This window comes from Zootoca vivipara, chromosome 4 (genome assembly GCF_963506605.1).
Source record: "Zootoca vivipara chromosome 4, rZooViv1.1, whole genome shotgun sequence".
Classification (NCBI taxonomy): Eukaryota; Metazoa; Chordata; class Lepidosauria; order Squamata; family Lacertidae; genus Zootoca; species Zootoca vivipara.
Genome location: NC_083279.1, coordinates 29,468,968 through 29,757,325, shown reverse-complemented (window position 1 = coordinate 29,757,325; position 288,358 = coordinate 29,468,968). Strand labels below are relative to the sequence as shown.

At 41.7% G+C, this 288,358-nt stretch overlaps 6 protein-coding genes, 1 long non-coding RNA gene and 1 pseudogene across 19 annotated transcripts in view; 3 read left to right on the top strand and 5 right to left on the bottom strand.

Annotated features, from left to right (window-relative positions):
- VWA3B (von Willebrand factor A domain containing 3B) overlaps positions 1 to 57,930 on the bottom strand; it is a 78,565-nt gene extending 20,635 nt beyond the window's left edge. The window contains 22 exon segments of the mRNA XM_060273478.1: positions 1,922 to 1,972; positions 4,434 to 4,552; positions 6,900 to 7,056; positions 7,161 to 7,203; positions 8,410 to 8,499; positions 10,033 to 10,217; positions 11,195 to 11,322; positions 14,115 to 14,297; positions 15,741 to 15,839; positions 18,225 to 18,356; positions 20,208 to 20,346; positions 22,402 to 22,556; positions 24,108 to 24,301; positions 25,769 to 25,885; positions 39,489 to 39,610; positions 47,248 to 47,417; positions 48,158 to 48,317; positions 49,543 to 49,793; positions 51,234 to 51,328; positions 51,567 to 51,794; positions 52,234 to 52,311; positions 57,827 to 57,930. Of these exon segments, the coding sequence (XP_060129461.1) occupies positions 1,922 to 1,972; positions 4,434 to 4,552; positions 6,900 to 7,056; positions 7,161 to 7,203; positions 8,410 to 8,499; positions 10,033 to 10,217; positions 11,195 to 11,322; positions 14,115 to 14,297; positions 15,741 to 15,839; positions 18,225 to 18,356; positions 20,208 to 20,346; positions 22,402 to 22,556; positions 24,108 to 24,301; positions 25,769 to 25,885; positions 39,489 to 39,610; positions 47,248 to 47,417; positions 48,158 to 48,317; positions 49,543 to 49,793; positions 51,234 to 51,328; positions 51,567 to 51,794; positions 52,234 to 52,311; positions 57,827 to 57,854 (2,924 nt within the window). The 5' untranslated portion in view covers positions 57,855 to 57,930.
- A 22,509-nt stretch (positions 57,931 to 80,439) lies between these two features.
- On the top strand, positions 80,440 to 153,212 carry TMEM131 (transmembrane protein 131). Of its 2 annotated transcripts, none has more exons than XM_035114636.2 (41): positions 80,440 to 80,885; positions 97,738 to 97,799; positions 99,785 to 99,825; positions 109,116 to 109,184; positions 112,132 to 112,255; positions 114,247 to 114,363; positions 116,046 to 116,168; positions 116,695 to 116,775; positions 118,191 to 118,341; positions 118,433 to 118,489; positions 119,759 to 119,820; positions 123,949 to 124,057; positions 124,898 to 125,006; positions 126,217 to 126,370; positions 126,467 to 126,637; positions 127,605 to 127,715; positions 127,803 to 127,937; positions 128,532 to 128,636; positions 129,289 to 129,375; positions 132,512 to 132,664; positions 132,790 to 132,865; positions 132,951 to 133,068; positions 133,685 to 133,823; positions 133,938 to 134,047; positions 134,464 to 134,530; positions 135,357 to 135,508; positions 136,591 to 136,733; positions 136,943 to 137,129; positions 138,675 to 138,860; positions 140,225 to 140,383; positions 141,723 to 142,315; positions 144,123 to 144,298; positions 145,802 to 145,926; positions 146,396 to 146,520; positions 146,644 to 146,802; positions 148,202 to 148,346; positions 149,175 to 149,296; positions 149,385 to 149,481; positions 150,081 to 150,178; positions 151,967 to 152,130; positions 152,277 to 153,212. In XM_035114636.2, the coding sequence occupies exons 1-41, from the start codon at positions 80,714 to 80,716 to the stop codon at positions 152,565 to 152,567; spliced, it is 5,625 nt and encodes a 1,874-aa protein (XP_034970527.2). In that variant the 5' UTR covers positions 80,440 to 80,713; the 3' UTR covers positions 152,568 to 153,212. The 2 variants fall into 2 exon arrangements, with proteins under 2 accessions (XP_034970527.2, XP_060129433.1); XM_060273450.1 differs by having other exon boundaries at positions 132,951 to 133,070; positions 133,681 to 133,823.
- A 4,618-nt stretch (positions 153,213 to 157,830) lies between these two features.
- On the bottom strand, positions 157,831 to 164,443 carry LOC118084737 (inosine-uridine preferring nucleoside hydrolase). The gene is made up of 6 exons (XM_035114607.2): positions 164,343 to 164,443; positions 163,014 to 163,204; positions 162,246 to 162,425; positions 161,039 to 161,150; positions 160,074 to 160,210; positions 157,831 to 159,575 (listed from the first exon to the last, which is right to left on the bottom strand). The coding sequence occupies exons 2-6, from the start codon at positions 163,191 to 163,193 to the stop codon at positions 159,225 to 159,227; spliced, it is 960 nt and encodes a 319-aa protein (XP_034970498.1). The 5' UTR covers positions 163,194 to 163,204; positions 164,343 to 164,443; the 3' UTR covers positions 157,831 to 159,224.
- On the top strand, positions 164,337 to 204,639 carry LOC118084738 (uncharacterized). 4 transcript variants are annotated; one of them, XR_004692560.2, is made up of 5 exons: positions 164,337 to 164,465; positions 164,936 to 165,023; positions 194,818 to 194,883; positions 195,804 to 195,920; positions 200,132 to 204,639. It is a non-coding gene; the product is annotated as an uncharacterized LOC118084738 (long non-coding RNA). The 4 variants fall into 4 exon arrangements; XR_004692561.2 differs by lacking the exon at positions 164,337 to 164,465 and adding an exon at positions 164,499 to 164,635; XR_009557450.1 differs by lacking the exon at positions 164,337 to 164,465 and adding an exon at positions 164,499 to 164,737.
- On the bottom strand, positions 173,254 to 273,230 carry INPP4A (inositol polyphosphate-4-phosphatase type I A). 8 transcript variants are annotated; one of them, XM_035114601.2, is made up of 28 exons: positions 273,033 to 273,230; positions 252,354 to 252,465; positions 234,679 to 234,839; positions 231,702 to 231,771; positions 229,370 to 229,580; positions 228,078 to 228,122; positions 227,682 to 227,800; positions 227,449 to 227,565; positions 225,919 to 225,998; positions 224,286 to 224,397; positions 223,212 to 223,302; positions 220,211 to 220,358; positions 216,208 to 216,338; positions 214,737 to 214,841; positions 213,511 to 213,619; positions 210,509 to 210,526; positions 207,517 to 207,700; positions 207,081 to 207,299; positions 205,978 to 206,233; positions 202,078 to 202,110; positions 200,130 to 200,302; positions 195,725 to 195,848; positions 194,109 to 194,235; positions 191,889 to 192,029; positions 190,726 to 190,823; positions 187,283 to 187,395; positions 186,116 to 186,270; positions 173,254 to 178,893 (listed from the first exon to the last, which is right to left on the bottom strand). In XM_035114601.2, exons 5-28 carry the CDS (start codon positions 229,473 to 229,475, stop codon positions 178,761 to 178,763), a joined length of 2,937 nt encoding a protein of 978 aa, XP_034970492.1. In that variant the 5' UTR covers positions 229,476 to 229,580; positions 231,702 to 231,771; positions 234,679 to 234,839; positions 252,354 to 252,465; positions 273,033 to 273,230; the 3' UTR covers positions 173,254 to 178,760. The 8 variants fall into 8 exon arrangements, with proteins under 8 accessions (XP_034970492.1, XP_034970491.1, XP_034970496.1 ...); XM_035114600.2 differs by lacking the exon at positions 252,354 to 252,465; XM_035114605.2 differs by lacking the exon at positions 252,354 to 252,465 and having other exon boundaries at positions 206,095 to 206,233.
- On the bottom strand, positions 240,435 to 240,586 carry LOC118085799 (U1 spliceosomal RNA; annotated as a pseudogene).
- Positions 273,231 to 274,509: 1,279 nt separating the features above from the next.
- LOC118084739 (cytochrome c oxidase assembly factor 5) lies at positions 274,510 to 280,015 on the bottom strand. The gene is made up of 3 exons (XM_035114612.2): positions 279,765 to 280,015; positions 278,942 to 279,025; positions 274,510 to 275,899 (listed from the first exon to the last, which is right to left on the bottom strand). The coding sequence occupies exons 1-3, from the start codon at positions 279,864 to 279,866 to the stop codon at positions 275,858 to 275,860; spliced, it is 228 nt and encodes a 75-aa protein (XP_034970503.1). The 5' UTR covers positions 279,867 to 280,015; the 3' UTR covers positions 274,510 to 275,857.
- Positions 280,016 to 280,578: 563 nt separating this feature from the next.
- UNC50 (unc-50 inner nuclear membrane RNA binding protein) lies at positions 280,579 to 287,959 on the top strand. Of its 2 annotated transcripts, XM_035114620.2 has the most exons (6): positions 280,579 to 280,830; positions 283,042 to 283,325; positions 284,496 to 284,616; positions 285,406 to 285,545; positions 286,761 to 286,862; positions 287,803 to 287,959. In XM_035114620.2, the coding sequence occupies exons 2-6, from the start codon at positions 283,046 to 283,048 to the stop codon at positions 287,937 to 287,939; spliced, it is 780 nt and encodes a 259-aa protein (XP_034970511.1). In that variant the 5' UTR covers positions 280,579 to 280,830; positions 283,042 to 283,045; the 3' UTR covers positions 287,940 to 287,959. The 2 variants fall into 2 exon arrangements, with proteins under 2 accessions (XP_034970511.1, XP_034970510.1); XM_035114619.2 differs by lacking the exon at positions 280,579 to 280,830 and having other exon boundaries at positions 280,837 to 283,325.
- The last annotated feature ends 399 nt before the right edge of the window (positions 287,960 to 288,358 follow it).

The window sequence follows — 288,358 nt, the reverse complement described above, 5'->3', positions numbered from 1 at the left end:
TGACAGGCAAATGGAACCTCCCAGGGTACAATCTGAAGGCACTTAAGACTTCTACCCTGCTGAAGCTAAACAGGTCTGGGCCTGGTCAGTGCTTGGATGGAAGGTCACCTGAGAACTGCCTTGGGTTCCATGATGTAAGCAAAAAACCAATACCTACACAAGCACAGTATACATTAGCATTCCAGCTGCTGGGGACAAAGAAAGGCTCTTCCCTTCATGTCCTATTTGCAAACTGCCAGAATAATACCGGTAAGTGTGGCTGCTTCATGGAGCAGAATGCTCGACTAAGCAGACCTTCTTTTCCAATCAAGTAAGGTAGGACTTATCTTCATTTTGATCATACTGTGGTACTATGAGAAAACCATTCATCGGTGGGTTGGACGAGGACTAATAAACTGAGTCTGAGTTCTGGCAAGACAGAGCTCTGTGGGTGAGTGTTTCCCGGGTCTGGGAAGTAGGTAAGTTGGCTGCCCTGGATGGGGTCGAACTCTCCTTGAAGGAACAGGAGTGTAGTCTGGGACTGCTCCATGATTCAGCTCTGTCACCAGAGGCTAAGGTGTCCTCAGTGGCTAGGAGTTCCTTTTACCAACTTCGGCTGGTAAGACAGCTACAGCCATTCCTGGACCAGAATAGCGTGAGCCCAGTTGTCCAGGCATTGATACCCTCAAGTTTTGGATTACTGTCATGCAGTCTATGTGGGGTACCCTTGAGCTTGGTGCAGGAGCTGTAGCTAGGTTGCACTGGGGAGCAAAACACCTCCAGTGTATAACATCCTGCCTGTAATGGCTCCAGGGTTCTCAAAATAGGGTATTCTAGCAGCTAGAGCATTATTACGGGAGTTGCTGAAGGAAGGAGTGGCAGACCTGCTCTCAATACACTGCGAGAAAAGGAAGTACCACAGCTACCAACTCAGCAAGGGTCAGGTGACAGAAGGGCCCAATAGGGTTCCACTTGCTCCAACAAATCAACTATGAATGGACTCATTACGTAAGCATGGACTAAACAGCTCCTGGGTTTCCCTGTGTTAATTAATACATGTGAATTAGGCTAGAACTTTGCAAAATTAAACATATTAGCCTAATGGTACAGGCTGGATATACTTCTTATGTGCCCAGTCACGAGAGAGGCATCCTCACCCTCAAGGAGATGCAGCATCAAGTGATGAAAAATATGACATGGCTTCTGTATCATTTCATATTAGCCACAATCAATACCCTCCAACATTTCTCCAGTGAGAATAGGGACATCCTATTCCATAAGAATAACACCCCGCCCATCTGACTGGGTTGCCCTAGCCACTCTGGGTGGCTTCCAACATACATAAAAACGTAACAAAACATTAAACATTTTTTAAAAAAACCCTTCCCTATACAGGGTTGCTTTCATTTCATACACGAAAAGAGGGACGTCCCGAGGAAAAGCAGGACTTTCCAGGATCAAATCAGAAAGCGGGACGGCTTCTGTAAATCTGGGACTTTCCCTTGAAAATAGGGGCACTTGGAGGGTCTGACAACCCCTTATGGATTTTGGAGCCACTAGAGTTCAGACCGGGGGGGGGGGGGACAACCTGCAACCCTCAGTGAAGTTTCATGAAGATAGCCGGGGGGGGGGGGTTAAGATAAGTCAAAAGGAGATGACAGAAAAAGGGGGTGCCCCACCCACTTTTACCTCCAGCCCCACCCCACCCATCACTGGCATATGGCCGCTGACAGACTTTCCCTATGGGACTGTGGCCCTCAACAGAAAAGCCCCCCCCCCGGCACTACAGAGATGATTTTTAAAAAGCATCAGATAAAATGCCTAAAACCCAAGGTGCACTTCCAACGGAGAAATGAAACAGTGGCTCCCATTCCATCTATACTTTTTTTAAAAAAAATAAAAATAAAGTCCTGAGCTGGAAAGTAAGAAGTCAGCATCTTACTTGTCTTTTTCCTCCTGAGGTAACGCTCTCCAAATAATCTGATCAAGTCGCCTGTTAATGAAAACACAACAGTTTCTCAGAGCGCAGTTAAGTGCACTTAACGAGATTAAATAAAACGGAACACTCCATTCTTTTAGAAATAGGGGAGGGAGATCTGTGGCAAATTTGTACTCTGAGAGGCCTTAAAAAAGAAGTGTCAAACTGACCTCATCGACCAACTGTGAAATTCAAAATCATCCTCTGAAAACAAAGGCAACAGGAAAACATTGCTTTTCACAGTAACAATGTGACACAACCAGGAACATGGAAGAATGCAGGTGAATTCCCATTGTAGCCTGCACAATGGTGTTCCATTGGGAGTTCCATCCAGCACAGAGTAATATAAACAAGCCACACAGCTGATAAAACATTAGCCGGTCAGGATTGATGCTGGCTTCACGTATAACACACAATGGCTTGGTCTACAGGTATCCTATGCAATCCAAAGGTGCTTCTACACATGCATGGGGGTGTGGAGGGGAAAGGAATCTCATTCTAGTGGGACAATTGACCCTCAGGGAGCTGAAGCTGGGGTGGGGGGCTTTCCAGGGTCTCAGACAGTGGTCTTTCCCATCATCTCCTACTTGGCCATTTAACTGGACATACCAGGAACTGAACTTGCAATGCATATGCTCTCCTACTGAGCCATGGATTTTCCTTTTGATTTTATCAGTCTGGTAGCAAGCTAAAGGTAAAGGGACCCCTGACCATTAGGTCCAGTCGTGACCGACTCTGGGGTTGCGCGCTCATCTCGCATTATTGGCCGAGGGAGCCGGCGTACAGCTTCCAGGTCATGTGGCCAGCATGACAAAGCCGCTTCTGGCAAACCAGAGCAGCACATGGAAACGCCGTTTACCTTCCCGCTGTAGCGGTTCCTATTTATCTACTTGCATTTTGATGTGCTTTCGAACTGCTAGGTTGGCAGGAGCTGGGACCAAGCAACGGGAGCTCACCCCGTCACAGGGATTCGAACCGCTGACCTTCTGATCAGCAAGCCCTAGGCTCAGTGGTTTAACCACAGCGCCACCTGGGTCCCTACTACTCCGCTACTACTACTCCGCTAAAGCTACTACTCCGCTAATACGGATATGTGGTGGTTTTCTACTGAAGACCTGCTGAAACAATTAAGTGCCACCTTGTAGGTAAACCAACAAATCTAATCATTCAACAGTTTCGGTAAAGCAGGCATGCGGAACCTGTGCCCCCTCCGTATGCTGCTGAACTACAACTCCCACAATTCCTGGCTGTTGGCTGATGGGAGCGGAGTCCAGCAGCATCTGGAAGGCCGCAGGTGTTCTCCATCCCTGTGGTAAAAAAAAGGATACCAAGAGGACTGCAGCCTGCAGAATGGCAGCTTCTGGGTCTGTTCCTATGAAACGGATCTGGTGAAGAGCCCTCAGGTGCGGCACAGCTTCCCCGGGTGGAATTTGGCAGCAATCCTGAACCAACGCCGTCTCTCTATGAACCACAGGTGCGTCCTTTTGGCAGTCAGGGGCCAGAGCTACGACAGCATGCCAAGGGCATTTGTGCATTCCAGAGTATAATGAAGTATTCCAGGATAATTTTTGTGTCACATACTCAGATTCCCTAATTTATTCACAGGCATAAAATCTGACAGCGTCGGGATATTTATTTCTGAAGGGCACATGTTGCTGTCTGTTAGCCACCTGCTCCTTTTCTTATGCCTGTGATTATTCCAAACAATAATTCACTGTAGCTTTAAGACCTCTTTGTTTCAGGGGCGGGGTGCCATTCTCTGCCCAGCAGAAAATATTCTCTTGCTTTCTGGAAGGAATGGCATTATTGTTACTGCCATTTTTTGCTTCAGCTAAATATCATGCTAATAGTGCTTGGGTTATTTATCAAGGAGGACAACTTAATGTCATGCATCCTTCTTCATTAAAGCTTTTCCGTGCACAGACAATTTGGACAATTTGGCAGGCGTCAAATAAAAGTTTGACCTATCGCGATTCAGAAACTTGCGCTTCAAACCCTGCAAATTCAATCTGCAGAAATATATTGTACCATTCGTGGCGTAATAGACAAGCCTGAACAGCTGCTGTGAGAGACATTTAGAGTTATTGCTCGGTCATTTGCAAACAGCTCCATATTGAAATTTGTCCTCTTGATATTCCAGCTTGGAGAAGTCCCATAGGGAAAACAGTAACTGTTTCAAATATATAATGCTATTTTACAGCTGAAGGAATGCAAATCGTACAGTTGTCTTCCCCAAAAATGCCAACCAATCCCAGAGCGGAGCAGAAAACACATTTCTGTCTTGAAAAGCAAGTTAAAAACTTTGAGGAAGATAAATGCATTATTTCCAAAAGCCTAAAATCAACTCTATGAATAACCAATGGAGTATTAATAAATATTAATGGCCAAATGTATCTTGCATGTTGCATTTATTTATGTCCTGGTCTTGAAAATGTCAATTAATAAAAATACTGTGTGTGTGCAAGAGTAGACTTGCCTTTCATACACTTTGATTGCTTCTTGCAACTTCTTCTTATAAGCATCAAGATCCACTGCTTGAGGATTGATCAGCGTGACATATTTCTTATTGTTGCTCACATGGGCAAAGGGGAGAACCTGCCGCAGAAACACAGGATCAGGCCTTCGAAACTTTTCACTGTCAAATGTTGAAGCATGCACAGCCATATAATGTATTGAGTCTAACCTGGCTAAGTGGGGAACAAAAACAAAGCTTTGAATGTGATTAGCCCACAAATCCCCAAGACATGTGATTGTTTACCTAGCAATTATAGGTACACTTCCAGGGGGAAGGGCGGGGGATTACAATAGAAAAAGGCAGTTAACAAATTACAATTTAGCTAAAAATAACTATAAGCCAACAAGAAATAAAACAGTAAAATCCAAGCAGCTTCAAACAGTAAAGAAGCCTTTCGCAAGGGCTGACATGAAAACAAAGTAGGCACCAAGCAGACCTCGGCCTGGATAGCTCAGTTGGTTTGAGCATGGTGCTGATAATGCCAAGGTTGCAAGTTCGATCCCCGTATGGGACAGCTGCATATTCCTGCACTGCAGAAGGTTGGACTAGATGATTCTCAGGATTCCTTCCAACTCTACAACTCTATGATTCTCTCTGGGGACAGTCGCATTTGACTCACCTCACAATCAGATGGTGAGGGCACCCAGAGGAGGCCGTCTACTGAAGACCTCATGGGAAATCTAAAACACTACCAAAATGCTGCCAAGGTGTCTCTGTGATTCATACAATAACAGTGGGCTAACTTCTGTGTACTGCTGGGTTTATTACCACCCCACATTAACATACCATAGCAAAATTAAAGCAGGAGCTCACTCTACAAGCTCATTGTAACTATTATGTCTCAACCGGTGTCTCTGTGTGCTTATTTTTCCTCTTCCCTCCATATTCCCTCTGTGCCATATCTACTAGATTTCTGTAAGGGGCAGCCGCTAGATGAATGTGGTGCCCAGATAAAGAATAAAGCTAACCAAATGGAAGGCACTTCAGCCCCTGCCGCTTAACCATTTGCACAGCAACAGCCTAAGAGAACGTCACAAAGGCAGCTTAAATCGCACAAATCAATTTAGAAACCACACTGAAGCTTCAAGAATTCAGGGGTCCCACAGAGCTCAGTCCTCTTTTCCAAGCTGTCTCACCAAGTGCAAAATATTGGCGTGCCAGAGGTTTCGCATGCAGCCTAAGTGATCTGTGACCCAGAGTCAGTGTTTGAACACAAGGTGTTAGTACACTGCCACCTATTGGTAAAAAAAAAGGAGGGAATGCAATGAAATGAATCCTAGACTGGGAAACGGGCACAACAACAACAACAACAACAACAACAACAACAACAACAACAACAACAGAGGGGTGTTGACTACAAAAAGGTGTGTGAGAAACTGTGGAATTGTGAGGGCAGAGGTGAATTTCACTGGTGGAGCTGCAAAAGTCACTAGCACTCCACCCCCAGCTTATCTCTAGTAGCCAGAGGGCAACCATTCCCCCCCCACAGAATGCCCCTTGAAATTTCGGGAGGGGGGGGGGAGAGGATGATGGCCAGCGGCACACAGATGTCAGACATGCTAGCTGAAGCATTGATTCATTTCACTCCCGTGCCCTTGCCCTCAAAATGGGGCCGTGAAACTTTGTGGGAGGTTGGCACAGAAACAGCATTAATCCAAAGCAGAAATTAATGTAAACTTTTGTCAGCGACTAATCCCTTTCCTAAAACTGTTGTTTATTTCAGGTACATACACTGAAAACTCACACGGTATCAGGGTGGCTTTAAAAGAGGATTAGACAAAGCATAGAATCATAGAGTTGGAAGGGACCCAATGTAGGAATCTCAGCTAAAGCACCCAATGAGACTATTAGCAATGCCTTAAAAAATTCATCTTCTCTCCTAACTGACTTCATATGCCCCCAGGTAGTCACATTTGATTGGCTGCATAGCATCTTGACATCACGCAATTGACTAAATGATCCTCAATTGGCTGGGATCACACATGTGACTTGATCCAGATAGGAGGAACAGCACAAAAGAGGTAAGAATGGCAAGAAATATAGGATTACGAAGGAAATGAAGCAAAATAAAAAAATTCCTTCAGTAGCACCTTAAAGACCAACTAAGTTTATATTTTGGTATGAGCTATCGTGTGCATGCACACTTCTTCAGATACAGGAACATATACATGAAAATATGAAAATATCCTTGCAATTAAAGGTTTTATGCATAAATTGCATATCCTTGCAATTAAAGGATACATGAAAATATCCTTGCAATTAAAGGGTTTACAGTGAAATATTTCTGGACGCTCTCTTACCCCCCCCCCCCCGGTCAACAGTCCCAGATATCAAAATGGGAACATACTCAACACAACCTGAATCCTTGCTTCATTCAGAGTCACACTGTTAATGTGGAATTTCCCCAGAAACAACTAAGAGACTTACATCATCAAATACTCTTGAAACAACATGTTTGTCTAGAATAGGAATGTATTTGGTTGTGCGAGGAACAGCTGTCGGGGCCAAAGCATCCATTATGGTGAGTCGCCTAGCAACCAAACCATGAGTCTTCAGCCACTTAGAGGAAGGGATATCTAAAGGGCTTTTTAAAAGACAGAGGGAGAAAATAAATGAGACACTGAAACCCATTCAGAAATACCCTTTCCCCCTCCAAAAAAAACCACCAAGTTCATCAAATCTACTTACTCTTTATCTATCTTTCTATCTTGTGTCTTCACTGCAGCGGGCACTTAAAAACAAGATTATTGTGTTATTTCAAATGTGGCAGTACTGGGGGACGAACAGTCAGGAGCACAGGGTTTCCTAGAGTATAAGGCCCCATCTGCACTATGCATTTAATGCAGTATCATACCACTTTAAACAGTCGTGGCTTCCCCCAAAGGATCCTGAGAACTGTAGTTGGTCAAGGGTGCTGAGAGTCATTAGAAGACCCCCTATTCCCCCCACAGAGCTACAATTTAAAGTGGCATGATTCCGCCTTAAATGTACAGCCCCAAACGAACCGAGATGAAAGTTAGAAGGGAAAGGGTGAGGCACAGGCAGGCCAAAGAATAGATGGGAAAGCCAGAAAGTTGGAAGGTTCTTGAGACAGCCACACCAACAGGGCCAAAACCTGGCTGCTCTGCCTAGGTGACAGCGCCAGGTCCCAGGTCCAGCCCAGCGAGCTGATGGAATGGGTTAGGCTATTCTGGAATTTGGGCGGGTGGGACGACACTTGCAGCCTTCTCTCTGCAGCCATGACTGGCTCACCAGGGAGGGGCAGCCAAACACAAAACACCAAAGACACACCCAACAACATTCTAGCCCTTGTTTTTCCTGACAGCATGAAAGCAGCCCGCCACCCACTGTTAACGTTACATTAAATGCACAGCAGGCAGCAGCACTGCTAGCTTTAAAAGAAAACAAAAAACAGAAGTGAATACTGAGCACAGGAGGACCCTATCTTAACAAAAAAAACCACTGTACACGGAGAGAGAAGGTTCACTATTTAAGCTTTAATCCTTCCCTCCCCCAGAGGCAATTAAAATGATGTCTTGCCCACCTGCTCTTAGAAAGATTCCATGGGCTTTCCCCCATAAGGGTAAGTGCCACATGACGGGTGGTTTTCATGGGATATTGGATGATTTGACAGGGGGCAATCCCACCAACCTGTCCAAGTTGGGGGCAGGAGTAGAGATAAAGATCTGGCCCAGCAGGCCAAAAACGCTCCCCACCGCTGGCTCAGAGGAATGAAACATGGCTTCTGTACAGCTTCCCCCATGCATAACTGCAATGGCCTCAGGACCCACTAGATGATGGAAGAGGAGAGGGTTTCGTTCTCTCAGGAGCACAGAGTGCAGTTCAATATTCAGTTAACTGGATATTCCATGGACGGGGCTAAGGCATGCAGAAACAAATGGTGGCCTAAGCATTAATAAAAAGGGCCACAGCTTACTTTTTCTTTCAGGAGATCCTCTTTCACTTGGACTTTGTTCAGGCTTTCCTGCATGACGTTGTGTCCTAAGCAGGCTACTCCTTGTTTGTTCTGCAGAAAGATGTTCACAAACACACACAAGCAACTTAATAACACACCAGAAGTCTGCTAAGATTCTGAAAAGCAAAAGAACTTTTTAGTGCCTCCAGCCCTTTAGACATGAACTGCGCTGGAAACATCCCCACAGACAAAATGCACAGCCTCCATAATTTATTCTCTACACTTTTCCATTCACTATGTGACTCAGTTGAAGATATAGCTGCTTCTGGGCAGAGCTGGGACCACACTCATAAGCTTTGAATATGCACTTTAAAATCCATATGCTGGAATTTTGACATTTTGATTTTGCATGCCAAGATAAGGGGGCAAATCAAGCTTTTTGGGAGCAGGGCCATGCAGCCATTTCCAAAAAGATAACAGGCCAAAGGAGTTTTTCTCCCAGAGTTTCTATTTTTTAATGATGTGTTCAAAATGTGAAAGGTTCAGATATAGGGTCCAATCCTACGTTAACTTACCTGATAGTAAGTCCCACGATACTTAAGGAAACTCACTATGGAGTATACATGAATAGGATTGTGCTGTTCAGGAAGACTCCATTCATGGTGCTATCCCAAAAAATTACATGAATTTCCCACTTAAGAAAAGGCACTGTTTCCTTGCGAATCGGAAGGAATAGCACTGCTAATTCATTCAAAACCCTGATTTTTTTCCAGTTTTAGATGTCTCAGGATGCTGTTGAGCATTATAAAATTGCATTCATTTTTCATGTCTCCCTGCCATAAACTTACAGGAAAATTTCCAGACTCTCATCCTATTGACATCCACAGAACCCCTTTCTACACTGGAGAACTGAGGTCAGCTCTTTGCGGGCGAAGGGAATTCCTTTTCCCTTCAAACCAACAGGACATGCCACACAGTACACACAGCTGGAAGCAGGATTCTCTTTTTGCCCCACAGCAGGTTAATAAAGGGAGGGTTGGCAAAAGAACCATTGGAAGGATCGATGGGAACAGATCCCACCGCTCAGGATTTTTTTTTCCAGCCGAAACTTGACGGAACCCAGTTCCGGCACTTCTAAGGTAGGCGCCATTGCCATTCTAAGAGAACGAGAGGGGTGTTCATGGTGAGTTCTGGCACCTCTTTCCCCAGAAAAATAGCACTGGCACTGCTATATCCTCCAACTCATAGCTGTTCCACAAATCTGCAGGATTTCCCACTGCAATCTGATACAGAAAACAGCGAACCACCTCAATATATCTATATTAGTGTCATTTTAAAAACACAATTATATTTATTTTTGGTGAAGGGACCACAATAATGAGGCAGACTGGAAAACAAATAATAAGAGAGAGTTCTGGCACGCACACGCACACATAGAGAGAGAGATCTTAGACTTCAGTTGGAACTTTCTCCATGCTAGTCTTGTCTTTCGAATGTACCGTAGTTTTGAGAGGACTGCATTCCCATGGTCTGTGCAGCACCTGGCACACATCTGGCGTTAAACCATGTGGAAGAGGAAGTTTCGTATTCAAGATGTCAGAGATGGGAAATGTTTCACTGAGAAATCTCCACAATCTGTTTTACCTGCGTATAAGGCTTTCTTCCTTCTGGTTGGACTTTCAGAGCGACCCTGACGTCCATCTGTACCAGGTTCTGGCGAAGCCGTTGCAGGCTCTTCAGAAGCCCAATATGGCCTATCTGGAGATGGGGGATTCAGTCCCTCACCGTGTGTGGTTGCTGCGGATGCAGCAAAAGGCTGCCTGCGATGTCTGTTTAAGAAACAGGCAAGTCACTACCTGCGCCGAAGCAAGCACACACATACACACACCCACATATTTGGGAGAAACCGCTTTGAGAAACGAGAAGCCTGAAATAAACACACATATTGTATTTGGCTAGGTCGGGGTTTCCCCAAACTTGGGTCTCCAGCTGTTTTCAGACTACAACTCCCATCATCCCTAGCTAGCAGGACCAGTGGTCAGGGATGACGGGAACTGTAGTCCAAAGACAGCTGGAGGGCCGAGTTTGGGCAACCCTGAACTAGGTCCTAGTCAGAGTATACCTGTTGAAATCAATGAATCTTAGTCGTGTCTCTTAAATTCAAAAGGCTTACTCTGAGTAGGACTAGCATTGAATACCACGCCGTGTTTCTGAATCTTGGTGTGCCTCATATGAACCCGGCACTTGATGCTCCAAAACCAACAACAGCCAGCTTCTGTATGTGGGTGAAACACTTCTCCACGACAAAGTAAAGGATGCTGCAGGGGATCATCCCATTTGTAGTAGCCTCTTTTATTCTTTAGCCTTGGGTTCTCTACTTGTGGCAACAGGGACCTCTCTGGTTGGTTCAACAAGATCAGGCATTTGCATACCACCACTGAAGCCACATTCAGCACAGCTGTGGTGGCTCACAGACACAAAAGGAGCTGCAGCTTTGGGGTTAATCCTTCAGCAGAGAATCATCCTTGCGATGAGAGGAGTGGAATTTACCAGCATATGGAGGGGAACACATTATATTGCCTACTGGAATGGATTTCTTAATGTAGCGATGAGGAATTGGTGGCCCCCCAGATATTGTTAGACAACAATTCCCATTGTCCCTGAATGTTGGCTGTGCTGGCTGGGGCTGATGGGAGCTAGAATCCAAGAATATTTGGAGGGTCACAGGTTCCCCATCCCCACCTCAGTGTTGTGCAGATGAGCACTTTATTTTCCTGTTCATATTTCCCTCCCAATATAGACATACTTATCCTGACGGTCTTACGCTCCATTAAACAAATCCATCAATACGTTGTCATTGTAAACGGTATGTATTGTCTTCAGTTCTTTTTCTCCTCTTTCAATCTCTTTCTTTAGTAGATCTATATCCTTACACTGCCAAAATGAGAAAACGGTAACTGGAATTAATTACGAACCAGTTCTAAACCAGATACCAAATCTACACAATAATACCAAGAAGGGGAGGGGGAAGGTTTTTTATATATATTAAAAGAGCCATATCCCATCTTTCAGGACAAGGTGGTTTGCAAAACCCATGATAAAACATATGGAACAGTAATTTAAAATAGCAATTTAAGCCTACAAATAAACCCCTTTAAAATTAACACTAAAACCACAGAAAGGCACATGAATTGATAAGAATAATGAAACACAGATGAAAATAAAAACAGATTGAGGGTCCTTTTAGCAGTCATGGGGGAGGAGGAGGGGTACAGGCACTTCATGGGCAAGCATCTTTAATTGATACGGGGCCAGTACAGAAAAGGCCCCATCTCTGAATCACTCAGCCTAGTCTCTCTTAATGGCAGGTAAGAGAGCAGAATTCAGACAGCTGCATAAGGCAGTCCTCCAGGTAACATGGTTCCAAACCATTGAGGGGTTAAAGGCCAAAGCCAGCACTTTATAAACTGCGCCAGAAACAAATAGGCAACCACTCTAACCAGTACAGAACAGGTGTAATATGCTTTGATTGTTAACCTCCTACAAACCATTCTTGCTTCTGCATTCTGTACTGACTGGAGTTTCTGAACCATTTTTAAAAGGCAGCCCCCACATAATGCATTACAGTAATCTAGCCAGGATACAACCAGAGAATGAGACACTAAGTGAAAGGCTACTTCTTCTCATTAAGGGTAGAGGTGGAAAACCAGCCAAATTTTCTAATCCAGTTAAGATTACCGGGGGGGGGGATATCCTGCAAGGGGAAAAAACTCATGCTTGAAAGTTCATTCAGCTTCATCCTTTACTATAGCTACTGATGTAATAACATAACTATGATGGATGATCATGGAGATACATTCTGCTGCAAATCCCATTACTGCACCCTAAGAATTATTATTGAATTATTTGTCATTCATCTTGCTGATATATAATCCCCCACACCCTGATAACACATCCATTTCTTATTTTTTTCCCCATTTCATGACTAATGTACTTCCCAAAGGTGAAGTAAAAAAATAAACCTGTCATTCCAGCAACCTTCCTCCTCTTACCAGCCATAAAACAAAGTGTGGAAGTCCACATCCCTGTTTCACAGCCCCTACAGCAAAAAAAAAGGACTTGCCTTGAGAGTTTAAGCTGTGCTCACTGCCAAAGTGAATGGAAGAAAAGACACCACACCCCTCAACTTAAGACAGCAGCCAATTTTAGCAGGTAAACAAGTTTGTTCTTTGTAGATATACTGGAGCTTATTAAAATCAACATGCGCACAGCCTTCAGCAAGGCTATTTATCCTTCCAGTGACAAGGCTACTTCTCCTTTCATTCAGTACATCTGCACAGGATATTACACAGAGCTAACAGCAAGGATGAGCATCATCAGACACCTGTCAAAGCCCACACACCAGCAAAGAGATCACTGCTTAACAGCTCATCAGATAGGAGGACCCAGTAAGTGCTTACCAGAAGGGAGAGGGGTAAGAAACCATATTGGTTCTGCCAGCGCATTTGCACTGCACTGACCTTCCCGCCACCTCAGCTCAGGTAAGCAACAGAGACGCACCTGCCAAGTCATAACCACAAAACCCTTGGGCACTCATCCTCTTTGCTGTTGCTGCCTGTGCATCTGCTTCCTTCAAGCAATGACAAGGCACAATGAGAAAGGCAGCAGAGGCCTCCACTTGCTTTGATCTCTCCTCCTGGGTAGGGGTGTGCAGACTGGGCCCCAAAGGAGATGGCTAGTGGTGATCATGGCAAAGAGATGGGCACACTGAGTGACAGTGGCTCACTGACAGGGACTGGCTGGATGAGGAAGAGTGGTGGGCACCGCCCGCTGAAGAACCCTCCAGGGAAGACATAGAAGAAACAGACCTAGACCCAAGATCGTGGTGGTGGGACACTGGGGAGCAGACTGAGGAAGGAATGAGCTGGGAGGTGCTAGAAGCAGGAGGTATGAGCAATCAAGGGGGATCAGGAGAAAGAGGCCCTTTCAGGACAGGAGGCTGAGGATCACAGTGTGAGCACAGACTTAGACGAGCACAGAGCCAGAGGTTACCCCCGCTACCCAGCAGCAGGACAGTCCCAGTCCTGTTGGCTTCCCACCCCACCCCCGGCACCCTGCTCACAGAGAGTCCTGCATGTTGCTGAGCAATGGGCCAGACAGGCCCGGAGAAGGAGCCCACCCCCTTGCCTCAGTCTCCGTCTGCTTGGGAGGGATCCAGAGTGAGAGGCTAGAGGGGAAAGGCGGGGCCAGTGGTCATTTTCAGCAACATCTCCAGCTAAATGAGACGAGCCAAAGGAACTCTGCTGTGTTGTTACTTTATGTGAATAATAGCTAATTGCATTTCGTGTCTCAAGTTCTTTCCTGCCCCGTGGATGACCTGGGCTCGCCTGACAGCCCCCTGACATTCACACGCTGAAGACATCTTATTCTAGGGTCCCTCAACATCTGGCGCCAAACACCAGTATTCACAAGTGCCTTTGAAAATTAGGACTCAGAGGACTCTCCCACAATGGCTAAGATTTGGCAGAGATAAGCTGTCAGCTCCTCCTCCTGATGAGGCCTTAGTTGTTTTGCTTCTCAAAAATGCTTTTGAACCTTCAGTTTTATGCAGACCCTATTAAGAACTTTGTGCACTAACCAATTTCATCAAAAGTTATTATACAGCCCCCTTGGTGTGGAAAAGAAACATCTTAAAGTCTTCATTTTAACTTTTACTAAATACTTGCCTCAGAAGGTTTTGGAGCATCAGGGTCTCTCAAAATAATATGATAGTAATGAAACCGTCCACCTGTCTCGCTGGCCAATTCATTTAAAAATTTATTCGCTCCGGTATCATCACAGTTAAAGGAAATAGTGTGAATGGGAATGTTCCGGTGAAGCTGGAGCTGGACTAGAATTATATCGGGGGGCTAAAGAGAGAGAGAGAGAGAAATTAAATGTATTGACACAGAGATATTAACCAATACGCACTGCATAACAAATCAACTGCCTTCAGATTATATCTTCTTGAAGAAGTGATAGAAGCATTAAAGCCTTCCGTGATCTATACCATAACAGACAGTGCTTTGAACTACAGGCAATCATCAAAACCAAAAGAAGATGAATTCCACTGGCTGAGCGTGGCATCCTGGGGATCAAAGCTATAATAATAATAATAATAATAATTTATTATTTATACCCCGCCCATCTGGCCGGGTTCCCCCAGCCACTCTGGGCGGCTTCCAAAAAAAACAGAAATTCTAAAATACAGAAATCCATCAAACATTAAAAGCTTCCCTAAACAGGGCTGCCTTGAGATGCCTTCTAAAGGTCTGGTAATTGTTCTCTTTGACCTCTAGTGGGAGGGCATTCCACAGGGTGGGTGCCACTACCGAGAAGGCCCTCTGCCTGGTTCCCTGTAACTTGGCTTCTCGTAATGAGGGAACCGCCAGAAGGCCCTCGGAGCTGGACCTCAGTGTCCGGGCAGAACGATGGGGGTGGAGACGCTCCTTCAGGTATACCGGACCGAGGCCGTTTAGGGCTTTAAAGGTCCTCATTCAGAAGGCTCTAATTTGCTATTTCCGCACCTTCATCTAACAATCCAAACACTGAAGGAATCTTCAGGCTGAACTTGCTCCTATGGGGTCTACAAGGCTGGCAGAACCAGCACTGATTGTGCAGGATGCCCAGCTAGTTTCCCAAACGGAGTATGACAGCATCCCAGGTAAAAAGTGTCCCAGGACATGCAACATCTAGTTCCAGCCTGAGACTGCAGCTCCCGCCACCACATTGTCTCCCTAAAGTTTGCTGTGCTTGATAAAGCTATGCTTTCCCATAACCAATACCTTCCCCCCACCACTGTGGCTCCCCTCTCCCTAGCTGGTTCCTTCCTAAGCTCCTCGAGCCATTTCTCCTTCCTCATCAACCCTCCACTCATATATGTCATTGTTTCTCCCATTCCAACTGTCTTCTAAGACCCTCATCAATGCTGCTTTCTCTACCCAGTGTCTACCACTGTTTTCCTCTCCCTACCACCACCACCACCCCAGCTGCTTGCCCCAGTTTTCTCAAGAACCTCCTTTCTCATCTACCCAAAGACCTCAGCTTTTGGACCCTCCTACTCTGGGCACTGGAGGATCATGCTTCCTCTGTTATCATGCGTCCTTCACCATGTCCTCTTCCCAGACTCTCATGGTCCCAATGTCTGTCTGGAACAAAAGATGGTGAGGACACGAAGATATGTATCTTCCTTGAACTGACTCAGACTAGCCTCAGTTTGGCCAGCCCTGCTCTACATCAATGCTCTGCTTTGTCATACAGCCAGTGTTACATCATCATACTGTCCTGACATGTCTTGCTTCTCCCATAGATACCTGGTCAGGCCTCCCATCAGTGAGAAGATAAATGGCCTGAGTGTCACTGTCAGAATAGGCAATCTGAAGTGCTTTCAGGGTATTTGTAGATCTTCCAATCTAAGCAGTCAACGGAGAGAGAAAAAACATCAGGAGGGAATGGAAACATTAACAGTGCTAAACTTGTGAAATGGATTGTCACATCTCTTTGTCAGATGTGCTGGTGAGAGGAACCTCACAATTTGCCCAAAGGAAAGACTTAATTCAGTCCCGGAAGGTGTCTAAATCACCTGTTGGGCAACAATCAAAATAGATATAAATGATAAATTGCTGTTTTAAGATGCCACCATTTGCCATGTGATGTTTAAGCCTAATCTAGATGAGTTTTACAGATCCAAGTAGCAGGGCACTTTACGAAATGCCGTACAAATTCATTTACTGGTTACAGGTAGGTAGCCGTGTTGGTCTGGATCGAAGTAAAATAAAAAAATTCCTTCAGTAGCACCTTAAAGACCAACTAAGTTTTTATTTTGGTATGAGCTTTCGTGTGCATGCACACTTCTGAAGAAGTGTGCATGCACACGAAAGCTCATACCAAAATAAAAACTTAGTTGGTCTTTAAGGTGCTACTGAAGGAATTTTTTTATTTTACTTCGATCCAGACCAACACGGCTACCTACCTGTAACCAGAACTATGGAAGGCACCACATTGAGCCGCATGAAATGGAAGTCCATCAACTGGTATCTGAAGAAGTGTGCATGCACACGAAAGCTCATACCAAAATAAAAACTTAGTTGGTCTTTAAGGTGCTACTGAAGGAATTTTTTTATTTTAAATTCATTTACATTACTGATGGAGCGTTAACGGGTGGGCAGGGTGCTGGGAAGGATATGGAGAAACTGTACATGGAAGTCTGCTAGATTCTGGGTGAAATTGGAGGTGGGGGTTCAGCCTGGGGGTTGTAGTCCCTTCTGGGCAAACTCCCCATGGCCACAGGTCAACAATAGTGGATGGGGCCAGAAGCAAAAGTGGGCAGAACAATTAATGAAAATTTTACCTTTGTACTCTAGGCAAGTTCCTACACACATGCACACCATTCTCTATCCTCCTGCCACACAAGCAAGAAGCATTACTAGAGTTTGAGGACACATCCCAGCCAGGTAAAAACATTTGGGCTTCAAAGGAAGACCACTGAGGGGGTGTGGCCCTGGATTCTGAAGGCCAGACGGAAAGGCCTAGAAGGCTGCATTTGGTCGCTGGGCCTGAGCTGCCTCACCGCTGGATTAGATGAAGTACCACTGGCATTTCATTATATTGCCTACAGCTCTGGATGAAATCACATCTAAATCACACCATGTGCATTCTAGGCAAGAGAGGGGCAAATGCTATAGTCTGGATGTGACACAAGAGCAGAGGAGCAACAAGCAATGGGGAACTTGAACTTCCTGCTCCTGACATGGCAGGACAGTATCCAAAACTCCTTTTTTATGATGAAAGTATGAAATCTTTCTGCAGGAACTCTTCCCAAGACAGATTTCTGTGTTTCGAATACAGCGATACAACCAAAGGCGCTTTCACACTGATGCTAAACGCTCTTTTGAGACTCAGTGACCCAGTTCAGACATCACATCCCTGGTCCAACAAATCATGATTTTGTTCAATCAGGAATGTACTGTACACCTATGTGCTCTCTTCTTGCTCCTCCCATTTTCTGTTCCCCTTTTGGATTGGGCTTAATACAAGACTTCCTGGTTTGTAGGGAGCACTCAAAGTTCAGTGGACTGTGGCGTGACAAATCATAAAGTCTTGTATTGTGAGGAGCATGAGGAGGAAAGGACAGCAGCAACAACAACAACAATAATAAATTTTATTTATATCCCGCCCTCCCCGGTGAGGCCAGGCTCAGGGGGCTAACATCAAAATATATAATATACTAAAACATTAAGTCAAACAATTGATTAAAATACATCTTAAAATTAGATTAAAAGCAAAATAGAATCATATGGCAACCTACGAATTACAGTATAATGGTGCTATGGTTTAACGCCAGAAAGACCTTAGATTCAAATCCTCATTCAGCTATGAAGGTGACCTCGTGAAATCACTATATTTCAGTCTAATCAACTTTACAGTATTGTTGTGAATAAACTGGAGGTTGCCCTAGCTGCTGAGAGCATAAAATGGAAGAGGTATACAATCATGACTTCTTTGGAGAAATTGCAGGTTTAAAATGTGCTCATATATTAAGCTGTGCACATGAGGGAACATAAAGAGCAGAGCACACAGGCACATGCAGCACATTTCCACAGCTTTGTTAGATCAGGAATGTGATGGAAGAACCAGAAATGTCTTAAATGCAGAAGGCGAGTGGGAGGTGTTACTCTTGCAAATAAAATTGTGCCTTTCAAGCCAGCTTTATATAGTAACCAAAAATTAACTGAGGTGCACAGCACAAACTTGGGTTACTCACATTTTCTTAAAGTGCTTATTGTTCCTATATTTACCTCCAGGTCGTTTACCCATAGTAGAGCTTCTTCCAAACTTTCTTCATTAACTCTAGCAAGTTTCTCCTTCCAAGCCACTGCCTCAGTGTCAAATTTAACAAAATTAACTTTGGTTTTGTCTCTCAGTTGTTCCTGTAAGAAATGCACCGTTGGAATTCTCCTTCATAGAAGAAATGTCACACTTTTTGCTGTATTTGAAAAGCAAATGACTACAGGAGGTACATTTCATTCATCTACAGTAGAAGTGATAAAAATTATTTATTTCGGGAGATTGTAATTCTACCTCACAGCGTTTTGGATGTACTGAATCCACCCACACACCTCAAACTGGAGAAAGTATCTATGTTTTCGTTAGAGGGAAAAGATTGTCACTGAGTGGTAGTTAGGGATGTTAGGCATCGTTTTCCATTCCGCTCTGTAATCATTGCAAGCAGCACTGCTTCCATTTCTGCTGCAGTTTGCCTTCTACCAAAGACAGCTTTATTATTCTCACTATCTGATGTGGTGAAATTACGTAACTTACACAATGAATTATGTAAATGCCATTGCCATTATGTTATTACAACCCCATACATTTCAATGCAAAGGAAACAGAAAACAAATGGGGGAGGGCACTCATCATCAGTGAAATATCAATCTTGAACCAAAAGCTACAGCAGCAAATATGGATCATATTGTGAATCAAATTGATTTCCATTCTGGACATAGGGATGTACAGTGGTGCCTTGGTTCTCAAACGCCAAAACCCCCGGAAGTAAGTGTTCTGGTTTTTGAACGTTTTCCAGAAGCCGGATGTCCGATGTGGCTTTCCAGGGTGCCTGCACCAATCAGAAGCCACGCCTTGGTTTTTGAACATTTTGAAAGTCAAGCGAACTTCCGGAACGGATTAAGTTCCAGAACCATGGTACCACTGTATTTGGTGCTTTTGTTTTTGCTATTTATTTTGCGTTTTTGTTTTTGAGGCTTTTTCAGTTAATTTGTTTTTGTGACTGTGTGGAACCCAGTTCAGCTACTGATTGATTGATTGATTGATTGTGTGACTGTGGAAATGGATAAAGGCCCCCCCCCATCCAAACAATGACTATCATCAGTGCAGGTAAGAAAAAAAAGTAATTTTAATTTTTATCATCCACAATACTATCTTATTTATTTTATAGTACAGTACACTGATTATTGCTTTCATTTTATGGGTCAATGGTCTTGTTAGATAGTAAAATTCATGTTAAATTGCTGTTTTAGGAGTTGTTTTTAAAAGGCTGGAACGGATTAATCCATTTTGCATTATTTCCTATGGGAAAGCGCACCTTGGTTTTGGAACGCTTTGATTTTGGAACGGACTTCCGGATCGGATTAAGTTTGAGAACCAAGGTACCACTGTATAAGCAAACATCAGCAATTTCCACTCCCATTTCCACTCTCCTATTGGCAAACCTATTGGATCAAACCTATCCATTCTTAAGGAAATCAGCCCTGAGTGCTCACTGGAAGGACAGATCATGCAGCTGAGGCTCCAATACTTTGGCCACCTCAGGAGAAGAGAAGACTCCCTGGAAAAGACTCTGATGTTGGGAAAGAGAACAAGGAGAACAAGGTAAGGCACAAGGAGAAGGGGACGACAGAGGACGAGATGGTTGGACCGTGTTCTTGAAGCCACCAAACTGTGGGAGGCAGTGGAAGACAGGAGTGCCTGGCGTGCTCTGGTCCATGGGGTCACAAAGAGTCGGACACAACTAAACAACAACAATTGGCAGAGCACATAGTTTGCACTTGATAAGGTCCCCAAGTTTTGTCCTTGCATCTCTAGGCAGGATTGGAAAGAATCCTGTCTGAAGCACTGGGAGTAGACCAGTTAGGTGGACTAATCAATCATCCGACTTGGTACAGCTTTCTATATCCCTCTGCATGACTGGAGAAATATAGAATATGTCTTTGCACGCATTTTGTTTTACAATCCTTGCCTTGGGGAACATAGTTGTCACTCACCCGCATGAGCTGAAATATTTTCTGCTTCACCACGGGCAGTTTGTCTTTCATAGAGTGGGATGTATCAATGAGAAAATAGATGTTATCTTCAGTTACATCTCCAAAGAGCGCTCTGCTCCCTTTTTTCAGCTCCTGAAGTCTACAGGAAAACACGTTCAATATGAAATGAGAGGCACAAAGGTGTAAAACACTCCCTTTGTCTTTCCTTAACTCTCCTAAGCTTATAAAAACTTATCTGATAAGAGAGATTTTTTTAAAAAAAAACAGTCAAAGATTTTTCTTTAAAAAAACTGAGGTCATTATATATACCTATTAAAGCTTAAAATCATACAAGAATGGGACCTAGAGTCTAGAACTCCTCCACATTTTAAGGGGTATCAGTATGGTGTGGTAGTTTGAGTGTTGGACTAGGACTGAGAAGACGAGGTCTTTAATCTGTAGGCCACGAAGTTAACCGGAGGACATTGGGCCAATTACCACCTCTCCACTTGACCTATCTCAAATTGCAAGGGTAAAATGAGGTTGGGGAACTATGTATTCTGCTTTGAGCCCCTTGAAGTATATTATTAATGGTAACATCATCAACACCAATGTTTTTTTTAAAAAAAAAATCTTTATTCAATTACAGTATAAATGTATTATTGTTTACTATATAATTATCGTGTTGCTTCACAAATTCCTGATAATGTACTCATTACCATTTCCCCTTCATTTCAAAATGTACTGCATAAAAATAAATACCTGAATGGTTGACAAGGCAACCTAGAGAAGCTATAGTGTCAGAGAAGGCTGTTTACCATGTTGGGTTCATTACCTCCTGTTCCTTAGCTTAACCTTTTCCCGCCCATGGCCTTTTAAACTGAACTCTCCCATTAATACACCTACATCAGTGTGTGGGCTGCGTGTTTCAAAACAACACTTAACCAACCACTTTACTGGAGAATATAGAGCAAGGGTAAGGAACCTATGACCATCCAGATATTGTAGGACTCCCAACTCCCACCTGCTCCATCCAGCATGGCCGATTGTCAGCGAAGATGGGAGTTGTAGACCAAAACATCTAGAGAACATCAAACCAGGAAAGGCTATCAAGACCATAATTCAGAGAACTATGTGGGATGTAACATCACAAAAGCGGTCAAATAAAACATTTCCTGTTTGCCCAGAGTGGACACATAGGGGAATGTTGCTCCATCCAGGAGGACTTCCTGTCACACCTGGTCTGGAGCATCCTCCCCCTGTGTGTGACCAAGGAAATGGCCGTGACCCTGGCAGACCCCATAAAAGAGCTGGTCACGTAGCCATCTTCCCCTTTTCTCTTGATGCTCGTCCTCTTGTATTATCTTGATGCTTTTGCTGGGTGCTGGTTCTTAGCCAGCAGCACATGGGCTCATTCCTCACAAGAGGATGAATCCACACTTTTCTCTGTACCTGTAACTACAAGCTAAAGCCTGCCTTCAGGATCACACTGTGGACTGAATGTGAGTAAACCTTATCACTACTTTAAAAGATTTCTATGTCATTATTGTTTTAAGATAGAACAAAAGGGGATTTACCAGGAACAAATCCAATCTGGACAAGCCAGGCTGGATTGCTTAACTCAAGTGATTCTCACAAATCCAATCAACTAGCCTCCTCCTATGTACATGGGGATATGTTCTGCTACAAGCTCACTAGCGTGAGTAAGGATAATATTAATCAATATATCCTCTCCTACTGTCCTCAACATTCCCACAAACTATGCTGAGGCCTGCTCAACAAACGATATAGTGCATCTTTTGAGAAGGGGATCACAGGTTCCCCATCCCTGACATGCAGAATATGGAGCGTTACAGGTTAGGCGTGAAAATATTGCATTTGGGTTCAGTTATGATCTCAAACGCACAGGTGAATTGCACCATAACTTGAGAAGTCATGTAAGAAGATTGAATCGGTGATACAAACATATTCTGTAATATATCTCTCCATAAGGTCACTCTAAATGCTTTATCAACTAGTATTTGTGTGAATTTTTTTAATATGCTAATCCAAAAGTTTTTTTAAGGCCTGATGAAAGTTTAAGACCTGACAAAAGTTTATAACAGTGCCCCAATATCACACAATCATTTTAAAAGCAGACACGAGTTATGCATTGGATAGCTTTCCCATTATGAGACGCTGCTTTTGAAAATATTACATTAGAAAGCAATCGAACCTTAGTTCCATTTGATCGAGAACAGTCCTCATTTTATCTTCATACTGTCTGCACCTTTCCCCATCGAAATGCATGTGCAGTGTGGCCCCATCTTCCACGTCTGTATGCAAAAACTTGTCACAGTATTTTGCATCAATTAACTTCTTGTTAGACTCCTATAAGAGCAAGGCGTTCGGGGGAGAAAGTTGAGACATGATCTACACAAAGCATTGGTTAGAACATTTTAATGCTGCGTTTTCATGAAGACATAGCAAACACACACACACTCTCAAGCTCTCTTAGGCCTCCCTATCCAACCAAAACAGCATTTCCCCCCCCTTCCCCTGCTTGGGTTTCTGGGGGGAAACTATTGTAGCTAATAGAAGACTTTTCCCCAGCCTAATTGCAACATGGGGTAGGATAGAGGGGAAAGCTGATATAAGTCCTCAAAATAATTCTAGGAACTGCAGTTTGCTAAGGAACTGTAGCTCTTGTGAGTGAAAAACCTACAGTTCCCATGATTCTTTTGGGGGGGTAAGTCAAATGTTTTAAATGTGCTTTAACTGTATAGTGTAGATCCACCTTGACAAGTAGCTGACTTGAACTCACTTCTTCTTCCTACATGCCTCCCTCATGACAGCATACATATTTAAGATTCTCTTTTGCTTAGATGAAAGAGGAAGCTGCAGCATGCCAGAAGCTCTGTAGTCAGCGTAACCAAACCAGTCACGCTCCCCTAGATCTGCCTTTGGATAGAAATAAGATCTTCCCTATCCAACCTGCATTTCCTGCAATAAATGCAGTTTTCTTATTTTCCAAACTCAGAGCATGAGATTCTCCCGCTGATTCTATCCAAGGTAAAATGTGCTCCTCAAATGGGAATTCTATACTAAGTTCAGTGTCTGCTGGGCAAACTACAAATGCCATCCTCTTTATTATGATGCGTTCGCACAAAGCTTACACAAAAGTTAGATTGTATTTTATCCTTACTGAGCATTTGCTGTGGTTGGTTTTTGACAAAATTATACAGCAACAAGCGTTCATTCTGATTAGCTTACAAGGCGTTTCCTTTTTGCCATTCGTGACTCCCACACTTTTCAGTGCATTTTCCTGTCACTTTCAAAACCGCAAAAAGGCGGATTCTTTGCAAAAGCAGATTTGTTATGCTATGGTAACTGAGTCTATTATTCCACCTTAATTGCACAAACCAAAAGTTCTTTTTCTTCTTAAATTTCTATTTTCCACTTTCACCTTTTACAAATAATTTAATGAGAAAAATCAAATCTCTACAAATCTAATTTACCTTCCCTCCCCTCCTTTCTGGGGTTATTTATTTTATATCTTTTTATTACTGCATATTCAATTCAAATATATTTACTAATTTTCCCTTATCTTCCCCTTCATCATATCTTACTGCACTTGTTTATATCAGTCCCACTAATGTTTTTGTTTTGTATCTTCAAATAGTCAATAAATTTCCCCCATTCTATTTTTAAAAGTCTCTCTTCCTGATTTCTTATTCATCCAGTGAGTTCCGCCATTTCTGCATGTTCCATCAGTTTCAGTTGCCAACCTTCCTTTGTTGGAACCACAAACCCAAAGCTCTTTAATCCCTCCGGAGAGATACCGACAGTGTGGATTCATCCCTGTCATAAACTAGCACAGTTGTAAACATATGTGACAAAACTGCAGTCAAGAAAATATACCAAAACTAGTGGATTACCTACAGCATCAGTTTGCACCGATTCATCCTGTGGCTTGGTTCTTATGTTGACAATCCCCTTTGCATGACGAAAACTGAGGTCGCCAAATGCTTTTGTTATGGTCAGCTTCTGCGCTTTCAAGCCATTCTTCTGAAGCCACTCCTTGGAATTCACATAATCCTCTGCTCTTGAATCATTTACTATACCGTCAGTTTGGGCTGATGGCGTAAAAAGGTATGAATGGAATGTGCGTTTGCTGGCATTAGACTGAACCTAATATAATCAACTCGAGCACCCTCATTTTTAAAAATACGTGCTTTCCTCCCTTTTACAAAGCAATACTGCTTTGTTAAAATGACAAGATAGGAAGGTTTTGCATATAAAAAAAGCAAAGCACAACGCTTTAAAAAAACCATAATGCCTAAATTTGGATTTCCAAATGTAGAATTTGGAACTGTAATGATTGCCCTGTGAAATCAAAATGAGTTGATCAGCTTTTTGCCCTGCAAGACTACAAAGTGCCTTGATGTGCACTTTAAGATAACCTGTTAATTGATAAAATATGGTCCTTCGAGTCTGAAAGGATTTTGAGATAATGCATCCATTTTAAATCCAACACTCCTGGCACAGACTAAGCTTGCACTTGAACCTAGATCTCCTGGGTAAACTACACCACTTGAGCAAGGAAAGATGAAATTTGCAGCTGATGGTATTTTTTTAAAAATGGATGGATTATGTACAGTACAGTGGTACCTCGGTTTATGAACACAATTGGTTCCGGAAGTCTGTTCATAAACTGAAGCGTTCATAAACTGAAGCGAACTTTCCCATTGAAAGTAATGGAAAGTGGATTAATCCGTTGCAGACAGTACGTGGAGTAACCGTTCATAAACTGAAGCGAACTTTCCCATTGAAAGTAATGGAAAGTGGATCAATCCATTCCAGACGGGTCCGCGGAGTACTTAAACTGAAGCGTTCATAAACTGAAACATGGGTGTAATTGGTTCCGGAAGTCTGTTCATAAACTGAAGCGTTCATAAACTGAAGCAAACTTTCCCATTAAAAGTAATGGAAAGTGAAATAATCCGTTCCAGATAGGTCCGCGGCGTTCATAAACCGAAAATTCATAAACCGAGGTGTTCATAAACCGAGGTTCCACTGTACAGACCGACAGGCAAGATAAGTTTAGGACATGAGGGCTGGTAGGCCTGGCCACTCCTTGCCTCCCCAGTGCTGCTCTGCTGTTTACTCTGCAGTTTAGAATAAAGCATTTTAGAGGCAAAAGCACACAACACCAGAGACATAGGTACTGGCCTTATATCGAGATAGACCATTGGGTCCATCTAGCTCAGCATTAAATAAACTGACTGGGAGCAGCCTTCCATGATTTCAGGTAGTGTCTGCGTGCATAACATGTACTCTACCAATGAGCCATGGCTTCAAGCATGCTAGAGTGACACACTCATAATTCACACTTGCAAGAAAGATTGCAGCCACTGTATTAGGCAAACTTCCTGCAGCGTGCAGATCTGTAAGAGCAACCTCATCCTTTTGAGTGACACTGACTTACAATTGTCCGTAATGGAATCAAGAGCATAATCATCAATGCTGCAATGCAGTCAGAATATTTAAGTGTGTGTGTGTGTGTGTGTGTGTGTGTGTGTGTGTGTGTGTTCACAACATACCTGAAGGTAGTTCAGACTGCTCAAACTCTATCAGAATTCTCTGAACTTGTATCAGTGCATTCCTGGCTTCTTCCATCTCCTTCCAGATCAGGTACACATCTTCTCTGACCCCTGTTCCTGAATTTTGGAATAATGAAAGATGCACACAAATAGAAGCAAATTTAGTTACCTTCTGAGTTTCTCTGGCCTTTCATGTCCTCTGAATGCCTTTACTTTTGATAATCATAGAGGAGTCATGGGCAATCACTGCACACCTTTCAATAATATATCTAGGAGAAAAAGCATTCCGAGTACATGGGAATGACTAATACAGATGGGGGAACAAATCTGAGCTGGTTTTATAGTGTCTGACAGTAAACCTAAAGACCTGTGGATTGCTTTCTTTGGACTGCACCTAGACCCACGGGTTTGGTTTGGGTTTTTTGCAAAAAAAAAAGAAAAGTATATTGATTAAAACTACTACAGAACCCATTACGAAACATTTATTTATTCATGCATCTGCAAATATCTCTGTACTGCCAAACCAAAAAACTATCAAGGCAGTGGACAGGTTAATCATGATTTTAAAGTGAATAAACAAAAATAAGCAAAATATAACAAATCAGGTTAATACCTCAGCTGGATAACATGATCACTAAGGACTGGTAATTTTTGCTTCTGAACTCTTATACACTTATTACACATTTTAAAAGTGCAAGCGCATAGGTACATCATCATCATCATCATTTATTATTTATACCCCGCCCATCTGCCTGGGTTTCCCCAGCCACTCTGGGTGGCTTCAAACAAAATATTTAAAAAATAAAAATAAAATGCAATAAAACATCAAACATTAAAAACTTCCCTAAACAGGGCTGCCTTCAGATGTCTTCTAAAAGTTAATTTCCTTGACATCTGATGGGAGGGTGTTCCACAGGGTGGGCACCACTACCAAGAAGGCTCTCTGCCTGGTTCCCTGTAACTTGGCTTCTTACAGTGAGGGAACTGCCAGAAGGCCCTGCCTTGGAGCTGGACCTCAGTGTCCGGGCTAGACGATGCTCCTTCAGGAAATACTTGCATGCATGCCCCAAATGGAAAAAGGTAGCCAAGAGCAAAGAAACAGTTATTGAGCGGAGGGGCTCAAGCACACAGCACAGAAATATTACAACAAGGATTACCCACTGGTATGGATGTGAAATAGAAAGCATAGCTTAAACTGTGTGCATTTGAACCTCGTGTGCCCATTTGTGAGATCTTGCCCCCACCTGGAAGCACCCATTGCTATAGTGAGTCAAAGCTGTGTGGCTGTGTGTTCCAGCCTGCCAAGAAAAAATCCTGCAGACGTGCACTGCATCTCCACATACAGAGCATGCAGAAATGCAGCGCTCTCTACAGATGCTTGCAATATAAAATGTGCATTTGATGTAGTCCACAAATGTTTAAGCCTTGATAAATATGTGGAATCGTTAAGGTGCCACCAATCTTTTCCCCACTGCAAACCCTACTTATCACAATGGTGGGCATTTTGCTAGTAGAGCCACACCGCAATTAAATGCTATAAAAATCTCAGCATGGTTGCAGATAAGATAAGGAATCACACACAGACACAAAAATATCACAAGAACAAATGTGTGCTTTTTTCCCTATATACCAGAAAGCGTCTCTGGAGCTATTTTAAATCAAATATACCTGCAAACGTGCTAGTTCATTGTGCCTGCAAAGCAGTCACAGATTGACTCCCCGTCATTAAATACCAGTACCAGCTTTATTTGCCTGCAGTATCAGCTTAACCCTCTTCTGTGCCAAGATAATGTCATGGTTTATGATGCTGCAGTGGCACCGCAGTTGGAGCAAACTACTTTTTAAGGAGTTTATTTCCTGGCACAGCAAAACCCTGAAAGGGGGCCATATGCTGCAGATCTGACAGCAACATGCTTCAACTATCATAAAACTTCAAAGAAGCTAATATTTGAGGATCCAATAAATCTACAATTATTGCTCAACTGAAATAAAGTATGTATGTTCTGCATATGCACAAGTGCAGCTCTAACTGAAACAGCAAGGCTGCTCTCGCTCCTTCTTTTTCTTCTAGCATCACACAACTTTAAATGTGCTATTGTATACTGCCATCTCCTGGGACTCTCCTATATTTCTACTTCCATATTAGAGGGGGAAATCAGCCTAGCAGAATGAAGAAAAGGTTAGTAGCACACAGTTCTTAAAAGAATACAACAGGATTTGCTGTTCTCATTTATTAGCCAGATATAAATTTCAATTGCTTCAAAACAAGCAATGGCTTATTATTATTATTATTATTATTATTATTATTATTATTATTATTATCATCATCACCATTTGCGGGGGACCATAACCCTGTACAGTGGTACCAGTACCTCTGGTTAAGAACTTAATTCGTTCTGGAGGTCCATTCTTAACCTGAAACTGTTCTTAACCTAGACACCACTTTAGCTAATGGGGCCTCCTGCTGCCACCGCGCCACCGCTGCACGATTTCTCTTCTCATCCTGAAGCAAAGTTCTTAACCCGAGGTACTATTTCTGGGTTAGTGGCGTCTGTAACCTGAAGCGTCTGTAACCCGAGGTACCACTGCACAAGCCAGGATCATCAGATTCTGTTCTGTCTAAAACGAGCCACAGTCACTATGATTTGGGCATTTAAAGTTATCCCCAATGCTTATACAAGGTGACTTCTGAGGATTTTTGCAAGCCACTTTTAGACCTGCTTGGAACTATAAAGCAGCACAGGCACTTTTAATTTTTTTAGATATTTAAGTTCACCATGTGATGATCATAATATTGAGCAACATGAACTTTTGAAAATACAGTCCTGTACTTCACGGTTTTCCACTCTTGAAAGCATTTGTTTATTCTCTTGTGTTTCTTTTCTACCGCTGCATGAATCCCGCCACAATTCACAATGGGCTAAGATCTCCTGATGGCCTTTGCCTAATAATAATAATAGTAATAATAATAATAATAATAATAATAATAATAGCAAAATATAACCTGCATATCAGACTCCACATACCTTGAAAAACCAGGTGCTTAAGAAGGGCTCGAAAGTTTTATTTGAACTGGGTCATAAATCTGCCCAGAAGAGAAAGAAAGAGCTGCTAACTGATTTCCTCTGGGCATCTGCAACTGGGCAATAAACAAATGAAACAATGGCTCTATTCTGCACACACCACTGACCCTGAATGTTTAATCTGTTTATCGCCAGCTCAATAATCGCCACAGAACATGGGAACAAGTTGCATGCAGTTCCAGACCTGCATTTTGTTGCCTATGCTTGGCATGTTAGGTCCAGGTTTGCTCTCGCACAGTCAGAGACATTAAAAGGAAAGGTAGACACTAGGGAGCCTTTCTGAAGCGACACTTGGAGGCAGTAGCAGACTGAGATAAAAGCAAGCACTCATCAGCAGCTTTGCTTCTTAAAATGTATGTATGGCCCTAGGAAGGTGCCTTCACAGGTCCATGAAGGTTACTGCCAAATGCACTGCCTGCCAGTGGCTCTCCAGGGTTTCAGACCAGTCCTACCTGGAGATGCCAAGGACTGCCCCTGGTACTTTCCTCATACAGGCCACGTGCAGGGCATATGCTCTGTTATTGATCTAAGAGCCCCTTGTCGCTATGGCTTTGAGCACTCGGCCCTACCCTTGGGCAGAGTGAGGCAGTTGTCTCCAGCAGCATATGCTTTGGGGCAGCAAATGCCAGTGAGATGCTGGGTGGGGCAGAGCTGTGTTTGCATTACACAGACTGCCCTGCATCTCCTCCATTAACTTGCTGCCTTCAGGCAAGATTGGAGGTCCTTGTCCTATCACCAGCATTGGTCTAAGACTGAACGGCCAGCCCAGTGGGCTTCCGTACGTTGCAGGAGGAGAGGGCACCATCTTGTCCTTCGCCTCAGGCAGCAAAGTGTCTTGGGCCTGCACTCACTGACACCAAACTCTATCTACCAAGTAGTCAACCAGCACAGAGGGTATATCAACCTGCCACTGAGTCACAAGTTCTGTAGGACTACCGTAATTGATGAAAATATGAAACACTGCAGATGGTGACACCAGTCACGAAATTAAAAGACGCCTGCTTCTTGGGAGAAAAGCAATGACAAACCTAGACAACATCTTAAAAAGCAGAGACATCACCTTGCCTAAAAGGTCCGTATGGTTAAAGCTATGGTTTTCCCAGTAGTGATGTATGGAAGTGAGAGCTGGACCATAAAGAAGGCTGATCGCCGAAGAATTGATGCTTTGGAATTATGGTGCTGGAGGAGACTCTTGAGAGTCCCATGGACTGCAAGAAAATCACACCTATCCATTCTGAAGGAAATCAGCCCTGAGTGCTCACTGGAAGGACAGATCCTGAAGCTGAGGCTCCAATACTTTGGCCACCTCATGAGAAGAGAAGACTCCCTGGAAAAGACCCTGATGTTGGGAAAGATGGGGGGCACTAGGAGAAGGGGACGACAGAGGACGAGATGGTTGGACAGTGTTCTCGAAGCTACGAACATGAGTTTGACCAAACTGTAGGAGGCAGTGGAAGACAGGAGTGCCTGGCGTGCTATGGTCCATGGGGTCACGAAGAGTCAGACACGACTAAACGACTAAACAACAACAACAACATGAAACACTAATGGGCTAGTTGCAACTTACTGGGGTCCTATGGTTAAGTAGCCTGCTTAACACTAGAGAAAAGCTCTGCTGGGGAGCTGACTGAGGACACCAGCCATGTTCCCATAACAATTTAAGTAGTCTGGGGAGCCCACTCAAAGTATCTCTGAACCTTTAACATGAAAGCACGAAACTTCCTAGGTTTCCTCTCTCTCTCTCTCTCTCTCTCTCTCTCTCTCTCTCTCTCTCTCTCTCTGGTTTGGGTATCATTTAGTCCCATTTCACACACCAGCATGTCAGAATGCAATCATTATTTTCATATTATATCTTTATTGTTTCTCAGGACACCCTTTCTAGGAAGCGCTCTATAAGCAAACCCCAAAACATGCAAGACAAATATATCACTCCAGGGTCTTTTCTGCTGTAGAAGGCAGAGAGAGGCAGGAGGCAGAGGGAGCCCTGGACGTACCCAGAGTTTTCCAATTGGCTAGGCATGATGTCATAACCACAGCTATAATACTAGGTAAATGCCCAAGACTAATTGTGTTCCCTTTTAACGTGTAAATTCTATTCTGTAAAAGCAATAAATACACGGCCTACAAAGCATTTCTAGTAGATTGCTGCACTTGTGGGCTGATTAAAACCATTCTGCAATTTAGCCATTAAGAAAAGGGAAAGTGCAGGGGCATAATTTTAAGAGCCACAGCAGAGCAGCTTTCAACGCATCTATTGAAATATAAACGAGAGGGAGCGGGAATGCTTCTTTGCTCACAATGGAACCCAGCGGAGAGGCTCTGTTAGTTGCAAGCCATCATTAAACAGCTGCTGAATTAAAATTAAAATACAGAGGAATTAGAAAGTCGTCCCTCTTAGAAATATCACAGTCCCAAGTGACCTTTAAATAAAAGGACAAGCAGTGCTTCCAAGAAAAGGGGGCATTCATTTTCTAGCTACATTTTACGCAATTACATTTATTCTATTCTTTATGTTCCAGGATCTGCTCTTTGTTTTGCAGCCTGGGGGGGGGCAAGGGTGTCAACACCATGTGCTGGCTTGAACCCTACATGGCTTGGAGAATTAGGCTGCGTACACAACATACCTTAAAAGCATATCCTTTCCCTCAAATAATTATGAGCACTGTCGTCTGCCAAGGGCTGCTGGGAACTGTAAGTTTGCAAGGGGTAAACTACACTGCCCAGATTTCTTAAGAGGGGAAGAATGTGTTTTGAAGGTTTCTTGTGTTTTTGACAGGTGGATTTGCCAGGCGGGCATCCCCATCTGCTTGCCAATCATGTGGCATCACAATGACATCATGCTATTGACAAGGCCGATCCTAATTAGGGTCTGGCCTGTGGGGCCAAAAAGCCCCCCCCCCACTTTTTCAACATGCACATATATAGCATGCAGCCCAACCCTATATGTGTGTACCCAGAAAGTAAGCTCTACTGAGTCTAATGAGACTTAATCCCAAATCAGTGTTTAATCCAGCCTTATAAAAGATATACGAACAGACAAGCTAAAGAAAAACCATCCTGAAAAACTGCAGTAAAGGCGGGCAAATTCAAACAGCTGAAAATTTAATAGCAGGATACAACAAAGTAGCAGATAAAAAGAATGTTGAAAAACTAAGTCTTTAAAATATGTCTGCAAAGTAGAAGAGACCTGGAAGACCTACACAGGGAGGGTATTCCACAGTCTCAGAGCCACCACCCCAAAAGGCCTTGGGACTTGTATATCTGTCCATGTAACCTAAAAGAAAGGTGGAATTAACAGCAGAGTCTCTGACACCAATCTTAACTGGTAGTTCCTGGGGGTCATTCTGCAATACAGATTTCTTTTTTTAAAAAAAACATATTAAAGTCAAATAAATGCTGGCTATTCCCTATCACCCTGGTGCATTTACTTATACAGTCATACCTTGGATCCTGAACGCCTTGTGAGTCGAGCATTTTGGCTCCTGAATGCCACAAACTCAGAAGTGACTGTTCCAGTTTGCGAACGTGCTTTGGAACCCAAATGTCTGTCGCGGCTTCCGATTGGCTGCAGGAGCTTCCTGCAGCCAATCGGAAGCTGCACCTTGGTTTCCAAACGTTTTGGAGGTCAAACGGACTCCCGGAACGGATTGCGTTCCACTTCCAAGGTACGACTGTAATGTGTATGCTCAACATGTGTCCTCTTTAAAATCATGCACATTCTGAAAAATATCTGAAAAGTAACTGAATCAAGATGACTTGTTAGTGATACAACACACACACATAAGCAGCTCAGTGACAAAAAGGGAGGAAAGAACTTGTATTGATTATGTATGTATATAGTCTGCCTTGTTCCTGGGTAATCAGCATTTGAAAATTGTGTGTACTCAGTCACAACAGGGACTAATGTTTCTCTGTTTTCCCCTGGCTGTTAGCGATTCCTTCTTTCCTATTAACACACGTAATTTGATACACAGTTATTTGGAAGCTACCAAACCCCTTGGGGGCTTTTGCGTTTATTCAGAGCAGGCCTGCTGGAACATGCAAACTTGCCACCTTTCTGAAAGGGACTGTTTTTCACCCTTCCTCTTCACTTTCTCTAAATATCAAACATTCTTCTCTAAAATACAGGAAATAGGGGATGTCCAGCTCCATTAGCTGAGAATGGTTTCAGAAAGAAAATGACCTTTCCCCCTCCCACACAGCACAATGAACTTCTCATTGTCATGCGCCATTGTAAAACTGTTCTCTCTCCCCCCCCCCCGTTACCTTATTGTTCTATGGGCTGTCCCAGTGATGTGTTCCACTCTGTGCACCTTCCGGTTTAGCTTAGGAAATTTGTGAAATTAATTTCAGAATTGGTATGCGCGTTGTTTGCCACTGTTTTGAATTCGGACCCCCACCATCTGAAGTGAGGCAGATGAATAAAGGGGGGGGGGGAGGCCTTTTTGGCTGCAACACCTCATTTGCAGAATTCTCTCGCCATGGAGAGGCATGCCTAGTCTCTTAGGTGCCAGCCAGGAGACCTTCTGATTTTCTCAGACTTTTAACCTCCAGTGTATCTCTCTTTCACACACACACACACACACACAGAGAGAGAGAGAGAGAGAGAGAGAGAGAGAGAGAGAGAGAGAGAGAGAGAGAGAGAGAATATGGTTGTGTTTAGCACTGTTCTACCCTTGTGAGTCACTGTATTGATCCATGCACTTTTACTGTGCTTTTTGAGTCATTGTAAACTGTCCTGGAAATGTCTAAATGAAAAGAGGAAGTGTAGAAATGTTTCAAATAAACTGTGTGTGTGTGTGTGTGTGTGTGTGTGTGTGTGTACACACAATGAAAACAACTGAAGTACTAGTGGCTTTATATTGTGGTTTTATGTTGTTTATATTTTATGTTGTTTATATTGTGGTTTTATGTTGTAACTTCCCTGACGCTTGCAGATATTGGACATATATAAAATAAAATTTTTAAGATGGCGTCGTTAGTGGTAGCACTGTTTTGATCTCTGTGTAAGTAATGCGGTTTTAATCTTTTAAACTAATTCTCGGTAGTTTTACCAGTGTTACCAGTTTCAATGTTTTACAAACCTTTAGTATTTTAATCTAAATGAGTTTTTCGGCAGTCTGCCCAAATTACTATACCCACAAAGCTGCTCATTAGCAGAAGCTGCTTATCAGCAGAAGGGGAAAACAACATCACTCCCTTCTGGGAGGACGCCGAGCTCATTGACACAACAGAACTTAGAAGCGGCTAATATCTAAGAAATGTCCAGGAAAAAGAAGCGACCAGCTGCATCTCCAGAAACGAGCCCACAGCAAAAATGCAAACAAAGCAAATTGGACGTCTTCATAAGAACACAAGTTCCCGAACCAGCAAAACCTACCTCACCAAATACAGCACCTTCTCAGATAGAAGACCCTTTAATGGGTGAAAATCACCCAAAAGAAAATGTTGACGTGAGCATCCAGGAAATATTCCAGGAAACAATATCCGAGGGGACACCGCCCTTTGTGGAAATACTGGCTGACCACTGCTTGTTGACTGCTAGGACAGTTGAGGAGATTAATACTAAACTAGAAAGGATAACGTCTCTTATGACAGAGTTGGTTCTCCTGGTGGACAGAAACAGAAACAGCCCCCTTAATCCTAAAGAGCCTGACCACAGTGTTGCTCACCCCCAAGAACATTGTGCACAGCGGGGTGACCAACCTGGACTGGATAAGCGAGGAACCACAAGCAATAAAAACAACAAAAGTGATAGTAGGGGTCTGATCCTACAAAATACTCAAGTAGCCCTTGATATTTATCCTTACTACGGCAAACTTCCCTATTGGAAATCAATTGACAGTGTAAAGAGAAACCTTAAATGTCTGCTTAACATCCAATGTGAAAATTTGAATATGATAAATCTGCTCTGTATGGATTCCCAGCATACCAGGATTATGCTGACATTTTCTGATTCAACTACACCTAAAGAGCTCCTGAAATATAGAGCCCATCTGCTGAATTACAATATAGATGTGAGACGTGTTTTTAAAGACACAGAATGTAAACAACTAATGCCAAACCTGTCACGTAGACGAACCGATCCCAAGCAACCAGTGCCCTCCTTGCCGAAGGGTACCCAATACAGCACAGAGGGTCACTCGGAAAGGTTACCAAAGATGGATACATGCAGTAACCCCCGCAGCAACACCTCATCTCCATCTCGGATAAAATCCGCCCAGGCAACGCTAAGTGATGCTCCTCACAAGGGAAACGGGACACCTAAAAAACCTGAGTTAGACCTAATTGTCTTCGATGAAGGAAAAGACAAAGCCCCTCCGATGACCGCAGCAACCCAGCTAAAATCACTGTTGATGGTAAATCCAGAAATCACCGAAATTCCGCCCCAAGGAAATCAACACTCAATATACCCCAAGAATGGCTGTGTTATTACCGAATCAGTGGAAGATCTGATAACAATTTCTCCACCACAATGAAGCCAAGCCATTTATGAAACGAACAGCCTTAAAATTATTTCATGGAACATCGCGGGCTGGACCAATAAATTAGGGGATGAGGCATTTCGTGAATATATAATGCGATACGATATAATTATGCTTCAGGAAACCTGGGTAACTGCCAACATATTTTTGGATGGTTATCAGGCATACGAAATCAAGGCATCCAAACCGCTTGGAAGGGGACGACCAAGCGGGGGCTTAGTAATTCTGGTGGCTACCCATTTGGTTCCACAGGTGTCTGAATTTTTGGTCTACGAGCAACTGGCGCTGGGAATTATATTGAAGCTAAAACCCAAGAGCATCATTTTTGTCTCAGTCTATATGCCACCGCATACAGTGCAAACACAGATTGAGAGCACATGGCGTAAACTACACAGTTTCCTGCATTCCTGCCAAACTAAGTATCCCGGTGCACTATTCTACACAATGGGAGATATGAACGCCAGAATAGGCTCAAACGAGGACGGACTGGAAAGAAAATTCCCAATACTAGAAGACCTAAGGGAAAATAGCGCCTTTTCATTAAACCCTCCCCCGGAAAGATTGTCGAAAGACTGTCAAATCAATTTTGCAGGCTTCTGTATGGCTCTGCTACTCATAAGTCTAGATTTTATCATTGTAAACGGAACGCATTCCGGGGATAGAGAAGGAGAGTACACATTTTTAAATTCAAATGGAGCCAGCACAGTTGATTACTGTCTCACAACGAGGGAGGCTTTTGAATTAATTACAGAATTCTATATAGATAATAGGACTGAAAGCGATCACCTACCTCTAATCATGTCCATAATTGGTAAAAACTCAAACCCACGTTCTGGCACAGAATACATAGAATCAGATAAAGCAAATGAATCTGAATTGCGCAGGAAAAAATGGACACCAGAGACAGCAACTGCAGCTGAGAATAGACTGAACTCACAAACTGCAATTAGATTAAGAACAACTATAATAAACAACTCTTCCATAGATTCCTCCCTGACTGCCTATGAAAATCTCATTGAGTCATTGCAGGATGTGGTCACTGTAAATACAAACTCAGACCGCAAGTCCCACACTAACAAAGGGTGCCATTGGTTTGACAGAGAGTGCCGTATGAAGAAGGAAGCTTTAAGGAATGCGTACATGGACTATAGAAATGCTGGACAAAATCTCTTACCTCCATCCTACTTTAAATTGAAAAAAGAGTATAAAGCCCTCTTGGTCTCAAAGAAAAGGCAAGCTGAGCGAAACTCCTGGTCCTTGTTATTGAACGCTTCACTAAATAATGAAACTAAAAATTTTTGGCAACTGGTCTCTGACTCAATGAAAACTAGCCTTTCAACTCCCAGCTGCGCCATTCCAGCCCAGGTCTGGGAGAATCACTTCAGAAATATATTTATGGAAAATTCAAACCTTACCATCGGTTCTCAGGAAGCTGACAGTGCAGAACTGGCACTGTTACCTCTTTGGAGACCAGTTACAGTGGAGGAAATTTATACATTAATGGAGAAACTGAAGAATGGCAAGGCCCCGGGAAAAGACTTTATACCAGCGGAACTTATAACATCCAACCAGCTCTGGTGGGCTCCGCTTTTGGCGGCCCTTTTCACAGTGGTAAACAGCTCAGGCAAAGTACCACAAAGCTGGAAGCATGCTATAGTCGTCCCAATATTCAAGAAAGGTGACCCTAAAGAACCCTCAAATTACAGGCCAATTAGCCTGCTATCAGTAATTGGGAAGTTGTATGCCTGCTTCCTAAGTAATAAACTGACAACTTTTCTTAATGAATATAACATCCTATCTGAAGCCCAGGCAGCCTATCGAGAGAATCACTCAACCACAGACCACTGCCTAATGCTGTCTTTCCTAGCCGAAAAATATACCAGGCCGCTTCAGGGCAAGCTCTTTGTGGCATTTATGGATCTGAAGTCAGCATTCGATTCTGTCCCCAGATCCCATTTGTGGAGCAAGTTAGATCAGATAATACAGGACAAGCGTCTCCTCTTTCTTATAAAAGCCCTATATAACGGAACCAAACTGCAGGTCCGATGCGGTCAGCAGGGACAGCTATCAAATAATATCAAAATGAGTAGGGGGGTTCGACAGGGTTGTGTCCTGGCCCCAACATTGTTTTGCTTATTCCTAAATGATCTAGAAGAGTGCCTAATGGACGCAGGTGGTCACCTTCCAAAAATAGGTATAGGAAGGACCCCCTTGCTGCTTTATGCTGATGACGCGGCCATAATTTCACGCACCAGACCGGGTTTGAAACACCTGTTGATGAAATTTTCTGAATATTGTCTTGGAAATGGCTTAACAATAAATTATGAAAAATCAAAAATCTTAGTATTTGAAAGAAGCTTTTCCCGGTTAAACTGGTCGCTGGATGGCCATGAACTTGAACAGATTAAACATTTCAGCTATTTAGGACTAACATTCCACCATACAAGATCATGGAAGTACCACTGGCAAACCTCCCTTCAAAAGGCGGAGATTACAAAACTAGCCATACTCCGATTCTTCCATACAAAGGGCGGCAAGTATGTACCGGCAGCTCTAAAAGTATTCAATGCAAAAACTGTCCCCCAAATCCTGTACGCAGCAAATGTCTGGCAGAATGGGGACCTGCCTAAGCTAGATGGCTTCCAAGCACAATTTATTCGATCCTTGCTTCAGGTGCCCAATTGTGTGCGAAATTCCATACTCCTGCTAGAAACAGGTGAATGCCCAATTTCAACAAAGGCATGGTGGGCTGCACTAAAACATTGGCTCAAGATTGTAGTATTTGAACTTGGGGAGGGACTGTATAAATACCTGAACAATGAGGAATACATCAGCCAATGGCAGAAAACCATGGCGAGAAAAGCCACTGCTTTAGGTCTGTCACCCACCCAACTCTATTGCCTGGGATATGAAGGTGCCCTAAAGACCTTAAAGCAAAGACTTTGGGATAATTCACACAGTGATCTACGACATCAATCACTTGCGATCTGCAGTCCATTGGCAGTAGGAGTACAATATGGGCATGTCTTTAAGCCAGCAGCCTATATTCAAAACTTGACAGTGCCAAACTACCGAAGGCTGTTCACAAAAGCAAGACTGAATGTTTTCCCCTCTGCAGTGCTGGAGGGCAGGATGAGAGGAGTACCCTACCAGGAAAGACTGTGCTCGTGCACCCATGATGTAGATTCTATAAAACACATGGTGCTGCACTGTGGGAAGTTTGAGCAAGCTAGGGCTGAAATGATTTCACCCCTGCTAGCCTTGCTCCCAGGAAAATCAGAGGATTTCTATATCAGGTTCCTATTGGAAGACCGGTCAAATGCCAGAACACTAGCAGTGGCAAAGTTTTTATCGGTGGTCACAAGAACTAATGTTTCCTATTCCGAATTTGAGTAAGATGTCTGAGTGGTTTGAGGGCGGGGTGTCCCAGCTGTGTATCGCTTGGTAACGAATTGATGGGTCTATGGACCGTAATAAAGATTGTTGTTGTTGTTTAAAATAAAATAAAGTGAAATCTATCTTCTTCCAAAGAACTCTTGCTTACCTCGGTTCTGTATTGAGCAAGCATTCTGTTCCCCCTTGTTCCAATAAAATGCCCCCAAATTATCCTAGATAAAAATGGTTATCTTGAAGATTCTAAGGTAGGCATGGCCAAACTTGGCCCTCCAGCTGTTTTGGGACTACAACTCCCATCCATAGCTGTCAAGTTTTCCCTTTTCTTGCGAGGAAGCCTATTCAGCTTAAGGGAATTTCCCTTTAAAAAAAAGGAGAACTTGACAGCTATGCTCCCATCATCCCTATCTAACAGGACCAGTGGTCAGGGATGATGGGAATTGTAGTCCCGAAACAGCTGGAGGGCCAAGTTTGGCCATGCCTGTAAAGGCAATGGTAAGGAGACTTCTTAATCCCCAAACCCACTTTCCCCTCTGGGGAACTTTACGAGGGCTACATTTCAGGGGGTGGGTGATACCAGATGCAAACTTCTCTGTCCTCTATCCAGACCAACAACCATGAATGCATTCTCACCAGGCAAAAGCACTTAAGGAGGGCACAGAGTGAGGAGCAAGGCTGGTGAGGGCTGTGGTCCATGGAAATTCAGGAGGACTGAAAGGAGGCATTTGGGGCATAACAATCAACCTTCTTTTGTTTTACCTAGAGGCAGGTTCCCTTTCAGTTTCATCGAATTCTGGGTAAGTAAAGCTTTCTCGTCTTCGTCACTTATTGAGGTTTCTATCATGTCCATGTAGTCCGCTCTCTCAGCAAATGCATGGAACCTGGAGGGACAAAGTGTTTCAATCTGTATGCAAAGGGTTTGAACAGGCATCAAGGGAGCTGGTATGGAGCAGGGGCTAGAATGTCAGACCAAAGATACCTAAGTTTAAGTCACTCCTCAGCTACGGTCGACTGAGTGATTTGGGGGCAGTCACCCTCTCTCAGCCTAGCTTACCTCACATGGCTGTTTTAAAAAAATATGAGGGAAGAGAACACGTTCCACTTTTGACTTCTTAAAGAGAAAATAACTGCAACAAATAAATGCAGTAATTTCCACTGGTTGTCAGGCTCAAGCAGCATCGGGATGTACTCTTTTATCACCAGAGTTTCATAAAACTCACAGGTGCCCATAACAAACGGGGGGTTCGCGTAGCATAACTTGCATTTATCAGTTTAATAGCAACTCACGATTGAGGCCTCACTCTTTTTTTTTTATTTAATATTAAAACAAACTTTATTTTATATCACAACAAATACAATCAATGAAGATCAACAATGAAATAAAAACAAATTACAACCATAACAATGTTGCAATTGTCTTATTTTCCCACCCACCCACCCACCCCTTCCACCCCCTTCCCCCGCGACTTCACAACCTGGCCTGAACTAATCCCCTTTATCTTCCTTTTTATTCTTAATATACATACCTTATTTCAATATTTACAATAAATTCATATCATTTTTCTCATCTATCAAATTTCCTAGCTCAATCTCTCTTATCCTGCTACAATTAACCCATTATATTTCTAAAGAGAGAAAGAAGAAGATAGAACCTTTAAACATTGGAGGTAAGGCTTAGATTATCTACCTTGGTTTGCATATAATCTATAAATGCTTTCCAATTATTTTTTGAATCATCCTCTTTCATTCCTTTAACTTCTTCATATTTTGTGGCCAGAATATAATAATTATAGAGTTTCTTTTGCCAATCTTCTTTTGTTGGGACGGAAGCAGTTTTCCAGTTTTTTGCAATTAACACTCTTGCGGCAGTTACAGCATAACTTATACAGCATCTATCTCTGGGTTTGACATCTTCGGGCACCATTCCTAACAGGAGCAGTTTGGGGCACTTCTTAATTGGGTATCTCAGGATTTTCTTTAATTCCTTATAGATTATTTCCCAGAAGACCTTTATTTGTTTGCAACTCCACCACATATGTATATGGGTTCCAATTTCCTGGTTACATCTCCAACAGATGTTACTCAATTCTGGGTAAATTTTAGCCAATTTAGCTGGTGTTAAGTGCCATCTGTTTTGCATTTTCATTATATTTTCTTTTATATCATAGTTTGGCGTAAAATTTGAATCTCTCCTCCACAAATTTTCCCATTCTTTCATTGAGATGGGCTTGCCTAAATCCTGGCTCCATTTAATCATATAATCTTTTGTTAGTTCTTCTTCGGTTTTCCATTGTAATATAATTTGATACAAATTTTTTATATATTTATCTTTATTTACCAACAGAATCTCCTCTAATTTAGATACTTCTTTATCAAAGCCAATTTTTTTATCGATTTGAAATCTCTGATTCACTTGAAAATATTCTAGCCATGTATTAAAATATCCTTTTACTGCCATATATTCTTTTAATTGCCAAATTCCGTTTTTATTTTCTAATAAATGTTTATATGTTGGCCAATTTGCTTCCATATTTTTCCTTTTAACCGCAACTATCTCTAGAGGGGAGATCCACCAGGGTATTTTAGGCTCAAAATATCTTTTATATTTTTGCCAAACTGCATATAAAGATTTCCGAATAATATTCAACAAAAAGGTGCTCCTTTTTTCTATTTTCTCCTTCATCAGGTAATGGTGCCACCCAAATGCCATCCCATATCCCTCTAGATCTAATAAGTCAGTGTCTTTCAAAGCCATCCATTCCTTTATCCACCAGAGTGCTGCCGCGTCATGATACGCTTCAAGATCTGGCATCCCAAATCCTCCCCTTTGTCTCTGATCTATCATAACCTTATATTTAACTCTGGGGCGCTTCCCATTCCATATGAATTTGGTAAGATCTTTTTTCCATTCTTTAAAGATTTTTTCTTGCCCTAGTAGCGGAAGGTTTTGAAATAGGTGGTTCATCCTCGAGAGTACGCACATTTTCACTAAAGAGATTCTCCCCAATATTGATAATTTTAATTTATCCCACGTTTCTAAATCTTTTTTAATTTTTTTCCAGATTGTCTTATAATTTTCTTGTATTAGGTCAATCCCCTTTATAGTGGTTTGAATGCCCAGGTACTTAATTTTTTTGACAATTTTCAAGCCTGTATTTTCCTGGAGGGCTGTTCTCTCATCCATTTCTAAATTTTTAACTAGCATGTTGGTCTTCTCATAATTAATTTTCAAGCCAGCTAGATGTCCATACTCTTTTATCTTTTCGATTGCGACCGGAATGCCTTCGACAGGGTCCTCTGTCATTATTATTATATCATCAGCGAATGCTTTAATTTTGAATTTTTTATTGCCAATTAATATTCCTTTAATATTTTCTTCTTCCCTAATATTTTTTAATAAAATTTCTAACGTGATTATGAAAAGGGTGGGAGATAGAGGGCACCCCTGTCTGGTGCCTCTCGTAATATCTATTTTGCTTGATATTTTCCCATTTATTAGAATTTTTGCTTCTTGGATATTATAAATTGCTTTGATTGCATTCACCAATTTCTCCCCTAAATTTAAATTTTCCAATGTTTTTATCATAAAGGGCCAGGAGACCCTGTCGAAGGCCTTCTCAGCATCGATAGAGAGAAGAGCTGCTCGCTTGTCTCTTCAATTCTCGAGGCATTCCAGGATATTTACAATGGTCCTTATGTTGTCCTTTGCATATCTTCCTTTTATAAATCCCGCTTGGTCTCTATGTATTATATCCTCTAAGATGTTGCTTAATCTTTTGGCCAGGATTTTTGCAAAAATTTTGTAGTCGCTATTTAATAGCGAAATTGGCCTGTAATTGCCTGGATTGTCTGCATCTGCTTGTGATTTAGAAATTAATATTATCTGGGCTTCATTCCAAGTTTGGGGTGTCCTTCCCTTTTTCAAAATTATATTCATTAGGTCAGTGAGGGGGGCCAAGAGTTCGTCCTGTAATTCTCTATAAAATTCTATTGGTAACCCATCAGGGCCCGGGGCCTTCCCTTTCTTCATATTTTTAATTGCATCTAAAATTTCTAGGGACGTTATTTCTTTATTTAATGTTTTTAGTTTTTCCGTTGGTATCTTTGGTAGATGATATTTTGTTAAGAATTCGTCAATCTGTTCTGTGGGTATTTCTTCCTTTTGATATAATTTTTCATAAAACTTTTGGAAGACTTTCATAATTTCCTCCGTTTTATAATAATATTTTCCTTCCGATCGTATTCTATTAATCACTTTTTCATTTTTTCTTTTTTTAATTTGCCAAGTCAGCAGTTTACTAGGTTTATTGGCCCATTCGAAGTTTTTATATCTCCAGAATTGTATCTGTTGTTCCATTTCTTTATCAATTAATTTTTCGAATTCCAATCTCAATATTTTAAGATCTTGTTCCACTGACTTGTTATGGTTTTTATAAAATATTTTCTCTTTGCATTTTATCTCCTGTAGGAGTTTTTCTTTCCTTTGTTCTCTATCTTTCCTTACTTTTGCATTTAATGAAATAAAATAACCACGTACCACGGCTTTGCCCGCGTCCCATACCGTTAGGGGATCCACCTCATCCTTATGGTTTAACTCAAAATACTCTTTTAGGACTTTCTTGGCCCCCTGAATATTCTTATTATTGTTTAACATGAAGACGTTAAGCCTCCAGTTTTTTTGTGTTTGTTCATTTTTTAATGAGAGGGTCACTGGATTGTGATCCGAGAGGGTCTGGGGTCTTATTTCTATTTTATGTATTCTTAGTGCCAATTCTTTAGGAATCCATATAGTGTCTAATCTGCTGGCTGTTTGGTGACGCGCCGAAATGTGTGTATATTCTTTTTTAATGGGATTTTTGTGTCTCCATGCGTCTAATAGATTTAAATTTTCCATAATATCCATAAACTTTTTTGGTAATTTTGTCTTATTTCCTTTATGGCTTCCATTTTTATCTAATTCTACATCAACGACTCCATTCATATCTCCCATTACAATTATTTTTTCACTCATATAATCCATTAACTGGGTCTCCAAGCTTTTCAAGAAGGCCGTTTTACTCCCATTGGGGGCATAAATCCCCACCCAAAACCATTGTTCTCCTTCAATCGTTGTTTTGACCATAACACTCCTTCCCTCTCTGTCTGTCCAGATTAATTCCGGATTCCATTTATTTTTAATATACATCACGACTCCTCTCTTCTTTTTTGTATCTGCCGCCACAAATTCTGATCCTAATTTCTCGTTTTTCAAAATTCTCACATGTTTTTTGTTAATGTGCGTCTCTTGGAGACAAACCACATCCCAATTCTGTTTTCTTAATATATGTCCCACCCTATTCCGTTTCCTTTTATTATTCAGGCCATTTACATTCCATGAAATTGTTCTTAAATTCATATTTATTAGATATTATAGATCAATTTAGAAGAGAAGAAAAAAGAAAAAAAAAGAAAAAAGAGAAAGAAAAAAAGGGGGAAGGGGGGACGGAAGGGAGGGGGAGAAAGGGGGGATGAGGGAAGGAGAAAGAAAAAAAAAGAAAAAAAAGGGAAGAGAGAAAAAGAAAAAAAAGGGGGGAAGAAAAGAAAAGCAAAAAACAACCAAATATTTAGACTAAGCAGGCTCAAGGAAATTCATTAATCAATATTTCTCTTGAAGTGACTTGTCTGGTCAGGCTCTGTGTCATGATTTACAACATTAGCAGTCTAGATCAGATTTTATTTACCGTTGTCAATCATACTTCCAGTTAATTTTCTTCTCCTTCTTCATCTACCTCTCCATCTTCTATTTCACCATCAAGTTCATCTACGCTGGAATCTTCCAAATTTTCTTCATTTAAAGGGGTCTTATCTTTGATTGTCCTTGCTTTATCTCCTCCCAGTTCCTGAGAATAAGTTCTTAAAAATCTGTCCGCTGCTTCTTGTGTGTCGAATCTTCTCCACCTTCCTTTGAAGGAAAAAGCTATTCCTTCTGGATATTCCCATTTAAAGGATATTTTTTTTGCTTTTAGAGGCTTGGCTAGAAACTGGTATTTCTTCCTCTTGTGGATCAGCCGAGGTGGAATTTCTTTCATGATGTATATCTCGGTTTCATTCATAATTAGTTTCTTTTTTCCTTTCATTTTTAGGATTTTATTTCTCAGCCACATATTTGTAAATGTCACAAGACAGTCTCCTGGCCAATTATTTTCTTTCGCTTTTTTTGAATTAACTCTGAAGGCTTCCTCTATTCGCGTTTCGACATCCAATTCTTCAAGATCTAACCATTTTGCCAGTGCGCTTACAATTCGTTTTTCAATTTCTTCATTGGGTGTTTCTGGGATATTTCTAAATCTGAGAGTCTTCTCCTTAATTTTCATCTGCATCATCGCGAGAGCATCTTGTGACGCTTCCAATGCTGCTTTCTGATCTTCCAGGTCTTTCTTTAATTTTTCAGTCTCTTTCTTCCCCTCTCTCCTTTCTTTCGATATATTTTTCAATGATGATTCCAGTGTTTGATTCTTGTCTTGTGTCTCCTGGATCAATTCCATTGCTTTCTTAGTATTTTCTTCTGTCCTATTTATTTGTTCTTTGATCTCTTGTTTATCCTTTTCATTAATCTCCATTTTTCCTTCCAAATTTTCCATTTTGTCTTCCATATTCTTGATCCTTTCACCCATTTCCTTTTTGATTTCTGTTAAATCTTGTCTAATCTTCCCTATGTCATTTTTGAGGTCTTGTTTAATTTCTCCTATATCGTTTTTAAGACTTAGAATCAGTTCTTTGAGATCCAGCTCGTGATCTGCTGTTGAAGTCCTTCTCTGGTTAGAGCTTCCTATGTTTGTCCTCTTTTGCTTATCCAATTTGGGTGACTTACATGTTGGCTTATCCAATTTATTATGTTGTCCTACTAGGTTCTCCATTTTGTTATATTGCCCTGCTGTGTTTCTCTTATCCACACGGTTGCCCTTTGCTTCAATGTCTATTTTAAGTGGGTATTTTGTCAGTTGAAATTTATGTCACCACTAGGGGTCACTATGGTATAGTCTATTGTAGATTTTCCGTAGGTCAGCGTGTTCTTTAAATTCTTCTCACTCAGATTGCGTCACTTCTGGTTTCTTTATATCCTTGTCTGCTTAGTCATGTTTGTTTAGAGGATCGTCGCCATTTTATTTCAAGTTTCTTTAATATAGAGGGTTGCAACTGCTTCTAAAAAGTAGCTTATAAAAAGTTTTCCAGGAGGCAACCACTCATAGGAGGGTCAAAACAAATCTTTCTTTCACCCCCTCCAAACTCAGTTCTTACAATAAAAAAGACTCACGTTCTATCTGTAATGTATGTACTTCAAATCAAATCAGAGTTCAGCCGGTTCCTTGCTTCTTTATAATTTAGTTTGTCCCCAGTTTGGCAGTTATGAATTAAAGCCCCGGCGGCGTCTTCTGCATAGCGCTCTACGTCTTATCGCAGTCCTTCCCACACCCCACTTTTCTCTTTAACTTCTCCGGTTTTTGAGTCCAATTCGGTGGGGGGGATTCTTCTCAGATTTCTTTAGATCACCGTATTGTCTCTCTTTCACGCCCCGGGGGTGTCTTGTTAAAAGGGTTTAATTAAAAGGAATTTTACCGTGCACGATCGCGTCGGGTTACGGCTCTTGCTGGTTATGGTCTCTGTTCTCACGCTGTCGCAGTGCCCAGCTTCTCCCCCTCCTTCTGCAGTCTGCGAAGGTTTCCGGGAGAAACTTTAGGGAACCACCGACACCTCAGACGGGAATCACCTTCCAGTCCTTCTTTGGGGTGCTGCCTAGCCTTGCAAGCCCCCCGTTTCTCCAGCGAAAGATTCGGGGCCGCAGAGTTCCCGTTTTTAGCCCGATCACGATCTGCGGTCAAAACCGGAAGTCGGGTCTCGAGGCCTCACTCTTTTAGGCTTGCTCTACTGTTAAGCAGAGCTGCCTTGGGCTGCTGATTTTGGATGTCATGAAAGGCACTAAATGCTTGTCATTGTTGTGTTTTTTACTCCCAGGGAGTAACTTGGTCAAGTCTGAGTACTATGCACCTTGAATAGGGGAGAGGGGCATTTACTACAGTGGTACCTCAGGTTACGAACTTAATTCGTTCCGGAGCTCCGTTCTTAACCCGAAACCGTTCTTAACCTGAGGCGCGCTTTCGCTAATGGGGCCTCCTGCTGCCACCGTACCGCCGGCACGCGATTTCCGTTCTCATTCTGCCCCACCCCTGCCACCAAGGAGCATTCTGGGGCAAAGTTCTCAACCCAAGGTACTACTTCTAGGTTAGCGGAGTTCGTAACCCAAAGTGTTTGTAGCACGAAGTGTTTGTAACCTGAGGTACCACTGTAATCCACATTGGGCAGCTAAACATCTTGGGCTGAACTTGCTCCACCAGACCTTGTATCTTCTTCTCAGAGAGACAGAGGAATGGGGAAAGTGACATATTTGGGCAAAAACACAAAGAGAAAGCATGCGATCTGAAAGGATCCATATCTCCATCTGCAAAATAGATTTATAGTGCTGAAATCATTTACCTCATACCTGCCAGTGGTCAGATGACTCAGCTCCTTTAAGAAAGCAATAGTCTCTTCTTCTCGAGCATTAAAAGACACTGTATGGACTGGGCACGGGCTCCTCAGTATCTTCTGCAGGAGCAAATGTCTCATGCATTCTGGCATATCACCCACAGTGAAATAGTACACAGCCTCAGTCTGTGGTGGAAAAGTCATTTGAACCATGAAGCATATTTGTAACATCCCCGCCACCGCTGCTTTTCAATTCTATCCCACCTTTCATCCAAGGAGCTAAGGTGGCATACATGGTCCCCCCCCCCTCCTCACAACATCCTTGTGAGCTAGGTTAGGCTAAGGGACGGTGACTGGCCCAAGTCCACGGCTTTGTGGCCAAGTGGGGATTTGAACCCCGATCTCCCAGGTCCTAGTCCAACACTCTTAACCACTACACCACACTGGCTCCTCTTATAATAGCAGCAATTCAGCCCAAAGGGCTGCACAGTGAGCCCCACATACCCAGAAGTGTTAGGGAAACTGAGATTAATTGGAGACTTCCTGGCTTAATTGTGGCTCACCTAAAAAGGTTGCAGTGTGCCAAAGAGGTATTTGCATCTCTTAACTTTCAGACAGGTTCATCCAAACTAGGCCTATGCTTCCAAGCCCCTTTAGTGTCATTGAAACATTTCTCTCTTGCCTGTTCCGTGGGAATTTCTGCTCTCAGAAGGCAATGCTGTCATGCATATATATATGATATTGGTAAGAACCAGCCTTCAGATCAACTTGAAAGAAATTCCTTCTAAATAGCCCCCAATGTTCTTTTATTAGCATGTATTATCCCCGTCCATAATTCATGTCTGTAGCACTTGCAGTCAAAACTCTCACGGGGATATATCCCTAGACATAACCGAAGACTTCTAGAAATGTGTGAGAGAGATTACCGTATCATCAAACAATGCCTCCATGATCGCTTCCGTGGGGCCCGAGTGGCAAACAGCTGGCCTGTACTCTATCGCCCAGAGCCACTCAAGAGCTGCTTCTATAGAGGCCTCCGACACAGGAACGGTTTTCTCTTGCCACTTTGCAAGATCTTGAGCCCCCCTGGAAAGGAGAATAGCTAATGGCTAAACTTGTCTTGCAATAACAGCTCTGGTAGGGTAAAAAGGGCAGCAAGGAACACCTGTCCCCAAGGTTTTGGTCTGGAGATTATTGGGGAGGGGGAATGGAAGGGGAAAGGCCAGTGTCTAGACAGACATATGATCTGGGTGCCAAATGTCTGTGGAGTTTCCCAGATGAATTTCTTCAATCAGTGAAAAGGTCCCGCTCAAGAGAAAGGGAAGAAGGGCCTGAGCATTCAGCATTGATCCCTGCGCTTTGAGCAAAAGACCTTATCCTGAAATGATGGTCACAGTGGGGCCAGCACCTAGACTTCCTGGAGAATAGAGTCAGAGTAGATTGCCCTAACCCCACCCCCAAACCAGTCTCTTATCCAAAATGCCTCTTTGGCCCCATGCTAGGCAGGACTCCTCAAAACCCAGATTTGGCTCCCCAGGCCTGTAGTTGCTGACCCTTAGCATACAAACATGTTTTCAAAAGTTAACATATACTTTGTCTGAGGGAGCAATAGGTACATTAGCTACAGTGGTGCCTCGACTTACAAATTAAATCCATTCCAAAGGCACCTTCGTAGGTCGAAAAATTCTTAAGTCGAAAAACGCCATTGGAAACGCGATTTCCCATAGGAATGCATTGGAAACGGAAAAATTCGTAAGTCGAAGCAACCCTATCTAAAAATTTGTAAGTTGAAAAATCCCTATCTAAAACCGCCGTGGTTTCCTTTCGGATGTCGAGACATTCGTAAGTACACAGCCATTACTCCCATTCATAAGTCGAAAAATTCGGTTGTCGAGTCGTTCGTAAGTTGAGGTACCACTGTATAGAGAATAAAGTTTGTGGGGGATATTACTGAGGTACTAAATCTGACCTCAGTTGTATCTACTTACTATTATTTTTTATTATTTTTTTGGTCTCTAAGACAAAATCTAGCTGGCCTTTGCAGGAAAATGTGTGTTGATCAATGCTGAGAGGAAGATACATGGTTTGAAAACAAATCTTTTCAACTTAAAGAGAACTAGTGTTTTAAAATAAATAAATAAAAAGCCTAAGAAGGATTTCTACTCATGGCCTCATATTCAAAATGGCATAAAGGCTTTGCAAACAAAGTCTGATTATGTTCATCAGCCATATGCTTTCAACAAACTTCAGTATTATGGTTGTAGTCTTAGGAATTCCAGCAAGTCTCCTTAATAAAGTGTAGGAAACTTACTGAATGATGTTAAATCGGGAGATTTGGGCCACTTGCTGTTTGAATACCATAGAAAGCGCCTCTCGACACAGATCAAACTCAGCTCTAGAAGCAACACCGAAATCCAGAACAATGGTGATGCTCTGTTCCTGAATCACTCCAAATATTTGCCGGCTTTCCGTGGTTAGCCATTCCATCCTTTGTTTATACAGTTCGATAGCTCCAGTAAGACAATCCACAAAATGAAAGAGGAGGTCTTTTTTGGCTGTCAGCTGCATTGAAATTTTCAAAAGAGTGAAGATGTCAAAATCAAGACAGGGAATAATAGGGATGGAAAATGAAGAGAATGTGCATCAAGGCAATTACAAATGCAAACACACTTTTTAAGAGCTAGCAAACCTCCTTGATGGATCTGTACTTTGGTATTAATATTTTATTGAAAAGGGTTCGATTATAAAGAAATAAAGTGATGCAAAGAGAAAGAGAATGAGAAAATAAAAATAAAAAGGAACAAAAATGTGTAGAAAAAAACAATATACTGTACGAACATCTACGAAAAATACCCTAACCCATACATTCTTTTATAAATCTGATATGATTATCCTAATACATATGTAAAGATGAATGACCTACTACATTTTCTATAAACTCATTCCAAATATTGTCATATTTATCAAAACAAAGTCTACATCTGTAAGCAGTATGTTCGTAAGTTGCAAGTGTTTTCACATTGTCAGTCCATTTATTAAAGTGGATCGTATCTTTATTCCTCCAGTTCATCAACATCAGTCTCTTGGCTACCACGAGAGCGCATAGAACCACATTTTCTCTACTTGACAGGTCTCTACTATCCTTGCCTTCTGATGCAAGATCCAGAACAGGGTCAAACTAGAGCCATTGTTCTTCAACAAGTGTTTACCATCAAAGTACTGAACAAGCATCCAAGTGGTGAGCACAGCAGCAGTCCTTGAGTGGACAGAGCGACAGGGGCATACTGTGCCACTGCTAGCTTAAGAGTGCAAAGTGATGGCGAGGTGGGAGGAGCTCCAGTTTGGTCATAGAAGCCCTACAGGGGCATGTTGGACCACCACCAGCAACCAGGAGCTCCCCCAACCTTGTGACCACCTCGCCTGATCCCAACGAGCAGCAGTACTGACACTAGGAGGGTGGTGAGTGGGGCAGCTGTTTGCAACAGCACTGCGGATCTCTGGAGCTATGATTCACACACATCTACCACCCAACCAGCATTCTAAAATGGATGAAAAGTGGCAAAAAAATGGTTCGGTTTCATGGAACTTCCAAACAATACCAGCTTCTAGATCATCAAATCATACTAGACCTCGGAAAAAATCAAGAGACGAAGTCCTGATTCTGAAAATAACCCATGTCAGTAGTTTTGTTGTTGTTGAATAATGTTAAGTGCCGGATCAGCAAACCAATATCTGCTATCCAACACCTCTCTGAAGCTAAGTGACCCCAGGCTCATTATTATTACTTCTACTCTGTGTTTTGGAGGTAGTTCTCCCCAAGGCCAGCTTCAACAGGTCAGCAAGAACTCTGAAAGCAGAGTCCAGATTTTAAAGAGCATCAAACACAAACTTTTTATAGCCAGAGGGCAGGTTGTTACTACACCCAGCAACCACCTCATCTTGCCAATATAATATTATCTTACCCAAAAGAATGTATGTTATTACTCTGAATCGGCCACTTACGTTATACAGCTTGCCGTCTTCTCCTGTCATGTATTGACGATACAACCCATTTGCGTATCGAGAAGCCACGAGTTTCCCCAGGACGGATACATAGTCTAGAATAAAAAGAAGTTTGTACATGTGCTGTCTCCATCATGCAGGGTCTTTTTTCTTTTTTTCTTTTTCTATTTTGCACCAATTCCTTGCCTGTTTATTTAGAAGTGACCCCCAATGGCTATCCCATACACAAGCTGTTACTTACTGTTGAATGAACAGGGATTGTTTCTCCAACTAACTGTGCAAAAGATCAGGCTGTGCATCGTGCAAAGGGAAAAGACTTGCTGCACATCATACCTTCTTTGTGCTGAAATCCAATCTTGGATAAAATCTGAGAAAAAGTCAGCTTGTTCCTTTTGAGCCCATGTAGCTGAAGCCATTTAGGGGAAGAGATTAGAAGTTGCACATCCAAGTCCCCCTCAACGCCATAATCTCTCCTTTCTTTTCGCTCCAAGTTCTTCTCGAAGGCAACCAGCGTCTTAGGTTTTTCGGGATCTTTTTTAGGCTTCCCACCAAAAGTAACGTCTGTAAAGGGGGAAACGGGCAAGCTAGGTTTACTTATTGCAATCCCTTTCATCTGCCAACCATCTCATCTCTCACCTCCTTTCCATGGTTATCTACTGTATTCTCATGACTCCTATATATGCATTATCAAAAAGAGAAATATTTAAATAAATACAAAAGCCTCTCCCTTCTCTCTCTCTCTCTCTCTCTCTCTCTCTCTCTCTTTATGTATAAGAAGATACATTCACAAAAAACATTCCATACATAGAACTGAGTCTGGAATTAGACTTAAGAGGTTTTCTGTTACAAAGCATAAGTTTGCACAGACATTAGATACATTCACACAATACATTGAAAGCACTGTGAATACCACTTTACACAGTCAAAGACACAACATAGCTCCAACAGAAGTTCCATGTGTAATTTTATTAATAAAATATCATAACCTTAGAATACTCACGTTCACTCCATGCAAGCCGTTTACCTATGCCGCCAGTCATTGCAACCACACTGATTTTTTGCTTCCTTCTGTGTTCCCCTTAAAACATGAATAAACACACGTGATTGTTTGTTTGTTTGTTTTTTATTGATGCCATCCAACCAGTAAATCAGGTCTGGTCTCGATGCTTTGAATTTGAATTTAAATTGAAATTAAAGTTAGCACCAGCTCCAACAGCTTTTATTAACCAGAGACCTAGTCCTCCCACTTACCCAGGAGGAAGCCCCATTGAATTCATCAGGACTTACTTCTGAGTAGACATGGTTAAGATTGTGCTGACTACTTAATTATTTCAAATATTTCTATACTACTTCTCACTAGCATACCACAGCAATAAACTGGTTACAAAAAGGTAACTTATCCGTTTATGGAAAATGAAATAAAAATAATGTTTTAAAAATACCACAACATTAGTAATAAACATTAAAAGAACTTCCTAGGAGGTGAAACCATGGGCAACAATTAAAAATGCCTAAAACCCGAGGTTCAACCTTGTGTCTGAAAGAAAGAAGTATTGGTGCAAGGCAAGGATCTCTAGTGAGGTCATTCTATTGTCATCTGTTTAGAGAAGAGAAATTGGAGAGAAAAGCCATGGTTGGTGAACTAAGGGTGCAGGCACAGAGGAAGCACACCTTTGGTTACCTGGGCCCCCAAGGTGTTTTGCTAGTGAAGCTTGGTTGGCGATGGGATCCAGATATCCTTATCAAATCATGGCAGCTGTGTTATGCACCAACTGATGCTTCCTGGTCCTCTTTAAAGCCACACCTAAAATACCATTATAGCAGTCTAATCAGGAGGTGATCACGGTGTGGCTAACTGTGACCCAGAGCATTCCTGTCCAGCAGAGGCTGCAGCTGGTGACGCAGGAAGGAGGAGGTGCTGTGGGCCAAGGCTCTAGAGAACAAAACCGGATCCAATGGGGACATGGAACCAAGAGGTGAACTTGACCCTTTGGGGGGGAGGGCGCGTGTGCAACCCATTCTAGAGCAAGTTGAATGCAAACTCCCAGAATACAAGAACCATCTACCCACAGCTTTTCCCTCTTGTTGTCTTTCCTGAAGTTGTCTTAAGTTGTCTTAAGATCCAAATTCTAATGTGTATTTGCCCCTCTTGAATTATAATTACTATTTTGATTTATTATCTCCACCCTTCACCATAAAGGCCCTGGGAAAGTTACAATGATGAAAATAGTTTAAAACAGATTGCAGGCACAATAATTGGGTGGGCCCTAGAAATGTATGTTTCGGGTGCCAAAGACCAGAGTAAAGAAGTGAATCACTCTGGCCTCTTCAGTTACCTGGTAAAATGTTATTATTCCAGATCCACATACCACTGTAGTCACTCGGGCAACTTTAAACAAGAAGACCAGAACAACAGGGCTAGTGATGCCGTAACTAGGAAGCCTTTCAAAATGCCCACAGGGGAGGGTTTGTGCAAACATTTACCCTTTGGCTGCAGTACCAAGTGTTAAAGTTGTGCATTTTGCCTACAGGGATACAGAACTCTTGTCTCTAAGTGTCAACTATAAAACATATGAATTACTGCAGTTTATTTACCCGTGTGGTGGATTAGGGCCTGAATTCAAATACTCTGATGCAGTGATTTCATGTTGCAAAATCCCTATTCAAAGGTCACTTCTGTAGAACAATTTGCATGAATTCCACATGTATCCCATATGAGATAATGTGTGTGAAATGCTTTAAATACTAAGTACTGATACTTTATTCTGTGGATCATAATCTGTGGTGATCCCACATGCACGAACATCAACTGCAGCATGTATGCTGACTGAGTCTGCAGTCTCGGTTGTTTATCTATGTCCAATTGCCACATCAAAATAATCTTACATGGAAATCATTTTTTTCCCCTGGAAAGGAGCCCTGAGTAACATTGAACAAGCCAATAGCTAACATCCTCCATTGCCCAGTTTGTAAAATGGGAATAATAAGGACCAGCCTTACAAGGTGGCAAAAAAAAAGAATGAAAGAGGATTGTAAAGTATTTTTCATAGTTATATATTTATTTTACATTTATATCTCATCTTTTTCTCCAAGGAGCTCAAGGTGGCATACACAGTTTTCCTCCTCATCTTATAAACACAACAACCCTGTGAGGTAGGTTAGGCTGAGAGTGAGTGACTGGTCAGATGTCACCCAGTGAGCTTCATGGCTGAGTGGGGATTTGAACCCTGGTCTCTCAGGTCTTAGCCCAACACTAAAGCCACTATACCACATTGGCACCGAAAAGGTGCTGTAATTAACAGTATTCATTCACAAGAGAATCTACTAGGAATCACTGCAATCCAGTCCTTCTAATATAACAAGGAGACCCGAGCTGGTGACTCCATGGCAAATGAAATCCTGTGATAAACACTGTAACTCAATAGAGTGCAAAAGTCCCAGCTACCAGATCCAGAGGCCGTGCTATTTTGATAGCTGTTCAGAGGCTTCGATGTAGCAGACGCTCTTTTTTTCACTCTGGAATTGAATTCCTTGCTAGCTCAAGTTTCTTCACCTGAACTGCTCAGGCAATTGTGTGGCAAATGGGAGAAGAACATACAAGGGTTCTGACAGAAAAAGAATCCATAAAAAGCAAAACTCAGCTTAAATTGAGGGTTTGCCCCGGCTAATTAGAGAAATATTAATCATCTTAAGACCAACATTTTAAACCAGATTCAGTGGGGAAGTTTGGAAAGAGTTTTTACCCACTCAGTGTCTTCAGTTGGGGGGAAACATATAAGCACATCTTGCATCCAAGCTTTAGTATGGATTTTTAAATTTTTACAGACGCAGCCATCTATGCTAGGAAAACGATACACCTTATAATAAATGCATGGACTTCTCAGGAAGCTTAGGGAGCTGTAAAAATGCAAAGTAATAAACTGGCAAGAGTCCACACAAAACTCAGTGAAACTTGGGAGGTTGCCCACATATAGCTTTTTGAATCCAACCTGGCAGTGGGGAGGGAGGGAACAGTTTGGCTTAGTTTTCCATCTTTGTTTAGTTGTTTAGTCGTGTCCGACTCTTCGTGACCCCATGGACCAGAGCACGCCAGGCACTTCTGTCTTCCACCGCCTCCCGCAGTTTGGTCAAACTCATGTTCGCAGCTTCGAGAACACTGTCCAAGCATCTCGTCCTCTGTCGTCCCCTTCTCCTTGTGCCCTCCATCTTTCCCAACATCAGGGTCTTTTCCAGGGAGTCTTCTCTTCTCATGAGGTGGCCAAAGTATTGGAGCCTCAGCTTCAGGATCTGTACTTCCAGTGAGCACTCAGGGCTGAATTCCTTCAGAATGGATAGGTTTCATCTTCTTGCAGTCCATGAGACTCTCAAGAGTCTCCTCCAGCACCATAATTCCAAAGCATCAATTCTTCGGCGATCAGCCTTCTTTATGGTCCAGCTCTCACTTCCATACATCACTACTGGGAAAACCATAGCTTTAACTATATGGACCTTTGTCGGCAAGGTGGTGTCTCTGCTTTTTAAGATGCTGTCTAGGTTTGTCATTGCTTTTCTCCCAAGAAGCAGGCGTCTTTTAATTTCGTGACTGCTGTCACGACCTGCAGTGATCATGGAACCCAAGAAAATAAAATCACTCACTGCCTCCATTTCTTCCCCTTCTATTTGCCAGGAGGTGATGGGACCAGTGGCCATGATCTTGGTTTTTTTGATGTTGAGCTTCAGACCATATTTTGCGCTTTCCTCTTTCACCCTCATTAAAAGGTTCTTTAATTCCGCCTCACTTTCTGCCATCAAGGTTGTGTCACAGACCTATTTCAATTTCCCAGAGAAAATGATTCCACTCTAAACAATTTCACATTCTGTGTTGAGGTTATACCAATTGCAGGTGTGGAATTGCAGGTAGGCCATGCATTCAAAGAGGGAACATGTATATAATTGAATTCCTGCTTACATTTGTCACCAAGCCCGTTTCTGTGGGAGAAAACATCTCAATAACTACATTGCCGCCTAGAAGTGGAAAGCTGACCCCGGATGCCACCATCATTAGCCACTTATGAGCAAAGCATGTGTGAGGGCCGAAATATATCTTGTGTGGCTAGATTTCCCAATTTATTACCTGAAATGTAAATATACAAGGTTGGAAATCTGCTCACAAAAGATTCCTCGTTTATCCACATTATTTGCCGGGTCTATATGGCTTCCAGCTCTTTTCCTCCAAGGAATTAAGAGTGAAAAGCTCACGTTTCTTTACCTAAACTGCTCCACTTTCAGATTTTGGCTTAGAATTCTCCACGTTAAGTCCCATCCGTCCATCCCCCGTTCTTCACATCAAACCAAACGTTACCTGGGAATAAACCCCATTAAGTTAACTTCTCAGTTCTGGCCAGGACTACAGCCTACATTCAAACAAGAATTATTTCTGAGCAGGCTCAAGATGTCAAAGCTGTGAAAGAGAGGTTTCCCCAGAGCATAGTTTGTCCCCCTGCTGCAGAAATGTGCTGGGAAAACCTGCACTTCACAAATGCTCCCATATTTATGCAACCCTTAAAGGTACAAGGCCCACCTTCAGGGCTTGGACCTGTCAAAAATATACCTACCTCTTCAGCTGGCCTTTTGATGCTTGAGCTGTATATTTTTAGGACACCCTTTATTTCTGAGACTGGAAGTAGTTTTAAACTTTAACCATTTCTAATATTGTGTTGTTACACACCCTGGGACTTTAGGGTAAAGGACAGGTAAACAATAAATAAATAATCTCTGAGCTAATATTATTATTATTATTATTATTATTATTATTATTAGAAACAATAATAATTTTATTATTTATACTCCGCCCATCTGGCTGGGTTTGCGCAGTCACTCTGGACCGCTTACAGCTTATCTAAAAACATAATAAAAACATCAAAGCTCTAAAGCTTTGACTCTATAAAAAACTTACATATATGTGTATACACGTGGCTCAGTCAGTACAGCATGAGACTCTTAATCTCAGGGTCCTGGGTTCAAGCCCCACGTTGGCCAAAAGATTCCTGCATTGCAAGGGGCTGGACTAGATGACACTTGGGCTCCCTTCCAGTTCTACCATTCTATGATTCCATGTGGACTGCTAGCACCCCACCCCCACCCCAAAGCACAAGGAGAATTGAGGAAGAAATACAAACAACAGTGAGGAATCACAATAATTGCCTTTAAGACAGCTCAGCCAGTAGAGCATGAGGCTCTTTATCTCACGGACGCGCGTTCGAAACCCCACGCTGGGCAAAAGATTCTTGTATTGCAGGGGGTTAGACTAAATTATCCTTTTGAGGGGGGTGATCCCTTACAATTCTATGTTTCTATGAAATGAATAGGGACCTCACTCATTTTGTGTCGTTCGGATCAATCAGGTGCCCAGCGCCCCAACTTGGCACAGACTCCAAAAGCGCAGAGAGGGAAATCTCTCCCCAGGGCGATGGCACCTCCTCTGGAGAGACAGAAGGGAGGGAAGCCCGTGGGGTGAACCAGCCAGAGCTGGAAGCCTTCAGCCGACCGTGGGAAGAGGCCCCCATCCGAGAGGGGGCTGCTCCCGTGCGCCCCCCGCAGGCGCCCCGCCTCACCTGCTTCGAGCCCCCCGGTCGCTTCCATCCCATTGTGACGCGCCGGCGAGCGCGCACAGCTAGTTCCACGGTGGTGCCGCCGCCCCGCTTCTTTCTTTCGTTGACACGGGAGACGCCGCGGTTGCTAAGCCTCGGCCCGTGAGCGGCAGGCTTTGACGGAGCCGCCCCTTCCAGGAGGAGCTTCCCGAGTCCAGCGGCGCAAAGCAGGGGCGGAAAAATGGAGCCTAGTGCAAAGGGCGGCGCGCTTTGCTTCTCTGGACAAGCGCAAACTTTGGGTTCGAGGCGTGTGAGTTCAATCTAGAGTAATTGTCTCCTCATCCACACCCCTGCCCGTGAACGTGTGGACGCGGATCGCGCGCACAGTGCATTTCCGTACCTACACCTGAGAGAAGGAGGCTGCGTGTGGGATTTTCCAAACAGGTGGGAGCCCTTCTTTGCGCTCGTGCCTATTTATTTATGTGCTCCTTACTAAAGTTTGTCATTTGCTGCGGCTTCCAAATGAACCAAAATCTCATACCGTCCAACATTTATCCGATGAAAATCGGGACATCCTATCTTATAATAATAATAATAATAATAATAATAATAATAATAATAATAATAATAATAATATGCCCTCCATCTGACTGGGTTGCCCCAGCCACTCTGGGCTGCTTCCAACATAAATAAAAACATATTAAAGCATTAAGCATTTTTTTTTAAAAAAAAATCCCTGTACAGGGCTGTCTTCAGGTGGCTCAGGGGTTGGATAACTCCATACCCCCCCCCAACATTTCTCCGATGAAAATACTGTAGGGACGTCCTAAGGAAAAGTAAAACGTTCTGGGATCAAATCAGAAATTGGGATGGCTTCTGTAAATCCGTGACTGTCCCTGGAAAATAGAGACACGTGGAGGGTCTGATATCTGCATATTTTTGTAGATGCTGAAACGAAGCTGCCCAGAGTGGCTTGGGCAACACAGTCAGATAGGCAGGGTACAAATAATAAAAAGTATTTTATTTTATTTTATTTATTATTTTCAATGTCTCTACAGGCAAGACAGATGCTCCACCTCTGAGTTACTGGCCTTCCCAGATAACAAATAGGAAATCATAGAATGTATGCTATATATTTCTTAGAATCACAGGATCATAAAACCACAGGATGCAGTGGATCCCGTATAGTGTATATCCAAAATATCACAAGGTTCCCCAACCTTCTTGAAAAGCACAGAGGTGAAGAACACGTGACTGCAAGGATCCGACTGGAATATTACTCTGCTAGTAATATGTAACTAGATCCTGCGCAAAGTTAGGCGTGGTTAAAAGCCATTCATTTCAAAAGAACTAGATGTGTGCAACTCTGCATTGAGCCCGCACAGTTCTGTGTGTGGCCCTCCAGATGCTGCTGAACTACAACTCCCATCTGACCCAGCAAGTATGGCCAATGACCAGGGAGTTGTAGTTCAACAACATGACAGGAGTGTCAAAGGTTCCTCACTCCTGCTGTATATATGGGGAAGAAACTGAGGCTTAATTCGTTTATCTATTGACCTGGGAGCAGTGTTAGAGACTGAGATATGAAAGCTAGGAGCTAAATGGCACCTTAAACCTAGATTATGGGTGCAACAACAGAATGTCTAAGCACACTTTTTAAATAACAAGAATACAAAGCTGAAAATGAATGAACTGCAGCTAAAATATAATTTTCATTTTCACATAGTCTAGTCCTTATCTGAAGACTGCAAAAAAAGGCATGCTTCCCCTGCCTGCCCCCCTAATATTTTTAAGAGAGTCTCTTCTACAGTCTTCAGAGAGTGGCTGGAAGGGGGAGGCAGAAAAAGGTCATCCTTTCCTTTCACTCTGCAGTTTTAATCTGAAATCTTGGGTGCAGTACCGCTGCAGTGGGAAGGTAAACAGCGTTTCCGTGCACTCTGGTTTCCGTCACGGTGTTCCGTTGCACCAGTAGCGGTTTAGTCAATAGTCATGCTAACCACATTACCCGGAAAGCTGTCTGTGGACAAACGCCGGCTCCCTCGGCCTGAAAGCGAGGTGAGCACCGCACCCCATAGTCACCTTTGACTGGACTTAACCGTCCAGTGTTATTTTACCCTTACCTTTACCTTACTGCGCCCAGAGCTCAGAAACGGCTCATGCTAATGAAATTCCTTGTCACAAAATGTGCCTAGAACAATGGGAGTTTTGAACGCTGCCTGGGAGTAAACCAGCATAAACTCAATGGTACTTATATCTGAGTGGTCATATAAAAGATGAAGGTAATGATGATGATTTATTAAATTTGTATACCGCCCCATACCTGTAGATCTCAGGGCAGTTCACAACATAAAATGGAAATTTAAACAACACAAAGTACATAATAAGTTAATCCCTTTGTAGCTGTATTTTTGTCTTCCTTGCATTAGGGCTATTGATAAACTCAATACTTCAGGATGGACAAATTTAAAATGGATAAAGGGAGGGGGCAAAGGGGGAAAATAGTACACAGCAGTTCAGTGGCAAGATGTAGGGGTGGTTGACAATTTGGACTTTGACAGTGTTTTCCAGTAACCTAAGCAATTTTAAAATAGCTGTAAAATAAAATGGCTTCCTCTTGACAGTCTGACCTTTTTCTGTTTGTTCATGGCAGGTGTTAGCAGGGGTCAGCAAACTTTTTCAGCAAGTGGCCGGTCCATTGTCCCTCAGACCTTGTGGGAGGCTGGACTATATTTTGAAAAAAAAATATGAACGAATTCCTATGCCCCACAAATAATCCAGAGACGCATTTTAAATAAAAGCATACATTCTACTCATGTAAAAACATGCTGATTCCCGGACCATCCACGGGCCGGATTTAGAAGGTGATTGGGCCGCATCCGGCCCCTGGGCCTTAGTTTGGGGACCCTGTGTTAGAGAGTGAAATTGGCTTTTGACAACTTAGGTCTCTGAGCTAAGGCAATGGTGGCAGGCAAGCTTGCAGGGAAAGGATAGACCAGTGTTGTAGAAAAAAATTGGGGTTGGCTTTTACAGCCCAACTTCCCATCAAGGAACTATGTGTCCCATACATCCATTACAGTATCTGTCAGAGAAGAATGGATGGAGGCAAGATCCGGGGAAGGCAAAGCAGATCTTTATTTTTTCTGTCGCAACCGAATTTTTACAGTTCAGTAAATACCATCAGCAGTGAAATTACTTGTCCTATCCACACACTTAATAAATAGCTTGCTAAAATGGCTTTTATTCTGTAGGAGGCATCTTATATAATCAGCGGTTTGTTTTAAGTAAGAACCTACTCATAAACAATGTCATTGCTCTGTGCCATAAGAAACAACCCTGGGGACAGAAGGAGACTCTAAATAACTGCTTTTAAAAAAGGCAAATTACACAGATAGATAGCATCTTGTCAGCCCACCAGTTAATTATGGTACAGTAAAAACGGCAGAGCAAAATATAGCTCAATTCCATTGTAAATGGAATCAGCCAAGTGCAAAAAAATAAAAATTTAACTTTCAAGAAACCTAAGATGAATGAGCTTCACCCAAGATCTCAGAATGCAAAAAAGACAGATAGAAAAAGATTTTTAGACATTCTAATTAGGGGAGTTGTTTTCCCCTGATTGACTAGGAAGTTTTGCCCCTTCTTGTGTAGCATTTGGCTTGCTTTATTTGCATGAAAGACCATTTGCTCAGCCCCAGGCACATCTCACATGAATACCTTTTCCATTCCTCTTCTGTACAGTCTGGATGATGTAATGCATAGCAGAAATGTAAAGCTGTGTGGCTGGCGAGTCCTGTTTTAGGACATTACTTATACGGACCTCTTGCTGCACTCCCTTGAGATTTCCACGTCATTTTCCTCCTTTAATAAATCAATGAAAGACTAAACTAAGCCCGGAATCCTATGCAGATGTAGTTAGGAGTGTGGCCAATTGAATGCAAAAGCGTGGATGTCTCAACAGATATTCAAAGGCTTGAGCTCCATGCGAACTAAACCGTCCCATGAACGGTTAGTCCCAGAAGGGAAGCTCCCACTGCCAGTATCAATCCTTCATGATACACTCCTGGTCCTGGTCCTCCCCACCACTGGGGGAGTTTTCTTACAAGCAACTTTAAGAAGCATGTTTTGAATCACATCTAATTCTCGGTTAATGTCAGGCTTTGGGGAATAGGTTTCCACCCTGTGGCCATAAATGAGCAGATCAAACGAAAGGCAATTATTACCAATTTAATAAACACAGTGAAGGACAAAAGAAAGCATCTAAAAAGAATGAGGGTGCTCCCAATTAAGGTCCCCCCTCCGTCCCTATTAATCCATGTCACTCCTACGTTTTGTAATCTGAATTTGTAGTCTCTGTGCGTTTTATTCTGACACTTTCTGAGCTCTCCGAGACTTTGGGGAAGGGGGGGGGGGTACTATCCTGAGACTGTTAACTCTCTCTCTCCTTGTGTCTCTTCTGCTAGTTGTCCCCCATCTAGTATTTCTCAGCTTCTGCCTTTTGAACTATGCCCCTCTGCAAACCACTGTTCCAAATCTATACTGTCGTCCTGCTCCTGGGAAGATTCAGGATCAGGAGGAGGGGGTAGCTCCCACCATTCTTCCTCAGTCCAGCCCTCCTCAGCACGGTCTCTGACAGTTAACAAAAATGTAGAATGCTTAATGCAGGGCCAAATAATGGATTCCAAAACAATGACAAAACTAACTAAATTAATTGAGAATAACAAATCCCCAGGGAATAGGACCTTTTTCTGAGAAAAAGCCACATAGTTTCTGTTGAAGTGCCAGCTCATCAAATAGCCAAAAGTAAATCTTCTTATATAGTTCGAATATGTTTGGTGTTTTTAGCTGGCAACTATGTTTATCACCCTCTTTTCCCATATTTTTTTTCAGGCTAGAGTGTTTAAAGATTACCCTGGACATGAAAAGTCTTCCTTGATTACACAAACGTTCCCCAGAGGCGAAGAAAATGCATATAATTCTCAGCCATAAAATATTTTCCCATTATATCATTTTTAAAAGCAAGAACTGAATGTTCTCTAGATGTAAAATTAGCTCTGCAGCATAGCCTGTAATAGAAAATGAAATTTGTTTCAGACATTTTTATAGTCTTGAAAGTTAACTACCATAACTATAAGCAAGTTAAAATTCTCTGAGAAGATGAATTCAAATATTTTACTCGTATTTGTCATTTACTGTCAAATAAATTACAGTGGTACCTTGGTTTAAGTACACAATTGGTTCCGGAAGTCTGTACTTAACCTGAAGCGTACTTAACCTGAAGCGAACTTTCCCATTGAAAGTAATGGAAAGTGGATTAATCCGCTCCAGACGGGTCCGCAGAGTACTTAAACTGAAAGTACTCAAACCGAAGCATACTTAAACCGAGGTATGACTGTATTTCTAAAAATTTGCTGGGAAACCTACAGGTAGACTCTAGGTGTCAGGGATATGATGAAGCACCCATCCCCAGCAATATGTTGTGAAAACTGCCCTTGGCGGAGCTATTCGTCCCTGCCCTAAGGCAGAGCAGATGTTTGACTTCCACAACTACAGTTCCTATCATCCCTGACCATATGCCATGCTGGCCAGGGCTAGTGTAAGTGGAATCTTGGGGAGAATGGCTGTAGTTCAGCGATAGATCATCTGCTTTGCATGCAGTTGGTCCCAGTTTCAAAGCCTGGCATCTATAGTCAGGGGTAGGAAAGACTCCTTATCTGTGTTGGTTTTTATTTGGTTTAAATAATAATAATAATAATAATAATAATAATAATAATAATAATAATAATAATAATAATTTATTTATACCCCGCCCATCTGGCTGGGTTTCCCCAGCCACTCTGGGCGGCTTCCAGCAGAAATATTAAAATACAATAATTTATTAAACATTAAAAGCTTCCCTAAACAGGGCTGCCTTCAGATGTCCTCTAAAAGTCTGGGAGTTGTTTTTCTCTTTGACATCTGGTGGGAGGGCGTTCCACAGGGCGGGTGCCACAACCGAGAAGGCCCTCTGCCTGCTTCCCTCTAACTTGGCTTCTCGCAGCGAGGGAACCACCAGGAGGCCCTCAGCTCTGAACCTCAGTGTCCGGGCAGAACGATGGAGGTGGAGACGCTTCTTCAGGTATACAGGACCGAGGCCCTTTAGGGCTTTAAAGGTCAGCACCAACACTTTGAATTGTGCTCGGAAACGTACTGGGAGCCAATGTAGGTCTTTCAAGACCGGTGTTATGTGGTCTCGGCGGCTGCTCCCAGTCACCAGTCTAGCTGCCGCATTCTGGATTAATTGTAGTTTCCGGGTCATCTTCAAAGGTAGCCCCACGTAGAGCGCATTGCAGTAGTTCAAGCGAGAGATAACTAGAGCATGCACCACTCTGGTAAAGAATAGGTAAATATAAAGAGAATTCCCTGGATGCCTAAGATCCAGGTTTGGGGCAAGTACTCTTTGGTGAGAGAATCCTAGCAGAGATTGAAAATCACAAAATATACAGCAAAGTAAAGTGTGGAAATATAGGTTGTTAGACTTTTAAAACACCCTTTCCAAGTTGCTTCCAAAGTTCCCCTCTTCCCTTAGCACAGAAAAAGACCACACATTTGTGTAGGTTAAAAATGGTTTACTTACAGACTTTTAAAGGTCATATTCATGTGCTTTTCCATACATCAGTCAGAATACAAAAGCAGTAAAACTTAGGCTCCAAAGTGGTGAACATTCCTAAATTATTTGTATAGAAACACAAACACAGTCAAACCTCAGTTGTCAAACGTAATCCGTTCTGGAAGACTGTTCAACTTCCGAAACGTTCGACAACTGAGGCACAGCTTCCAATTAGTTGCAAGAGCTTCTTGCACTCAAGCAGAAGCTGCATCAGATGTCCGAGTTCTCAAAAAACTTTCAAAAAACTGGCATTCGGGAGTCGAAACGTTGGAAAATGGAACTGTTCGAGAACCGAGGTTTGACTGTGTGGCTTGCTTAAGCCATACAGTCTGAGCTTGCAGCAACCAGCTCAGAGCTCTTTACTCCCTGTCGCTCACATGGTGGAACAGGAAGAACAAAGTTTGATGACCCTTCCTCCCAAGCTGATGGTGCGTGACCTAGCTAAGCCTGGCAGAACAGCTCACTCTATGGCAGGCATAGGCAACCTTGGCTCTCCAGATGTTTTGGAACTACAGCTCCCATGATCCCTGACCATTGGCCCTGTTAGCTAGGGATCATGGGAGCTGTAGTTCCAAAACATCTGGAGAGCCAAGGTTGACTATGCCTGCTCTATGGTCTTAACCCCCTCATGCATTAAAATAGAGTTAAGAATGTTGGTTATATGAAGCTGATTTTCCCACAATCTGAAGCTCTGGAGAGCCACTGCAGTCAGTGTTGACAATACAAAGTTAGATGGACCAATGGTCTGTATTCGGCTGCCAGCACAGCCAGGCCTATGCAAATTTTAAAAGTTTTCACCGGGTTTCAAATATGGGATGCCACAAGAACAGAAAATGGCCTATCTCAAATTATCGCTGCTGATACTAGGAGAATGGACCTCTGAGGATGATCTTAATAGCTGGGCAGGTTTGTGCAAGAGCAGGTGGCCTTTTAATGACCCAGATTACGAGCCATTTGGAGCTATGAAGGTGACTCTGCTTGGTAATGGGACATCCAAAGCTGTTGCATTTTTAGATCCCCCCCCTTCCAACCCAGTCTGTACCAGAGTCTGTCTCTGTGTAATATATAACAGAGTCATCTCAGCACAGCTAAGCAAATCAGTGGGGCCAAAAATAAATAAATAACAGCCTCCATTCAAGCCCAAACAAATACAGGTAGAATCAAACTTCATTATTAGTTGCAGTTCATCTTTTTCATGCTGAGGGACTAGCTATGCTAATGTGATTGTTTTATTACCAGTTACTGTAAGCACGAATGGTTATTGGGTTCCTTTTGCATGCATTTTAAGCTGTAACTGAATTATCAAGCAGTGCTGGAAACAGAGATATGAAAGCTAGGAGCTAAGTAGCACCTTAAACCTAGATTATGGGGCACAACAACAGAATGTCTAGGCGTGCTTTTTTATAACAAGAATACAAAGCTGAAAATGAATGAACTGCATCTAAAATATTATGTTCATTTTTCACATGGTCTAGTCCTTCCCCTGCCCACACTCCTAATATTCTTAAAGCGGTCTCCTCTCGAGTCTTCAGGGAGTAGCTGGAAGTGGGAAGGCAGAAAAAGGTCCTCCTTTCCTTCCACTCTGCAGTTTTAATCTGAAATCTTAGTCGTAGCCCGCACCCCGAGCTCAGAAACTGCTTGCGCTAATGAAATTATTTCCCTTTCGCAAAATGCGCCTAGAACAATGGGAGTTTTGAATGCTGTTATCAAGACAGTACCTGGGCTTTCTTGCTATTGGACCCAATCAGAAGCTGGGAATGGCTTTATTATTTTATTTATATTTATCAGTTTTATATACCACCCTTTATCATAAGATCTGAGGACAGTTCACAGAGTAAAATACCGGATAAAAACGTGAAAATAAGTAAAACAGCAAAACAATAACCCCTTCCCCGTAGACACATGTAGAATATTAATCAACCCAAGGCCTGGTTGAAAAGGAACCTTTTAGCCTGGCACCTGAAAATATATAATGAAGGCGCACTGCAGCCTCATTGTGAGCAAATATTGACCTCTGTTCCAGTCCTGAAATGCCTTGGGCTGGGGAGAGGTTTGACCGCACTGACCGATTCCATTGACTGTAGCAGGAATGTCCACCGTTCACTGTAATTTACCAAGGGCTCACTGCAAAATTGTCCTCCCACAGTTTAGCCCTTGGATATCAACAGAAAGCAGCAGGTATGTATACCATTTTAGCATATTATACTGGCTGCAATACTTGGACCCAACTTTAAGAGCTAATTGAAGATTGCAGAACTCACACTATCTGTGAAAGCTAAGCCAATAAAAGAGACGGCAACAGTAGCTTTTATCCATCAATCTTATTTATTTTTGAGATTTTTTTAGACTGGTACTGAAAGTTTTCAATATATTTCGAAAACAGGGTCAATTTGGCTCCAAACTACTTGAGGCAGGATAAATATGGATGTCTACAATGTTCTTCCAAAGGGGAACTGCATTTTAATGCAGTAATAATTCATGCCAAGTGTTCCAGGCCTCAAGCCAAGAAAAGTGCCATTAAAACAAACAAACACTTAAGATTTTGTATCTAGCAAGTTCCTGTTGGGGTTCTTTCACTGCACGCACATAACATATGTTATACGTTACAGATGTAATAATTCCATACAGTTACTGAGAAATCTACTTTTAGAGCATTCACAGACACAAATATTTTGTAGCATTTCCCACCTTGTGCACCGCACGATGATTCCTGTGTAGCCAGTTTTGCTGACACAGTCTTGCTGCTGGTCAGTTGTCAGATCATGACTGTTTTAGCATCAGACCTTAGAAAGAAGTGTCCTAATAATCAATGTACTGTAGAACAAGATTTTTTATAATAGTGTAGTTTGGGATATTAATACTTGCATGGCTTTTTCTCTGCAATCCACATGCATTTGTAGTGATTCTTTATCAGGCGTCCCCAAACTTCGGCCCTCCAGATTTTTTGGACTACAATTCCCATCATCCCTGACCACTGGTCCTGTTAGCTAAGGATCATGGGAGTTGTAGGCCAAAATATCTGGAGGGCCGCAGTTTGGGGGTGCCTGTTCTTTATATATAGTATAGCACCTCATTGACAAGGTTATGTACACAACTCTGGTTCACATACCACATTAAACCATAGATAAAATAGACTAGTGTGAACAAAAAGCATGCTGGTACACAGTGGTCAAAAGTTTGTAATGTGCTCATCTCCCATTCCTGCTGCACCAGAAAGGAAACAAACCATCCAAACTCAACCACATTTGAATTGAAGCTCATAGTTGTTTTTCTCCAAAAAATAAAAAATAAACCCACACGCACAAACTAAAGTTTTTGGGGGGGAAATAAACCCTGAGTCCAGGTTCAGATAACATAAGAAACTAGATTAACAACCTGTTTTCTGGTGGCGTGGCAGCAAGTGGAGTGAGGAGTAAATTGAAAAGATTGAAGCAGTGTGTACGAGCACGTCACACAGTCACATTAAGCCATAAATTACATTAACTATAGTAACTTGAATGTGCCATGCCAACTGAGCCACTATCCATTATATTTGATACTTGAACATAAATATTGCATATATGAATACCTCATAAACCAAATATATGTTTTAATATTCCTACGCAATACATTTCAATACGATTTCCAAAAGAAAGAAAAATAATTGCTCCTGTCTTCTATATTCCTTTCTCCAACATGATCACAGTAAAGATCTTCAGTGTTACTAATCAGGCATTGATAAATATTATAAGACAGCTACTTCCTCTATGTCATGTGGCTTGTATTTTTACTTCTTGGGACCTTTATTCAACGCAAGAGCAAACAGGTCCACCTCTTTTTCACTTTGATGACTTATTATATTCTCACTTAAAGCTGAAGCATGAGGTTGTTGGCTGATTCCTCCTCTTTTTCCTATAACTTGTTGGTGTTGGTGTTGACCTTTAAAGCCCTAAACGGCCTTGGTCCTGTATACCTGAAGGAGCGTCTCCACCCCCACCGTTCAGCCCGGACACTGAGATCCAGCTCCGAGGGCCTTCTGGCGGTTCCCTCCGAGGGCCTTCTGGTGGTTAGGGGCATGTCAAGTGATTACTGTGCAGGCCAATTCATTGCCCACTCATTCCCTAGATTTCCCCCTACGCTTTCAATTTCATTTTCACAGCCATCAGGGTCAAAACCTTGTCACTTTTAAATTTCAAAGCTGGGGTATCAAGGGGTTTGTGTCTAATTCTGAGTTCTGCCTGTGTATAGTACAATTTCAGAAGCATGGGATACCTTCAGCTATGCTCTACGATCCTGAGCAATGTTGATAATGGAGGTCCCCGGAACAAAAAGGGGGGAAAACTGTAAACAGAGCCCATGCTGTGTGTGTTCTAACTTTGTATGATTTCCAACAGTTAACCCTTTCACTGCAAGTATTTGGTTTTATTTAAAGCCTGAGAGCACATCCTGATCACACGTTGCAATCCTCAAATGCCATACCTTGGGAACAAAAGGTACATGTATAATTATCATTCTATTAAATATGCCCAATTATCTTAGCGATGACTCCCGTTCTTTCCAACCTTTGCATCTCATTCATCACAACCTGCTGTGGCTGTTTTATAATAATTAAGCTTCTATAATGATGGGAAATTATATCATGCTGCAGTCGACGGTTCATGTATTAGGGCCGTGCATTCGTTCATGTTAAGTGAGCTGCAGAATAATTACTAAGCCAAGGAGCGGTTGTATGGTACTGTCTGTAACTCCCGTCATTTGTCATAATAAGTGTGGCCCTGCAACAAATTATTGCAGCGTGGGGTGCTTCTCCAGTTCAGGTTTCCAGCCACGCCATCTATTCCCCTCTCCCTCTTGTTTTTCATTCCTCACTCTAACTCTCAAAAGTCAGTCAATATGCTATCAGCTCTGAACAATCTCAGTCTTCATTTATATATCTATCAATCAACCAATCACTCAGTTTATTGTTCTAGCCAAAAGCTATGACAAATTCATCATCATCATCAAATACAGAAGATATACCCGTAATATGAGCCTACACCCAAGTTGTAAGAGATAGAAGATACCAGAGACACCAACAAGCTTAAACCCAGCTTGATTTCAAAATAAACCTCCAATTCACCAAAACAGCTTATATAGCAATGTTATCTAACTCAGTTTTCCTCATTTATTTTTTGCAACCGGTGCATAAAGGGCCACTTTGTGTTATGAAGCTATTATTATCATGCAAAATAAACTGGGAAAATTCTGCTTTCTTGTGTGAACAATGGTTTCAGAAACAGATCTTTTGGGTCTCCCTATAAGGGGCAAGCTAACAGCTAATGAGTGATGTCTTCCAACTGAGGTTGACCACAAATACAAAGTACAGGACCTTGTTGTAGCAGCCAACCAAAACAGCAGGGGGCATCACTTGGAGATGCAGCTCAGTAAAGGCATTTTATTTTGGAAACTGGCAAGAGTTTGGTCAAATAACTAGCTCTAAAATGCACTGTTTTCAGGAGTGGGTACCAAGGGGGAAATGTGGTGTTCCTAATTAATTGCAGATCCCTTCTGGATTCTATTCAGATGGTTGGTTGGTTGGTAGGTAGGTAGGTAGGTAGGTAGGTAGGTAGGTAGTACTTGGAGTTAAGTACCTGAAGACTCAAGGGACGCAGGTGGCGCTGTGGGTTAAACCACAGGGCCTAGGGCTTGCCGATCAGAAGGTCGGTGGTTCGAATCCCCGCAACGAGGTGAGCTCCTGTTGCTCAGTCCCAGCTCCTGCCAACCTAACAGTTTGAAAGCACGTCAAAGTGCAGGTAGATAAATAGGTACTGCTTCGGCAGGAAGGTAAACGGCATTTCCGTGTGCTGCTCTGGTTTGCCAGAAGCAGCTTAGTCATGCTGGCCACATGACCCGGAAGCTGCACGCCAGCTCCCTCGGCCAATAAAGCGAGATGAGTGCCGCAACCCCAGAGTTGTCCATGACTGGACCTAATGGTCAGGGGTCCCTTTACCTTTTCCCTGAACATTCAGGACATCAGTATTACTATACAGAGTTTGTTTTCAGCATATCACTGTTGCATCATTTGTAAACACAATGTGACTTCATGCTGGTCACCTCATGTATAACCCTGGGTTACATCATTCCTTCTGAAGCAAACTGGAGAGGCTCTTGCCAAAACACGTGCTCCAACGAATGCCTTAGAGTTGAATGTTGAAACTCCAATTGTGTAGTGCCTTCCTTTGTGAGTAGAGTAGTCAACTCCAGGGCACTGTTTGCTCAATGAATCACACCCCTCAGCAGAATTTGTGGCATTTTAACCCTCCAACAGAGCTTTGCAGGCAAGGACGGGGACATTTTCCAATGGAAACGCAAGGCATTGCATAGATTTACAGGAAATGCAGCTAGAGATAAAGTGGTGGGGGGTAGGAAGCAAACTGAAGATTAATCTATTATACACATACACAAAGCAGCCTAAATTGGGAGCAGGGCTGTTGCTCAGAGCTCATGCTTGGCATGTAAAAGGTCCCAAACTCAATTCCTGACATCCCCAGGTAAGGCTGCGATAGATTCCTGTCTGAAACAGTGGAGAGCCTCTGTGAGACAGTGTGGACCAGTAGTTCCCATACTTCCCACGCTGCACAGACCACTTGAAATTGCTGGGACCACTGAAGGGTTTTTCTGCCTGCTATAGCAATTGCAATGCCCTGTGCTAGATGCTGCCCGATGTTCATTGCTTCTTTTGTTTCTCAAACATTTTATTTTATGGCATTACAACTTAAAGTCCACAGGGCAGGTTTAGGGCTCTGCGAGCAGTGTGCATGCACTGGGCGCTGAATGGAGGGTGCACAGTCTCAAAGCCAGGTAAGTAAAACGCTAGGCTTTGGGAAGGAGGTGTGGGGCTCTGACAGGGTTTTTCTCCTTCTCAAAGCCTAGTTAGCACTTTCCCAGCTTGAGAAGATGGTGGAAGGGCTCTAGGACTCTGCCGGAGACCTTGTGCCTCCTTCCCAAAGCCCATTGCCTTGCTTACCTGGCATTGGGAAGACAGCACAAGGGCTGGGGGAGGGCACCAAATTTTGGCCTTGCACAGTACCCACGTCCGCTATGGATGAAATACAGCACAGTTGTACCTTGGATCCCGATTGCCTTGCGAGTTGAAAGTTTTGGCTCCCGCCTCCCGAACGCCGCAAACCCAGAAGTGAGTGTTCCAGTTTGCAAACGTTCTTTGGAACCCGAACATCCAACGTCGCTTACGCAGCTTCTGATTGGCTGCAGGAGCAGCCAATTGGGCTTCTGGAATGGATTCTGTTAGACTTCCAAGGTACCACTATACAAGGAACAAAGGGAGAAATAAAAATAAGATTTAAAAATCCAATATGGGTATTGAGATGATGTTCCATCTCCTGTCTTCATCCTCAGATTCACACACATGCCACAGACCACTTGAATGAAGCTCACGAAGCAGCGCTGGTCCTTGTAGAACAGTTTGGGAACCCCTGGTGTAGACAGCACTAATCTAGATCCCCTAATACTCTGACACAAGATGATGTGGTTTCCTATATTTCATCACCAGTGTCCATGGTGTTTGAAAAGTAAATTTAGCAATAAGAAGGTCCTGCCTCAGTATAAATGTTGATAGTGGGAGATACTGTACAGTGCTTCCAAGTGTCCCGATTTTAACAGGACATCCCGGTTTGATAGAAGCCACCCCTGTGGTTTAACCCACAGCGCCACCTGGGGCTGCCTTCAAATGTTTCCTAAAAGTCTGGTAGCTGTTTTTCTCTTTGACATCTGATGGGAGGGTGTTCCACAGGGCGGGTGCCGCTACCAATAAGGCCCTCTGCCTGGTTCCCTGTAACTTGGCTTCTCGCAGTGAGGGAACCACCAGAAGGCCCTCGGCACTGGACTTCAGTGTCCGGGCAGAAGGATGGGGGTGGAGATGCTCCTTCAGGCCTAGGGGTGCTCCGGTCTGTGTGGCGTCAGGAGATGCCCCTGAACACTGCCCAGTGCAGCCCCATCCTCCTCCTCCTCCAGTGATAAATGACTAAAATAACGGCACAGTTGTCAGAATTCCAAAGAACAATAGCAAGAAATTTGGTCTCACAGGCCTCATCAGCCTTCTTCTTAGCAGTAATATTTATGTATAATGAACATTATACGGTGATAATATCTCTGGTGACTCTAACCAAATTTTTTGAACGGCAATGTGTGCCTCGGAGCATGCCAAAATGTGGATAGCTGTCAAGTGAGTCACTGATTGATCCTACTCAGGCAATTCTGGCATTCAGCCTTAAAGCAGATTAGTTCACAAGCTCCCCAGTATAAGAGCAGGCAAGCAAATAATCACCTCTTATTAAAATAAAAAAAAAATACACTTTAGGTCAACTTCTCACAAATTCTCACTACTTTCTTTCTTTATTGATTGACTTGATGGATAAAATGTATACCCCACTTCCTAGCCAAGAAAGACCCCACCACTCTCAAGGTGCTACATGGTATATATATATATATATACATACAGGAATGTGAGTCATGATACATATTCTTAAATAAATAAGTGAACATTATGCAAGTGCCTATTTTTCTGCATATATGCATATCTGGAAAAACTGTAGAATCTTCACTTGCTATTATGTACTCACGTGTATTTTTTTTCCTTTTTAAACCTGCATAGAGGGAAGCAAAAAAGAGTGAAACTTACAAGTTCTTCCTACAGCTGTATGTGCCTGTGCACATCTGTACAGAAATAACATTGCATGTTTCATTCTCTCACTGATGGTAGCAGAGAGTATTTTGGAAGTATCAATGGAAAATGAGCTTCCAGGCATCATGCATTCTAATGAATTCCCCATCCTTGCAATCCCTGGTGTAGAGAAAGGGATTGTTTTACCTTCACACAGGGCCACGGAAGTGTGTCTAGATCGGCTCCTGCTCTGATGCAACAGGGAAAAGAAGGATGTGCATCAAGACACGAGCCCAAACCTTTGTTAGGCAAGAATGATGCTCACACTATTACCAAGGGCTCAAGCCACTTCTCCAGCCATGCAAACTGCAATCAAGCAATTACTCTGGTTTGCAGGTGGTTTGTTGTTGTTGTTTTAGTTTGTAAGATTTTATTAATACACTACAATTAAAAAATGAAAAGAAAAAAGGCATATAAAGTCCTCTTTCACAGGTAAAGCTTAACTTGACCAACAGAGAAATGTGAAACCTCCTAGCTCTCACCTGGGAGCTTCCCTTTCTTCTCCCAACCTCCCACCCTGAGAGATCCTCCCTTATTTTCACATAAGGTCCTCCATCATCTATCCATCACTTTCACCTGCATGCTAGCCCTTCCTTAACCCTGAATAGGGGACCACAATAATACAGAAGACTGGAACAAAGCAAAAAACAAAAAAACAAACAAGGAAAGGGAAAGAAAAGGAAAGAGAACAAAGAGATAAGAATATTAAAGGAAATAATAACAGAATAGAAAGGTAAAGAAAGATAAGGAGAATGGAATACCAGTAAGTAGAAGGGACTTCCAACTATCCACCTGTCAGTTATATATCCGAGAGTTCCTCAAAAGAGTCAGATGTTCTGGTTTGCAGTTTTAAACCTGCATCAGCCAAAGGGATAAATACTGCAAGAGGATGAAAGCAGTGCACGCTTGGAGAGCAGTAGGGATAGGGGAACCATAGAGACATAGGAAGCTGTCTTCGGGGGCGTACCTAGAGGTTGGCTAGGTTGACCCCTGCCAAGGGTGCAGGCCCATGCGGCATGAAAATCACACCTCTCTACTCTGGGAGTGGCTAGGTACCTGCCTGCCCATCCATGTGCTCCTTGGGCCACTCCTCCGCTGCTCTGGGCAGCCAGGTGAGGTGCAAAGGCTTCTCTGGGTGCCTCAGTGGAGGAATCCAGTTGCTGGCCTGGGCTGTCACAGCAGCCCTAGGGGGCGGCTTCCCAATCAGCTGGCTGTGCTATGAGCAGAGTGCCCAGCAGGGCTCTGAGAGAAGAAAGATGGAGAGCGTGGGTGGGAGTGGCAGGAGGAGTGAAAAGGAAGGGAGGAAGGAGGCAGAAGGGAAAGCAAATGGAGGGAGGAAGAAAGGCAGGCAGATGGACTAACAGAGGAGGAAGGACACCATAGTGTGTGGCAGCAGCTTTCAATGGGCTCATATTTTAAAATAGCATAGTTCTACATGGAAAGGTAAGTTAGATGCTGTCCTGGGTAAAGGCAATGCCTAGCAAGCCTCCACAGCATTTTTGTTACCACAGCAACTTCAGTGCTATGGCTACCACCTACAGCACATGCATATCAGGCAATGGCTTCTCGTTTCAGTCAGTGTCTATAACTGGGAGGGGGGAAAAATTGCCGTGCTCCACTTACAGCCTAAGGGATCCTGGAAAAGATCAAGCTCTTGCACTTCTTTTATTGGCCATTGAATACATAATGATTTAGATGTGGTTTCTCCAGTCTTAGAATCAGGCCTCTGGTCTGTAACTTCCTGGTCCACGGTACGATTGGCAGCATTATTGAATTGCTCCTCTCCCAAGCAGAGGGTGTGTCTTGGATTACTCGGCATTATCTGTGTGAGTCCTGTTTCATTATGAACAAGTCTTAGTTGGCTGAATACTCTTGGTCAGCATTATGAAGGCAACAAAATGGTGGAACTAATGGGAAGGGTTAGAAACCGAAAGAGTACAAGAAGCGTTATAGGAAGATGAAGTCCTGGCTTCTTAGATTAGACTGCCCCAAAGACTGAGATGAATTATATCAGGAGCTCAACTGCCAGCCCTCACAGCCATAGTCCCCGAGGGAAACTCACATCCCTGCCAGTTCTGTTGATCCACCCCAAGGAGCACCCAAGTTATTCGGCTCATCTGACAGTCATAGACCAGGGCTGGATCTAGACACATAAAAAAAGTGTTTCAGGAAAACACGTTGTAAACCTCAAAGTGGGAAATCATGTTGGCGAGACAGAACTCCACAGCGCCATCTGATGTCACAGTGTTATAACGCATATAAAACACTTATTCTTTACTAATGTAGCTGAGTTCCTAGGAAGCTGGCAAAGAGCGGTCAATGCTTGAACTTTGGCTAGGAAGACCTGGGTTCACATCCCTGCTCAACCATCAGGTTCACTGTATGCCCTTGAGACTGACTAAGCCCAGCCTACTTAAAGAACAATGTGTCAGGCCAGACCTGCTTTACAACTCCCCAAACTTAAAATACTTGCAAATACTGCTCTGCCAGATGATGTCATCACCAATACTGCAGGGGGGGGGAGTTCTGTAGCTTCACTCCCCCACATTTTTGCTCTGCTGCACCACTGGTGGTGCTTAGCGTTTGTTGGATAATGCATGCATGGCTTCTCGTTTCAGTCAGTGTCTATAACTGGGAGGGGGGAAAAATTGCCGTGCTCCACTTACATGCATTTCCCAAAGCCATTCAGTACTCTGGTTAATGTTTCAAATCTGCAGTCAAAAAAGACAGTCCTCCCAAGTTTAGAAATGGAATCTTTATGGTGCAAAAACAAAGTCACCTTGGAGGTAAGAAAAAACCGAATGGAGTGGAGTCTCTATGATGGGGCTGTGTGTGTGTGGCCATTATATTGCTATTCCAAGGACCAATGACTAAAAAGATGGTAGAGAAAACAACAGGAGAAGTAGGAAAATGTAGGCATGACAGACAGGTGGTGGTCTTTTTTTAAAAAAATAAATAAATATTGTGCTGTCTGAGGCATAAAGGTTTGTTTGCAGTGAATCACATCTCCTACACAAGCATGAGCATAACAAATGAATGAATTGACTGGTGCCACATCAGCATTCTGAACAAGAGATTGCACCCGCCCTGCATTCTTCTTCCATTAAATCTTTTTTGCCCACAGCTACATGGGCTCAGCCCTTCGTAGGACTTGTTCCTACTAAGAGAGTTACATCTGGTTTAGAGGCCCACTTTTCACATACTTTATACAGCAGAGCTGTTGGCAGCTGCAATGATAATTTGCACAGAGGCAGTGACTTCCCCTGCATGTGAAGACAGGCTTATTTTTAGAATAGGGACAATTCTGGTTTGTTTGGTTTTGAAGTTGTTGGAGGCTGATCACCCCCAAAGGTGTCAGTACTCCAAACTCCCATCTACCTGACCCACCCAGCTCTACCCAAAAAAAGAGCAACCCTAGTTCAGGATGAATTTTTCAAAACCAGGATTACCTTAAAATGCTTTAAGTGATCTACAATTGGAACTGTGAGCATGATAAGGAAGGAATAAGGGTTAACAAACCTATGCACATTTTACTGGGAGGGGGGAGGTCTGCTGAATTTCACTGGAGTTGCTTCTGAGTAGATATGTACAGCATTGCATGGTTGATTGTTTTTTTGTTCAACACCACTTCACTATAAATTACCCCTAATCCACTTTAAGCACCCTGTCAATTTTGCAGGGAGTGAGTGAGTGGCTAACAGGTGGGGATTTCTCAAGTTCACTCAGGGGTGACATAAGGATCCTCCATCGCTATCACTTTTTTCATGTTTAAGTGACCTTAAAAAAAAACAACCTCCCCATGAAACCACCATGAAGGCAGGTTGTTGTTTAGTCGTTTAGTCGTGTCCGACTCTTCGTGACCCCATGGACCATAGCACGCCAGGCATTCCTGTCTTCCACTGCCTCCCGCAGTTTGGTCAAACTCATGTTCGTAGCTTCGAGAACACTGTCCAACCATCTCGTCCTCTGTCGTCCCCTTCTCCTAGTGCCCTCCATCTTTCCCAACATCAAGGTCTTTTCCAAGGATTCTTCTCTTCTCATGAGGTGGCCAAAGTATTGGAGCCTCAGCTTCACGATCTGTCCTTCCAGTGAGCACTCAGGGCTGATTTCCTTAAGAATGGATAGGTTTCATCTTCTTGCAGTCCATGAGACTCTCAAGAGTCTCCTCCAGCACCATAATTCAAAAGCATCAATTCTTCGGCGATCAGCCTTCTTTATGGTCCAGCTCTCACTTCCATACATCACTACTGGGAAAACCATAGCTTTAACTATATGGACCTTTGTCGGCAAGGTGATGTCTCTGCTTTTTAAGATGCTGTCTAGGTTTGTCATTGCTTTTCTCCCAAGAAGCAGGCGTCTTTTAATTTCGTTCTGAAAGTGACAAGAGACTGTCCATTAAAAAATAATATTGGGATTTGCCAATATTTAAAAAAAAATGCAATTTCTACATTTATTGCTGCTCTTTGCCAAATGGGATCTGTATTTTGCTTCAGGTGGGAGACGGTTCTAGATTTTATGCTTTGAAAAATGGGGAATCAGCCATTATGTTTCTTCATCCCTATATCACAATGTACAGGAAACCAGTATAGTGCCTACGAGAGCCCAATGTATTCAACCTGCTATGTCTTTACACATTCCATTGTAAGATCGAGACCAATGCAAACTTTATGGCTTTAATAACAATCCGGGTCTCACACAGACACACACACACACTGCCGTACATGCAAAAATTGCTTAGCATCGTTACAAACCGGAACTCAAAAACTTGTTCACTGTTTGGTGACATCCGGCTTGGTAACACTAATTCTAATAAAGGTATTCCTATACTACAGATTTGTTTCTTACTCATGAGCCAACATAGCTACCTTTGTTCTTTGTAAACAAAGATATTAGTGTGATGAAGCCTCAGGTGACAGCAGTTGTTTTGTGGTGATGTGGTATCATAGAATACCCATTAATGTTCTAACTGATCAAGGAGGGAAGGCATTGTCAAGAGAATGTTCACATCAGTTTTCTTGGAAATAAATAAAATATCAGGTTGGCTTATATGTAAATGTCCTAAAGACAGGGAGTGCTGTGTGACTAATAGAGCGACTGAAAGGTCGAAGGAGTCCAGAGCTACTGAAGGCAACAGATTCTGAGCACTAATTGTATAGAATCCATAGGGTCCTCTGCCTTTATTTGAAACCGCCTAGGAGACTATTCAACTGCGTGCTTCGTCTTGTTAAAAGTTACATCCTTTATGTTAGGTTGATCAGGCTTGTTTTATAGTAGAATTTCAAGATCTAAGAGCATAGGAATATAGGAAACTGCTTTACACTAAGTCAACCCATTGGCTGAGCTAGCTCAGTATTGTCCACATAGCTCCCTGTGGTTATAAATTGGGGACATTCCCAGTGCTACTTAGAGTTGCCCAGAACAGAACCTGGGTTGTCTGCATGCAAAGCAGATGCTCTACTACTGAGCTACAGCCCTCCTACCAACCAGACTCAAATGATACAGTTGAGAATTAAAGAACAGGACTCTCCACACATCTGGAGCCTAGGAAATCATTTTCAGTACCCAGAACAGCACCCAGTACAGTGACCAGAACTGAGCTTTGCCCCCAAAATCTAATCCTGATTAGCTTTTTCCATTTGAGCAGCATGTTTAAGTGAGAAAAGTCATGTTGGTGAGGCTGTTAAACAATCAGGAGATGGATATATTTTGTGATCTATTGACAGTCACCCAGAGATCTATCAAAATATAGCAGTCTACCTTCTGCACATCTGTTTTTTTAGGTCAGCCTGTGCTGATTGAGTTAGCTGCTGTAGAGAAATGTGAGAAAGTTTTGAATCTCAAAGGAGTAGGTGGCCTTAGAAAGATGCTTACTAGGCGTACTTGGGAAAGCTTTGATGGTTTCCTTCAGACAGGACATGCTCAGGGCAAAGAATGTGTATGAGCAATAAGGCCAACTGAGGATGATGAGTACAGCATCAACTTGTGGGAGCCAGCTAATTATGCAATCCAATATGGAGTAGTTTGGAGTTCAAATGAGAACCTAAGAGACTTATGTCAATGCTCTTAATAACAAATTCCAAGCAACAGAAAGAGCAAGAAGGAAAATGAAAGATGAGAGGAAGCTTAAAAAGGAGGAGTGTGCATTCAAATTAATGCTAAACAATTGAAAACTAAAACATGTACTGTATACCCAATAGGGTCATAATGTCTCCATTTGTACCCCATGGTGAAATACGATAGGCTCACTGCAACAATTCAATATGAATGAATGATTTGATTTATTTTGGTTACTGATGGGAGCGCAACAATTCAATAGGATTTACTTCTTTTAAAAAAACATGAATAGGGTTGCACTATTGGTGTTTAATATGCCGGAATTCTTTGTGCTGGCAATAGCAGACTGATTCTACAAATGGGAATTAAGTGTGCACATAGGTACAAGGCTACCCTTGCACATATTTTATGGAATTTTACAGGCAATTAGTCTCTTATCTCATTTAAGGAGATAGCCTGTTTGCGCAATGCTGGAGAAGGGCAGTAGGAGATGTTGCGCGTCCAGAGACCTCCAAGCACCATTGAGAATCATAGGATCCTAGAGTTGGGGGGACCCCAAGGACCATCTAGTCCAACCCCCTGCAATGCAGGAATCTCAATTGAAGCATCCATGACAGATGGCCACCCCAGCTCTGCTTAAAAACCTCCGAGGAAGTAGAATCTGCCACCTTTCGAGGGAGTCCGTAAAATTACACACGACCTAGATCGCCACCGCCTGTGTGTGTGTGTGTGTGAGAGAGAGAGAGAGAGAGAGAGAGAGAGAGAGCAACCTGTGTCAACAGCGCTCCTCTAAACTAGCCGTGATTCAGACTCGTAAAATTCAGACTCTGGAAATGGTGAGATTTCCACCGAGCACTGCTTCAGCCAATCTCAGAGGGGCTCCCCGTATTAAAATGGAACTGCCTGTGCCCTTACCAAAGATGGCGGGGGAGGTTTCAGCTCTGTCAGCCTAGCTCGGAGAGGCGTAAAGCGGAGCCTTCGGCCACGCCGCTCACGCTCTCCCTGTCGCTCACCGTACTGTGACAGCGACAGAACAGAACTCCGTGCCCTGATAAAAAATGGCGGCTCCTAACCTAGCTTGTAAAAAAACAACCACACAGCAGGAGGGACCGTGCCCTTATTAAAGATGGCCGAATCTCAGTATCTTTTTTATTAGTATTATTATTGGTTGCCTATAGGAGGTGTGTGAGCGTCGCGGAGCGACGCCCCTTCGCGCGCGAGGCGGGGGGCGGGGGAGGAGCGAAAAGAGACGGGAGAGAGAGAGGAGAAAGAAGGAAGCGCGTGCGATGTGCGCGCGCCGAGCGCTCGCACCCGCCTAGTGCCGCGGCTGGCTCCCGCACGCGCCCTAACGAGAGAGGGAGGGGAGAAAGAAAGGCACACACACACACAGTCGCGGCGAGAACTGCCTCGCGGGCCAAACAGGGCCCCCTCAGACGGCGACGGAATCCCCGGCGAGCTAAGGCGACAACAACAAACAAACAATAACAACGGCGGCGGCGGCAACACGACGGCGATGGCGGCAGCGTTGAAGCGGGAAGCGGCTCCCCGTACTCGCTGCTCCTCCTCCGGGTCCCCCTCCGTCCCTGCGGCCGAAAGCCCGTCGGTAGCGGCGGCCCCCTGGCTCGGAGTCACGCTGCGGCTGCTGGTGGCGCTGCTCCTGAACGCAGCCCGGGCCGAGAAAGAAGGTGAGGGGAAGGAAGGGAAGGAAAGGGCTGGCGGGCGGGGAGGCGGCGGCCGCGGCGAGAGAGGAGAAGGAGAAACGCTGCCTCCTCCCTCACGGCGCCGGCGGGCGCCGCGTTTCACCCCGAGAGATCGCGGCGCCTTCCCCACCACGACCCTCGTGGGGCCGCGACCCGGCCGCCTCTGTCCACCTCTTCCCCACATTAAATGTCCCTCCGCTCGCTTGGTTCTCACGTGCCCACACCTCTGGTTCGGGGCCGCCCTCCTCCTCCTCCGTGCTCCCCCTGGGGCGAGGGATAAGGGGTCTTCCCCCCCCTCTGTGTGTGTGTTTGTTTGGTGAGGGGACGACGACCCCTTAACCCTTCGCCGGGTGTTTCCCGAAGTTGTCGGCGATTTCCCCTCCTGCCCCACAAAGCGCCTCAGTGGGAAATCAGTGCTGAAGTTTCTGGTTATTGGCATCCCCTGAGTTACTTGGCTTTCTGTGTCTCTTCCCCAGTTCCCCTGCCCACCCTACTTTGTTCCCTCTTTCTTTTTGGGGTCCCGTCGGGTGCGTATTTCTCCTCCTTCCCCCTTTTCCTCTCCCGGTGCTCTGGCTCGTCCCCTCCCAGCCGGGCTGCCAACTCACTGGCCGGCCCTGTTGGCTGCTCCACCCGGCTGTGGAGACCTGCCGCCTCTGGGCCTGGCTCTCTCTCTCCATCCATCTCTCTCTCCCTCTCTGCTCGCTTTGTGACCCGGGCCGTAGTAAAATGCCGAAGCTCGGCGCATGCATTTGTCAGTGAGGTAAAGTTGCTGGGGGTTTTTTAAATCCCGCTTTTGTGTTTTTTCTGTTGGGAGATGGGGACCGAGCGCTAGTCCTGCCCCTGCTGAGCTGGAGAATCCCGCCAGCACAAGGCAAGGCTGGCTGGCTGGCTGGCTGCAGGCACCACCATCTGCAGCCTGAAGTTGGACCTGGCTTCTTTTAAGAAGCTCATCTCTTAAATATTTACCTTGGCTACCCTGAGCTGCTGTCGGATTGCACCTTGCACCCGCTGGAGAAGTGCTTTCTTTCAAAAACAAGCAAAGGAACAAAAAAAAGTCTCTTGAGATTTCTGGACATCACTGCATTTTTATTTTATTTTTTGAAAAATCCAAAATATTAATTCAGGATTCCTTTTAAAGCTTGTTCTGTGGAGGTAGTGTAACGTCAGCAGGGTTGAACTGTGTGGCATTTTAAAAAACAAAATTCCCGAAAATCCTGCATACTGAGAAAATACATGAAGTGGTTTTGGATTTGGTTACTGATGCAGCAAAAATGAAAGGAGGGCAGCATCAAAGAGTAGCACATGCTGCTGCTGCCACCACCCCCAGCCTCATTTAGGTACTGTACTTTGAAATAAAGATGCATTGATAACATGCAAATTGCCCAGCATGTTTTGATAAATAGTTTTCAGGGACACTGTAAAGTAAATCATGGATAGACAACTAGTGCCCAGCAAAGGTTGTTGGACTCCAATTCCCAGCAGCCTCAGTCAACGTGGCTAGTAGACAGGGATGGTGGGAGATGAAACCCAAGAGTGCATGAAGGGCACCATGTTGGTTACCCATGTTGTCAAGCAGTAAAAAATATACAGTAGTTTTATAGGTGTCCGTTTACAGAGTCCCTGAAGAGCACTTATCAAAAAAGTCAAGCATTTCATTTTATATATACAGTACCAGTTTGAAGTTTCACCTGCCATTCTGAAGCATCTTCAGGGCTTAATAAAATGTCTGGTAGTGGTCTTTGAAGCACTGTGAAGGGCAGCAAATGATTTTAAGTCAGGTGGTGTAGCCACTGGAGGAAAAGATAACAGACATTCTTGAAGAAGAAACACATCAAATAAATCTGCAAAACAGATGTGAGTCATCTTCCTTAGAAGTATAGCAATGCTTAGTAACTTTGTGAAGTTACTAGAACCTTTAAACTGGAAACCAAGTGGATTTTATGAAAATCCATATCCTTAACTTTGGTTTGATGCAAATTTTATGAAGCTGAGTTGAAATTCTATTAACCAGTGACCTTAAACATTAAAATGTCATAATTACATAACTTTTTATCTGGTAGTTTATCATATGGAGCCCAAAGAAAATGTCCATTATCTTTTCAGTGGTTTGTGTATATACATACTGTGTGTGTTGAGATTTTGCTGCTTCACTCTATTTAAAAATGTGCCTTCATTTGTAGCTTGGACTGACAGTGTCAGCAGTTAGCCTTGCAATGTCATTCATAGTTTTTTTTTAATGATTCATGAAGATTGCTCTGATTCTGTGGTAGTTCTCAGGCCTGCTGCTTGATTGTTTGGTACGTTGCTATATTCAAAGAAGGCAAACAGTATAGTATTGTCAGTTTATCATGACTGACAATGAGAGCTAATATTTCTATCTACATTTGAGTATCTGTGTGCTGCCTCCCCAGGGACTATTTCGCTTAGGCAAACTGACAAGAATCTTGCAATTTCTGCCTGTGTACATACACGTACTTTGATTCGCCTCTGGTTCTGATCCATTGTGCCACAGAGCTCTATTCTTCATCAGGGATGTTGAGTTTTCTAGCTTGTACCTGTGTGACTAGTTTTTCCCCATCATGTTCAAATGAACTCAGGGGGAGTTTGCTGACTGTATGGTGTCAATTAACTTCCTTAACCGATCTCTGTGTGTAGAGCTTAACTTCTTACTAGTAGTCTGTTTTACTCAAGATACCTCTATTCGTATAGCTGAGTGATTTATCCCTTCCAGACTGCTACTGTTGGTAACTACATAGGAGTTACCTACAGTAGGACTTTGGTTTTTAAATGTTTGCAAGTGTGAACTTTTAAGAAATTAGTAAGATTCTGGTTTCAAAGTTTCCTATTTAGAGGCAATGCCGCAAACCTGGATTTCTTTTCTTATAGGCAGCCTAAATAAGTACAGTACTGTAAAGTTATTCCAGTCTTAAAGTATTTTAAGAGTGAACATCATTATGTTGCTGCTGCATTCATAAGCACAAGAGGAAGGTTTCACATTAATAAAAGGTTTAACTGCTTAGCAGTTTCTGTTAACTGGACTTTGCAGAAAAATATTCTTCTCACTGCTTTTACTTGAACTTATACTTCTCACCTTATATCTTAACAACTGCTGTGAAAAGCTACACAAATTTACTGCTATGCCAGTATCTTTCATGTATTAAATTGTGGTCATGGTCCCCAAAAGCTATGTCTTTTTCAAATGCTGGATATTTTGAAACATTTAAAACATGCATTACTTTAAATCACATCACTTTCTTAATGGTCTTTTAAAAAAAAGTTTTCACTTTTGCAGACTTTATGAAAGCAGTAGCTGTGGTTTTGACAGGCAGGTTCTCACTATTCTGGCTGTGGTGTCTTGTCAACTAACCATTTTTGTTGGGTGTGCAGGTAAATACCTATTCGTGTTCCAGACAGGTAGCTTGCCACTTGACTGGTTGTCTGCATAGAATAGCATTTGTCCTCAGGCAACCAGGCAAGTGGCAAGGACAGAAGCCCTTTTAACCCTCTTTCTGCTGCCTCATGGCACTCTTTGTAGGTATTGTAGCATTGCTTGGTTTTCCCCTTCCACGCCGAAGAATTGCGACAGAGTACTCTGGCTGCACTTTCTCTTCTCTTTTTCTAGAATGTGTGAGTGAGAAAATAATCTGATGCATTTAGCAGCTGGGAGAGGAAGAACAAGTAGCACTTCTAGTAAAGGTTAAACTGGAAAGGCCAGGGATATATAGCACAGTAACTTGTTGCATTTCTGCACATGCAATATGAGAGAAGAAAGGAGTCAGGCATCTGATTGAAATGAGGGGTGGCGAGTAACTTCTTACAGTTCATATTTGCACCACTGCACTGCTGCTAGCACATCTGTTGCAGTTTATTCTCACTGTACCTTATTTGTAAGTGATTATCTTCACAAAATCCAGTATTGGATTTCAAAGGGCGAACTTCTATGTTTGGTGTAATACACCCTGGAACAGTGGTAGCCAAAGTGGTGCCCTCTAGATTTTCTTGGACTTTGGCTTCCCTCAGCTCCTCCTTGCCAGCATGGACAGTGGTCAGGGAAGATGGGATTTTGAATCCAATAACATCTGGAGAAGGGTAATATAGACTTACCCTTCCCTGGAAGATGCTCCTGCACCATAAAAGTTACTTTAGTGAAATTGGGGGGAAATATGCATTTGTATTCTCTAGGTACTCTGCTTTATATTTCTCATGGTATGAAGCCAATGGCTAAGCCCGCAAACAAGCTTTCAGGGAGATGTCCCTGCATCAGTGTTCTGCTGTCAGCAGCAATGTTAGAACATTAGTACATAGCATAACCACTTTCTACAAAAGAAAGCAGCATTTCTCTCATTTGGAGCCTGAGGGATAGATGTGTTTGAGATCCTGTGAAGCTTGTGTAAGTAGACTTGTACAGTGGAACCTCGGTTTACGAATTTTTGGTTTACGAACGCCGCGGACCCATCTGGAACGGATTAAACCACTTTCCATTACTTTCAATGGGAAAGTTCGCTTCAGTTTATGAACGCTTCAGTTTATGAACGCTTCAGTTTAAGTACTCCGTGGACCGTCTGGAACAGATTAATCCACTTTCCATTACTTTCAATGGGAAAGTTTGCTTCAGTTTATGAACGCTTCAGTTTATGAACAGACTTCTGGAACCAATTGTGTTCATAAACTGAGGTACCACTGTAAATCTTCAAGACTGACATTAGTTGTTGTTGTTGTTTAGTCGTTTAGTCGTGTCCGACTCTTCGTGACCCCATGGACCAGAGCACGCCAGGCACCCCTGTCTTCCACTGCCTCCCGCAGTTTGGTCAAACTCATGTTCGTAGCTTCGAGAACACTGTCCAACCATCTTGTCCTCTGTCGTCCCCTTCTCCTAGTGCCCTCAATCTTTCCCAACATCAGGGTCTTTTCCAAGGATTCTTCTCTTCTCATGAGGTGGCCAAAGTATTGGAGCCTCAGCTTCACGATCTGTCCTTCCAGGGAGCACTCAGGGCTGATTTCCTTAAGAATGGATAGGTTTGATCTTCTTGCAGTCCATGGGACTCTCAAGAGTCTCCTCCAGCACCATAATTCAAAAGCATCAATTCTTCGGCGATCAGCCTTCTTTATGGTCCAGCTCTCACTTCCATACATCACTACTGGGAAAACCATAGCTTTAACTATACGGACCTTTGTCGGCAAGGTGATGTCTCTGCTTTTTAAGATGCTGTCTAGGTTTGTCATTGCTTTTCTCCCAAGAAGCAGGCGTCTTTTAATTTCGTGACTGCTGTCACCATCTGCAGTGATCAAGGAGCCCAAGAAAGTAAAATCTCTCACTGCCTCCATTTCTTCCCCTTCTATTTGCCAGGAGGTGATGGGACCGGTGGCCATGATCTTGGTTTTTTTGATGTTGAGCTTCAGACCATATTTTGTGCTCTCCTCTTTCACCCTCATTAAAAGGTTCTTTAATTCCTCCTCGCTTTCTGCCATCAAGGTTGTGTCATCTGCATATCTGAGGTTGTTGATATTTCTTCCAGCAATCTTAATTCCGGCTTGGGATTCATCTAGTCCAGCCTTTCGCATGATGAATTCTGCATATAAGTTAAATAAGCAGGGAGACAATATACAACCTTGTCGTACTCCTTTCCCAATTTTGAACCAATCAGTTGTTCCATATCCAGTTCTAACTGTAGCTTCTTGTCCCACATAGAGATTTCTCAGGAGACAGATGAGGTGATCAGGCACTCCCATTTCTTTAAGAACTTGCCATAGTTTGCTGTGGTCGACACAGTCAAAGGCTTTTGCATAGTCAATGAAGCAGAAGTAGACGTTTTTCTGGAACTCTCTAGCTTTCTCCATAATCCAGCGCATGTTTGCTATTTGGTCTCTGGTTCCTCTGCCCTTTCGAAATCCAGCTTGACATTAGTACCGTAACTTTTTCAGCAAACCACCTATTGGCAGCAAAGAACATAACAAACATTAGTGTTTTAAAAAGTAATATTTACAGTCTCTGATTCTGAGTTCACCATAATTCTTCATCAGGTTGAATGTTAACAAATTATCAAGAAATGGGGTTGCTGGGTTGTTAAAGTCTGCATTGGTTTTAGGCTTAGAGTGTAGGAAGGGGTAGCAGATTTATAGACTGGGCTCCCCCAGATGCTATGCATGTTTCTGGTTACACATAAGGATACCAGAATGGAGAAACACACAATGATTTCCAGTTTTTGAAAATATAAAAACTAGCAGTTCTCTAGATCAGGGTGGTTCCACTTTTTATATCAAGTGGGCTGCAATAATACTTTGACATGGAATCTGCGAGCCACACACTGCCTAGTCATATGGGGGGGGGCAGCAAGGACAAAAAATTGACCACCCCCAGCCCTCATGCTGCCTTCCCACAGCAAGGTGCTGGACTTTGGGAAGGAGGCACGAGGCTCTGGCAGGGTCCTAGAGCCCTCCCAACATCTTCCCAAAGCTGAGAAAATGCAAATAGGCTTTGGGAAGAAGGAGGGAGGACCCTGTCAGAGCCTACACCTCCTTCCCGAAGCCCAGCACTTCATTTACCCACCTTTGAGAAGGGAGCAGTGTGTTGGACCACTCTGCTCTAGAGATAGATCTCTAAAGATACTTTAGTTTTTCACAAGTGATTAACATATAGTTAGTTGCTAGCTCTTAAGAGGGTTTTCTTGTGAACACTTGCTGTTAAAAAACCAAGCAAAACCTATTAAGCCATGTTTAAATAATGCTAGTTCATAAGTCATCCTAGATAGCTCAGTTGGTTAGACTGAGTGTGGTGTTGAGAATGCCAAGGTTGCAGGTTTGATCCACATATGGGACAGCTGCATATTCCTGCATTGCAGGAGGTTGTACTAATAGTCCCTTCCAACTTTACAGTTCTATGAATTCAATTTTCCTTTGGTTCACATTGATGATGAAGTGTTTACTGAAAGAAGATGTAGTGTTTACCAAAAGATCACTCCACTGTCTGGTGACAGGAGAATATAATGAACATGCCAAGTCACAGTTATGAAACGAATGGTTGCTTAAGCCTTGTTTGACCCTTCATATGCTAATGTATTATATTTATAAATAGAAAAGAATGGGAGAAAAACTGTTTAGAAAGTGGGTGCTAGTTTACAACTCATTATACAGTATAAGACATCTCTGGAATGTCTGTGGAAACAACATGGACCTAGTCAAGCTTAACATACAGATGCAACAACATATTTGTGTTAGTCTTGATCGTTTTAGTTTTGATAGCAGGAACTCAGAATTTTTAACTCATTGTTTTCAATAGAAAACTCACAATGGAGTGTGTTATAGTTCTGAAATACACTGAACCATTTGACAAGACTGGAAACTTAGACTTTAATTCTGTAACAAGTTACGCCCCTTTGATAAGTCACTTTGATTCTACCATCCCATTTTGTAGTTCTCGCTCCCATTTTCAAGGTAATTTTTCTTGGCCTTGTGTTCTTGCATCCACATATCTTAACTGGAGTATACCTAATATGCATGTTTAATTAGCATATATATTTATTAAATTTATATCATCTCCTTTCCTCCAAGAAGGTGTACATGGTTCTCTCCCCACCCCCACCCCATTTTATGCTCAGAGAAACCATGTGAGGAAGACCAGGCTGAGAGACTGTGACTGTCCCCAGGTTACCCAGTGAGCTTCATGGCCAAGTGGGGATTTCTACTCTGGTGTACCAGGTCCTAGTCCAACACTGGTTTCTGTTGAAACAAAATAAAAAAAATTCCTTCCAGTAGCACCTTAGAGACCAACTAAATTTGTTATTGGTGTGGGCCTTCGTGTGCATGCACACTTCTTCACCCTCTCACTACCGGTATATATAAGGGTCTGGTGACTTCTGTTTCAGTGTATCTGAAGAAGTGTGCATGCACACGAAAGCTCATACCAATAACAGACTTAGTTGCTCTCTAAGGTGCTACTGGAAGGATTTTGCAGAACTGTGAGTTGAACCCCATAAAAACAGGATTTTTCCCCTTTGCAAGGAAACTCAGCAACTTTGAGCTGATACTAAAAAAATGGAGCTTTCCCCCTTTGCAAAAGAAGCTTCCTCAAAGGCACCTAGGCCTCCTAGTTGGCTGCTATGCCTAGGACAATTAAAGAAAGCAAAATATTTTTTTCCCTTGTTTTCCTCCTGTAAAAAACTAGGTGCGTCCTATGGAGCGGAAAAATACGATAATTTTAACAATCTATGCTAGTTTACTCTAAAGTTGAAATAGTCTGGAGAGCACTGGTGTCCAACCTTTTTTGCAGACATGCTCAAAATGATGAGGGCTTTATATCAATGATGGAAGAAATAGGGCAGAAACAGATGGCTACATAATTCTGTTTTGCAAGCCTCAAGGACAGCTGGTCTTTCCTAAAACCACCATCCTAAACACCTGATGTTCTTTGAAAATTAGATTAGATTGAAAAGCACCTGTGCTTTTCTGTGCCCGTGGCTCCTGCACACACACCTTAAGCCAGCCTTTGCCAACCTGGTGCCTTCCAGAAGTTTTGGGGTGCAACTCCTGGCCTTGCCTCGCCCTCGCTCCATTCTGGAAGCTTGTGTACTTGGGTCACATAAATATTTGAGGGGGGAGGGTCGCCAATACAGCTTCTTTCCAGGGGTACTTCTGAAGAGGGGTAGTTGTATGCAACTAACTCCTCTACCTTGTACAGTCATACCTTGGGTTAAGTACGCTTCAGGTTGAGTACTTTCAAGTTAAGTACTCCGCGGACCTGTCTGGAACGGATTAATCCACTTTACTTTCAATGGGAAAGTTAGCTTCAGGTTAAGTACGGACTACCGGAACCAATTAAGAACTTCACCTGAGGTACCACTGTATCTACATTTTGGTTAGCTGATCATGGGATTGCAGTGACACACTTGGATAGCTCAGTTGATTAGAGCAGTGTTTCCCAACCAGTGTGCCTCCAGATGTTTTGGGACTACAACTCCCATCATCCCTAGCTAGCAAGACCAGTGGTCAGGAATGATGGGAGTTGTAGTCCCAAAACATCTGGAGGCACACTGGTTGGGAAACACTGGATTAGAGCATGGTGCTGATAATGCTAAGGTTACAGGTTCAATCCCCGTATGGGACAGCTGCATATTCAGGTTGGGCTAGATGATCCTCAGGGTCCCTTCCAACTGAGAGCCAGTGTGGTGTAGTGGTTAAGAGCGGTAGACTCGTAATCTAGGGAACCGGGTTCGTGTCTCCGCTCCTCCACATGCAGCTGCTGGGTGCCCTTGGGCTAGTCACACTTCTCTGAAGTCTCTCAGCCCCACTCACCTTATGAAATGTTTGTTGTGGGGGAGGAAGGGCAAGGAGAATGTTAGCGGCTTTGAGACTCCTTCCGGTAGTGATAAAGCAGGATATCAAATCCAAACTCCTCCTCCTCCTCCTCTTCTTCTATTATATACTTCTTGGACAGCCTACACTGTTAGATGTCTTTCCCCTGCACTGTAGGATTTGGCCCTTGTGTAGGATCATTTGGCATTTGGAGACACCTGCATTTACCCACCAGACCTAGGCCCTGAAGTCTTAGTGTGCTTATTCAGTCAATATGTGATGGATTGGATTCAGGGGGTGAGGTGGGGGAACAAGCTGAGAAGCTTAATCCAAATAATTATCATATGATCTGGGACAGGGACTAGGCGCTCCTACTGTAGATGGGAATCTTCCATCTATGCAGTCTTATATGTTGGGATTCAATTGTTCTTGAAAGGTATACTTCAATTAGTCATATGTGACCCTCAAGGAATCCTGGCAGGAAGTTGTCCTGACTCAGCTAAGAAATGTGCAGTTCTCACACATATAAGTCCCACCCATTGGTATGTGTGCCTTGTAGTGTTTCTCTGTTAAATGTGCTGCACAAGCTCACACTTGCTGAACTTTCCTGTGAACACAGATGCATGATCTACAGAAACCTGTGGACGAAAATCCTGTGCTGTGTGATGTCCTTTTTTTTTTTTCAAAAGACTGATTTTCATCTAATTGTTCTGCACTTCTAAGAGCATATTAAATATATGCAATTGGGCTTAAAGCTTCAATTAAGTCATATCTTTAAAAATGGGTGAGAATTGGTTTTTTTTAATATGTTCTTTATTAAGAACTGTTTGTAGCATAGGCTTACAGCCATATGAAGATGGAATTTGGAGCCTACAGTGATTCCTAATGCCATTTTTGGAAATATTTCTTTCCTAAACTTCAACCCAAAATGGGGCTCAGCAAACTATTATAAAAAACCAATAGCATAGAACCAGCTTTACCTAGAGGCACAAGAAATTGAACTTGTGACCGTTTGTATGCAAATCATGTTCTACTAAGGAGCCCTTTCCCAGTTATTGTGTCTGTTTATTTTTACATCATTTTATTTGGGGGGGGCTAGTAGCTTGAAAATATGTTGGAGCCATTTGACCTATAGTGTAACATATGTGCAATATTTCATTTTTCCTCTTTCCCTTTTAATTGAAGTGTAATTCATAGCAATTTTCTTGTAATGAAACTCTTAAACTAAATTACATAGAGCAGGGACAAGCATCGAAAGGCCACAGAACCAACCTCTTTCTTATAGAAAACAATAAAGTGTGAAGTACAGAATCTCGGTAGATGAATTTACGTGATTTTTAAATATCTTTTTTAGGGTTCAAAAGTGTAAGAAAGAGAAGACCACAGGGGAATTAATTGAACCTGATGGTTGGCTCAATGAATAACATGTTTTGTTTTGTTTTTATCAAGAGAACTTGAGACAACCACGTGTTTAAGAAGTACTTGAAACTACAATGCTAGGAGGGCACTGCTCTGCCTATTGTTAGATATACTACTTTCCAGAAGCCAAGACTGCCACCACGAAATCATATATTTATGAACAGACCACAAATAATCTATCTTTTACTGCACTGTAAAAGAAGTCCTGCAATCTTTACACAGTAATTCAAGTGTTACCAAGGTAACACAATTTGGCGGACTGGGCAGGAGTAGTGCTATTTTGGTACAGGCATGGTAGGGCTGTTACAACGAGAGCTAGGAGAGCTAGTTCTCCCCACCCCACCACCCGAAAAAGAAAAACCAAACAGAAAAATGCTCTGGTAGTTTCTGATATCATCTTTCTTATGGGACCTAGAAGACTCAAATAAGTTCCAAAATGTGAATAAAAATATCATGGGGTGGGAGATCTAGTAACAATTTCATATCTGGTCACCAGTGTGCCCCTTTGGCTTCAGATAGTACATGGGTAGAGGAGTCTAAAAAGCCTCGGACACAAATTTTCATGGCCCTCTAGCAGCTAGGATGGCTCATTTACCGGAAGTAATGTATTTAGCATTAACTCTGGAAGTGTATAATCAATTCTGACCAAACTAAGCTTCCTGATTTATATTTTGCTCTAGGCGACTTCATTTGGCCAGAATCTAGTACATACTTCCAGAGTTAATGCTAAATACATTACTTCTGGTAAATGAGCCACCATAGCCGCTAGAGGGCTGTGAACAGTGTTAGAAACTCAGATATATAATGCAGTCTTCAAATGGCACCTTAAACCTAGGCTGTGGCTGCAACAAAGGAATGTCTAGGCATATCCCTCCATGGGATTTTTATTTTTCATTCCATTTCTATACTGCTTTATATTTTAAAGAACAAATCTAGAAGCATTTTACAACACATTAAAACATCAACTAAAACAATCCAGAATAAAACTTAATTCAAGTTTCAAGGAAAATATTTCAAATCCTTCTCTAAGTCATGTTTTCCTTTCCTCAGTCGCATCCAGAGATCTCCGCATGGTCGCAATTGGACCCGCACCAGTTGCAAAATGTGCCTGGCACCTGGCTAATTTTGAACACTAGCCATGAAAATTCATGTCCTGGGCTTTTTAGACTCACCTACCCATGTACTATCTGAAACCAAAGGAGTGCATTGGTTGCCCAATGTGAAATATATTGGCATTATTTTCAGCTTTCCTACCCTACTAATAGAAGATAATTCTAAAGCCAGGGGTGAGAAACATGTGACCCTCCAGATGTTGTACAACTTGCATCATCCCTGACCATAGGACATGACTCATGTTGCTGGTCTTACACGGGTGGCAGAATCGTGCTGCCAACACCCACACAAGGCTGCTGCTGCAGAGAGATTCATACCTTAGACACATGCTTCAGGAAATCCTCCTCCTCCTCTAATATGGACTTTGTATGTTTGTTTGTGTGTGTTGTGTTTTTTTCAATAAACCAGTACAGTACTGTATAGCATTGTCTGATTAGCATTGTTGATGTTATTGACAATGATAATGTCAGTAACTGGTGTCTTGGAATCCAGATCTGATGGTCAGAAATAATCTATTTTGTCGTTGGTTGAGGAGACAAAGTTAGAGCTTAGACCCATAGAGGAAGTCTGCTTGAGTGTGTGCCCTATTGGTACATGTAATTTGAGTAGCAGTTGTGGGTTTGTCTGTGCTGCTTGAACATTTGTTCCCTTGGCTGACCAAGTGTGAAGGTTGGCATCACATGCTGCCTCAGCAGACTGATAGTGGCTATGGTACACATAACAATATAGCCACCTGGAACTGCTGATGAAGTCTTGGAAAAACAAAATTATATTAGTAGGTGAGATGTTGGCAGTTTAGGACCTCCCAAGATAGTACTTTCAGTTGTGCTGTTTGTTTATGTGCAGGGCCAGCTACCCAGGCAGAACTGTAGAGAATCAGTGCATGAATGAGAGGTGGGTGTTGGATGAAAGGTTTAGATATACTTTAGACATTCAGTCATGATTTGGTATAAACTTCATCTGTACAGAAGAGATGGTCCCAATTTGATACTAGTAGAACCTGATTGACACTTTTTTATTTTAAGCACTACCACATAGCATTTGTGGAGGAAAGCTGGCAGGAGCTGAAAAGTATTTCATAACAATTGTAGGGTTGGAAGGCACCCCCTGGGTCATATAGTCCAACCCCCTGCAATGCAGGAATCACAGCTAAGTCAGTTTAGTCATGGGAGTTCCATAGCTGCAATTTATTTATTGTAATAAAGGAAGTGAAGCAAGTACAGTACTCATTTGTATGTATGGATTTACTTTTTCCATTGACAATAAAAACAACAACAGATATTGCTAGAATCACTGCGGTATTGAGCACGAAAATAACCAAGCAAATGCTGCTACTTTGTTTCATACTCCAAATTCTGTTCTTAGGTGAAGTGCCACATTTTATCTAGAAGTAAGGCAGAAAACAGATCAGCCAACCCTGTCCTAAAGGCCTAAACAGCATCAGATTCATGTTCGTAGCTTCAAGAACACTGCCCAACCATCTCATCCTCTGTCGTCCCCTTCTCCTTGTGCCCTCAGGATCATAGTTAGTTTGTTGCTAAATAAACTGCAAATGCTGGTATCAATATAGTGCCAGGCCAACCACACCACTCCCATGGTATGTTTCACTACTCAAGAGAGGAAGGAGTGAAGTAGGAAGTGTTGAGCTGCATGCATCACCTAATTTGACTGATTGTGGTTCATGGTCAACATTGCGTCAAAACATAGCTACTGTCTGGTAAATGTATATTCAGATACTGGCAGATACTGACAGCATTAGCCTCAGCAAGATAACATTGCTATGGGAGAAATACTGATGAAGAAATCACAGATAAGCTGCATAAATTGTTTGCATTCTGAACCACTTTTTGATGTATCTGCAGAGTCAAGTCAAATAGATATGGGAGTGTAACATCCTAGAATTAACTAATACCGTGTTTCTCATATTATAAGACATGTCTTATATTTATTTTTTCCTCAAAAACACACACTATGGCTTATTTTCAAGGGATGTCTTATTTTTTTTCCTCCTCCTCCTGCTGCGGCCAGCATTGCTGCTGCGCCTATCATTATGTCTTATTTTCGGGGTATGGCTTATATTCCTTGAATGGTTAAAAATCCTGCTATGTCTTATTTTATGGGTATGTCTTAAAATATGAGAAACAGGGTACTAGTCAGTTACCTAAATGTTTTTGACTCAGATGTGAATTTGCTGCGTTTAATAATGTTTGCTGCCATTAAAATTGTCATCTTTCTTGGAAGATTAGAAGGTAGGCAATGTAACATCATTAAAATAAAATAATAATAATAATAATATGAGGGAGGGGGAGCCAAAAAATCACAGGGCTTTCCTCCTAGTTTATGTCTCAATTGGTAGAAGGTATTATTAAAGTTAAAATTATAGAAGAATAAGCAAGCAACATGACATCTATAAAGGCAGGTCCTGATTGGTTGACATTTTTATTGTCAAGGCACATATGCATATATAGGGATGGGCCAGTAGGCACTGTATACTTCTTTTAACTATGGTTTGTTGAACAAGCAAGGATTCAACTCTCATATATTCGTATAGCATGTAATCTGTTTTGCCTTATGTTGATTTGTTGTGCCTCTGAACACCCAGCTAGTATACATACCGTACCAAAGTCTTTCATTGCCCAAAGTCCAGCAAGACACCACTGAAATGTCAATTCTACTTGTATCTGGCTTCAAAACATTCTTCTCCTCTTCTCCCAAGACATATGAGCAAAAAACACTCCTAAAGCATCCCTTTCTTCCTCCATTTCTAGGCACATTCCATGAGAAGCGTTCTTAGCCTTTTTGTGTGAACTCACAACCGTACCAAACAAAAATAATTTCTTCTGCAGTCATGAGAGAGAGACTTTTTATTAATACAAAAACATTACTTCTGAGCAAGAAGAAGCAACAGTGTTAGCAGTAACTTTGATTTTTAGATATAAAAAGGGTGGATGGATTGTTGCAGAAACAGTATATAGGAATTAAATGTGTCATGGTGGTCAGGAGAGGCTTTCAGGCCAAACTGCATTTATGTTGGTTGAACTTTGATGTAATGTGCTAAGAGCAAAGGTTTGTGTCTAACATATAGTTCTCATTGTGTCTAACATATAGCTCTCCTAACAGATCCCTGTGCAAATTTAAATTTTGGGGTGGAGAGCTTACCAGCAAGGAAGTGGTTGGGGAAAGAAGTCTATTGCTAAACAGAATGAGGAAGGGGGGAAAGGTCTGTGAAAGTGCCAGTGAGTGTCCTTCAGCCATGTAAGCATTTTTGTTTTCAGCTGTTTTTCCCTCTCATTACTGTAGTAGGACAGAGTAGAGTGATACAGAAATAGAATTAAAGTAGAATACTGAGCTTGGACATAATGTCAAACCACGTTAATGCAAGCCAAGATTCACAAAACAACTTCAGGCATGCTTTGAAATCCTGGTTTGTTGACCCCAAAGTTAGTTAGGTTTGGATGTATAATGAAGCCAGAGTATATGGGTAAAAATTGTAGGAGAGGGAAAAAACAGTGGTCTTACTGTGTCTGCTATAGACCCCCATGCCAGACTGAGGACTTGGATGATGCCTTCATAGAGCAGATCACCAGACATTCAAAAAGAGAGATAATAGTAATCATGGAATACTTCAACTACCCCAATATCTTTTGGAACTCATACTCTGCTAAGAATGTAAGGTTCAACAAATTCCTCAATTGCTTCACTTTCCCACATTCCCAGAAGGTGGAGGAAGCAACAAGGGGGTCATCTCACTTAGACCTGGTCCTCACCAACATGGAGGAACTGATTGACAAAGTGAATGTATAAGAAACCTTGGCAGGAAGTGATAATGTCCTCTTTGGTTTCATTATAAACAAGCAAGGGGAGGCTGAGTATAGTTGGACATGCAATCTGGACTACAGTGGTACCTTGGGTTACAGACGCTTCAGGTTACAGACACTTCAGGTTACAGACTCCGCTAACCCAGAAATAGTACCTCGGGTTAAGAACTTTGCTGTAAGATGAGAACAGAAATCACGCCGCCATGGGGCAGCGGGATGCCCCATTAGCTAAAGTGGCACCTCAGATTAAGAACAGTTTCAGGTTAAGAACAGACCTCCAGAACGAATTAAGTTCTTAACCCAAAGTACCACTGCACTGGGTGAATTTCCATTGTTAGAAATACTCAGAGAAGGGTATACTAGCATACTAAAGGAACTTGCAAGTGTAATCTCAGAGCCTCTGTCTATAATATCTGATAATTCTTGGGAGAACAAGTGAGGTCCCTGTGGATTGCAGGTGGGCACATGTTGTCCCCATCTTCAAAGCAGGGGAGGGAGAACACCCAGATAACTGCCAACCAGTGAGCTTGACACTGATGCTAGGAAAGTTCCTAGAACAGCTAAGTTAAACAGTTGGCCTGTGAGCACTTCGAAAAGGACGCTGTGATTAGCATGGGCTTCTCAAAAACAAGTCATGCCAGATGCGGATCAGGGGAATACTGTGGATGTAATGTACAGTATCTTGATTTTAGTAAGGCTTTTGACAAAAGTCGCCAATGGTATTATTGTGGATAAGCTGGTCGAATGTGGACTGGATGAGATAACTGTTAGGTGGATTTGTAGCTGGTTGACTGACCAAACCCAAAGAATGCTCACTGTATAGATGCCTTTTTATAAAATGCTAGCGCTGTCTCACATGAAACTGCATATGAACAGCAATATCAGCCATGATAACTAAATAAAGCACCTATGTTTTGGGGACCATCTGCAAATGTAGGGACTCACAGCAAGGAGAATCCTGCTTAGCAGGTTTTATGGTAGCATCTGACTAGTAACTGTTGGAACTAAGATGCAAGACTAGATGGAAACCCTGGCTTGGCAGGGCTTTTATGCTATTGACAAACTTTAAGTTGACATGTTGTTTTTATTTTAAATATTTAGGGGGTGGGGAACTGGAGGACCACATCACAGCTATCTCCAAATGGACAGCATTACTTGATCAGAATGAAGTTTTAATTTGTATTTCTCTTGCTTTACAGCTTTCATCCAGTCAGATAGCATAATAGAAGTTCTACGCTTTGATGAAGGAGGCTTATTACAGGTAAATAAATGGGTCTGTCCTGTATTGCTGTTGTGTGTAGTAAAATTTATTCAGTCTGCTATGTTCTCGATGTCTCTTAATGAAGAAATAAAATTGATGGCTGGAACTTCAAGTCTAACTTGACTCGCTCATCTTTTCCATCTGGCCCCTTGCAAATTTCCAGTGTTCAATTTTTTTGGGCTAAATCCAATTGTGTAATGTTGCTAAGCAAGATTATTTACTTGAAAGCTGAGGCTGCAATCTTATGCACATCCAATCCTATGAGTTGGGTGGAGGATAGATAGATAGATAGATAGATAGATAGATAGATAGATAGATAGATAGATAAACACATACATACATACATACATACATACATACATACATACATACAAACAAACAAACATGAGTTCAATATATTTTATATGAACTTGAGTGGATGATCCTGGTGAAATAGTATAGCATATAGCAGCATCATGATGATTCCAGTACCTTCAAATTCTCATTAGCACCTCATTAGAGTTGCCCTTCAGATAGCAGCATAAACTGGTGTTTGTATATTTTTTATTTATTTGTTGAATTAATATACCATCCTATACCCAGAGGTCTCAGGGTGGTTTTATAGCGGTTGGAAGGGGCTTTGTGCGTATGATAGTGAGAAGAACAAAAACATTGGTGTGACCCATAGCACAGCTTACAGTTTACGCACTGTTCACAGAAATGGTTCCCTGTTCTGCGATTAAATTTAAACCCTTCTATACCTTAATGCAGAGGTTTTCAACCTTTTTGAGTCCACAGCTTTCTTGACCATCTACACCAGGCACCCCCAAACTTCGGTCCTCCAGATGTTTTGGACTACAATTCCCATCATCCCTGACACTGGTCCTGTTAGCTAAGGATCATGGGAGTTGTAGGCCAAAACATCTGGAGGGCTGCAGTTTGGGAATGCCTGATCTACACTCTTTCTCGGCTCCCCTGTGGGGAAAAGGGCTTCAAGCCTCAGAAGCTCAGTTATGCTACCCCTTGCCTTCAGAGCCACCAACCCATCACCCCTTTTTGACCACTCTCCCTTATGGAGTGTTCCCTCAGCCTCTTTCCCCCTTCCCTCACCTTGGGAGCCCTCTGGGCAGCCACTGCCACACTCCTGGTCTCTGAGCTGCCCCCCTGCCCCAAAGAGAGGTGCCTCTTCATGCCCCCCCACAAGGGCCTGGGAAGAGGATGCCCCCAGCCTTAGTAGACTGACCAAAGGTGAATATGAGGCCAACACCTTACTCACCTTAGGAGGCAGCAGTGGCAGCCGCTGGGCCTGCATGGTGGAAAGGCTCCTCTTCGGTGATGGGCACTCAGCTCCCAGGCAGGCATTGCACACAGCAAGCACAAAAAAGGCCAGCATGATACCTACCTGCCTGGCCTCCCATTTTGTCTGTCCATTCGCAACAGCAAAGGCTGGTAGACTGTCTGGCTTGGCTCCCTCATCCACTTGCTTGCCTACTCCAAGGCCGCCTCAGTTCCTGGCAACCAGCACCCCCTGGCCAGCCCCAGAGGTACCATTCACCTAGAGAGCTTGTATCCAGGACTGTTGCAACAAATAGCCACACAAGCCTTTGGGAGGCAGAGATGTAATAAGGCATCAGAGAAGGGAAGGAAGGGGTATTCCTGCATCCCCCCAGAAAAAAGCACTGCATCTGAGTAAAGATGCATAGAACTGTTCTGTAAATTATATGATAAACTGGGCAGTACTTCTTTATAAGAGTCCTTGACAAGAGCTAAGAGATTTTGAATAATTTGAAGCTGATATTTTGGGCTGCAATCCTACCTCCAGTTACTTGAGAGTAAGCCCCATTGAATTCAATAGGACTTACTTCTGAAGAGAAACACAGTTAGGATTGCACTCTTAAAGAGCTGGATTTGAGATTTACACAAGCTACTGTGTATTCTGATTGCTTATCTATAAATTTTCAAGGAACATACTTTGTTGCTGAAATTTGCTATTTTTTTCATTTCAGACTGAGACAACGATTGGCCTCAGTTCATATCAGCAGAAAAGGTAAGATTTTCTACAGTCCATTGTTTTCTTTAATTCCAAACAATGCTTAAAATTATCTTATAATTTGAAAATGTTTGACTGCTTTGGTGAACCAAACTATTAACATTGTTTGCTTAATCCAAGGAAATTATTTTATTTCTTTAGAGGATTGCTATTCCACCTTTTAATTCAGTGCTCGAATGAGGATAATCACAATTGTCATTATATGTATACATTGATACGTGATCATTTGAATGAAATGGCATTTACAGAGTAGCTATTGATGATACTTTTCTCATCTCCTGAACTTGTTGGAAGAGGCAAGGTTGTCAAGTCTTATACAGTATTAAAGACACTTAACTACCTCCTCATGTGATCATATGAGCTGGCCTTGGTAATCTTGAAAGCCATGAAGGTATCTTGACAATCATGGGAATATCAAATAATTACATAGGTTTCTACCATTTAAAATCTCTCCTGCCCAGTTAGCCACAATTTCTGGTTAACCATATTGTGTGTGTGGGCAGCGGGGGCGGGGGGGGGAAGGTTATCATGGATTTCTCCCTTCTACAAGTCCAGAATCATGCCAAAAACTTTGGAAAGGGGGGATGTTTGCAATTGGGCTAGAGTTGGACTCTTGTAGAAGATATAAGCAGCATGTTACCTCTTCTGTCTTCTGCAAAAGCCCTGTTGGGAAGAGAGAGAAATCACTTCTCCTTTCCTCCATGGAAAATGAAGAAAACAGAGGTGGCATCTCTCCCATGAGCAAGGCAGAAAGTACAGAGACATTCACCCGATGGTGGAGGGTTATTTGGAACTGTGCTTCTCCTTGTAGATGCCGTTTTATTTGTCAGGACGTCTGTAAAATGTGGGTATAAAGGACAGCTCAGGCAGACCAGAGTCTGTTGGTGCAGTGTGGTGAAATTCTACCAGAGTGGTGTAGCTTGGACTAGGTACCTTGGATCACACACTAGGTTAGCAATGGTGTTACCATTTGTAAAGGCTTAAAATTGTACGTTAGGAGGGTAATGACCTCAATAATATTCATTCCAATGAAATGACATGATTCACAATATCTAAACTTTCCTTCCTATCAGTTTATATTAGAATTCAGCCTGTGGTTTTCAGCTTTGGTGTGTTCCAAGTGATACAACCAGCTATATGGTGTGTTTTAGACAATAGTAACAATTAGCTATGGCATCATAATGCCCAGAAGAGTGATAATTCATGGCTGAAAGGCTGTTGGAGGAGAGGTGTGCAGAGTAACAGAGATGAAATTCATATATTCTTTTCTCTTTGGGTGACTATCATTCCTTAGCACTGGAAATTCTTGTCTGCGTCTCACGTGTATTTTTTGCTAGCTATTCACTAGAGCAGGCATCCCCAAACTGCGGCCCTCCAGATGTTTTGACCAACAACTCCCATGATCCCTAGCTAACAGGACCAGTGGTCAGGGATGATGGGAATTGTAGTCCAAAACATCTGGAGGGCCGAAGTTTGGGTATGCCTGCACTAGAGCATCTACAGTAGTTGTAAAGCTACTTCCAAGTAGTTTTCCTGCACTTATTATTTATTTAGTTAACTAGGGACCATTTGCTATATAAAAAAGTCTAAAAAACTACAATAAGGAGTCGAAGAGTCGAAGACACAAAGCATGGAATTAAAAAAAATTTTCCTATTGTAGTTGCAAGATTGTAGTTGTTTTTTTTACCTTATTTATGGGTATATAGATATCTTTGTTTTAGGCACTGAGAGCATGCATAGCATGCTGGAATCCTTCAAATTAAAGTGGAAATTTGTAAAACATTTTAGCTGTTTTGTCTAAGCTGAAGTAGCATAATGAAACTGTCAGGTCATTTAAAGACACCAGAGGAAACAGCTAGCTAATGCATTTGAACATTCATTTGGCTTTTACATAGATATACAGTATAAATGTTAGCTTAGCTGCTACACTCACTTTCTACTCTACTTTTGAAATGCCAGATTTAAATTTACAAGAAGACATATGAACACTAATTTCCAAAAACCAAACAGAAACCAGAAGCATTCAGTCACTTAACTTGATATCCTAACCTCTCCATTTGCATCAAATGTTATTTTAAGAATAGTAAATTTTCAGTTACTTCTGTTGAATATTTGCTAAACAATAAAAGAGGAAGTACTGTCAGGTCATTGAATCTATGCAAATTGTTGTGAAGCTAATTGTCACTAAAAATGCAAGGAATGACTCTATGGAGTACTTGATCTAAAGGTATTCAATATTTTAAGAGCCTAAGACGACAGACCTATACTCACCTAGGTATAAGTCCAATTGCACTTAATGAGGCATACTTTTGAGTGGGCATATATAGAATTGCCTGTGAAGTTACTGTTTGTACATTTGGGATGCCACTGCCTTGGCATCCCAAAAAGTCTTTGGAAACATCAAGAGAAAAGTTAATTACAGGCTCAGGAACAAATAGCGCTATAAATTTACAGTTGCAGTGCCTAAAAATATATAATGGATGTGTTGAGATAAATTTGCGTCATCAGTAGTATCATAAACAATTACCACAGCTGTTGTCTTCCTGCTTCTCTAAGGCCAGGGCTACTGTGAGTTGTAAGGAACCCACTCTCTCAGATTGAGGGGAATCCTCATTCCTTCTGTCACCAATTAGACCAAGGGTGGGGAAATGGATGTGACCAGTGAGGCAGAACTTTATCTCCCCCACTCTGCATGGCCAGGTCTGACAGATGGCCATGGCCAATTACCTCTCCGTCATCGGACATCACAATGGTATTGGATGACCCATTTATGCAATTTTTGGCATTTGGAAGCCCCAACAATCACCTGATAGTACTTTGAAATGGATTCAAAGATTGATTGATTGAATAAATATGTGGAACTAGACAGTTTGTCTGAAAAAATAAAGAACACACCAAAACAGGTATTTGTATCTAAATGGGAAAGAAGGCTTCAAAATATATTTGAAAAATAATTACAGTAGCTTAAACGCTGTTGCAGCATTTGATTAACTTCAGTAGTAGCTTTAAGAATGATGTGAGAACTAAGATAAATTAAGATGCAGTTAAATTATGATAATAGTTTATATCGGCAACAAGTTTGTGTCTCTGAATTACCGTAAGGAGTAGACGGGAAGCCATTTGTGTCTTTGAGTCGGTTTGTATTAAATCTATTTGGTTTAGTATGGTATAGATGTAATGGGTTTTTTTCCCCTTTTTATTTGTGTATTGCAAAAAAATCAAATAATTTTTTTAAGATAGTACTTTGAAGTGCCACTCAGGGCTCCCTCTAAGAACAGGCAACCAGCTTATTTTCAGTGACTTCAAACTACCTTTTGGCCCAGCTGTGACTTTACCTGCATCATATCTGACATCAGGTGTATGTAGGTGGGCATCGGTTGGCCAAAGCTGTCTCACAGACCAAATGGGGAAACCTGGCTGCCAGAGATTCTCCACTACTGCGTTAGACAGTCCAATTTATTTGCTAAATATAATTGGTCATCACAAAGCTACAATCAATTTGGGAGATGCATGTTCAGCTATGTTGATCCCCAGTATGTTGGTCCCTGTTTTAGAGAGAAATCTTTGTTTGATCTGTTGGGCCACTAGAACAAACAGATACCGGTATACTGTAGTAGTGTATATATCCCTGTCAGTCAGTAAATAACAGATCCCAGGAAGCAGCAATGGGAGTGTGGTTTTCAACCCCCTGACAGTTATGCTATGAAATACCACAGGCCATGTTTTATCCCCAATGTTTTTAGCATTCATATGCAGTCATTGGAAACCATGATTAGGATATTTGGGGCAAGGTGCCATTGGTATCCTGACGAGATTCAGCTCTATTTCTCCATAACATCTGAATCAAGAGAGATCATGCAGATTCTGGAACATTGCCTGGATGCAGGAAATTAAGCTGAGCTTGAATCCTGGCAAGACATTGGCTCTGTGGGCAGGGGCGTAGGAAGGGAGGGGCAATAGGGGCGCTCTGCCCCGGGCTCCACTCTGGGGGGGGGCAGCGCCCTCTCCCAACTCCACTGACACCCTGCTACACAGCGGAGCCGGCAGCAAACATCCCCAGCACCGCACGGGGATGAAGCCACTGCAGTCGAAAGCAGAAGATCCCAGACGGCAGCATCCCCGCACGGCGCTGAGGTCCACTGCCAGCTCCGCTGTGCAGCACGCATGCGCGGAGCTGCTGCGCACGACACATGCGCCAGGCGCTTCCTGCACATGTGTAGTGTGCACTGCGGCTGCGCGCAGCGTGGGGTGCCGCCCTGGGCCGCAGAAAGTCTTTGTCCACCACTGTTGGTGAGTGGTTCTCAAATCTGAAAATTGGCCAGCTGCTTGCCCTGGACAGAGCTGCACTCCCTCTTAAAGAACAGGTATGCAGTCTGCAAGTCTTCCTGGAGCACTTTTTTAATTATTTCAGCTAGTACAACAACTGAACCTGATAGCTTGATCACAGTAGCCCAGAAATTGGTATTTTAAAGGCTGGATTACTGCAATGTGGGGCTTTCCTTGCACTTGGTCATGAAACTGCAGTTAGTACAGAATGCTGCAGCATGATTATTGTCAGGAGCAAGTTCCTATTACAGTATTCCTCTGCTCAAATATCTGCTTTGGTTGCCAGTTTGTTACAGGATCAAGTTCCAAGTTTATTATCAGTATTCAAAGTCCTTAACACCTTGTGATCGATTTACTTGTCTTGCCCCATATATATTTTTATACATACGTAACCCCGGATAGGTGTTCCAGTCAGTATAGTAGGCAATACTGAGCTAAATGGGCCAATGATCTGATTTGGTATAAATTTGCCTGGGTGTCTACATTGGTTGGTTAGTGTAGAGAAGAGATGCACAACCTGCAGCCATCGCCAGATGCATGGAATGGTGAGAGGAGAGAGGGGAACCCTCTGTAAGCAATCAGTTCAGACCTCTGGTAAGAGTGGCCTGTCCCTTCCTCAGCAACCTGTCCAGTGCAGGCATGTAGTGTCCAAGGGGATTTGGCCCTCAGGGGAAAAAACCAAAGTTCTCCACTCCTAGAGTAGGTAGGGTATGATCCTCTCTTCGGGTAGAAGATTTCCCAGGTTCAGATCTTGGATAACCTTGCTCATGGTGGGAAGGCTGACTGTACCTTCAATGAAGCATTCATTCATCCAAGTATCTATTCGTTGTTAATAGGCCAGGTAAACAAAAGTTATGACTGAAGGTGCTTGAACACACCTTTGAGTGCTGCAGGCACATGCTGAGTCAGTGCTAGGTGGGGACTTCTGTAAGTTTGCACTGAACAGATGCCTTAACATGGCTTTAAAACACTTGTTTAGCACAAGGAATGCAGTTCCTCTCCCCTCTCACACACAGTTGCTCCTATAATAGTCTATAATTTTCTTAAAGACTGGAGTGGTAATAGTTTGATTTTGGGGGCAAAATTCCCAGTAGTCTACGTGCAGTAATTAAGCAGTATTTTGTGTGTGTGTGTGTGTGTTGCAAGTACTGTAGTTACAAGTAGTTGCAGAGTGTTACTGATATGATATGCAGGACTGGGACAAGACTGCACCTTGCATAAACTTCTGCTTATAGGCCTTTTCTGTTTGAGCCAAATGTTATTACCTGTGCTATGTCTGCTCGCTAAGAGTGGATTTTTAAGTTTGTAGTTAAAGTACATGATCTACACACACTGAGCCTTTGCCTAAGTTGCAGATACTCATGCACATAAACCTTGAAAAATGGAAAGTGAGACAGAAAACTACTATCTGCTATGTGAGATTCTCTCATCATATTTCTTTTTTTTCTAACAAATATCAAAGGGTCCACTTGTTGTTCCAGTTGCATATTAGCCACTAAGCTACAAACCATAGAATAAATTTAATAATAAAGTAAAGTATTTGTATAGCTTGGGGTATCTGCTAGTCAGCCTGGAGTCTCTCCTGTGGTGTAATAAGATTGTTGTTTCTGTGCTAGACTTCTTTGAAACTCCCCATAGCTTAGATCATGATGGAAAACGCAATTCAGATATTGGTAAAAAAGAAAATTATTATGATTATGAACAGCCTGATAGGACTAGACACAAGCAGTACAGAAGTTCTTTGGTAACCAAGCAAGACTCTGTGTGTGCATTTTAAACCTTAAAGGTCAATAATGTAATCTTAGTTTCTAAACTTGAATACACACCCACACCCACACACCTCTACATCCTTCTCTGTGCAAAGCAGAAACAGGAAAAGAGTGAATATTTTATCAGTGAAGGTGTGATCATTTACTTGGACGCCAGCAAGAGTTTGCCATTTAAGGACAAAAAGTTAACCTCAGCTGCTTCTGATGAAAAGAATTACCCTCCGATATTTTGTATTTTTACATCGTTGCTGCTTCCAGTTGTCTATGATGAGTTATAGTTTTGAAATGGAAGGGGGCTAGAAATTTTCAAGAAGGGTTTGCAGCATAAATTACTCTGTTTTCTAGCAGAGCCTGAAATTGTCTTCAGAATTCTAACCTTCAGTTGAATAAATCTGAAAGCTACCGTGATGTCCTTGTGCCTACCAATTCAGCAGTTGCATAATTCTGTTGAGCTTGTTTGTTACCTTGTGTTGTGTTTTTTGTTGCGTAGGTTCTTGAGTATATTATGGTTGGAATGTGGTTATGCTGTTAGCATTGATCAAGACTTAATCTTCCACTTCCAAAGTGGGAAGAATATACTGTATGCTTTTATTTTATTCAAAGTTATTAGTCCGCTTTATTGCTCAAAGTTTGCAATAGCAAGTTTTCACGCTTAAAGCTAAAGACAGTTTAACTTGCTCATGTCTCACATATTTTGCTTGAAAGCTCTTTTGGGGTTGGTCCCTATCTGTTGCTTGGTTATGAAACTTTCAAGCACAATGCAGGATAGATAAAAATGAGTGTTGTCAGGTTTTGGTTAGATTTTCTAGTGCCCTAAATTGATTAGGATTTGGTTTCGTTTGCTTGTTTGACTTATTTAGTAAGCAAACTTTAAAGAGTATGCCATGTTAATTTAGATTGTTGCCAAAGCCTTTTGAATAACTTAAAATGTTAGAACTTAAATACTTTTGTGGGGTGAGGGGAGGAATTCATGAAGCATATGTGATGTGGTAAAGGTACATGGAAATATTTTTTTATTGGAGGACTTATAATTTTTTTTTTACAATGAATAGGCAATTCAAGCAGTATAAGTTTCCCTTACATTGCTTAAATTTTAGGGGTGTTGGTGGAATAGCACTGAAAACTTTAGCAAGTCCAAGAATCTGTGCATTGGGTGGTATGCCTAAATTTATTTTTAGATACCGGTATATAATATTTATTTGAGGTATAGAAATTTCAAGGCATAGTTAAATCAAAAAGTTAATTAAAACCTTAGAATGGACACATTTGCCTGGTATCATATTCATTCATTACATCACTAGATCCATTTTATGAAAATATACACTGTAAAATTGATGTGAAAACAGTATGATATTTTTAGTTTAGAAGGTTAACATTTCAGTTATATTAGGATTCCTTTAAAAACATCCTGGTTTAAAATACCTTAATATAATGCTAACAAAACCATTGAAATCTATATTCATAATCTTTTCAAATTGAAGATAGCAGCTTCTACTAAACACATCTCAAATTTAGCTAGATTAGAGTCTAGAGGTTATCAAGACCATTAACAGTGGTTTCAGTGGTATTTGGTGACCTAATAATACATTTCAAAAGAACTTTATGTCCTTTGGTTTGTGTAAAGATATTTAAGTTGCAAATAGTGCTTGAAAGGAAGAATTTCATTTTTAAAAAAGATTTCAACTTACTATTTTATCTCCCATCTCATCATTGCTGCTTATAAATAATATATATTAATGGAGACTTGGTTATATTCTATACTAGCAGGGGTGCCTGGTGCTGCTCAGGATTTTTTTAGAAACCAAACAAAATATTGTGGTGTTCAAAATACTGGTCATTTAAAATATTTTAGAAGGCATTTCTAGAATTAGACACTTAAAATGAAAGATATACAGTGGTACCTCGGGTTGCAAACGCTTCAGGTTACAGACTCCGCTAACGCAGAAATAGTACCTCGGGTTAAGAACTTTGCTTCAGGATGAGAACAGAAATCGTGCGGTGGCGGCGCAGCAGCAGCAGCAGGAGGCCCCATTAGCTAAAGTGGTACCTCAGGTTAAGAACAGTTTCAGGTTAAGAACGGACCTCCAGAATGAATTAAGTTCTTAACCCGAGGTAATGGAATGTCATCAGCACATTGATGACACTTCAAAAACTCCCAGATGACCCCTCCCACTGTTTTTAAGAAAATGTTAAACAGCATGAGACACAAAATGGAACCTTATAACATCCCATAGGCAAAAGTCCAATGGATGGAACGGGAGTCCCATAGCACTACTTTTGGGGACCTCCAGAAAGCATGCTAGGCACATAACAAGAGTGCACCTCTGGAAAGGTGACCCAGAGTAATACTGTGGTTGCTTGGGAGATCCGAAAGAACTAACAGGGTTTCACTTCCCTTATCTACTTGCCAGTGTCATTCACCCACCAGAGCAAGAAAGGCTGTTTCTGTTCCCAACATCAAGCTGGCAACCAGACTAAAATGGATCTAAATAATCACTGTTCAGGTTTGTCTGGAGTTCAGATTCCACCACCTGTTCTGTCTCCTTGCCCAGGAATGTGATAATTGATACTGGATTGTAGTTTAAATCCACTGGATTGAGGGTGATTTTTTTTCCATTGGTTTTATAAAAAAGTATTCACCCTAGGGACCCTTGTAAGATACACTAGACCTGACGGCTTTCATTTATCTTATATTTCAATGTAGGCTTTCTCTTAGCTTAGATGTAACTAAGATTTACAGTCCTGTTCCCAATTAATCTGGGAGTAAAGCCTAAATAATTTTATAAGACCTAACCTCTGAATAGATATGGTTAGGATTGCACAGTTAGTCATTCATGTATAATAAGAAAATTTGTAATAGTTCTCCAGCGTATCCAAGGCAGATGCTCATTACAATTGCTAATACTAAAAGGGCCTTGTGATGTACAGGTGTTTGGGTACCCTTCTTTGAACTGCCCTAAACTGCTCCAGAGGGTTGAGAAAAACTAGAATACATTTTTGGTGGGAGTGGGATGCAGCATGAAGGAAAGTTCAGTTGTCAAGTAGAAGTCCTTGGGCTAATGGGACTACTTTGTTGGATGCAAGCCTGGATCTTCATTCAACTTAATTCACAACTTAATTTGGAAGATTCTGAACATGAATTAAAAACTGAATGTCATCTTGATTTGTTCTCTTCTCATTTGATCCCAACAGTATATCTATGTATCGAGGGAATTGCAGACCGATTCGGTTTGAACCACCAATGCTGGATTTCCATGAACAGTAAGTTGGGAACACTTTGCCTCGTATTATAAATAGAAGACACCTGGAAGTTAATAGCTGTCTGAGAAACCTATGTATTAAAAAGGCAAAGCTGATAATATAAGTTAATGTTAGATGCCCAGAACCTTATCTGCCCAGCATCAATCACATAGTAGTTTTTGTATAAGAGGCTAAGTGTGTTGGCTAAGTCATATAACAGGCCTAAGTGGATGAATAGTATTGATGGTTCACACTTGCAGAAATTTGCACCTGTTGTACTTCAACCATACCACATGGTTTCTTATTTGGAGGGAAAAGAAACATGTGAGGAGAAGGTGGAAGAGGAAGAATAAATGGAGTCTAAATTGGAGGAATGATTGAAGTATCTGTTGTTGCTGCTTCTGTCTGCTTTACTGAGGAAAGGGCCCTTCAACTGAAAAAAATATATGATTTTCCAGTAATACCAAAGTTTTTAATCCTTGTGTATGCTTTCTGTGCAGCACTAGTTTATACAGTAGTTATTTGAGAACTGTACTGCTTTAAGCTACAGGTTGTACGAGCAGAGTTTTGGTGCCATCTATTTACCACTTGAATCTACTGGTTCCAGGGACCCTGGAAAAGCTAAATTCTCAGGATCACTGGCATGTGAGTGCTTCTCCAGATACAACTCATGTGCACCAATGGGGAACTTATTTCATGCCGCAGCAGCCAGATAAGGAGCACTGTGTGGAGGGAGTTGGACCATGTTGTTCTTCAGATTACATCATTGGTAGTGTGACAGGAACTGAAAGGGGCTTGGATAGAACCGAGCTTTTTTCTGACCTACTAGGAACATAGCTTGGTTAGCTGAGTCAAACTCCGTATTGGGGTGGGGGAATGTTGTCTGTCAACAGTGGGTATATGAAAAGTAGAATATAAAATAGTCAAAATGTGCAAGGTTGAATGATTTTGGCTTTTGAATATTAATTTACTCTGCTGACTAATTCATGAATAAATTAAACATCAGAACAGCGCTCACTCTTTTCTTCTCATCATTAGTCTTTCAAGGCCTGGAGATACAGCCATAATGGCAGTAGTCATAGTGCAGCATTTCCCTGGAGTTATTAATGCAGCAGTGCTACAGTGGCTGCATATGCATGCTGCACATCTCTGGATTAAGGCCAGAAGAGAGAATTGTTTAGTTGCAGCGTTAGCCTGCTCCATTAGTCATTGAAAGGCAGGACAAAAATAACTTTGCAAAATTTATTTATTTATAATCTTCGTACAAAATATTAGCATAAAATATATATGCCAAACTAAGCAACAACAGTCAATATAAAAATAGTCCTATAAGCTTATTGGAGCAATTATAACTTTGCATCATGAGTAATTGCGAGCCCACGCGCTGGCTAAACCCTATCCCCGGTGCCCAGGTGCCCACAACACCCCCAAGATGGGACATGACAAGAATGTATGGGTTTAAATTAGGCCACAACTTTATTGATTTTAAGGGTAAGGTCTCCCTCTCATGCCCGACAGGGGCTGAGGATGCACAGGGCAATCAGGTGTTGTTGGAGGGGACTGTAAAGCATGAACTTTCACAGCATGCCCTCCCACTTCACCTAGCTGGGAGTTTGTTCTATATGCCGCTGCTGTAGGGCCAGTGACTCCTACAATCAACCCTTTAACAGTCCCTGTAAACGCCGCCGCATGGGGGTGCATCAATATGCTGCCCCTGACTCACAGATAGACTATAGAACACCAAGGCCTAAAACCGCCACCCGAGACCCTAACTAGGGTCTCGCCACCAAGATACCTACAGCTGAACATCGTCTCCTACCAAGAAGGACTAGATCCTGACACCCACCAATCCTTGAGGCCCTGATGAGTCCTATCAGCTTGTTGGAGCAATTATAACTTTGCATTATGAGTAATTATATGCTTGCAATAAAGTAAAGACACAAACACTTGTAGGGAATAGAACAAGAAGTTCTGGCAACTTAAAAGGCTCACAAGTGTATTACACCATAAGGTTTCATGGATTACAGTCTCATCAAATCCATGAATTGTTGTCCTGAGTAATAGGTGTGTGTATGTATCACAGGTCTTGCAGAGCTTGTCTGAGGCCTGGGGCAGGAGTCTTGTTAGAATAAACTCAAACAAAAAAGAAGCTGGTCCCTGGCAGGCCTTCCTGGCCAGCTTAGCCCTCTGAGGCTTGGGACTAGTTTACCCAGCTTCTCCCATCCCCTCTGCATTGGCCTGATGTATCATATATTACATGCAGGTTTGGGTGGGGTAGAGGAGGAGGATTGTACTGTAAACGGTAAGGTCAGAAGAGAAGGAAATGCAAAAAAAAAAGTACAGGACCAGGACCCTGTGATAATGATCTGAGGTCCTTCTTCATACGCCTCCTCTGCAAGAGGTCTGGAGGGTAACAACACAAGAACAGGCATTTTCTGCGGTGGTGGCTCCCTATTTTTGGAATGCTCTCCACGGGGAGGCATGCATGGCACCTTCCTTGCATATTTTTATGCACCAGGCAAAACCATTCCTCTTCTCCAACTAATTAAACAATCTATGGCCTTTTAAACTGTGGGGAGGGGGGTTATTGTTTGTTACTAAGGTGTTTATATTGTATTTTTATATTGTAAACTGCCCTGTGATCCTCAGATGAAGCGCAGTATATAAATTTCAATAATAACGACAGTGGCCATTCACAAAATGCACCTGTTTGTTGCAACCATAAAACTAAATATTCTTTTAGAAGGCATCTGAAGGCAGCCCTGTTTAGGGAGGCTTTTAATGTTTAATAGATCACTGTGTTTTATTTTTCTGTTGGAAGCCGCCCAGAGTGGCTTGGGAAACCCAGCCAGATGGGCGGGGTATAAATATATTATTATTATTATTATTATTATTATTATTATTATTCTGTGGTTGTAGGCAATTGAGAAAACAGTTTAAATGCTTTTTCTACTCTCTTTTAATACAGGCCAGTTGGGATGCCAAAAATGGAAAAGGTTTATTTGCACAATCCAAGTGCAGAAGAAACTATTATATTAGTATCAATATCTGCAACAACCTCACATTTTCATGCATCGTTTTTTCAAAACAGGGTGAGTTAGCTCTGTTTTTCGAAGTTGGTGTTATTCTGCAAGCTGGTTTCACTTCAGCAAAAACTGATTTTGCTTCAAAGTGCATCACAGTAAATAGCTTCTCTTTAAATGCAAGCTCAACAAAATTATGCCACGTACAATTCACTGTGGAGGGGTTATATGAAAAGTAAATGTCTTCATCATTCTAGGGCAGTGGTGGAGAGCCTTGGTGTTCTCAAGAATATGGAAAATGGATAACTATACCTCAGAAATGGTTTCTAACCAGAAGTAGCTGAGTTTAGTCCACTGGAGTGGGGGGGGGGATCCATACCAGGGTAGTAGTTTTACTATTACCAAACAAAATCCCCCAAAGTAACATGTGAGTTTTCAAGTTCATCAGACCTTCTTCTTTTTTGGTATAACACAGCCTGGAGCAGAGTACCGCTGATGCATTGTTACTATCCCTTTACAGAATCACTCTGAAGCTAGTGTACTTTGAAAAACAAGTTAAAGCCATGATCTTTGCTGTAAAATTCTTCTAAACTAATCCAGAGCTTGTCATGAAATCAATTTCAAGCCTTAATTTTCAGTAGGAGTTGCTACTTAGAGCTTATGCACTCATAAGTAGTTGCCAATAAATGGTTGCCGCCCCTTTGGAAGTGATTCTGTCATTTTTATACATGCTTCTAGGAGTTCCTAAGATAACTAGTATTTTTTTATTGTGTTTCTTTGCCATGTTTTTGTAAAACCTACTAACCAAGTGCCTAAAATATATGAAAAAGGCTCCAAATAAGGCTGCATTTTACAAGGCACTTGCGAAAACAAATAACCAACAACATGTATTTCAATTAAGAATGTGTCTCTCCGCCACTGTCAGAGCGTCAACCAGCATTAAGTGAAAGCTGAAATTATCATTGATCCTTCTCTTTGACCTGTTATCCCGGAAGCATGTTTTAATTAGCAAGGGTGTGTATTTCTTTACTGCCACTTGAAATGATCTTCTGCGCTTAAATCCAAGTTTTTAATATTTGAGCGGGTTGAATGGGGGAGGGATTATAGGAAGCTTGCAAATTCATTTCCCCTTCTTAATCCTAATACAAGACTTAACTGATCACACATCTTTCCTAAAGCAATTAACATATTAAAGCAATTAACATATTTAATGAAATCTATTAATGTAGAACTTTTCCATAGTGGAGGTGACAGTGTGTGAGGTGTGGTGTATGTGAATGGATAGATTTGTGTGGATAGGGTATGTATGTGGTTTTGACCCTACCTTCTTTTGGTTTTAGCCATGTCCACCCTCGCTTGTGATCTCTGGAAGATTACCAGTGCTATAATGTGGCTCTGAAACTGAAATGGTTTCCTCAGATAGTAAAGTCTTGATTATGGGTATCTCCTAAACTTATGATCACTCTGTGCTCAGTGATTCAAGCAATTATAGGTGTTGTAAGGCAGTCTATGAGAAAGCAGAAGATTCCCAAAGTGAGATTTAACTTTGCTCAGGGAGGAGTCACAACAGATAATTTTTCTGTGTTTTAAGGCCAATTGAGAAGGATGAGACAGAGCACCAATTTGTGGGAGCTACATTATATACTCCAATTTGGCATTTAGAGTGGAACCTGAGACACTTGGAGCTATACAATAAGCAGTTCAGTGTTCTTTCACATTATTAATATTGCTATAATGTTCAAAAAGAAATTTTTTCCTGCATGTTGGACTTTACAGTGGTTTGTTTCGATGCAGTATCAAAAAAATTAAAAAGAGTGTATTGGAAGTAACTTTTGTAAGGCACTTAAAAGTTTTGGCTAAACCCCAGTTTTTCATGCTAGTTTTAATTAAATTGATTTTTCCAAAGGAAGGGCTATAGTACGTGGCTTGCTTGTCTCATGGGTGTTCACACACAGCTTCTACATATCAATTGTGTTTTAATGCCCAATCTCATATTTGAAGCACTATGCTTCTAAGATGAACAACATGTCATGTTATATATCTGGTGTTTTATTTTTCAGAAAATTGTTCCAGGGGGGAACACATCATTTGATGTGGTTTTTCTTGCAAGAATGGTGGGGAACGTAGAAAATACATTATTTATTAATACATCTAATCATGGGGTATTTACTTACCAGGTAAGAGAAAACATCATGTTACCGTTTCTTAAATGATTGAGAACAGAAGTGAAAGCACATTATTAAGATTGGTGCTCAGCATATACAGTGGTACCTCGGTTTACGAACTTAATCCATTCCGGAAGTCGGTTCTTAGACCAAAGCCATTCTTAAACCGAGGCGCGCTTTCCCTAATGAGACCTCCCGCCACCAGTGCCCTTACACTGTTCGACTCCCGTTCGTAGACCGAGGTAAAGTTCGCTAACCGGAACACTACTACCGGTTTTGCGGAATTCATTTACTGAATAGTTTGTAAACAGGGATATTCTTAATCTGAGGTACCACTGTATTGCAATGTGCGACTGCTTCATAGTTTAGCATATGTCTCTAAAGTCAAGGCTTTCAATTGAAACCAACAGCCATATATCATGAACTTAGATTTTCTGATTGGCATTCCTGTTTTCAAATGGGAATTACCCATGGAGCAAGATGCCATTTGTCTGCAATATATACATATTATTTGATGCTGTGAGACATCTGCAATAAGTGCCACTGTGCTATGCATATTCTTACAGTATTAATGCGCCTCCTATAGCTTAGAAATGAACAAGCTATTTGCAAGCTGCAAAGCCTCCAAGTTGTTTATTAAAATGCAAAACAGGCTTCTGTTGATTTATGAGATACAGTAATAGTGATTGACTTGAAAGTTGATAATACACTTGATCTAATACAGTTGATTGATTTAAGCACACCACAATATTAAAAAAAAAAATTAAGAGAAGGACATTTAAATGGCAAATTAGCTTTTGCAGGAACAAGATCACATATTTTAGAAAACTGAAAGGAATGACAAAAAATGGGAATGACATTTTTGGTATTCATGAACATAATCATGATTTACTACCTGTAGTGCTCTAAGTTACTGTGGTTCAGAGCTAGAAAAAAATTCAAAGGGTTGCATTTGACTCAGTCCTACTCAGTGATCTTAAGTGAAACAACCCAGTTGTTTTTTAAAAAAATCTGCATTGCATATAAAAAGTTCTAAAACTGGTTGCAAAACAAATATTTAGAGAAAAGCTGGTCTGTAGTTGACACCTGTGTGGATCCTGAAAGGAAGAAAAAGATATATTTTCTTGTATCCTAAGGCAATTGCCGTATATTCTGACATCCAAACACTTCGACTTCTGAAGGTTTCGACTAACGAAGTCGACAACCCCGGAAGTCTTTTTGCCGCGTGCACCTGGCGCACACGTTCTGTGCCTGCGCAGAGCGGCGCGCGCAGTTGGCGCATGCACAGAAGCATGAAATCGGGCTTCACGCATGCGCCGAAGCAGTGCTTCGACATCCGAAAACCTCTACTTACAAAGACGACCGCGGAATGGATCGTCTTCGTAAGTTGAGGTACCACTGTATAAGGCGACCCCCAACTTTTCCAGTTAAAATACAGAGTTTGGAATATACTCGCCGTATAAGACAACCCCCGACTTTTGAGAAGATTTTCCTGGGTTAAAAAGTAGTCTTATACGCAGGAATATACAGTAGATACTCTATGAGACCACTTTAAAATATGGTAACTGTAAACTTCCAAGTTGGGAAAGAGGTAGTGTTTCTTTGCTGTCAATGATTGTGTGAGTTTTAAAGGTGGAAAACAGACAATTTTTCACACAGGGATACTAAAAGGTTGTTTTCTTTTTCTTAAACAGGTATTTGGTGTAGGAGTACCAAACCCTTACAGACTTCGCCCTTTTATAGGAGCAAAAGTTCCAGTAAACAGCAGTTTTTCTCCTATTATAAATATACACAACCCCCATAGTGAGCCTTTGCAGGTATATAGGAGCACTGTTCATATTTACAATTACCTGTTAAAATATTATGTTAATGTATTTCAGGTGCTCTTTGTATACTTTGATTCTATTCCTTTGTTTTCAGTTTGGAATGTTTTAGGTATAAACCATTGAAGTTAAAACAATTGTCTTAGTGGTAGTTTTGAGAAGCTATGTTCCTGGAACTAAAGGTTTGCATGTAAGGTTTGACTTGGCAAATACAGAAGCTTCACTTGCATAAAATCACTTGGTGTTTTTTTTTAGTTGGTGGAATGATAAATGACATATTCTAACCATAGCTGTCAACTTTTCCCTTTTTTAAAAATAGGATTCCTTGTGAGAAAAGGGGAAAGTTGACAGCTATGAATCTAACACTTGAGGGAACTCACTGACTATGTTGTATGTGTGGTCTTTACCACAGAGAAAATAAAATATAAATAGTTTCTCCTTAGCTGGCAACCATGAGAGTGTGTCTAGTTGGAACTTGAGCTCTAACTTTATCAATTATTATTTTTGGCTATCCTCACAGGTGGTAGAAATGTATTCAAGTGGAGGTGATCTCCACCTAGAGCTTCCAACTGGTCAGCAAGGGGGTACAAGAAAATTATGGGTGAGTGGCACAAATATTACTTGACTCACACTAAGGTATTAATAAGTTCTGGCAAAGACTAATATTTGTTGTGGATTAAATTTTTGTTGTGGGCCAGAGCACCCTTCCTCAGATGCATGGTGTTCTCCTCTGCTGATCCTGAAATCTCACGCGCACATATACAGATAAGAGGGTGGATGTTGTTTTGAAATGAGGCCAGGAGGCCCAACAATTCAAGATAAGGGAGTAAACCATAACTGTGCAGCATCAAATATCAACAGGGTCCAGTGACAAGTATGAAAGTTCAAAGCAGAATGGGAACAAACTTGTAATGAATTTTCAAAGTAATGTAAATATTGTATACACCAGCAAATGTGGACAATTGCTTTTTTTTGGGGGGGGTGACGCAAAAGGTGAAAGGCAGAAACAAATTTAAAATGAAAATTCCATTCATAACAAGAGAAGAACAAATGCTCTACAGTAAAACCAATGCTATAAATTATATGTTACTTATATGTATATGATGTTACATGTTTTGTTTTTGTCACAAAAGCAAATAAAATTTATTTTAAAATAAATATTGTATACAAATACCTAACAATTGTGTCCTATAGTGAGTTAGCCACTTTCAATTTCATTTCATCTTAAGTTTGATAGCACATGTGCTTTTTACCAATGATTTTAGACACGTGTGTGGTTTTTAGCTAATATTCTAGCCACAGAATATTCCAAAAGTTGTAGTTTTGACTAAATATCTAACAAAACTACCTTTTATGTAGCATATAAATACTAGGGAAACTCTCTTCTAGGATTTTTCAGGACAATCCTCCCGTTTATATTTTTGTATAAAATTACTAGTGTGCCTGCATGCAATTTGAGATGGTTGCTGACGACTCCTTGGTTTGTCTCCAACTAAGTCCTACTGAGAGTAGACCCATTGAAAATGGACTTAAGTTGGTCATTTTCATTTATTTCAGTAATTTTGAGTGCACAGGAGGAAAGAAAATTATGGCTTACCTGTTGAAGGAGTGGGGAGTGGGTGGGGTTGGATGGCACAGACAGAAGTATCTCCACATTTTTGTGCTACTAATGCAAAATAGGCTTTTAAGTGTTTCTCTAAAATATTGGTAGCATCACCAAATATATTTCTTGTACTAGTTTCTTACAACAGAACTAGTCTTACACACTTTGGAAAAGGCAGGTGTAACAAACTGTTACTTGTCAGCATGAATAATCTACACATGATGATTCTTAACCTTTTATGTGATGGTTGTTTTTGAAACTGTTTAACGCTTCCATCTCACTATTGAGTTAATTCATTGCCTAAAAACACCAACAGTACGGTATATTCCATATTCCACTTGTATTATAGCTGGCATTGTGGACCTTTTTATTATACTGACTTTTATATTCCGCACAATTGTCTATTTCAATAGGAAATTCCCCCCTATGAAACTAAAGGAGTTATGAGAGCCAGTTTCTCTTCAAGGGAAGCAGATAATTACACAGCCTTCATTCGAATAAAAACAAATGCCTCAGACAGCACAGAGTTTATTATTCTTCCAGTAGAAGTAGAAGTCACAACAGGTTTGTAGAAATGTAATGTTTCATCAACTTCATGTATTTTCCTACCGCAGTAATGAAAGAAACTCACTTTGTTTTTTGTCCTATCTTAAAGCCCCAGGAATTTATTCATCGACAGAAATGCTAGATTTTGGTACTTTAAGATCCCAAGGTGAGTCCTATATTTTAATACACCTCCATTTCAGATTGAGTAGACACATCTCATTTTGCAAGGGCTGCGTAATATCAGTTTCATGTGTTTTGTTCCTTAGCCTTTGCATGTAGGCCTTCATATGTATTGGGTTGCATCCAGACAGGTCCTGCTGCTAATGGAAAGGATCCCTCCATTTACATAAATAAATAAAAATAAAAATCCAGGATTCTCCTGAAGACAGGGTGCGGGAAGGTGATTTTTGGCATTATCTCTGCGGCTACTTTTCATAGTGTTTCATAGAGTCCCCAAACCCTCCAGAGCAGATCTTTGGGGACTACAGGGGAAAGGAGGAATTGGTGAAAACAATTTCTTCTTCTAGCAGAACTCTGCATGAGTGAAACTTTCTGAATCCACCTCATTTGTATTTAAATGCCTAGGATATCTAGCTTTAGAAATATTATCAAAAGTAAAATGAAATAACTGAATAATGCAATTATAAATAGTACTTTTTATAACATCACTCTTACCGCACTTTATACACCTGCCAAATGACTGTACACAGGTGCATCTGTATTCTGACAAGTCTCCAAATCATAGTTTGGAACAGTCTTCCCCAACCTGTTGCCCTTCAGCTGTTTCAATCATCAATTCCATAATCTCTGACCATTGACCATACTGGGAAAGGGCAGGTGGAACTTGTACTCTAAAGCATGCGGAAGGCACCAGGTTGGAGAAGGCTGGTCTGGAACATCAGGATTTAGAAATGGTGAGTTTGCCCCTTTGCTGCAGTGTGACAAACTATGGTTTGCCAAAAGATAGTTTGCCACCATACCTGGATCCTGACTGGAGAACAAATTAATTTGCACACTAACCACAGTTTGCTACAGTTGGATAAAATGGCAGACTATTGTTTACTGCAGATTAGAAGCAGAAGCATCAAATATCTTCTCCTTATGTCTGGGGGAGAAGGGAATGGAGAAGTGCAAGAATTACTGTATATTCCTGTGTATAAGACTACTTTTTAACCCAGGAAAATCTTCTCAAAAGTCGGGGGTCATCTTATACGCCGGGTCGTATTTCTTATACGGCGAGTATATCCCAAACTCTATATTTTAACTGGAAAAGTTGGGGGTCGTCTTATATGCCCAGTCTTATACGCCGGAATATACGGTAAGTAAAATTTCAGCATTGGATAACTTGAATAAATGTCACACAGCTGACTTGACTTAAATAAATTCCCTCTTGTGCAAACGAGCCTTAGTCCTTTTTTTTATTGGCTTTCAACAGATCTGCCAAAAATCTTAAATCTACACTTATTAAATTCAGGAACAAAGGATGTACCAATAACAGTAAGTATTACTTCTTTAATTTCACATCTCAATATATTTTTCTAGATGTAAAAGATAACATGAATCCACTAGATATCAAAGCTCAAGTTCTGTTAGTTTAGTCCCTTTTTCCAAATGGACTCAACGAAATGCCTCATTTGATGCACTTATCAGCTTTCAGCAATGTATCCTTCCCATGCTACATGTTGCGAATGCATAGTTAAACGGAACTAAAGCTCCCCCACTTTGCATTCTTTCAACTTTCTACTAAAGACTAAGACTACAGAGGTATATTTAAGGGATTGTTTAGTTGCTTGTTATTCAGGCTTTACTTTTAAGTGTCAAAGTGGTTAATATTGCCTTGCAATAGAAATTAGTCTTAACCACTGTAAAGGAGGCAGTTTTGAGACCCAAAGCTAGAGAGGCCTGTCCCAGACCCGGAATACAATTCAAGCATCTGGATAGTCACAAATATTCTGTTTCGGGCTAAGGTGCTTGAGCTGGTGTGTTCTGTCAGTACTGAAATGCTTTTGTCACCAAGCAATGTCTCTCATTGTTGTCTAAATCCCCTTTCTCAACCACTGTTCTAGTTTGTCCAGCATGGGAGATAAGAGAGTACTGTGCTTGTTTCCATGTTTTTGAAATGTCTATCTCTTGCAGCATAGCTTTGTTTTACCTCTTCCTGTATAAAGGGGGGGAAATGATGACTACTGGATAATCTCTTAGACCAGAGGCTATTTCTGTTCTTTTTAGTTTGTATAAGAGACTAACTCCTCTGGAGTCTTTTTCCTCTCTAACTTGCTAGCAGCACCAGTGGTTTAATGAGCTGTTGTCATTATAAAGATAGCCCATGGCTTTCCTGGGCTCAAACTCAGAGGCACAGAAGCATATCCCACAAAATGTGGGGCATCATTAGTTTCATATTTGGTAATAATCTACAATGGCTTATAAAAAGTAAAAGAGGCCTGTGTGTATATCCTCACATACTGTAAGGATGTTCTATCTCTACAAAGAGCTCCAGGCCTTAATGAACCCTTTGTGAACTCATAGGTCTGGCCTGTTTCCCACCCTCTGACTTACAGAGTGTAGAGAAAAATACAGAATGGTCAGCTTAGATTTTTCAAAATTGCACACTACACCACTGGGTTAATGACAGAAAGGCTGCCTGCAGTAAGTGAGCAAAAATCCGGAGTCACCGATGTTAAAAACAGGAATCATTGATGCAGCAGAAGTAATGTACATAATTTTACTTAAATTTTCTTTTGCGTCTTATAGCAAAGGTGATAAGTGTTAAACTACTGAGCAGTGGATTATATAGTCAAGCTTCTGAATCATATTATTTTAACACCTCATTCTCTGATATTTTGCCCTCATTCTTGCCTGAAGAAATATTGACTGTATGACCTCGTAATAGACAGTCCCAGTGTTTTGACCCTGCTCAGATTTCTGCTACCATCTTAGATGTTAAGTGGGTTAGGGAAGTGTCAGATACCATCAAGCATATCTTAAAGGCTAAACTATTTGCTCATATTTCCATGTAAACATGGTGCGGGGGCGGACAGGGATATATGCCTCTAGGAGTTTGTTCTGATACAGTTTGGAAGCAAGGCAGAAACTGGTTTCAAACTTCATGCTAATGTCATGGGAAAAGGCCAAGACTATATTTAGCAGAAATTTAAGCTAGATACTCATAGAACTAAATTCTTTTGAGGCACTTTAAGAGTATTGTTGCCAGTTGCTATAGTCATAAAACATTGTTACCTTTACTGACTCTTTATATTGAAGTCTGTTAAACTGTGAACAATTTTTAAAGAAAAGCAATTTATAATATTAAAAATAATATTAAATTAATGTAAAATTATCATGTACGTATTTATAGCATTGCTGGTTCTGAGCCAGAAGACCATGTATTTACCATATAGTGAGCAGCGCTTAATATTCAGCTGAGTTGCATAAATATAACCATTATCCTTCCATTATAATTGAAATTTATGTTTGGTAACACAATATATGATAGTTCTGTATTAAAGTTTATATGGAAGTTTGAGTAAAATGTGTGTATTGCTGTATTAACTAGTTCTAACATTTCTTTTAAAAGTTTTTCATTAACAACAGACAACTAGAACAACAACAAAAATACATTTAGATGGTTGTGAAAGACTGTATACTTAATAGCTGATTGCATTCAGACAGTATTCCTTCCAAAAGGCCCTCTCCCTTCCTGACGCTGCACTGTTTAGTATATATGACATACTTCATATTAACAGTAAATTACAAAACTTGTTTGAACTTGCTTGAAACATGAGAATCCCTCTTCTATGGTTGTAAGGCTTGTACATTCATCCATAATTATGAATTTTGCATGCTCATCCTCTCTCTTTCTTGGAATGAGGTATCTTCTTTGTATCTTTCTATATTATCTTCTGAAAGGGGGGGCGTCCTTCGTTGTTGTTGTCATCTGTCAACTTTATTCTGACACATTCTTATCTTGATGTTCTCTCATCTTTCTTATCCTTATCTGAGTTCTTTCCTCTGTGTCACAAGGTGTTACCTTGAAGGCCTAGGAACTTGAATGGAAATCTGTGCTGAGCTTTTTGATGTGCTGCTTGATATTGATTCCACACCTCAAAGCCTCTGGACCTAAAAGTCTTAATCTTTAGCCTTCATATTCTAGCAGCTCTGAAGTTTGCACTTCTCTCAAAATGTTGGTCTCTTTTGCAGAATAATGTGTGAAGCTCATTATTCTTTATCTGGAACGTGCTGCATCAGGAGGTTTTAGCCTTTGCGCTTGTGAGCCTGTTCAAAGCCTATTGCATTTAGTTATCAGGCCAGGCATCACCCCATGAACCATAACACACTTGTCTTGAGCCTCCACCAATCCTCTGAAGCCACAAGCTCTTACATTTAAGCATCTGATATTCAGGTTCTCTTGAGCTGTAGCTCTGATAATAACTTTGGCATTCCATGGTACTACTTAATCTTGTTTGAGAATTGGAGCCATTGCTGTAACTTTGATTAACACATCAGATTAAATTTCTGTAACTTTGATTAACACATCAGATAACTTATTTTCCAACAGCTTTATCGCAGATACCTACAACATTGTGTGATCTGGCCAAAGCTACTTTATCTGGTTTGTGGCCTTTGTGATTTCATAGGGATGTAGTGTGATCCACTGCTTCCCGGAATTTGCTATCTTTCATGCTGCACTTGATCCCTCTTCCTGGGAAGCTGAACTTGTTTGGTTGTCCCTTGCTTCAAAGTATGTTTTTAAAGTCTATTTTCAGGCATGGTAGGATCCCAACTGTGTCCCCTTGTAGGATTGTGTGTATGCATTTGTTTGTTTGTTTTTGGAGGAGGAGTTATTCCAGCAGGTTATGGAGATAACTGATTAGCGTGTCGTTTCCCCAGCCACTCTAGGCAGTTCCCAACAGAATATTAAAAACACAATAAAACTTCAAACATTAAAAAGTTCCCTAAACAGGGCTGCCTTTAAGACACTTAAATAATTTGTTGGTTTGTTTTTGGCATTCCCTGCTGCTCTGCAATGCTGCCAGCATGTGTCTTCAGCTGTTTAGCTTTCTTAAGTGGAGATACTAGAAGTGAAGACACAGTTAAAATAATGTGAGTGTAGTGCTCTGCCTTGTGGAGGGTCTCTAAACAATTGTGCTATGTATACGAGCACAAGAACAACCTCAAGTATAACTATTGTAAAATTTAAGATGGAAGCGTACTGGTATTTTTGATGTGTGCATTCTCATTAGTAAAACTCATATGGATGGCTCTGATATTCTTTTGGTGCACTTGCGCTGAAAGGCTAGTTCTCTTTAGATGGCTACATACATTTTAGCCAAAAAACACCCCCCAACCTAGTTAATTGCCTCCTTTTCTAGTGAGACAGGCATGAGTTGAAATAAAATGAAACAAACCTAGTAAATCTGCTGGAGTTTCACAGTTGTTTCTGCTATAAATTATATATATATATTTGGAAACATTCCTGACTCGTGTTGTTCTAATGACATGTATCCACATTTTTATAACTGTTAGAATAAGTGTCAACAGATTTTCAACTTTTAAAAGAAAAGGTAACAGCTATATACAGACTTTTTCAGTAGTTGTTTGGTAAGCACTTCTTTTATGCTTTTCCAGAGCGTTAGACCCACACCACAGAATGAAGCTATTACAGTACATTTCAAGCCAATTACACTTCGAGCTTCTGAAAGTAAATATACCAAAGTTGCAAGTATTAGCTTTGACGGTAAGTAAAAGTCTGTTCTGGAAGTTGTATGTTTCTCATTCATGGGATGGGAAACTTTTTGTCAGCGTATTGGAACATATTTCTTAGTTTGGGTTCCACACTTGCTTTTCTTTTGAACGCTGTTACTGCTTAGAACGAGTTGCATACTACTGCCAGTGATATTGCTGCAGTTGTAGAAGCTTCTTCCTGGTTTCCACTGTTTCCCCACAACTCCCACCCCCAAACTCTAAGGAGAGACTTTTCAGGATGTTGCTGGGCAGAAGAGGGGCTGGGAAAGTCTGCTTCCTCCAGCTGCCTTCTGTGAGCTTTCCTCTGAATCCCATCCCATGTGTTTAATCACACTGTTCAGGGTATATACACAGAGACCAAGAGTGGAGAGCATTTAATGAACACTGTCTACTGAAATCTTCATCTTTTTTGCTAAAAAGGGGAACCTGTGGCCTTTCTGATGTTATCGGACGACAACTCCCAGTAGCCTAGGCCAGCATGTATTTGGTTAGAATTAACAGGAAGCAACATTTGCAGGCTCATAGGTTTCCCCACACCTCAGCTGAAGAAGGGATGTTGCTGTATCACCCACCCTCCTTGAAGCCACTTGAGCTCACCAAGCAGCATTATACTCACTGTTTAGAGCTAAACGGTGACTGCACCCTAATATATTACAGGAGTAGCTTAGTTACAAATGTGATCAAAATGGTTTGTGATACTTGGTAGTAAATCAAAGCCCTAACAGTGACAGTTTTACTATCAGAGTTAAAATAAATATGTGTCAATTTTGTGTATGTGTAAATAATAGTAACACTGTTTGTTTTTGTTTATCTATTTGTATGTACCATATAGCATCGAAAGCAAAACGACCTGCACAGTTTTCAGGAAAAATAACAGTTAAAGCAAAAGAGAAGAGTTACTCAAAACTTGAAATTCCATATCAAGCAGAAGTGTTAGATGGGTAAGATTGAATGGGATACTGTTGTCTTACATTTAACTCACACCTCGTTCCTGTACACATGTAACTAACCACTTGCATGGCTTCCTGTAGCAAATACAGTGGTACCTCTACTTACGAATAACTCTACTTACGAACGGAGCTTCGTCCGCCATCTTGGATGCGGTTTAGATAGGATTTTTTTCTACTTACGAATTTTTAGATAGGGTTGCTTCGACTTACGATTTTTTTCTCCCAATGCATTCCTATGGGATTCGACTTACAATTTTTTTCGACTTACGAATGTGCATTCGGAACGCATTAAATTCGTAAGTAGGGGTACCACTGTAAATATGCTTCCAAATGAGTCTTTCTTATGATAGGGACACTGGGTTTAAGCCAGTGTTATTGTGTGGACACTGCACTGAATTTTTGTGTATTCCGTCCTGGATAAAGAGCTACAAACTGAATCGGAGCCAAAGAATCAGTGTGCAGTGGCCACCACACAGCCCTCTTTAAACAAAGCATGTGACTATTGCCATGAATAGTGCTGGCTTGCACTCAGATAACTTTATTTTGCCCATTCCTACAAGTGTTAGGGACAGGCTTGAGCAATTGCTTTTTTACTGTTTCTAACTTCTACATTTATAAGCTAGTATATTCTAATTCTTCCACATTTTAAGTGCTGGTTATAACTCTTTATTTGCTTGGTAATGTATTTGGTTTCAGACTCCTTTGCTGCTAAATGGAACAAGTGTATAAATTCTTCAGACCATTATATTTCTCAGTATTGATTTTTAAGTTTTATGTTTTTGAATTACACACCTGGCTTGGGCAGGATATGATGATAGGGCATGGGGAATGAATCTGGGTCCTTTGGGTGAATTTAAGCTTGCTGATAAGTAAAATCAGGAATGGGTCTGTGGCCTGCCAATTGGCAATCCTTCAGGCATTATATGATTATGAAGTTGAGTGAACAAGCCAAAAAGAGATCTTAAACTGCTGCTGTCAGATGGAAAACCTGTGGCCCTCCAGATGATATTGGACTACAGCTTTGATCATTCTTCAGCTCTAGTCATACTTGCTAGAGCTGATGGAATTTGAGTCCAACAACATCTGGAGAGTCAGGTTCCCCATCTCTGTGCCTAACCAATTTTCTGGTGGTTATAGTGAATTTTTCTTATAGAGGATTGTTCAAATCTCTACTTTTTGGCTTTTTTATATTTTGGAATAGGTACTTAGGATTTGATCATGCAGCCACATTATTTCATATTCGTGACAGTCCGGCAGACTCTGTGGAAAGACCAATCTACTTAACAAACACATTCAATTTTGCAGTCCTCATTCATGATATAATGCTACCAGATGAAATCAAAGGAATATTTAAAGTAAGCCCAATTACGCGCTGAACTATTTCATTGTTATTAAATGTTACATAATTTAGATTCACTATTAACCTGGATCATATTTATTCATTATACTAGGTACACAACTTCAGCAAACCAGTTTTAATTCCACCAAATGAATCCAGATATATTTTCACCCTTTATTTTGTGGCTTCCTTGTCATCTCTTCACATTGATAGCAATATTTTGCTCATTACAAATGCTTCTAAATTTCATCTACCTGTAAGAGCATACACTGGATTTTTAGATGTAAGTATATCAGTTTTTTTTAAAAAAAAATCTTTTCTATTTTTAAAGTGAAATACATTGGATGTGGTTTCTTTGTGTTTCTGGATAACATGTGCTCAGCAGTGAAACCAAATTCAAACTGCAGTCTTGAATTTGAACCATAAACTGAATGCAAATTTGGTAGCTGGTTTATATTTCAGAAGTCTAACGCCTGCTAGAATAGACCTATGGATGGAACCCATTCTGTTCTTTTGCCATGTGGCAGTTCTGCAAGATGTAATATTAATGTGTTAGATATTATTTTTGTAGGTTTGCTGTTTGATTGAATTGAATTTATAGGAATTACATTCCTTTTTTTAAAGAAACATTAATATGTCTGTATGTGGGGGCCTGTTCAAAATGACTGAACTTGGAACTGAACTCATATTTTAATGGGTTGACTCTCTAGCTCTCAGTTACACATACTGCCAACAAAAACATATTGGCAGCTGCCTTCACTAATTAACATGGGGCAAAGTCCACTCAAATGCTCTGCTATATAGGCCCCTTAAGACTAGGGAGCTTCAGAAAATCATGCTGTTGTGCCATTTGCATCACTCTTCCATCTTAGCGGGATTTCTACAGAAAAGGAGAATTAGCAGTGGATTGTACTCAGTAGTTTGTTAGACCTGTTTTGTCTTTCACTCAGTCACCTTTAATAGTGCCTTGCCTTATCTCACGGTAGGTCAGCATCTGGTTGGTTAATAGAATGAATGAAAGGTAGATGTGTTTCCCAGCAATTGTGGCACTTTCTTTGTGATCGGCAGATAGTATACCTGAAAGCCAAATACAGATTCTTCAGTCCCAGATCTTATGGACTACTTGTCGAAAATATGGGGGTGGGGGGAACCGACATGTTAGAACTGGTGGCAGTACCTCTGAGCCCTTGTAATAACAGATATATGAGCTTCCTGTCCCTAATGCAGTTGATGCTCTTCTGTTTTTCTAGTATTTTGTATTGCCCCCAAGACCTGAAGAGCAGATAATAGATTTTGGTATATTGAGTGCCACAGAAACAAGTAGTATTCTGTTTGCAATCATGAACAGCAATCCAATTCAGGTAAGAGACATTTTTGTTTGTTTGTTTGTTTTACTTAAATGGCATATCTGTTTAATTTAGTACTAAAACTATTGTGCCCTTTTAAAGTTGGCTATAAAAAGCTGGCATGTGATAGGTGATGGTTTGACCATAGAACTCCTAGCTGCTGAAAAAGGCAACAGAACTACAATAATTGCAAGTCTTCCAGACTTGGAAAAGGCCAATGCATTGGATCAAACTTCGGTAAGTAACACACATTTTACTTATTACAGTTGTGTGTGGCGTATGGACAAAAGATGCAAATTTTATCACTAAGTAAAAAGCGGGATGATCACCACATCTGCTTATGTCTAGTGCTTGGGGGGGGGGGGCAACGCAGGGAGATGTATACTCCTAAACATTTTGTGAATCTTTGTACCTTTGTCCATTTACTGTATTTATTTTTCCCGATCTGGGCTATAAAATGGTGGTTTTCTTGAGTCAAAATTAGAGTACCCCTCAACATTTTTTTAGGAAAAAAAGCACTGCTTATGTCTGTATATAGACATGGTGCTAGCTATTTTCATGATATGTAGACAAACACCCCACACATATCCACATCTGGAGGAAAAAAGTGAACAATGAGAGGTGCCTCTGTGAGACATTAACTGATGAAAATAAATAGTGGAGAGTGTTTTACTTAAGTGGTAGGCAAAACATTATTCTTTGTATTTCAACATGAAGCCCTTTCAGATAACTGTGTGTGCATTTTTGTTACAGTGACCGGGGTTTTTTTGTTGTCTGTTGGAAGAATGTGAGATTAAAGCAATGAAGCAACTATATAATTCTGTTCTACAGGTAACATTGATGCCTGGTTCATACACTGTATTCAGAGTAAGATTATTACCAAAAGAACTTGAAGGGATTCATGATGGGGCAATACAAATCACAACTGATTATGAGGTACTCTTACGTTTATTTTGGTCCTAAAAGTAATGTGCATGGAAATACAGTAGAAAAGAAACGGATTAAGGGGGTGGGGGCGACACCTGGCTTTTAGCTGTTGTGATGGCAACTGGAATTGGTTGGTTTCCTCTCTGGCAGTATATTTGGCACCGGCTAGTGTATGTGACAGTTTAGGTGTGTAACCTTTCAGGAATTTCAGAAGATTGTTTTAATTGTTCTTCATTTGGTATGCCCATCATGCTTGCTTTATGAAAATTAAATGATGATCATCCTGTATTTCCTATACCATATCTATAGAAGGATCCAAAACTACTTTGAGATTAATAAAGATGTATAGAATGCAGTCAACCAATTACTGATTCTCAGCATATAGGCTTGCAGATACTTTCAGAAGATAGCAGTTGAGATTTTTGTATAATCATAATGGTACCTTCAACACATTGGGCTTATGTGCTCATCTTATAAAAACAGGTTTTAGATTTTCGCACAAGTATGCTAGCAGAAATGTAGGCTTGTATCCAGTTATGGCTTTGTGCTAATGCAGTGGAGGGAAACCTTTTTGGATGAAACCCATAGTCTAAAACTTATTGATAAGAGTTAAATAAATGTTGTGTTTAAGCTACTATTCTTTTTCTCTCTTTTTCTGCAGATTTTAACCATTCCTGTGAAGGCTGTAATTGCTGTAGGCTCATTGATGTGCTCCCCAAAACACATTCTTCTTCCACCTTCTTTTCCAGTAAGATAATATATTTTGAAGAATTTCTAACAGTTTCTTCTTGCTATTTAACCATCATTATGAAAAAGGGAACAAACTTGATTGATGATTTTAGCCATGCTACAGGAGTTTCTCTCACACTCCATCACTAGGAAGGCAATTTAACCTCAGATTCTCTTGTTTTTCATAGAGCCTGGGATGTTTCCCCAGCCTTTGTTTCTCATTGCTATAGGGTAATTGAATCAGTCTTAGTGGTAAGAACTAGCATATGTTAACTCCATCAATCCATATGTCTGAAATCATGAACAACTGCTGCTGAAATATGAGACGTGTTTTTTCCCAAAGGAAGTTGGCTGCTGCTTTGATACACTACAGTCCTAAGCACAGGGAAGCATAGAAATCAAGCCCTTAGTTGCTCCTTGCACTACCTCTCAGAATAATGGATACCATGTAGCAGTTACCTTGGGAGTATATCTTTTGCCAGATCTTTATTAGAGGGTTGGAAATCTGTGTGGCAGGATTATGGGCAGTCACTTTTAAAAAATAATATGCTATTTCCAAGTTGCTGCCCATTCCAAAATGGAATACTTATCCTATGTGGGAGCGGATGGCGCTGTGGTCTAAACCACTGAGCCTCTTGGGCTTGCTGATCAGAAGGTCAGATCCGTGGGATGGGGTGAGCTCCCGTTCCTCTGTCCCAGCTTCTGCCAACCTAGCAGTTCAAAAGCAAACCAGTGCAAGTAGAAAAATAGGTACTTCTGCGGCGGGAAGGTGAACTGTGTTTCTGTGTGCTCTGGCTTCCGTCACAGTATTCTGTTGTGTCAGAAGCAGTTTAGTCATGCTGGGCACATGACCTGGAAAGCTGTTGGCCTGAACACTGGCTCCCTCGGCCTGAAGTGAGATGAGCAACGAACTCCATAGTCACTTTTGACTAGACTTAACCATCCAGGGGTCCTTTCCCTTTTACTTATTTTCTATAATCCTTCCTTTCCTGGATATTATACAGTGGCATTTTAAATCTTGCAGTTGCATTTGTGGTATCTTTATAATTCCCTTTTAAACACAAAAATGAGAAAAGAGGAAAGAGAACTTTGTTTGAGAGTGCCTTATGGAGGTGGCTGTTTTTATTGTATTCTGGTAAGAATATTTTTCATAATCTCTTTTTTAATAGGCCACTCCATTAGATTGTAAAAGAGAGGAGGAAGAGACATTTTTTCTACATTGAGCACATGATGTAGCTATAAAATGCACCACTATCAATCAATATACTTTATTCGACCGATAGTCAGAAACAAAAACAAAAAACATTTCTCAATACAAAGATAGATAAACATATAAAACTGAAGGCATCAGAGGGATACATAAAAATATAAAAATATAAAACTGAAGGCATCAGAGGGATACATAAATGGGGTATGACCGCGCTACTAAACCTCCTACAGATAACCCACATCAAGACATTCGATTATACGTTTCTGACACTTGAGCGCCAGGAAGAGGAATTTAGCCACTGAGAAGGTTATTTTCCCAGTGGGCTTGTTTAGCAAATATGCTGCCTGCCATTCTCTTGGTCGGGAACTAAACTGAGATAAATACGGGTCTATAAGATATTGCCTTAAATCATTATAAAAGGGACAACTCAGTAGAATGTGTTCTGTGGATTCTACCTCACCCAAGGCACAATGGCACATTCTCTGACCGTATGGGACTCCTCCAAATCTTCCCCTCAAAACCGCCGAATCAAGGACATTCAGTCTAGCCGCAGTAATTAGTCTGCGGTATTCCACCTAGTGGATATCCGCCAGGTAACGGGCTGGTGCAGACCGATACACCTGCTCCCCTAAAAACATCCCAGATTTCATGCGGGCTATGTCCTCCTGTCTGGCGATATCCCCCAATCTCTGAGCGATCATCGCTTTAGCGCGGCTGTATGTCATGGACTCAATATAAAGGGAGGACAGACCGCACTTTTGCACTTCCTCTACCACTTCCCTTTCCCATGGAGATTTAAAATTATCCCTCAGAATCAGGGGGGCCAAACCCATCGGTCTGAAACATAGTTTGAGCCATAGCCATAATTTCGCTTTCAGGGCCACATACGTAAAGGCTTGGCAACCGGTCTCCAATCTCATGATCGCACCCGCAACAGAAGGGGGGATCCTGAGAATGGCCCTGAGGAATTGTGATTGGATAGATTCCAATCTTACAAAGTCCCTACGCGAACCCAAGGCAATGCCCACCAGCAGTAGTGGGAGAACTTTCATTTTAAAGAGTCGCAGGGCAACATCTACTGTTTGTGCCTGTTTCTTGGAATACAGGGATCTAATCAACAGAGCTGCTTTAGAAGCATTTGTGGCATTTGTGGCTATATATTCTCTGTGTGCCAAGAAGGACCTGCACCACTATTTTCAGTCCAAAGTAGCTTCATGGAGCTGGAGAAATGTTTTATTATTTCCTGAGACTAAAGCCTGCAGTTTCGTTTCATTACTCCTGCTTTATTTTCTATTAAGAACTGGGATAGAAAGTGTGAAAGAAATAGTTGAGCCTCATAGAGGTGTTTAAAGTTGGCTAATCAAAATCCTCTGAAATGTATAAGGTTCTAGATGCAAAATATAACTATGTTAGCTCTTCCTTTACGCAGGCACTCCTGCTAATTTTAAGTAACTGAATTTACCTCCCTCTGTTCCTAATTTACTGGGGTGATTTCTGGCAGTTGTTGGGTGTTGAATGAAGGACCTACGAATTAACCTGGTAATAAGATTTTATTTGAACTTTGAATACAGTGGGAGCAGATAATGGAAGTGGATAATGCTCATGATATTATATCGACAACTTCTGAAGCAGGACAGGAAACACAGACTGGTCTTCATCTGTAGAACATGTCCCCTCATTTAAGTCTGTTTCCTTCCTTTGGCATTTCTGCAAAAAAAAAAAATTGATTGACTTGTAGCATTTCATGATATTTTTTCTTAATGTGTGCAGTATCATATCTCTAAATTGGAAAGGTTTGAATTAGGAGGTTATAGGAAAACAATGTAGATGGAATAACTCTCCCAGAGCAACTTTAGTCTATATTACCAGGGGTGCTAAAAACTTTGCAATCATGGACACAAAAATGTGTTAAAAAACCCACAATTGTACATACTTTCTTTCTTAGGGTAAGACAGTTCATCAGAGTTTGAGTATCATGAGCTCTTTCTCACAGAAGGTAAAAATACAACAGATCCGTTCACTATCAGAAGATGTTCGGTTTTATTACAAGAGATTACGAAGTAACAAAGAAGATCTGGAGCCAGGGAAAAAATCCAAGGTTCGAGCACTATGAATATTATTCAAAATTATGTAACTATGTTTAAAAATATAGATATTTCACAGTTTTGCATTCCTAAGAGGGGTCTTTTTAAATTATTGGTTGCTGCTGCTTATATTTTTCAGATAGCAAATGTTTACTTTGACCCTGGTTTACAATGTGGGAATCACTGTTATGTGGGGTTGCCTTTTCTGGCTAAAGGTAAGTAATTTTAATATCTTTTAAACACACTTAGCATTCTAGATATTGAAGATTTTAAGCTGAAATTTATGTTTCTCTTTTCTAGCTGAATCAAAATTACAACACAGTACATCTATGCAAGAAGATGCATGGGATTCAGATTGGGATTTGCATGATAATCTGTTCAGAGAATGGATTGGAATAAGAGATCACTCAGGCAATCAGTGAGTGTTTTAAAATAAGGAATGGCTTTCTGGTTGTTACTGAAATTCAGGGAATTTTAATTGCTTGTCAGCATTGTTTGAGAAGTGTTGCAGTAGTCAATAAATGGGTTGGAAAAATAGCTGAAACAGTAAACAATGCTTTATTAGCTTCCAAATGCAGCTAATAAACTTGTAATGGAACTGAAGGCTACTCCAAGAATACTGAAGAAATTATCTTAGCTTACTGCAGTTACTGTTTTTTAAAAAATCATTATGTAGAATCATGAAACTGACTACAGTGGAACCTCGGTTTACGCCTAAACTCCATTTACGAAAACCTCTGTTTACGAACGCCGCGGACCTGGAAGTGTCTACATCCGGGTTCCGTGGCGTCGGAAGCGCAGACGCGATCTGCGCGTGCGTGCACAGAAGCGCTCCATTGGCGCTTGGCGCATGCGCAGAAGCATGCCTTCGGCGAGCAAATGCCTTGGCGAGTGAACGCCTCCGCGGAACTGATTGTGTTCGCAAACCGAGGTACCACTGTATGTCTATATGCATGTGAATTTCATGAAATATGGTTTTATTTTTGAAGCTTGATATTAATTTTTCTTAATGCTAAATTACATTGCTGGTCTAGATTAAGTGCTGTATTTGAAGTGGACACAGATCTTCAGAAGGCTGTGACTTCCAAAATCACAGCAGAATTGGCATGGCCGTCTCTACTTGCCTCACTACGCCACTTGGATTTTTCACTTACCAACACAAACAGTTCGTCTGTAAGTCTTGGCATTCTCAATGTAGTATTAAGAACAGAAAAGTTAATATTGAAAATGATTTCCTATATTTGCTACTTTGGGACAATAAGTCTGAATCTAAACCTGTTCCACCAGGAGGAAGAAATTCTTCTAGAAAATCCAGCAGATGTTCCTGTTTTTGTTCAGCTACTTCCCATAGCACTATATTCCAATCCATCAGTCTTCGTAGATAAGCTAATAGACCGGTAAGTGGTGGTAAAAAGTGGGGCTTGCAAGGAGATAATATTGAGGGCTGGGTTCAGGGCACATCACTAGCCTACCTTCTTTGCTCTTGAAATAGAGCCCCTTGAATGCTACTTTCTACATGAATTGAGGCAGACCTGCAATTTAAATACCAGTCTACTCTTATTAAATTCATACAACTTCAGTTATCAGTTATATTATGTATTGTATGTCATATAAGATGTTATTTCTAGTATTCATAATAGTTCTATTGTATGGTAACATAAACCAACATTTCTCCCCCACTAGATATAATCCCAATAGGCCATTGCCGCAGAACAGAAACAAAAATTATTTGTGTACCTTATTTCTTCTTAAAGTGAATTTAAATATTTTTCCAGAGTACTCAGCCGCACCTAACTATTTGCTTTTCTTTCAGGTTTAACTTGACTAAGCCTGCAAACTTCAATTTGAAGACGCTAGAATTTCAAGTCTGTCGAAACTGTGTAAGTAATCCTTTAAAACCCAGTTTTGTTCTACCCAGTTCGTAATACTCAGGTGCTGTAGCATAGCTGTTAAGAGCATAAGCAAGGTTTGCAAGATAATCACAAGCCATAGGCTGCCATTGCATTCAAACCATTGAGTTATGGTTTGCACTCAAATGCTATTAATTTAATTGGAGCATGCACAGCAGGAAAAAGGGCATGGGCACAATGCTTAGTTCTTGTAGTGCCAAACAATAATTGGATGTTAGGTTGAAACCAAGCCGTAGCTTTGCTAGTGCTTTTACTGAACACCTGATTGCATGTGAACAACCTAGGGTGCAGAATAGAGCTTTGTAAATGTTTACACTTTTTTTCCAATGGTTCCTGTGCATTGGATTGCCGCCTGTAGCTGTTGGTCAGGGGTTCAGACTCTTTATCTTCCTGAAATGACCTTTGCTTTTATAGTTGGCTACAGTAGCAAATCCTCTTGTTACCCTTGCCTTTCTCTCTGCTTATCACAATCAAGTGATCCAGACACTGAAGTTCTTTCTCAATCTGCTCCGATTTCTCTTTTAGATTGTTCCCTTAGCCCTTCCCTCCCTATTTAAATTTAGATTTGAAGGCTCCTTTTAGTAGTAGCTACCTGCCTTTTGTTGGTTAGTCTATAAAGCTGTCAGGTACACAGGTTGTGCTATATAGATAAGAATCAGGTTCATATATTTGCTTTTCATATATTTAAAATGAGAGTTTAAAAATATGCAGCATTTTACAGAGCTACAAGCTAGGCACTGATTAAAAGTATGCAAACTTTCTAACCTTTTAATTTTATTTGTTTTCCTCTTTCAAGGGTCACGCGTTGCAAAGCACCACAGGATTTACAGAGGGCTTGTCTCGGCAGTCAGTTTTAAATGTAATTTTAAAGCCTGGGGAAAGAAAATCTGTCAAAGTGAAGTTTACTCCAGTTCTTAATAAAACAGTTTCATCGCTAATCATTATCAGGTATTGGTAGATCTTCAGAATTGCTTTAATTAACGGGGATGTTTAAATTTAGAGCTACATTTTTCCAGTCATCTGCGGGACACATTGATTGCTTTCAAGATGAACTTTAGTGGCAGTTTGGTTATATGTGAGAAGTTCTATACAACTAAATGCAATGTAATTTAACATACATAAGTCTTGCTCATACAACCTGGCTGTCTCTACGAGATGCTGATGCTGCAACATAGACTTTGCTCATGCTTGCTCAGCTGCAAAATCATCCCCATGAGCATGTTGAACCAGAAGCGAGATAACAGCTTGGGACACCTAGGAGTCTATTTTAAATCAATAACCTTTATTATTCACCTAGGAGTCTATGGCTAGGCACACCCACATTTTGACTGGCCCCATGGCCCCACTAACTTGCATGGTCACAGCTCCTTTTTAAGCCACTGTGATGGCACAAATGGGAATGGATGAATGTGTCGACTCCTTTTGGAAGTTCATTAGTTTATTTAATGTTTATCTCAATGTAATCCTGCAAGCTGACCATGCACTGAGGCAGTTGTGTAGGAACCACCAACTGCATGAAATAAACGAGGCTTGCACAAAAATTAGCAAATGGCAAAAGATAGTCAGAAGCATTTAGGATAGCACACAAAGTGCTACTTCAGGTGTGCCCAACAACTTGTGGTACATAGTAGGACAGATTTCTTTGAAAAACAGACCCCCAAAGCAGCACCACACAGGTAAATTTCCAGGAACGTGTTACACTGGTGCTACTGTTCAGGGAACTTAATGGGGGGAAATGCCATGCAGTGGTTCCTGGCCTCCATCTCCTTAGTTAATGCATGATATTATTTATTAATAACTTTAGGAGATTAGCATTATAGCCTTTATCCATAGCAGTAGCTTTATTTAAATACGAGTATGTTAAAATCAGTTTGTGGAGTAGGGGAAGACAATGTGTATGTATTAGTTTGTTTTATTGATTTTAGAAAACTCGTTACTGGCTTTTCCTCATCAAATAACCCTAATATGGCTAGAAACAGTAGAGTTCTCCATAATTTCATAATGCTTTATTTGGCTTTTCTCCCCCATAGAAATAATTTGACTGTAATAGAAGCTATAATGGTTAAAGGACAAGGAACAACGGAGAGCATGAGGATTGCAGGCAAGCCACCTGGGCCGGGCAGTTCTTTACGCTTTAAAATCACGGAAGCATTATTAAAAGACTGCACTGAAAGTAAGTCTTCTGTGGTGAAGCCAAACATCAAATCCCATGCAAGAGTGTGTGAGAAAGAAACTAGACAATCATTTCCGTATTTTAAAAGCAAGAATGAAAGAAGTGAAAGTAACTGAAGTAGCTTTATGAAACCAGTTGAGCCATATGCTGACACAATTTCCTTGTTAAAGAAGTAGTCTCATTTTAACTGCGTTTTCTCTTTATTTCAGAAACGAAATTAAAGGAACCAAACTTCACATTGAAAAGAACGTTCAAGGTGGAGAATACGGGGCAGCTTCAAGTTAATATAAAATCCATAGAAATCAGTGGATATTCATGTGAAGGATATGGATTTAAAGTAGTTAACTGTCAAGAATTTGCACTAAGTTCCAATGCCTCTAAAGAGATTGTCGTATTGTAAGTTAACTTATGTTGAAGACTGGCACCATTTTCAATTTATGGGGCAATCGGGTGGTTGGAGTTTCTATACCTAGCATTTTATATAGAAAATGCTCTTTTTACATAGTTCGCCAGAGGTTCCTGGAGCACATTGAACACCTTCTTTACATAAATTTCTTCTACGTAAATGAAACCCATCAACCCATTTCCCCCTTCAGTTTAGATAAATTTATGTAAGCTGTAACAGTGCTGTGTTCAAATGTCTCTCAACAAGCTAAGATACGAATGAGTTTCATGCACTTGACTTGTCTCCCCACTTGTGTGAAGGGAGGAGCAAAAGAGCTACAGGTGGATATAAGATACTGTGCACTCATGCGTATCTTGGTTTAATAATGCACACAGTGGCGCTGCCTGAGGGATGGGGAACCAGCAGCCCATGGGGCAGAGACAACCCATGGAGCCTACTCCCTCTGGCCCCTCCCTGCCCTCTCCTAGCAACAATTATGCTTGAACAAAAGTTTATATTGGAGTCAGATGAAGTATGTGTCAAGTAGTGTATAGCAGAAGTTGCATGAGCCTATCCATGACTCTCAAAGATAATAGCCTTTCCCTCTATGATAATGGCCATTACATTTTGCTTTAGTAAACGGCGTTTCCATGTGCTGCTCTGGTTCGCCAGAAGCGGCTTAGTCATGCTGGCCACATGGCCTGGAAGCTGCACGCCGGCTCCCTCGGCCAATAACATGAGATGAGTGCCGCAACCCCCGAGTCGGTCACGACTGGACCTAATGGTCATGGATCCCTTTACCTTTATTAACCGCACCATCATATTTGATACGGTTATTGAAGAGCCGAATGGGTTGGGGTTAGGACTGTCATTGTGTGACGGAGGCAGGAGAGCAAAGAACTCTGGGAGGCGGGCACAGTCCCCTTTAGTTTTTCTCTCTCCTGCCTGACGAATCAGGTCGTTTTATCCCAGCTCTCTCTGATTTTCTCTGTCAGCCAAGTGCTAACAAATAAGAGATAATTCTATCATATTCCTAAGCACCACATTTCTATTTTCATTTATCTCCATTAATGATGTTTATTTTTACTTACCACCATAAAGATGCACTATGTGTGCACAGTTAATATTGGCATGTGCAGAACTTATTAAATCATAAGAATTTAATTGCAGCTTTAAAACCTGCAGAGTTTGGATCTAGACTTAGTCATAATTAAACAACCCTATTGAAATCAGTGGGCCTGGGCCTAGATCAAACCATTTTTGTTAGGAATGGGGGGGGGTGTTTAACTGCAAAAATTCACATGTGAGCCCCCACTTTTCCTTTCAAGATCTTTGCACCATGACTTTAATCTAAATTCAAGCAGTAACTATTATTAGAGGCTTATTTGATCGGCTATAGGTGGGAATGTTGAATCCTAGATTGACTCTAATGTAACCGGAACGTGTGGATTTGTTATCAAGTGTGTGTGTGTGTGTGTGTGTGTGTGTGTGTGTGTGTGTGTGTGTGTGTATACATATAATCTATATAAACAATAACAATCCTTTACTCTCAACAGGTTTACACCAGATTTCACAACTTCCAGAGTCATTCGTGAACTGAAACTAACCACAACAGGAGGTTCTGAGTTTATGTTCATATTAAATGCATCCCTTCCCTATCATATGTTAGCAACTTGTGCAGAAGCTCTGCCCAGGCCCAATTGGGAGCTGGCACTGTACGTATTAGTCTCAGGAATAATGAGGTACTATACATAATTTTTTAATATTTTTTATAATATACATGTTATTTCTAAGCTAATAAATCAAATATGTGAAGAAAATGCCATAATATTTTGTTTTGAAAATGCATATGTAAGAAATCTTACCTAAACAATATATGTTGGTTGTCAACAGTGTTGCAGTGGGGCTTACAACCAGAATGCGCACAGACAGCAGAAAGCAAAAGTCACATTTTATCTGAATAAACTCATTAGCTCCTGTTACATAACCACCTGCATTTAATTGTAATAACTAGAGGGAAAACCTCTCCAAATTCCATGAAGATGGAAATTTGTTGACAGTTACAGCACATGATGTACCAGTAGCAGTTCTGTTGCGAGTTGGTATATGCAAAGCATGGAGTCGCATAGTAGTTGATCTTAATGAGATAGATTGAGCAGACAGATGTCTTGTTAATAATTTCTTACAAATGAACTAGAAGCATTTGAAACAAGTGTGAGTCAGTTTCTTACCGCATATCCCATTTCAGCAAACACAGTAAGCTGGGAAACCCCTGGGAGAAACAGATCCTAAGTTTGGGTATAATTTGCTGAGTGACAGCACTTTCTCTGCTGGGAGTCCCTCACATAGGAATTCAGCTTTTTGGGCAGCTTGCCAGTACTTTCAGCTTAATAATTCGCATGTTGCCTTTGTTTTTCCTACCAGATTTAGTCTTGCTTTTTCAGGATCAGCATCTACGCTTGTTCCAATAATAGGTGCTTATGGAGGTCTTAATTATATAGTATGTAAATGTTACTGGAACTTGGCATTTCAGTACAGTGGTACCTCGGTTTATGAACACAATTGGTTCCGGAAGTCTGTTCATAAACTGAAGCGTTCATAAACTGAAGCGAACTTTCCCATTGAAAGTAATGGAAAGTGGATTAATCCGTTCCAGACGGTCCGCGGAGTAACCGTTCATAAACTGAAGCGAACTTTCCCATTGAAAGTAATGGAAAGTGGATTAATCCGTTCCAGACGGGTCCGCGAAGTACTTAAACTGAAGCGTTCATAAACTGAAACATGGGTGTAATTGGTTCTGGAAGTCTGTTCATAAACTGAAGCGTTCATAAACTGAAGCGAACTTTCCCATTAAAAGTAATGGAAAGTGAATTAATCCGTTCCAGATGGGTCCGCGGCGTTCATAAACCGAAAATTCATAAACCGAGGTGTTCATAAACCGAGGTTCCACTGTACTAGCATGGTGTGGGGGTTGTGATTTGTGTAGGTGGGAGTAAAATATTGTTTCTCTTAATTTGTCAACAAGAGATGGGCTCGCCTTGTGTTTTCAGTTTTTCCATGCTATAATGGCAGAAACACTGATGCTTTACTTACTTGTCTGTTGCAGTGTGCTCTTCCTTTTGGTAATTGGAACAGCCTATTTAGAAGCTCAAGGAATTTGGGAGCCATTCAGACGACGCTTGTCCTTTGAGGCATCCAATCCTCCCTTTGATATGGGAAGACCATTTGATCTCAGGAGAATAGTTGGAATTTCATCTGATGGAAAGTAAGCTCTTACTTATGAATTGGATGTTTGCAAAGTAGCATTTCTTACCAGTATATGTCACTCTTGTAAACGAGGCTCCTAGCCTCACACCTTGAGCAGATCACAGGTGCAGCAAAAATATCTATGGAATTTAAACCAACTGATGCAGAATGGTCTTTCAGACTTTATTAGCTTGGAAAATACATGATGGATAGTTGAATAGTGAATTGTTGTTATCTTAAAACTAGAACATCAGTTGCAAACATTCTCAGAAACTGGTAGATATATTTTGATACTATATAGTGATTGCTTCTTACATTTTTGTACTCAGGAGCAGTTTAAGTGGTAGCTTAACTACTTAATGTAACACTAGTGTGTGGTTCTGCTTGCAAAAGCCATCATTTGTGCAGTAGTATATCATCAATTGATATCATGCACATCTATTGTGCACTTGAGTATAACACGGTAAGCAATGCATCAAAGCAGTCCTTGGATAACTGCATACTTCTATGGAAGCTGCTATGCAATACTACATAAATGTAAGAATTACGTAGAAAATACATAAATAGAAAAGAGTGAAGAAATTGTGATAAAGGAGGAAGAAAATGGGAGCCAGGAAGATGCCTGTGTGGAATGATGTAGAAATTACTGTTTTTCAAAAACAGGGATTGTATATCAATTTTGTTGGTCTCTGTAGCAAGGAGCTATTCTTTGATAGCAGGGCCTGTTTTAGAAATAACTTACTTGTCTCTTGATCAAGTTTTGAGGCCCAGTTTAGCACTATATACTGTACAGTGGTACCTCGGTTTATGAACACAATTGGTTCCGGAAGTCTGTTCATAAACTGAAGCATTCATAAATTGAAGCGAACTTCCCCATTGAAAGTAATGGAAAGTGGATTAATCTGTTCCAGACACTCCGCGGAGTACTTTAACTGAAGTGTTCATAAACTGAAGCAAACTTTCCCATTGAAAGTAATGGAAAGTGGATTAATCCGTTCCAGACGGGTCCGTGGAGTACTCAACCTGAAGCGTACTTAACCCGAAGCATGGGTGTAATTGGTTCCGGAAGTCTGTTCATAAACTGAAGCGAACTTTCCCATTGAAAGTAATGGAAAGTGAATTAATCTGTTCCAGATGGGTCTGCGGCATTCGTAAACTGAAAATTCGTAAACCAAGGTGTTCATAAATTGAGGTTCCACTGTACTTATATTTCCTGAAGCTATGTTGAATCAGTGTTTTAGATGCTACCTAGAAACATTAAGAACTACTATTATGCTTTGCTAAATAGGTTGGGAACTGTGTAGCTACATTTTAGTAAATATTTATGAGAAGTAAAAACAAATTTGATTTGCTTCCAGCTTGAATGCACTTGGATCAGATTCGAACCACAGCTCTTCCAGAGGAATCTATGGACCAGGAAGTTCCTCATCACGATCCAATGCAGGAAGTAATAAGCAATGCAATTCATCCGTACACCTGCACAGCAATAGAAATTCAGTCGAAGTTGAAAACGTGAAGTATAAAAACAGTTCAAATGTTGCTAGTAGGACTTCTATGCAGGCAGGTTCTGCACAGTCAACAAACAGAGCAGGTTCCCTCTTCCTGGACTCCAGTTCTGCAACTCAGAATCACACAGCAGGCAGGAAGTCCAGGGGTGGAAAACAAAATCTGCAATCAAACCAGCAGCACGCTCCAGTCTTACTAGAGCAACATTTGTCACAGCCGCCAGCAGTGCCTCACCAACAAGAGCAGCAGACTGAAAACTCCCTGCCCCAGTCGCAGCTTCCTACTCCTTCACATTCAGAATGTGCCAGCAACACAAGGCATAGCTCAGAGGATTCTGACATTGCTGCTCTTATAGAAACAATGGACAAAGACTTTGATCATCCAGAATCCCCTCCCCCAGATGTGTTTACAGAGCAGCCTCCATCTCCAGTAGCAAAAAACAAAGGTAATAAATTCCTTCTTCACCGGATTAAGCGTGTACATATAAAGTTGTAGTTGCTGGGTGAGAGAGCTCTCTAAGATATGCAAGACAAGAGTCTCTGTCATCTGTTTCCCCCTCCATGACATTTATGTACCTCTCTGATAAAAACTTGTCCTTTGTGCACTTCTTATATGAAATAATTCTCTCTCTTTTTTTATAAAAAAAAAAAAGGATTCAGTAAAGGCTTTTGAAATGAGCACACACTTTCCCTGTTCCCTGATAGCAGTGGTTATTTGAATAGGAGTTCCAGCAACTTGAAGAAGTGAGGAGATGTGTCAGAGAATTTCTCCTAGGCTGTGCTCATATGCAGAGTGGTGGTGAACTTGGTTTCCTCATGCTAATGCTCCTATTGTTTGTTACGTCTAAGTTAAAAGATTAATACTGCAGTGGGGAGTGTTTTTGGCTCCAAGGACCAGACCCAATGAGTTCAGAGAGTGAACAAGGCCATATGGTAGAGGGGATCATGGTGCTGCTTGTACTACATACTGCTGGGGTGTGGGAAGTGATAGGGGGGAAGAAATGTTCAGGAAAGCTGGTAAGTGGTTTTGTGTCACTTTTCATGTACTTTGACTCCTGAGGATTACACTCTTAATATCAAATTTTAGGTAATGTAACCCAGAGATAATGGGAAGAAAAGTTTGAAAAACAAACCCTGAAGAAGCACCCTGAGTTGTGCTTGACTTATCAAACTAATGCTGTAGAATTTTGAAGTATTCCTGTGTTTATATTACTTTTTAAAAAATAGTAATACATGGATAAACATGTAGGGTTGTATCCAACTCTGTCCATCCAGAAGAGGAGCAGACTTCCGTTTCCACAGCAAGGCTTCACTTTCTCTCCCTGCAACATCCTCCCAGACCTTCAAAATCTGCTCTGGAGGGTTGGGGGGGGGCTGCAGAAGGGAGGAGAGGAAGGTGCAGCCTTGTAAGAGTAGATGTTTGCTCACACAGTGTTGAAGTCTGCCCATAGAAACTTGTAAGAAATTGTTGTGTAGCAGCCAACTAATCCAATACCACTGTTCTGTACTGAATGCTTTAAGACTAAATCCTGCTTGCTAACGCTAGTATAAAATGCAGGATATCTAAAGGAAATAGATACGATGCTGAAGCCTAGAACCTGTGCAAAATGTATTATGGTGACTGTTAAGCAGAAGTAATTATTAGTATGCTTTAAACATATTTTATATATGTATATAGTTTTAATTCTATTTTTCTCAATGTTTAATTGTATTTTAATGGTTGCTTTTTCTATATTTTTAGTTCTTGTTTTTATCTGTAAGTTGCCTTGAGTCCCGTCAGGGAAAAATGTGGGGTATAAGTAATAGTAGTATTAGTTTGGGGGGGGGATACATATTCTGCATTTTGCTTTCTTCACAGCTATATTTTGTAGGGATTACCAGTAACATACCAATTGTGCAGTAGTTCCTTTGTTAGCACACTGTAGCCAGAAAGCTAGGGGAAACTGCATGTGGCCAGTATCTGTAAAACACAGTAAGGTGTGTTAAATCCCTTAGACTTCTTAAATTTGACACCACCAACATCAGAAAGTGGCTCTGAAATGAATTGCATCCTGCATGAAGTAGTACAGCTGACCTGAAGTGCAGTGTGCCAGGAATTTTCCTCCATTGAAGTGTACTGGTGCAATTCCTAGTGTATGATGTTCCTAGTGGACTTTGTCCCAGGTACATCACGGTGATGAAAGGGTGTTGTTTTCTACAGCTGTCACAGCTGTCACAGCTGTTGCTAACTGGAAGCTGCCTTTAATACCCCAGGGAAAGGAAAACCGTTTCAGCGCAAATCTAAACCCCAGAAGAAGCGGGAAGAAAAGGAGAGAAGAGGAAAGGGAAAGCAACAAGAGGATGAACTGAAGGATTCTCTTGCAGATGATGACAGTTCTTCAACTACCACAGAAACTTCAAACCCCGACACAGAAGCACTTCTGAAAGAGGTAGACATTTTTTATAAAAATGGGTGTCAGATGAGAGAAGATGATGGTGTTTCATACTTTAAAACTGGCTACTACTATATTTATTCATTAAGAGATTTTAACACCACTTCTTCCCCACAAGTGTCCCCCATAAGGCTGCTCACAAGAATTGTTAACAACTTGGTAATGGAAACAACTCAAAAGCAGCAGCAGCAGCAACAAAAAAAACCCCACAATGTACCTAACCAAATTCCAGAATATTAGAAAACAAAGCCACCTAATTTGTAAAACCAAAAGCGCAATGAAACAATGCTGCATTTATTTAGCATTGATTCAAGAGAAAAGGCCAAGTAACCTTGTGGACCAGGAAGGTACACAGTTGGGTTGAAAACGTCCTCTAATGCATCCCTACCATCTCTGAAGGCAGTAGGATACAGAACAGGACCTTCCCAGAAAACTTCAGTGAATGGTCAGAATCATGTGGCAGAAGATGGCCTTTCTCAAAACACCTAGCTCCAAACCATTTAGCAATGATGATAATCAAACTTTAAGTCTGGGCTTGGAAACAAACTGGGAGTCAGTGAGACTAAACAAAATTAGAACAGCAGCATTTTGTACCAGCTAAGTTTTCTGGTCACTTTTCAAATGCACCCTTGTGTAGAGCATACTTCAGTAATTCAATCTGGATGTGACCAGGGCCTGTGTGGCAATGGCCATATTTGCCTTCTCCAGGAAAGGCGAACACAAACCTGAAAATGCATGAAAGCATTTCTGACAATCTAGGAACAAGGCCAGAAATGCTTTCTCCAACCATGAAACTAGTTTTTGAGGGGAGCACAACACAAGAAGTTGAACATTTGTCCTCCAACCTAACCTCCTAGGACCTGACCTGCATTAAAAAAACCAGAGCTAGCACAATGTGGTACCTGGCTCCTAGGCCCATCCCTGTTGCACAGTCTAGAAGGATACTGTGACTGATGTAGAATTACTTCATGCAATAACACATCTACCATTTGATTTTTAAAATTGAACATTTGGGAGCAAAAGTAGATAAGATACCAAATGTGTGGGTTTTTAAAAAATATAATAATAATGGTGGGTGAGGGGGGGCACAAAATTCATAGGAACAATAACATGTGGGGAGGTTTACCCCCTTGGCTCCCTTTGGTGCAGTCCTGATGAATATTGCCCCTTACTTTGCTACATCTACTTGGTAATAATGCATTTAGCATCATGTCTAAACTGGCCTTTAGATATCCCTAAGTAATCATAGAATTTACTGTGTTCTAGGTTTCTTGTAGAATAGCAAAATGAACTGGTAGCTTCAGTTAAGTAACTTAAAGGAAAAGCTCTCTGCTTACATTTTTAAATATAATTATCAAAGCTGTTTTGTGAAAGAAATTAGGAGATTTAGCTGTAATGCATATTGTTCTTAGAATTGTTGTCTTCCTTTTTTAAAAATCTACTTTTAAAGTATTATTGTTTACTTAATATTTTTATTGGGATTTGGTTGTTTGTTTGTAGGAGCCAGAAAAGCAAAAGGGAAAACAGCCAATACCAGAAAAACAGGAAAATGAAATCCAAGTGAAACAGAAAAGCAAAAAGCTATCGCTTATCAAGAAAGAAATCCCAACAGATGTGAAATCCAGGTAAGCATAGAACTATCTTAGTGCCACCCAAACTGCTTTCCTAAGTAGGCATGAGGAAAGAAAGTTCCTGGCAGCAGAACTTTGCATCAGTCAGCTGAGAGAAATGTATCACACGCTGCAATAATTACCATTTCTTCTCTATTAATGTGGCGGAAGAAAAGGAAGTGGTAGTGCCTGGGCACAATAAGAATGATAGACAGTAGAAACTGTACAGAAAGAGAAACCTTGTAATTATGGGGAACTCTGCACAATAAGAAGCCTACTTTTTTTGTAAGCAAGAAGTTAGACAAATAGATTTGGAGAGACACTTCTCCATTTGTTTGTCCTAGCAGTTAAGACAAAGGGAGTCGGCTTGGAGAAGATTAGAGAAAGCTGTTTTTCTTCTGTGCACTTTTATGTATGCAGGATCTTACTTTGTTGGTCAAACTGTTACAAATAATAACTTTTTTGGGTCATACTTTTATTATAGTTCCTTTGAGATGTCATGTCCTTCGTCACTCGAAAATAAGCAGCACAAAAGCTTTTCATCCAAGTTGTCTTCTCAGCATATGTTCGCAAATGGGTTCAAACCAAGAAACCTCCAGAAAACAAAAGGTATTCTTTGGCTGTTCAGCTATTGATCAAGATTAACCTCTGTAACTTTAGTTTTAGCTGTTCCTCACTGGCTGTACTTGTGAGGCTGAAATACAGGTTTATTTTTTTGTTTCTTCTTCGCAGGTATGAATATGAAGCTGATGGATAATAGGCCATCTTCACTAGCAAAGTTTTTCTCCAGTGGTTCTGGTCAGGAGCTGGGCAATACCAGCAGCTCAGAAGGAGAAAAAGATTCTCCACCACCAGAGTGGGACTCAGTGCCAATTCACAAGGCAGGCAGCTGTAAGTACTCTGTGCATTAATTTAACATTAGCAGTTAGCTTATGGGCAGTGAATCAGTTCAGTAACAAAGGATTTGATTTCTTTTTCCATTTGAACGCAATTCTTTGTGCTTAACATCAGAACAGCATATGATTGCCACAGAGTTCTTGACACAAAGGGATAACGGAGGGCTTGTTTGGATAAGATGCCTCTGCTGTCCAACTGCTGTCCCCTGAACTCATTGCTGATAATATACTTTTTGTTTTGTGATTTGTAACAAAATGGATTTATTAAGCGGTATATAAGTACACTAAATAATAATAAAACTCCTCAAGAGAGAGAGATTGGGGAAAGGATTGTTTCCAGGCACTTTATGTTATACTACTTGGGTTGCTTCTCCACTGAGAAAATGCTCCTTCCCTGTACAGGGGCTTTTAACCTCTGCCTCTGCGGCATCTGCCTGTGCAGCATCTACAGCAGAGCAGTTATACTGAGTGATCTGTAAGAGTTTAGGCATTACTACTCCCTTCCCAACTCTGGGAGATATTAGGCCAGAGAGAGACTGGCAGTTTGATTTGGCTTGTACTCTTACCAGGATAATGGGAGATCCCAAGAGTATCCAAATCACAGAACCTCCTAGTTTGGGTATTCACCTCTTCCTACAAGCAAGACATGGGAAAATGTGTACATATGTCAAAGGCATTTTCTCCTGTCCCCACTTCAGCACTGTTTTCGTAATGTGTATGAGTGAGAGTAAGTTAGGGTTGCCATATTTCAAAAAGTGAACATCCAGACACAAAAGTTGTTGAGGTTTTTTTTTCAAAATCTCCAAAAAATGAGAAGTTTTTAACCTTCCGAATTTATGAAAATTCCGCCCGGACACCATTTTTGATGGATGAATCCCAGCTATGTCTGGAGAATTCTGCATGTATGGCAGCCCTAGAGTTACTTCATTTTTTAAGGTTAGAAGTGCAGAACTTGACAACCTTAACTTTGCCACTTTAGGTGGTGCAGAATATCTGACTTACTGGGCACCAAACTGAAAATTGTAGTTGCCTGAAACATTATCAAACTTGGAATAAGTTAACACTATTAAAATCTGCTCTCCTGGTGGGAGATTTAATTTGTGACTGGTTTATTTATTTATTTAAAAAGGTTTGTGAGGCATATCCAGTGCTGCAACGTCCCCATCCTCCTCTCCTGCCCCCTTCAGCTGCACACACCCTCGAAATTATTTCCAGAAGAGGGGACCCCTCTGGAGCAGGGTGTGTGTGTGTGTGTGTGTGTAGGGGGAGGAAATGGAGGTCCCATTGTGCCAGCAGAACTCCTGGCGCAACATTGGATACAACCACAAGTAACTGTTTCAAGACTTCGTACACTGAAGTAATAATAATAAAAGATCTCTTATTCTGTTTCCCAGCTACTGACAGCCTTTATAAGCTGTCCCTACAAACCCTTAGTGCAGATGCTTTCTTGAAACAACGACAGACCTCACCAACTCCTGCCCCTGCATCATTGGCCTTTGTGCCCCGAAGCACTTATAGCAGTATTGTGAACAACTGCAGGTAAGTTTATTTAGCTGCATTACGATTTTGAGTTCCAACTTTAAACAAAATGAGTTTTTAACTTTTTTCCTTCCTAGTTTATGACACAATCTCTTGGGATGAGCCCAAGATCCAGTTTTCTGTATAACTTCTGTAGGGGGCCAAGATCCAAATCTAGGTCTGAACAGCAGTCAGGAGCAAAGACAACAAATTATAAACAAAATGAAATAGGATGAGGGTAAACTCTCTTGATATGCTGAGAGATACATACTGTACTCTCATCAGCAGTAGAAGCAACCCTAGCTCACTGCATACACATCTCAGGATGGTTTTGGCTAGAACTTAGTGTCAGAAGTGATGAATCAAAAATGCGGATGTTTTCCTATTCAAAAACTAAAAGAAATATAGGTTTCAGGACACAATATCTATGTCACCCCTTAGTTAGGCTGTATCTGAATCACCAGATTGGTACTAATCCCATAATTCACAGATTTGTTCCTCTTTAACTGGACCTTTGGCTGATTGACATCAAATGCCTTTTTAAAATGTGTTGGGTAGGGAGGCTTTATTGGGTTATTTTTGTTTTTAATTTTATTATATATTATGTATTTTTATATTGTGATTTTATGTTGTAACCGCCCTGAGACCTGTGGGTATAGGGCGGTATACAAATTTAGTTGCTGTTAATAATAATAATAATCATCATCATCATCATCTCAAACAAGCAACCGTTGATGTTAGATCACTGCCTTGAAATATCCAAACCTAGCATACTAACTTCATGGCAAAATCCAGTTCAGGTAAGCTCTAAAGAACATCACATCTCTCTTCCTCCTTGTTTTCTTTCAGTGAACCGAAAAGCAAGGTGCTCAGTGGTGCCAAACATAAGGTGGCAAAGACAGCTTCTCTCCCTGGCAGGAATGGAAACCCTACATTTGCTGCTGTAGCTGCTGGTTATGACAAGAGCCCAGGTAAAACACAGGAATCAAAAGCTATGACTATTTGAGGGTGTGATTGCTGTGCTATCTTCCTATGCTCATTTAAACTCCATTGTTACAGGTGGCAGTGGCCTAGCAAAACCTTCACCAATGAAGAGCGAGGCATCTGGCTGTATGAATGTTTCACACACAACCGTTGACAGCGACGGCTCTGACAGGTAACTTGAATTAATCCTTTGGAAACAGAGGCTAAACAATGGTGGATATGGTAAAAAGCTGCTTTCCCTCTTGCACCCCAGTTAGAAGAATATGTCCATTAAAAACCCTACACTTTGCACATATAAAAATCCTCACTTCATAATTTGCTTATCAAAAAAAAATCTTCCGTTTCATGTTATTTTTTATTTTAAAAAATTGTTATAAAATTTGGATGCAGGCTGTTTAGCATAGCATAGCATGTTTGTAATTTGACAATAAAACAACAAAACTGAAATCCAACATTTCCTCTTCTCATAAGATACTGAAAGATGGGGACAAAGTATGTACTTCTCAGTTGTGTGGGCATTAAAAAAAATGACAATTTAGTTAACTCAGTTAACTAAGGATGTGACCGTAGGCCTACTTTCAGCTACAAAACTCACTGGCACATAGCTGTAAATAATCAGTGTTGGGAATTCACCCTTGGCATTTTTTTGTCAAAATTGACAGTGTGTTAAAATCATTATTTGTGGTCCGTATGATATTTGGATGTGTTTTGGTGGTCTTCACACTGAAGTGACCTTATTAATGAAAACCTCTTCTCCTCTGCTACACTTAGTTCTGGTTTGTGGAGTCCTATAAGCAATCCTAGCAGCCCGGATTTCACACCCCTCAACTCCTTCTCAGCATTTGGAAACTCCTTTAACTTAACTGGAGGTGAGTAGTATCTTACAGTAGTCTAAAAAAAAGAACAGAACAATATGACATATTTCTCAATTGGCTACACTGGCCAATCTTTCCTATTGTAATGAGGCTTACTTCCTTTGAGAATGTTTTTGGCAGTGTTATGTCTTGGAAAATAAAAATGACAGAAAATATTTAAGATACCTTTTCTTTTAACAAAAGAAGAACTTTTTTTCTTAGTTACATAATCATACACATCACTGTACCAGGTGTGTTTGTGTTTTTGTTTGAGATAAATAAATAAATAAAAGCCAGATTCTAGTGACATGTCAATTTATTTCAGTTTTATTGATTGAGCTACCTGTCAGTTACCATGCAAACAGTGGAGAGTCAGGTGAGGATCTTCCCAGTGGGTTGACTGCGCATCAGACTGCTTTAGATGGAGAGAGATGTAGGTGTCCTCTCCCCAAGGGGAGAAAAGAGCAGGGCTCTACTCGCCACCCGCACCGGAGGTCTGATGATCAAAGATCAAATTCAGCTTGCCTGGGTTCTTCAAGATGTGGACCCTTATATTACTCTACAGGTTGCTAAATTCCTAACAGCCGTCCTCTCGTACAAGAGACAGAATGGAATGTTAGCTGATTATTGATAGTTATAAGAATTTTTTTAAATGACATCAGATATTGATTTTAGTTTAGCGCCTAAATTTTTAATCTTAATCTTAAACCTTCAAGATATGTTTTTTGAATTGTTAATATTTGTCCTTGTGAGCTGTGAATTGTGTTATATTATCTGTGGTTTGTACGAGTCAGCGGTTTTATTTGATTTGTTTTGTTGTGTTGTGTTTTATGATGGGCGTAAAGCCGAATAAACATCTTTGCTTTGATCAAAGAGATCAAAGGTGGGGCAATGATAAAATAGGGGGAACATGATGAATGGGAAACTATGCCTCAATATATAATCTCCAAATTGCTGTAGGAAACAAACCCTCTCAGGAAATAAAGCATGGAAATTTATGAAATGGTTAGGGGGACTTAATAACTTTTCTGTAACAGCTGTCAAAGTTCAGTGTTTGTCCCAATAATTGTATATATGAGTTTATAGAGTCTGGTCCCACGGAACAACAAAAACAAAACAAAACAAAAAACACCATAGAATCAGTAAGCTTTGTTGGAGCAGCTAGTGTTTAAAAATGTTCAATGGAAGCTCTCCTATTAGAAGAATTGTTCCTCAGATATGGTTGCTCAGATCAAGAAATAGAGAAGGCACGGTAACACAATGATCTAGTAGTGGCCGTCCTTCACATAAAAGGTCAGAGCAAACACTGAACTATTCAACTGGATTGCTGTATGGGCAGCTCTTTCTCACTTAGTTGTGTTGCTTAGCACTTGTGTTCTGGCTTGTAAATCAGGCTAAGCCAAATGCTGGCTCAGTATGAATACATGAACATGTGGACCCCTAATATGAATTTGCAGCTGCCTTACTTCTTCCTGGCCCTTTTTGCTGCCACACTGTGCTGAGCCAACACAAAGTTTGGTTTTGCGTGTTTTCCAAAGCTGGGATCATCCTTAGGCCCTCTCCAGATTAGTCTTGAACTTAGTCTGAAGAGCTCATAAGCCTGCATTCAGAGAACATACAAAGCCAGATGTTGGCTTAGCCTTGACTAGGACAGGTTATAGAGTCTTCTGCTTCCATGTTTGTGTGTGTATGTGTTGGTATAAAGCTGTTGATTTCATCTATGAAAAATAATATTGTGCATGGATTTTTCAAGACTGAATGTAACGTGTATGTTTTGTCTTATTCTCCATTCCCTCAACTTAGAAGTTTTCAGCAAGCTTGGGCTGTCACAGTCTGTTTATAGTCCAGATGTTCAACGAAACTGGACTGAGCTTAGCAATGTTCCTTCATCCATCTGGGACTCCTCAGCTACAGATCTGATACCTCCCTGGCCCACAAGTTCAGGATCCCCAACTCACACCACTTCAGTAAGTATATGAATATGTATGTATGTATGTATGCATGCATGCATGCATGCATGTCTACTACTCCATATGGTGCTCTCTTTTTCCTGGTAGTATTGAATACTTGTGTGTCATAGCTCTTGTCCTTATTTTGTTTTTTATTAATGCAGTCTATCCTTGGGAACCCAAGTGGCCTGTGGTCTACCACCACCACTCCGTTCAGCAATTCCATTTGGTCAAGTAATTTGAACAGTAGCCTTCCTTTCAACACTCCAGCTAACACGTTGCCAGGTATTGATCTCGGGAGTGAAAACACCCCTCCACCAGCTGCTACTGCCCCAATAGTCAGCAATCCTGAAGACTTGGGGCAAGCATATAACCCTTGGCTAATTTGGAGCCCTGCTATTGGGAGAAGAAGCTCAGATCCTTGGCCTAATGTGCATTACCCACCTGAAAACTGAAATTAAGAACAAAGGGACTGTTGTCCAGATCAGATCATGGTAAATTCTGTAATATGCCTGGAACATAATTTGCAGTTTGCTGCCATTCCTACTCAGACTCCAACATGGTTACAATCTAGTCATACATTCATCACTTTAAAGTCTGTCTTGAGATTATGGTAGTATAAAATTACTGATCAGCTTGGAAAAGTTTGGATGTGGTTAAAAAAAATCCTATAAGACCATAGTCTTTTTTTTTATTTACCATCTGCCCATTCTGTTTTTTAAACACTTGGCAATTTCCAAAATGCAGTGATTTTTAACTACCATGCTTGGTTTTTAATTTCCCCCCAGTATTATGCTCTCAAACATAATTTTTAAGAGCACCTTGTGCTAAAAATGCAAAGTATTTTTTTAAAAAAATAAGGCTCTCTTTGTTAAAGGCTCTACGAATGTAAAAACATTAGGAGCAAATGTATGCGCATACTGTTCAAACTATACATTTTATGTGCTGTTTGTACATTTGTAAACCTGAATGCATTTTTAAGTTGAACTGAAATGTGCATAGCCAATACTTGTGGATGAAAAAAAAAAAGATTCCTTGTGCTTTTCTTACCAATACAACTTCAAGTTGTACTTGAAAAATAAAATAATGCTTTTTTCATTTCTGCTGTATGTGCTTCTGTGGAATGTTTGAATTTCAAAGATTTGACAGCCTTTCTGGAAAGTTTTAATATAAGTGCTTATCATTAGTGGCATCTCACGACAGGCTTTGGAAGTTTTGTTCATGGTAACAACAGTCCACCTTAAGCACATTTGTTACAAAAACAGTTGGACTATGGTGAACTCTAGTCCCTGTGAACGTCAGCTGCACAGGAAAACATTGTATAAAAATAGCCATGCCATGCAAATGTCTCTTAAATGGCAGCTACAGTGTGTTTGCTGGCAGTAGGCTTGGTGACAGCTGTTGCAGCACATCTAGCACCAAAGAGAAACTGTACATATCCTCTTTTTACACACATCATAGAACTGTAGAATTGGAAGTAACCACGAGAGTCATCTAGTCTAACCCTCTGCAATGCAGGAATTTTTTTGACCAACATGGGACTCGAACCCATGACCATGAAGATTGAGAGTCCCATGTTCTATTGACTGAACTACCGTATCGCAGCACAATCAAAATCACATGCAGGATCACAGGTTTAATTATGTCTAAATTCTGGATATACCGTCATAACCGAGATAGTATAGATATTGATAGATGGATAAAGAACTGATTTAAGTGAAGAAGAGGAGAGAGTTTATCTTCTAGAATAAACTTTCACACATGAAGTATCTGGGAGCATTCTTTATGCCATTTGGAGTACAGTGGACCCTCGGTTACATTACCTTTGGGTAATGTAACTTTCGGGTTGCAAATGTGGCAAACCTGGAAGCGTATACTTCTGGGTTTCGCCACATGCGCAGAAGCGCTCTGCACATGTGCGCAGAAGTGCTCTATCACGCCACATGCATGTGCAGAAGCGGCACCTCGTGTTGTGGACTTTTCGGGGTATGTAAGGACCCCTGGAACGAATTAAGTTTGTATCCGGAGGGTCCACTGTACAAATGTAATATTTTCCCAAGGAGCCTTGCCCAGCTGGAAGCATTTTAAGGTAATCTTCTGATAAAACTGAACTGGAAGTCCTTTTTGCTACAAACACATGTGTGTGGAGTTCTCCAGGGCTGAACCCTTGTAACTGAAATTAAGTTAATTACAATGAATCTGGCATATAGAATAATGTATATGAGACCTGATAATTTAGAATGACTTGTATGGGATAAAATATCTCATTATCCATATTGTATCTAATTTTCATTAACTTACTTTTTAGGAAGGATGAAGTGGAAAGTGGGACAGGTGCAAATACCTGCATTGATGGCACACACACGGAGATCCAACCTTTAAACACTGGTTTTAAAGGTTAGGGCTATCTAGTTTTTCTGCCTTGCAGAATGTAAGGACACTATTTACTAAGCAAAGTGGAGTTTTATAAGCAAACTAGAGGCCTTCATTTTGGCTGATAGCATATCAATGTGCCGATTTAAGGCTCCCTCGCTTCTGCACATCTCATTTCTGCTCATTGTTATACCTTCTCCTCCTGACTTCCTCTTCATGCCATTCTTCTGGGTCAGGTTCTTTTCCTAGAATCTTCTGTGTTCCTTGGTCTGCTCTTTTATCCCTCCACCTGCCTGTCTCATCCCTGCCTGATAATTCATTGTACTTGCTATGGCAACATTAGCTCATTGCAGTATAGAGCATGTACATTTAAAGCAGGCATCGAGTAATGAACACAACCACCAATTTTTCTTTCTGCTGTTCTGCTTGTGGAATTGCATTAGCAAAACATGATTCCATATGCATGCAATGTGTCTTGTTTCACTAGAAGCAGGGGCTGCTCCTTCCTACTTTCTGTATGTGTCTGCACTTAGTCATCTCAGTTACACATTTTAGAACTGGTGGTATGTTAATACAGCCAGCAGTAAAACAGCAGGTGTTAATAAGTTTAGTATTAGTGCATTAGCAAGTATGATGACAGTGCCTTTATGCCTGGACTCCAGAGTCCAGTGACAGAGGCACTTAGTTACAAGCAAGCAATTTGTCAGGCTGCAGAAAGGCCATTACTTGGCATGCTGGCGTCAACTCTTTGGAAGCAAAATAATTCTAAGGCTGTTCCTACAGTTACGCTGTGCTCTTGAGGTGTGTATGCAGCTGATGGTAAAAGTATGAGAAGAGCAACTTGGGGATCAAGACAAAACTGCAGTTGGGAATGGCAAGTAAAGCACACATAAATGTGCAATATGTTTCTGAATTTATCTCAATTATTTCATTTAGCAGGGAGGCATTTTGTCACGCTTCTTGCTTAGTCCAGGTTGCTACAAGTCAGCTTTATCTGTATAAAGCTGGTGTGTTGTGGTTCTGGTGACAATTGGTTTTGGTTTTGTTCTTTCTCTCTTTTTGTTACCTATAATTCCCAAGGAGGCTTGCCTGGCGCCTTTGTTACGTATCTTTAGACGCCAGACAAAAGCATTCCTCTTCTCCCAGGCCTTTGCCTAATTAAAACAATCTGTAGTTTTCTAACGGGGGGGGGGGGTGTATTGTTTTTCTTTGTTATAATGTTACATGCTTTTTGGGTGCATATATATATATCCATGATCTTTGGATGAAGGGTGCTATAGACTCATAGAACTGTAGAGTTGAAAGGGACCCTGAGGATCATCTAGTCCAGGCATCCCCAAACTTCGGCCCTCCAGATGTTTTGGACTACAATTCCCATCTTCCCCGACCACTGGTCCTGTTAGCTAGGGATCCTGGGAGTTGTAGGCCAAAACATCTGGAGGGCCGAAGTTTGGGGATGCCTGATCTAGTCTGACCCCCTGCAACACAGGAACCTTTTGTCCAACTTGGGACTTGAACCCTTCAAGTGTCATGCTCTATTGACTGAGTTATCCCAGCTATAGAAGGAGAAGGAGAAGGAGAAGGAGAAGGAGAAGGAGAAGAAGAAGAAGAAGAAGAAGAAGAAGAAGAAGAAGAAGAAGAAGAAGAAGAAGAAGAAGAAGAAGAAGAAGAAGAAGAAGAAGATGTCCAGCCTGGTTGGTGCTGTTGTTTTCTCTCTCTTCTCTCTCTCTCTCCATCCAGCTTTCAGGAAAACTTGAAAGCTTGCCCAGTACTTTCATATTTTGGTTTGTCCTAACATTCCTGAGACAAGTTGAAGGAAGGCTAATGATCTGAGGTGCATGGTTAATGATTCCTTCCTCAGCTAATAGCTAGAAAGTAGCTGAAGATCTTCCCTGAGTGCTCTGAATGAGAGGGACCAATGGGACTAGGGAGGTAATATCGTTTATCACTCCCTTTCCCTGCTGGGAGTGGCTCTGATGGGTAGGGCTAAGAGGAACATAAATGCGGGTGACAAAAGACAAATTGCTGAAGCATCTTGGGGTGCCTCCCTCTGGAGGTCTGAAATGGGGCAGTGGGTTTTCTGCTTGTATGAATGCTCTGCTTCTTTATTTATAAATCAAATATTACAAAATGTAGTGATCTCCAAGTAAAGCCAGCCCCTTGGTTGTGTTGCCCCTGGAGCTTTTCACTGCCTAGGGAAGTGTAGCAAAACAGTGAGACGTGTACAGTGACAAAATTTTGCTGCTGAAGTGCTATCTTGAAACTACTTCCTAATGAACCATACAAACTCCTCTGCAGTGTCCTTTCTGTGCAGGGAAAACAACCAAAAATGAGCTGGCAATGGAAACAATATTGCAAGGTCGGCAGGTTTTACAATAAATGCTGCAACATAACATTCTTCCCTCCTTTCTCCTGAGTTAGAAATAAGACTCAATTTTCTGTGTTGTAAGGGACTGGTTTTGGGGAACTAAGGACGCCGTTCTCTACACCTACTGGCAGTGACTCTCCATTGTTTCAGACAAGAATCTCTTTCCAGATTTACTTGGAGATACCAGGTATTGAACATGGAACGCTTTGCTGCTAAGCTACAGTTCATTTTCCAAAGCTGCAGTAGTACATAGACAGCACCACCTTCTGGCTAAATTGTATTTTGTCCCGCTATTCCTTGTTAGATACAAGGTAGTCTGTAACCAATTTCTTTGAAATAGCAAGTCTTTTAAACAAGGTTTGGGGGAAAATATAAATTAGGTTTTGGGGAAAATATAAATTTAGTTAGAAAATCACTTACACTAGCAGGCGACTGTTTTGGAGGGTGGAAGGAAAGGGTTTTCTGCAAAGCATTGCTACTTTCCCCCAATTCCCCCATGGTGGTTTTTAAAACCAGCTGCTTTGACATACAAGGAGTAATGGTGCGTAATGATGTTAATTTATATAATTATATCTTTAAAAGTTTGCAGAATGGTAAACAGCATCCTTCAGTACTCAAGAGAAATATGTATAAGACTACATGGGTATAGAAATGAATTAATATTAAAGATTCTGGCCATATCACAGTGGGATGGGGCAATGAGGGTGCCATCACTTTTTTATGAATCTCATGTAGATAACTATTGGGTTTAGGGCAAAGGCAGAGTTCCCTTTGAAGAATGAATGACTAGAAAAGACACCATCTGCTCCAGGATCCTATTCCTCCTAGAACTTAGTGCACATTGTTTCCACTCCAGTCTGACCCAACAGAACTTCCAAGAACCTACAGCAAGTTATCAAAAGACTTGGTACACATGCCACTATCTCGTCCTCCTTGCGTCTTGCCCCCAGCAAATGGCACAAAAGCTAGCAGAATTATTATGATGCACAGGTACAATCTAGAGAAAGTGTACTTTTCAATTTTTAAAATATTTTATTAAATGTTTTAAAACTGTGTGTGTGTGTGTGTGTGTGTGTGTGTACATGCACACACATGCATATACAGACTTAGTTCAATATTTTCTACAATAAATTGACTCTTAATCATATCTGTAGATGTTCTTTATTAATTTAATAACTGATTCAAAGAATTCTGTACACATGAACATGATTACAGCATTACTTTCCTTCTGTCAATGCTGACGTAGCATATTCATGTAATTTATTTCCCCCTTGTGCTTCTAAATGAACTTAACAAAAATTTCCAGTACTTCACGTAATTTATTCTAGTTGTGGCTATTACACAAAAGCATCTTGTGTAAAAGAATTGGTGTGTACAGTGGTACCTCAGGTTACAGACGCTTCAGGTTATAGACTCTGCTAACCCAGAGATAGTACCTCTGGTTAAGAACTTGGCTTCAGGATGAGAACAGAAATCACGTGGCGGTGGCGCGGCAGCAGCGGGAGGCCCCCATTAGCTAAAGTGGTACCTCAGGTTAAGAACAGTTTCAGGTTAAGAACGGACCTCCAGAACGAATTAAGTTCTTAACCAGAGGTACCACTGTACTTTCTGAAAGTTAACGTAAACATTATTGGATCTAGTGGCAAATTTATTCCGTGAAAGTAATTCTAAAACCATGCTTGTTTTTCTCTAGATTGTGTTCAGCTTGTGTAATCTCACTAATAGAATTTTTGCCCGTTCTCTGCAGATAAATCAGTATTAAATAACTAAGCATCTATTTCAGTCTACCAGACAACATGGGTCTTTAACGTTATTAGGTAACTCGCAAGATGTCTAAGTCCTATGGATTCTCTCTCAATGGTGTAAATTCAATTTGGACCTTTTACAATATTTTTTCTCAGCAATAGAATCAATACAAATGGTGGCAGTGTTAATGCCTGCCAACCTAATATTGCTCTCCTTGCTCTGGCTCTGCAATTGGCTTAGCTCCCTGCATTATGCCATCAGCTCACTCTTCAAAAGGAGGCTGGTGTCATGAAATGAGCTAGTTTAGAGCCAAATCTTGGGACTCCCAGAGGATGACTATCTTTCACCCTCTTCCAGCTATATGTTCTGTGCTAACAGAAAGCTGTAGTAAAGGAGGCTGAAAACCCCTTTGTGATGTGGCTTCTGTTTTTTTGGGGTTTTTTCCCATATAATTAATATACCACTTGATTGGTGTTTATAAAAAAAATAAATCAACAACCTCAATGTAATTTTAGGTATTGCAACACAAACCTGATTGGATAGCAACACCAGAGATCAGGATGCCCATTATATGTATGCTTGAGGAGGGAACTTCAGTAAATCCTTATAACAATACAAATTATTATTATTTTACAGCAGCTAGCAGAAGTGACCGGAACTTCCCTAAATCACAATTTTTCATTAGGAAAGCTTTGTTCTCCTTGTTCAGTTTGTTACTCCAGTCCACTACCATCATTCCTCTTGTTAGTGAACCTTTGAGCTCAACAGATACACCAATTGCTGTGTATTCTGTTAAAAAATCATCTTCGATGGCAGCTGCCATAGCGTAGGAATCACATGGAACAAACCCTGACCGCCATTCCTTTTCACCTGGGTTTTCCCCCAAGATTTTTGAGAATTCAAAAGAATGAGCAAATATTTTCTTCACGAACATAGCTTTCTCAGTTTTCTGATTAACCCATTCATGGTAGAATTCCTGCAAAGTAAATAACAGTTTGGGCTTTTTTTTTTAAAGAGAACTATTCAACTGCATAAAAAGTTAAGTAAAAACTCCAGAATAAACATGATTGACCTTGACATCAGTAATGTTCCACAGGGCATTCACAATGGCAATAATTAATCATTTTAGCTCCTGATGGATATATAGTCATGAGGATATAGATTTCTTTATATAAAATAGATTTGTCATATTCAATTTAGTTTTTTTAAAAATCAGTTACCAACTAAATCATGTTCAGGGCAGACCCATTGAAATGGATGGACCTAAGTTACTCATGGTCACTTATTTCAGTGGGTCTATTCTAAACAGGACTAATGCTGGATACAACCCAGATGCAATCCTATACATGTCTACTCAGAAATGAGAACCATTGAGTTCAGTGGGGCTTACTTCTAGGTAACTACATATAGGATTGCTGCCATTTGATCAAGCTGAAACACTTGCCTAGATATTAACAGATTATTAATACTTTACCCAGGATAGTGGGCAGGAGCATGTGAACTCCCATGATGCAATGTAAGTTGGGCAGGTGTACTCATTTAAGACAATGTAAGCAGCTTCTGGGTCTGTTGCAAAATTGAATTCTCCACAGACTGTAGTATTTCCTCTGGCTAAAAGAAACAAAAAAGAGCTACTTTAGTTTTCTATGGGACAATTCATTCAGTTTCTAACAGCTGCTTCCTATACAACAGCTCTTTGTTATTTGTCACAGGTGCAGGACAATTCTACCACCCCTCACCCCTGCCGCCAAATGTGTACATTGTCATATGTGAACAAAAAGCCCATACAAACACATGAACTGTGCCAATCTTTAAAAGGCGCAGCCAGAGAGACAGAAGAGGCTGGAAGAATATGGAATTCATGTTATGGAATGGTTTGCTTCAAGCAAAGGCAGGAAACAAACTGACACTCCAAGGCAGGGAGACCCAGCAATTTCCTTTGGAGCGACATTTCCTGTGTTCAGATACCAGAAGGAGCACAACCACACTTGGAGCAGTCTCTAATGCCCAATAAAAAAAAAGAGCTGGGGAAGCTGCAAGGCAAATGCAAAACCACTGAGACCCCACGTGGAGAAAACAAGGGACAAGTGGAAAACTGCTTGCACCCATGCTTTCTAGGCATGGAAGTGTGGACTAATGCTTAGTTTGTTTCAAACGCCTCCAAAGTAGGCAACAAAATTCCCACACAAAAGAAAAGTATGCTGTCTTCAAGAATAACCAGGAGGATTTCTTGCAAATTCAGTTGCTGAACAAACAAAGTATCAACTAAGACAAAATAAGTACTTAAATGATGACTCAACATCATGTACTGCAAAACACTGAAACATAAACACAGTGTTCTGCAAGAACATTCTTTAAAAAGCAGTTCACTTGTGAAATATTAAGAGACAAAACACTTACATACAAACATGCCTAACAAGCCCTCTTGAAGTCATTTACCTTCCGTATTTCCTCCCATGATGAACACATTTTTAAGTTTCTTAGGAAATGTTGGGTCCATTTTCACAGCCAGCGCTAAATTGGTCAAGGGACCAGTAGCAACTAGAGAAACCTATAAAACATATGCAACAATTCATCGAAGCTACTTATTTAATAGTTGTGCTGCCTTGTGTGACAACCCCTCTGTAGTTAAATAGTCCCCGCTGAGGTCCAGGAAAAAGACCTAGTCAGGGCTATATCTTTTTCTGGGCAGCTGACAACCATACAATAATACGCAACACCAAATAAGGAACTATGAGTTAAGAAATCCCCAGTTCAAACAGCGCACACCCATGATCTCATATGCATATAGGAAGCTGTTATTACCAGTGCTAAATTTTAACAAGAACCAGGCACCCCATGTCAATGCCCGATGACACAGAGCACCTTGTTTGCATAATTCTTCCCCGTTTTGAAGGGAGTCTGCATGATCAGGTCTCTATGGAGCTACAGTTCCCATGAAGTGTCATTGCTATGGTGTGGATGGGAAATTGTGCTCTTCCACAACTTGAGGATGGTGCCACCACCCTCTTCTGCCACAGAAGCCGGAGATGAGTTCATGTCTGCTAAATGCACCGAACGCTCAAAAAGCCCAGCATGTTAAGTATTATTAGCAGCATTATTTTCACCACCAATAACAACACAGCTGGGGCTGCCTGTGCTACTTTCCTCCCCTTACTGAATAAAATCCATTTCCTCTTGGCCCATCTTCACCCATCGGGATGATTCTTAGAACCAAACTAGATCTGTCAGTAACATACGCATAAAAAACATATTTTTAAATGTGAATATCAGTCACGGCAGGGGCAAGGTGACCTGAGTAGGACAGCAGGAAGGTGGGAAGGTTTAATGAAATGTGATGGGAAACAGTGCAGTTCACTCAATCAGTAACGGGCAATTTTATTTTTATTTTTGAAAGGGTTATGAAGACCAAGAAACTTTAGGGAAGCTAAACCCCCAAAGCATATATGAGAGAAAAAATATTTAAAAGACATCAGAGCATGTTCTATAGATGATCATCTCTTTCACACAGAGTGATCTACTGCCAACTGCCCTCTGGAAAGGAGCTTGCTAACTTTTTATATGTATCCATATGCTTTTGGATCCGTGTCTATTTGAGTAGTAAAATTCACTAGGGAGGAGCTGAATGTATTTTATATCATTTCACCTGACCCGGTCGTTCATTGACTATTCTTAACATTGCCAGCACAGCATGTTCTTCCTGCAGAAGCTCTAATCCTGGAGCGTTGGGATCTGGAACATCACCCAGTCCATCTTTTCCATGATAATTTGCCCCTTCCACAGGTCCACCAAGTATTGGAGATGAGGCACCAGGATAAACTGGAATCTATGCAAGATATGACAACCATGTGATTTTAATTTTAAGACAAAAAACCATTGATGTCGCCAAAATGAAATACAGGTGCCAAATAGCTTTTATTGCCAACTAGTTCTTCTGCAGGGGTTGGGCTTAGGCCAGACTGTGTCTAAGGTTGTGTACATACTCCCATTTACTCTGCATCCAGTGTGCTCCACTGTGGGTGACAAAAAAACCACAAGATACAAAATAAAACAATGCAGAATAATTATAAATTGACTGATTCATCTTGAAAAAGTTTAATCACCTGAAGAGGCCTGCCAGCATAAAAAGGTTTTCAAGAGATACCTGAAAATTAGCAGCAGATGCTTACTGAATCTCTGGTGGAAGAGTATTCTACACCATGGGACCAGGAAAATTCAATGTGTGGCTTCTGGTTGAAGCCAATTGGCTCAACCAAATGTTCTCAGTGATTGCCATTATGTGTAAAAATAGACACTACTTGGAAGCAAGTACAGTATGCATAAGATCAGGTTATCTGTGTCTCATTTATGAATACCACAGCATGACACCATAATGCAAAATTTGTTTGAAAGATTATTCAGCAGGAATAATTACCTCGAGCTTGTTACAAATATGTAACACACGAAATACGTTTTTACATATATTTTCCAAGATACTGTTTCCATAACAGCAAGTAATCCCCAGGACTTCGACATTGGGAGATGCCAGGGCCATCATAATAGCTTGAGCATCATCAACGCCACAATCAACATCAAGCAGCAGAAGTTTCTTCATTTTAGAAATGCCTATGAAAAGGTAAAACAAATAATTTCAATAGACAAGCTTTGTATCATATTGACCACCAGACCAGTGGAAGTGTGGTAACAGAGGGATGCTGATGCGCATATGTTTAGGAAAATCTACCACCCCTCCTCTGGGGTGTATTAAGCTCAAGGGCATGGGGAAAACAAGTGAGACCCCAAATGACTCTTTCATCTTCACTCCACACTTAAACCAGGGCAGCAACAGGATCACGACCAACACTAGTCCACTTGGCAAAGAGCTACGTAAATATTGGACAGATGTCTCTAAATGTATGGAGGTTGTCAGCTAATCACAAGTGCAAAAATGATTGGACTTCATTCACTGTCACCATAAGAGGTGTTTAGGTTTTACACTTTGTCCAATAGGTTGCTATGCTTTTTAGAAGATGCATAATCAGCAGAAATCCAGGAGTGCAGCTTTCCCCCAATGCTAGCCTCCATAACTGTGTTCTGTTTTGAATTGAACTGAATGAATGAATGGGTGACTATTACTGGATCTTTTTTGTAGTTTTTTCAAATTAGATTTTCAGTTATGTAATAAAGAGAGAAGCAATATATGCAACAGGCAAAAGAAAGAACACAAAAATTACCCCAACACAGGATGGAGATTCTCTCTCCAACTTTGTGCACCTGCCAACTTGAGAAAACCTTCCTTGCAACTGAAAAAGTGGTCTCTAGTCTGCAAAATGTATATCATGAACAATTTGATTCATTATCTAAGCTGCCACAATATTTTGCTGTTACAGTATTATAATAACGACGCTGGGTTAATGCACATTCCTGTTGCAATGCTGCGTTGCTACCGGTAAACTGCTTTGGGCGCATCTCCTTGAGAAAGTAGCATGCAGCTTCAAGTACCGTAGTAACAATGATGACGAGGACGAAGATTACAGGGAGTAACTGTACTTAATGGATTTCCTGCCTCTTATGCAACTGTTGCAGGGCATCAGGGCAAAATGCGACAACAGCAGAGATAACAGGCTGCAGGTGCGAACGAGCGAGCACGTGGCCAGGACCACCTTCCTTCCAACCCGGCTGCAGGGAGCAACGTCGGGGGCGGGCTCTTTCTCCCCTGACCCTCCAATGAATAGCGCCCCCCCTCCCCGCCCTCGCCCCTTACCTGCAGGGAGAGCGGCCGCGTTTCACTCTCGTTGCCGCGCGCCGGAAAGGCCTCCCGCTGCTCACAGAGAGGCAAGCTGGCCAATCACGAGCCGCTTTCCTTTCGTCCACGAGTTCGCGCGAGGTGAGAGGGACAGGGGAGGGAGGTCGGCGCCGTTGCTATGGCAGCCGCGGCCTAAGCTGCGGAGGGCGAGCGCACGCCTCCACGCGTAACGGCTTTCTCGCCGTGGGGAGGGATAGGGGCTCAAAACGCATCGCCGGGGAGGAGAACCGGGGGACCGCCGAGGCCTGCCTGTATGTGTTGCCGGCGGCAGCCTGAGGGAGGGGTCCCAATTGGGACAACGGTCGCGTCACTTGGCGGGGGGGTGGCAGAAGCAGAATGTCAATAATGTGCAGGTGGTTGTATTTGTCCCCTTGCGCTGGGGCGGGGCGGTGGGTAGGTTGCAAATGTAATACAGTAATGGAAGCAGCACCTGTAGCTTCGTGAGTAATAATGAGCAGTTTATTGTGGAGGAGGAGCTCAGCCGGAAGCTATATCTGTGATTTGTGAGGAACCTTTGTGTGTGCCCTTTTAAAACAATTCTTTTTAATCAGATGCTGTAGAGAACATGTTCCATCTTTGACTCTCCACTGGCATCCCAGAATGCTGCTAGAAGTAGAAGCAGCCACCAGACTCCTGCAGGTGAGTAATACCTTTGTTTGTCAGTGCATCCCTTCCTTTTGCCACGCTTCCTTTTTCGTGCTGAAATACTGCAAAGTAGTGTATGAGTCAATGTTAGCCCCATGGCTACCCTGCCCCTTGGCAAAATGACATGCTTGAGCTGAAAGCAAAAAAATATGATGTGACCTCTGTGATTGTCGAAGTTTGTGTCATTATTGTGTGTGTTGCAAGCCTATTATATGCCTTTAGGCACCAGGCAAAAATATTCCTCATAAACCAGGCCTTGGGTTGATTAACATCCTGTACCCTTTTAAATGTTTGTGGGTGGAATGGGATCATTGGTTTGTTGTTTGTGATGTTTTCATTGTGTTTTTATCTTGTATTTTGATGTTGTGAACCGCGCTGAGATCTACAGGTGTGTGTATATACACAGGCTGTATAAAAACTTAATAATAATATTAATAATTAAACAGTAGCTGCTTGGTTGGGGGGGGGATGATCTCTGGGAGAATTTATTGGATGGCTCCTTGGTCAGGTAACTACTTTATGATTTGTCTGGGTGGCAGCAGACTCCAGTTGTCTGGAAGTTTTATGGTTGGACATTAGCTGTTGGTTTAGCACAGTTGAGCTTTGATGGAGGAGTTGAGGAAGGTAGTGTGAGAAGAAAAGCTAAGGCCTGAATATTAATACTCTGTTATGAATACACATCTGGTGAAGATCAGGAAAAGGGAGCCAGTGGATGAGTTGGTCTGAAAAGCTGCCCCATGTAAAAAATCTTACCAGAAGAGCATGATACAAGTGGGTCCAAGGAGCCACAAGTACAACCAGAGGAGCTTTGGGGTTCAGAGGCAGATTATACCCATTGGCTCTCCAGGGCTGGGGTGTATTTGGCTGGGGTGGAGGTTTAGGGGATTTGGCCTGAAGATAAAAGCGACTAATAAATAGGCTGTTGTCAGAAACTGTCATCAAGTGCCTTTTAAGTTCCCAATATAAATAACAATATATCCAGTCATTCAGATATTCCAATGGGGTCTTCCTGGTTGCTTTGCAACCTGCAGAGGTCCCTCTTGTTGTGGTGGTGCCCAGCCTATGGAATGATCTTCTCTTAGAGATAAGGCAAACACCTCATGTTTTTGGTGCTTAGCACCTGCAAGTAGATAAATAGGTACCGCTCCAGCGGGAAGGTAAACGGCATTTCCGTGTGCTGCTCTGGTTCACCAGAAGCAGCTTAGTTATGCTGGCCACATGACCTGGAAAAACTGTGGACAAACGTCGGCTCCCTCAACCAGTAAAGCTAGATAAGCGCCACAACCCCAGAGTCGTGTGCAACTGGACTTAACTGTCAGGTGTCCCTTACCTTTACCTTTTTAAAAAATATACTTCTTTCCAGACCTTTGCTGGCCATTAAAACTGTGTATTGAGTTTATCCTATTTTTGTTGCTGTTGTATTTGTTTTATTGTGAATCGCCTTGGGATATTTTTATGAAAGGTAGTATGATAAAATATTTTAAATAAATACATCTGAAATCTGCCCTAGCATTTGTCTTCATGGTATAGCTTACAAAGTGTATTCCAAGGCCATCTAAATTGCCTGCATTACTCACTTTCTTGGGTTAAATGTATGTGTAATGAGATTTCCTAGATAAATAAATAATTCACCTGCAAAACTGATTCTGCAGCACACACAAAATTAATGTCTGGTTCATTCACTACTTTCCCATATTACAGTTCTTTATTCAGGGAGAACATGACCTATTAATAGCCAACAGTAGTATTACAATACCTTTATATTTTAGGATGTAATATTAATCTGGGAGTTTATAAAATCCAGAAATGATATACTCCACAGTTTATTGTGGTTGTATTACTATTATTGTCACATTTTTATTTTTTCCCCTTGGAGCTCTATCAAACACACTTAAACTGAAAATTACATACTTGGTGATATAAACCAGACATCAGATCCACATAATGACATATAGTACTGTGTAATGGTCAAATGTTTTTTTTTCTCTTTCCCACCCACTCTGCTCAGCAAATTATCTTTTTTTTTCCCTCCCAAAAGCTAAACATAAAATGTGTGTTACCTGGTATTGGTGAAATTCTTTTCAGGCTGATGTTTGATTGCTACCTTCCAACCAAGTGGAACTTGACCTCAGCTAACACATTTTATAAGGGCAAGTAAGTTAATATTTACCACTCACATAATAAACAGTAGGGTTATATTAGGTCTCCTCAACAACTGGAGAGAAGTGATGATATAAACCACTCAAAATTAATAAATGTTCTTAGGGCCAAACTACATGCTCTGTTGGATATCCATTACTGGATCTCCTGACTTTGTCACTGAAAGCCTTGCACTATAATTCAGTGTGTGAGAGAGTAGTATTTCCAGTGGTTTAATAAGCAACCCTTCTTCCCAGAAAACTCTGGAAACTGTAGATCTGTGAGGGGAAGAGGGGTCTCCTAGTAACAAACTACAGTTCCCAGGGTTATTTGCAGGAATCCATGACTGTTTGAAGTGGCATAATACTTCTTTAAATGCATAGTGTAGATGAGATCTAAAAGCAAAATAAAAAATAAAATCAGGAATATATGATTTCATGAACTCCTTACAGCACCCAAGAAGCAAAACAAATAAAAGAACTAGTGGTATGATTGGTTAATGGATCTGATATGAAGTCAATCAATAGGGCAAAGTTACAAGCATCAACAGCTCTCATATAGTTGCCCAAACCTGGTAGTATGAGGAGGAGAGTGATGCTCCATTTTAGCACTTAACCATGCCAAAATAGATAGGCCACACCCTTTTAGAAAGTTATATTTCATTACTCAAAAGGGCAGAGAAAAATATGTAGAGGCATTAGATATTCTGCAACAGAAAAAGCATGGAATCCTGATATAAAACACCTTGGCTAGGTCAAAAAGAGCTACCTATCTAAATGATTTTTCAATATAACCATAGGGAGAGACTCTTTCTCTGCCTTCCCTGTCTCAGTTGGCATCCCTCAATTTCCTGTTCTTTATGCACTTTCTCTTGTATGCTGCCATAAAATCCTATGGCTTTTGGTATCACCTTTGCAGGATATCTGGCATTTGAAACGTGTTTATCTTTCATGTTTTTATTAAAAGCCATACATGCAACCTGAGTCAGACAGTTCTGTTTCCAGAAATGTATATAAAATGGATTTTCCAAATAGCTAGCCAGCATTCCTGTTGAGCAGCTCATTGCCTGATCAGAGCATTGTTTGGTGTGCTACTTTGACATCAATTCTTTCTTGAATGCCTTGCTAATGTTAATACTTATCATGTTGTGTGGTATATTTATCTTACCATCAGTTTCTTTTTTGGATTAGGATTATATTTTGTTCATTAAAAAATGAACTTTGCTTTCTTTCAGATTTGTTCCCATAGAATATAGATACAGTATGTTCCCATAGATAATCTGGTGTTTCAGTTTATCAGGTAGAGCCTTTTTCTTTCTTTTGAGCAAAGCCGTATTTCCTATTGGGGCTATTGGTGCATTGCACCAGGGTGCCGACGCCCCAGAGAGTTGGGGAGCTGCGTGGCTTTGCCAGCAGCCTTCCCTTTCCCTGCCCGCCGGTTTGAGTCGCAGCGCCCCGCCAGCAGCACTGCCCTCGCCCGCCTTTTCTCGGGCTGCGGGTGCTGTTGCAGGAAAGCTGGCCACGAGTCTCCCATTGGCGCGGCAGCCAGGGCTCCCCGGACAGCAGCACTGCGTAGCCGCTTCAGCTGAGCTGGCGGAGGCGGAGCACAGTTGCTAGCATCCCCGCCCATCAGGCTGCCCCCTCCGACGGCCTGCCGCACCTGGCACTGCCAGGGAGCCCTGACTGCCGCACCAATGAGAGGCTTGTGGCCAGCTTCCCCGCAACAGCGTCCACAGCCCGAGAAGAGGCGAGCGAGAGTGGCGCTGCCAGTGGGGCACCGCGACTCGCACCGGTGATGGCAATGCTGGACTCGCGCTCCGCCGCCCTCGCTCGCCTCTTCTTGGGCTGCGGGCGCCGTTGTGGGGAAGCTGGCCATGAGCCTCCCATCAGCGCGGCAGCCAGGGCTCCCTGGATGGCAGTGCCATGCAGCCACTTCGGCCAAGCAGGTGGAGGCGGAGTACAGCTGGCAGTGTCCCCGTCCGTCAGGCCGCCCCCTCTGACAGCCTGCCGCGCCTGGCACTGCTGGCAGAGCGCGAGTCCGGTGTCACCATCGGCAGTGTGAGTCGAAGCGCCCCGCTGGCAGCGCCGCCCTTGCCCACCTCTTCTTAAGCTGCGGGCACCATTGCGGGGAAGCCGTCCGCGAGCCTCCCATCGGCGCGGCAGCCAGGGCTCCCTGGACGGTGTGGGGCGCCCGAGGGATCCCTGCACCACGGCGCCCGATAAGGTTAAGACGGCCCTGCTTTTGACTGACGGCTGTTTTATGAGACTAGGTATGTCATTCAGTTGGCGCAAACCTACAACTTTTTAAAGGCATTGAAATGTTTTAGGTCCCAAATGGGAGTCTAACACTCAGAGTCTAACCCTCAGTTTATCTGTTGCCTAGACCAGGGGTTCCCAACAAAATTTTCTCGAGGACCCCTCATCGAGCCGCTATTGTGACAAGGACCCCCATTAATTCCTAATCCTAAAATTAAAATGTGAGAGCCAAATTAAGAGTCTTTTTATATTTTATATTTATACGTTTTTTACAGTTACAACAGAGTACTCCATCAGTATACAGTTAGTTTTAATTTTCAGTTCTTAATGAGATAAGTTAAATCTGCCCTTTGAGTCCATTATTTCTGAAATATTAGGTTCCAAACTTGAAACTTTCACTCTGAAATCCGACCGCATGTCGAGCCGATTCCTATATTTGTTTTTCATGAAACACATGGAAGAAAATGCTTGCTTTGTTTACAAACACTACTGTTTTGCAAAGAGGCAGCGCACGCCAGGGAGGAGGGAGGAGAATGGAGAAGACAGGGTACCTGCGCAGTAGCGCACAAATGAAGCCGACGCGCGCAAAGCATCTTGGGGAGGTGAGCGTTAGTAGAATGCGCGCGCTGCCTCTTTGCAAAACAGTAGTGTTTGTAAAGCGCCACCTAACGGCATACAGCAGAACTACTGCCTCTATCTAATTCTAGTTTTGCGCTAGACTCTGCTCATGCAGGAAGCGGCCAAAAAAAAAATCTGTTTTCATACAAAATATATTTAATATATTTTTTATTCTAATAGCATCTTGCGGACCCCTCTGGCATAGCTCGTGGACCCCTGGGGGTCCCCGGACCACCTGTTGGGAACCACTGGCCTAGACTGCAGTAACTTTCTCATTGCTGTCCTTCCATTCTCTCATCTTGGTTTCCTCATTCAGCACTCTCTTGCCAAGATCATTCACATCTCTTGTTGCTTGGTCATATGATACCCCTTCCTTAAATCACTTCAATGGCTTCCTTCTACTCTCAGATCCAGTATTAGCTCATTATCCTTATCTTCAAAACTTTGCCAGCTGTTATCATTTTGTTCTTATCTATGCAATAATAATGTAAAAACCTCATAGTGCAGTCCCCACTGGAAAATTTGTAGTGCCTCATCACAGTTCTGTACCATTTTCCTCTCAATATTTTCCCACCCCCACTTTATTCAAAGCTTTTTTAAAAAAATAATTTTTATTGATTTTATTTTCTCAAAACAAGTATTCCATATCATTGCTGAACATACATTTTCCAATTTCCCCCCTCCCTGTTGACTTCCCTCAACTACCATTTCTGGTTTATTACATCAGATGATACATTCTGTTGTTTATATACAATATTATGTTATCACATAGTTATACTTCTTGTTCTCTGTAAATAAAGTTGTAAATGTTTATTTAAATCCTGCCAACGAGACCATTTCTTTCTGTTGTTTCTGCAAATATATTGTAAAGTGTTCCCATTCCCATTGCAGAGTTAGCAAAGTTAACAGTCAAACTCCAAACTCCGTGAAAAGGACAATAGTGACTTTGAATAAGAATGGGAACACTTTATTCAAAGTTCTGCCATAGTTTAAAGCTGTGTTTTTTCTTTCAGCATCACTCCCTTCATTGTACTTAAAACTTCTCTCTCTTCCATTCCTCAGCTGCCTCATGAGAGAGAGATAAAGAATGTGGAGCCCTCAAATGTTCCATATGTTATAAGAATTTTAAGGTCTCAGATATATAATAAATGTTCATAAATGTACCAAGCAAACACGTACATAAATATATAAACCACATGTCTGAAGCAGCATAGGAAGACAGTCCTCAAACCATTTTTACTCCCAAGCTGACCAAGTGTTTCTTCTGCAAGGAGGGAGGAGGTGGGGGGGGGAAAACCTTCCCATTGTCTCAGGAATTAAGTAATTACCATCTCAAAGGAATGTCCAGACTACCAGGAAAGGCAATCAGATAAGGCATTATCAGATAACCTGGCAGACAGGAAAAACAACAAAATTCAAATTTCCGTTGTAGACCACCTTTTCTATGATGTAGGTATGATGTATCTGGGGGGTGGTCTTGGGCCCCTTCTGTGATGTACCCTGTTTCTCTGAAAATAAGACGTAGCCATAAAATAAGCCATAGCAGGATTTTTAAGCATTCAAGGAATATAAGCCATAACCTGAAAATAAGACATAGTGATAGGCAGTTTAACCTTGTAGGTTAAACTGTACCATACTTAATTAAAAATAAATAAATAAGACATCCCCTGAAAATCAGCCATAGAAGAGAAACATAGGTATGCATGATGTTTCTGGGGGAGGCCTTGGACTCCAGGGCAGGAAATTTATATATTTAAAATGTCTATATAAGGGCAGGCACACCTTTGTTCTGGGTCCTCTATCCTGTTGCAACAGCTTTAATAAAGATCAGGCTTATTGGCTGCTTTGCTTCTCAATATTCTCTGGTTGGCCTCTGTTATTTTCTCCTACCGATGGCTCTTGTGTACCCCATAAGGGAATAAGGGCAGATTTTATTAACAACACATACCGGTAGTACCTTTCTGCAATGTATCTCCCCCCCCCACACACACACACTTCTGATATCATTTGTTGTTTTCAACATGAATTTCCAGATTCAGTGTAATTTAGAAGGGATGTTTAATTAACAAGCAAACATCCATATACACCACACTTCTGATATCATTTGTCGTTTTCAACATGAATTTCCAGATTCAGTGTAATTTAGAAGGGATGTTTAATTAACAAGCAAACATCCATATACAACATCTATCAACTGGGCCCGTAACTGAATAAGCTAACTGGCAGGCTTGTTCTTAATATTCTATTCATCTTAAAGATACAGTAACATATATTAGCATGGGGTGTGTGCACAAAGGGGGCTGCAGTATAGGAGGATCAGGATGGAAATGGGGGTGGTCTGTGTGCAAAGGTGAGTTGAGGAAAGTGAGGGTGAAGGGAAAAAGGAGTGATGGGGAAATTGGGGGTGCAAAGGGGCTTGCAAAAAGGGGGGCAGTAGAAGGCATAGGGATGGGGGCTGAACATGAAAGCCAGGATCATGACAGCATCTGAAGAATAGAAAGGGATGATGGCTTCATAACTGGGCAGAAAATGAAACAGGTGCTTAGTAGTTGCAATGTGTGGAAGGAGGAAGATGCAGGAAATTACTAGGGGTGTGTGTGTGTGTGTGTGTGTGTGTGTGTGTGTGTGTGAGAGAGAGAGAGAGAGAGAGAGAGAGAGAGAGAGAGAGAGAGAGAGAGAGAGAGAATGGGTACAAAGCAGGGCTGTGGAACAGGAAAGTGACTTTAGAAAGTGGTTTGGGAAAGTGAAAAGTGAGCTTAATAGTTGCATGGGAAGGCGGTTAATACGGGGAGAATGACAGTGGGCTGGTGAGCAGTGGACGGAGACACAGCCCCTCATATATGTCCATGTTTGTGGCCTTCAGTCCTCCACTGTCACTCCTTCAGCCATCCAGAGGTTTCCTGCTCCTTCAGAAGATTCCACCACTTTCCCCTTTACTGGCCTGCATCCTCAAAATCCACTTCTTATGTGAAGCCTTTGGTTTAGCCCCCTGGTTATCATGCCACATTGCAACTAAGCTTGTAATCAAGTCTTAAGTATATGTACCCGAAATCACATTCTTTCCTGGTTTGCTTTAAAGTGTGTTCCATGTCAAATTTTTGATTGCAAGACCACGAGCACAGCCATACATCTTGCTAGTGCTATATAAATACAGTAATACTTTATGCAGGACCAAAGGCTTCGGTATACCCAGTGGACTTTTTTTTTTACACCCCCCCCCTTACATTATTAGATCAGCAACCCCTTGTCATATAGTATTGAACACCGAGTTCCCTTAGTTTCAGAAGTGGCTTGCTTTTTTCGGTGGGGGGTGGGGGAAGCTGCTGTTTGATAAACATAAGATGTATGACCTTATAGCCTAAATCTCGAATCCCTTAAATTATAAATCATTCTATACCAGGCATCCCCAAACTTCGGCCCTCCAGATGTTTTGGACTACAATTCCCATCATCCCTAACCACTGGTCCTGTTAGCTAGGGATCATGGGAGTTGTAGGCCAAAACATCTGGAGGGCCGCAGTTTGGGGATGCCAGTTCTATACCATCTCTGCAATATATTGTACCAAACAGCATCTTTAGCTTATCTTCATTGTAAGCCACACAAAGATTTGGCCCTATATATACTGATAAATAAAATGTCTATTTGTCCTTATTAATAAATAAAGGCACAATAGTAGGACCACCTTTATCAACAATAAAAACAAATCTTTAAATAAAAATTTAAAAGAAAATGCAACCGCTTGTAGGTACAAGGATACTGATGTACTGAACCCACACTAGCAGGTGGCCATACTTACATTAAAAGAAAAAAAGTAATATGCTAGCACTTGTGGGGATGATGACGAAAGAAAGGTACCCATCTAAGCAATTTCTGTGAAATTTCCACCCATGTTTTTAGCCTTTGAGCAAAGTCAGAGCTGCGACTGATGAGTGAGTTGTTTGGATACCAGGCGAAAGAAATAGGAAAGGGGATGGGGAAAACAGCAGTCTTTTAGGACCCTGCCCATCTGGTTGGTTTGCCATAACCAACTGATCTAGCCCAGGCCCTTGGAATATGAGTTGCTTTTTTTAAAAAAAGCAACCAGGATGCATCTTTCCTGGGTGGTTGTACCACCTAGAAGTTATGTTTTGGCACGGGCATAGCAAGGGAGGGGCGGGACGTCCCTAGCTCCAGTCTAGCGGGGGCAGTGCACGGGGGTAGCACCGCCAGCCCCTGGCCCGCCCCTCGTCTCCTCCGGCCAAGCGCGCCGTTGCCCTCACCTCCGGCTGAGTGCGCCACCCGAGCAGCACCACTGGCCCGCCCCTTGCTTTCTCCAGCTGAGCGCGCCAACCACCACAGACGGACTGTGCTTGTGCGGACAAGCGCAGTCCGTCAGGCTGCATCGTGGCGGTGAGCGGCGCACGCGCCAGGGTGGACTGCGTATGTGCCGCCACAGGCAGCCAAGCGGCACCGTTCGCCATTGTGTTTTGGGACCCTCCATCTGCAAAAGAGAACATAGATTTGCAGATACAGGTTGCATGCAAATGTGCATCCTCTTTTGCAAGTGGTTAGAGGTTCCAGTCAAGATACAATGTACTGGGCCCAGAAAATCCCGACACCCCTGCTAGTAGGAAAACCCTAGAAAGTATAATATAATAGACGGCCTAAAGCCTTGAAAGTTGCAGTGTATTTTATCATGTTTTTAATGAAACAAAAATACTAATCTCAGCATTCTTGTCAGTTCTTTATTATTTTATCCCTAAAGACTAGCACATTTACAGCATACATGGATTGGAAGAATTGACTATATAAAACAGTAATCATATGTTTATGGTATATTAATACTGCCCCAAAACAAATAAATAAAATAAACTTTTCAATGCCCCAAGCTTGGCAAATACAACTGTGTTGAGACAAAAACAGTGCTCTATTTTACAACAGCTCTACATACATAAATGAAACCGAAAAGGCAACTGTGCTGTGGGTGTTTTAAGAGACAAACAGACTTAGCAGCAGTTTCTTTTATACCCCTTTAGTAGGTTTCATTTCTAAAATGTACTAAAAAAATTAGTTAGAATTCATGTTATAGTATTCTTTAAGAATGCCTTTTCTGTGCAATCCGCCACTCAAATAAAACAATTAAATGAATTTTCCTAATATGGATTTATGTTTTCAAAGTTTTCAATTTTCCATTAAGCTCTATTCAGTTTGTCCTCAATGGAATCCTATCTATGTATATGTCAAAATCTCTTTATAAAATATTACATGGGGAAAGTTGTTCTACATATTGCAAACAACCCAAAGATAATCAGAATATTGAACCCCTTCCCTATAATTAATGCAGTACTATAGCTTGGTATCTTAAAAAAAGTGAGGGGTTCAAAGGACACATATGAGGAGTTTGGAAATTCTTCATATAAGTATTCCAATGCTGGATAATGCATTTCTATCCACAGAACCTCACCGAAGTGAATGAAACATTGTAAAAACAAACAATTTTCCGTAGTGTAATTCAAGTAGGCATGTAAAATAAAGGCTCGTTGTTATTTAGAGGGGGAATAGCTAAAAATAGCTAGAAATGTAATCCTGAATATTTATACTAGCCAACCTGGCCTAAAGTTTCAGCTTCCCTTTCCCATTAAAAGAATGGGGAAATACACCCTATGGCTCTAAGAGATGGCTGACAGTATTCTGTGTGCTGTTTTCTAAAAACATTGCTTGCCAAAGTTTTAGGGAATCATTAAATTACTGAAATCTTCTCTAATAACTCAGTAGCCCTTCCTCCAAAGCTGAAAAATAATAACTTAGGTGTTTAAGTACATGATTAATATGTACAAAAATACACTGAGTGGTGAACATAAATACAAAATAATGCACATTTATGCTATATCGGGATGAGTTTTCCCAATAGTACAATTTCAACATGGACCAAAAACGTTTACACTTGGTGCAGAGTTTGAGGTTAAACATGTTACATAGCATTCATAGCACTGAAACTGCAAACAAGGCTGAAACAGCAATAAACGACTAGTTTACCAAAATCATGATTAGTGCAAAATCATGACTAGCACATGTAACAACACAGCTAAGCCATCAAACTGCGAAAAGCAAATAGTATAACAAATGTCTGTAGGCCTAGAATAAACAATGAAAACCTTTGCGAAATTAAAGTGCAAATATAAATAGCTGGGAAAGTAACACACAATTGGAAAATGTCCCATGTATACTGGGTTCTTATTTTGTGGAGAATAATTGAACCACATTTCCCATTTCCATTACAGGGCCCATGATCCTAAACATAGTTATTATACATAAACATCACTAATTTCAATAGACGTTAAAAGTGTAGATGTTTGTCCTGGGTCTTGGTATGAAAATGTTATCATGGCTATTATATACTGGATTAAACAACTCTACAGAAGATTAAGCATGACATGATTTTTTAAAAAATCACTGCTTAATTTCACTTTTGTTTTGCTGCTGGTCACATATCAACAGAAGACTGTATTATTCTACCTTAAGCATTATTCACACATTTGCATTTTGTACTGGTGCAATCAATTAATATTAATGCCTGTCTTTCTAAAGGGTAGTTTTGTTAAATAGCGGCTTTTCACATGACCATCTCCCATTGGAAGACAGTGGTCCAGTTCAGACATAATTCTGAACCACAAATTAGCATTATGTAAACAAGCAGCAGTGTCTCTCAAACTGATACACTTCCATCTCCTCTTCCAGGGTAGGCCAAGGAGGAGAAGAGATGCATCAACTTCCTGCCTTAAACAGAAGTTTGAGGAGTAGCTTGGAAACTTCCGATTCCTGTCTTTAACAAGCTGCAGTTTATTGTTCTGTCTGAAAGGGATAAATAGTTAGCTTAAACTAAGATTTGTTGAGACAAGCCAATATCATAAACTATGGTTTGGGCCAGACTTGTTTCAATGAACCATAGTTTAAACTAACTGTTTGTTCCTTTGGGGCATAACAATCATAGGAGCCAACTCCTAGGGTCTGAGGTCCCTTCCCGCCCCCCTTTTTTTGAGGGGGCTGGACCCTCCCAAAGTTGATGGGCATTGCCATTCAAATGGTGTGCATGTGCCATTCCCGTATCAATTATGTGGGGCAGGACTTGCCTGGGCCCCCAATATTTTATTTAAGTTGGCACCCCTGATACCAATAAACTGCATCTGGTTTAAAAAGTAGTAGTTCCCAACTCCTCATCAAAGTTGTAATTGCGGAGGTGTGAGCTCAGCTCATTCACATAACACTGAACTATGGTTTAGTGTTACACCTATACCAGTTCAATGTGTAGCCTTATCATCAATGAATTATGGCTTCATGAGAGAAACATTTGGCTTTTGTGTAAAACAATGATCTGAAAGTAGGAATCCCTTATGTACTTAATAGTTTTCATTACCTATGGGCTATATTCAACTATTACGCAGAGTAGACTCACTGAAATTAGTGGGTCTAAATTACCAGTAGTCATGGCCTTTAATATCAATGGGTCTACTCCTAGTAAAAGTTAAATATAATACAGTAAAAATATTTGAAAGGCTGAAGACATAGAGGAAAGTAAGGAACCACCAATTCCAAATGGTTAAAGTGCATCTAATTTAGTTATAGAACCCAGCTGTAAATCCAGCAAGCATACTTGGCAAAAGGCTTTCAAACAGCTGCTTGCACAAGTGAAGTTGTATAATATCATCTTGTGCATGAAAAGAGAGAGAGAATTTCTCAATATTTGTCTTCCACTGAATGGCATTGCTGTGTGTAGTAGGCTGATGGATATCAACAGAAAGAGGTGCAAACTGAAATAGGTTGGATGCCTCTGATGACGCAGATATGCAGGGGACTCGGCCTCCTTGGCACTTCAAATGCCAAACCAGAATGCGCTTTTGTATCTAATTTACAATGCCAGTTAAGAATGTGCATGCTCTGGTCCATGAGGTCACGAAGAGTCAGACACGACTAAACAACAACAACTTGTCTTTTGAGTCCTCTGCCCAGAGCATTACAAATCACATTAACTATTTTGCCATGTGCAACTCTCTCTTCCTTGACCCTACATTTCAAACGTATAGAATTGTAAAATTTCTAAAGACAACTGAAAGAATCATGGGTCCAGTCCAGTTTTTGATCTGGGCTTTGTGTCAATTCCTGATGCTGTATAGTACACACCACTTATATGATAGTGTCCTACCTAAAGGAAAACATTTTAAGGTCCTGGCATTTATATTACTGTGCTGCACTGTCTTAAAAACTGAGTTTTAGCTTTTCCTGCATAACAATGCTGCTTGTACTTATCAAACTGCCTCACATCCAATTCATTTACTATTTACAAAGTCTGAGGTTTTTTAAAAAAAGTATTATATGAAAGTCTTAATCTCAAATCAAATCAGTATAAAAAGATGTGTGAAACAGCTGCCTAAATTTCATTCATAAAATCATCAACAGTACAGACCTTTCTTATTTAGGCATGTAAGTAAGAAATCAATGGAACAGGCATCTTACATACATTGATGGCTAGTTACATGAGCAGACGGTCATCACATTTTCATGTTATAAAGGGTCAGTAAATATTTTTCCTATGGAATCCAATTTAATAAAAGTACATGCTCGGTATTAAGTAGTGAAACATACAAAAAATTGTTTCTGACATTGTTGTCAAAGTTCATATACTAAAATTGAGTGTATCCACATTTCTTTTTAATGGAACAACTAATTACAGGACAGAGTGATCTTATGATTCAACTTTTCCATAAGTTCCTTCAGGAGGCCTGTAATACCTGGGGAAAGCCTTCAGCTGCAGGGAATTAAATGCATACTTGCGACATCCAACATTCTTCATTGTATTTTCTCTTCGACAACCCTCACTGGGAAAGAGAGACAAGCACAAAAAATGACAGCAGTAAAAACAAAAACAAAATGAACAATTATTTTAGACAATAATGAGGTGAACTAGTTAGTTCATAGCATTGAAATACTTGAACAGGTGCTTGAATAATTTGCCATTGCAAATTTAAAAGCAGTGGATCACTAAACAGTGCAGTTATGAGGCACGTGAAATAGAAACATGCAGTGTTCTAGTTGCTAAACTTGCAATTCTAAAAAGCAATAGTGTAACTACGGTAGTTGCAATGCAACTGATCTCTGCAATGTTCCGAAGTATTTCATGGCGCATATGCTGTGCAGTAATAAATGCTTTTCAACAACAACAACTATTTCCTGCATATCAGTTTAGCAAGGGCTTTGCTGAAGGTTACCATGACTAGATAATTTGCTATGCACAGTAGGAGCGGTTGGGGAAGGGAACTTAACCAGCTAATACTAATACAATCACAATCCTTAAAAGTTTAGTGCAGTTTAATTGCTTGAAAAAATACTATGTACAGCCACCAACCATATGCTAGAAAGCCATCAATATTTAAGAATGCAACCTTTCCTCATATTTACCTTGCAGGTTTAACCTAGGAAATTACCTATCGCAGGTTAACCTAAGAAAGCTATAGTGGGTTGTACGCTTGTGCATTTCCTTCCATTTAACCATGATTTAATGTTATGTATGCACTAGTGCTAACCAAATTTCTTCTCACCTAGGATTGGAAAGCAGCTTCAAACTGTAGTTATAATGTGAGTCCAGCTTAGCACATAACAATAAACCATGGTAAAAGGGAGAAGTGGGGATTTGCATGTGAAATTGTAGAAGAGGATGGGGTCAATAATTCTGCTGGCCTGCTCCTTAACTATGGTTTAAAGTGGCAGAATAAAATCCATACTGGGCTGTTGGGGAACAATCCTCTTTTGGTGTGATAGTCATTGCTACAATAGGCAATCTTAACATTTACACTCTGGTTTTGAACTCTATTGCATTTCAATACAATATTTCTGAAATCTATTTAAAAGGCCATTATTTTTCATGAAACTGAAAGTGCTGAAAAACAGCTATGTACGGAAGCACATCATTTTGGTACACATGAATTAACTTAGACCATCAAAAGAGAACTTTCTTTGGTTCCTTTGAATATAGAAGATAACAATGGAAAATGAAAATGGTTTCATGCTAGAGCATAAGTGTTAAACAAAGCACACAAACATAGGACTGATATATAATTATATTTTAAACAATTAAGGACAGCAACATTTAATATGCCCCTTGTTAAATTATAGCAGCATTGTTTCCAAGGTGGTGAGATTTTGGAATTATAGTAATTTATTCCACTATCAACATAAAGCAAGACCCAGACAAACAAGCTCTTTTGAAGTTTTGTTAATTTCAGTGGGCATATTAACAGCTGTTTAACTTTCATACTGAAATCTACTCTATGGATTGTGCACACCTTGATATGAAACTGAGATTAACTGATTTCATTAACTCAATTGTCATTGTATAATACACATTTTTATATGGCTTAATTTCACAAGTAAATGATTTTGTTGTCCTTCCTACTAAAACAATGCATTGGGACTCTGAAGTACTTATTTTATCTGTAGTGACTTTAATTTATACTTGAGTGTCACTTTGATTCATTTAAAAGTACAAAAGTATTCTAGGGTGTTAAATTTGTGGCAACAATTTGCATACATTTTGATTTAGCAGTCTTACAGAGGGAGGGTATGTATAGATAGTCTGATTTTGTGCACCCGGCTTACTCTGTGTACACTGATTGAGGATGTGTTTACTATCTGAAACTCATTTGGTACCATCCTGAGCTCTTCTGGATTCACAAAGCTCTGCATATTTAAGAGCTACCCCATTATCTTCAGTGCTGCAGAAGGAGGAGGCAGGATAGCTAAGTCTTACAAAAATTGACTAGCCCACCCCTGCCTATGTTAATCATTTGTGGCACACTGACAGCCTACAACAGGCATCCCCAAACGCGGCCCTCCAGATGTTTTAGGACTATGATTCCCATCATCCCTGACCACTGGTCCTGTTAGCTAGGGATGATGGGAGTTGTAGTCCCAAATCATCTGGAGGGCTGAGTTTGGGGGTGCCTGGCCTATAAGAAAAAAAAAGTAAAACTGCTTCATTGCCTGGTTGTAGTCAGCCTAACAACTGGCTACTTACCAAGGCTGTGATAACTTCCTGCACACGCAGAAGTGTGTGTGTGTGTGTGTGTAAATCGCAGCTTCTGGGAAACACACATGACCCAGATACATGTTTTTTACCCTATGCATGCTTTTTTTTAATCTAGTTTGAGAGGTAAGACTCAATGCATGCTATGACAAGTTGCAATGTATGTATGAGGCATTCCTCTGACAAAGGCTTTAATGCTGCCGTGCAGTATGCTTACATTGCAGGGGAGTGGGGCAGATAATTATCTTGCAATGCATTCCTCACCAGACCTGTTGTTATATTGCCTGAGTAGTGTGGCTACTGCTTCTGAGCAGATGAAACCTGCACTGTAGAAACATTCCACAGTAATGTCTGTATAAAGCAGTCTCGTGCATCAGGAGTATTTCCCACACCAATATCACTGGGTTGCATCCAATTTTCATCCTCCTCAGACCATTGAAATTAGTAGATATGTCTACTTTAGGTCCATTAATTTCAATAGGTCTACTCTGAGTACATAAGAAGTGATTTTGATGTAGTGTGAAATAATTATGCCTGTTACACCAAGTCATATGACTGCTTCCTACAAATGTTATTGGAGCAGGACAGGATTGAGCTACAGGAGCAGTAGCTCTCATGCTACTCTGGTAACATACAGTCCATAGTCAAGGCTACATCCGCTTCTATACTAGTTGTCAAAATAAATGCAATTGAAACAACATCTTTGTACCAGTGGGACAGAGCACAATGGAACATGACAGTTAGAATTTGTCTCTAAGCCTTTTAACTTAAGGTTACCAGATTTTTTTTCAGTGAATCCAGGGACACTTTTCAATTTCAATGGATTTTGTATGGGGACTGATGTGTAAATCTGGGGACTGTCCCCAGGAAACGGGGACGTCTGGTAACCTTATTTTAACTCCTTTTAAAATCTCACAGGCAGTCACATGCCTGTGGAACAGACTGCCACTAGCACATTGGGTTTCATCTTCCTCGCGTTCCCTTGGCAGCCTCCCATGCACCCCCCAAATCTGCTCTAGAGGTTCATAGACCTGAAGCAGAATTGGGGAGGGAATGGGGAGTGGAAGAGAAGGGGAATTCCGGTTTTGCAATGTTGGCTGTTGTCTTTTAATTAAATTAATCCACAAAATTATAACTTTAATATTATAGCTATACAAGCTTACTGAATGCTGATATGTGCATATCTGAACAATTAAATGTCATAACTGTAGTAATTAAGCATAATTGTTGTCCCAGAGTAATTTTCTGGGAGCAGTTACTCTATGTTAGCATCTTTTAACTATTTTAAGTTTATTTCATCTCTTCTAACTAAAACGTTAACCATTAGCTGAAATATCTCATTAGTGCATCTTTTATGGTAATATTTAATGTCAGGATTAATTTACATATGATTCCATTCACATATACTATAAAAATATTTTCCCGAAGATTTAAGTAGAATTACAGATTATTTGTAAACTGTTATTTGCTACTCACTCTTCCCTTTTTGATACATTAAAAAAGTAGATATAGAAATAAACTGAAAGTACAGTGGTGCCTCGCTAGACGAATGCCCTGTAAGATGAATTTTCTGCTTAACGAAGAGATTTTTTGAGCGGAGGTTGCCTCGCAAGAAGAGTTCGTTTTGTGAAAAATTCGTCTAGCGAATCGCGGTTTCCCATACGAATGCATTGAAATTCAATTAATGTGTTCCTATGGGCAAAAAAATAAAATTCAATGCATTCCTATGGGATTTGCTAGACGAATTTTTCGCAAAACGAATTGACTCACAGAACGAATTAAATTCGTCTAGCGAGGCACCACTGTATATTGCATGCAGTATACTGCAGTTCAAGTTGGTTCTTTTTTAAAAGTTGGTATAATTTGCTGCAACAGATTTAACTTTGAGGAAAAAAACAAGTACATGATTCTAAGCATGGATCACTATAATTATTTAGAGCAGCGTTCACCAAGCTGGTGCCCTCTCCGGGTGTTTTGGACTACAACTTCCATCAGCCCCCAACCAACACAACCATGCGGGCAGGGGGATGGTGAAACTGTAGCCCCAAACATCTGGAAGGCACCAAGTTGGCAAATGCTACTTTAGAGGCTATGCCTAGAAATCAAAGTAGTAAGGTGCTGAACATATTTGTTTAGCTAAACCTGTTACAAACCATCACTTTCTTTCTTTGCATATCACATAAATATGAAACGCAAGATTGACACACTTTAGGAATATACAAAAAAGATACAAATTCTTTTCTCTGGAATACAAGTTCCTTTCTCTGGAATACATGGAACATGTGAAACAAAACTGTGTGTATCTACAGAGAGAGAAAGAAAAGAGACTCCGGATTTGGATGCCTGAAAAATATTTGGTAAGAGAAACTAATCTTCAGGTTGGGTAAAATACCGAGGTAACAGGGCCGCTATCAGACTATGTTACAAGCACTGAAAGCGTTAACAGTTTAAACGTTCGATACAATTCCTTTTCATAAAATAATCTGATGTGTATTTACAAGTTTAGTACAATAGAAACACAAAATTGTAAGGCATAATAATTATTATTCTTGGCAGACGATGCTATGAGACATTCTTTGACAAATAGGTACCAGGTGGCAATAAATATTCTGGCACTTCATTGAAATTTTTGCTTCTGTTTGCTTTTAAACTCATATTCACTTGCAACGTAATTTAGCCACCAAGTAGGCAATGCTCAGAAATAGCCACACAATCAGTAAATTGGGGCTTAGAGCTAGTAAAGGAATAGAGTAGAGAAGATTGGGGTCTAGCCTGAAATCCCGGATGGGCACCAGGCCACACAAGTTCTTCTGCGTGACTACCTCCCGTGTTCCAATACTGTGAAAAGGAAGAAGTTCGGGGAGAAAGGAAAGTAAAGAAAGAAACACACACAGACATGCAATGGTCGTACGAAAAGGAAATAAAAGTGGCAAAATAAATCAAGAAGAGGAGAAAAAGAAACATCAAAGAAGCCACAACAGAAAATAGAACGTGTTAGGTTAAAGAATAGGGAGGTGTGCCAATTTTAAATAATAATAATAATAAAAGGCACAATTACAGAATAAAGGAGAGAGAAAGAGAATAAAAAGAGAAAATAAGAAAGAATACTGTAATCTACTGAAAATAAATACATGTAGGTTGAACAAGAATGGTTTTCCATGTTCATTTTCTCATTTGGCCAAGCAATGTTTCCATGCTGCTCTGCCATGCTTCCACATGCTGCAAAGGAAGGGAGCTCTGAAAAGCAAAACTGAACATGAATAACCATTATAGCATTTGACCCTTTCAAAAATTCTTCAATGTGAGTTAAAGGTATCAGTGTTAAAAATTACTTAGCTCTAAAGTAGGTTAGTTTAAAAAATGATTTTTAAAAAGTCATCAAACAAACAAAAATCCACCATAATGAGCAAGGCAAATTGGCCTCCTACCCAGTGAGCAACACCAGCGCAAGGCTGGTTCAGGTTCAGGTAAGGTGGTATAAGCAGCACCCCCCACCCCAATGCACCCCGGACAGTCACCCTGGAAAGCCCCCTCACACTACAACCCTGACTGCCTCTGTCCAATTTCTGAGGATTCCTCCTTCCACCTCAGTCCCCTGCACCACAGCATACCAACCCTTATGTGAAGCTCTTCGTGGGGCTCTTGAAGGAAGGATGGGAGTGGGGTGATAACCTTCCAATTTACACCCTTCTCCCAGCATTTCTCTGGGTCCAGCCCTAATGTTGATGTTTTCCTAAATGTTAAATGCACTTAACATAAACGGCATGGCTTTTCTCTCCCAAACCAGAATTGGGTAAACAATCAGGTGCATTCAATGGGACTTTAAAATGACGAATAATGACTATATTATACAGTACCCAATTTTTATTTAAAATGTCCAGATCTATTAAAATGTAGTTAGTATATCAGAAGGACACCAATTAAATATTATAAATGAGGCTGGGAATACATTTGAGCATATATATTTTTTCTCTCTCTTTTATATATATATATGTTAATGTTTTCTTAACCAGGATGCTGGTTCAATCATAGCCCAGGTTTAAGGTGATTCCCCTTTATGGAATCATATGCTTTACATAAAAGACTCCATGGCAAATTCAGAAAGCAATATTGCTGAAGTAAAAAGGTAACATAAAAAGTAGACCATTGAAGATTTAGAAAGGATCAAATAGCAAAAACATACAGAAAGGATAAGAGAATTGAACACTTTTGAGAATTTGGTGAGAAGACACACAGTACAGTACATTCAGCAAAAGTGAATGTTGAGAACAGGACTCCACGGTAGTGCTGAGAACACCAATAAAGACTAAAACTGGATTTCTTATCCTTTCTTTTTTGGTATGTAAAATTGGAGCTTTCGAGTAGTGCTTGAAACAATGTATTGAACAGTAAACAAATTCCTTACATTTTAAAAAATAGATTAGAATTTTCAAGTATGTCTGCAGCTTCAGAAAACAGGAGTTAAACTGATATGACCACAGAACACTGACAGGTTGTGATGGGTTCTGATTGCTGCATCATGAAACATTCAAAATGACAATTTGCTGAAGAAGCAAACTGTATTGCTTGAGGAATAAGCATAGCAAAACAATGCAACCTGCAGATGTGTATCTTTCACAGAACAGGTAAACCATACAGATCACCTCTAAGCAAAAATGGCAAGACGACAACTGAGGCAATCCTACAATTTACAAAGCTTTCAAATTGGTAGAGCAGAAAAGACTGCATGCTGTGCAATACTTTTCTTTACATCTCAGTTATTCAATAAACTGCTGAAAACTATACAAAGTATTTTCCTCTTTTAGATTTTTTTTAAAAATACACATACAAATATGACAGGTCTCTTTATATCAAAAAATACTAAGTGAGGTCCAGGAAACTGTAGTCTGTGCAATTTATCTTTGATAGTTATATTTGTTATATAACCATCCCCATCGAAGATGGTTGAAAATCACCCATCTGCAGTTTACATGGCTCCAGGATTAGGAACAAGAGGCCAGCGAGCAGACGGTCCTTACCTTCTCATGCACTCCAGGGCTTGTGTGAAGACCTGTGGAGCCATTCCATGTTCATGCTGTAATATTAGACACTGCTCTAGAGTCACTGACATGGCAGTCCTATCCTTGGCACTTTTACAGCTTGTAAACCGAACACCGTTGAGTCTGCGGCAAATCTAGAAAAGGACACTTATCTATTAGCTTCATTGTAATGCTTCAGTGTAATGTAATATCCCCACATTTGGGAGCAATAAGGGGACCCAAGCCTGGGAAAGGTTGCCTTCAGACGGGGAAGGGGACCATGTGGCCCTCCAGTTATTATTGGGCTAAAACTCCCATTAGCCCCAGCCACCATGGGCATTGGTCAAGGATGACCAATTCATTATACACCTTTAGGTGCCACGCAAAAATGTTCATCTTTAATCAGGCCTTTGGCTGATTGAAATTCAATGCCCTTGTAAAATGTGTTATTAAGTTGTTTTTATTTTGATTGTGTATTTCATGTTTTTATGTTGTGATTTTATCCTGTCAATGCCCTGAGACAAATTTTAATAATAATAAAATAATAATAATAATAATAATAATAATAATAATAATGAAACACTAGTCCAGCAACTTCCAGAGAATCACAGATACCCTATTTCAGCATTAGGTGGAGAGAAAGCAGCAGGTGAAGAGAAAACGAAGTGGCATTTACTAGTATCTCAGTGCTGTAAATGAATTTTTGGAGGTGGTTGTCCACCTCTGCTCATTTTGCCTGGATGGTTCTATCCTATCCTACTGCAGTGGTACACTGACAAATAAATGTCACATAGCAAACATGGTGATACACAGGAGATTCTGCCAGTAGGCATGGGTTTTCATGGCCATGCACCCTGGGAAGGAAAGTGGTGGCAGCCTTTGCAAGGACAATGGACTTAGTAAGGCTGCAAACCATCCCATCCTTCAAATGAGCAACAAGTAACTCCCTTTCCCCTTCAACATCCTTGGAGACCAGACCCATCTTCCTGGACAAGCCACCCACCTCTCTCCATGCTGCACACCAAGCCAGCAGTAGCTCATAAGGGGTGGGGTAGGCAGAGGCAGTGGTGTCATTCCAGTAGGGCAAGGCAGTAAAAAGGTAAACATGGTGACCTGCACAAACATTGCACATCCATCAAATGTTTGTAGAATAAGAATAATAAATACCTCAGCAGCTTGCCAAAGAATATCAACATTCTTATTTTTCCTTGCATGTACATTCTGTCCAAGAAACCGTAACAGTTCAGGCAGGCACGTTTGACTACGAGATCGAGGTAGACCTTAAATGAAATAAAGAAAGAGTAAGCATTCCCCATTCTCTGTCGTCAGACATAAGAGAAAGGTTTACCAGCACATGCAGATTTATTCATTTGATCCCTTCCTCCTATTTTTGTGCAGTACCTTAGAAATTTTGTAGAAATGAGCACCCTGAGCTAAATTTGTCACTGAACAGTGGTGTCACATGGCATTTTGTACCCCAGCGATTTAGAATCTGTATACTAATCTGGGAAACTAGATCAAGTAACTGTCCACGTGCCACATATTAAAAATTGTCATTTGTTTCAGTTAGGGCTACACTATGTGATCAACTAAAAATCTGTTGAATTGACTAAAAAGCACCCCTAATTAATCAATCAATCAGCAGATTTTTTTTTCAAAGATAGATTTTTAATGCAAGAACTTAGGAAAACTGCAAACAGCAAGCACCTTTTATAAGTTGCCTGCCACAATGCATTTTGTAAGTACTGTATGCTGCTTGGTTCAGAAGTATTGTTTCACCCACATGTAAATTTATATTGAAAGACTAAGCTTCATTTGATAACTGATCACCATTTCCTTAGAAAGCAATCCTATAGACCAGGCACCCCCAAACTGCGGCCCTCCAGATGTTTTGGCCTACAACCCCCAGGATCCCTAGCTAGCAGGTCAGGGAAGATGGGAATTGTAGTTCAAAACATCTGGAGGGTCGCAGTTTGGGGGTGCCTGCTATAGACCCTGGAAAAGTCTCAGGATAGAGCAGAGCAGATCTGTCTCTCCTTGAGTAGAGAGGGGGGGGTCACAGGCAGAGAAGATAATCTGCCCTTGCAAGTCTCTCCATTGTGGATCAATGGAAAGGGAGGGGAGAGACACCAAGCTGACATGAAAAACACCAGAATGAGCCACTCTACCATCTTCTGTGATGCTGGCACAAGCCCAGCAAGTCTTTGGATCTGGCAGTTTCTCCTCCTGGAATTTATACTTCCCAGTCCATCTGCCCTCCTCCCTTTGGAATGGTCTATTAATCAGGTTCCTTGAAACTTAAGAATCCCATATGGATGGTTTTTAAAAGGATTAGACAAATTCATGGAGGATAAGGCTATCAGTGGTTAGTAGCTATGATGGTTATGCTCTGCAGTCAGAGGCAATATACTGCTGAATACCAATTGCCAGAAATGACAGGAGGGGAGAGTGTTCTTGTGCTCAGGTCCTCCTTGTGGGTTTTCCACAGGCATCTAGTTGGCCACCATGAGAACAAGATGCTGGACTAGCTGGGCAACTGGCCGGATCCAGCAGCCGCCTCTTAAGGAGGAGTAGCCAAGAGGGAATGGGGCCTTTGGGCCAAAAAACAGATCCACACCCCTTTGGTTCTATTTTAAACAGCAACTATATTCCTTTGATATAACTAACTCAATGGTAGAATCTAGAAAACATACCTGTACTCGGTCCTGCTAACAACAATTCAACCTCAGTTGTCTCAGCTGGCCCTTCTTCTCTTAATTGGCTCTTGGAACATGACCTCACTTGAATATATTGAAAAACCATCTCATTTGACTCTTATCTGCTCTTTCATTGTTAGACATAGCTATATTATTCTCTATTAAGGTGCTCACAGGCGGACCTTTATGGTGGAACCAATACACTTGTGCACACAAGTTCTTCACACCATCCAAATTGCATCATCGTAATCAAAATGCCAGTCTGTCATATTTTTATACAGTTAATCAAAATTTCCTCTTACTGTGGAAGAACCCTTAAATAAAAATAATCAATTACGCATCCACTATCACCGGTCATGTGGAAGCTTGTTAGCACTTTCTTTGGGTGGATGATTTGTCATGTGCATCAGTGGGTACTCCCTGTTGCCACACCCCTACTCCCATTTGCTCCTCAACTGGACCTATGTTGTTTCTGGCAGTTCTGGCAGCAGACCTGTTTCCACAGATTACTGCATGCTTAAGGCATGTAGGAATTTCAGCAACCTGGTTGGGTAGAGCTAGCATATCAATATGTGTAGCAGATCACCTAGGAGACACCTACGTACATCATGACTTCTTTAAAAAAATATATATAATATGGATTTTCCACAAGATCTCTATCAGAATTTCAATACAGCTAAATAGCTATTTTGCACAAAACCTCTGTATTGGGGTGGTTTTTTTTTTGGTAGGGAAATAGATGTTGCCCCCCACAAATTCACAAGCCACCATCCTGCTCATTGTGAAACATGATAACTAGGGCCTGGTATTGATGGCTCAATCCTCCTTTATTGTGCTTGCCACACACGTATCTTGAATAATTTTATAATATTGACCCATTTAATTTTGATTTTTTTCCTTTCTTTTCAAATTTGAATGTCCAGTTGCATCTTATTAATTACCAGTATGTGATTAGTCTCTATGATATAATTTAAGTTCAGGGACAGAAAAATACTAAATGCCAAATTGCTTCTGTATACTCACTTTTTATATATAATCTTATAACTCAGTTTTCATCATGCTAATTTTATACTCCAGTACTTCTATTTTAATATATATACATATACTGTGTGTGTATGTATATATAAGAGATCATTCTGTTGAGCAAATTGGTTCTGTTATACTAGGCATAATATTTTCTGTGGAGATTGTCATTTTAAGTTCCTACTAACAACCCATTGTTTTTGGATTAGTTCCACTACAGTCATACCTCGTGTTGCATCCGCACTTCTGCACATGCGCGAGTGGCACAACCCAGAAGTACCGGAACGGGTTACTTTCGGGTTCTGCCACTCGCACATGTGCAGAAGTGCTAAATCGTGCCACGCACCTGCACAGACACAGCGCTTTGAGTTGCGGGCATTTCACGTTATGGACGGGCCTCCAGAGCGGATCCCGTCTGTAACACGAGGTACCACTGTACTACTGCCAGACTAAAAATGAAGATGACAAAAAGTGTTAAAGATAAAAGGCACCCATGCCTACTGTCTCTCTTCAAAAGTATATAGGAAAATGTCCTTTTATTTACAGGTTAGTTTTTGCATCTTTATAGCAAAGTCATGATCTAATGGCCAAATTTATCCCCAATATAATTTCCTCCAAACTGTGTCACTTTGTCAGATACTTTTGAGAATCTAAGAAGGACAACTGCTCTCATTGGAGCGGGGAGGGCTGATTGTACGTTCCCCATAGATCAGTGTGTGAGAGAGTTTGCACTCCTTGTCAACATGTTCCTTTTGCTCTTAAAATCACCCCCTGCCCCAACACTTCATTTTATCTATGATTGGTTTATGGATTACTACAATGAGTGACTGTGGCCATTGTTTAACTTAAATTTAAGCATATTAGATATGAACATTTGTTAGGCACACTTACAGTCTTCAGGCAAAACTTCTTTGAACTGCTCGAAGTAGGAATTCAACCGCACTAAGCTTTCCATGTTAATCACTTCTTGTAAAGAGGTGTCTCCAAACCTTTAAAAATCAAAGGAGCCACCTTAGCACAAATAAGGTTTTTCTCTTTCACACACATCCTTTCCAAACAAAGAAAGCTAGGAGAACAGCTACAAGATGTTAGTATTTTACATTTTATGCTGAAAATGTTATTATAAGACTCTCCTTAAGCATATGACAGTGTGTAAACTACAAATGGTCACTCAAATTTAGGTGCTAATGAAGAGGAATGATAGGACTAAATGGTCAAAGGAACAGCTGATCAACTTAACAACTTACAGCTACTTTCGCATAAACCAGGCATGTCCAAAGTCCGTTTCGGGGGTCTAATTCGGCCCTCACGCATGTTCAGATAATCAAATCTGGCCCTCTTTGAAAAAAGTTTGGGCACCCCTGGACAGAGCCAAAGACCAAGGCTTGTCTCAAGCAAACCATAGTTAACACTAACCACAATGTGCCAGTTCTGACAATATGGCATGCTGTGCTTAAGGGAAGCTTTCAAACTCCTTTCAGCTGTGCTGGAGAAGTGAAGATGCAAACTTGAGACTTGTTATGGCTCATTTACATCACACTAAACCATCCCAAACTCTTACATTCTAAGGGCCATCAAGGCAACCACATTGGCACAATAGTTAAGGCGATTTAAACGTGACAAGCATTGGATGCTATTGCAGCAAAGTAACCCATGAGAACAGGACTCTGATTAAGTCAAAAGGTAGTAACAGACCTTACATATTATGCAGCAGATGATATATAAAAGCATAATACAACACGTACTGTCTTTTTATATATGTGCTAGAAGCTGCCCAGGGTGGCTGGGGAAACCCAGCCAGATGGGTGGGGTATAAATATTATTATTATTATTATTTATTTATTTATTACTGTGAAAGTGAACAACCACGTGAGCAACTGAAATAATCCAGTGTTTTAAACTCGGTGTCGCCCAACCTATTCCTGAGCCATTATTTGGATAACCAAGCTGTAGGCAACTGGATTTTACTAGTAAATTAACTTAATATAGTCCTGGGAGGACTGGTGATTTTATCTGGCTAAGTGTGATATGTTTTAAAAATAGAATATATGTACTTCTCTGCTAAGGTTTGTTGTTCATTTATCCCCACATTGAAGAGAACAGGCTGAACTCTCAGTAACATGCCACTCTGAATTTCACGGGGCAGTGCATCAAACAAGGTGCCTGGCAGTGGAATTCTCACATTGAACCCATCCCTAAATCAGGGCAAGAAAAAATGAAGTTAAACAAGCAATGCAAATCATAAAGCATTTAAAAAGAACATTCTTTTGAGGCTGAGGAATGTGGTGCTGCACAGGAACTTGCAAGTTTACTCAGAAATCATTACTGTATTACAGTAATTTTATTATTATTATTATTAATTGAATTTATATATTGCCCTATACCCAGAGGTCTCAGGGCAGTTCTGTATGTACTGTATGTTCAAATTGTCTTTTCTTGCCCTGCGAAGCAGCTTTTTGTAAAGGCTGTCATTTCTTTCACTCAAGAACTAATGCACCTCAGGGAAAGTAAATGGGTTTTCAGGGTGCCTCACAGAAAATTAAACACTTGGTACAACTTTGTGTGACAACTGAATTTATGATTGGTGATTCTGAACATGTAGGTGAAGAGTAAAACTCAAATGGGCTCAGCTGGTCTCATAATGTTCTCTGTTATACCATCAGTGAAACCCATCTTCCATGAGTCCTGTTTCTAGAATAAGTGGATTTAGCTCAAAGAAGAAAAACTTCAACTTATTCTGTGGGTGCTGTGATTCCTGTACTCCGCAATGGACTCCCCTAAAGGAAGATTGGTTGGAACATAGGAAGTTGTCTTATACCAAGTCAGGCCATTGCTCAGTATTGTCTATGCTGATTGGTGGCAGCTCTCCAAGGCTTAAGGCAACATTCCTAGTGATCACCTGGTGATGATGAGGATTGAACCTGGGACATTCTGCATGTAAAGCAAATGCTCCAACCACTGATCTCTGGCCTACCCCTAAGCCACAGCTGGTATTAAATCTGTACAAGTACCATCCTTTTGACAGGTTCTGAACTTTAATTACAAGTCCAAGAGTAAAGTCTGCATATCAGGCCATAATGGTGAAGGAAAATCTTTATGTAGATGTGAACTGTACTGAGCTGAAGACAGAATTCAAATAGTTAGGTGCAAAGTTAACTAGATTCCCCACCCTGACATTTCCTGAATATAGATGGAGGAGGGAGGAGGATCACAAACACAGGCTCTGCTCCTGACCAGTGTGCTCTTATTTTAAGGTCAGAGTAGAGTTCCTGCTCATACAACTGTATGTGCATTGGGTCCTCTTCATGTGATCAGGAACCCTAAAAGCAGGGATTCTGAGAGTATGTAGAGCAGAGCTTTCCAAACTGTGTCTCTGCAGTGTGTAGGTATGGCGTGCAAGTTAGTTTACCCTCTGTTTGCTACTAAAACTGAAATACTGTGTTGTCAATTTGTGCATGTCTAAAAAGTGTGTCACCAACATGAAATGTCTGGAAAGCTCTGATTTAGAGGGCAATAATAATAGTTGACTTTTGTACTGTATAGCACTTTCAAATGTTCAAAGCGCTTTACCTGCATTATCCAGCTGTAATCCTAACAACCACCCTGTAAGGTAAGTTAGGTATAGCTATACACACAGGGCCTCTATGCTTACCTTTAAAAAAAGAGAAAAGTATATGCATAGAACAAGAGTGGGACTTGCTCCCACCACCTTTCCCCATAGTTATTCTATATTGATTAGTCACCCAAAGAAGGCCAATACCTTCCACTTTCAGGGACTGGAACAGAAAGGAATTTTTTAGACCACATCTTCAGTATTGAGTGAAAAGAAAAGACCAGTCACAAAGGCAAGAACAAAATAATTGCATTCTGGAGTAGGAAGTGGCCGCTTCATATTCATATTCATATATGAACATTCTGTGCCCCTGTTGAAAAACTTGGCTTTTCTCCACAAAATAATAATAAGCAGGTCAGTTTTGTGTCACACTTTGTATATCTTGTTAAGAAATATTTGGGTTAAACACCACACCAAAGATCATCTCTGAGATATTTTTTTTAAAAAAATAATAATAATGGAAATATAGCCTAATTTAGTTAAGCAGGTCAAGGTTAAAGGTTTAGGGCCATTCCATAAAACCAGCTCAAAAAGTATTTCTATATTGAATCACTATGCATCTGCCCAGGTCTTTACTTTTCTTTGTGCCATTCAAGTGTCCTAGCTGAAGCAAAACTTGCTTTCACTTCTCTTTCCCCATTCCCCTGCCCTTTTTCTTTACCGATTTCCTGTAATTACTGGTAGCATGTCAGCAGATGCATTTGATGTTGCCTGAGTTACTTTAAACGTTACATTCCTCAAGTCCATTATCCCAACACTCATATCCTCTAGCATTGCCAGCTCTTCACCTAAACAAAGAAAAGATGAATGGGATTATAAGTAGTCATACTTTAAATATATATATAAAAGCTATTGCCAACTGACTTGAATTCAGATACCCTAGTATTAAAAAGAAAATGTGTTGTGCAACGTATGTGATTTTCTGATTTTACACAACCCCACTTGAAATGACTCTTGTTACACTCCTGAATCTTCTCGACCTCAGCTGGGTTGCAGAAATCAATACACTTTAATTACAGGATGAAAATTTGCCGCATGTGTTTTGCTGAAGACAGAAAACATAATGAATGCATTTAGAGATGTGCCCATATACTTAAATTTTCTTAGGTGAAAGCTCACAAAATTGTGGCTCATCAAAGTAATAATTTGCAGACATGGTTTTTAAGTATGAAATTTTGGCAGAAACACAAAAACCAGGGAAATTTAAGCTTTACAATTTTGTGAAATAAATTTTGAGTTTGAAATTTCATTTTGAAAAGTTCTTTTAACAAACTAGATCTCAAAATTTTGATGCTAGCCACCTTTATTCAATCTAGTAATATTAATTGGTTTCAATAGAACTTGATACTTTGTACCTTTTTTTTTACCAGTCACAGGGCCCATTTGTGGAATGACTTCCCATCTGATGCAACAGTAATCTCATTTAGGCATCTAATGTAAGTTCAATAGTTCTCTGAAGCTTTTGCTGGCTACTATTGCAATACCTGTTTAACATGTTTTACCTGGACTTGTAGATGCCAATGAATTTATTATTTTACTGTATATTTAGTGATTTTTTTGTTATGAACCCCATAATACTTTTATGAAAGGGGGTATAAAATACTTTAAATGAATAATATTTAACAACTCTATAAACAACAGCCTTTCTAACTTGGGAATTCTAGAGAAAAGCATTTCGGGAGAATACTCATTTGAATTTTTGCAAAAAATATATTTGGTTGGACAATTTGCTCAAGAACACCCCCCAAATTATTATTATTTTTGCTTTAGTTCTGTGTTCAAAGTGTTACAAATAGTTATTTTCAATGTGTCCTTGTGAATCTGGTGTACTCTTAAACCTTAACATCCAAAGGGTGGGTGGGGGCGCAAAGGGAAGATGATAACAAGTAAAACTTTGCCGTACTTTTAAGGAAGGACACAATCATAAGCATGCCCAGCAGTGTTTCTTTTTAAACATGAAGAGTAGGCAACCTTTTTGAAAACTTCCACCATTTCAAAACTGGTTTCTGATGTGGTATAATCGAAGCCTACTGTATACAGTTGCTTCATAAAAACCAAAAGCTGGTTGCTCAGTATTCTGTATTTTGATCACACATCTACTTTCAGTTATGTACCAAATACCACATTACAGCATAGTTTTGTTTTAAACTTCTCTTTGTTGCTGATCAACAAGACATTTCTAACCCTCCGCATGCACCTTGCCAACACTCTGCAGTGAATGAAGTTCAGTAAGTCGTAAAAGGATATGACATGCTTGCCCCATGCAGCAGTTTTTACCATAAGTGCTCAGAAGGCTTTCAAACTGTGCCAGCAGACCAATGGTGTAGAGCTGTCTCAGAAATCCATTATCATGCAGGCAATTCCTCAGCTTGATAATGAAGCCACAGATGAGGGCTGTGAGCTGTGTAAGAGAATGGAGAAATGAAGTAACTGAAGACTCATGAAGAGACCTTCCAAAATCCTCATGCCAGAGGTAGGACACCAGTGACCCACTCCCTAATTTTAAAGAAGGATCTGTTATACCTAACTTCATTGCCTCCTTTTAATGTGCTTTAAATGAGAAGGTGGGTTTTTTTTATTAAAAAAAACTTTTGAGGATGGACTACAGTGGTACCTCGGTTTATGAACACAATTGGTTCCGGAAGTCTGTTCATAAACTGAAGCGTTCATAAACTGAAGCGAACTTTCCCATTGAAAGTTACAGGTAGGTAGCCGTGTTGGTCTGGATCGAAGTAAAATAAAAAAATTCCTTCAGTAGCACCAAAAGACATCCTCTTTCTATCTAAATGCAAAAACCTGGACATTGTACCTAAGGGTCTTAGAATTAAGAACCCTCTTCAATCAACTTATCCCACAGAATATGCCAGAAAACTATGCCACACTTTATCTAAGAAACTGCTGAAACATCTTATCGGCGTTCTGTATTCCAAACAGAAGTTAATAAAGGAGGAACTCTCTGCACTGGAGAACTCCATCAGGAATCACCCGGCCTGGCAGAAGTTCCACAAGGAAAAACAAACCATTTACCACTCTCAACTGGAGTTACTGAAGAACCAGAAAAATAAAAAACTCTGCAACCTTTCCAACCTACAGGCCACCAATCAAAACAAGATCAACAACATTGTCAATCTTTCACAGCAAACACTCAGCCCAGCTGAGGAATCCGTCCTTTCACGGGGACTATCATTCTGCCCTGCCAAATCCCAACACATGATTCAGTTCTGCGGGGACCTGGAAGCATTTTTCCGCCGTTTACGCCTGAAGGAGTATTTTCATCACACACAAGAACAAGACAAAGTAGAACAAACTACATCCCCACAACACAACACCTCTCAACTTACTGGGGAACAACCATCACCCTCCAAACGCATCAATGAACAGAACATTGACCACCAACTACCACCGAAAAGAAGTTACACAAAAAGGGACTCCACATGGACCCCTCCTGATGGACGCAATACCACACTAGATCTGTACATCGAATGCTTCCGCCACAGAATCCAAACGGATGTGACCAGAAAACACCATCGCTTACAACAAAATCTAAACCATGCTGAAAGGAGAGCCATAGAAAATCTCAGGAACAACCCAGACATTATAATTAAAGAGGCAGACAAGGGTGGAGCTGTCGTCATCATGAACAAAACTGATTACATCCAAGAGGCCCACAGACAACTTTCCAATACTGCCTTTTACATGAAATTGGACTCAGACCCCACACAAGCATACAAAAAAGAACTGAACAAGATTATTAAGGAGCTACCCCTACACATCCAAGAACAGATCCTCACAAACACACCAGCGGAACCTCGGCCAGGAACTTTCTATCTTCTACCCAAAATACACAAACCAGGAAACCCAGGACGCCCCATCATCTCAGGTATTGGCACCATTACAGTGGGTGTTTCCGGCTATATGGACTCTGTTCTGAAACCATATGCTATCAGTGCTCCCAGCTACGTACGTGACACCACAGATTTTCTGAGGAAAATACAATATTTGAACAATCTTCCTAACAATACTATCCTAGCCACTATGGATGTGGAATCTCTATATACCAACATCCCACACAATGATGGTTTACAAGCCATAAGGAACACCATTTCAGATAAAACCACAGCGGACTTTGCTACCAAACTCTGCCACTTTGTCCTTACCCACAACCACTTCAAATTTGGTGATGACCTGTTCCTCCAGATCAGCGGCACAGCCATGGGCACCCGCATGGCCCCACAGTATGCCAACATCTTCATGGCAGATTTAGAACAACGTTTCCTTAACTCCTACCCACTCAAACCTCTCCTGTACCTGCGATACATTGACGATATTTTTATTATCTGGACACATGGACAACAGACCCTGGAAACCTTCCACCAGACATTCAATGACTTTCACCCCACCATCAACCTAACAATGAACCAATCTATGCAAGAAATACATTTTTTGGACACTACTATAAAAATACAGGATGGACGTATAGACACCACCTTATACAGAAAACCAACTGACCGACAAACATATCTACATGCTTCTAGCTACCATCCCAAACATACCAAACAATCCATCGTATACAGCCAGGCCTTACGTTACAACCGCATCTGTTCCAACTCTACAGACAGAGAATCTCACCTAAGAGATCTACAGCAAACCTTTTTAGAACTAAAATATCCACCTGATGAAGTTAAACAACAGATCAACAGAGCCAGACAGATACCTAGAGAGAACCTGCTGCAAGACAGACCCAAAAAAGAAAATAACAGAACACCACTAGTCATCACATACAGCTCCCAAGCTAAAACAGTACAACGCATCATCAGAGATCTACAGCCTCTCCTGGACAATGACCGCTCCCTTTCTCAAGCTCTGGGAGGAAGACCTTTCATTGCCTACAGACAGCCACCCAATCTTAAACAACTCCTCACCCACAATAATACAACCACCAGACTTAACATGGACACTGGTACCAGAGCCTGCAATAAACCCAGATGCCAACTTTGCTGCCACATACACCCAGACAACACCATTACTGGCCCCAACAACATCCAACATACCATCTCAGGACTATTTAATTGCTCATCCTCTAACATTGTGTATGCCATCAAATGCCAACAGTGCCCTTCAGCTCTCTATATTGGACAAACAGGCCAAACCCTACGCCAAAGGATAAATGGACATAAATCTGACATCAGGAACCAGAAGACAGAAAAACCAGTAGGAGAACACTTCAATCTCCCAGGACATTCTATACAAGATCTCAAAGTAGCTGTCTTACTACAAAAGAATTTCAGAAATAGACTGGAAAGAGAAGTTGCTGAATTGCAACTTATCACCAAGCTCAAAACCATGGAGGGACCTGGTTTGAACAGAGATATCGGGTTCTTATCTCATTATACATGATAAGCGATCTTCAGCCATCTCAACCCTTGCTTTTTCATGCAAAACCATTTGCAGTCGTTTGCGGTCATCAACAGCTATCAGTCAGTCAATCACCCATTTCCACCACCCTTCTGAGTGATCCCCCCTCCCCATCCCCACCCCTCCCCACCCCTTCTCTACATAAGTGCCTGGAAACTTCCATTTCACTGTATCTGAAGAAGTGTGCATGCACACGAAAGCTCATACCAAAATAAAAACTTAGTTGGTCTTTAAGGTGCTACTGAAGGAATTTTTTTATTTCCCATTGAAAGTAATGGAAAGTGAATTAATCCGTTCCAGACGGTCCGCGGAGTAAGCGTTCATAAACTGAAGCAAACTTTCCCATTGAAAGTAATGGAAAGTGGATTAATCCGTTCCAGACGGGTCCGCGGAGTACTTAAACTGAAGCGTTCATAAACTGAAGCATGGGTGTAATTGGTTCTGGAAGTCTGTTCATAAACTGAAGCGTTCATAAACTGAAGCAAACTTTCCCATTGAAAGTAATGGAAAATGAATTAATCCGTTCCAGATGGGTCCGCGGCGTTCATAAACCGAGGTTCCACTGTATAGACACCTCAGAGTCCTATATTTATTTGGAAACAGAAGCTCTGCTTGTCAAGAAAATTCTCTCTTCCCCCTCCCCAGGTCAAAATGCCCATAGGATGCTGAAATAAATAGATGTGTTTCTACCTTTTAGGCAGAGTACTAATAGTTATGTAATAATGCTATACCACATTGGAGGCAGGGAGAATTAATGCTGGATGTACCAGCACTGCCACATCTGCCCTAAATGCCCCCCTTTTTTTTACTATGCATTCCAGGTGAAGCACTGTTCCTATTTTAACTTTTGGGAAGAAAACTTGAGGGGTTTTTTTTTTAAAAAAAAATGTTAGTGTACATGTACATGCAAAACAATGCACCAGTTTCCCTTCTACCCTCTCCCACCCCCACTAATGACCAATCTAGATAGCAATTGCTGCAAATGGTGTTTGGTTTATAGCTATTTTTGTAAAAGTATAATGAGATTAAATGTCCTAATGAAGGTCAGATCCAGCTACCTGCCTCCCTGTATTAAAACAAACATTATCTAGTTTTAAAGAATCTAAGCCCAGGAGAGATTGCAGCCAAAGCTGGTGAAGGCGGGGGGCGGGGCGGGGCGGGATTGTTCAGAAATGTGTAGTAATTCTTACTGCTTTCAAAGTTACTCTTCCATTTTTTTAAAAAAGATATCCAAAGTCTAAAGTATGAATTCTACTTTCTTGCTTACAGTTTGGCAAAAGACAACATCCCGTCGGTACTGAAGGCTCAAGCAAAGAGCTATTGTAGGGGCACTATCTTGCATCAAGAGAAAGACCATCGCTTTCTTTGCCTTGTCACTCATCATGGCTACGCAGTCTGTGAGTGTTGTCAGCAATGGGTAAAGGGCCTCACTCCATTCACCTGCAGTTTTCAAAAGGAAGGAGGAGGCAATTAATGGCAATACTCTATAGAATTTTTAAAAATAAAAATACCATACTCAAAAAGAAACCGCTTTTAAGAAACATACGAACGCAACTTAAAGGCCTGGTGTGGATTTAAGGCTGCCTATATCTTAAGCCATGTTTGAGTCATTGGAAGCAGGCCCATGGCTCATGCAAGCTTTTACTCTCCATTGTCTGAACTGGCTGTAGTGCAACATTACATCTATGCCAATGCTAACCAAGATTAGATTTTAACCACTTTGAAATCAGGATTTGAAACTGATTTGCAAAACCTGTTTAAAGCTAACCTTGGTAAGTCATGTGCCTATGTAATGCTACACCATGTGTAAGAGACAGTTGGGGGAATTTGCATAAAAGAAGAGAGTTAAACTTAGTTCTAGAGAATAGTTGCATCCACACTGGGACAAAGTAGAAGAGTCTTATTGCCATAAATTGAACCCACTGGCCCTGTTAGAATGTAACAGTAAGCCATTGTCTGAAATAACCTATGGTTTATTATGAATGTGCAGCATTCTGGTACAAGTTGCTCAGCTCGAAGCAAGTACTCTCTGTTCTTTGACAGCCATTCAAATGAAGGGCAGTTATGGAAAGTTGTTTTTAGAATACCATAAAGTACTGTGGTATCTTAAACCTGTGTCCCATCCTACACACACACACACCGAGAGAGAGAGAGAGAGAGGAGAGAGAGAGAGAGAGAGAGAGAAAGTTATTTGGCCCTATGCCTCAGAACACAGCTGGATTCTTTTAACAGTAGGAAAGCTGCCTTTTATGATAGTTTTTCCAAAATAATCTGGTACTCTAAATAAGATTATCTATGCAATGAAAAATAAAGGTTGTTCTATTGATGTATTTGCTCTGAAGTGCTTTTTATAGACAATTTTTTTTAAAAAGGAACAATGGATAGTTTCTCTGGCACAGCCATTTTCAGGGTATAGAAATTACAAAACAAATAGCCAAGCTAAAAAGACAAAAACTCAAAATAATTATTTTAAGTATTCAGTTTATACAGTGGAAACAAATGGAAACTTAAAAAACAATTACACACAAAAACTAACACATTCTAATTCTTTTTATATAAAAAAAACCACATTAAGAGAATTCTGGCCCCTACTCCCCACAAGTTCTGTAATATGCTATCAAGTGGCTCATGTCTCTTCTTTCAAGATCAGCCAGCATGGCACAAGGGATAATGTGTTGGGTTTAGATAGCCAGGTTCAAATTCTGACTTAGTCTAGGGCAAGTCACATCCTTCTAGCCTCATCTGCTTCCCAGCATTAATTTAAAGGGGGGAAACCAAACAAGCATTACTCAGCATTTTGTACCCACCCAGTAAAGAACCACAGAACACACACACACACACACACCAAAATGGAAGGCGGTTCAATGTAGCCTCTGACCAAATGGGTTTAAACCAGTTTTACCAGCACTCTGCATACATACACAAAAAGAGGCAACATCTGTTTTAACTAGACAGTAGCAGCTACATATGACTGCCTTCCAGCATATTTTTTAAAATGTCTTCCTGTCACATAATTACTGTGTGTTAAAATTTATTGGCAAGGAAGGCCAGTTTGCACCTACTAACCTAACAGCATACTTCTATTCACGTAGCAGTACAGTACCCAAATTAGCATCAGCAAAAGTCATTTGTGTTAGATGCACAGAAAACCTTTTTTTCTTCTGCAGTTTTCAGAAGCAAATACTGTGAATGGAGGGGAGAAAACACACACATACCTGGGCCAGACTCTTCAGGAGTAGGACTGCAATCTGCACAAAAATGGAGGTGCAACATGCATGATTAAGGGGAAGCAACACATTTTAAACATAGGCAACTGAAATGCTTAGTACAGAAGTTCTCAAACAATCTTTTGCAAAGTGGCACATCACAGACAAACTGTACCACTGATCACCTCTCCTCCTGATTGTGCCAGCATAAAATACTCCAGCTTGGTACAACAAGCTGTTACAAATTATTTCTAGCACTAGGAGGAGAAGTGAACACAACAACAGGAGAAAAAATCGATCTCTGTATCTGCTGGAAACAGCTGTATGTGAGCCACAGACAACACAGTTTGAGAACCACTAGCTTAATGACTTGCATTAAAAGCAGCTAAATAGAATAGCAGAACACTGGCAAGAGTTTTAGGGTGCATTAAGTAACCCTAATACGCACATGTGGCATTTTTAGGTGTACACCTAAGATACTTTACATGTGCACACTGTAAAGTGTGAATATGACAAACTTGTTTATAAAAATATATACAGTATGTGCATTTGCAGACACCAAGGAACACAGACTAGGTCATATTTTTAGGAGCCAGAGTGCCCAAAATTAAGGCTGGATCCAATTCCCACTGAAATGAATGGAAGAGATGCTATCAACTAGAACTGGAAGATCATGTCTCACAGATTATTTTGCCAAGCACACAACAGGGCATTATGAACAAATGTTAGTTTTGTTCCGCCATTTCCTCCCACCAAAACCACAAGGCGCCTTTTAAGATTCCCCCTCCCCCCATTTAAAACAGTTTGGGGCTTTGGAAAAGAAGAAAGGGAAGCTGCCTCTTGGGCATTCACTTTCAGCCATTCTCATACCAAGCTAACTTTTTAAACAGCAGTTAGAGGGAAACTAATGAATGAAGGGATGCTACCAGAAACTGCATGTGTTGAAGTTGTACAAACACTTATGTTTGAACTGTACCAAGCTGGTCCTGGGTGAACTGAGACATGTTCTCTAAGAGTACTCATCTGAGAGCACTATTCTTCCATTTCCTCTCTTTGGCTCCTTGTATTTCTCCAGACCTATTTATAACACGGGTATAGGATTCACTCACATGACAACTAGATTTCTTAAACAAAGCATCTCTTTTCACAAGCATTATTTATCTCATACTTCTTCCATTCAAGTCAGAAGGCAATTTGCTGTAACCAACGTCTTTTTCAATCTGCACTGGCTTTCTTTCAAATTATAATATGCTCTCCATCTAATCACATGGCCAAAACTCAAATCAGAACAGACTACGATCATTGCGATTTCCCTCATTTACTACTCTTTAAATTGGCTGACTACCTGTCTCATTTCACATTTCAAATATAAGTCACTTCATCATTTTTCAGTCACTACATGTGCTTTCTTTTCTCTCTCTCTTTCTACTCTGATCCATTGTCATTCCCTGGGCCTAGCTCATTCTTCAGGCTACGTCTTTAAACTATAAGCTATTGCCAGGGACTAGGTTTGTTTTTAACTTGTATAGTGTCTAGCACATCAGGCATGCTATAAATAATAAAGTTAAAAACATCCTGTTTTTAACACGTTCCACATGAAGCCGTTCTAGCATCTCAATATGCAGATTAAACTACTTGGAATTGAAAACAGTGCACCTCTGTGCATGTAAACATAAAAGTGATGATGCACAGCTTGAGTTGAGCACAACGGCAAGCATTGAAACATGTTGATCCATAATTTCAATGGTTCTCAGCCAATACATTATCAGAAAACATTAGATGAATTGAGAGAGAATGTTTGCCACATACAAAAAATTATACAGTGCTGGGCTGTATAGATACTGGCTGCATTGAGTGAAATCCATTTCTTAATCACTCTGATGTGAAAGTTCTTTAACAATTACTTGATTCAGACAATATATCTTCCCCACACATATTTTCACACAGCTTATTAGAAAAAGAAGTTTAAGATTTAAATTCAATCTGCAAACAGTTGAAAGATAACATGAAAACCAATGCCTAAGTTATTTCATAGAGATCAATACACTCAGTTCTTCATCCTTGTATCTTGCTAATTCTTAACAACATATGGAATGAATAACTAGAAACACAGAAAAGCAATAGGTCACGAAGCTTGACAAATCATACACAACTAGTTCTGCACCTAATAAGTTAAAAGAAAAAAATATTTCATGAGACAGCATTTTACTCTGTTAAAAATATTGTACCTCAGAAATATTAATTATGAAATGACTGTGTGAAATCACAAATACAAATTTGTTGTGAATACACATAATGAAAATACAGTATGAGAATGGTAGTTTTCAGTTGCCTTCTCATACGAATTTTTGTATTAATTGTTTTGAAATGTCATATAAGAACGCAGACTGTTCTCAGTCCTCTAAGAAAGAAACTATTGAGTTCTAACATATCCTTCAATGTAACACAACAAAGAATTTGGTAGGGCAGCTCTACACACTGTGATCAGCATGGGGTGGGGTGGAGGAAACAGTTACACATTTGTTACAGAAACACAGGTGTAACACATAGACATCACACACGTGTATACTTTTTTAAAAATCTGTGTACGGTTGGAAATTCTATTTCTCTACCCATTTACAAGCCAACAAATCAAAGCACAAGGGGGAAATATTATGGCCTAGCAGGATTTCCCAAGCTAACCACTTGGGTCCTGACCACTGGTCCTGCTAGCTAGGGATGATGGGAGTTGTAGTCCAAAAACAGCTGGAGACCAACTTTGGGAAACTCAGACCTAGAGGTTCAACAATGTCACCCAAATATATGCTCAGTTTGCAAATTCCCACATGCCTGATGGGGCCTAGTTGTGTAGTCACAATGAGGAACATGAGAAGTGTCCCAAGGGTCACCATACTCTGACAAATATTCAGGAATGAGGACAACAGAGAATGCCCCGCTATCAGCTGGGTAAAACAGAAGAATCCAATTCAGTCTAAAATAGCCTGAATGGCAGGGACCTGATGTACAGAAAGAGTACACAGTATATAATTTTCTGAACTATGAGCAAAGAGCATGGACTATGAACCAGAAGTCCTCAATACAAATACAAATTATCAGTATATAAAACTAAACAGAAAATGCTGTTAAGTGATTTTGCCAAAGCCCCAAAGCAGAATCCAGCAGTTTCTCACACCTCACATTGTCACTGCTTTAACGCCTAGTTCACTTCAGAAAAACAGTCACCCAAGCTCTACTCACTCCTCTGACTTTTCTTGTGCAGACCTTCCCTGTTTGGCTCTTATTTAGAAACACCCTAGCAGCAGAAGGGCCTATGCAGAGGAGACCTTAATCCACATGTTTCAGGAGAAACAGGAGAGTGTGCCTTAAAATAAATCTAAGGAAAAATGCCTCCCATCTCTCTTCTGTAGCATACATTTTGGCCACGTTCAGATGACCAGATCTCAGCTCGATACACCAAGTTATGCACAAGTTTCGCGCACCCGCACACAATCCCTTTGCTCCAGCTTCCTTTCACTGCATGAGCAAGCAAGCAAGCATGCCAGAAAACCACAGTTAACCAGCCACACATGCCCGCCAGACTGGAAACAATGGTTAACAGCTTCCAAACAAGTGAGGACCTGGATGCCTTTTAAAAACTATGGCTCCTTCTCAGGCCTTATTTGAAAGCTGCTCACCATAGATACAGAACCTGCTTCTAAAGCCAACATTAACTGCAGCTTTCTGGCTGGTTTCCTCAATCATGCCAAAGGAGGAGCACAGTGCAGATGCGTGAATCCTGTTGGACTGAGATTTGATTGTCTAAATGCAGCCACTTACTCATAAACACCACATGGAGCACGATGGAGAAAAGGGTAAGAAATATGCCAAAGCGGAGGAGCAGCAGGAAGAAGCCATGGCTGTCATACGCACTTGTGTCATGGGGACAATGGCATGCAGAGGATGATATGGATGAAGATGGTGGGGATGATGAAGATGATGATGATGAGGTGCGTGGCTTTATCCAGTACGCACGGGTATCCCGTTTACCTTTCTTGCTAGAACAGCTGGTGTCACACTGAAAAACGTCTTCACAGCTGTCACTATGTAAACGCTCTTTCTGGAGGAGTTTGTCCACCCTCTGGATAATGCATTCAAGACTTTTGTCAACATTCACCCAGACTTTTTCCTGGGAAGGAATGAAAAACAAATGGACTAACTAAACACTCCTGTAACTTTAACATTGGGGGTGGGTGGGGGTGTTACATCATTCTGATCTCACTGCAGGAAGGATCTTAGGTCAAAATAGCAGTTGAAGAAGCCCGAAGTAGAAGAGCAAACTTATCAACACAATGGGCTCAGTCATACGATTATCTTTCAGAAGAATGTTTTCCATTTGTTATGAGGGTGTATTTTATAGGCTCTCCCTGTAAGGTGCTCAATACATGTGCTTTACTGGCCTTCATGACACCATTTTTCATTACTCCTCACAAGAATATCTGTTAACATCATTTATCAGTTAGAAAGCTGATGGCTGTCTAGTTGAAGAGCCTTCCAATAGTAGATGCTAGTCTTAAGATTTTGCTTTCCATAGAAAATGTGCCTATAACAGCACTTTCCCCCAAAATTTCCCCCACTGACCACTTGAAAATTGCTGAGATTCTTGGCAGGCCAAGTCATACCTTTCCTGCAGCAAATGTAATGCACTGTGCTAGATCTTGTATGATTTATAATTGTAATTTTGTTGCTTTTATTTCTTAAATTTTACTGAATTCAGTTTAAACTCAAATTTCAAAACAATAAAATACAATATTATTGTTTAATGTGATGGATGTGCCACCTCCTGTTTTCAACCACAGAAACAAAGACACACAAGTGTCTTCTCCTGAGTGAAGTTCATGGATCCCTGGTGATCCCTGGACCACAGCTTGAAAACCCAAATCCACAGAATGGTGAAATGTAGCGTAACTATACCCCCTCAAGCTTTCAGCAGCAAGACTTCTAATAGAAACTGAATCCCAGGTCAACAAACCTACCCATTCTTCTTCATGCCAGTCCACTTGTAGAGAAGACCGGCTATTTCTTCCTGTCCACCTGGCCACCAGGGTATCTTGGTCATTCCTCAGCACCACTTGCTCTTCCTCTACAGAGGTTGGGGAGGGCTTTGAAGCTATATAATCTGGTCTTGCAGCATTCAGCGCATGTATTGAATTTGCCAGCAGTTTGCAGTCGCAGACGGTGACAAGCTGCCGTGTCTAGAAAGGATCGAAACAACAACAACGTCTTTTGCAACTCTTTCTACATTCCATGTTCCATCATGAATTCAGGAACTGCAGAGGAACCACTAAGACTGCCTTGCCATGTTCTCTTACAGTCAAAACTTAATATTAAAACAGGATAGCCAAGGATGCATTCTCAGTATATTCAGAGAGACCACAATGGGAGATAGGGACTCTTGATCATATCTCGTACCTTATCTGCCAGAATGGCAAGTGTTCTTTCAAGCCCATTGGCGGATCTGTCCTTGGCAGCTCTGGAGAGTCTTTCTGCGTAGTAACTAACTTGAGTTTTCAGGGTATTGATCTGTGCAATAATCTCCTTTGCTCGGATAATATCTTGTGGTATGTACACTATTGACTGGGTATTGGTCGAAGCGCTGGGGGGTGGAAAAAGGGATAATTTTTAAAACAAAAATCAATCCAACAGACCAGCATTGCAATTCCATTCCTTTTTCATGCTGAAAAAGGAGAAAGCACAGCAAACAGTTCCTCCCAATTAACTATCAAGCATGAAGAGATCGAGAGGGGCTACAAGGACTCATGTTCAGACTACCGCCCAGGCCCAACTCTGCCTTTAATGGAAGCACTTGGGTGGCAACATACGATGTGCATGCCAAGTGACTGCTCATAACTTCCACAGGGACAGGATATGGCAATCACTGAATGAGGATTTAAAGGGTCTCCAAATACCTCCATTTGGTAGGCTTCGAAGTCCTCTAGGCAGCTCACAGTTACTAGAACTTAAGCAAAACTATTTCTGCTCTTTGACCCAGAATTGAGCGTCGGTTCTTACCATGTAAGGTCTTCTCTGTGCATGCAAAGATGACATCAGGCAAGAGTTGAGCTCCCCCTAGTGGTTGAGGGAGGAAAACGCTGTTCAATTTCTGCCTTCAACCAACTCAAAAGACCTCAGCCGGTGCCTGGTGTCATTTTACATGCACAAGAGCAGTGGTTCCCAACAGGTGGTCCGTGGACCCCCAGGGGTCCACGAGCTATGCCAGAGGGGTCCGCAAGATGCTATTAGAATAAAAAATATTTTAAATATATTTTGTATGATAACAGATTTTTTGTTTTGGCCGCTTCCTGCATGAGCAGAGTCTAGCGCAAAACTAGAATTAGATAGAGGCAGTAGTTCTGCTGTATGCCGTTAGGTGGCGCTTTACAAACACTACTGTTTTGCAAAGAGGCAGCGCGCGCATTCTACTAACGCTCACCTCCCCAAGATGCTTTGCGCGCATCGGCTTCATTTGTGCGCTACTGCGCAAGTACCCTGTCTTCTCCATTCCCCTCCCTCCTTCCTGGCGCGCGCTGCCTCTTTGCAAAACAGTAGTGTTTGTAAACAAAGCGTTGTTTTTCGCAGAAGCTACAGTTCGCGTAGTTAAAAATGGACCGTTGGTTAAAAAGTGGTTCATCTCATTAAGAACTGAAAATTAAAACTAACTGTATACTGATGGAGTACTCTGTTGTAACTGTAAAAAACGTATAAATATAAAATATAAAAAGACTCTTAATTTGGCTCTCACTTTTTAATTTTAGGATTAGGAATTAATGGGGGTCCTTGTCACAATAGCAGCTCGATGAGGGGTCCTCTAGAAAATTTTGTTGGGAATCCCTGCACAAGAGGATAGCAAAGCTTTGCTTGGCCCCATGTTCAGTCTTCCTCACCAGTTTGCATTCATTTAAGCCTGAGTCTCAAAGCTGTACTGCCTGTGACCAGCCAAGGCAAACAGACTCCACCAGCCAAGTAATGTATGGACTGCCATCTGATTGCCACCCTCACTGTTTTTGCAGTCCCAAACATGTTGCAAAACCAGGATGTTATTCTTACCCCTAACCCTCTACCATACAGTATATTGCTGGTGCAACTACAGAGCTCCCATAATTCCTGTCCCTTGACCATGTTAGCCAGGGCTGATGGGAGTCGTAGTCCTATAACATCTAGGAAGGTCACAGGTTCCACACTCCTGTTCTAGAGCAAAAATGTGTGGGAGAGTACTATACTGACACAATGCCTAGTTGAAAATAAGATCCCATCATGTGGGTATGTAAGCCTAAAGGTGCATCATTCCCCCCCCCCAAAAAAAACCAGCTCTTCCACACAGGCAGAAAATTGCTTCTGAAACCAGATCAGGTTTTCAGAGTGAGGTGCCAACATGGAACAGGGCTGGTAATGTTGGACACCACTTTTGGGGAGTGTGGCTGTTGTTGTACAAGTCATTTGTTTAGACAAAATGGATCTAGAATTCCTAACTTTGCAGGATCAAAGGTCTTAAAAACCACTGATTGGGAACAATGTGTTTGCTGAAACTGTCAGCAATTGGGTCACAGCAATTGGGTCATGTATGGCTCTTGACAAGCTATTTCAAGGACAGCAGCCTTTATCAAACACTGTTAGGCATGTTTAAACCTACTGATTCAAAATAGCTTTAGCATGCCTCTTTTATTGGATTTTCTCCAGGGTTCCTTGTTTCTATATGGGACAGCTGTTAAAAAATCTCTGCACCATCTCAATAGTCACATCCAACTATCCAGAGTTATTAACTGTTTTTCTTACAATAAGGGAGATATCATGCAGAAGAATTAGGATATAATTGGCAGCACAGTCCATGCAGCCTGGTGAGTCTCATATTAAAAGAAGGGAAGCAAATCTATTGCCAGACAAGAGGAAATAAATTATTTGATGGTGTGAAGTTCACAAACAACAAACTACTATCTGCAGTCATTCTCCCAAATGAGCAGCTATCAGCCTTCACTGGCAACTTGAAGTTCAAAGCCCAATTTCTAACCAATTTTCATACATTTGTGGATGCATAAAAAGAGTGACCAATATAATAATGTAAAAGGTTCATGTCGTACTATGAGTATTTTCAGTTTCTAACAAAAATGGTCTCTTAAAGTTGAAGCATTCCAATTAAATTGGCTCCCAATGTTCTAGCAACCAAACTTGGTCTGTGTTAGCTGTTCATTAAGAAGGCAAATAATGCAGATGACAATGTCAAATTAAATCATGCAACATACCCCAGTAAACAACCACATTAACTGAACGAAGCAAAATTAGCAAAAGCAAATGCAAAGTATTAAAAGGGGGAGGCATCTCTGTACATAAACACATTAACTTTTGTTTAAAAAAAGGAAAAGATCAAACAGGAGAGCTCTATCTCCAAACTGAGAAACAGAAAACTCACCAACATTCCTCATAACTGCTAAAAAAATAAAACCAAATGAATGTTAGCCATTATTTGTTAGCAGATACCAAAAGCAAAAAAAACCAAAGCAAAGCAACATTAGATAAACAATGTTAGTTGTTTTAAATATTTTTCCCCAATAAGGTTTGCTTATGTCATTAAAATTGTAAGCAAAACAAAATCATAGTCAATGCAGAATGGTTTATGACTTGCAACCCATTCCATAGATTTCTGGCTGCATCAGCACAATGGGTGCTACATGCGACACAAGGAGCTCGACTGCAAAATGCACAAATAACTCTGCAATCTGGCAGCATAACACAAATCTATGGGCTGGGATCCAAAGAACCACACAATTTACTTTGCACAGATTGGGGTGGGGGGTGTTTAGAGTTCATGTTTCTCATTAATCATCAGCCTCCCACCCAAAATACCAAACTGGTTTGGCAGTGAAGGAACCGTTAGAAGCAGATTCTGATATGGCACAAGTGTCTGCTAGGAGTTAAAAAAGAACTGCCCTGAAGATTAGTTCTTTCAATCCTGACCCAAGTGTGGGTTGCTTAATAGCTTGGGGTGGATATATAGGTCCATTTTGGTTTCTCATTTTTTCAGTAATAAGTTCAGATTTCCACATCATGAAAATTTATCAGTATTTTAGTATGTATTCTCCTTATATACAGATTTATGTATGCATTTCCCCCCAACACATATTTTTGCAAGCAATCTCCTCTAATGCAATGCAATTTTGTATATGTTCACTCATATATGCATTTTTATACACAGTTCACTTTGATACATTTTTGTTATGAGAACTGCACTGTAATATTAGAAGATCAAATTCCAAGGGATAGCTGTGTTTTGGGTTCTCTTATTGTTCTGGGAAGTGTAAATTACTGAACGATTCCCCTCATCACTATTAATAACCCTTATGCAGACCTCACAACACCCCACATTGCTGTGACCAGGGGACTTCTAGCAGGCAGGAAAACAGGAAGGACTGGAGATATTATAGAGGAGGAGAAATAAAGGAGAAGCAGCAAGTTCAGTGAGCTTCACTGCTTCCTTCCACCCACCCCCTATTCATGCAACGATTCCACAACATATTAAAGATCAAAAATTTTAGAGGACTGCAGCACCCATGTTCTTCCCAGGTACCAGCAGAGTCAGCAGGAAGAATACTGTAATTCTATTTACTGGGCCACCATCTGCTGGTTATAAACTATACCTGATGTGGCAGTGACAACAAGTCACTTAAAACCAACAGAGATCAAATAATTGTAGTTTAGTGTAGACCTTTGCTACATATATTTTTCTCCATACAAATATGTTTTCGCAAAATACAACATCAAGTAATAGTAGTGATACAACAGCTACTACAGACATCTGGTATGTTCCCCAAAAGCCAGTCCTTTGCAAGGAGTTCCAGCTATGATAAAAAAAAAACATGGGTCTGACAGTAGCAAAATTGGGGTGGGGTGAGGAGATGGTTGTAAGGTGCATGCTTATATGAAATGTCTTCCATAGTGGTTTCCAGTAGAGTGGCTCTCTATAAGGAAATTTCTGCATGTATTCCTCATGTGCAGATGTCATCTTTCTGGGTGACTGGTTTACCACTCAACCATTTAAACCTGAAAGGGTGGAAATGGCACAAATAGTGTCTTTCCAGCTTAAAAAAACCAAGCAAAACTAGAAGCCAGCCCAGCTCTCCTCCTACCTCCCTGGTTTTGACTGTGGGGACCACAAGACGAGGATGGAATCTGCATCTCCATGCTGCATCTGAGACACTTCCGGCCAGCTTAAGAAATTTCTATGGATATGCGTCTTGACATTGTCCCAGTACCTTTTCCCCCTTCAGGCATGTATAGACTTAACCTTTTGTATTATAGTGTAGACAGGGAGCAGTGTCAGAACTGTGGCAATTCCAGTATGCCAGTTTACTTGCAATTCCCTCTGGGAATCGAGCATGTCATCCAAGGATTAAGATTTACATTCCGTATTTTAAATTTTATAGTGAAAACACAGAAAGTAGAAGTGTAAATCACTCCTCTCTCTTCTGTCTTCCATACAAACCAGCTGCTAGAGGAAACCAGAGAGTGTGCTTCCTCAAAGCCATTCCTGCAGTTATAGAATACAAAAGAAAACCCTGGGTTTCTGCTCTCTAATGAGAAAATATAGTAGGAATCCCCGCTCCAAAAAGAGGTCAGAGTTTACCATCTCGCTCTTAAAAAAGAAGAAGCACTGATTGAATTTCCTTTTCACAGAACTAAGATGATTGCTAAAAGACCAAGAAAGAATAGGGAGTCTCGCTCTTTCAGCATGTTCTCAAGAAAGGTCTGTGCCACCTATTAGGAAATGACAGAGACAGAAGCTAGGAAAATTAGTTTAGCCATGTTCCCATCTGACTTCAGATTGGGGAGCTTCATTAAAGACAGTCATTAAGGATCTTCAAAAAGCTTTAGATTGAAAAATTAGGAGAAAGGTTAAAGACCAATTTTGTAGACTATTTCAGGATGTTCCCTAAATATACAGGGAATAGACACAGTAAAAATGCAGTTGCCGGGAAATGGTGCTGCTAAGGAGCAGACAGGGACCCAGGAGCTGCCCATAGACTTCTGATCCTTTGATCTGATTTCAGCTGCTCAGATCAAAGGGTAAAAACAGCCGAGGTCAAACTTAGGGACTGCAGGAATCTACACGTACAGTCAAACCTTTTACACATCTATCCGGAAAGGCTAATGCTTATATTAAATATATAATAACTCATTAAGCTGTCATTATCTATCTATCTATCTATCTACTTAAAACTGAAGTAAAATTACTGGCGGAAAAAATTGGAAAACCTTCTTCTGTCAAACTCTTTCCATAAACTGGCTCTAATCTTCGTGGTTTTGGAGTGAATCTTCCTATATGTAGAAGCAATAAAAAAAACACAAGGTATTAGATGCTTTTTACAAAACAGGGGCTACAGGGAAGGGCAGACAGCCACCAAGCATTCTACTTACTGTTTCTTGGCATCTTCAAATTTGTGCAGCTTTTTCCGCAGGCCTCCAGACTTAAATCCTTGACAGTGAGCTGCTGGTGCTCCTATAGTTACAATATCATAGTTCTGATCTAAACAAAACCAAAAGTGAGGAGGAGAGGTTTAAAGGAGAATACTCACCATCCAGATTTGTACTGCAAGCCTGTGAGAATTTGTACTAAAAAGAATGTAATCTGCAAAGCACCTAATAGATCTGGGGGTTGCCAAGCTTTTTAGACCAGTGGGCACATTTCGATTTGTGTGTGTGTGCTGTGGGGTACCAGTAACAAGACAGCTGCCATGGGGGGCACAGCATAACACAAATTAGAGAACGTGCTGTCACGTTGAAGCTTTTCCTGTAATCATATTTCTGTACCAGGAAAGGAGTAACACCTACTTTTGCCCAGTGCCACTCCTAAACCAATTGCCTGGGCGTAAACCCTATTAAACACAGACTTACTTCTGAAAAGACAAGTATATAATTGTTCTGTAAGTTAACTAAACAGTGCATTCTTAATGAGTGCCTGGGCTTCAGCCTTTAACTCCTGCAGAGCAGTAGACATTCCTTAGAGTCTCTGCAAATTTTCATACTTTGCAGTTGCCACTTTATTGGAAGAGAGGGGTCTTTAAAATCCACTCACGCTGAGTATGTAGTAGTATTTGCAGACAATAACTTCTAGAGACTACCTGATCTCAGACGAACCCAACACAGGAAAGTTGCATCCTGATTGCTAGGGGGAAAATGGTAGGGCAAACTATGGAGAATCCAAGGACTAGAAAATAAGGCAAAAGCAGGATAAGTAGACTAAAGAGGAGGGGGAAAGAGCAGCCCCTTAGGAACCCTGGGATTCCAATGCCTTGTGTCTAAATAATTCATTTATCAAAGCTCTGGTTTAACTTGTTGGCTAAAAACATACCGTAGACAAGCAAGAGCAACCAGACCGGTTCATTTCACAGTAATGCTTTGAAGTACCCGCACATTTCACTTCATAACTTTTTCTGTAGGAGGGCTAGAAACATTCTTTTTTCAAAAAAATGAAAGCTACAACTCAATAGTAAAGCACATAAGCTGAATGAAAAAGTTGCAAGCTCAAACCCCAGCATCTCTGTGAAGGATTGGGAAAACACACGTGTGTGCATGCACACACACGCGCACACACACATACACACACAATAGAACCTACAGGATATATGAGCAAGAAAAAATACCTGATCCTGCATCATCTTGGACTCTCATTCGCTGTATGTGTAAATTTGTGGGCACAAATTCCAGCTTTTTGTCAGCTTTCAGGCTACTTGCTTTGAACGATGGACCTGAGGATATAGAGAAGATGATTTCTGCATGCTGAGTCCATAAAAATGCAACCACTAAGAAAAAATTGTGGACAAATTGCAGTACAAAAACTGCCGCATCAAGTTGTACTGGCGAGAGGGCCTCTTTGAAAATGATGGACGGCGTGCAGTGAAAAGTTGGGAATGTATCTCCTCCCCCCCCCCCAGTGCAACTAAGTCCTTTGTTTAAATAGATGGTGCTAGTCCCACCACACGGCGACATCCACACCATACATTTAAACCACATTTAACTGCATATTTAAGGCACCTGGCTTGCGCCAGAGAATCATGGAAACTTAGGGTGGTGTGGTCGGACAATAAGTGGCAAGCTTTTTGTTTTGTGTTTAAAGAATGGAATTCTGAAGTCAAAAACCCAGATAAAAAACAGGTAAGAAAAGTTAAAGGTGGAGAATTCCAGTAGGAATCTTCAAAGCCCTGTTTTCTCTCTCCCTCCATCTATGTATGTATGCAGATGGACACATCTCATATTTATTTTAGGCTCTGGGCAAAGTCCTTGCTGTTCTTCTGTGCTTTTAATGGTATTCAGGATTCTTTCAATGGTTTGCTGCTGCTGCTTTCATCTGCTGTTATTGTTTTCCCTTGCGGTTTAAGTGTCACTTTCCAGTTGTTTGAAATTTACTGTGAGCTGCCTTGGCGTTTGCATCAAAAGGCAAGGTATAAATCCTACAAACGGATGCACATTCAGGGAATGGAAAATCTCTTAGATCTTCAAGCTAGCCTCCCCCTCCAGTTACTTGCACTGAACAGAGAAGGGTGGGCTGGATGGGGTTGCAGGGAAAATGCCCAGCATGTTTTTCTTTCTGAAGGGAAGGATAAGAGAGCATCCTTTCCCCATTTCACATACAGAAGCTGATTGGACTAGCAGTTAAACCCTGCAGCTCTGATGACAGGACAGTATGCTCTGAAGCAGGGTAAATAAGGGAACAGGGAGCTGAGTGGCAGCAAAGGGGAAGGGGTTGGGGATGCTTGGGAGGCAGAGCCAGGAACTGCTTCTTCCACCTAGCATCTGCCACCTGAGGTCTCCCTCTGCCTAGTGCTAGGGCTGGTCCTACATGCACTTCCTTATGTCCTACCCAGTCGCCCACGCATGTGTCTGGGCACAGATGGAGGTGGAAGGGAGAGTGAAATAGAACTTTTTAGTGCTATTGCTCCACACCCAGGCACTACATCTGTGGTGCAAATAGGATGTGCCCACAGTTTAACCGTTTTTCTCTAGAGAACAGCTGAATCATACATTACAGCAGGTGTTTTAGAAATAATCATAGAATCATAGTTCCAAACATGCATTCTGTATTATGGAGGTGGTGGTGGTGAAGATGTCAGTTACCTTTGTACTGGTGAAGATTTGTGAGGTTTTCCTGGTACGTCAGAATAATCGTTTGGTACTGAGTAACTATTTGCCGACGAAGACTTTCCCAACAAGGGGAGAGCTCTCCCAGTTCTTCAAGTTCACAAACCCTACACAAAAACACCCCCAAAGACAGGGAGATGCTATTAATTTGGTTGTATGACCAAAAAAAAGCAAAATCTGCCTTCAAGCGTATCTATTACTTGCCCCTTCCTCAAGCACATCAGTGCCATTTTGAGACATTAGTCAAGTTTGGGCTGGTTTCTACACTGTTTGAAAGATAAGCATAACTGACTTGCAGTTCAACTTCATGGAAGGCGCTCTCTGCAGCGCTGAGGAAGGGGGGGGGAATTCCCCATCATACCTGTGAAATTTTGCAAGTCTCCATTTGTAAACACTGAGCTCCAAAAAAGGTCAAAGGAAATGTCCCAGAATGCAGTGCTACAAAGGGATGAATTCAGCTGTGCTGCTGATCCAATGAACACCTCTTCTGTTAGCAGAGAGGAGGTGACTCTTGAGATTGCTCCCTTCAGCCAGCCAAAAATCTTCTCTAGAAGGTTAGGGGACCCCCTAGGCTATGTCCACACCATAAATTTAAAGCACAATTTCCCCCTCTGCAAAAGAATCCTCTGTAAGGGGTGATTTACAGTCCCCAGGATTCGGGGTGGGGTGTTAAATGTACTTTAAATTTATGGTTTGTGCACGGCCCATAACAGCATTTGATATGCTGTGGAGGGCTGCAGGCAATCAGCATTAATTGCCGCCCTTCCTCTTCCATCAGGCTATGTGTCTACTAGACCAAAGACTCTTCCACAAACCTAAGTACACTTTTTATTTGTGGAAGGTTCCCATTGGAAGCAAACACAGGTTCAAAACCGTGTGTGTTTGAGTGCGGAAATGAGCAGGGAAAGGGCTTGGCATGGTTTCTCTCCATCATTTGCTTATGTTCTCTAAAGTCCCTCCCTCCCAAAGCGCCTTTGTTTTGTTTTTTTATAAAAGGTGTTGTGGCAGTGTTACACCTGACGCACATACAGAGCAATATACTATCTGCACAAAAGACTACAGCCAATGCTTATACTTAAACCAGACACAACTACAGGTTCATTCTAATGCATTTGGTGCACTGTGCCGCCTCTTGTGTGACATCATGGAGGCTAACCACACAGGTGTCCCCACATTTGGGAAGAAGCACAAACTCCTGATTCTACAAATGCCTCTAAGTTTGATCCTAGAAACAGGAAACATGCAGTGTTGATGCTTGTGTGAATTATTATATCATCAAAAAGCATTCCGTTTGGTTTTCCAGCTGGATTGGCCTCACTTCTGTGGCGCATGCGCTAAAATTGAAGCATTGCAACAGGACAATATTTTCAAGTGCACCGTAGCCATAGCTCAGCATCATTACTGAGCACAGAAATGGGTAGAACTAGACATTACTTGCATGCCATCAAAGGTGACCTGGAAACACAGGACAGACCGACAACCTAACTTGCCTTGCAGAGGATCCTATAGCAGCCATGTGAGCCTATTCTGCTATTCTGTAAATGGCAGGAGAAGAGGTTTTCCCTTTTTAAAGGGGAAAGGAGAGAGAATTGGAGGGACCCTGAAACCAGGCATGTGCAAGGGAGCAGCCATCCAGGCCTTGGAGGACTAAGCTGGCCAGAGGGCTGGGGGAAGGGAGCTAGACCCTGCCAGGGACTGACTGCTTTTTTGTTTCTAACTTTATTCTAACAAGACCCGCACCCCAGGCCTCAGACAAGTTCCACACAGGCCTGCCTAAAACCTAGCCATCTGATGGCACTCTGCCTGTGGAAACTAAATCAATTCAGAGTTTGCTATTGTAAGTGACACATCCTTTGGAGGGGTGAAAACGAGAGTGACTGGCTCTGTGTCAAGCACTGGAAGAGATCACTTCTCACTCATGTGGTTCCATCAAACTCAACAACCCTCCCTGAGTCATTTCCCTCCTCTGCAAATCCTGTTTCTTCTCATTCCTCTCTGGCTTGTGATGCCAATGAACTCATGTAAGCCTTTTTGAAATGTTGCATGCAGAGTAAGATTTGAGAAATGTTTTCAATACATCTGTGTTACTAGGAATCAAAAGGTGCAGATGTCAGTACATTGTCGATGCATAACCCTTCACGACTGAAGAATTAGGACCATTGATCATTACTAGTCTCCAAAGCCACCCTTTTTCTACAAAGCCCAGCAGACTAAGCCCCACTTCCCACCCACCCCGAAATGTTCCGCTATGCATAATTAGGAAATGCACACTAGATATGCACAAATACTGCTGGATTTCATACACAGGCATAACATTTGACTAGAAAGAAGAGCAGGGTGGGTGGATAAACAAGCTGCCACCATGGTGCAGTCATCTACTTTAAAAACTGCTGCTGAAACATAAGCAGGCTTGGGGCTTGAGGAGGCATGAGCTATCCTGCTCCAAAAACCTTATTCCCAGGCTGTGCCACTCTTCTTTTTCCCCCACCCATTGCCAGGTGGTTTGCTTCTCTGCCATGCTCACAGATAGCCCTTCTCAACTGTTCAACAGAAATATTTCAAAGATACTTGCCCCAAACTCATGGTAAAGTGCCCTATTCAGGACTTCTCTTCCATACACAATAAGGAGAGCAGAGTAATGCTCAATGTTCCCTGTGTCCATCCTGACCCACCATCCTGCTTGGGTTGGAAGGAGAACATCTGCAGCAGGGAGCCTGCTGTTCTTATTGAGTTTCCACATGCAATTTAGGAACAATTTAGTTTATCAAATGGGGGACACTTGGAGAGCTAGGGGATATGATTCAGGGGCAGGGGCAGAACAGCACATTCCCTCCTCTCCTTCACACAATTCTAAACATCCAAATAAGGCTCAGATAACAACAGTGAACAAGGTAAAAAGTATTGCCAATCAACTTAGGGAGGTACCGGTATATAAAATGAAAAAATACAGAGAGGTATGGGAGAACACTGGGAAATGTTTCTTGGCCGATACAGAGCAGCGACTATGACTGGCTATAGGATTAAGCTGGACACAAACCCACAAGTATGTTTTTATCAGCAATATTTGCTTCTCTTCAAATAAATGAAAACTGATGTGTCCAAACAGAATTTCCTGTGATACTTTCATTGAACTTTACATACCGGTATGTTTTTAGTGTAGATGCCACCTAATTTTGCCATTGCCCTAATTTATTTTCCCAACCCAATACAAAGCTACGATGAAAGGAGTCAAGCAGCCAGTGATCTTTAAATGAATTGAGGTCCAACAAACCACAGTAATAGCCAAGCACGTTGGGTAGCAGATGATGTATGCAGAAATCAGAGTTTCATATATAATATTTCATCACCTTTAAAATAACTTTTCAACTAGGCTGTGTAACGCCAGGAGCTTCAAAACAGTAAAAGGCCATGGGAACCCGTTCTCATTAAAGATTTACCTCAAAGCTTGAGGTTTGCTTTTTATAGAACTGTGGCTGAATAATGTAATAGCAACAGCAGCACTTCTCATGGTACACTCGGTTTATCCTGAGTCCTGACTTCACTTGAGCTAGCCAGATTATCATTATATCTATCAAAAAGTTATCTGATAGTATAAACTGACAAAGCCCTGTTTCAGTTCGGCTGGTAACATCTTTCAGTCACAGGAAGACAGAAGGGAATCACATCCTAACAGTTAACTAGGCTGAAAACAATCCATGACAGTTCAGGCAGCCCAAACTAGAATTTGTTGATTTTTGGAAAATCAGCCTAAATTTGCAAGTTCATAAAATGGGTCTGTGCCCCTGGGACTCTGCCGTTCCTAGCAATACTCCTTCAAAAGATTTTGCAAGACAGGTCAGGAGAGTGGGTCAGAAATGCAGAGCTGTGATGGCAGGTAGTTACAATGAATCTGCATACAATATATTATTTTCTTAATCACTTCAAAAGCATAGGTGTAAAGCATTTTTATAGGGACTGCCTGGTGGTGGTGGGGGTTTACCTGGCAGCATCTTCCTCAAGTAGCAGTTTCACAAACTGTCTGGGAATGTGTAGGGAGAGCACACTCTCTGCCATTTGCTCCAAGATCCGCAGGTGGTTCCCATCAGTGGTGGGGAAGCGATACATCCGACAAATAGCCCCTCCAAACACTAAAACGTTAAAACACATAATTTGCTATCAGAGAATACAAACACCATTCCTCTAACACCAAAGTTGTTAGAGGCTTAGAGGTCACAAATGGCCTATTACACCAAAACATACAAAAGATTAATGTAACAGAATTACACTTAGTTAACTCCCCACCCCACCTGGTGTACATATTCAAACAACCACAGCAAAAGCAGAAATTGAGGTCTGATCAATTCTTGAATCACTTTTCAATATACTGCATTTTTTTTTAAAAAAAGTGCATTAAAAATGTTAGGCTAGACATAGACATGTATATTTGGGTTAGAACACAGATGCTCAACAGCTTCATAATGAGCTTTTCGGGACCACACTTTTGCAGGCACATAAATTGTGTGACTGTTCATTTCCAAGTAGTGTCTTAGCTTCCCAGCACTGATATCCAAGGAGAGTGCTACCATAATCATAGATATTGATGAAAGGAAGCCTTTATGAGCAGCAGCATAGATGATGCTAGATAAGAGTCTGGATGAGTGATGCTCTGTATCCAACAAACACTGGAAAATAAGCAATTCTGTTTAGTTTGCCACTCTGCAGCAAGCCACTCAGAATGAGTTCACAGGACGAAGTTATACAGAAAAATATCTCAATGGAGTATCTGTACGTACACACACACACACAACTATTTTGTTGCATCATTCTTACAAGTGCATCCCCAGCTGACGAAACATGGCTGAAGACAGATGTGATATGGAAAGGGAGCTCACAGCACAACCCTCCGCCTATTCTAGGCAGCTGGGCTGCAGGGCAGTTTGCCTCCTCCTACGGCTGGGAAACAAAACAAGCAGGGAGAGGCACAAAAGGATTTATCAGCATTCAATCTGCTGGTTATGACAGAAACAGCTGTGGATATATCTTTTTAGAAGAGAGTTGGAAGTGTCTTCCCAGTGCTGTGAGCTGCCTCTGTCTTCAGCCAGTGATACAACAGTGGCTGAGATCCAAAGGTTTCTGTGCATTCGCTAGGGCAGCCTTCCCCAGACAGGTGCCTCTCAAATGTTTTGAACGGCAACTCCCATAATCCTCAATTACTGGCCTGCTAACTGGGACTAATGGGCATTGAAGTCCAAAACCAGTTTGGGGAAGGCTGCCCTAAGGACTTCTGAGGTCTTCCCTTCTTCCTCCTCCTGCAGCTCTTTATGGAACATAGGCTGCCACATGCTTCTGACAGAAGCCCTTCCAGGGATGTGTTTCATACAGCACATGGCACTGCAACTGCGAGCAAAAAACGGCATGTCTCCCTGTGCATGCAGAGAAGCATTTAAGCGATACACAAATACGCTTTCTCTAGATCACACATCATATCAACTGTTGCAACTGAAAACAAACTTTTGCTTCCAGTGATGTTATTTGGGGAAACCTTGCAAGACATTTCGCACCAAAAACTATGTACTGCTTTATGCTGCAACTCTGCTAGTAAGGTAAAGGTCCAGTCATGACCGACTCTGGGGTTGTGGCGCTCATCTCGCATTATTGGCTGAGGGAGCCGGCGCACAGCTTCCAGGTCATGTGGCCAGCATGACAAAGCCGCTTCTGGCAAACCAGAGCAGCACACAGAAACACTGTTTACCTTCCACTGTAGTGGTACCTACTTATCTACTTGCACTTTGACATGCTTTCGAACTGCTAAGTGGGCAGGAGCTGGGACTGAGTAATGGGAGCTCACCCCGTCACGGGGATTCGAACCATCTACCTTCTGATTAGCAAGCCACCCATTTCCCTAACTCTGCTACCGGTAGTACTGCTTGCTTATATCTATCTATCTATCTATCTATCTATCTATCTATCTATCTATCTATCGTTTTATGAAAGTTTCAACCCAGTGTGCAGCAGCTGTGAAGAATTCAATGCACGGGGTCATAAAGAAAGGACAGTTCTGGTTGCCTCATCTCAAAAAAGATATTGTAGAGTGTGGAAAGGTTCAGGAAAGGGCATCCAAAATGATAAAGGATGGAGCAAGTCCCCTATAAGGAGAGATGTGGAACTATGTAGCTTAGGGAAAAGGCTTGTACGAGGCGACATGGCAGAAGTTTATAAAATTATTCATGGCATAGTGGATCGAGAAAATGTTTTCTCTTTTTCATAACACTGGAATTCATAGACATCCAATGCTATGGAACGTTGGAAGATATTAAGAAGTATTTAAGCCAGGCATCCCCAAACTTCGGCCCTCCAGATGTTTTGGACTACAATTCCCATCGTACCTGACCACTGGTCCTGTTAGCTAGGGATCATGGGAGTTGTAGGCCAAAACATCTGGAGGGCCGCAGTTTGGGGGTGCCTGCTTTAAGCTATGGAACTCCCTCCCTCTCAGGAGGGAATGATGGCAACCTATCTAGATGGCTTTAAAAGAGCATTAAACAATTCATGCAGGAGAGGGCTATTACTGGCTACCAGCCATGATTGCTTTGCTCTGCTCAGTTGGAAGCAGTAATGCCTCTGAATACCAGTTGCTAGAAATCGCAGGAGGGGAGAGGGCTCTCATGCTTGAGTCCTGCTTGCAGATTTCCCACTGGTATCTGGTTCGCCACTGTGAGAACAGGATGCTGCACCAGATGGGCCATTGGTTTGATCCAGAAGGCTCATCTTACATTCTTACGCTCTTAAACTCAGATCAGCAGTACACCTCTGTTCCCACCTACTTAGATGTATGTCGTCAAGATGACACATCAGTTAAAACAAATGCAGATACACCCAGCTCCTTTAACGCAGTCAAGACTGTGACTCAGCATACATTTGAAGATTAGGAAGTCACTTGCTGGAACGCTGAGCTATATGGGATCCAGAAATATCAATTAGCATCATAGGTAGGTACTTACCGGATTTTAACAACACGTCTTTCCGTAATGAAGCATATTTGGATCGGATTCCTAAAGATTCTGTTAAACTTTCATCAACTGACAGCACGGTCTGAAGAAAATGAGAATAGTATTAACACAATGCTTCGTCACTGACTTTAAAAAAAATAAAATGTACTGAGTTATAGAGGACTGTTTACTTCTGAGACATTTTCAACCAGATCTGCTATCAGATAAATGTGTAGCATTCAGGGGTGTTTTACACACAGCTACAGCATAAAGAAACCCCGTAGGATGGCAGTGCGGACAGTTACCTAGAATCCCCAGATTTTGAAGCATGGGAAACTTAAAAATTTTATGATTCGGCATAATATTTGGTTTAATTGATATGTATTTGTATAATTTGAAATAATCAAAATAATTGATGTAATATAATTGTGTTTTAATTGGAAAATCTAATAAAAAGTTTAAAAAAAAGAAAAGAAACCCTGAGCTATATTTGTGTATATTCTGCTGCCTGTCAGTGTGATAATCTTTTATAATACCCAGTGGAACTCATGGACTCTCTCTCTCTCTATAGTCTTGACAGGTGATCACCGATAATTTTGAGAAAAATAAAAATTGACAAGACACACACTTCTGAAATTATCGTTCCGCAATGAGATACCAACCAGCATGGAATAAAATCCCAGATATACTTCCTGATATTATAGTGGCACAACTACCACAATCATGGGGCTGGTTGCTGTGCTATGTACAGTATGCTTGCCCCCTGAAAGCTTGCACCCAAGTACGGTCTGAACAGCCCCATGGGTTAAAACAGGCATCCCCAAACTGCGGCCCTCCAGATGTTTTGGCCTACAACTCCCATGATCCCTAGCTAAGAGGACCAGTGGTCAGGGATGATGGGAACTGTAGTCCAAAACATCTGGAGGGCTGAAGTTTGGGGGTGCCTGGGTTAAAAGAACAGCAACACAGTGTGAATTGTCCTTGAGGATGGTTGGGGAAAGTGTAAAAGAAGGTGGTGAGGAGATCAACAATCACATCTTTTATTTCCAGCATTGTCTTGAGAAGGAGGGCAAGATATTCACTCACCCTTCCATTGATGGTGTCAGGAGACCTGGTAACTGGAGGCCTTTGGTCTGTTTTTTCTTCCACTTGCCACCCTATGACTGTAATGTTACCAACACGATCACTTTCAGCAGATCTGCAACACACACATCATTGCTGTGATCCATCAGCTAGGACTATTGATTGGTTGCTGTTGCACATACTACGCCATCTGGCTATAGACCCCAATTCTTACAGCTTCCTCTGTCGTTAACTCTTTCTAGCTACATAAACGGAGACTCAAACTAAAAGATCAAGATCCAACACTTATATAATAATAGTTACAGATAGGTAGCTGTGTTGGTCTGACGCAGTCAAAATAAAGGTAACTGAAGAAGTGTGCATGCACACGAAAGCTCATACCTATGACAAACTTAATTGGTCTCTAAGGTGCTACTGGAAGGATTTTTTAATTTTTATATAATAATAATTTATTATTTGTACCCCGCCCATCCAGCTGGGTCTCCCCAGCCACTTGACCTGTTATATAAAAATATTAAAATATAAGCAAGGTGCTAAATGCATGGAAATGTGTAGCCTTGGATATTTTGTAACCTCTCGCGATCCAAGGTTGGGTAAAATCATTCTCTCAGCCCTTGGAGCTTATAGTACTAGTTTTGTAGTGCTTTGCAGGCCTCACAGAAGCAAAACGCACAGGTCCCTGTCCCATGGAGTTTACAGTGCACATTTCAAATACAGGGCAGGCAACAAAGTGGGAAGAGAAGGGGAAAATAGGAGAGACGTGTAATGGAGAAGGGATACTAGCAAATGCAGTTGCGTCTGCTTTGGCATTAAGCCAAAGGCCTAAGCCAAAATTCAAAAAAAATAAATGTGATGTTGAGGTTGAAGTGCAGAAGGACACTTCTAAAAACTTATATGCATGTATGTAATTGACTTTGCCAGGTGCATTTTGTTTGTCATTATAATCTATGAAAGCTCTGCCAAACATAATTGTTACCAATGTTTTGCGTTTGCATCTTTATATTCCTTCAGAATCTGGGAGCTGGCTTACTGTTACACATTTAAATTAGATTTACTTACATGCCCTGAAATTGGCTTTCATTTCTAAGTGTAAACAAAACACAAAAACCCACAGAACTTATTAAAGTGCAGATTTGGAACACATACAACTGTGAAGAATGAGGTTTTAGAAGATTAAAAATAATACTTTTTATCAATGGTTGCCCCATCGCACAAGTAACACATGCAAAAGACTTCTGAGGTTACTTGTTGGTGTTTCAAGTCTCTGTTTTTATGCTGGGTGGGGGAAATCATAAAACAAGTATTCTACTTTACCAAAGTTCTACTAACAATTACCAGAAAGTCTCTGCCCTGTGCAAGATTTGTGCTGGACATTAAATTGTCTTACAATCACTCGAAATGAGAGGAAACTTTGAAGTTCCAATATTTATTTCATTACAACACAAAAAATTTTAAAAGGTCTCGTCGAGCATTCATAGCCCTAAAAGCCTGGACACTTCACTTTCTGAACTGGGGTGCAATAAAGGACCCCCATTTAAACAGCATCAATCGTGCAGTTAAATGGCCCAGTTTTCCAATAGTACACGCAGATGTGGAAGCCTGATTCTTTTCAAACGAACAAAAATGGAGCACAAACCTTAGTGTTAAATGCAATCTATGGTTACTCTCCTTAAGTAGCTGCTTTACAGTGAACATCACAGAACCCAATAGATACATCTGGAAAAGACAAGTATTGTCAACGCAGAGGACATTTTAATCCTAAACTAATTACATTTCTAATTTCTATTTACAAAGCTCATTCCTATGGCTTCAAGGTGATGTCTGAAACCAAAGCCTCTCACTTTCTCTGGCTCAGTACTGGCATCGTGCCAGAATATAGAATGCACTGGCAATACTTTAGAATGATAGCTTGACTTTCCAAAGCCTGCAAGACTCAAATCACAATTTAGAGTGGCTTGTCTGCCTTCATTTTCTATCAGTGCAGTATTCAGGTTCATAAGTTCACTTCTGTCTCTAGGATTCAACAGCCTTCAAAGACAGAACAATGGCTGCAATGCCAAAAGCAGGGCTTTGGGATTATACTTTGCTAGACGATTATATACATACCATATTTTATAAATTCAGACATCACACCAAGCCTTGGCTAGTTTTATAAACTACAATTTGGCAGTGTTTGTATGAGAGAGGGGGGGGGGGAGAGAGAGAGAAACTACAAGCATGATTATTTTTAATCGGTTGGATCCACAGATTCCCACTCTCCATCAGAGGAAGGGAATCATTGGATGCAGCCCAGAATGAGCTTCTTCAAGCACATGTTTAGAATGCTCAGTTAACAATACCATCTCCTAAGGCGTTGCGGGGTGGGGAGAGACCTTTTCCAACCTAAGGGCCAAATTCCTTCATAGGCAACTTTCCAGGCACCACATACCTGTCGTGGGCGGAGCCAGGGGCAAAATAGTGGGTGGGGCAACAGATATGACTCTTACTTTGTACAGTGGCCTATGTTTTAGCCTCCCAAGAATGTCTACACAAACCCCTCTCTCCATCCTCAACCCAGGCAAGCAAGAGGATTTGTCACAGTTCAAGGACACATTTCAGCAGGGCCGTCTTAAGCGCCCCTGGCGCCATGGTGCGCGGCGGGCAGGCGGGCAGGCACAGCGCAATCTCTCCAGCGCCCTCCCGCCCCGTTTCCCAGCGCGGTGGGTGGGTAGGCGCAGCTGCGCGGCGGGCCGGCCGGCCAGCGGGCGGGCGCAGCTCACGGTGCCCTGCGCCACCCAGCCTGGCCGTAGGGCCGGCCCTGCATTTCAGCCAAGCAAAAGCACATGAAGTAGGCCTAAAAGCATGGCCAGCGACGGATGTGATGTGGAGGAGAGGCAAGGCCTGCAGACACTCCTGAGGGCTGGATGGAGAGGGCTGGATTTGGCCCTCAAGCCTCAGGTTCCTGACCCTAGCACTAAGACAGCAATCCTAACTCCATTTAGCCAGGAGTAAGCCCCGCAGAATTCAACAGGACTTACTTCTGAGTAGATAAGGTTAGGATTACACTGTTAGTGCTGGCCTCCAAGGGGGAGAACAGGCAGTGTGTACCTCAGACCAAAGGCATATGCAACGTTTTGTTTACATTGAACATGAATGACAGAGAAGACATTTGGTGAATTGGACTTACAGTTCCCTGAGATCTATCTTTAACATCATATACAGAAAGTTTTATTTGTGTCATCTGGTTAATAAGAGAGTCTTGAAAAAAGGCAATACTGCTTAGAAAGATAGGGTTGCTTGTTCCCTGTAATTAAAAAAAAAACGGAGAGAAAAAGTTACATTTGGATAACTTGGTATCAGCTAAGATTAACCGGTGGTGCTGTGGCTGGCACAGCTGGTAATTGAGGTAGTATTACTTACCTCAATTATCTCTGTCTGAGCATGCTTTGTCCAGAATGCCTGAGGTGGTGTAGTTACACTCACTGCTACAAAACTATTTGGCTTTCTATCTAGCGATGGGGTAAGGAGCTCGCTGCAAGCTATAGGAAAGAAACAATATGGCTTACACACCATGTCACGCAAATATATGCAAAGTATAAAGGGGGGGATGCCCATTTTTCACTCGTCTGCCTCAGTGGCACAGTGTGGGAAAGGGCCACGGGGCAGTTGCCCCAGACACAAAATGGTTAGGGGCACAAAATTTCAACACCCAGTGCTGCCTCAATACAGCTGAGGGCTTCGGTCACTGGGCGCCCTTGAAAACAGCTTCTGTGTGCGAATCAGGAAGTGACCTCTCCAGACAACGGAACTACTCACCTAAACTGAATTCTAAGATTGGCTCATCCGGATCTTGGCTGTTACCTGCAAAGTACAGAGATTAGCATAAGCATATAAAGATATGCAGATTAAGTCAATTTTCTCCTTTTAAAATAGTCTTACACGCTCATTAGGAAGCAAAGACAATTTAGGGGTAAATAAAGTAAAAAGTAAACACTTACTCACTTACTCAAATAACTATGTAAATCTGAAGAAGTGTGCATGCACACGAAAGCTCATACCTATGACAAACTTAGTTGGTCTCTAAGGTGCTACTGGAAGGAATTTTTTATATTTTGTTTTGACTACGCCAGACCTACCTGTAACTAAGGTAAAGGTAAAGGGACCCCTGACCATTAGGTCCAGTCGTGACCGACTCTGGGGTTGCGCGCTCATCTCGCATTATTGGCCGAGGGAGCCGGCGTATAGCTTCCAGGTCATGTGGCCAGCATGACAAAGCCGCTTCTGGCAAACCAGAGCAGCACATGGAAACGCCGTTTACCTTCCCGCTGTAGCGGTTCCTATTTATCTACTTGCATTTTGACGTGCTTTCGAACTGCTAGGTTGGCAGGAGCTGGGACCAAGCAACGGGAGCTCACCCCGTCACGGGGATTCGAACCGCCGACCTTCTGATCAGCAAGCCCTAGGCTCAGTGGTTTAACCACAGCGCCACCTGGGTAACTAGAACTATGTAAATAGTTCACCTAGAACTTCAGTCTTATGTATCTCAGATAGTAGGTACACACACACACACACACTTTTCAAAGCACTTCCAGAATGAATGAGAAAATAAAAGGCCTAATGGTGTTCAAAGAAAAATGATCAAAGATCATATTAAGCATATAAAAGCATTTGGTCATGCATGAAGTAATTATCTGGATGAAGGACCAATCTGCAGCTTCTGATGCAAAATTGTTCATTCAAAATTTTTAAGGCGATGCTATGGGAAGAACTGACAATGGTACAAAAGTTCATAACGACATAAATTCAGTGTTGACTGGTCTCTTTTTTTCTGTCTCTTTAACACTTTTCTGTCTCTTATTTATACTGCTCCCAAATCTACTATCCTCCCCATTTTCCTTGTATCGTGCCTGCTGCTTATAACAAGGGGGAAAGATACAAATATAACAGTGTGTGTGTGTGTGTTCCCAAATTAATCTTTTCATTACCAGCACTGGATGCAGGGGGAGACTGTCTAAAAAACTAGAAAAGCAAGACAAAAACAGAAAAGCAAGACAAATTAAGAATTCAATACAACCATGAGGACACAGGTAGGAAGAAAAGATACTAACCGGCCAAAGACAAATCTAACATGTCAGTCGTGACATCAATAGTTGAGGCCCGCTGCACAGTGCGGGATTTTGCACCATGGCGGGGGCTGGTATCTTTTGCTGACATGTTGTCATGGGGAAGACGCCTCTTTTCACTGTATGATCACAGCAAAGACTTGATGAAGGATCAAAATAGAGTGCCGTCTTCACTTGCAGCCCTTATGACAGCAGGCTAAGGCAGAATGAAAACAAAACACAATTTGAATTAGGTTCCACACAAAAGCTCATACCAACAACAAAGTTAGTTGGTCTCTAAGGTGCTACTGGAAGGAATTTTTTTTTATTTTATTTTTCGACTATGGCAGGCCAGCACAGCTACCTACCTGTTCCAAACTAGGTTCATTTAAATACTGGTTTTAACAGCAAAGGCTCAAATGATTTTAATGGCGGCATTAAGGAAGAATAAATTTGCCATTTTAACAGGAGACCATTTGCTTCAGCAGACCTCACCATGTATTTTAGATGCTTTCCAAATGATAATAGTTTCTCAGGGTTCACAATTAGGAGGCTTGCAAGCACATTCAGAAAAACACACAAGCCTGCTTCAGACCTTTACCCTAAAAACATGAAAGTTGAGGGTGGAGCAGAAATGTCTGGCGCCACTCACCTTCTCCCCCCTTCTGATCCCTCTACAGGTGTTTCCCCCTTATGGGTCCAGGCTGAAATGTCAGAAGAGGGCTATGGTCTAATCTACATAACCTGAAGCTGCCTGTGTCAGTGAAAAACACCCACTTAGTAAGAGTCTTGATTCTCGGCTGCAGTCAAAGAATTTGCACCAAGTACTACATGGTTTTGCCCCAGACAAGCAGGTGGTGTCACACACGTTGACTATGTTCAGACCATGTTTTATACTAACAATGAGCCTCAAACTCAAATGCTCCATTCTTCTGCCACAGCTTTAGGAAGATCAGAATCTTCCACCTCCATTTTTAGATTAACCACAGTTTAGTGTACCGTCCAAGCCTTACATGGTCAGGGCCGTCTTAAGCATATATGGCACCGTGGTGCAAAGATACCTCCAGCGCCCCCCCCTTCCCAAGAGTTGCCGACCTTTTTTAAGGAGGATGCCGCTGCCGGCAACGCACCCAGCTTTGCGGGGCTGGAGGAGGTGGGCAGCAGCTCGAGGGCAACTCCTCCGGCGGGGAAGAGGCAGAGGCTGGACACAGTGGCTCCCGGCTCAGCTGACCACTTCATGCCATGATGGCCATGGCAGACAGAGGCTCCAGGCGCGGCGGAGGTGGGCGAGGGCGGCGAGCTGATCCCGGGAGGTGCCTCGTCCAGCCTACGCCTCTTCCCTGGCGCCCTCCAGAACTTGGAACCCTGCGCCACTAGCCTCTATGGCAGGCATGTCAAACCTGCGGCCCTCCAGATGTTTTGGACTACAATTCCCATCTTCCCCAACCACTGGTCCTGCTAGCTAGGGATCATGGGAGTTGTAGGCCAAAACATCTGGAGGTCCGCAGGTTTGACATGCCTGCTCTATGGGTAAGACATGGTGGTTTATCTTTAGCATTTTTTGAACAAGCCAAATGAACAAACTATGTTTTCAACAATAGTTAAGATTAACCACATGTTTGTTTGGGATTGGATGCTATGCCAAGCCGTGGTTAATCAAAAACATATGTAAAATATTCCAAACTCCTATTTGTGGCTGCACCAGAGGAGATAGAGCAGGCACCCCCCAAACTGCGGCCCTCCAGATGTTTTGGCCTACAACTCCCATGATCCCTAGCTAACAAGACCAGTGGTCGGGGAAGATGGGAATTGTAGTCCAAAACATCTGGAGGGCCAAAGTTTGGGGGTGCCTGAGATAGAGGAAGGAGCATGCCAGCCCTAGGCTCATATTTGTTAATGTTAAACCATGGCGTCACATCCAAGCAAGACCAATGGTGACCTGTCTGTCTCAGTATCCATTCATGTGTTTGATCATCCCTTTGGAAGGAATCAGTATTGTGTTGGGCGAGCCACACCCTGGAGCAGCCTTGACCAATATGTTGTCCCTCAGAAGTTTTGCATCACAGCTCCCACCGTCTCTGATGTTGGTCATATGGGCTGTAGCTGATGGAAGTTATAGTCAAAACACCATCTGGAGGTCACCAAGTTCAGCAAGTTACAATCTCCTCACACAAAAACAAAACAATTTCAACAAAGATTTACAAAATTTAAATGTGATTAAAATTACAAGTCTCACCCACTTGAATTCCGAGTTATGATTCAGCTTACAAGAAGCTCCCCATTGCAGTAATTTTTCATAATGCATGTGACATTTTACACCAAACAACTTTTTACTTACGGGGGGCTGTTATTTTCTTGGATGAGAGCATGGTATTTTGCATTTCTTAAAGGCAGCTTTATTTTCCCATCTGGAAAAAACACACACAATGAATTACTGAGTCTGGGCATTCAAAATTGATATTGATTTTTAAATACACATGTCTATTTAGTCTTCCAATCATATCACATGCCTTTATCGCTGTGAGCTTAACTGCCGTTATAGCTTCAGGTGTGAAATTGGGGTTTTCAAAGAGATTCAATTATATGCATTTAGAAGATGGCCAATTTAGAGCCATTCTGTTTTTTTTTGTTTTTTTTAAAGGCACAAAGTGTAAGAAGTAACCATAATAAATGTTCATAAAATATAGCATTCCCTTGCATATATTCAGGATGAGGTTTCTGAATTATACCATGAGTTCCCACCATTCTGAACTATTTCCCTCGCTGATGGAAGGCACTTCACGTCAAAGAGGCCACTTGAGTGTCAAGTGATGGGAATGGATCCAGTAATGGATTTTTAGTCTTTTCTGCACAATAACAGTTTTCTCCTGGCACACTGTCATGCTCTGGCACATAGTTTGGGTATTTCTGTTCTAATTAATACTATTATAAACTATTTGCCCAGAATAAAATATTTTGCTTACACCACTATCACAACAGAATGATTTCCCACCATAACAAATTGCCTCCTTGGCAAATGAGATACTTTCACTCCATCATAAATCCAGAATATGAGTTATTTTCACCAGATGGATGGAGATTTTAAATAAGGAGGAGGAGGAGGAGGAGGAGGAGGAGGAGGAGGAGGAGCTGAAACTATTGCAATAGCTAGCTTTTAAAACGGAAATATATTTTAAACGTGAACAAAGACAAGGTAATTAAAGAACATTTAAGGTGCTTCATTCTTTTGTGCAACTTTCCAGCCATGCATTTGTTTTTAACTGCCAGATTTAAGAGTTACTACTCAGCCTCTGCTGCCGCAAAGTTTCAGGGGAATTCACAGAATCCAGCTATGAAGCAATATTTTGTAGAAATCTTAAGGGAAGCAAAGCCGTTTTAAAATAGACCAGTCTCATTCTTCAAGGAAGTGTTGCATTTCTGTAGCTCAGATTAAGGTTTAGGTCATGGCATCCGTGACTGGGGATGGGGAATCTCAGCACCAGGAACCAAATGTGACCCCCAGGCCTTTCTGTACCTGGCCCTTAGAACTCTCCCAGGTCACAGCCTTCACTGTTTATGCTTCTCAGCCTGCTTTTGCCTGGCTGGAATGTGTCCTCAAACAGCTCCAGCTTGTCTGGATAGAGGGTACTAAGTGATGTGTAGGAGCTAGCCTCCTGTACAAAGGCAAAATTTACATCTGTTGCTCCGCCCACTTTTGACCACCACTGGCATGTGGCCCTTGGAAGGTTGCTTAGAAGGGAATGTGGCCCTCAATCTGGAAAAGGTTCCCCACCCCTGGCTTCTTACCTGGCCCACTGTTGTTGTTGTTGTTGTTGTTGTTGTTTTGAAAAGCATAAAGAGCCTCTTGCTCAGCTTGAGAGGTTAACACTGCCAATAAGCGAAATGCGTCTGTTGCATCCATATTAATATAACTACCCCTCAAACCCAGTTCATTCCAGTTATATATAGAAAACTGCAGCAGCCCAACAGTTCATGACTATGCTTCTCTTCTTCATTCCTTCTAGGACTTGGAACACGTTATCCTGGCTATGCCGTATAAATCAAAATATCATGGTATTTTTAGACGTTCAGGGTTTTTACTTAGTAAAAAGATACTCAGATTTCAAATTCCATGATCTAAGTAGAACACACTATGCCCCTTTCCCTGTGACTCAGAGGCTAAGGATTGCTCTCATATCCAGCACCACACCAGCCTATAAACACCTCTGCTTTCAAACAACCTACCAACACTCACAAAGAACTGTTCTCCCTTCTGGTTTCAGCGGTTCAGGTGTCATTTTAAAGATTCTACTGTACTTCAATTCCTACTTCCCCTGGAACTTTGCTAGCTGAAGCAGAAATCCTTATTCCAGTCACCAAGAAGCCATTCCTGACCCAGGAATTCCAGCATGCCTCAGTTTCACTTCTTCAGGATTCTACACGAGGGCTGGGGAGAGAATACAATATCTTGCTGCCTGTCCTACATTCTGGAGAAATTCAAGGCTTCATAGCCTTGAATTATCATTTGAACTGGGCCAATGTATGGTCAAGGGGACTTGTTTTACTTCGTACCACAATGACTTCATTTCCTTGTGTTCCGAAGCACCATCCGTTTCTAGCATCTGCTTAACTTAAACCACAAAAGGAACAAAATGGAAAGGGAAAGCTGTGGGAAGCTTAATTGCCCAGGTCTTTTAAAATAGCAACCAACTGGTTTGCAAACTTTCCATTTATAGAAAACATTTTCCACACAGACCCCTGCTTGACAGTCATGGAATGCCAAGCGCCACAGAGGATTCCGGGGCATCTTCTAGGGTGCACATTTACTTCACATAATATACTTGCCAGTCATGTTTGAATTAACTTTCACACCATGTGTATTTGGAGTGCGCCCCAGGAGTCAGTTAAAACAAAAACTGTTGTCAACAGTACCACAGTGATAGGGAACATCCAACCCACAGATCTAGTTTTGGATATAAACAGTTCGTTTTCTATCACAATTGCTTGTCTTAAATGCATCTTCAATGGTTTTTGAATCTCTAAAATATCCTATTGTGATAGCTGTTACTAAAACAAAGGGTAAATTCTGTGCTTTAAAAAGTACAACCTATATATATTATTTAAATCCAACAAATGCAGCTACTTTGTGACTGCTAGATATGGTAGAGTGAAGGACACACTCATCTCTGCAGACATTTACAGAACTTCCCTGCAGTCTCACATTGACTGAAAATCTCTGCTCAATACACATACACCTTCTGAGATATCACCAGAAATTGCCCAAACATTATTTTTTTATTTCAGTTTTGCCACAGACTTAAAAACTGGAAGCTTACCTTTCTAGGTTTCCAATGAGAAGCTAAAAATCCTAGGATAAACTAGTACCGAATTCTGTACTTGTTCAATATAAGTGTAGAACCGAGATATCCATGTTGCCTTAATTTGTTTTCCACGGGCGACACACCGCTGTTCCTCCCAGGCTGAATGGTCACAAAACCTGAAAAATAAGAAAAGGGGTGTCCTTGTAATGTTCATCTGCTGAACTTCATGAAAATACTGTAAAAATATCAGCTTTTTAGAATGCCACTTACAAGTTAACTTACACCAAAAGGATCAAAAGGGTGCAATTTCAACACTTCTTTGTTGGTACTGGGAAGTGCTCCCTCGGGTTGATAAACATTTGATCCAATTAATGAATTTAAGAAGAAACAAAAAGTACTTTTGAAGCTGCCAAGCCATTCCTCAGTTTGACAAGGAATTCAATGATGTGATTACTTTTAAATCAAGAGCCCTTTCCATCTCCTAAAGTATTGCTTCTAGGAGTCAGTATCTGCAAACAACAAGAGGCTTCCTACGGCAGCCTTAAATGCTAGCTAAATTATTGTAGGAAATCCTTTCCACAGACATTTCCGGATGGGTTGCTCTGAGAAGGAAGTGAAATCTCTTGAGCACATGCACCAATTTAAAAAAAACGAAAAATGAAAAATATGAGTATATCAAAGTCTACTCTCCCATTTCAGTGAAAGTTACAAAACGTATTTCTGATCTTTAGGAAACGGGGCACCTTTATTTTATATGTATGTACATATGTATATATATGTACATAAAATACATGTGGAAATTGCAAAATTCAAAGAACTGTCCAGATTACTTAACAGTCAAGCATCACATTACAGAAAGCAATTCATTAGTTGTCATGAATTTACTTCCTCTCTTGCCCTTAAACCCAGCCTATCCAGGTGGCGCTGTGGGTTAAACCACAGAGCCTAGGGCTTGCCAATCAGAAGGTCAGCAGTTCGAATCCCTGTGACGGGGTGAGCTCCCGTTGCTAGGTCCCAGCTCCTGCCAACCTAGCAGTTCGAAAGCACGTCAAAAGTGTAAGTAGATAAATAGGCACCGCTCCAAGCGGGAAGGTAAACAGCGTTTCCATGTGCTGCTCTGGTTCCCCAGAAGCGGCTTTGTCATGTTGTTTAACATGTCATTATGTTAGGACTCCTGTACCCAACTTAAAGAAAATACAATTTTTTATTAAGCAAATAAGCATGTGCTTTTAATGCCTTATGGAACATGGCTGAGGGAGTGGTCCAGTACCCATCACTGAACAAGTGTCTGGCATCCCTGCCCCACATTTCAATCCTAAACCAAGTTCTCAGTCTTCAAAAAGTTAAGATTCACAGAGAATCTGACTTGTTTTCAAAACCAAAGCATGAAGAAGTCACCTCTCAGTTTCATCCCAGAACCCAGGTTTTGCAATTTGCCTTGGGACTTTGGCTAGACTTTTGTTCGGGAGTGAAACCAACAAAGGGATTCTGCACACTTTGCCCATGGACTAATCAATTTCAGTTCCTTGCTCTTGATAAGTTAATGACTAAGCCGATAAGTTAAGTGTTCTCTAACTTGTGTACTGAAGCCTCTTACCCCAGGCTCTTACTCCTGAAATTTTGCTGGAAGAAAGCAGTGTGAATGTTATCCACCAACAACTCTGTATCAAGTCCATTCCTCCTATATATATTCCCCATCCATTCTGAAGGGACTTGACACTGCAGGAGGCCTTTAAAGCTAAACTACACCACAAATCAAATGTATTAAACGGTCACAGTATAAATTATTATTATTATTATTATTATTATTATTATTATTATTATTATTATTATTATTATTATTACAGGCTTAGGGGAAAATTGCAAGCAAGGTAGGCAACAGTCATGTGTAAGAGAAGCCCAGAAAGGCCAGCTCTGCAGGAAAGAACTGTGGGAAAGGGGATTACTTAACTCTTGCCATATTGGTCACCCACCCAATTTGCTTTTACCACCGCATGATTCCAGACTCAGTAAACCTGTGGTACAAATATTTGGGGGGTGGGGTGTTCAGGGAAAAGCAGCTGGCCTGCGAAGGGCTAAGAAACCTCCCTCAGCCAACACTTCTCCCCTGCAAAACTACTCAATCACATTAAGTACTCTGCAACAGGAAGTGGGCTGCTGGGCTACCTTCGTATGCCACGTAAGGTGCCCCATGGTATGATTCTAACTGTGTGGAAAATTCCCTGATATGGCATGGGGCAATGTTCCATGATCAGTCAACTTGGCAAGCTGAACGGATGACCTGTAGTTTGTTATATCGAGAGGAAACGGCCATTTTCAGGAGAGCAATGTGAATACGATTTCAAACACCATTTATTCAAATAAGTTTCCATTGTGCTTTAATATACTGAACAGAAGCCATAAGCACCAGTGCAGACTACTTGATGCTTACTTAGCATTTAAAACCACACTTCAAGCATTCTAAGTGCTCCACACATATTATCTCAGTGTGATCGCCCTCTCTAAAAGTAGGGCAGCATTATTATCCCTATATTGCAGAAGGGAGTTGGCTCCAGTTACAATTAACTCTCATTGAGTAGCCTACCATTCCCTGCCTTTTTGCAAAGATTTTTATTCTTTGGATAGCTTAAAGTTTTACAGGGCAAATCATCTCCAGCTCTCCCTGAATATGCTGTTAAAAGTGCCAAAATGCACTTCGTAAAACATCAATGCCCTGATCAATAAATTAAATACCACATGCTGCCTTCACCCTGCCAAAGACGAGCTGCAAATATATCTGCAGTGCTGCAGTGCAGATTTCCTTAAAAGTAAATGCTGTGGTTATTTACATTCCAAATACAACACCTGGTGAAAAGTGGAGATAACCGAACTCTTGAGAAAAAGGTTTCACACATTTTGGGGGAAGTTGTGTGCATTCTGTTTTTAAAATGTATTTCCTTCTCTTTTGGACATAGGCATCCCGCCCCCAGACACATATGAACAGTGTTTACCTGTTAATCTACTTTTTCCATTCAACTTCATACCGGTACTTCTTCCCTTTTGTGTTAGCCCCCACTTTCTAAATTGCTGATTACACTGCGCTGATAGTACGGACAGGGTATGCACACAGATAGCTGCGCTTGCACGCTGCTTCCCCCCCCCCACCAACACCACCAACACCCCCCCAAAAAAATGCCCAGTCAGGAAGTGCTGAACTGCACACAGTAAGGTAATTGCAAATTCTCAGCACATACTTTTGCAGTTTTCTGGATCTGTGCAAATCTGAGGGATCAAAATAATATACACCCATACATATAAAGCTACACTCTCTGGTTCAGGAGTGCATTGGAAATAGTTACAAAAGAGGTTTAAAGACTGTCTCAAGGCAAATCTAAAAAAAATTATGGTAGTATAAACACTGACAACTGGGAAACATAGGCCTACGAGCGCTCCAGTTGGAGAACAGCCTTTACCAAAGGTGTCATGGGCTTTGAAGACACTCGAATTCAGGACGCAAGGGAGAAACATGCTAAGAGGAAGGCATGCTTGACAAATCCACATCGTGATCAACTCCCACCTGGAAACCTATGTCCCCTCTGTGGAAGGACATGTGGATCCAGAATTGGCTTCCACAGTCACTTACGGACTCATTGTTAAAACCGTGTTTATGGAAGACAATCTTACTCAGCTAAGAGTGATTGCAGAAGAAGAAGGAGGAGGAGAAGGAGAAGGGGGAGAAGGAGAATAAGAAAATAGTTACAAGCGTGGCCAGAAAAGAAATGAATGCAGTTGTGCATTCTCAGCACACGCTTTTCAGACTGCTGCACAAAATCTGTGGCAGAAATATTTAGTGTGGTTTGCTTGTGCAGTTTTCTGGTTTGGGGACAAATCTGATGGATCAGACAAAGTACAAATTAAATAGTTACAGCATGGCTGGCAATGAAATGAAAGCACTAAGGAAGTAATGGGCACAGAAAGGGGAGTAGCAGAAAGTGACAATTGATACAGTCACCCCAAAACACCAAAACAAATAGTCTTTGACCCCAAGTTGAGAGGTTTGGAGCTCCACTTTCCCCAACTTGTTGGATTATCTCCAGATCAAGTACTGTAAACCTGAATTTACAGGGGGGGGAAGCATATAAAGATTGGTGGAGTTTGCAGGTGATGGAATGTGGCCTATGCATGACTAATGTAATGTGGACTAGGCTTTGGAAGTACTTGAAAACCTTCAAGGTCAGCACAACCAATGGGGTGATCTATCCTCCTTCCCAGCTCTGAGTTGCAGTGGGAGGGGAACAACCCTGTTGCCCTAGCTTTGGAGGCATTTTGGAAACAGCTTGATAGCTCCAAGATTCAGGGCAAAGTCTGGAGAAATCCGCACCCGCTCAACATTCTGGGGAAGCATAAGAGATCTTAAAAGATGTACTTGCCAGGGCAACCATATCTATAGAACGCTGTGGCTATTAGCCTACAAATCACAGCCAAGGTGCTGCTTCTGTATATTATAGCCTACTGCTACCAGGAGTGAAAGCTGCAAGTCATAAAACAAAAAGCACAACTTAAGGAAATGAATGCACTTGGTAGCATAAAACAATGCGACTGCAAAAATGCACATCATGTCTCCATGACAGCTTCCGGAGCTAACACTCTGCCAATACAGAACAGCATATGTAAATTTCCAGAGTCAAGACAGGCAGTGCGTATCCCAATCCTATTTATGCAAAAGCACGTCATACGGTGTGTAGTTCGGCTTACTCCCTAGTAACTGCAGATTCTTCTGAAGCCTAAGGCTTAGATACATTTTCCACAACATCTCTTTTTCAATCAAATTCCAAATCGCCAGCACGTTGCAGCCCTGATCCCTTTTCTGCCTGAATTTAATGTATTGCACAACCCAGACCACAAGACTTAGAATAAAAATAGAAGACCAAATTAAAGCACTCCTACTGCCAGGATTTCAGCAATATCACAAGTGTGGTTTTCATTAGGAATGCAACAGTGTACCCCTCCCTCCCAACACATTCTTGCTAGGGATTATTAGAGTAGAAAGGTTAATGCAGAGCAAACATGCTAGGACATTTATCGGGGGAATTTTCCCTAATAAAAATGTTCAAGTCCTGCCATTTCCTCAATGCTTGATAGAATATTCTGATTAGTGCTATACATAAGGCTACGTCATGGTTCAAAAGCAAACCATGGAAGGGAGGGGGATTTGTGTGAGAGAGGACAGTGCATGCAAGTCTACGGCACACTCCTATTCCCTTAACTACAGTTAGAAGATTGGGAACATTTCATCTGCCCTAAGCCATACTACAGTAAGCACTTTCTGATCTAAACTAGGTTGTAGATGCTTTGTAGTGCTTCTGCCGTTTTGCATAAAGTATATAATGAACCGCTGGATATTCAAACTCTAAACCAAGGATTGGGAACCTGTAGTCCTCAGGGATTATACAGTTGCCACCAACCCTGACCATTGACCATGCTGGCTGAAGCTGACAGGAGTCCAACAACATCTGGAAGGCCACAGGTCCCCCCCCCACTGCTCATTATTAATAACAAATGGCTGTTCCGTTACAGGTAAGGGCTCTGGTAGACAGGTCCAAGATGAGGTGTTCAAGATGGACAACTCAATGCACAGCTCAAGCTGAAGCAAATTTAGATTGTTGTTTCAGCAAAGTTATCCCAGACTGAGCCTTTAATAGAGGCTGCAACTCAGTCTGGGCAGTTAGCTCTATCACCACCAGTGGGAGCTGTTCCTCTGGTTAAAGGGGTCCTAAAAAAAAAAAAACACCAGGGGAAAAACACAAACACAATCCCCCACTGCCACAAAGTTTCCCGCATTTGAGGAAACTGCATGGGCCAGCACACCAAAGTGCAATGGGTGAGCCTCACCCTGGGAAAACTTCCTTCATGAACAATACATCTTCCCCTGCCAGGTGAGTATGTTAAAGTTGTCCTATCTGTTTTGAATCCTATGACATGGGCAAGATAGTTTTGATGGAGCTTCTGAGACTGGAGTCCTCAAAGGCGGAGGGGTGGCAATGTGACCTCCTTGGGCCTGGAAGGTTTTGGCAGAATGGCCTTCTGTGCTGGAGTTTCCGGCACAGTTCTTTCTGATTCTTCCTCCAATTCCACAGTGGGACCCTGAGGTCATGACAGTGACTTTGCACTGTATTATCCAATACAGCTCTTGTCCTTCAGGGCTTTTAACACCAACAAAATCCCATGCTTTTAAAGAATGGTGCAACACCTATTCTGAGGTCCATCCAATAATCAGAGCTCAACTGTGAAGAGATCTTTGTTAAAGACTTCTGTCCCCAAATACAGCACTGGGCTAAACCTTGCTTGCATCCCTATCACAAAGTTGTGTTTCTTATTCCATAGAGGCAGCAGGCATCAATTTCTGGAGCTGCTAAGATCAAATCTATAAAAGTTCTAGAAGATCATGAGTCTCAGCCATGACCCCGATCAAAGATGTGAGCCAGAGAATTTTCTAGCGACTTACTTTATCTTGGACATTTTATTTGCCATTTCATTAGCAACAATAAATAGGTGCTGATTGAAGAAACGATGTTAAGCAAGCTTTGCAAAGTTTTGTTTTGTTGCTTTGTTTACCAAATACAAAATAATCATGCTAGACTAGATCACTCTCCAGGGCAACAGAAAAATTTCCAATGCAAATAACCCTAATTTGTGTGGTTGTTTCCCCCCCCCATAAAACACACATCACTGATCCCAGTGTTGCCGCAGACTGCTTCTCTGTGTGGGGGTAGGAAATGGCTGAGGGAGACTCCACAAGTAGCAGGAAGTGTCCATGCAGGAATAAGGATACCTGACTGATGTACTAGTTGCCTAGATAACCACCTCTCATTCCTGGCTCCTCACTCTAGCCAATCAACTCTTTTTTTGAAGGCTGAGCCACAGTCTCATCAATGACCCAAGAGAAGTGCAGTGACCCTTACATGAGAAAGTTCTTGAAGCCACAAGAATGCTTGTGGGCGTCGACTTGCAAAAAGTAGGACGTTTAAGGGGAAAGACATTGGGCCAAGCTCCGTACTCTTTTCCCAGCTTCCAGAATTCCCACTGATGCTTGCTTTCCAGTTAAATTCCTAACACAATCCACTGAATATTCTTATGGTTATACTGTACTCTACCGGGTATTTTAAAAAGAAAATCACAGAGTTTTTATATTTTTGCATTGCAAGTGTTCAAACACAAATTGCACACATAATTTTTATACCTTCCTTATAAAGATGAGAAACAGTGGCCTGCCAGTGTATTTATATGTCTTGTGAGTTTATAGTGTATAAACACCTTGTGTCCTTATACTGGACATGAGATTCGAACTAGGACACAGGCATTAATCTGCACCACCCCATTGTTAAGAGGCATGAGGTGGGAAACCTCAGGTCTGGGGCCTCAATTCCTCCAGGTTGCCCTTGGGACACGCTCCCTAATCCAGGGGTAGCGAACCTGGTGCCCTCCAGATGTCATTCAACTGCAACTCCCTTCACACCTGCCCATTGGCCATGCTGGCTGATGGGGGTTGCAGTTCAACAGCAACTGGTATCCCTGTCCTATCCTATATCCCTTCAATGGGTCACACTTCTCACCAATGCAGACCTACACCTTCCTTGAGTGCTTTTGCCTGGCTGGAGCGGGTCCTTGAACCCTGATCATGTCTCTTGGCTGCAGGAATGGAGGGGAGTGGGGTGCACACATATATGCACTTCCAACTGTTGCATAATACAGCCTACTATACAAAGGCAAGTGACTGCCATTATCTGGCCCACTTTTGCCTCTGCTCCCCCTGGAAGGTCCCCACAAGGGAATGAAGGCTTCAGGTTCCCCACCCCTGGCCTATGAAAACGAAAGTAGCCATTAGCACTCATCATATCTGGAAACTAGACAAACCCCGATACCAAGTGCCAAGTGTTCATTATCCCCCTGGCATTAAAAGGTGTTCTAAAGTAGGCAAGACAAAGAATTGCTAAGGAAACAAAACCAACACAGTTACGTCTTCTGTGCAGCGACTGCACACAAAGTAGCAAATCATGTTTGCTGCCTCATTAATAGATTGGCATATTACTATAATAAATATTGCTTCAGTACTACCAATGGCAATCTCCGCACATCTCAAGAATCAGGATTTGATTTCTTTTACATATGTGCAATTTTCACCAATTACACCAATTATGGGAGTAGAAGCACTTGATTCTTGAACAAAAATGTGGGGCATGCTCCACTAGGGAGAAATAATGGTAAAAGAAAATAATCTTAAGGGAGTTTATTTTGTGCGCTAAAATAAAATGTGGAGGGCGAACTGCTGCAAAGGAAATTAAGATCAGCATTAGCAGCCAGAGCACCTGGGAGGCTAAGGGAGAGGTCTAACCTTTGTTCTTCCCCATTGCTGCTGCCAGATTCCTCTAGAGGAGAGAGACAAGGAAACCATCTAGCCAGATGGGAAAACCCCACTATATAAGTATATAAAGCATATGTCATTAAAGATAATAGCTTACTTTTAAAGTTTAATAAATGGTGTTTCCGTGCGCTGCTCTGGTTCGCCAGAAGCGGCTTAGTCATGCTGGCCACATGACCTGGAAGCTGTACGCCGGCTCCCTCGGCCAATAAGGCGAAATGAGCGTCGCAACCCCAGAGTCGGTCACGACTGGACCTAATAGTCAGGGGTCCCTTTACCTAAAGTTTAATATATGGTCCTTAAAATAAACATAAAAAAGGACTGTGTCAAGGTGACTTACAAATAGCCAGGGCTACTTTTTCTAGAAAAAGAGGTGGAGCACCTCCCTTGTTCTCTTAAAATGCCCATTGTGCCCACCAGAGAGGTGCTGGAACTGAGTTCTGATGAGTTCCAGCTGAAAAAAGCCCTGCAATAGCTGTGTTATATCACATCAGACCATGTCCATCCAGCTCTTGCAAACTCCAGCAAGCTCTCCAGGGTCTCATGCAGGCATTTCCCAGCTCTACCGGAAGACAGCAGGGATTGAACCTGTGAGTTTCAGCATGCAGGGCTAATGCTCTCCCACTGAACAACAGGCTTTCCTCAATACATCTAACCTAAACAACACAGTGAACAAAAACAAAGACCCGTATGAAATCAATTATTATCAACTTACACCAGTAGCAGCAAAATCATTTGGGACGCCAATGCTGGCTTAAACAAATCGAGCTTAGGAGAGAGAGACTCCCCCCCCCAATGTTTCCAGATGCTTGATAAATACAAAACAAGAGTGGATCACATAAGATTTCAAAAATAGGAGGCTTCTCTAACACCTCCTTAAGCATAACACATGAACTAGCATGCAACACATGACTAGGGCTGCAGACACAGGAGTGTTAAACTTCTGGAAGCATCTCTAGAGCTCAGAGAGGCTGTCGTGTGGTCAGGAATCCCATGCCAGGGAGGGGCCTGAATACCAATAGCATACCAAGCCAACAAGACCCTATCAGTCACCGTGCACCCAATCTTGGGATGGAAATTCTGACAGTGCTACCTGGCTTGTCAAAATGCCAAGACAATCAATATTTTGCCTCAGTCTATACTGCAATCCGCTCTGGCCACTCTTGTAGCTACGCTCTCTAGAATATGAAAAACTGCTTTTGCCCATCTAGGCATAAATATACAAGCTAAATTTACACCAGATCAGGAAACTAAAAAGACTTTAACTGTTGTGAAACTAGGAGACATTAGTAGAAATGTGTTTCTTCTCTGAGCCTTAAGATGAATGGCTCAAAATCATTATTGTTCCATTACTGGATTTTCTCTGGAAAAAACGGAAACCAGCACTTAAACTATTGGAGTTCTTAAAAGCAACACTCCTTAACAGAGGAAATTTAGAAAGTTTTTTGGGGTGTGTGCACTAACAACAGCTTACAATCAAATGACATGCTAGCCTACATTTTAATGGCCTTAGTAATTCTAGGTAATCCGGAAGTCAGAGAGAGCTAAGATTCCCACAGTTCCCTGCAAAGAGGGATTGATTGTTAAACCACTCTGAGAATTGTAACTTTTTGAGGAGAATAAGTGTCTCCTAACAGCTCTCAGCACCCTTAACTACAGTCCTCAGGATTCTGAGCCATGACTATTTAAATTGGTATGATACTGTTTTAAATGCATAGGGCAGATGGGGCCTAAATCTCACTTATTATGACCCAAAATGGAAGAGAGAGGTGCAGAGAACTTCTGGCGCAGAGAATGAGGAGTTAATAAAACTACTACAGTGACTTAGCAATCAACAGATTTCTGGAGATGGACACCAGATATCCCCAAACAGCCCATTTTTCCACAGAAGTGCAATTAACGACTGGAGAAGATGCGGAAAGTATTAAGAGCCCCAACCACACACAAGTGGGCACACACACACACACACACCGCTTTCCCAGTGCCAACCACTCTTCAAATAGGGCATTGAGGCAACATCTATTTCCTGCTATCACTTCCCAGTAAACCTTCCCACTTCTAAATGAGCTCATTTTAAAAGACCACCCCCCCTTTCAAATTCTATAATCACAGAAACTTCGTCAAATTAAATGTATCTACCTATGTCTATTATTAGTTCGAGCATTAGCTCCGATTGAATAAATACATCTGTTGCTGAAGAAATATTCTGGTGTGAGGGAGGAGGGCAACAGCAACGTGTTTAAAAATTAATCCCTGTACTCCAGCTTTTCCTGAAATACTGTAACAATAACGTACTGATCACTTATAAGATCATCGGTACAGGGAACTTGCTAAGGACAAACCAACAATCTGAAATACTGTATGTCATGGGGATCAATGTGTTACCAAAGAACTGCAAGAACTAAAAAGAAACTCATGGGTTTGACTCTTTGACTTCAGAAATACAGTGCCTCCCAAAGGGCTGAATTACTACTACGCACAATAACAAATTTACAGTCTTAATAACAAGCAGCTGGCCACTCTCTGTTATCTCTAACATGGCTACGGAGGATTATATAATACAGGAAACTAATGAATGGACGTGCCTGTTTTGCTTTCCTCTCCTTCGCACAAGCCGTTAGCTGTGCAATACTCTGTAAGCCATTCCGGGCAGCCACGAGACTGCTTAGCAAAAACACCAGCAGCACAGAGGAGACTGACGGACGTCTGATGAAAAGCGATGAAGTATGAAATCCTGCTCTTTACTAGCCTATTCTTTTATTTGTACCCAACAGGCATTCTTACCACCTCGAGACTTCTACTTGCAGTCAGAAGATGATCCTGCTGAGCAGAACCTCTGCAGTTCCAGCCTCTACTCACAATCGGAAAAACATCCTAGTAGACCCAATTGGTGCAGCAGGTAATTAGCATTAGTGTTTTTCCTGCTGCTGCCTGAGCCGTTCCATCTGAAATCCAACTAATATGAGAACCTACTCCTACTCAAGGCTGTTTGATGAATTTCCCTCACCAACAGAATTTCTGAAAATGGTAATAAAAGAGGCAAGTTGGGGAAAGAATTATCAAATCCAATATACTGCTACAGCTCTCTTGGTTCTCAAATCTATCCAGCATATTTGTAAAGGGTGGTTCAAACCGTTACCTTCTCAACTAAAAGGTTTCCAGACCCTTGATCACCTTGATTGCCCTCCTCTGCACATGTTCTACCTTGCCAATATCCTTAAATTGTGGCAACCAGAAATATACACAGTACTCCAAGTGTGGTCTGACTAAGGCAGAACAGAGCTAGGTACTACGACTTCCCTTGATCAGGAGACTAAACTTCTGTTGATGCAGCCTAGAATACCATTAGCTTTTTTAGCTGCTGAATCACACAGTTGACTCATGTTAAGCTTGTGATCTACTCAGACCCCAAATCCTTTTCACATGTACTATTGGCAAGCCAGGTGTTCCCCATCTTATATTTGTACAGCTGGCTATTCCTGCCTATATGTAGAATCTTAATTTGCTCCTATTGAAATTCATTTTACTAGCTTGTGCCCAGTTCTCCAATCTGTTGAGTTCATACCGAATACCAATTCTGTCTTCTGCAGCATTAGCTAACCCTCCCAGTTTGGTGTCACCTGCAAATTTGATGAGCATGCTCTCAATTCCGTCATCCAAGTCATTTATAAATAAAAGGTACAACAGGCCCAGGGCAAAACCCTGTGGCACCTTCAGGTTCGGTCATTCAACCAACAACAACAAAAAATCACCTTGTTCAGCCTACAGTTTCCTGCCGTAAGTACATATATTTATGGTTGTTATGTTCATTATTTCCACAAGCATGTTGAACAAAACATACTTAGTTCTAAAGTCAACAGAAAAACTCCCACAGATTTTAAAGCACACACAAAACTTTACAAATGATGGGATGAACACAAGAGTAATCCAAACTAGTTTACCTGGGACTCTTTGCACACCCAGCCAAAAGCACAGTACTGTACTGCTAATATGTACAGGTATGCATTTCATAACAACTATGAAGATTTTGTGTGTTTGTAAGCATTTTGTTTCTATCAAACGATATTTAAAAAATGACACCTTCATTCAGCAACCACTGATGCGTGTTTTGTACCTAAACCCCAATCAATATATATTCAAACCTGTAACATAATCCTTTCAGATTACTTTTTTTACAACCTGACAGTTTCCGTCAGGAAAACCAACTGCAAAAAGCACACAATGCTTGTGCTATTTAAACTTAAAACAGATGTATTTTGCATTGTACTCCAAAGGAAGTGTCCTAACAGGCAAAATTCATTGGATCCATATATGTGCTTTTACTTGCAAAATGTGCCAATGAGTAGCTAGCTATCCCAGTCTCAGGATCTGCCCTTTTCAGAAAGAGCATCACTGTCATTATCTATTTGTTTGTATGCTCCCCTTTTGTGAAAGACTGTGTCCAAAGAGGCTCACCAATATATTAAATGAACAGCAATAAATTTAGATGGCACAATCAGGACTTAATTCCAGAATCTGCTTCTAGTGTGCAAAGCTTAGATGTGGAACATCTGGAACTAAGCAGTATATTCGGTATTTTCTTCCTCTCGTTTACCATCTAGCAATCGTAATCATGTCCCAGCCACACATGTATGTTTCTATGATGCTGAGTTTCCAGCCAGAAGGCGTAACAGTCAGAAGGTTGCCACTTTCCTCTCAAACTTGTACACCTCACACCCAGTACCTCCTCCTCCTCCTCCTTCTTCTTCTTCTTCTTCTTCTTCTTCTTCTTCCTCCTCCTCCTCCTCCCACCTCTCCCCACCCCCATCCACTGGCTCTGCCTTAAAAAAAAACAGGTTGGTGTTAAGAAATTCTACAGGTGTGCTTTCCCAATAAGCACATTCCAATGCTAGTGAATGCTGCACCTCTAGAATTCCTGCATGCCGCACAGCTGTTAAAAAACACAAATTCAAGAAAGAGAGAGGCAACCCTTAGTTTGGTTTCGGTGGTCTCTAAAGGGAAGAGGGGTGGTTTGGACAAGGTTAGGGTGGGTGAGTAAAGCAACCAAGGTAGCAGCCCCTAACATATACATCATAGCCAGGGGAAAAATAGGCACCTGTATTTGAGTGGAAATTCCTTTTTTCTTTTTTTAAATAAACTTGTGGTTAGAAAAGTAGGAAAGAGGCAATGCAGCCTCGTGAAGGAAGCCTCCGGTCTGCATTGTCCATGGCAAAGGATGCCGCTTCCCAGAAGTGACACACCCAAGGGTTGACACTGAAAAACATGCTACTGCACTGAAACAAGCAGAGCTTGTGAACAATTGAACCCCAGTCAGAGCCAGTGAGAACATTTTCTTACAGGCTTTGTCTGTGCATCTAAAATGCTCACAGCATAATGTCAGAAGTGTTGCTCATGGAAGGTCACAGCAGCTGCTTCTGTTCAAAGAGATAGCCCACTTGAGTGTAAACTGCTCATGTGAAACTGCCTTATTCCAAGGTCAGGTCAACTCTACCTTGGCTGGGCTCAGCACAACTGTAAAAAGAACCAGGGATGATCAAAGCAGCTGTGAGCTCCTCTCTGGGACTCTCTGCAATCTTGGGAAGCCATAGTTTGGTCCACCATGTTGTGTGAACCAGATTTATGGCTCAAGCTAAAACTGGATAAGGAATTTTAGAGAGGCTTCAGGAAAATTATCACTTTCCATATTCTAAATTTCTATTACCAAACCTCACTCTCAAGACAGAATGTTTTTCCCCTGATTGCTTGGCCTTTCTTAAACCACAGGCACTAATATATAACAATACATATATTCGCACTGCAGTAAAGTGGAGAGATCCCAGGGGCCTAGTTGCCATGGTCCCCTCGTATCTGGCACATACATATATTTTCCCCCAGCATGGCACAGATGGCACTTTTAAATGACACCTAAATATATGTAGTATTTTTACCACTCCTGTGTTACAAAATCCCAGTCATATTTCCCTTGCAAGAAATGCTACCTTGGGGGGAAAGGGAGGATTCATTCTCTTGAAAATAACCCCTACAAAAAGTGCTGCTATATATGAATTTCTGTGTGTTTACAAACAACTCAGGAGAAGCCCATTAATGAACTACAAGACACCTTAGAACAGGCTTCCTCGACCTCGGCCCTCCAGATGTTTTTGGCCTACAACTCAGATGATCCCTAGCTAGCAGAACCAGTGGTCAGGGATGGTGGGAATTGTAGTCTCAAAACATCTGGAGGGCCGAGGTTGAGGAAGCCTGCCTTAGAACATATATAAGTAATACTCTTGAGCAAATTTGCTACAGTACTGCCTCCGGGTGCTAGGGCGGAGCCATATCTGGTTTTCAACATCACAATATATTGATATATCAAAATGTATGAAATAAGGATGGAACTATGTAGAGGCGTACAGGTGCATGAACCGGGCACACCTGGTTACTATTTATTTGGAAGACAAACCCCTTGTCGGTGGTTCATTGACTTTTTTAGGACAAGTCCAACTCTCTCAAAAAATAAAAATGCCATTAGAAACCATACAGTATAAAACACAGTGCATTACAACTGCTACAATATGCCCGGGGGGGGGGGCTTAAATGGTCTACTAAACTAAGACCCTCAGCAATTTTCAAGATTCCTGGGTAGGGAGAGATGTTTTGGAACTACTGTGTTAAGTCACTGCTTTTCCACAATAACCCAGAAGCAGATTTAAATTGGTGGCTCCACACAGTATTTAATATAGCCTTATTTTCCTCATAAATATCCAACAATGTCTACCTCACATTGGGCAAGACCCAATTCTAACTTCTGTTCTAAAAGTCGCGCTTCTTCCTTCTCTTAAGATAGCAGCTTCCTCTTTGCTCCTTTAAAGTTGCTAATTAGATTCTTCCTGTTCACTCACCACACATCCTTGAACTGACCCTGTTCCCTAGGGCGATGGCAGCAATGGAGTGGGGTGGGGGCTCTAATTACTACAGTAGTTCCCTCTCTGCAGCCAGAACAATCGCTCATTAATTTTTATTTTTTTATGCAATTGCAAAATTGGTTTTGCTGCGATGTCTGAACTGGGCCATTGTAAGCCTACACAAAAGTGAGAGACGAGCTTAGGAGCCAATTAATTTAAAGTCAATGACATGCTATTGTCGTACCTTAAACAATTACAATCCTATATACTGTTGAACAATGCTGTAGCTGTTTGAGGCCCTCAATTCTGTCCATTCAATGCTATACTGAAATGCTTTTCTGTCAAACTAGGCTATCCTGCATTCACCAAATGAAACATTCTTGCAAAGCTGTGATAGACGTACCGACTGTCCATTTTAGCCCTTATTTGGGCGTTCTTATGCACCGTGTTGACGAACACATGAGTAGGGATATGCCTTCACACAGAGAGCGAAACCATCTGTAGTAACAGAGGTTTCAGTAAAGACTCTGTGCAGGGTCGCTCTCATTACAGATGGCCATGCTCCTTCCATTAAGGTAGGTTGGGTGGGGTGGGGGGCATCTACTCTGCACATCCCTGCTCCTGCATTAAGCAAAATGCCCAACTAGAGTTTTTTTGTATCAGATCATACCAATCATGATGTTGGAGGTAGCACACCCCTGTATTCCAGTTGCTCTTATATCCTGCTTGGGCTACTGCAGAGGCATTTGGTTGGTCAATGTGGGAACAGGATGGTAGACCAGGTGGGCAACTGGCCAGATCCACTAAGGTTCTTCTTCTTATGTTCTACTGCTAGAACTAGGGTCTATCAACCTTTGTCTACACCAGGGGTGGAGAACCTGTTGCCTTCCAAATATTGTTGGGACTACAGTTCTCATCTCATCATCCCTGAGCACTGGGCATACTTGCTGGGGTCGATGGAAGTTGTAAGGCCGCACTAAGACTTTTGGCAACACTGTGTAATATTATAGAGAATAATCAAAGAATGATGGGGATCATTGTTCTGTGAGGAGTCTCCTAACAACTCTTGGCACCCTCAACTAAATTCCAGTTCCCGGCATTCTTTGGGAGAAACCATGACGGTTTAAAATGTCACAAGAACTGGATGTGTCCATTACATTGTGTGTTTTCACTTGCCCTACAGCATCTGACAGATGAAAACAGTGACATTCATGGGGAGAAGTAAGGGATGGGTCCCACAATTCCAAAGGAAAATATGTCACAATCCGAAAACAGGACTGAACGAAATACTTTATGCAAAGATTGCTAAACCAAGTAAGTCACTAAGACAGACCAGATGGCTCAATTGAGCAAGTCAAGTCCCCTACCACACACAAAGAAAAAACCCCAACACTTTCCTAATCTTCCTCACCTCAACCACCTATGCCCCAACTGTGGGGGAAAAATTGTACACCATGTTTTCTCAGAAAGCAATTACCTAATCTATTATAGCAATTCCATAAGCAGTACCCAGGTGTTTTGTTTGCCTTCAAGGACAGGCAATCTGTACATGTTTAGAAGTCCTCTGATCCTTATTATTTATTTCTCCCCAGTCTTTACCTTGCTATTAATCCTGCACAATCTTTCTTCACCATGCAATCCCCCTGCTACGATCAGAAAAGGCACAGGAGCCTCTGAGAAAGGGAATGGAGTCGCATGGGGAAATGCACAGTTTAAAAACCAGATTGATTATCAGTAGACATTTGGGACAATCCCAGGTGACCTAGGAAATCAGTGCAGTACAAAAATTTAAAAATATCATGCGATATGGAAAGCAGGTGGAGGTGGAGGAGAGGACAGGGAGTGAAGAAAGAGCTGTGAGTGGAGGGCCCCCCTCTTCCCATCCTCTGGACCTCCTGGGAAACTCAACAAGCCTGCTGTACTGGGAACTGGGTGTGGAGAGAGCAGCCAAATGGGACATTGTTGTGGGCAGCCTGAGGAAGTACCATCCACCTTGGGCCTGCCCATAAAAAGCAAGTCTAGAGTGAGAGACTAAGCACAATGTCTGCTGTTTCCAGGATCTCTTCTTGTTGTGAGACTTTTGTGAGTGAGCTGAGAGTTTGTTTGGACCCTGCCTGGCAAGAAACCTGGAAGCTGAGAGTGAGGGTGTGTCATAAGGAAAATGAACTGATATATGTATATGAAGTTTTACAGAAATTAAATAACCAGTGTAAACTGTCAAATTACCAAGGCATAACTGGTGAAAATAATACAAGCGTGTTTGCAAATAAAAGAGTTTTTCTTTAGCTTTTCTTTTGCAGACAATCAGGAAGTTATGACTTATCATAATTTTGATTGGGTCAGAATTTCCCTACACACACACACACACACACACACACACACACACACACACACACACAGCTACTTACAGCTGAGAATTCCAGCCATAGAAACATCTATCTGGATGTCAGTCCCAATTACTTCAACAGGACTATGTGCATGTCCCCGTTCTGAAGAACCCAGGAGTGCTTTACATCTTGCCTAAAATGATGTCAGGCAAAAAAACAAAACAAAAAAACCGATTAAGAATATTAAAAAAGTTTGACAGTCAAAATTGACTTCAGATCATTTGGGAGATTATACACACACGCACACACGAAAACCACACCGCCACACAAACTAGGCCAGGTCAAAAGAAGAAAAGCTGGCAAGCGAAACCCAGTTCCACGCAATGGCATTATCAGATACCATATGAATTGGTTCCCTGGGTTTAAATCCTATGATTTCATTCGGCCTTCAGTAAATGCAACTATGCATAAGGATGCAGATTTTTGACACAGAGGAGCTACCACCAGGCTTAAACGTGCAGCATTGAGATTAAACCATAGAACAAGTTTCCAACACAAAATCAATGCAGGAATTGTCATGCTGGAAAAAACCCTCGGCTGAAGTATTTAAAACCAGTTTTTAAAAAGCTGTGTGACTACATTTAGGAGACCATGCCCAAATTCCATCTAGTTCAGATGTCCTTGGGAAACTCATAATCAGGGCAGGATAGAGACAAGTGGCTTAGTGTGGCAAAGAGGGATAGAAAGTTTTGACAAAACAAACCACCATAGCTCCTGTTTCCAAGAATATCCAGGACATGCTGTTGACATTAAACATGGAGGTTGTCTTCTCTAGCTTTCATAGCTAGCAGCTGATGGGCAGGTCTGTTCTTCATGACTTCATTAAATCTTATGTAAGCCACCTAAGCAAGCATCACTGCACTAGCGCACCATGTTGTAATTAATTCTGTAAGTTAACAATTCATTTCACGGTTGTTTTATTTTTGTTGATGGCCCCAAACCCTTGGCCAGACAGTTTCACCAAATGCCCTAAATTCTAGTGTTTCGAAAGGAAAAAATGCACCACTTTAACAAAAGGTACCGGTATGTTATACCTCCCTTAGTTCACTATATTCCAGGATATTTTTTTAAAAACCACCTCCTCTTCTCCTTCCCTAAAATCTTAACACTTTCTTCAAAATGAAGATGAATTAATCCCCTGATTTTAAGCTGTCCTTTACTCTTCCTTCTCTGGTTCTAAAGGCTGATCAGGATTCCATACAACATTCAGGAAACACACAAACCACATATTTGTATAGCATTTATCATTTCTAGATGGCCGTCCATTTCACTTGTGTCTTCAAAAGCCTTGTAACAAATTGTGTAGGAATAGCTTTAAAACTAGGTTACATTGGCTAGGCAATTACTAGGTTACCCAACCTTAATAAAAGCACCGTCGCTTAGAGCAGGACTGCTTCCACAGCAATCCACTATCAGTATGTCATCAAACGTCTCCCAGGTTTCTTGCCATTATCATTAGATGGGTGCATTAGGCCGGATCTAGACACACCACAGAATGAGATTGGAAAGTGCTCCAGTGGTAGAATGGATTGCACCCATTTCAATTTGCAGGCGGGGAATCACATCTTTTGAATGCTTTCCATGTAAAAACCAAAAGACTTCCTGCAAGTAGCACGTAGCACCACAGATGAATTATTAGGCTATGGGCAGAATACCACTCCCAGGTTTTATAAGTTTCTACTTGCAGGAACTTCATATGGGAAGAGTAAAGGAGTAAAACAAACAAACACACACACACACACACACACACACACACACCACCTGCAGTCTAAAGCAGAACCACTACTGGCTCCAGGATGCTTGTAGTGCTTTATGGGGGAAAGAATCTTGGACAAGACACACACAGTGTAAAGTCTAGTCCCCCGGGGGAACTCTCTCTCCTCATTGCCACGGTTGCCAACTAAAGCTGCTCCTCACTGCTGCTACCATTTGCCCACCTACCAGAAGGAGAACTGGCCAGAAAACAGAGGGGGGCTACTGCTGTAAAAGGGCAGGTAAGCAAGCAGGTGTCACTGCAGAGGAGCAGGAGTAGATCAAGGGAGCTCTTGACATCAGACCCTGGCAGGTGCCTAACCAAGCTGAGCCCCGGACACCTATCCCTGAGTGATACCACCCACCCATCTCCTTACACAATTTCGAAAGAAAATCACAGTGGAGGCTGGTACCCATCAGAACCAGTGGGGCAGAAAGCAGGGAGACCAGCAGTCACTGGAGCCAGAGCCAATGACAGGCAGAGCCAGCACCCTGATGGATGGTAAGATAAAGCATGTGGTAAGATATGGGACAGTTGTCAAAATAATAATAATATTGTAGCAAGCCTTTTGTATGGGGCAGAAAGTTTTGCTCCATGTGATCTATACATATTCTCTTCTCCGTTGCCATACTCAGGAGGCATCCACCCATTTCTCAACAGCAAGATCACTCTGAAAAAAGGGAACTGTTTCAATGATACTCCTTAGCCAGCCACTGTGAATGAAGGGCTGTCATTCACTCCAAGACAGAGAAGAGTAAAGCTCTGCACTTGGGAGACAAAACCTGCTCTTTTCATTCTTTCTTGACGCTGGTGCTCCAGCTGTCACTGACAGGGATCCCATGGAAAGAAAGACACACTGAGTGACTGTGCACTTAGCATGCAGAAGTGCTCTTTATGCCTACAGCAGCCCTTGCAATATAAAACTCCTCAACACATACACGTCACAACCCATGTGCAATGGGTAATTCAGAAAGGTCAAGCTTTTCAATATTAGTTTCCCCCCCCCCCCCAGCCACGGACTCAAGAACACTATTTTTGTTCCCGGCCCAGCAGGAAACTAACCTGCTAGTTTCCACCCATAACAGACTATACATAATTTCGTTTGGAAACCACAAAGGGGAAAATATAGGAGACGTGTATCTGAATACCACCTTTAGACTACCAACCACACAAACATTATTTTAGAAGGCAGATTTTAGAAACCAGTTCGATTTTCAGGAAGTTCGAAGGAAGGTGCCCCAAGGAGGAGGCACACTGGGGGGGGGGGGGGAATTACATCAAGAAGCAATAGTGGTTAAGATTAAAAAGGAAACCAATGCATTCTTGAAACCAAAAGGAAATTCAGAACTACTTGCTCACTAACCTAGTTTAAAACCAACAGAGCATCTGCTTATAAAGGTGCACCTGAACTTTGTAGATATGACCACATGGTTCTATGGCATTCTGGAGCAACCTTTCTAGAAGCAATGACCTAAATACCACACCCTTACTTTTGTATTACAAAACATCATTTCCACACTACCTCACAATCCCTACAGACCACCAAGGACAATGCAACCATTGGGCAAAATGAGGCAACTGTCTCAGGCAGTAGATAACAGCGGGTCATGTCAGTCCTGTGGCCGTTCCTCTTGAGGACCAGCCATTATCGTCGATGAAAGGATATTGCTGTGTGGTCCACACAACTTACCTTGCGCTTGCCTCCTAAGCTACCCTGCTGCCCCTCAGGTGCACCAGTGAATGATATCCTATCACCGGTGTCAAATAAAGATATAACTATCTTTATTTATATATTTACGGGAATAAAAGCTGACAAGTAATCGTCACCAGGGGACAGAAAAGGTGGAGATTTAGAGGAAAAGATAATGAGTAACAGTTATAAAGAGGAAGGAAATTAGAAAAGGCAGACTCACAATGATACACAGAATAGGGTAAGAAACAGAACTCCAATTGCATGTGGGTGGGAGTAGGGAACAGCAAGAAAAAATGGTTCCACTTTCGAAAGGAGTTTCACATATTAATGTAATATATTTTGCATTGCCAGCGCTGCATAGCCTGGAAATGGTGCGTGCATTTGGACTGATGCACACAGCAAAGATACTGAAGCATTACTCCTCACTCACAGGAAGGGCGTTCTATGGGCAAAATGCAAATTGACTGCAATTGATTAAAGGTTGCCTTTAGGAAGATTTTCTCTCTCTTCTGGCTCCATCCTTTCACACTTTCCACTCCATTCCTATGGCCTGGCCTGCCTCCCAGCATATGGGCATCCTCACCTGTCTTTATAGATTTAAATAGCAACAGAAGACCTTGCTCTCCCCCCCCCAACCTTTTCCTCCATGACTGTCCCTTTATCCTCTACCCCTTTGAAATATACTCCTCTTCTTCAGTTATTCTTTCAACGGTGAGCCTACGGAGCATCTGCTTTGCATGGAGAGGGTTTCTACTTTCCACTCCCAGCATCTCTATGTAGGGCTGGGAATGTCCCCTACCTGGAACTTTGGAGTCAGAGTAGATAATACTGAGTCTGATGATAAACTGATGGTGGGACCCAGTATTAAGGCAGCTTCCTATGTTCTAAGCTCTTACTTTTTTTGAAGCACTGTATAAAACAGGAGAGATATTGTCTTGGATCCCGTGTCCCTTGCATGAGCAGAAGGCGCTGTACCCAGGGGAGAGGTCTCTTCCTCTCCCAGCCTAGCCCATCACTTCAGCCATGGAGCATCCCACACTGTCCTGAAGGGTACCCTCTCAGGAGTGTCTTTGGAGGGAAGGAAAGAGGAGCTGTAGTGGAAACGGTGGGGGGAGGGGAATTCCAGTTGCGCACGTAAAACAGAGTTCTCCGGATATAAGCCATTATTATTTCATTTCTTCATTAAAGACCGAGTGCTCTCACAGTGAGCCGTTCCAATCCAAGAATCTCCCTCTCTCTTGCTCTCTCTCTCACACACACACACGGCGAAAGTGTTATGACAAACAAGCTTCCCCCCATCTCATAAATTGACTCTTTAAAAAGATATATTTCTTAATTCAAAGGCTGCACGACACACCCTCTCTCTAATGCTCAGAAGTAGACAGATTAAGGGAGTTTGCCCAAAAGCAAAACTAGGCCATCATGAAAATCCCCATGGTTGGCTTTGTTTTGTTTTTTAAGTGTCAAGCAAGACAACACCTTGAACAATTAATGTGTGGACAGCATTAGGACGCCGCTTGTGCAGAATCTTCTCCATATCCAGCAGCACAATCTCCCTCGCTAAAGACTTAAGTATGAATGAAAGGGGTAGTTTTGCCAAGAAGTATTCTACTGGCCACTGAAACCCAAGCAGCAGAAGAGCTGTGTTGTTTTCAAACTGGGAAGTATGGTACATTATCCCTTCTTGGCAATGCAACATTTTCCATTAGTTACATGTAGCAAGGGATACACAGTTATTTCCTACTAAATGAAGATAGGATACTCCACCAGAAGTACCGTATTTTTCTATGTATAACACTCGCCCTCGTGTATAAGACAATATTTGGGGAAACTCAGATTTAAGAAAGTCCCCCCATGCACTATCCATGCATAAGACAACCCCTGTTTTTTAACATTAGAGTAAAAAACAACAACCCTAGTCTTATACATGGAAAAGTACGGCAATTTATTTGCACTATCTGACAAGTTATGGGTAACTGAAAGATAAAAGCCTACGTTTGTAACCCTCCGAACACTTGCTTCCAAACAAACATGTGTATAGAAGGAGTTGCCAGCTGTTTTTGACCAGTGGGCACATTCTGAAGTCTCAGGACTTAGCTATACACCTGCAAATAAAATGTTTTAAGTGTGTTGTACAGTGCATCATAAAATGTGACACTAGATGGCGATGGGGAACTATGGTAAATTCAATATATTTTTATATGTGTCTAGATTCCACCCAAGAGAGTGAAGGGATGCAAGTCACAACATGTGTGCCACTGGGGCATGGCATAACACAACACAACATGGCTGCTACAAGGAGTTGGCAAAGCACAAAATTAGAGTTGCTGCTTCTCCAACCATGCGCTGGAGAACTCAGCTATGTCCTGCTGGTCCTAACTGTGGAGATACAGGTGGTTGGGGAGTGACCAGCACTCCACTTAGCAGTGCAAGCAACTGCTCCAAAAGCCGAGTAAAACAGAAGGCAGAAGAGCCTTCGCGTTTTTAAAAAGGTGGAATCTATAGGAGATTCAGGATCTGATGCTAAACATCAAGGGTCAGGCTACTTCATCAATGCCCCTGGCTGGTTGGAAACTTAATTTTTACTTCAGGTCAGTTTTAATGCAATATTAGCAGCAATTTTAACTTTACTTTGCATTATGGCAGAAAAGACATTGGCAAATGTAATTTATATTAAAAAGAGATGGCAATACTAGCTAGCGACACAACAAGTCAATGACGTATTCTTTGACTTGTTTATCTTTTTTCCTTGACGCCCACATGGTCACTAACCTATTCCGCCTCAGTTATTTTGGGAAAAGTAACCACTGGAAAGTTTTTATAGTTTATTCTTGGCTTCTCTTAACCTGCCCTACCAAGTGGAAGCAAGGCAGAAAGCCAACTCCAGGCAGCCACCTGAACACCAACCAATGCTTGGTTCTGAATTATTGCCCAATATAGTTTTTAGATGTCAACAGGCAAACAATGTTAGTGATGTTCCTTGTCATATCTCAGCCAGAGGATTCCTCATCGGAAAATGGCCTGGAGGTAGAGGCCTGAGGTCTGACGAGATTGGGGGGCAAGGACAAGCAAAAAATAATTATTTTTTAAAAAGTCTGTTTGCTTTCTGGATCCTCCAGTGTCAGACATCACCTCTTGTTTCCCAATGGAGTGAATGGCAGTCATTCATTTATACAGGAGAAACTGAAGTTTCACTCTCATAGTCTCACTAGATTGGGAGCAAAGTCTGTTCCAGACACTTGAAAATGGGAATGGTTGCAGGGAAAAGACATTGACCCTCCTCCCTGCAATCCAAGTTGACCTTTGACACATAGGCTCTTAATAGTCATTTTTGTTCAGCTTTCATATAATCTAGCTCTGGTCATGTCCACACCATACATTTAAAGCACTCTTATACCATTTTCAAACAGCCATGGGAACTGTAGGTTGTGAAGGGTGCCGGGAACTGTAGCTCTCTGTAAGGTCAGCACCCTTAACATATTACAGTTCCCAGAATCTTTGAGGGAAGCACCATTGTTTAAAGTGGTACAAGTGTGTTTTAAACATATGGCATAAAGGTAAAGGTAAAGGGACCCCTGACCATCAGGTTCAGTCGCGGACGACTCTGGGGTTGTGGCGCTCATCTCACTTTATTGGCCGAGGGAGCCGGCATACAGCTTCCGGGTCATGTGGCCAGCATGACTAAACCGCTTCTGGCAAACCAGAGCAGCGCACAGTCCCGCCGGAGCGGTACCTATTTATCTACTTGCAGTTTGGCGTGCTTTTGAACTACTAGGTTGGCAGGAGCTGGGACCAAGCAACGGGAGCTCACCCCGTCATGGGGATTCGAACCACCAACCTTCTGATTGGCAAGCCCTAGGCTCAGTGGTTTAACCCACAGCGCCACCCGCATGTGACCAATTTATCTCAAGATTGGAACAGATGTTAAAAACTGAAGGGAAGCTTTGATGGGGGAACTGATGGCAATACAAAATTGTCAGACTTTCAAACATTAACTCCCTGATCCAGCAAGAGATTTCTGCTTGCATGATCACACACATCTGCTTGTAGTTAATACATACATCCAGATGTTTACCAGCATCCAGTGGGACCACTGTGTACATCTTTGAATGACGATGCCTATATCCATCAAGGACCACAATCTGTTGTTAAGGGGCTAACAAAGGTAGCTCAGAGCCATAAACTATATCCTTGTATGGAACCTGGGAGAAAAACATATTCGTAATTTCACAACCAGTGTTTTTATACTGCTGTATAGCTTCAAACAACCATACCCAACCAACTCTTGTCCACTTGCAGATGCTTTTTAAAAAAGCACTTGCCCTTGAACATCTGTAAATAGAATTATCTACCTGAAAATATATTCATAAAATGCACAATACAGAATAATTGCTACAAGTAGAGGCAAGAAATTCAATATTCCAGAAAATTAACTGTGTAGAAATTAAAATGACGATTTGCTACCTGAAATCAATTCTGTAACAAACCAAATGACGGATCTGGCAAACCGAAAAGGATAAAACAAGGAACTGTAATATGCTAAAGTCAGCAAATGCATATTTATTATTATGCCAGAGAAATACAATCTTGCAGTGAGAGAGAGAACAAGTTACACATTCTGCTCTCTGTGTTAACAGCAACTATCCATTAACAGTGTAATATTATACACAGAAATAGAGGAGACTGAAAAAAGAGGGGGGGAGAGATGTGCTAAAATGAAAAGAACCAATCTGATAATTATTCATAATACCAACCTCAATGGTTTTCTATTTTTATTCATTGTAGACTAAAGCAACATATACTGAAAACATATGGAACCAATGCAAATGCCATCACTCTAGAATTCACATTTCCTGAATATTTGCAACACAAAAACGATAGGCAATTTTACCTTGCCTTGCCAAGCTTAGCCAGGGTCCAAAACATAAACAGGATGACACCACATTTGCAGAACATTGGACAAACAGGTGTTTCCTTGTGGCTTGGTTGCAAAACACACACACACACACCTGAAGGTGGGGCCTCTGGCCTGTCCATGGTGTCCTACTTGCCTCAGTCACACCCACACTGTGTTACCGCAATTCACTCTACATAGGACTCACTTTGAAGAGTCTGTAGGAATGTGAGTTGGTCCATAACGCAGCAAGGAGACTGGTAGCAGTAGGCCAGGCATCCCCAAACTTCGGCCCTCCAGATGTTTTGGACTACAATTCCCATCATCCCTGACCACTGGTCCTCTTAGCTAGGGATCATGGGAGTTGTAGGCTAAAACATCTGGAGGGCCGCAGTTTGGGGATGCCTGCAGTAGGTGCTCCTTTATGGGAGCATAGCACACCCATTCTACAAAAGCAGCAGTGGCTGCTGATTCATTTCCAAAATCCTGGTGATCAACTTTTAATGTCTTAAATGGCTTGGGTCTATTATACCTAAGGGATTCTCTGTGTGTGTGTGTGTTCCTATAGTAACCCACCTGTTCCTACCTATTCCCAAAGATGTGCTGCAGAACTTATTTTCCATGCTGCAATAGTACAGCTACCTGGGGCACAGAGGGCCTTCTCTGTGGCAATGCTAAAATTGTGGCGCTCCTTGCACTTAAGGAAGCCCATTAGGATCCCTCTCCCTTGGCCTTCCAACACCTACACATGATGATGATGATGATTCTGACTTGACGGGCTTAATAAGTAGGTGAAGCCCTTCTTTTATGCTCTGCATCCACCTTGGCTTCTGTTTTCTTGTTAATTTGGTTTTATTGTCCTAAAATTGCAAACTGTCCTGAACCATGACATACGGTGTATTTCCCCCACCTCCACTGCATGCATGAATCAATCAATCTCCTGCATTAAACCTGGCATATGAGCCCCACTTTAGCTTCAGCCGAGTTCCTATAGCAAGAGAATTCTCAGAAACATTCTAATGGCAGAGGGTCACTTACAGGATTCTGGCAACCAATGCAGCTGTTTTTGGGGAAGCAGAAGGTTGGGGCTGGGGGCTTCGTCTAGCAAATAGAGACATATGCAATTGGCAACAACGGGGGAAGTCAAGACGCAGAGCTCCGGTGGAGGCAGCTGCTGACCTAGGTCAATTTCATTATATAATAAAGCTGTAACAGCACAGATTTTTTCCATCACTTATTTACACTGCAGCCCACATTTTAAAATTTATCGTTATTCTGTATCTTGGAAACCTGTAGTAGTTATGACATGCAAAGCGGGGGCTTTAAAGCAGATCGTTGAAAAAAGGAAAACAACCTGCCGTCAGAAAGCTTCAATCCAAAAAAGGCCTGCAATCCCAAATGCTTCCTAAATTTCTTGATCTGAAATCTGCCAGCCAATCTACAAAGCATTTTGCAGTTCTCGGCTGCCCTAATGTCAGTAAAGATTCTGAAAATGAGCTTTTTGTTCTATTTATAACCCGCATCCAGACGAAAACAAGTTCCAACTTACCACATCAGAAGTAGGTGCATGGAGACTAATGAGAACAGCTTACATTTTCCACAAGCTACAAATAGCTTTGGCTGGTTAAAAGAAAAGAAAAGAATAATCTACAAGACAGTCTAAGAGGGAAACTAAGCAAATGGGTGGGTGGGTGGGTGGGGGCTGTGAAGTATACGCACACACTGCGAAATTAACCTTCCAGTCATATGTTCAGGTAAGTATGAATAATCTTCCACTCCAAGAACCCCTTGTCACAGCAACAACAATAAGCTAAGGTTGAGTTATATGCTGATTTTTGGTTCAAAGGTCCCCATATTAATACAAAACACAACCTGACAGACCCAGTGACAGCAGGCTAGTGTAAAGGTAAAAAGTAAAGAGTAAAGGACCCCTGGACGGTTAAGTCCAGTCAAAGTTGACTATGGGGTGCAGCGCTCACCTCGCTTTCAGGCTGAGGGAGCCGGCGTTTGTCCACAGACAGCTTTCCGGGTCATGTGGCCAGCAGGACTAAACTGCTTCTGGTGCAACAGGATACTGGGACGAGTGCCAAAGTGCACAGGAACGCCGTTTACCTTCTTGCCCCAGCGGTACCTATTTATCTACTTGCACTGGTGTGCTTTCAAACTGCTAGGTCGGCAGAAGCTGGGACAGAGCAACGGGAGCTCACCACTGTCAAGCGGATTCAAACCGCAGACCTTCTGATCGGCAAGCAGAAGAGGCTCAGTGGTTTAGACTTCAGCACCACAGTGCAGGCATGCAAGACAGGACAAGGGAAACTCACAGCTCTGTCCTCAAGCACATCAGCCCCTTTCCCTGCTCCTGCCCCAAGCACCTGTCGCCTGAGGCAGCTGCCACACATTGCCAAATGGTAGAGCCGGTCCTATGTAAGCAGTGAAAGAAAAGCACCTCATCCAGGAGATACAAAGTGAACCAGTGTGCAGGTGTGACATTACAGCAACTGCTTTGATGGCAGTTGCTGTGCTTCTTCTATGGATCCTTTTAGTCTATTTAGATGAGTAGGGATCGCACAGGAGACTGACAGTGTCCATGTGAACTGAGAATCATCAGGTACACTGTCACTCACATACAAAAAGCCTCTGGCAGTAAGCACTCTTTAAAAAGCAAAGAGTGGATTTTTTCCCCAGGAAAAGCCATCACTTTTGATTGCATGGAAGTGAACGGTTCCAAGAAGTGAATGATTAAGACAAGTTTTGTTTTTAGTCCCATTTCACTAGATGAGTCAGTAATTGGTCACATTCTTCAAGTATTTATATTACTTCATTTTCCTAGAAGGGGAAGGTGTGTGGGGGGGGGAGGGAGAAGAGTCACAAAGATGTATAAATTTGACAGCTAAGTGGGTGCATTTATCAAGTGTGGGGCTCATACCATTGAACGGCCAACTAAGAAATCTGTTTTGAAGTTAACATTAAAGATATAAGTGAGGGGCATCCTATCATAACCTCCACCCCCAGATCCTTGCTTTGGTTTATTTAACAGCTACGCCTATTTCTCTCCCTACTTCCACTTCTGCACAGGCTTAAGAACACAAGAAGAGTCCTGCTGCAAAAGAACAACAGCTCATCTTGTCCAGCATCCCATTTATTGAACTGGTATTCTGTCCTGCAAACTGAAAGTTGCCAGGATGGTAAAGAACAATTCCAGCTGCGGTAAGCAAGCTTGCAGAAAGACCTCAAGCTGCACACCTATCCAAGTTGAACACTGTAAGAAGAACTTAGCAATATCTAGAATTTGGTGCCTAAGTACGCTTGCTTTCATCTTTCTTCTCCATCCCCTTTTCCTTTCATGCTATATCTTTTTAAGATCACAAGCCTGAGGCGGGGACCGTGTTGTTGCATTAGTTTGTAAGTGGCTCTGAAAGCCTTTGTGGTTGAAGAACAGGGAGTAAATGCTCTGGATAAAATAAATAAAGGCAACAAGCAATCCATGCAACATTTTGCTCCCCCACCCCACCCCACCCTGTGGCTAAGATCTATTCTTTTCCATGAATGTGTCTAATCCCCCATTTAAAATCACAGAGGCCAGTGCCTATCACCACAACTTCTGGCAGCCAATTCTATAGATTGATTCTATGTTGTGGATAAATACTTTCCTTTTGCCTCTCCTGTCAATCAAATTCAGTGGGATCACCCTAGTCTGATGAGTGGGTAGATTCTCCTTATTCCCACCACTCAGTTGATATGACCTTATTTCATGTTCTCCCTTAATGATTTATTTTTTTATTTTTTTGCTCGGGTGGGGGGAGTTCAAAATGCTGTGACCTTTCCATGTAGGGAGGCTGTACTAACTCCTTAAAGATAAAGGTAAAGGGACCCCTGACCATTAGGTCCAGTCGTGACCGACTCTGGGGTTGCGCGCTCATCTCGCATTATTGGCCGAGGGAGCCGGCGTATAGTTTCCAGGTCATGTGGCCAGCATGACAAAGCCCCTTCTGGCGAACCAGAGCAGCACACGGAAACGCCGTTTACCTTCCCGCTGTAGCGGTTCCTATTTATCTACTTGCATTTTGATGTGCTTTCGAACTGCTAGGTTGGCAGGAGCTGGGACCGAGCAACGGGAGCTCACCCCACCACAGGGATTCGAACCGCTGACCTTCTGATCAGCAAGCCCTAGGCTCAGTGGTTTAACCCACAGCGCCACCAGGGTCCACTGTACTAACTCCTTGCTCTCTTTTAATTAATTCATTGTTGTTTTTACATGTCATTGGATAGCAAAATCAAAACACACAAAAGCTAAAGCTACCTATAAAAGCATTATGTAATATAAAGAACATTTACAATAAGCAGAATATCACATTCAAATGCATTTGAAGATTTTCCAAATGCCATCAGTTTGACTAACAAGAGTCTCCCACAATTACCCCAGTCATACCTGTTTTGTAGTTATCTCCTTGTGTTTCCAGTGATGAGCATATAAGGCAGTCTAGCAACCACTAAGCACATTTAATATTACCTTGTGTTTCTTGTTGGGGGCTAAGGCTAAGTTACAACTAAGTTAACAAACAAGAGGATCCATGGACACATTAAAATTAGTATAGGACAACAATGCTTGGACAAATATTTTCCAAAATACCTGAATTCTGTAACACGCCCACTACATGGGAAAGAAATATGCTCCCATTTATCATTTTTAGTTGAGTTTGTTTTTTGTTTCACTTACGGCAATTTTTTATTTTATTTTTTGAGGTGTAGAAACCAAAACCGTACATATGTTGCCACACCACAAATTTACAAAAAGGCATTGTGATCCTGGTCATTTTCTTTTCTAATACTTATTAATTTAAAATATTAATGACTCATCCTTCATTCTAAACCGATACAAGGGCACAGTACAGAAAAATAAAATAAACCAGCCACATCATGCAACAAGCAATAAACCAAAGAATGCACCATCCAAAATAAATAAAAGGCAACTGAAAACAACAGAGTGAGGTGCTACCACAAAGAAGGCTCTACCTCATGTCATCAAAGAATGAGCTTTACCTACCTGTGTAGCATGAAGAAAACTTCCTATAAAGATTTCAAGACGTGGGCAGACTTCTATGGAGATGCGCTCCTTCAGGTATTTGCATACCAAACATCCCAAGCACAGAATTTACCTTTTCCATACACCTCCTCACATGGCATCAAAGTTTTCAGTGAGCTGTCCACCACAACCCCAAGATCCAATATCTGATAATTCGCTATCAGTTTTAACTCCAAAAGCTTATATGGGATGGTAGGGGATCTTGTCATTTTATATTTACTTAACAGCTCCCAGACACAAGCTGCAATGATGTTAAATGCCTCCCAATTACACCATTTTGGACGTATTACTTCGGAGCTCCTTGCAGTCCATTTGGTTAATTTTAAGCATTGTGAAATCTTACTGTTCAACCCTTATTTAACTGCTCAACCCTTTTTTTAAAAAAATTGTTCTTTTCTCGTAACAAATATCCAATATCATTACAAAACATTCATTTTCCAATTTCCCCCCTCCCTGTTGACTTCCCTCAGCTTCCATTTCTGGTTTATTACATCAAATGATACATTCTGCTGTTTGTATATGATACTATGTTATCCTATTGTTATACTCCTTGTTCTCTATAAATAAAATTGTAAATGTTTATTTAAATCCTGCCAACGAGTCCATGTTGTTTCTGCAAATATATTGTAAAGGGTTCCCATTCTTTTTCAAAATCACTATTGTCCTTTTCGCGCAGTTTGTCCGTTAACTTTGCTAACTCTACATAGTTCATCAACTTTTCTTGCCATTGTTCTTTTGATGGTACTTCTCTGGTCTTCCAGTTTTCTGCTATTAAAATTCTTGCCGCTGTTGTAGCATACATAAATAATGTCCATTTTTCTTTCGGCAACTCTTGTATTCTATATTATTTATGTATTACAAAAATAGCACTGTTAAGGCAGGTCCTTACAGGTCCCACTTCTCTCTCTTGGGAGAACTGACAATTTACTTTTTCTGTTGTTTCATTTTTTAATCCATTAGATTACATAAATTCTTATTCCATGGCTGCTAAATTTATTCACCAGAGAAGGCCTTTTTCAAAAGCTTTTTGGAAGTGTTGACACACATCACTTGAAAGCTTTGTGAAACAGGATTTCCCTTTGCAGAAGCCGTGTTGATTCCAAGGCATTCAATGAAACTGATCGTCAGCAATTAATGGAAGTACTTCTCCAGTCGATTTTTTTTTGTATTCACTACCATAAGATGTAATGATAGGGACTAGCTTAAAGGTAAAGGGACCCCTGACCATTAGGTCCAGTCGTGACCGACTCTGGGGTTGTGCGCTCATCTCGCATTATTGGCCGAGGGAGCCGGCGTATAGCTTCCAGGTCATGTGGCCAGCATGACAAAGCTGCTTCTGGCGAACCAGAGCAGCACATGGAAAGGAGCTGGGACCGAGCAACAGGAGCTCACCCCGTCACAGGGATTCGAACAGTCGACCTTCTGATCAGCAAGCCCTAGGCTCAGTGGTTTAACCCACAGCGCCACCTGGGTCCCTAGGGACTAGCTTAGATTACTTCAAAAAGAATTTAACAAATTCATGGAGCACAGGTTTATCAGCAGCCATTGATCCTGATTAGAACCTTGCAGCCAAAGAATTAGCCACTGATTTTACATCAGTATGTATTGTAGAAGATAATTCTTTCAACCGCCGTATCTCCAGGCTTTCTACCCCTTCCTTTTCCTATCTCCTGGAAACTGTTCTGCATCCTCATGCTACCACATAAAGTTCCTCTTGTCCCGAGGATCCATTTGAAGCTTTAATTCCAGTCAGACAACTTTCCCTTTCCTCATGAAGATGGACTGCAAACATTCCGACAGCTTTGCTTACTGAGCAACTGGAAAGTTCAGGAACATACCATACCATCCCACGAGCTCAGCTAATTGCTATCAGGGGCTTCACAAGCACAAGAACAATACAATATAGATAGCCAAGTGCAGCCTTCCCCAGCAGGGTGCCCGTCAAATGTTCGGGCTACAACAGCTCAGGAGATTTAACAGAAGCTAGATATGGTCTGATGACTCTCTTTTGTTTTTAAGCCTTGAATTGCAGCATCATGGTTGTGGTTGTACTTGTGTTATTAATATAAACCAACGGCAGGATACAGCAGCCCTAGAGATACGTTGAATTCCAACTCTTATCAGACACAGTCTGTAGTCGAGCAGCCTCTGGAGGGTATCAGGTCAGGGAAGGTTGGCCAAGAGGACTTTTGCCTTTAAGTACCAGATTCTGATGCTCAAATACCAAGCAAAAAAAAAAACACACATCACAACTATGCTTTGAGCTTCCCAAAGGCAAAGGCAACAGTGGCCTGTTAAAAATCAGAATGCAGAACTAGCAAGGCAACTGCTTCTTTTGTTAAAAAATCAAAACAAACCCAGGCATGACAGAGAATTTAAAAATGTAACTATGACAATTATGTAGGTTTAGACCTTATTTTATTTTTTACAAGAATTATCTAGATGCTCTTCTCCTGGCACTTTCCCTATTTTGCTTCGCTATTCTGTGTCAGAGTTTTACTTTCTGGTGTTAAACTTGGAAACAGAATGAACCCAGGAAAATCAGGAAAGGCAAGAGAAAGTCTGCATCCACAAAACAGTAGCTACCTGAAATATCATGGCTGTATCTTCCTTCTTTCTCATCTGTTCTAGTAGAGGGACAACATATATCCCAAAGTGATTGAGTAAAGTACCAAAGGATGACTTTCTTTCAAAGCACGCTTCATGTCACACTTTCCATTTAAAAATGGTCGTATTTTAGTTTCAGTTTATCCAAAAACAGACAAGACTACAGTATTTGAAATCGCAGCAGTTATCACAAGCACTTGAACTCGCACTTTGAAAACAAAAGGCATATAAGGGATGGGTTCATTTCTGCACAGAATATCACTAGTGCTGAAGCTGATGGCTTGGTTGAACAGGAAAAAAACTCTCAGTGACAGTAAATTTGCAACACAAAGTGTCAGCACGACAGTATAATAAGTCATTGGAAGGTTGCTACTTATGTGCCTCAAATAAATAATAGCTTGCCTTCTATTCCTCTGCATCAGAATATGGATAACACTGGACTGATAGTAACCATCCCTATGCCAGACAAGGAAACAGAAGTACCAGGGGGCCTGCTGACATGCAAATGGTGATGAACACTGTACTCAGTAAGCTACAAGGCCTACCTTTTTCCATCATCATGCTAAACAGAAGTCAACATTTCGCTCTTGCCATAACAACTATATCACCACCCTCAGGTGAGCGCGACAAGCAAAGAACCCTTACACCCAACTTTACAGTTGCTGGGGCAGGTTCATCCCAAACACTTGTGCACCAATGACCCCCATCCCTTGCCAAGCTCCAAAGTTATGATCAGGGCTTGGAGTCGCTTGGTCACTTGGAGGCAGGTTGCCCAGGCCACTCTTACCTTGGAACGGCCAAACTTGCAAGTGGGGCCGGCCCACCCATGGGGCAAGGTGAGGTGACTGCCTTGGGCAGCAGGATCCACAGGGGAAGCAGATCTAGACCTGCCACCTCCTCAGCAGGCCCCCCAGTGCCGCCTCTACAGTGGCTTATAGGCGAATAGCAGGCGCTGCTGGTTTCCTCCTCCCACCCCAGGGAGGAAATGGTGGGGGCCGCCCTCTGGGGCCTCCTGAGCTCTGCACCTGCCTGCTGTGATTCAGAACAGGTCCCGTTCCGCCACTCCACCCATGGCAGCCTTCGGTTCCCACTTCAACCATCAGCTAAGATTGATTCAACCACCAGCAGCCCTTTCCTGGTGTAGGTCTATGCTCCCTCCATTTGTTCCCTAGGTAGAGCTTCATTCTCTCCTTCTTCCTTGGTGGGGGCTGCAGAGTGCCTTTGGTGTGCAAAGGTAGGGCACCCAGCATGCCTTGCCAAGTCCAAGTCATTTAACTCTCTGCTGGAAAGGCAGGTGGAGGTGGTGGTGGGGATGAACATGGAAATCACTTTTTTTTTTGCTCAGCTTTCAATGCCAGTCAAAAATTGCAGGCCGCTGTTTATAAAGTGTCTACAAATGGCCGCACGGATTACTGGAAAACCAGTGAGGCTTAGCTAATGGATGTGATACCAGTGAGGGGGAGAAAAAATATTGGCACTGTCTCCAAACTGCAGAAAAACATGATGGCAGTCATATCCTACATATGTGCCGTCTTGCTTTCAGCCATCCACCCACAGAGGCCATCACCAAAGTAATTAAAATTTAATGGCCTTGCAGTCAGAAGCATTTAGAAAACACATCCGTCCCATTTCTCAACCAGAATTATCACACACACACACAAATATAATCAGGAAGCCATTTAACAGATTCCCCTCCTTGCCTGCAAGAGATTATATACTCTTCTCTGTCCCTCTCTGTTACCAACCAGTTGCAAGCTATGGGCGCTAGTGATTCATTGAAACTTCACTGCTAAACTAGGATCTCTGCCATCATTTTACAGTCAACACTGATTAAAGAGATTAGGCAATACTGCAAACAGAAGTCAGCCTCTCTGGCACTACTCGGGAGAACTGTGATGGCAAATTCACATATATGGGCTTTCACATAGAGCAATCTACAACAGCTTGTTCTCGGACATTAGAAAACGAGGCACTATTGATGGGTATCTGTTTATTATGGAAATATTGAATCATAGCATGATGAAGCATTACCAAGCTCATATCTCTGCAAGCGGCTTGCAAAATACATTCCAGGGCAACCTAAGGTTTAAGAAACCCGGCTGCAGGTTTGGGGACAGCCCTGGGCAAAGCATCTTTTCTCTGTCAATGGGCCCTGAATGTGATGGTAGCGTTCCAAGCACCACTTGCCAGCTAAGTCTTTTTTATCCTTGCAATTTTGCCCAATGCCTAGAACAGCAAGCTTGGTGGCACTATAAGAAATTAAAAGCATAGCTAGATTCAGCCACCTGGTGCTGCTCATGAGTGCTGGGCCGAAGGGAAGGTCTTGACCACTGCCCAAGGATGTCAGGTACAAATGCCAGGTTCCTCAAAAGCTCACCAGGGGTTCCATAATTGAAAATGTATGACAGGCAAGCTTCTGTGAAAGACAGCTTGCTCATCGCTGCTGATCTTCCATTGCAATACGTTGTCTCAGCAGAGCGTTTATTTTGCTCTACGGCACAGACTCATTTCACATATGAGCAGCAGTAGGGGCCTGTGTGAAAACTGAGAGTTACCCTAGAAAACTTTCCAGAATCCTCTGAAAAATGCAGTAGTTGTTGTATTGCAGACATGCCAGAGTTTACATGAAAAAGTTTTTTAAAAAAAAAACCTGAAAACTAGAATACCTGAAAACTATTATTTTCAATTATTCCCTATGATAAATGCTCTAAACCAGGGCTGTTGAACAGGTCGATCACAATTTACTGGTCAACCATGGGTGCCCCTGGTCGATCAACAACTTTGGTTCTCCCTCCCCCCAAAAAAGCTCAACAACTTTGGTCAATCCAATGGGTAGCTCACTACCAGTTTTTTATAGTGGGAGTAGATCACAGTCTCTTGGGAGTTGGACATGCGTGCTCTAAACATTCAAACATAAGATGTACACACTAGGGTGGGGTTGGGGGAAGTTTCTTTGCATCCCACATTTGAAATTTTCTAATTCTCAAATGGATGGAGGAAACTGAAAGCATTGCGTCAGTTTTGTGGAACACTTAAGGGGGCCCTTTAGCAGCAAAACAAGAGAGACCAGATACTTTTATGCATTCCCAAGAAGAAAGAGTTCTATTGCTCTCTGTTTTTATAATGCAGATCCTCAAACAGCCATGAATCCCAAGCTTTCTGGTGCACATATGGGGGAAGTACACATGAATTGCATGAGATAATGCATTCTAAGATATTGCACTGAGTAGCTCCACAATAGGTATGGGGAACCTGTGGTCCCCCAGATGTTGTTAGACTACAATTCCCATCAACCCTGACCCATGAGGCTCATGGGAGTTGGATGAGGGTGTCAGGTTTGGGCTTGGGTGACAAAGACTGCCATCAGAAAACACAATCTGTTTTGACAGGATTTATTTCAAAGTAAATATACTTGGAATTAGGTTGAGAGAATCAAATTCTCAGCTAGCCATGATGGTCACAGCCTACAGCTATTGTGAAAATAATAAGAGTACTTTACATACATCATGAACAGAATTATGAACAATAAAGTCTCAATCGAGACAGTTAATTCAACTACTGCCAGGATTTCTTCATTTTTTTAAAAAAAGCCTAGATTTACGATTGATCAGTTAGAATTGATCAGTTAGAAAGTTATCTACATGCATTTTCCCACCAGACATAAATGTTCTCTTTAAGAACAATGTTGCTACTGCAGTTTCAAGCATGCATAATTTACAGCATTTGAGGAAAGGAAAAAAGCACCTTCAAGGAGCTTTTTTATATAAGATATATTCTGCTGTCATAAGATGCTCATGTGCCTTTGTGAAGTATTCAAGGCCTTTTCAAAATGAATGTTCCCCATAAACATCATGCTATCTGAATCTACAGGACTGAGGAACAAGTACTGGATATATAATCTAGGGTTTTGTTTTTTGTTTTGTTTTTAAATACAGCAGATGCTCACACTTTATTCAAACGATGTCTAGGTTTACAAGATACCTCAGAGGAAAAGAAAAGCCTGCTGTCTGGTCAAGGCGGCCTGTGCGCTTGTTTTTACTCAAAACAAATCCCATATGCCCCAGCAAGACACCTACAGATGTGCCATATCCTTACCAACTCGAGGGTTGTTTCTTTTTCCTGCCAACTCAAGCCCCTGCATGACACAAATCCAGTCCCCAGACAACGCCACAAATTGAACAAAAAACAGAAACCTCCGAGTGGGACCCGCACGGCAGTAGTCCTCAAAGATGTCTCCAAGACGGCCTCCGCCTTCAAAGCGCAGCACGTCCAGCTTCCCCCCGCCCTCAAAAAACGTCAAAACAAAGCATTTTTTTAACAAGAAAAAATGGCAAGCATCCTTACCCAAAGAGGTAGGGCACGTATCTTTTGGAGGTCTCTCTCTCTCTCTCTCCCACACACACACACACACACACACACACACACGCTCTTTCTCATCTAGGTTGCTCCTTGCAAAACAGGAGAGGCAACCCGATAAGATGCGCTACTACTCGGCCACCTTTCCTGCCTCCTCACGGCCCCGGCCACCACCCGTCTTGTTTTGGCTGCGTTTTGTCTGTCGCAGGGATTCGACACACACACACACACACACACACACACACACACACACACACACACACAAGCGGGGCTGGGGGAGAGAAGCGCCCCTTTGCCAAAGGAAACCCGCTTACCTCGCTCCAGGTGAGCCGCTGCTCTTCTTCACCAAGGCTCGCGCCACATGCTGGACGGGATTCCAAGCCCCCGCCCCGTCCGGGGAGACGCTGCAGCCCCTCCTTCCTGCTGCGGCTGCTGCTCCCCACACCCCAGGGCAGCCTCTGCCGCTGCAGCAAGCCCGCCACCCAAACGCGCGTACACCCAGCCGGCTATGACGCCACAAACCAGCCAGGCTCCTCCGGCGGCTCTTCAGCAGCTGCGCCGCCCCCTACAGGAGAGAGGCGGCCGGCGCAGTCCGCAGGCCGAATCCGGCGCCTCGCGCGCTCCGTGCAACCTCTAGAGTAGCTCTCTCTCTCTCTCTCTCTATGCTCACTTATTTGCACGCTTGACTTTTGAGGAACCACCCAGAGAGCCGGGTTGCAAGAGACCACGCCTTTGATTCTTCACCGAGCACGATGACGACACGAGTCATCTCGGTAACTGGAGTCATACATGGAGTCCTCGTTTTTTAAATGCTGCATCCAGACAGGTCCAGTAGGCCCAATATATTTTTACACATGTATTTTTACATATGTATGTGTACTGAACTCAGGTCATGAAGCAGGAAGCTGCAATGCCGTTTGTTAAAATGCATTACCATCCGTGGTCAAATGCGCCGATTACTCAATTGTCCCTAGTAGTGGCTACAGTACAGCCAACCTTGTTCTCCCTCTGAACAGCATAATAGGGAGAGGAGGAAAAGAAAATTGGATCAGTGCATCTGGGAGGGAATAGAACGCGTAAAGTGACTCACATCTGTCACGGTTCTAACAAGGCAGATAAGTGGAGATGGCAGGTAATAGTTTAGGCTTAAGAGACGAATTACAATTGGACAAATTGCCAGGTCTGGATGGCATCCATGCAAGAGTTCTCAGACGCACCTCCCCTCACAGATAACGAGTTACTTTATTCAAGTCAGCACTATGCACTTCAGAGATATGGGCAGAGGCAGAATGAAAACTTTAGGGTGTGCATGTGTGAAATGGGGTGTGTTAATAAACAAATGTACTTCCCCCAAAAGCACATTAACTGAGCATGCACCTTTACCTTTCTCTAATGGAAATAAGAGACCGTTGTATTAAATGAAATACACACACCCGTACCTACCCTTAAAAAAACCAGGCTTGCTTTCCAACATGTGGTAAGTGGGGAACTCGTATTCATTTCCACATCTTAAGGTTTCATATGGCAGATGTAAGTCAGTGAAAGTTGTTCCTGATCCCATTTAGAATTCCTCTGCTCAGCATTTTTATTTATTTTTTACAAAAGAGTATTTGTGTTAGAAAGCTTGCTGAACACAATGTTCATGCACCTTATGATGAACCTTTTATCATTTTAATGTATTCGTATGTCACCTTGGACATACATTTTTAAAATAAAGCTCACATCACCACAAATGTGTTAGCCATCAAGGTACCAAGAATGATGTTGGAGTTCTTTGCTGAACACAGTAACTGTGTTCAAGACAGATAGTAAAAGAATTGTGATCTTCAATTCCAATACATAATGGAAGCATGCTTGACTGAAAAGGGAAAATTTAAAAAGCAACATCAAAATGTCCTAGTTCTGAAGCTATTGCCAATGGAATAATACCAGATGATATTTGGAATGTGCAGGCTTGCAGTTACTTCTATGCTCTGTGAGGCAGAAATCAAATTAGACTACATACAGTCATAACAGTCCACATCCAAATCTTGGCAGTTTCTTTGGTGATATTATTTCTAGGAGTCTGCATGCAAATACACATCCCCATCTGCAAAGATACAGCTAGTTCCACAGGACTTGGCTTGGTTGAGCATAATTATTATTTATTAAATTTATACACCAACCTTCATCCAAAGATCACAGTATAAAAACACAAAACATAATAACAAAAATTAAAACCCCAATAACCACCCCCAAACACATTTAAAAGCCCATAGTCTGTTTAAACAGTCAAAGGCCTTGGTGAAGAGGAGTATTTTCGCCACCCTGGGGAAATCATTCAACAAATGGGGAGGCACTGCAGAAAAGGCCTGTTCTCATGTTGCTACCCTTCAGACCTCTCATGGAAGCGAGACATGAAGGGCCTCAGATGAGGATTGCACGGTCTGGTAGGTTTATATAGGGAGAGGCAGTCCTTGAGATACTGAGGTCCTGAGTTGTTTAAGGCTTTATAGATCAAAACCAGCACTTTGCTTTGGGCCCAGAAACTAATTATTTGTGCCAGGATTTGTATTATATGCTCAAACCATCTTGTCCCACTGAGCAACCTGGCTGCTGAATTCTGCACCAATTGAAGTTTCCAAACTGTTTTCAGAGGCAGCCCCTTGTAATAATGCATTGCAGCATGGTTATCACACTGGTTCCACAACTAGATATCCCTTCCTAGATCAGAATACCTATCCCTTATGTGAACAAGCTGGCTGACAACTTCTGTATCACTGCAGAATACTAATAAGAAATACTAGTACAAGAATACTTTATAACTTGGGAAACAAAACGTATTGAACCCCAAGAGGAAGTAATTCCAAAATGAAGCATTTCAGGGGAAGGACTCTAAAGTGCTTATGAAGATGCAATATATTTTATTTAAAATGTGATCACCACAAATGTCCAGACTTTATTTTCACTGTAGTAGTTCTAGCATTTAGCAGCTTCAGGCATTCAGTACTCAGAAGTTCCATAGAAGTAAAACAGAGTTTAGAGAAATGCAGAAGGTAATTTCTTTACTCCAGTCTTTAATCTCAAGGTGTCAGTGCATCCAAGATTGCCCTTGCTTCCTGCTTCGTAATGGAGAGGCTTCAGTATCCCTTTCTTCCTCTCAGTATCCCTTTCTTCCTCTGAATCTTGCTCTGTTATCCAGCTTTTAGGAAGAAACAAGTTTTATATTACAACCATTAACACTCTAATACTACAACTACCAGTTTTATTGATGCCTTACAAAAAGGTGCTAGAGACAGAACCATTAAAAAGTTATGACCCTTAGTTTATTTTAAATTGTTATATGCCACCATTCCCAGATTTAAGATAGGAATGCAATTAAAAACCCGCCAAATACAATGAACACAATGAAAACAATAAGCTCAGCAGTAAAATAAATAATAATAATAAAATAATAATAATAATAATAATAATAGGGATTTCCATTGGACAACCATCATGTCAACCTCCAAAGCCACCCCAATTAAGTACATATTGTATCCCTTTTTAAGGCCATAAGGAAGGAGGAACTAGTCTCACCAGCCGCAGGAAGTCACTGCAATTGAGGTAACTACACTAGCTGTTGATAATTAATTTCACCACATATAATGAAGATGAAGGAAGCAGGTGCTGATAAAAAGATCTTAACTGGAAACGGGGATTAGAGAGAGGAGGTATATATAATGTGTGTTGTTTCTTAGAAAAACAGCAGCGCGTACTGGATATGTTCATACCAGTCCCCACATATCCATCAGATAACAGGCTGTGGCAATATGCATCAGCTGCAGTTTTCAAACAATCTTCAAGTGAAGTTCCATACTGTATTAAAACATTCACAGCAGTCAATCCTCAAACATATGAAAGCACAAGTTAGCATGGTGAGGCTTCCCTGCTGTAAAATGAGTCAGCTGCACAACAGATGCACTTGATAAAAGGCACACCTTGTCACTGATGCTACCTGTTTTTCCAGAACTCTAAGGCTCTGAAGATGCTTCAGTGCAATGTGCATTCAAAGAAGATATAAATACTAATTCTCCCAAAAGCACTGGGTTTGCCCACCAGCATCACCCCCATCTTGTCTGGATTTCACTTACATTTGTTTAGCCTCACCTACTATCCCATAATATCCAGACACTGCTGAATTTAGGGCCAAGACTACCACTCATGGACGCTGAAAGAAATAAACAGCTGAGTGTCTTCAACATACTAACAACACCCAGCTTCAAAACTCTGGGTAATTTCTTTATAGCACAGAAACTTGACAGGCAGTGCAGATCAATTCCTATGGTGTTGAACTAGTCTCCAATTAAGACATTCCAAATGCAGGCCAGTGAAATGATTTATATCATTGGAATATGAGCCCAGGCAGCCAGGCAAGAAGTTCAAGCTACGACAAGAATGTTTTGGCTTATACTGTAGTATAAAAAGTTACTAAGCAGTCAGTGTAGAGCTGCCACCTCCTAGGCGGATGACTGAGAGTAAATTGGATGCTGAGCTGACATCCATGTCAACCCTGTTTCCAAGGACGTGGAGATGCCAGCACCTATGCAAACAAATATTGCACACCCAACCCATTCAAAAGAGTGCCTGGATGCTTGCCCAGTCCCTGGACTCTGGCTGGCTGCTACGCTAAGAGCTGTCCCTGCTTTGCTCTTCAAAAAGAAGATACAGGGGGCATGTTGGTTGTTGGATCAATGTCTTAACTTGAGCGTTACGATGTGTCTATACCTCTTAAGTACCTGCTGCATCTTCAACCTGTGCCTTACCTATGTACCAATTTGATTCATGTGTTAAAATCTTTGGCAGAAACTGAACTAGGAGTTCATATTCTTCTTCTGGCAGTGAGGGCCAGGACATCATGCTTCTTTTATTTATTTTAAAATATGGTTAACTTTTCCTCAATAAATTTCTGTATATTTTAACCTAATATTTACCTAAACTGTCACACTATATATCCCATGGCTTTTATTTTAGCTGTTACCTTTCATGATCAGTGGAACAGTAATGCTACTGTAAATAAAACAAAAGCAACACTTGCAAGAATAACAAATTTGTAACACCACTGATATTGTTACAACACCACTCCGATCTCCACAAGTGGTGCAATATTCCAGGGGCTGCAGGTGCGCTTACCTGGGTCTGCGTTCCCTTTTGGGACAATGAGGCACAACAAAGACTCTGCTTTTTTTAATATATGGTTTTATTTGCACATATATACAACTTGGGACGCGGGTGGCACTGTGGTCTAAACCACTGAGCCTAGGGCTTGCTGATCGGAAGGTCGGCGGTTCGAATCCCCGCAACGGGGTGAGCTTCCATTGCTCTGTCCCAGCTCCTGCCAACCTAGCAGTTCGAAAGCACATCAAAGTGCAAGTATATAAATAGGCAGGAAGGTAAATGGCGTTTCCGTGCGCTGCTCTGGTTTCGCCAGAAGCGGCTTAGTCATGCTGGCCACATGACCTGGAAAAGCTGTCTGTGGACAAACGTCTGCTCCCTCGGCCAGTAAAGCAAGATGAGCGCAGCAACCCCAGAGTCGTTCGCGACTGGACTTAACTGTCAGGGGTCCTTTACCTTTACCTTTTACAAATTGCACCTAAATGAAGGGACTGCAGAGCACTCACATCCTACGAGGGCCTGGCTTCCGCCTTAAGGGCAGCACTGGATTCAAAGGTGAGCAAAAGCCACCCTCTGTGTCTCTTACAGCCTGTCATATCCCCAGCTCACATAGAGGCTGTTGGCAGTGAGATGGAGGGGCAAAACTCCAAGGACCTCTCCACAGCCTAGTCATTCGACATTGAAACCCTAAAGCTGGCTTTTGCCTCTGCCCACTAGCACCCAGCAGAGAAGGGGTCCCAATCCCCTTGCCTGGCTGTCTTGCCCTCTGATGGTTTTCTTGATGGGCCATCACAGCCTTTGCCTCCTGCTGATGGCCCATCCAGTTAGCTCTGCAGAGCTGGCTTGGCTTGTTAGCATAACTAAATCCACGGGGTTTCTGTTTTTGGCAAAGTTTAATCAAACTCTTAATTTCTAACTTTTACTACATCCAGAAATTATGGGGAGGATCTGACACCCAGGAATTTAGGGGAATTTGGCCCCCAACAAACCCGTAACAATTAAAAATATTTCAATTGTGTCTTATATGTAACATACTACAGTACATATTTTTAAACGTGACCACAATCTGCAGTACAATTCACCTACTCACCAATGATCTTTTGCATTCAAAAAATGAAACTAGTAATCCTTTGCAATGGCCTTCCTTCAAGCATACTTTGGGACTTTTCCCTTCCTGTCATGAAAGATATTAAAGTGAGCAGCCAGCATATTTATTCAGCAGGCACACAAGCTGTATCAAACATAAAATATTCCCAAGGCAGGTTGCAACCTGATTAAAAGGTCTTCTTCACAGCACATTGAAAGCCAGCAAGAAATGGGGTATTTCCCCTGGCAACAAGAGTTTTACAACCAATTTTCCCAATCTCATCTGAATTAACGGCAGGCCAGTCTCTGAAGCCATTTGCTACCTGCAGACTCTCCAAGTGCCCCTATTTTCCAGGGATTTACAGATGCCTTCCTGGTTTTTGATTCGATCCCAGAACACCCCACTGTTCCTTAGGAATCCCCTATTTCCATCAGAGAAATGTTGGAGAGTATGGAGCTATGCGGTGCTTTTCTCTCTCTCTCTTTTTGAAAAAGGGATGCCGTAACTCACAATGAACACCTCCCTTGTTCTCTTATAATGTCAACGGTGTCCACCTGAGAGGTGCCAGAACTCAATTCTGGTGATTTCCGGCTGGGGGGAAAAAAGCCCTGCAGCTATGCAACCCAAGAGCCAAGGAGATAAGTAATTACACAACCATTTAAAGGCTTTAGAAGACATTTTAAGTCGTGATGTTTTTATATAGCTGCCCAGAGTGGCAGGGGCAACCCAGTTAGATAAGTGGGCTATAAATAATATTTATTTATTTATATTTCTTGTGGCCCAAGGTGTCCCTATTTCCATCGGAGAAATGTTGGAGGGTATGTACCTGGATCACACAGTCGCTCTCCAACAGGCAATCCCTCAGGTCCTCGCGCACCCCTGCGCACGCGCGGAAATCCTTCTCTTTCTCCTCGTAGTACTTGGGCATCGTGGCGGCCGGTTTCCGCCTGGCGCCGCTTTTCGGTGTTGCCTCTCGACCGGCGGCGCCTTCAGCAGCCCCAGCCTCTGCCCACCGCAGCCCTAGCAGCGGTGGCGGCCGCCATCTTGGCCGACCCTTCTCCCCTGCGCAGGGAGTTACTGAAAGGTCGCAGGGAACTATACGTCACTTCCTGTTTCCCCTCCGAGGAGGCTTTTTTTTTTTACATATACAAGTACATTTAATAGAGCTGCCCTTTTTTTAAAAAAAAAGTGTAGAGGTGATTTACCAGTGGCATGCTCACTCAAAAAAAGCAGCAGCAGCAAAAGGACGAAGCTTCTCTTCTACTAAAGGTCACATCTCCTCTTTGGTCGAAGGTGATATGTTTGCGGCAGCGACTCGTGTCTTTGCTGCTACCATTTGTAAGGAAGAAGGGAGAAGCATAGAACGTCAGGGTTGGAAGGATTCTCAACGAAACTATCCATGATCCATCTGTCCTTGAGAACATCCTGCCCAACCATTGCTTCGTTTAAAAGGGGAAAGAAATTGTTCAAGCACAGAATGTAAATAAAATGAGGGGATACTCTACACTTTTTTTTTTGCTAAAGATTTGTGTGCGCAACCGCCATCTAACCGTCGTCCTCTCCACCATCCGGTTTGGGCGGGGGCTACCCGTCATACACCTCGGCTCGCCGAGGCAGCTCGCGGTGTCCTCGGCGCGCCTGCGCCTTGGGGGGGGGGGTCCCTTTTGCCGGAAGTTCCTGAGCAAAACACGCAGATCAGCTGCTGTGAGTTGGCAGTGGCGGTGGCTGATAGGCGGCAGAAGGCGCTCCTGTTGGAGGGTGGGGAGGAGGGGAGCGCGCCCCTCTACCTTCCGCTCCCTGCCCCCCCCGCAGCGTCGTCGCGTGAGGGACGCAGGACGTAGGGGCCGGGAGCCGCAGTTTTGCGCGTGGCGGAAGCGGCCACAGAACGTTCCGTGAGTTCTTTCGCTCGGGGTTCTGGAACGCTTAGGTTCCGCGTCCCTTCTGAGTCCGCGCTCGAGGCGGCAGGGGCTGCGGGCGCCCTCCTTCTGGCCCCTCCCTCAGCAGCACCTGCTCCCCGCATGCACACGCACCCCCTACACCCGTGTCGAGCCAGGGTTAACGAGGAGGCACTTGAGGTCGTGTGAAATGATCCATACCCACTTAGCCACTGACACACCAGGTGGGGTGGGGTGGGGTGGGACAGGCTGCTTGAAACTCGTTGGGTTTTTGCTAAAAGTGACCAGCTGCCTTTCCCCTGACTTTATCCACTCTAAAAAAAACCGCACCCAGTCAGCTGGCTGGGTGACATATTCTCAAAATACCGGCTGTTATGTCTTTTCTTACCTATTTCTGTTCTGTAACCAGCCAGATGGGCGGGGTATAAATAATACATTTTTCTTCGCCTTTGCAAACCTTCGTTCGCTGCTCTTTATTACCTCTCCAGTCTCCTTGACTGGCTCACTTTCTTTCCACATCCATGTCCACTGTGCTTTCTCCATTCCCAATTCTCACTGGCCATTTGGGAATCTTGTATTGTAAGTCATTGGGGTGGGGGGAGGGGATAGTAGCTAGCTTGTTACTTGTTTGCATTTCCCCCCCTTTCCAGCATGATGCTGGAACTTTCATCCTTGTTCATTTCAAACTCTCAAGCACTAGAGTTGCTTGGCATTTGAGAAATGCATATGGCGGAGACTGATTTTTAATCCTTTGTTAACAAACTTGTAAAGCTTGTTGGTGGAGCCTTTATGGGTGTTTCGTGAAGTCATGGTGCAGGATCTGGTCCTTGCTTAAAGGCCTCATTTTCAGTGAGATGGAAAATATGTTTGATACCAGAAACATACATTTCTAATCATAGGCAAAGGTCAACTGGGAATATGCAAGACTAAGGCTTGTGGCTGCAACAATGAGCTGCGGGGTTCTTGCTGCATCTGAACTAGGCCTAGATGGTGGGAAGAAAGACTCCACCCCAGTTTTTGTGTGTGGAGGGAATTTATTTGTGTGGAAGAGCATTGAATGGAAGGGAAAGCCTAAAAGGAGAATAGTCAGGACTTCCACAAAGGAGGAAGGTTATCTTTAAATGATGGTGTGTACTGTATCATATATTTCAAAATGTGATAAGCCAGCCCTGATGCATTTGGAGGCTCTCTGGCTCACTCTGCTGGATGAAGCCCTGAACATCTGCTCTGAAGTCCTGCCCTGTGACAGCACCACTGCTTGCATGTATGCAACAGCCACAGAGTCAAGCTGTTAACAATGGCAACAGGACAAAGTGAATTTAAGAAAACAGTCTGTGATCTTAAGTATCTCTACTTGGATATCCAGTTGGTGCCGATGGTTGTTCTGTGATTGCAGCATTACTTGAAAGCAAGCTCTGTAGTAGTTGTGCAGATTGTTGAAGGACAGTTGCTCATCCCAGCTCTGCTCACCTGTTCCGTTTCCTTCTGCTTGCTTCTGCCAACTTTCTTCATCCACTGCTATACCACCATAACTAGCTACATTGATACCTCCTCTATTCTGAACAGACTTTTAGCCTATTGTGGGTAGAAAAGAGTAGGATTGAGCTTTATATGCAGTTGTCAAGTGTTGAATGATGTGCTCGCGAAGCCCTCTGGGACTAAGGAAGGAAGGAATATGGTTATGATTGCATCCATGTCCTTGCTCTTCTAAAAGAGCAAAGGAGATTGCAGGTGCCCAAGTTTGCGCAGTTACTGACAGATCTTGAACTTGATATGAGCTGTGTCCACTGTTAAGACATTGCATCACACAGTTACATTGCATTGTTTTCAGGTACGGTAAAGAACAAAGTGGGGTCATGTAACAAGGGCGTGTCATTCTAAGCCTGCTCAGAGGGCAGTAAGATCCACTAGATTCCAAGGGACCATGTCTGCAGTAGAGCCTCAAAAGACCTCCATTGGAAGTTTTCCCCCATTATTATTATTATTATTATTACTCAGCTGGTGGTATTACAAAGGCTCACCTTGCCTGTGATGTGCTTTATGGCAAAATTATCTATGTTTATTTGGCAGCAATCCCCAATTTGTTCCTTGATGTTCACTCTGCGATATGTGTGTTTAAGGATTGTAACCTAATATGCGATAACTTCCACCTCTGTTTTGTTTTGCTTTGCTTTTTAAATCCATGGGTCTCTTTTCTTTCCCTTTCAGCAAGATGTTGCCTACCACATCTCTTAATTCCCTAGATCATGACAACGGCTCTTTAAACTCTAGGGAGGCAGCCAGGCACACAGCAGGGTTCAAGCGCTACAAATACTTGAGGAGACTCCTTCACTTTCGGCATATGGACTTTGAGTTTGCTCTGTGGCAGATGCTGTATCTATTCACTTCACCACAGAAAGTGTACAGGAACTTCCATTACAGGAAACAAACAAAAGACCAGTGGGCAAGAGATGACCCGGCTTTCCTTGTGTTGCTGAGTATCTGGCTATGCGGTGAGTGCCTGAGAAATTTATTGAATACCGTACAGGGAATAGTTGAGCAGAGATGGGCTTGCTCCAGAAAAAAAATACATCATTTGTACTGCTGTAGCTTTTTCTGTGTAAAATTCATGCTTATACAATTTCATTCAGTGGGGAATATATGTTCCTACACATTCCCTCTTGCGCCTCATCCATGAAAAAAATGAGCAGTGAATAAACTATGGTTGCAATACCTGCCACATCCACACTGGTAAGGATTCCCTTACATTTTGGCTACAGTTACAGGTAGGTAGCCGTGTTGGTCTGGCATAGTCGAAGCAAAAATAAAAATAAATTCTTCCAGTAGCACCTTAGAGACCAACTAAGTTTGTCATTGGTATGAGCTTTCGTGTGCATGCGCACTTCTTCAGAAGTTCATGCACATGAAAGCTCATATCAGTGACAAACTTAGTTGGTCTCTAAGGTGCTACTAGAAGGGGGGAGGAATTATTTTATTTTGGCTTCAGTTACTTCATCCTGCAGTCCACAGCAAATCTGTTCTGTGCATTGCATGGTATTAAAATTCTCAGTTATGTGATCCCTGGCATGTCACAAAGAATGACAAGCCCTAAGTCAGGCATAGGCAGACATGGCCCTCCAGATGTTTTGGGACTACAACTCGCATCATCCCTGACCACTGGTCCTGTTAGCTAGGGGTGATGGAAGTTGTAGTCCCAAAACATCTAGAGGGCCGAGTTTGCCTATGCCTGCCCTAAGTGATAAAAATCCAATTACCCTGGCAAAATTATGAGGCAGGCAGAAATTCTGCCATCTGAGAACTTACATTGTGGATTTGTTTATTTCTGCACTGTGCAACAATGCGTGATTGGCTTTTTTTTATGAACAGAAAGGTTTAACTTTATTTGTGTTGTTCTCCCACACCCTACACAAACATGTGCCAGAGATCACACAGTTGCCCATTTCTTGCTTTATTTGTGTTCATGTAGTGAACTCAGCCCACACATTTTACTCTTGCAAATTCTAGTTGTATGCATATACTCAACAATTTTACACTGTAAGCCTTAAACAGCACAGCACTAAACATGCTGCAAGTACTGTTCCAGAAAATTAAGTGAAAGAAAATCTGAGAGCAAACGGGTATTGTTTAATCCTCTGTCTCCGCTGTTCGTCTTCCTCCTTCAGTATCCACCATAGGATTTGGCTTTGTGTTGGGCTTGGGCTTTGTTGAAATGATAAAGCTGCTGCTCTGGGTCATCTTTATAGACTGCGTAGGAGTTGGCCTTCTAATTGCAACTTTCATGTGGTAAGTCTTTAAAACAACCTGAGTAGAGCTAGATGTGGTTTTTTTTTACATGTTTGAATCTTGCAGTATAGAATATGATTGCTGGAACCTTCAGCTACAGCCCTAAGCTTGTCTACTTGTAAGGAAGAAGGGTTTAAGTAGACATGTTTCTCATCTCTGGGCTAGATGTGTAGTGCTGTTCCAGCAGAAGGTTTTGGTTCAAAATCTGGCAAAAAGAAAATATTTAATGTATAAGTATATATGCTGGGCGGTTATGTACTTAAACATCAGAGTATGTTTCTGAAGGTAGCCATGGAGATGGAAAACCACTCACTGCAGCTGTTAAATTGGCTGCCATGTTAATCAACATTTTCATCTTTAAAATATTTGTGCATTGCAGCGAGAGAGAAAATGTGCAAGGGACCAGGACTACTGAATTACTAGGACAGTACATTCAGAGTTAGTATATACCAGGCCATATTGCATCAGTTATAGGATAGGGGAAGAACCTTTCCCCTCTTGCCCTGGTTCCGCAGTCTTCTTATGGCATGTACATTTGTTTAGCTGGCTTCTAGGGAATCAGAAACATTTCCTATGTTCTAGTTTTTTCAGTAATCCTTACCAGAGCCCTGTAAGTCCATAAATGCATTTGTGTTCTGATGCAAGTTCTTCAGAATATGACAAATGGAAAATAGCAAGGATTAATTTTTCTAGGCTGTAATTTCGCCGAAAAGTTGAAACTGTCAAAGTTTGCATACTATTTTTTTAACATGCCTGTTCCGAATTCTCTCCCCGCCCCCGCTCCCCAAGGTTCATCTCCAATAAGTACTTGACAAAGCACCCGAACAGAGACTCTGACGTAGAGTGGGGATATGCCTTTGATGTTCATTTGAATGCTTTTTATCCACTTCTCGTCATCTTACATTTCATACAGCTGTTCTTCATCCATTGTAAGTAAACCTTCCCTTCCCTGACTTTTTTGCCTTTTCTTGCTTTGTGCTGACACTGTAGTTCACCTGGAGGATCCTGGGGGGCGCCACACCCTATAGCGATGATGGCTTCTGCAGGATCAGAGAGGCAAAATCCTGCAATTTTCTTCTTCTTCTGGAGGAGGCACCCCCTACCTTCCAGACCAAGAGGTTATCTACGGGCTGGGCTCTGTTCCTGGCCCGTCGCTGCCTCTTGGTTTTTTTTGTAAGGGAAGGGTTTTCTTTTTCATTTCTGTTTTCTCCCTCCCTTTCCTTCCCCTATTTCCTGGGCTAGTCGGGGGTGTTATTCACAAAGTGCATGGGGGGGGGGGACACGAACTTCTCAGAGACTGCTCCCTGCTAACTCAGTTGGAATGCCATCTCTCTGAGCTGCTTCAATCTAGCCTGGTGGCTGGGTGTTTTTCTGCCCCTTCTTTTCTGACAGCGAGAGTCTGACAGCGAGAACCTGGCACACTGCTTCATAGAATCATAGAGTTGGAAGAGACCACAAGGGCCATCCAGTCCAACCCCTTGCCAAGCAGGAAACACCATCAAAGCGTTCTTGACATATGCCTGTCAAGCCTCTGCTTAAAGACCTCCAAAGAAGGAGACTCCACTACACTCCTTGGTAGCAAATTCCACTGCCGAACAGCTCTTACTGTCAGGAAGTTCTTCCTAATGTTTAGGTGGAATCTTCTTTCTTGTAGTTTGAATCTATTGCTCCGTGTCCGCTTCTCTGGGGCACATTTAGTACCACAACCGGGCTTCCCCCCCCCCCTGAATCTTCCGGATTAGGTTCCCTCACATCCATGCTCTGTGCTGGTCTGGGAGGAATGGGAAGATGGCCACATGATGTTTTCTGCTGAGGCAGTTGCTCTTTGACCTGGCCCTTTTGGTGTGTTCACAGTTGCCTCCTCTGAGGGCAGGCAGACAAGTGCCTAAGCCCTGCTTATGTGAATTTGGAGGTGGCTTCAGGCAAAGTTAGCCTGTTAAAGGACTTGGCCAGCACCTCGCTTTGGATCAGCCAGCAGCTGAAGAGCTCCATGGACCTTCTCTAAAGTGTCCTGTAGCTTTTCCACAGTGAGCTCCATCCTGTTTCTGTATCCTGCTGGAGGCAACACCCCAATGATACCTTTTGGGGACCTTCAGTGAGCAGAAGTTCACTGGGTTAAGAAACTTCCATTTTCTCTCTTGCAGACGTAATTTTATTGAATTCATTTATTGGCTATTTCGTTGGGAATACTTTCTGGCTGACTGCAATTGGTTATTACATCTACGTAACATTTCTAGGGTACAGTGGTAAGTATGGAAAACTTTGTTAGCAACAAGAATAGTGCCTTCTTCCCAGTCTTTCTTGCTAAATCCCTGTTTCAGTAGGAGTAAACTTTATGATAAGCATCAGGGGAGGGCTCACTCTGACAGCAACTCTACAAGCTCTGCACAGCATCCTTACTTGAAATGATGTGTAATATGTAGTGGCTTTAATTGACCTGCCACGTGACTCTACATCCCTTTGTCAAAGTACTGCGCTTGCAAATGTGGAGCTAACAGAAGCTATACTGGCTTTACAGCTATGCATGCTTTTGTCCCTGTGGGTGAGAATGTGTGAAGTCAGCCTTCTGGTTTTTTTGGGGGGGGGGAAGGTTTTCCCCTTAGGGTATTTCCTTAGTATTTTTTGCATTCTAGAAACCTGCCTTTCTCCACCCTGTTTTTCGTGTGCATGGTGCAGAACCCATATGGGGAGAGCGAGTTTGCTATTGCTGCCTGGGATAGAGTTGGCAGTATCAGTTGGGCAGTGAAATTCTGGACTTTCAATTTTAAACATGGTTTTGTGATGCAGCATACTTGGAGGGTAGTTGCTGTTGCTCAAGAAACAAGGTCGAAGCACCACAGGGCCAGTTGTGCAAAGTTAAAGAATGGCAGGAGGACATGTGGCTGTGCCTTATATCTTGCAGGACTACAGCTCTTTTCATCCTCTGTCTATGCTGACTGGGGATGTTGGGAGTTAATAATCCAATGACATCGGGGAAGGCCACATCTTAGCCACCCGATTCAAGTTTTTTTTTTCCTGTAAAGGATGAGAGGGACATGCATTTACTAGAAACAGAAGTTATTTTAGGCGTGTATTTTTTGTTGAGGACTGTCAATATTAAGATGATTGTGGTGTTCCTTGTCATTGGTACCTTCAGAAAAATCGCATGCTTTCCCACTTTTGAAAGAAACTCTCTCCTACTTTCAGCATTGCCGTTCCTGAAGAACACCGTCATCCTTCTCTACCCGTTTGCACTTCTCATCCTGCTCTATGTGGTTTCATTAGCGATGGGATGGAATTTCACAAAAATGCTTTGTGTTTTCTACACGTACAGAGTGAAATAAACTGCAGCCTTTATAATGGATTGTTTGTTCTTGCCTCTTGTACCACTGTCAGCAAAGGTGAGATGCTCCTGTAAATTACTGTAAATAACTTCTTCACTGTAGATCAGTGTGTACAAAGTTTTGGTTTTTAAAAAATGTATTTACAACTGCAGACTTATAGTGATTCTGTATTCTCTTGCGGTCCCTTCCTAATGGAAACGTTGTACATTACTGTAATAAATATTTTTTAAGAACTGTGTGCAACATTGAAAAGGCATTGACTTTGCTATTTGTAAACAGCTTTGTTAACAAATATGAGTATTACAAAGCACAGTTTCCTGCAGTACTTCTGCTAGCTCAACAATTTCCTGCTTGCACAATTGAACTTTCCCTCTCTCCCGAAAACATATATATAAGCAGGCATGGGAAGTGAGGGAGGT

Coding starts and splice junctions, on each gene's coding strand:
- TMEM131 (XM_060273450.1), top strand. CDS start 80,714: ATGGCGGCAGCGTTGAAGCGGGAAGCGGCTCCCCGTACTCGCTGCTCC. Junction 97,800..99,784: donor ATGAAGGAGGCTTATTACAG/GTAAATAAATGG, acceptor TTTTCATTTCAG/ACTGAGACAACGATTGGCCT. Junction 133,071..133,680: donor AGATCACTCAGGCAATCAGT/GAGTGTTTTAAA, acceptor TACATTGCTGGT/CTAGATTAAGTGCTGTATTT.
- UNC50 (XM_035114619.2), top strand. CDS start 283,016: ATGGGTCTCTTTTCTTTCCCTTTCAGCAAGATGTTGCCTACCACATCT. Junction 283,326..284,495: donor GCTGAGTATCTGGCTATGCG/GTGAGTGCCTGA, acceptor TTCCTCCTTCAG/TATCCACCATAGGATTTGGC. Junction 284,617..285,405: donor CTAATTGCAACTTTCATGTG/GTAAGTCTTTAA, acceptor CCGCTCCCCAAG/GTTCATCTCCAATAAGTACT.
- INPP4A (XM_035114601.2), bottom strand. CDS start 229,475: ATGTCAGCAAAAGATACCAGCCCCCGCCATGGTGCAAAATCCCGCACT. Junction 194,236..195,724: donor AAGCCTTCTGAGCACTTATG/GTAAAAACTGCT, acceptor TTCTTTGTTTAG/GTGAAGAGCTGGCAATGCTA. Junction 178,894..186,115: donor GCCCTGGAGTGCATGAGAAG/GTAAGGACCGTC, acceptor TCTCTTTCCCAG/TGAGGGTTGTCGAAGAGAAA.
- LOC118084737 (XM_035114607.2), bottom strand. CDS start 163,193: ATGAAGAAACTTCTGCTGCTTGATGTTGATTGTGGCGTTGATGATGCT. Junction 161,151..162,245: donor TCAATGAACGACCGGGTCAG/GTGAAATGATAT, acceptor TATGTTTTATAG/GTTTCTCTAGTTGCTACTGG. Junction 159,576..160,073: donor GCTCCTGCCCACTATCCTGG/GTAAAGTATTAA, acceptor TTTACTTTGCAG/GAATTCTACCATGAATGGGT.
- LOC118084739 (XM_035114612.2), bottom strand. CDS start 279,866: ATGCCCAAGTACTACGAGGAGAAAGAGAAGGATTTCCGCGCGTGCGCA. Junction 279,026..279,764: donor AGAGCGACTGTGTGATCCAG/GTACATACCCTC, acceptor CTTTCATGACAG/GAAGGGAAAAGTCCCAAAGT. Junction 275,900..278,941: donor TTGAATGCAAAAGATCATTG/GTGAGTAGGTGA, acceptor TCTTCCTAAAAG/CTGGATAACAGAGCAAGATT.